The following is a 288358-nucleotide window of genomic DNA, read 5'->3' on the forward strand; positions in this document are numbered from 1 at the left end:
GCTTTCATTTCCACCACTTTCCATTGCAACACAGAGCTTATCATTTGGTTTGGAATTGCTTTTGTAACACTCCTGTTCTACCCGCTCCGTACGGGACTCAAACCGGTGTCTCAGGCATGGGAGGCGGGTGCGCTAACAAGGAGACTAAAGGCTACAGCCTCTAGTGTCAGTTGCTAGTGCACCTCTTGAGGTCAGGAGAGTGAGGTTTATAGACATTGCACAGCTATCTATCAGCTGGCCACCATTACACTCACCCCCCTAAACCTCATTCCCATCTGGGTCACGGCACCATTGTGATGCTCCTGTTCTACCCGCTCTGTACGGGACTCAAACCGGTGTCTCCGGCATGGGAGGCGGGTGCGCTAACAAGGAGACTAAAGGCTACAGCCTCTAGTGTCATTCGCTAGTGCACCTCTTGAGGTCAGGAGAGTGAGGTTTATAGACAATGCACAGCTATCTATCAGCTGGCCACCGTTACACTCACCCCCCTAAACCTCACTCCCATCCGGGAGTCCAAAATCATGACCACTCGTGAGATGAAGAGTTCAGTCATATTAGTGATCTTAGTAAACTATTTTATTCTACATGCCTCACGTGGGCTGCCATTTTAGCATGGCATGACCAGCTGAATCTCAGTAACTGCCCTGTTATTGGACACTTTCATTCATGGATTAATTTAATCCTGGTTTACTTTGCATAGTGAATTTCTACAATGGCATTGGTAACTGAAAACGACTGTTTGAATAATGCAGCATCCGGGCCACTAGGTGTCAATGTAAGCCACACTTTGACATACTTCAAAAATTACTGAGTGCACCTTTAATGAAAGTGAATGTAAACGCATAGCTGCTAGAACATGTGCTGTGTACTGCAAACACCCTTACAAGAAGATCACGTGAATGTATCTGGAGATCCCAGCAATGAAACCTATGTGTTGATTCAGGGAGAAAATATTCATTCATCTTTCATGCATCAGTAAATCACAGTAAAACAGTGGAAAGAAAAAGGAAGGACTGAATAATTCAGGATATATATTTTCAAGGCTAACAAATGAAAACCTCTATCAGTGAACATTCTTGAAAGAAATATGCTGACTGACCTGCATGTTTTTTTCACTGGCATCCTGTTGTACTTTTTCACTTCATTTTCAGGAATGTACACATTTTTATAAGGAGATTTTGGTAACACTTTACAATAAGGTTCCATTTGTTCACATTAGTTAACAGCATTAGTGTTACCAACAATGAACAATACTTTTACAGCATTTATTAATCTTAATGTTAATTTCAATATAGCAATACATTTTTTAAATAAAAATGTTTGTTAACAATAGTTAATGCACTATGAACTAACAATGAGCAATTGTCTTTTTATTAACTAAGTCAACTTAACTTCTGACAACTTCAGAGTCTGACTTGACTTTTTATTAACTAACATTAACAAAGATTAATAAATGCTGTTAAAAATATATATTGTTCATTGTTAGTTCATGATACCTAATGCATTAACTAATGTTAACAAATGGAACCTTATTGTAAAGAAATATCGAAAGTGTGACTTGCTAGATCAAGATGGGTAAGAAACAGATCAATATTTAAGTCCCTTTTTACTATAAATTCTCCTCCCTGCCCAGTAGTTGGCGATATGCACAAATAATGTGAACTGGCCAAAAACAAAAGAAGAATGTGAAAGTGGAGATTTATAGTAAAAAAGGACTTAAATATTGATCTGTTTCTCACCTACACTTATATCACTTCTGAAGACATGGATTTAACCACTGGAGTCATATGGGTTACTTTTATGCTGCCTTTATATGCTTTTTGGATCTTCAAAGTTCTGGCCATCATTCACTTGCTTTGTATGGACCAACAGAGCTGAAATATTCTTCTAAAAATCTTGTTTTGTGTTCAGCAGAATAAAAAAAAAAAAAGCCATACACATCTGGGATGGCATGAGGGTGAGTAAATGATGAGAGAATATTCTTTTTTCGGGTGAACTTTCCCTTTAAAGAAATGTTTTGCTTGAAAATTGATTGTGCTATCTTTATTTCTTTTCTTTTTTTAAATGCAACTTGGTTTGATTTTTTCTTGTGGCTTCAGTGTCCAACTGGGGCCACCTGGACTGTCATAATGGCAAAAATTTGTGTTGTGCCCAAATAAGTAAGTATTGTTTTACTGTAGGAAGGAAACTCTGCACTTTGATCTCTGTCACTAGGTCTCAATAACAGTAAACACACACAAAGCTCCCAGACTCAAGTTTTCCCCATCCTGATCAGATTGGCTATGACCCAGAAAACCCCAAGCATCCCTGACAATAAAATGTGACTCATCCTGTCCTTACCAACCTGTGCTTTGACTTCAGTTTACTTTCCCCTCATAAAGGTAAACAAATGAGGAAAACCATGACGCAGCACATAATTCTGCTACAAGACAGCTGCTTTTGGTATTGTGGAGGAGAAATGGTTTGTAAAAGTGGCAAGGTAAAAGTTAAAGCAGTTAGTTTTTTTAGACTAGTCGACTACCACTATTCTATACTTTGGGCCTGTGTTGACTGGTTGTGCCACTGGAAAGCAGTTTTCTGATTTTCAAATCCTCTCTTGTCTGTTTATATAACACCTTTAAGTACTTTTTTGCATTTTCACAAATAAAACTGTCAGAAATTATTTCTAAAGACATGATTTCTAAAGTAAACAGCATCATTTTAGTGCCTGGATCTCCATTCAAGCCTTATATTACAAAACACTCAATCATGCACAATTCACACATGGAGGGCAGAATTTTTTATTTTTTATTATTTGGCTTAATGTGGTTTTAGTTTGAGTGGTGTGGAGGGGGAGTGTTTTTGGAGAATCAGAGATGAATGGATTGTCTTAACATCTGTTCACCGCCTTTTTTGCCGGTTACGATGTTGACATCCAGCAATTAATGCAAACTCATTAATCAACAACCTTCAGGACTATAAGCCTGTTTAAGATCTTTTGAGGGGATGCACACTTTGTGGTAAGTCTCTATGTTGCCCAATGAAACAGCCTCCATGCCAGTAAGGCAAATTACATGAAGACTTAAAATATTTTCCACTTAAAGCAGACACTCAGCTTGCCATTGCAAATCTGATGTACATCTCCTTTAGATTGCACTTTATTATCAATTTAATTGTCATAGAATGGAAAATTGTCTTTGAAACTGAAGTACAAAAATGTATGGTGGTGATTGTAAATGAGAACGCCTCCGAAGTTGTTCTTGCCCCCCCACCACCACCACCACCCGCCACTGTAATCAATTATAATCTCTGTGACAATAATGAACCATATAATTGGCCCACTGGCAGAACATTTTGAAATTTCCTCACAATAAATCTGTCACCAAAGAACAAAACTATCACCAAGAGACTGGGACTGACATAATACCATATGATGAATCTTGGCACTCCATAGCTACTGAAAGTCCCAAAGCTTTTCAGCAGATCGACCAAAAAGTATTTAGATGACAAAATAGAGGTTAACACATATTGCAAATGAAGTTTGAGAATATCGTGCCCACCCCAAATATTAGGCCTCTCCCTTGGTGTGGCTCTGTGAATGGAGAGAGGCTGTTTGAGTTCAGCAATCCCATGTTTAATTCTTATACAGTGCAAGATTAAATGTTCAAATGTTTCATATTTGTCTATGTGGCATTTGCTATCAGTAATTTCCCCTCCACTAGCTTCACCTAACAGAATTTCATAAATAATGTTTTCAAACCAGTTTCCCAAACACTCCTCTGTCTACCATTGGCCAGGCAAACAGATAGTCCTACCCCAAACCCAGGCAATTGGTTGAGCCAATGTTTCTATGTCGGGCTGGTTGGGATACTCAAACAAATAGAGTCGCGGGGTGGGGGACACACATTCTGAAATGTACTTTTCACAGCACATTCTAAGAATATCATTGTCAGGATTGGTGGGCTTTTTTTCAGATCTAATCACGACAGTGTGCACCTGTTCCTTTTAGTGTCTTTATTATATATCTAGTTACCTGGCTTTGACCATTGACCTCTGAAGAGGCACATATTTCCTCACTTTGACAGCTGTAGAAAGGTGCTCCATCTCAGGTGGCTGAATGGCACTCTTTATGTTCATTATTTTGGGCAAAACATACCTCTTTGAAATGGATGCATCCAGCTCATGAGTGTCATATTCACTTTGAAACACAGTGTTATGTCAAAGTTACACCCACTTTGTACATACAGTATACACTTTTTTACATATACATATAGTTTTAGGGGGCATTTTACAGTCAGGCTCATTTAAATATTTGTGTACTTGAAACTAACAATCCATTGCTGAAACTAACAGAAACGAAACTGAAATTTAAAGCAAATTTGAAAATAGCATGGAAATACAAATGCATTTCAAAGAGCAAAACTATAATTGTGACCTTAGTAAGTATATCAAGGTTAATTCTCTTGCCTCACTTTTGACAGGATGTTCCAATGTGTGGCCCATATCTTATATCACTGCAACCATCTCTGCAGTTCCTGAACTCTTTCATCTTAATGGCCTCCAACGGTCTTAGGAACCAGCAGGAACAAACAACTTCATTTCCCCATGCTGAATTGCTCAAAGTGATTTGTGAGTTTGTACTCCCAGTTGTGACTTGTAAATGTTATATCACACAAACTATTTTCTCATTTGGACGAGACATTTGGAGACCACAACTTCTTCAAAAGACAAAGAACAAAAGGCTTTCATTACATTCACCATTAAAGGAGACAATATGTACCTGGAGTTTCAGAGTGTTTGTTCTGTTTCAACTATTAGAGGGAATAAAAGTATTTGAAAAACTATGAATGTGAATGCAGGTCTGTAACCTCTCCGGAAGAGACAAAGTTTTCAGTTTTGTTTAAAAGCCCAGATGGGAAGACCACCAATTAACTCTTCCTGATATTTCATCACTCTTTCACATTTTGTTCAAGTCTGAGATTTCTCTCTTTACACAGAAAGCTTCGTGAATTTTAATATAAAATCAGAATGTTCAAGTGTCCGAGTGGTTTAACATGGCAGATGACTAAGTAGTTTGTAAATGCAACACGCTCTCAGAACATGAAGGATTTAAAATTATTTATTGGTTTTAAAGATAAAACTAATACTAAAAATACTATTTCTGAGTAATTCACTAAACAGCTTAATCACTGTGTGAACCAGTTTCAGGACCAATTGGATATTTGGATGAAGCCGCCGTTTATTTTGATCTGTATTTAGACATTACATCTGCAATAACTTCTATGTTTGTCTGCCAACAAAATTTATTTTCCACTTCTCTTTCCAGTCTTTTGCAGAGAAAACAACTTTTCTATTCTCAGTTTAATATTTTCTGTCCATCGTTGTTTGAGAAACCACAGTGTTTTCTCACTGCATGCTGTCAACACAATGGTCCCATATGCTCAAGTTTGAATCCACAGAATAAGCGCTAAATAAAGTACCCTAAATAAAGAGTCTTTACACAATTTTTTTTTTTTAGCTTTGAGTGATTTGAGTATCAAATTACCTAAGGGGAATCCTAAAAAAAAACTCATCCTGAAGTAATCATCTATTCAAAACTAATCAATTGGTTTATTTGCCTCTTCAGATCAGCAGAGTTCAGAACAGTTTGACCAATACACTCACAGTGAAATCGTCAGGATTCGTATGACTTTTCTAAATTTGTTCTAAAATCGTTTCCATCTAATAACGATTACTTGCTTCTGTCACACAACAGCTTCTTATCATGTTTACACACTCTACTGATTGGTTAAGTTTAGATAAGGGGTTTGTGTAAGGGCATAATATTAATAAGTATGTCCTTAATGCCTCGTGCATGGAACTGGCTCTTACTTCCACATAACACATCCAGGAATTTGCATGTGATGAAGTCGTATGAGTTTATGCGAACAAAATCGTGCGAGATCATACGAAATAGTAAAACTTGTAAATTATGTATGAATTTTCATGAGATCGGGTTGGTTTGACTGAATTCAGCACAGACGAAAAACTTTTATTTGCCCACAGGTAATTCCAACAAACTTTTCATGCCTTGATTGTTGTGTTCTGTTTACATGGCACACACTACCACAAAATAGAAGACAGCTGATGGCTGGGATTATTTCTATTGAAGAATATTTAGGAGAGCGAATTTTCACTATTTGAAGGTCTAGGCATTTTCCACTGTTACAATATGAGTGCTTTAAAGTCCTTAATAGGTCCCACTGCAGATGTTATTAACTCTGCGATTGTGGTCTCAATGTATGCCAAATGTGAAATTACTAAACTGCCTCATCAAAGATCTACAAACCAAGAAACATATGTACACCAAGTTTGCATAGCACCTGCTGCGCATGGGGTGGGTAGGTTGTGACCCTTTCTGCATCTTTGACTTTAGCAGGGCAACATATGCTCCCTGTGTGTGTGTTCATGTGTGGCCATGAGTGTTTGTGCTTTTGACATCATCAAACAAAGATGGCAGTGTGTGAATTTCAAATCTGCCCCCGCAGGGTTAGCGTGTATGTGTGTTAATTGTGGGAATGTCTCTCCAAACACTATCCATCCATCCATTCATCTGTCCATCCATTCATCCATCTGTTCCTTTGTCTCTCCATCCATCATCCATCCATCCATCTGTCCATCCATCAATCTATCCACCCATCATTCCTTCCATTCATCCATCCATCTATACATCCATCCATCTGTCAATCTATCCATCTTTCCATCTGTCCATCCATCCATCTGTCTATCCATCCATCCATCCATCTGTCATCCATTCATCCATTCATCCATCCATTTGTCAATCTATCTGTGCATCCATCCAGCCATCAGTCCATCTGCCTATCCATCCATCCATCCATCCATCCAACTGTCCGTCCATCCATCATTCCATCCATCATTCCGTCCATCTGTCTATCCGTCTGTCCATCCATCTATCAATCTGTTTGTCCGTCCATCCATCCATCCATCTGTTCATTTGTCCATTCATGGAAGGCAATTATTTTAAAACTGCATTTTGATGATCTGTGTGATAGTACTATGAGTTTTGAAAATGTACCACTTGTGAAAATAGCTAATTAAAATCATCAGTGGTGTCTGTGACTAAATCTGCAATGTTTTATAATTAGATACAATTTTGTGAGACTAAATTTGAATCATATTTATATTGTAATGTGTATCTTCTTCTTATTGGATATATGCTACTAACACAGCATAACGATGATTATCTCTTGACCTCAGGCTTGGTGGCAATGTGTCTTACATTTGTAGCTAAAAAACATGATTAGATGACATCAAGCTGGTCAGCTGTGGAGAGCTAAATTGAACAGACTTGTTCAGGTCTTAAATGGCCTATGAAGTCCTTAATAAGAAAGACATTTGCTAGGAATAACTGTAAATGATAAAGCACAAAGTGGTGGATCACATTGGGAACACAATGAGTTTTGACAAGTCTGGCAAATTATCTTTCATGTGGTTTTTAAAACACTTTCAAAGTGCTGATTTTGTACAAGAAATATATGTGTACAATGATAAATATATCTTTGCAACTTTGAGGTTTATGACAGCCCTCTTTCTCTAAAGAAGCAATATGAGAAGGGAACAGGACACAGCTAAAAGCCAAGAGTTGGTCCTTGGGGAACAGGACTGATCCGATGGACAATGATCATACTCGGTTCTCCTCTGTTTTAGGATGCGACCCAGTGCACCTCGCAGAGTTGATGATTCTGAGCCACAGAGCTGCACTTCAGAAGACAAGAGATCCAAGCTTTATACCATTTTATCTGATCTGCTTTCCCCTCTGTTTGCTAATAACTTGGAGGACTACAGTGCTCGCAGGGACATCAAAACCCACACATCAACACATTGTATGATGGCTTTAGGTTGTACTGAAAAAGTTTCTTACAGGACTAAAATAAAACAAGCCCACAGAGAAAAAGAACATTTGTGTTCATTAATAAGAAAAAAATAAAAAGGGGACTTTAGGTCTACAGTCCACAGCAATCAATTTTGCAACTGAATTCGTCAATTTCTACAAGATAGATTCATTATATGTTCTTTTCTAAGGACGCATCAATGTACACAGGCATCAGATGGATGCTTTTGTAGCGCCTCACTTTGGTTGTTTCACGTCATATACACAGTGTTTTTAGGTAGCTGTGTCAAGTTATGACAAGTTATGTTCTCATCTTGTGCTGTTGCTAGTGTCAAGCAAGCCAGAGTTTGGTTTGTTCACTGTAATGTTAGGCGTTGGCTATACAGCTGGAGTTTTGCTTACCTCCCCCTGCTGAAAACAGGTGGTACTTCAAGCTTGAATTGCTCCGATGGTAGGAATATTCCATATTATGATTCGGGGACATGATTAATAGCATCAAAAAAAATGTACGCATTATTTTTTTATATAATTAATCGCACTGAATTAACTCGTTGAAATGAAAGCCCTAAAAAATACATCATCTTTAATGGAAGTTAATGGATGCACTATTACAGTAATAAAAAAGTAAAATAAAAACATCTACAATAGCTAACTTTATGTTTTTAACTTTGCAATTTGGTGATAAATACTCATGAGGATAACAAAGTCAGCCTTTTCCATACACGTTAACTGACAGGATGATTTTCCATTTACCATTGTTTTATAGGACTCCTCGCCAGGTAAGAACAAGCCACTTATGCCAGGCAGTCTTATATGGAGCATAAAAGAGAGGTAATTCTGCCTCACAACACGTGTTTTGGTTTGTGTGAGGGGTGGCCTGACTTTTATTGGAAGTGCATTGGAGTGTTGTACAGTAACTCAGTCCACATGTGCCATGACAAACTGCTGAAGACTTACTCTGGCCTGACCAAAAGGAGGAGACTGGCCAAGCAGTGTGGGCTCTCACTGACATTAACAGAACTAATGGCACAATTTAGTGTGCCAGGGCGTGAGCTTTCCATTATTTAAGTGTACTCTAATTAGTACAAAAAAGTTCTGTACACCCAGGATATGATTTGTTGCCAGATGCTGAAAACCTGGCATAAAATGAAATGCCCCTCTGTTTATTCCTACACCTCACATATGCATTTGTGTGTGTTTTTGAAAATGTGTAACGGAATGTTCCTCAGTGGAGTCTGTAGTCATTACAGAAAGAGGAGGTCACTTCCTTTTTCCAAGATGATGAAGCTCTGCCTGTCTGTTGGCTGCTTGTTTGAGCAGATGGATAGAGTTGACAAGAGAATCTATAGCATAAATACTTTTTTATAGCCAGAGCTATAGTGATAGTGATAGAGACAAAAAATCTGTCCGGACAATGAGGTCCATATATCCTCTACAACTCTACATGTAAATAGGTCATTCAATCAGAACAACAATTAAGACATATGTCAGGCACATTTCCCTAAAATGCCTGTTTGTCACTTTTTCTGGTCATAAACAAAGACCAGAGTCATGAACAAACTCAAAGAACCATATGAGAAAAGAACCAAATACTCTAGGCCGTCATCCATGGGCTGAAACTCTTCCACACAGTGATGTCATAGGGGCAAATTAACCTATCCAAACCAGTTTTAAGCCTGTGTAATCACCTCATCATTTACTGTTATGCTTCCCTCCTCTCTACAGTGAGGTGTGAGGTAGCAATGGAGTTACAAGCTCTTTAGGGAACTATGAATGGAAAGCTTTTGAATGCCTCTACAGGAGCAAAATACGTATCTGAATTAATGTACCATTATTTCATTTAAGAGCACAAAGGCAAGGAACAGATGTTTTTTAGATACCTGGTGAGGTAATATAAGTCCCTTGTGAGTTTGGTTCAAGTTTTCATGACAGAGAAGGCCATAGTCAACTTGAGGGTCTGAGGTAATGTCAACAGCTTTTGCAAGTGTCTGTTATTCTTTCCCATTTGTCATCATCATAGTCTAACCAGCTTGGAGTATTTGTCATTTTAACACCACAGAATGAAGAGGATACATCCTTTAATCTTGCCGCTTGGAAAAGTCTTGCTCTCAGCTACTTCACCAAAGGATATTAAGTATGATTATTAGAAACACATGCCATGTGCTCTCTGGTGATTTGAACAATTCAGCCCTCTTGGGAATGACCTCATTCAATGCATGTCATCACAGCTAAAGAGTGACAGTTTTTACCATCCTGCTGAGAGATGGGCCAAGCAGCCAAAATCTGTTCCTGAATATACAGTTTCCTCAACTGGCTAAACATTACATAAAACTAAATAAAGACAGATGGTCATTAAATAATTTCATTTAAAGGCCATTAGGTAAACATGAGCAAGATGGAGGCAAATAAACTGCCAATTTATTTTGGCAACAGAAACTGCAAAGCAGGATGGCATATACACAACATGAAAACATGGGAAATCGACAGGTTGCTATCAAATGTTCAGGTGCCCTGAAATCGACCCAATTTTGCCGAATTACTAACAAGCGGCATCCCCTATCAGACATTTTCAAATAGGTATAGGAGATCTTCAAATGGGGGCAGAATCTCCAAAAGAGGGTGGGGTTACTCCAAAAGGGGGTTAAGCCAACTCTAAAAGGTTTACAACTCGCGTTTACCACCTTTCTGTGGACATTTCAACTGGAAACTAGAGCTTGCACATGCCCATATGTTAAACAAAACTTCCAGCTTCGGCCACTGGGGGCAGTGATTCGAACTTGACTAAGCACAGACTGATTTCGGTAGAAGAACTTTCTTAGATCAGTCTGAACTAGTAGACATGGTAATCTTAAGAGATTTATGTGCTACAATATGCCAGTTATGGACTGCACAAATTAATGATGTGTCTTGCTTAATGCAAGTTTGTTTCCAACTCTAATGCTGTTCTCAAAGTAGAGAGAAGGTTCACAGTGAAGTTTTGAAGCAATGCATTTGGTTGGTAAAGGTCAAAAACATTCTTCTTGAAAAGTAAAATAGTTATGATATTAATTAAAATGGTGATGGTAGATATAAGGGAATAGTTTATTTTAACTGGTTCATTTACATGAAATGTCAGAAAGAATCGATTCACTTCAATAATTTGGTTTTCCAAGCGCTACATGAGAGAGAGAGGACAGTTTAGGTCAACACATTTAATGACTCACTCGACTCCATTGCTACTGTCACACTACTGAAAAATTTAGCTAAATTAGTAGTGTCGCAACTTAGTTAACTCCTCCCCAACACTGATTTGTATTCATTAAACTACAATGCTACGTCCAACATCTAGAGTGCTTTAAAATCAACCCAAGCTGTCTGTATCTATCTGCAGGCTCTCATTTGAGCACAATTATTTAACCACAAGAGCCAATCATCTTTTTAATGATATAATTTCTGCCAGATCATGTGTAGGAGATAAATTATTAAAATACAATAACATAACCAATCACCAGCATACACGCCATATCATCACGCAATCCAACAGAAAAGACATGTTTTTTATGTGACAGGTATCCACTGCATGGAAAGGGGATATTGTTCTAAATGCAATAAAATATGAAACAGCATTTAGTGAAAAAGGAGACAGAAAAGAAAAAGAGTGAGAGAAATAGAGACAGAGAGAGGACATAATGTTACTGTATCTAAACAGAGACATCAGGAAGAAGCATTTGGAAAGGAGAGATGGTCCTAGAGGAGTTCAACAATAACACATTGAGGCCAGATCAAGTGCTTTAGAGGATAGAGTTCAAACCACACTGCTGATGAAACACATACCTTGAGTTAGAACATTTCTACGATGTATATTGTTGGGCCTCATGTATTCAGATAGAAGACAAAGGCAGGCCTAACACAGTCGTAAAACCTAACTCAGGCCCCCACATAACAAGTCGTAAATCTTACTGATAAAAACTGTGCCAAAATCAAACAAAGGGAGTCCAAAACAGACTACAAATCCCATGAAGCCTTGCTCACTAAAGGATCGAACTCTCAACTCCTATTGGATGAGGCACACAACAGAACGTCCCTCAACCATGACATCATCAGGAGTAGAAATACCTCTGAAATGCTTCCGGGATTTGCTTCCAGCAACTTTGCCCGCCCTGTATAGACGCAGTTCATCGCTGCTCTCAGGTGCAGTCTCGTGGCACAAGGAAGTAACGTCTGACTTGAAACTGTGGCCATAAAATCTCCATCTCGCTGGACGAGTTGAGATTACTCTGTGTTCAACCGAATACTCTAACGGATCCGAAGGAGACCGCCGAGCAATCCGCATCTTCATCCGTTTGCCTGCAGAAGTGAAGAGATTAAAGATTTCTCTTCCATCTTCAATCAAGTTGACATTTCTGATTTCTCCGCCAGCCCGCCGAGAATCAGCAGCCGTACCACCCACGACAGAGCGAGGAAACGGCCTCCCGTCATCACCCGAGCCTCGAGGAACCAAGTCTGAGTTAAAGGACGGATGAACACATATTCTGCATCCTCATGCGATTCAAGCAAGAGGTTTACGTCTGGGCAGAGATAGAATATTATAGTGTGTTATTCTTGTGTTTCAAGGTTTTTGCTTGTACAGTTTACGGACCGCCATGTCCGCTCATTATTAATACTCAGGGTATTAATTACCACGAATTTGATTTGCTGTATTGTGGTCCAACCAGATTGGACTGTTGTGCATTTTCACCATCGTGGGTGAGACTGGCAAACTGAGTTTATCCATTAAAGAATCAAAGAACACGGGACTGTTTACGAGCCGTCCACCACGTCTCTGAGTGATAAAGTAACAGCTGCTTTCTCTCCCACGATCGCGAAATCGGCTTTGGGGCCGTCACTTAATTTTCTCTCTCTCTCTCGTACTAACCATACACACACACACACACACACACGCACACACACACACACATTTTTGGCTAGAAGATAGCTTCGTGATAAAGTTCAGCTTTGTCCCTAAGCTACCATTGACTGGTTTCTCTCCGCCCACATTCGCGGTCATATTCCCTAGCCGGAAGTCTCGCGTGACATACTCTCCATAAGAGTCACGTCCGCCATTTTGTGCGTGTCCCTCCTTACACACACACACACACACACACACACACACACTCGCTCTCTCACACACACACACACCCTCATGTGTTATAGGATTATTTTGGTTACCATATCTAATCATATCACTGTTTTGTTTGTAGTTGTAAGTCGGAAGTTTATTGACTGCATTGTATTAATTATTAATTGATATTACTACATAAATAAACTTTGTTTATATTACAAAGAGAAGTGTTTTGGTTTGTTTTGCATACGCCTGTGTCATGCTGACAGGATGTCAGTGCTCAGATTCAAGCCTTCATTCATTGTTTTTTCCCCGAAAATTTATATTCTTCGGATGTCGATTTTCCTAAGAAAACAATCTAATATTGAGACTGTTATACTATCTGGTTATTAGTCCCTGATTCCAGGGTGGTGCCCCGTCAATGTTAATCCTTATTAATATTCTGTTGATTTTTGATAACTGATAATTATCTTTGATAATTGTTGATTTAAAGGATTAAAAAAGCTAACATTGATTCTCATCAATGTTCTATTGATTTTAATCATTAATAATTATCAAAGATAATTATTAATTATTGCTAATAACCAAACCCAGTCCTAAACGTAGCGCACTACATTTACTGGAGCCCCGTGTGAGGGTTTAATGAGTTAGATTCAATTAATTAATTTAAATATTAATTAATAACTAAAGAAATAATTATTAATTATTTCTGATAGTAACACTGATCTAAACAACCAGTAAAGCCCTACAATATTAAGGATGAAATTCCCTCAAGGCCTCATTTGTAGGCACTAGATCTTTACCTAATGATACAGCATTCCTTTGACACTGACATCACCTTGCACCTAAAACAAAAAGTAGGAAATTGCATTTCAACTTGAAAGACAGAATGTTTCATTATAGATGAGGTAGTTGGGTGAAGTAATTGCTTCATTGTGTGCTTTTGAGTGTTTGGCATCCTTTACAGTATGAATGCAACATTTAACTGCATAGCAACAATGTACTCTACTCTATGTGGATCAGCATACTCAGGAGATGTTTATGTACAGAGGTCTAAGCAAAGATCATCTGTCTTTGACTCATGACATGTGCTTGATCTTCAGATTGCCTTTAGTCATGCATGGAGTGCAAGATTATTTAATTCTTGGAATGTGAAATGTGAACTCACTGATTGCAACCAGGCATTGAAAATCATATAACCCATATGGAGAAATGGCACATTTCTACAAGAAAGCATATGTTAATTAAGATAATTGCAATAGCATGGAAATACACAAACATTCACAAAAGTGAAAATATTTACAGAAAAAAAAAAAAAAAAAAAAAAAGAAAAAGTGTGTTATCACCAACACAAAAGTCTTCCATTGTTAAAATGCTTTGTGCGATGCTTGTCCAATATTTGTTCATGTGATATGCGGAATGCCTTGAATCATTTATTTAAAGACCCAGTGAAATGTGGTCAGTGGGGGTTAGTCCCTTTTTATTAGCTCTGAAGCTATCAATATGCTAGTGTACTCCTAAACGCTGACAAAATGAACCTTTTTTTTTTTTTTTTTTATAAACACTTTTTATTGACTCCAACAAATGAAACAGAAAAACAACATATATGTACAGAATCAACTTTTAACCCCCATTATTCCCTTTCCCCCTCCCAATCACCAACCCCTCCCTGACCCCCAGCAAACATCCCTGTGGTCAAAGCTAAAATACACACACAAAGAAACAAACAAACAAACAAAAAAAAAACAATCTCCATGCACCACTCCCAAAATGAGGGTGCTCCAGCTGACCTCCATCCCCTAAGGATAATCTGTCTGCTGATCATAACACTAGCTAGAACCCAATTTCTTATGTATTTATCCCCTATATTAATGACCGCTCCATCGCCTGAAATACAGAGTCTGGGGCAAAATGAAATTTGAGTGCCCTTTAAGTCACATGTAAAACTCTGAACCCTCAACCAAAATTATTTGATCTTAACACACCACCAAAAAACATGGCTTATGACCCCATCTTCTGATTGGCATCGCCAGCAGGTGGGTGTGTCTGTAAGACCAAGCCTATTCAATCTAGAGGGGGTCCAATAAAATCTATGTAAAACCTTGAATTGCATAAGGTGCACCCTTGCATCTCTAGATGCAGACTTGATGTTTTTTAGAATCCTGGCCCACACACCTTCCTCCAATACCAAGTTTAAATCTTTCTCCCATAATCTCTTGAGAGAAGTTGAAGCTCCATCCCTGACAAAATGAACCTTACACAAAATGAACCTAGCAGATATACTCATATCAAATTTACATTCTTTCTCTTTTGGGAAAGCAGATTAAAAATATTGATGACTCATCTTACACTACACAGATTTTAGTCCAATCAAATTCTTCCTAGAGCGAGAATGTCCCTCCCCATTATAACACCAGCAGCTGACTAGAAGGCATGTCATAAAATATCAATATATTGATTATTAATCTTCATGTTATTTTAACAATAATATTTTGAGGCATCGATATATTAACATTAGCCGAAATTTTAATTAGAAGCCTAATTTGCCTGCTTTTCAATTCGCTCAGTTGGCCTTGTTTAATGTAGTCTGGTGTAATAGCATTGGGAGACCACAAGAGGGTGATATAACATTTACTGAGAAGCGGACAAGGCACAGATCTCACAACACAGGGCACATCGATGCAGTGCAGGTGGCAGTACAAATTAAGTTGTGGATCTAGTTACCATGCACACAAATGCTATAAAGATTTGTTCAAGAATGAACAAAGTGACGTTGATGAGTTTGCAGGTTAGTGTATGAAACTGGTGTAACTGTGCAAACTGAATGATTAGAACTTATTATGCTATTTATTTGTTTGTAGCTTTGAATAGGTTTCATTCAAGCTGTCAAACCACAAAAAGACATACTTGTAACTGAAAATACATTGTATAGGCTATATTAAAGATGCACAATATATCATCCAGTGATTGCTAGAATAAATAATCTTTGTCCTTTGATAATGATTTGGGTCGAATTTAATGGAAAACTAGACAAGCTGAGCTCTGTGGCACTGCAGAATTTTGAGCAGCCTCTATTGATGGCGAACGGTGGCAGCAGTGTGTGTGTACCTTTATAGAAAATAACTGTTTCGAAATTTAGAATGCGCCATGTTGTCAGCCAGATGCGTCCGGTGTGCGACCCGCTTAAATTTAACCTGCCGCTCATACTTTACCAAAGCTGTGTTGAGAAAAATGTCTGAATAGACAAAAACTATTGTGCAACGAGCAGCCCTATTTATATCTGAAAAAATGCATATATATATTGATAATCATTGATGCGTAAAAAGGCATCGATCCCAAGCCTACTTACTAGCAAGTAGCAAATCATGGTTCATGGCTTTGACGTACAGTATTTTGGTTATTTTAACAAAAAGGGACGAGCCGTTCGATGTACCACCCAAATGAGCGTGTCAAGCGATTTCATGGGGTCTTTAAAGTCTTTTAAAAAAATTATGTGTGTATGTGCTGAGGCATACTGAGTGTGCCGGTTTAATCTGGATAAAAGAGATCCTTTAGAATATAATTGATGTAATTGGTGTATTCTGTTTATGCCCAAACTACAGTGTCTGTCTGAGTAAGGGAGTCACCTTCAACTAACTGTAGACAAGGACTCCTTTCAGTTATTGTTGGGTATTTCCCTCTTTTACTTTCCTCCTATTTGGGCAAGCCTATCCAGCTGTATGTTTCCACACAGACCCAATTAATCTGGTCAGTAAGGCTGCCTGTATTTGTCATGTTCTGATTCCATTGCGTCAAGAAGCCCTAATCTAGCACAGGGCTTTGACAGCATGGCTTTCCCGCGATGTTCTAACAGGACTCCAAAAGTTCTCTCAGATCTAGGACAACTTCTTGTGTCCTTGCATCAGATTCAGGTTCAAAATTATGGTCCAGTGAAAACCTGGTGGGTTCTGGCAAGCTTTACACCACTGTTGGCTCTTCCACAGCCTTCCAGAAGAATTCCAGATGTACAGTTTTCTTTTCCCCAATCATTCTTATTATATTCAGTGCAATGCAGACCATCTGAAAATCTGGAAGTATTAATATTGGATTTGGTTTAAATAAGGACAAGGGACTGGGTGGTATTATGTGCACTGTCACTTATAATAGAAACATGTGGCATTATTTGATATGACAAGATATTCCACAACAAAGAATGTATGCTGTTGGATAAGTAAAACAATATAATATGGGGGCTGTAACATTTTATATCTCATCCCACAGAGAAAAGGTCTTTAAAGGAATAGTTCACCCAAAAATAAAAATTCTCTCATCATTTACTCACCCTCATTCCATCTCAGATGTGTATGACTTTCTTTCTGAACACAAAGGAAGATTTTTAGAAGAATGACCAACTCTGTAGGTCCATACAATGCAAGTGAATGGTGGCCAGAATTTTGAAGGTCCAAAAAGCACATAAAGGCAGCATAAATGTAATCCACATGACTCCAGTGGTTAAATCCATATCTTCAGAAGCGATATTTTAGGTCTGGGTGAAATTCCTTTTTTACTATTAATATCCACTTTGACCAGCCCTCCTATGCACGTTCACGAGAGGGGCGAGTTCTTCCGTTTTTTTTTGGTGATTCGCATTCTTTGTGCATATCGCCAACTACTGGGCAGAGAGGAGAAAAAAGAAAAGGGAGGGATAAAGGAAAGGAAAAGAATAAATAAATCATATTTGACAACAGCCCAGCAGGTGGCGATATGCATGATGAATGCTAATTGCCAAAAACAAAAGAAGAAGACCTTTTGTGAACATGAATAGGAGGGCTGGTCACAGCGAACATTTATAGTAAAAAAGGACTTAAATATTGATTTGTTTCTATTTGTTTGATAAACCTATAATATCGCTTCTGAAGATATGGATTTAACCACTAAAATCATATGGATAACTTTTATGATGCTTTTATATGCTTTTTGTAGCTTCAAAGTTGTGGCCACCATTTACTTGCATTTGGCCTCATTCATGAAAATTTCGTAAATATACAAAATATTTGGGAGTAATTTCCACGTAAAATTGAGCTTTCTGAAAACTTTCCACAGGATTCATGAACACTTCGTATTCCCAAGATTTGTTAGTACAACTTGTGAATGTTAGTGAATTCCATGTGTGTGCATGTTCATTATCAATTATCATAATCCACACCTATGAAATGCCATACAAAGAAGGCTTGTATAGTAAATGAGAATAGGAAATTTTTAACATATGCAAACAATAATACAAGTTTTTTTTTTTTTATGGAGTGCATTCACATCGTAAAATATTGATTTAGCAAACACTCACATCTGAAAAGAAAGTGAGGAACTTACAGTTGACTTTGCTGTCATCAGAGGTTCTTTTATGAATTAAACAGTCTAAGAGGTCAATAAAAATGGTTTGACATGAAGCTTTAGTGTAAAAAATGTTCAGTTCATGCCGACAGGAGGATGTCCACCACCTTCTCTGGTTCAGTTGAGCACATTGCCAGCATCATTGGAGAAACTTCTTGAGTAAATCCAAGACTATACAGTAATATACTTTACTTGCAACAGGAACAATCTTCCAAGAAACTGATAGAATGGCGTAAGAAGATCTTTGACCAAAACACTGTTGTCACAGTCTGTCTCCCTCATGTTTCCCAAGGACTCTTATTTTGAAATTTCCCCCGGACTACATTTCCCAGAATTCACAGCCCTCATCACTTCCATCTGGTCCCTATCATCCTCACCTGTCCTCCATTTCATCATCGGCCTTTGTTTGTATAAATTCCCTCCTGTTTTGTTCATTCCTTTGTCAATCCTTGTATTGCAATGTTGTGTTATGTTATAGTTTTCCTAGTGTTATTTTCTAGTTTGACTACTTGTATGATATTCTTCCACTCCAGTGTCTCCAATTAAAAGGATTACTATATACTCCTGTGTCACCTCTCTTCCAATCCTAGTACCCAACGTTACAGAAGGACTGACTTAACAAGATGGACATACCCGCTGGTGTCAAGCTCCTCCTCCTCGAGCAAGGGGACCGTCCAGTTGAGGATCACGTCCGTTAGTTTTTACAACTGGTGAATTTAGTGCACTTTAATGACCACTCTCTGGTGATTTTCTTCAGGACAGGTCTTAATAGTGCACTAAAGGAGCTAATGCCTCCGGCGGATCCTCACTGGATGCTACTCGAGTTCGTGGAGGTGGCTCTACAAATTAGCGGCTCACCTTTCACTGTGGGTGTGGTGGATGAGGACCTTGAATCTCCCCCCACAGTTGACGCTCCGAAACCTCCCAAGCCTCCTTCCTCGAAGCCTTCCATGGCTCCTCCCTTGAAGCCTGCCACTGTTAACGAGCCAGTGCCACTCCTGCCATGGTTAATGAGCCAGCGCCCACACCTGTAGCCTCGACCATCCCAGAGCCAGTGCCTGTAGCCTTGACCATCTCAGAGCCAATGCCTGTAGCCTCGACCATCCCAGAGCCAGTGCCAGTAGCCTCGATCGTCCCAGAGCCAGTGCCAGTAGCCTTGACCGTCCCAGAGCCAGTGTCAGTAGTCCCATCTGTCCCAGAGCCAGCTCTTGTGGAGCTAATAGACCTAGACTTGATTCCCACCCTGATTCCCACCCTGACTGTCCTTCATCCTCCGCTGGTTCAAGCCAGCATAATGGACACCCTGGTTCCATCCAGTGCCCTGGCCCTTCCTCCTCTGCTGGCTCCACTTAGGACATTCACTCCTCCTCCTCCTTCTTCTGATCAGCTGGTTCCCCTCAAGTCACCGGCTCGACCATCGGCCCCGGTGACTTCACAGGCAAGGGGATCTGTGGACCCTCCGACTCTGCTTTGGCCCTCTGAGCCCTGGACTCTGCCTTGGCCCTCCGATCCCTCATCAACACCTCTCCACCATGGGCCGTCAGCCTATCGTCGGCCTTCGGCTCCACCAGGGACCTCTTTCCCTCCAGCTCCGCCTTGGCCCTCAGTCCCACCGACTCCGCCTCAGTCCTCCGATCCCCCAGCTCCGCCTCGGTCCTCCGAGCCTTTGGAACTGCCTCGGTCCTCCAAGCCTCCGGCTCCACCATGGTCCTTTGAGCCTTTGGCTACGCTCCGGCACTAAGATCACTAGTTCCACCCCTTGAGCCTCTCACGGCTCCACCTTCCATGGCTCCACCTCTCATGGCTCCACCTACCTTGGCTTCACCTTCCACGGCTTCACCCTCCCTGGCTCCACATCCCTTGGCTCTGCCCCTCGAGCACCCCATGGCTCCGCCTTCCCTGGCTCTGCCTCCCATGGTTCCACTTTCCCTGGTTCCATCTCCCACGGGTTTCATCCTCAGAGTCTTCCACAGCTCCTCCCTCTTCCCTTGAGTCTCCTCCTCCTGCGGTTCTGCCTCCGGATCCAATCCCAGCCCTGAAGCTGCCCCCCAGGTCACCAGAACCATTCCCAGCCCTGAAGCCGCCCCCAAGCCTCCTGATCGTCCTCCTTGGATCCTTCTTCACCTTCTTTAGCTAGCCAGGCTCCTTTTCCAATATTTTTTATTATTTGGATGGCTTGGTTGGCGCTGTGGTAGTGGAGAGAGAATTTTTCGAGATTTAGGCTGTTAATGCTTGAGTATTGGGATTCGTTTTCATATGGAAATGCAGGAGAAATGTGCTGGGGAATACAGTACATCTTAATAAACAATGTGAAAAAAACAGCATAAAATGATCTGAGAAGTAAGAGCTTTGGCTCTGTACTGCATGCAGATATGTAGGAGAAATGGACTTGCAATCATCATTGAAGGATTCACTTGAGGCAATTTGCTCCTTAGGAGTGTGACTGTCACCTGTAGTACAATATACGTCTTGCATAGGAAATACATTGCATAGCAATAAGTGTGAACAGCATGAAATTATCTAGGAATACACTGAGTAGCAGCTCTGCACTGCATACAGAAATTCAGGAGAAATGTGCTGAGAAATATAGTATATCTTAATAAACAATGTTAAAAAAAAAAAAAAAAAAGAAACCCAGCATAAAATGATCTGAGAAACAAGAGCTTTGGCTCTGTGCTGCGTACTGATATGCAGGAGAAATGGACTTGCAATCATTACTGAAGGATTCGCTTGTGGTCATTTGCTTCTTAGGAGTATGACTGCCCCCTGCTGTACAATATACGTCAATAATGATGAGAGGAAGCAAGACGCGTTGCAGGATGATTATGAATGAGTTGGGATGCGACACATGATCCGCCTCTTGCGGAGCCGAATTCGGCTTGTGTCTGTTTGGACAGATGTTGTGTATAACTACAGTGTGCTGTGGAATGGTCAGAGCGAGTGCTGCATGGCAGCGAGCTTGTGTTAAAATGTCTGTGTTGGTTTGAAAAGAAGTTATCATTAGGTTATCAGTTGATTGGAAGGAGTTCTGTGTTGCATGATGCCCCTGTGTTCAGAATGGAATAAATCACGCTCCGAAGGGCACTTTGGAGGGAGAAACAATCGTGATATTCATGTTAGAAGATGACGAACAATCACTGGTAAGAGCATACCCTAAACAAGCTGCGGCGAGGTAACGAGGCTGACAGGAATCACCTGTGTGGCAGAACCTGATTAAAAATGCTTGGGGTTGAAAAGGTGGTTGGATTGAATAGTTAATCCTTGTTTCTCTCGCTTTCAAATAAAAATGGAAATCTAATGGCATGAAGCCGGAATGACGCCTGTTCGCGGAGGCAGCACGCACTGCTTTCCGGGTGGAAAGTTTAGATAAGAGAACATGAGCAGTGGTAGAGAGCTGTTTTCACATTTTTTAAAGAGCAGCCAGTTTGCTGAAGCAGCTTCACGCTATAAACTGCTTTGGTGAATGGAGCATAGAAAGAAAGACAGGGTAAAAAATATAAAACTTAACGTGGTAGCCGTCAATACTGCTAAAAACAAAAGAGCTGCTGTGCTGTTGAATAATGAGATTGTTTGGATGGAAGAGCTGTTCTGGTGGAGCCGAATGCTTTGCAGCGAAGTTGCATCCAATGATCCGACTGCCTGGGTCTGTTTGTGGGCAATGGGCGGGGCCGAATGCAGGAAAGACTCTCATGTCAGGAGAGTTGTCACAGGAAGCAGGTAAACAGCAGCTTATATACTCCTGCTTGTGGGCTGTGATTTGTCAGATTAAAATTAACATGCTCCTCCCGACCCTCTGTTAATTAACTCCATGTTAAACTAACATCTTTATGTTGGGGGAAAAAAAAGCTATTGGACATCTTATTTGTCATCTATTGAGATATACAGTATAGTGTTTCTTTTTTAGTGCTTTCTATTAAAAAATATCTGCTCATCACGTTTGCAGTGGTTCTATGGATGTTTTAAAGTTATTACACATTTCACACCAGGGGGCCCATTTTCATAATTTCGCCCAGGGCCCCACAAACCCACGGGCCAGCCCTGGCTGAGGTATTTTTCTAAAAATCTTCATTTGTGTTCAGCAGATGAAAGAAAGACATACACAGCTAGGATGGCATGAGGGTAAGTACATGATGAGAGAATTTTCATTTTTGGGTGAACTATTACTTTAAATCTCAATTTTCTCCTATACAGCAATGGGACCAAATTGAAACATTTGCTTAACTCTAAAGTTTTTCAGATTTTTTGTCCCTGAGATCTCAACAATGTCAGATTTGCCATGATACTAAAGTTCAAAAGTATTACATACAATTTACTCTTACAGTATGTCAACATTTACCTCTTCATGTCAATTCATTTCTCGTAAGATATTTATTAGAAACATTAAAAAACCTCCAATATCTAAAAGACAAAATTAATACTTAAACACAACTGAGAACTCCAGTAAGTATCCTGAGTTATTAGAGCAAACTCTTAGCAATTAAAGTTTCATCTGGGATCTCTTCATCCTTTCATTGCCACAGTGCTGCAAAAAGGTTTAAATTGAGAAATCATTCATTGTTAATCTAAAAAGTCAAAGTTGTTCTGTCATATACTTGGACAAATAAACCACATATTTGGACAGTTCATATCAGAGGTTTAGACACCGTGTCTCTCTCCACATGTCATTATAAATGAAAGGCTTGGCCCAGAGAACACATGTATAAATTGCTAGTTTGGATATGGCTATCAGAGCTGCCAAAAATGTCAAATTACAGCCTTGTGCCAGAAGCTCTCTCCATCATAAGCACTCAGAAACTTGACTGGCTCTGTTCCTAACCTGGTGAGCACCCTTGCTGTCCACTGCCTACATAGGGAACTGCCTTGTGAAATTAAATGGAACCTCATACTTTAAGTGTCTGTTTCAGAACACTCTACATTGGCAGTGCTATACAAATAGCACTCCTCTCGTGAAGTGCACAAGAAACTTGACTCTTAATTGTTCTGAATAGAGTTTGGCTTTAGCATGTTGCTAAGCTAAAAACATGATACTGTAATAAGCAATAAATACTTAACACAAAAATGTTGGGTGAACTATTACATTTTTATTTAGATATTGATACTTTCCAGTATTGAATTAAATATATGTATATTTAGAAATAAACATTTATCTCTTTTTGTCCATCAACTTAATAGCATGTTGCTAAGCTAACAACATGATACTCTAATAAGCATAAAAACACATAACACACAAAAATGTTGGGTGAACTATTCCATATTTAATTAGATTGAACCATTTACATTGATAGGCTACTTTTCGGTTTTAAATGTGTACATTAGAAATCACCATTTCTCTTTAGCTCTTCTCACTTGAATGTATATTCATCACAAATTATTATGGGATTGTCTCATCTGCGAAGCATTTATGCAATGCTGCAAAAACAAGGTATCTTAGAACAGTGTTCATTGATTGATACAAGATGGTGCCATGGATGGCTGCTACGGTGTGTAGCTCTTCAGTTCTTTTGTTGTTTTTGTTTGTTTGTCCTGTGTTTAGTCATATTTTTCCAGTCAGTTTTACCAGGGACGGACTGCTGAACATTCGGCAGCATATACCAGACAACCTTTTCCCGGTTTTTAAATATTCGGACATTTTGCTGGACATTTTAGTCGGAGGCACGGCTGTGTTGTTTAAACGCGCTAGGAGACACAGGTGAGGGAGATGAGCAGGCACGTTGGTCAGGCTCCGTCGGCGCGGCTTTCGAACAGCGCTGCTGAGTATTCATCTAACGAATCTCCGCTCTCTTCTGCAAAAAATGGATGAACTACATCTCCTCACCTGCACAAACAAGGACTTTTCAAACTCTGCTGCCTTGTGCTTCACAGAAACCTGGCTGAGTGAAGCCATTCTGGACAGCGCGTTACATCTGCCGGGCTTTCAGCTGTTCAGAGCGGATTGCATCATGGAGTTAACGGGGAAAACGAGAGGCGGTGGAACATGCATTTATATCAATGGAAGTTGGTGTACAGATGCAACAATGGTAAAGAGGATGTGCTGTCCTAATTTGGAAGCGCTCTTTATTAACTGTAAGCCGTTCTACTCGCCGCGGGAGTTTTCCTCGTTTATTCTGGTGAGTGTGTATATTGCGCCAAACGCGTGTGTGAACACAGCGCTGCAACAGCTGACTGATCAAATCACAGACACAGAACAACAATACCCGGACTTAGTTATTATTATTCTTGGGGATTTTAACAAAGCAAATCTCACACGTGAACTGCCCAAATGCAAACAGCACATTACATACCCCACCAGAGAGTGGAACATACTGGATCATTGCTACACAACAATAAAGGATGCATATTGCTCTGTCCCTAGAGCAGCTTTCGGACTTTCTGATCACTGTCTGGTTCATCTTCTTCCAACCTACAGGCAGAAATTAAAATCAACCAAGCCAGTAGTAAGGACTGTAAAGAGATGGACCAATGAAGCAGAGCAGGAACTACAAGCCTGCTTCGATTGCACGGATTGGAGTGTTTTTGAGGCTGCAGACACCAATCTGGACGAGCTCACAGATACTGTTACTTCATGTATCAGTTTCTGTGAGGATATGTGCATTCCTACTAGGACTTATTTAAAGTTCAACAATGACAAACCGTGGTTTACAGCAGAGCTCAGGCAGCTTCGTCAGGCCAAAGAGGATGCTTACAGGGGTGGGTGGATAAAGTCTTGTACAATCAGGCCAGGAACACACTGATCAAGGAAATCAGTGTGGCTAAAAGAAGATACTCTGAGAAGCTGAAAAACAAGTTTTAAGCTAACGACCCTGCATCAGTGTGGAGTGGCATGAAACAACTCACAAATGGGAATCCTACCCACAACCCTGTGGTGGACCAACAACTGGCTGACGACCTGAATGTGTTCTACTGCAGATTTGAAAGGCCCAATCTCACATCCAACACCCACTCTGACCTTCACTTCACACAAACACCAATACCTCCTGCAACCCCCCTCCTCCCCCTTCCTGCTTCTTAACCTGCACTTAAGATCTGTGAAGATGATGTGAGCTGGGTCTTTCGGAAACAAAGACGAGGAAAGCTTCAGGTGCATATGGCGTCTCACCAGTGTGTCTTCGATCCTGTGCTAACCAGCTGGCCCCCATCTTCACACAGATCTTCAATAGATCACTGGAGCAGTGTGAAGTCATATGCTGCTTCAAATGCTCAATCATTATTCCTGTCCCAAAGAAACCAAAAATCACAGGACTTAACGACTACAGACCTGTCGCCCTGATGTCTGTAGTCATGAAATCATTTGAGAGACTGGTGTTGGCCCACCTGAAGAACAACACTGGACCCTTTCTAGATCCCCTTCAATTTGCTTATCGAGCAAACAGGTCTGTTGATGATGCAGTCAACATGGGATTGCATCATATCCTGCAACATCTGGACAGACCAGGGACATTTGCAAGGATCCTTTTTGTGGACTTCAGTTCGGCTTTCAACACCATCATCCCAGCTATACTCCAGAATAAATTACACCAACTCTCTGTTCCCATGTCTATCTGTCAATGGATTACCAGCTTTCTGATGGACAGGCAGCAGCTTGTGAGACAGGGGAAACTCACCTCCAGCACCTGTACAATCAGCACTGGTGCCCCCCAGGGATGTGTGCTCTTTCCACTACTCTTCTGCCTCTACACCAACGACTGCATTGCCAAGGACCCCTCAGTCAAGCTCCTGAAGTTTGCAGATGACACCACTGTCATCGGCCTCATCTGAGATGACGATGAGTCTGCATACAGAAGGGAGGTTGAACAGCTGGCTGTCTGGTGCAGTCAAAACAACCTGGAGCTGAACACCCTCAAAACGGTGGAGATGATTGTGGACTTTAGGAGGAACACCCCAACTGACCCCCGTCACCATTCTAAACAGCACTGTGACAGCAGTGGAGTCATTCAGGTTCCTGGGCACTACCATCTCACAGGACCTGAAGTGCGAGACTCACATTGACTCCATTGTGAAAAAGGTCCAGCAGAGGTTGTACTTCCTTCGCCAGCTGAGGAAGTTCAACCTGCCTCAGGCGCTGCTGATACAGTTCTACTCTGCAGTCATTGAGTCTGTCCTCTGCACTTCAATAACTGTCTGGTTTAGTTCATCTATGGAAATCAGATATCAGAAGACTACAAAGGACAGTTCGGAGTGCTGAGAGGATTATTGGTTGCCCCCTGCCCCCCCTTCAAGAACTGTACACTTCCAGAGTGAGGAAAAAGGCTGGAAAAATCACTCTGGACCCCAATCACCCTGCCCATTACCTTTTTGAACTGTTGCCTTCTGGCCGACGCTTCAGAGCTCTGAGCACCAGAACCATCAGGCACAGGAACAGTTTTTTCCCTCAGGATATCCATCTCATGAACAGTTAAATTGCCCCATTGAGCAATAACTATGTGCAATACACAGCTTAGTCTTTTTTATATTTATCCAACACATCCAACCTCTTCTGCCATTTCATTCCTCAGAAAAAAAAAACAAAAAAACATTTGCAATGTACATAACAGATTGCATTTGCACTGTACATAACAGATAACAGATTTGTATTAGATTTGCACTACGTATGTGTATGTGTGTATGTATGTGAGTGTCTGTGTGTGTATGTACGTATGTGTATAATTACTTTTTGTTTTTTGTTACTATCTATGTCTTGCTGCTGTTTTTGTATTGTTTTTGTATTGTTGTACACTGGAAGCTCCTGTCACCAAGACAAATTCCTTGTATGTGTAAGCATACTTGGCAATAAAGCTGATTCTGATTCTGATTCATGTGGGAGTGCCCCTATGATGCCTTAAAATGCTGCCTATGTAGGCAGCTCACTAGGTTTTGGAACAGAGCCAATGTGTGTCCATATGTGAGTTTTAGGTGTTGCAAAACTTCTTGTTTGGGGTTGATGAGATTGCAGTTACTTTTCTGAAAGCTATGCTTAGACACCTTATCTGACCTATATTTGAGCAGTGTATCTCTATGACCTCTGACCTTTGAGGGGTCCCTGAATGTTAATGGTCAAGGTTTCCACTTTTTGATGTGTTTGCCTTGAAGAATATGATTTTCAACTCTCTCCATGGTTCAGCGCTTTGGACATTTTCTCTATTGAGTAACTTAATGCAACATTACAGAGGTTGTTTTAAATAGCAAAACATTTAACAATAAAAGCTGTGCAAAATCCCTGTCTACCTCTTAGAAGTCTATAAGTCTCCTTTTAATTTTAAAGCTGTACGCAGTGTCCCCTTGAGATCCAAACTACAGTGTGTGTGTGCGTGCGTACGTGTGTGCGTGTGTGTGTGTGTTTGTGTGAGTGTGTGTGTGTAGTGACTATGTGAAAAGCAATGTGCAAACGTAGAAACTGTTCTCTCCTAGGGAGTCAATCAACAGACCTCCACCATTGTACCACCCTCCTCCAAGTCTGCTTGCTGTGACCTTTTGAGGAAAAAAACCCAAACAGCTATTCTTATCTCTGTTTGGCCCACTGAATAATTTCCTCTTAATACAAATTGGCCTGGAGAATTTAACCAGCCTTTGAAACTTCAAACACAAATCTATCCCTGTGACAAGTTACTTTTTCCACAGGCTCAAAGGAATTAGTGAACATAAGTATATATTTGGTCAAGGAATAAAACTCAGTGTAACCAGTTTTGTTTTACATAGGTTTGAAACACTGAAAAATACAAAAAGTATTTCTTCCTCAACAGCTTTTTGAAAGACAAAACAAATGTTTTATTAGCAACTGTTGTGTCCCAGTCTTGATTTGTAGCTATTTGTAGACGATAGGTGATATCTTTTATTCTTACTCATCCACTTCCTCCTAATGTTAAGTTTTCCTACACTAACCAAACAAGTTAGGATCTCTATTGTATTTACTGTATGTGTATCATCTGACTTTGACCTCAGTCAATGAACTTCATTGTTGAGATCTTATTGAAGTGTCTCTTTAAATTATGTGGACCACTGAACATCTGTAAAATAGACTTTAAAACAAGAAAAAAAAAAAAAAAAAAAAAAAAAAAATATATTACTTTCATGCTACTAAGCAGTGCTGTGTCATAGTGGACCGTGAGATCTTTTCCAAGCTTCAGACAAGCTGCCCACAACATTCCCCTTTCTCAGCCCCATTCTCAGATGTATTTTCATACAACAACACCCCATTGCCATGGAAATATTTCCTCTAGCCTCAAAATCAACTGCAAGTTCACCTACTTTCTCAGGCCTAGAGTGACTCCATGCAATATGTGTTAAAACAAAACATATCTTAAATTATCAAAAGGAATTTTTTTAGTTTTTAGAATGTTCGAAAACTGAATTGGTGGGGCTATGAGCTGGGGTCCAAAGTTATCTGTGATCTAAAGTCATGTGTTTAAGGATGAGAAAATCATTGGAGCTGTCTTAAAACATCAAATCTGTTGCTTTTGAGACATATACCCCATAGATTGTGACAATTATAGCACAATGTCCCAGATGTTCTCTATTGCCAATATGATGTCTTACAGAGCCTTGAATGGCGCCATGTTAGCAACAAGGCCAAAATATTGCAGACTGGCACTTCAACAATCTGTGATACACCAGCCTCAAACATCTCCAAACATGGACTCTTGAGACAATGACAGACAAACAGACACTGACTCTGACTAAAGCATCCCTGACATGAAACACGGTGCTCTGAACACAGAAGCCCTTGAGCTTGTCAATGCCTTCTGGCTGCCTCCAGAGGAATGCTCTTGAAGGTTCATAAGGTTTATCTGTAACTGACGCTGCTATATCTAGCTGCTGGTCAAGAGGAATTTCAAAGAATCCTTTATCTACCCTGAAACTCCCAGGCATGCTTCAGACTACCTTGAGGGACTGAATTCCATGCACTTGATGACTGATGATGAATACAAATTTTTTTGTGGTCAGGACGCCTGCTAAAGAAGATCCTTGTGGTCTGCTGCCTGTATCCTAGACGTCTAACATCAACAAGAAATGAAATCATCTGCTGGGTCGACCATTAAGGGTATATGAGTCAGAGAGAAGTATTCCTCAATGTATGGTCTTGGGGTTGTACAAGGTCTCTTCTCTCACTGAGTAATGTCTTGTTTTATTAATAAAAACCTGGTCTCAGCTAAATTCCATTAGCAGATATTTTGACTCAAAAGAACTTAGAACCCAATGAAAAATGTGTAATTTGCGTGACATTAGTGGCACCAATCAGAATTGCCAAAATAACTAGGTTTTGACTTTTTCTGAAAACAAAAATGGTGGTGGTGCTTGCCAGTCAGCAATGTTAAGGTGTTGTGATGATAAACAGGATGGTTCTATGCCATTGCTTAGGTGTTCGCAGTGGTTTTTAGCATGCTGCTGTGTGGCTGCTAGGGTGTTCTGGGTGGTTGCTTACTATACAAAGCCAAAAGATATCCCGGTCCCTGTATACATCTCGGATCCCTCCTTAAATGTGAGTCTTTGTAGATTTTTTCACCCGTTTTATCATTTGCCAGGCAAAAATAATTTTTTTATATATCATCCATGTCTGTAGCACAAACAGTGTGAGACTACGTAACACTCTTTAAATCCCTAACCCTAATTATGAGCAATAAATATATCAAAAATGCCCACTGTCTTCCATTGTCCAGACAAAGAAGTCTGCCCCAAACTCGTCAACAGTGGGTTGAAAGTTTTGCCTCTGAAATCAGGTCTGTGCTTAACGGAATATGAATCACTGCCCCAACTGCCCTCTCAGTCACAGTAGATGGAAGTGTTGTTAATGTATGAGCATGTGTGAGCTCCAGTCTCAGGGTGAAATGCCGCCAAAAGCGAGTTGTATTTTTAGTAGTAAATGGTGCAATATAGTCATCAGCAATGCATATTTTATTAACTCTATCCCCTAAACCATCTGTGGAGTAAAAGTGTAATTTTAGAGGGAAAATGTAACCTCTGAATCATGCTCACCATTGTTAATGTGAATGCGATTATTTCCTGGTTCCCATAGGACCAGAACCCGTGTCTCTGTGGTTGCTCGCACAACATGCTATTAATAGTGCTAGAGGAAAATCTGTTCACACTGAAATTGATGCAAAAATGTCTAATGGGGGATTGTGCTTGTCAGTAATTTGGCTAAATGGGGTTGATTTGAGGGGACATGAACTTTCAGAAGCAACATGTCGATTTCCCCTGTGATCATTTTGGTTGCGATGTAAAAAGCAAAACAAAAATTTACCAGCACATTTTTTAAGAGAGTGATGTAAATGTTGCAGTTATGTATTACAGTTATAAAATTTGAGAAATGTGAGTATCTCAAAAGATCTCCCATATTAGTTGCTGCAGATGGTGCCACACCCTTAGAAATTTGGTAGTAATGCTGGGAAAGTCCCTATCCTTTTAAAAATTAAAAGAATAAAACAATCTCATGCAGATCCTCTGAGAATTACCATATAAACGTTTTTTTTTTTTTTTTTTAATTAACAGAATCCTGGCAACAACAACAACAACAACAACAACAACAACAACAACAACAAAAAAGCTGGCAAAGACAATCACAGGATGTCACTCTATGATCCACCACAGGAGCTATACAACTCTTTAATGTTCTTAGATGTCTGGCAAGCCCCTCTTCAATCAAATGCTTACTTAGCTAAGACATGTCTGATGATTTGAATGTTACACATCATTATCACAACTGTTGGTTTTTAATGGGCATAAAATTGTTAGCAAACAATGAAAGAATGCATGAAAAATATGCAGTCACTCCATCTGTTATAATGTCTGTCATACATCATAATCTTCATATGCAACTTCAAAATCATGTTGAAAGGCAATTACAAACACCAGGTTATGGATTACGACACACAGACAAGGCCATAGTATCAAAGCGCTGTGGGTATTTTCTCACAGCCTTAGAGTCACCAAGTTTATGAATGACTGGAAGATATCATTGTGGTCTTTGCTGAATGGTGAATAATTGACCTAATCTTGTGAGTAAATGATGTCTCTTCCCAGGGGCAGCTGAGATAATGTTGGCAGGCATCCCTTTGCTAGAAAGTCATTTCAGTATTGGAAATGCAAGATTAACTGTCCAAAACATTCACTGAAAGTAAAAAATATTGGTGGAAAAATGGTTTAGCATTCAGATGTTGCCTGAAGAAATCCTAGAGGCATAATGATTGCTATGCGTCAGCATTCTAGCTGAGTAATCTTCACTGTTTATCGCTGTTTGTTGTAAATCCCTCATGCTTAAATATTGTAGCAGGCATGCATAGATGAATATGTGGATGGTTAATAAAACAGACTGGTACAGGTATGGGTCTTGGAGATGTCATAAAATGACAGTTTTAGTCCAGGGTTTTTTAAACCTGTGGGTGCGAGATCATGAGCGCCTATCAATGGGGATTGCAAGGTTACAGGGATTAACTCAAGTCTTTTAAATCCTTTCAACTCAGAGATTCATTCACATTTGTTTAAATACGCTCAGTCACCATTATAATAAGTTTACACCAACAGGTGGTGACAAATACTGTGCTGACAATATGCAATGTGTGAGCCATTGAATCATTGATTCAGCCGATTCTTTAAGGAACACTGAGTTATACAGAAGCAGTGTTAAATTCTGTGACTTTTAAACTATTAAACCAAGCTCCTGACATTCAAAGATTAGCTGGATAACGTTTTACACTGTAAATAGTCAGGGTTGACAAACCAGCCAAACCACAAAGCGAAACCATGTTTTCCATATATCAAATGCAAGTACCGCTCATGTTTATTAACAGTGGAGGATGATTTACAACTAGCAATGATGGGTATTGAGTTACGGATTGCCATAATGTGTTCTAAAAAACAGACTCAACTGTTACATTGAATACGGTAAGCAAGGGTCTATATTTTATGTATCGTATGTGGTATATGTGAGCTTATATTAGACAAACCGAGGTGGGCGTGTGTCCTGAAGTGTTGAAAACCCCTGTTTTAGTCAACACTCCCCTGCTCTCTGTTTTTTGGTTTTATCTTGTTCTTCATACAGCGAATTAACAGTATGAATTGGGTCATTCTGTGATATCAGTGCCTTTTGTGTTCCTCATTAACATATGTGAAAACAGGGGAGCCTGGGTAGCTCAGCGACTACCACCCCTGGAGTCGCGAGTTCGAATCCAGGGCGTACTGAGTGACTCCAGCCAGGTCTCCTAAGCAACCAAATTGGCCCGGTTGCTAGGGAGGGTAGAGTCACATGGGGTAACCTCCTCGTGGTTGCTACAATGTGGTTCTCACTCTCGGTGGGTCGCGTGGTGAGTTGAGCGTGAAGCCTCCACACCCACTGTGTCTCTGCGGTAATGCGCTCAACAAACCACGTGATAAGATGTGTGGATTAACTCTGTTTGTTAGAGTTACCCTAAAACCCAACCCTAGATTTTTTTTTTTTTTAGATGGCACAGTGCAATTTATTGTCACTTTTGTCTGATAGAATGGTTACAATCTTTTAAAAATTTTACTATAATAGAACATTTCTGAAATATAAAAGTCACCGATTTTGCAGAATGACCCAATTTCATTGCGTTACCCTGCTGAAAAGACCACCGTTGCTGATCACCAGTTTATGTTGTGTTTTGGATTCTGGTGTGCTGGTGACCGTACCAGGTTTTAAAACTAGCTTAACCAACTTCATAAAAAAGACCATGCTGCAGCTAGGTTTTGCTGGTAAAAATGCATGGGTCCACCAGCTAAACCAGCACTAATTAGCATAACCAGCCTAGACCAGCCTGGGGATTTGCTTCCGGTTAAGCTGGTCTTTGTAGCAGGGATAACAAAATATCAAATTAACTGTCAATTGTTTTCAAGAAAGATAGCACAAGGACATTTTTCAAACATTACAATACACAAAAAGAAGCTTAGGTTTTAAATAATGGAACCTGTGAGAATTTTTCAGGGAAACTATCCATCAGTGCTCAAATTGAGGGGGGGGGGGGCTAGGGGAATCCTGGACCGCCCATAAGGCATTAGGGACCCCCCATAAGAAGTAAAAAATAGACTTAGGCGGGTCCCCAAGATACTTATCTTTTAGTAAAAATAATAATGACAAATCTGATTAAATTCATTCAGTGGATACGGTAAATTTTGTGAATTAATTATTTACAATAATTTATATTAAGTTTGTTTATAGGCTAGTTGTCATGTCTCTTTAAAATGTAAACGCGCCACCCCACATCTAAAGACCGCTAAGCGCATGACATCGTTGACATAACTGCTTGCTTGGTGCCACTCCGGTGAATCTAACTTTAGCTAAAAAAATGGAGAATAATAAACCTCCACTCGCAGTCGGGAAGAGAAACTTCTTACCGACTTTTTTGAGGGGTCATTTTCTCTCTCTCTATATCTTTCTGCTATATCTATCCACTCCATGTTGGGGCTTTTGTATTCCTTGCATAAATTGGAAACATTTAGGCTTACTCATTTTTCATTATTAATAGGCCTGGTTCTATGGGGGTGCTAGAGATTGCAATGAAGATGAGTGACAGCTTTTTAGTGATTATACTGTAAAGGGAGCGCTCGTTGTGTGCTTTCTATGCTATATATAATCCATTCAGAATTTGTATAAAACTTGTTTTTCATGCTGCTAAGAGGAGGACCAACGGCCATGTACACGCTGCAAAGTTTCGGGAATTGCATCTGCATATAAATGCGGGATTCACTCTTGAAATAGCAATGATATTGATAACCATAGCATTGTTTGTTCCTGAATAAAGCAGCCTTTTAGACTGAAACGGTTGAATAGTCTGCTGACTGACTCACTCATAACAGTCCCTTGCTGCCACATACTGATGCAACATGTAACTGCACTGAAATAGTTGAAAAATCCCCACCAACACTAACACACAGACTGACAGCCTGTCTTGTCACAATGTATGTTTTTAATATCTAATAAACTAGTTTCATGCATTTAAACAAGTCTTTTGGAACAAACATTATTATCACAAAGTGTCACATCAATCATCCAGCTGTTTTTAGGGTAGTAAATACTATATTGGTAAATAATGCTAGAATTATTCTGTTGGATGTACACTACTGTTCAAAAGTCTCTTCTGCTCACCAAGCCTGCATTGATTTGATCCAAAATACAGTAAAAACAGTATTATTGTGAAATATTATTACAATTTAAAAGAATAATTATAATACAATAGTAAAAAATAATTTATTCCTGTGATCAAAGCTGAATTTTCAGCATCATTACTCCAGTATTCAGTGTCACATGATCATTCAGAAATCATTCTGATATGCTGATTTGATGCTCAAGAAACATTTATGATTATTATCAATGTTGAAAACAGTTGTGTACAAAATTTTTTTTTTTTTCAGGATTGTTTAATGAATAGAAAGTTCAAAAGAACAACATTATACACTACCACTCAAAAGTTTGGGGTTAGTAAGAATTAATTAATTAATTTTTTTGGGAAAGAAATTAAAGAAATTATTACTTTTATTCAGCAAGGATGCATTAAATTGATCAGAAGTGACAGTAAAGACATTTATAATGTTTGCCAATTTGTCCTGCACTCTTTGAATAAAGCTCTCGCACCTGGGTTCACACCTAATCTCCTCTCTATAGTATCATTACAGCCTGATAGTATTTTGCCATCCTTTTGCTACTGTTTAAGTAATAAAAAAAGGTTCTTAAACAGGTCCTTTTGAAGTTACTGACTGCTCCTTTATCACTGCTTTCTGAGACATTATGAAATAATTATTCCTGTGCCACTGCTGAATCTGACAGTGATACCATCCAGTGAGTCTGGAAGCCATCTGATTATTTTCTACTGTTTTTGAGACATTTCAATGTATTTTGAAGTCACATGCTTTTACGGGTCTTCAACTGCCTTATATGTAGTCCCCTGGTTTATTTGCCATAGTTGTCCTTTTGGGTCTGTTGCTTTGTCACCCTCTAAATCCAGTATTACTTGGAGTAAGCCATTTAAAAGAAGAATAATAGCTTATCTCTCTTTGTTATGTAACATTGGACTGAATGTATATATATATATATATATATATATATATATATATATATATATATATATATATATATATATTCTTTATCAACACAATAGCCTGTTCTTTTATGTAAGCCTGTTACATAACACACCACCAAAAAAAAAAAAAAAAAAAAAAAGTTATGGTGGGGACCCCCTGCTATTGCTGTCCATGCATGTAAAAAGTTTGTTCAAAGAAAAGCTCTAGAATCATTGCAATTCAGATGCGACTTGGTTTGATATTTTGTTATTGAATACAAATCATACATTTTTAAGTGTATTTTAAATGTCCAAGGGACCACTGTAGCCTACTGTGCATGGTCATCATGCTCTGAGTCACAATAACCTTTGGATCTCAACTCTGTGGTTGAGGGATTTGTGCGTAAATCCATTCGAATTTGAGAAGTTGAGTAGGTGGGGAGCGCAGGTTAAAGGGGTGGTCTAAGACGGGATCCCGAGGAGTCAAATTTCAGTGATGAGGGAGTCTGGATGAACTGAGACTGTCTTTGTTCACGTGGAACTTCTCGCAGTGCCGGGTGGGCGTGCAAGAAAGAGAGGAGAAGAGCGCAACTGTTCGGATACTGAAGCGAGTGAGTGGAGTCTCAGTAACGGGACTACTGAACTTGGAGACATGGGTCGTGCAAGTGTTTCATCTTTGAGGTGATTTTACATTTCTTCCCCTCCGCATCCATCTTTCATTCATTGTATTTTGTTAAAGATCTCGCGTCACATCATCATTATTTATTTCTTCTCAGCAGAGTCACGCTCTGGTGCTGGAGTATTATCACTTTGTGCATCTTTTCTCCTGGGATTGCCTTTCAGCCATTTGAGTCCGGTATGTCACAGCAGTTATGTTTTATAAAAGCAGACATGTTTGCATGCTTTGAAGGTTTTATTTAGGTTACATCAAATCCAGGTAGATGTATAAATGATGCATTATGTCACGGAAAAAAGTAGGTGGTCCATTCCTGTGGGAATCTGTTGGCAAAAGCGGCAAAAGTATTCCGAAGTATGTTGTTTTCTTTCGCTGATATTTTTGTGGTTGGTGATTTTTTTTCTCTCCATGCTGCCAGTTCATTTACAAATATATATATATATATCAGATTGAGTAATATAAGTAAATGGAAGTTATTTTTATTTTATTTATTTATTTGGATGCATTATGGATGATATTGCAGTCATTCAAATTACATGCTAATAATTCTATGCAGTAAACTCTCATAACAGATCAGATAATTGTTCAAACTAAAAATGAGAATGAATTAAACTGAGAGGCGCGATGATGCGCTCTGGATTAGCGTCATCTCTATTGATACTGAACTCAATGAACTGTCGCTGCTCCATGATTTATTATGATCCAGTAAAGTATTGGAACGAACCTTATTGAGCATGTTATAAAGGGGTAACACTTTATATTAACTTTAATGGCTTTAACAAACATTAAAACATTATATAATGCTTAACAGATTATTAACGTACAATAATATATTATGAAACATTCATATATTCTATAACACTGTGTATTATTATTTTTTTTTCATAAAGCCTAAAAATGCACTTTTTCAGATGAGGTCACATTTAAAAGAACCACCCTTGCAAAAATGGGTTATTTGCAATAAAGAGGCAGTTAATATGCGGTTAATTTGAAGAATAAGTAAATAAATTGTCGCAAATTATTGCCTAAAGACAAAGACATGGCATGTTTTTCAGTTAAGTTTTTCAATTAAGCAGTTCACTGGGGAGTTTAAGGTATATAAGATATTACAGAAAGATATTTTCTGTAAAGCTGCTTTAAAACAATGTATATTGTGAAAAGTGCTATACAAATAAAACAAATATATATATATATATATATATATATATATATATATATATATATATATATATATATATTTTATCCCCTTTTCTCCCAATTTGGAACGCCCAATTCCCACTACTTAGTAGGTCCTCATGGTGGCGCGGTTACTCGCCTCAATCCGGGCGTTGGAGGACAAGACTCAGTTGCCTCCGCTTCTGAGACCGTCAATCCGCACCTCTTATCACGTGGCTCATTGTGCATGACACCGCAGAGACTCATGTGGCGCATGTGGAGGCTCATGCTACTCTCCGCGATCCACGCACAATTTACCACGTGCCCCATTGAGAGCGAGAACCCCTAATCACGACCACGAGGAGGTTACCCCATGTGACTCTACCCTCCCTAGCAACCGGGCCAATTTGGTTGCTTAGGAGACCTGGCTGGAGTCACTCAGCACACCCTGGATTCAAACTCGTGACTCCAGGGGTGGTAGTCAGCATCAATACTCGCTGAGCTACCTAGGCCCCTGATATCAGTAATCTTAAAAAAGCTGTTTTATTCTACATGGAGCGGGTCTCCTCATAGCGGCTGCCAAGTTAGAATCACATGACCAGTAGAATATACTCACTTGATCCCAGTAGCCCTCCTGTTATTAGACCCTTTCACTCAGGGATTAAATTAATGATGACTGGCTGTGAATTGTGAATTTGTACAATGGCATCGATAACTGAAAACTATTGCGTTTGAATAATGCTACATTTAAACCTCTAGGTGTCAGTGTAAGCCCAAAATGAAATATTAAATTTTTTTACAGCGTGCACCTTTAAAGTTTGCAGCTTTTCACCAATAGTAGTGAACTTGCAGCAAACCTTTGAAACCACTTCTGGCAAACACTTGGCCCAAAGCTCATCTGCATGCAAATAATGAATGGCAAAAATGGTTAATATTTGCTGTAGGGGTTTTGCCAGAATAGGCTTACAAATATGGCTTCTGATTTAATATGTCTGACTTTGTTGGGTTACACCAATCAAAAGTACTTTATAAATGTCATAACCAGAAGAAAAAGCTTCTTAAGTTAACAAATTACCACATACTTATACAGTGTGCACATTCATATTTGAATGCACAGAGATCTGCTAAGCGTTACAAAATACTTGTTAATGGGCTGTTATTTTAAATGTAAGTTATTATAAAGTGTTACCAACAAAGGAAATGCATTAATAATGTAATGCTACTCTGGCATACTACATTTCCATGAAACCTTTGCCATCAGAATGAAACTTTTAATGAGTCCATTATAGGTATATTTATAGCCTTTTCTGAGCACAATGACTTCAAGAGACCCATTTAAGATATCTTTCAGTGTTTCCATCACTGTATCCAGGTGGGGTGCATAGTATAGTGATGGAACTCAAGGTCACAGAAGGTTGCCACTGAGGGATAAGCCCTTATTTTTTATTTTTTTTCTACCTCAATTACCCCCATAATGACAGATAGTTGGCAGGGTTTCTCTGTTCATTCTCTTAGGTTGAAATAGCAAGCAAATTGCCAATACGCCAAGCTGTGGAGTCCTAGTAATCATCCCCTAAGGATGACATCATGTCCACAAAAGCTGTATTGTGTTCCATCTGTAAAATAATGCAGTGCTGATCAGACTCATTCCAAATGGGATGTGTGCCAAAGCATTGCTTTCTTGACCTCTGTTTATGCTAATGAATAACTTAATATGCTTTGAGGGATTGCTTGACTATAATTACAGGGTTTTAATAACACTGAAATTTCTCCACTTGAAATCAGCTGAAATTTGACACACTATGCCATACGATAGCCTCTGAATGTGAAGCTAGAATTTGACATTACTGCCCCGGTCTTGAGATTAGTGCTCCTGAGCCCTTGTGTGATTTACATTTCAAGATCTCCTGTAACATACTGTATGATACATAATTTTGAAGAGCTCAGCCAGGACAGCTCTGTTCTGGCCAGACAGAACGATTTGGGACAAATATTTCCAGCCCCAGCTGTAAACACAAAGGAAATAGAGCTGTTGCCACAGAAACGACCCTTTAAAATGTAATGTGAGAGAGCAGCTGCTTTTCTTATTCAAATGTTTGTTTGATGCACAAACATAACATCTTAAAATCGTAGGTCTTTGATGTCTGAGTTTGGCCTCTGTTGTTCAAGGCCTCTCGCTGTATCCACAGAGTTTGGCCTTGGTTGCTCAATTTATTTTGTAGTTTAAGGTTACGTTTTTTTTTTCAAGTTCTCTTTTTCTGTGATTTCACAACTGCCAGTTACCCCAAACTATAGGATGTATTAGAGGAACCCTCATTTGTTGGGTTTGTCAAGAAACCAGACTGACTTTGTGTCAAGGTAATCATTAGGGATTCAAACCCAATCCACAACACCTTTGTTGGCTGTGACTCTCAATTTCCCCAGGAGGCATTTACATTACACTGACCCAGCATTTGCCTGACTCAATGCACAAAAGAACTGAATTGGATTTTAGAGAGATGAAAAGTTGTACCAGTATAATTCTCGAGGGGGGTTATTTCCTGCAGCTTGGGGCTGTTTTGGTTCCTCTGTTCTTGTTTGCTTTATTTTACAGTTACTTGTCTCCTTTACTTAAGAAGCAGTCTTAATTTGGATCCTGTCAACTTGTATTAACCAAAAGAATGGTGACTGGTCTTTTGTAACGTATCCTACTATTGAACCGTGATTAAACATGGCAACTCTCAGAAAATAAACTTTGTCTTTGTACACACAATGACCCTTATTTTGCAAAATTGCAAATATTTTATGGATTGAATGAAAATATTCTATGCAAGGTCCAAGTACCTTTCAGCATATTTAGATTTTTTTAAGAATATATCAAAATTGTCAGATCCTTAGGTGGTGGCTATGCATTTTCTGTCCAACGTGATCACGCGGGAAGTTTGCATGTTGTTTCCGAGGGTTCCAGTACCCTATGATCGGACATTTTATGCCAGTTTACAGACAAGCTCCATCTCCTATCAGACATTTTTTGCACTGGCTCCAGTGTGTTTACCTTCCTTTTTGGTGTGACTGGAAGTGCATTGCATCAGCAGTGTGGGAGACCCAGATTCAGATCTGACGTTGAATCCAGGAAGTAACCATGTAAGCAGAATCGAGTGTGATTCAGAGGTTGCGTTTTCCATCTAACATTTCTGATGGTTAGGTTTAGGTTTGGGGTTTGGGTCGGGGGATTCAGTTTATAAAATATGCATGCCTCTTTACTGTTTAACATCCTGTACAGCTGAAAACATCTTGCTTCACAACTCACTTTTGGCACCCCTCTGTGGACATTTTACCTGGGAAATTGAGCTCACATATGCCTATAGGTCCAGCGACACTTACCACTTTGGCCACTGGGGGCAGTGTTTCCAATTTCAGTAAGCACATACTGATTTAAGCTAAAGAAAAGTCAACCTATTGTTTCTGATTTCACTGTAAAATCAGTCTGATCAGTCAATATTATTAATTGTCTCAGCTAGATGTAAGTGGCACTCTGGATTGAGCTATGATTGACCAAACTCCCATTTGCTGAAGTTTGACAATTATACAGTCACATCTGTTTAGCATTGCTTTGAGGCCCTGACAAGATCTCCAAATGATTTATTGGAGTTGGCGGAAAGTAATTAGCCTTTTTCAAAATAATAAAAATCTGTTAGTGTTCCATTAAAATGGCTTCCTCCTATTCTTTGACTTTACATTCCTCCCAAGACATTTAGACTCTATTGTATGAATTTTTCCAATTAAGAAGACAAATAATCCAAGCCTGCTGACAGTCTTTCCCCATTATTTGTAGTCTTTTTCCCTATCCAATTTATCAATATCCAAGTATATAAAAAAATGCTTCCTTCTCTCAATGGCCCAATTCCAACAATAATCTGAGAAGACTAAGACCACCATGTGCGTACAGTGAAGTAAGCCATAGCATTACTTTCACCTGACACTTGCAAATATTACTGAGACATACGATGTGGAGGCCAATACTTTTCAAACTGGTGACCTTTACCATGGTGATTAAGAGGACACATTTGATTTCCTTTTTTCTTTTTAATATCCTGTTTTCTTATCATTACATACAGTGTTTTTGTCAAACACACGTGACCTGGACAGTTGCAAATGTAATGTGTGCCCAGTAGCTTGTTGCATAAAGTAATGATCGAATAGGAATATAATATGGAGTTGCTCAACCGCTAGCAAACCCAAACATGTCTGTATTGAGAGTGAGAGGGTTTTGCTTCCTCTACACTGCCTCCAATTTCTGGAAAATATTAAGTGACGGATAAAACTCCATCAAAGGAAATGTGTAACAGTGTCCAAACAAGAATGGTAAAAAGAAGTCTCATCCTTTCCCCAACTGGCGAGAAGAACAGGAGAGTTATTGTGGTAGATGCTAATCCTATTTCGGAGAAAACGGTGGCATGTTTTACCAATTTGACCACAGAAATTTGTTTTGGTCAATGTGAAGTAGCCTCTGATATTGATGGCACTTTCATTCTAACATGAGACTAAGTCAATGAAGACTTATTCCAAATGTGTTATAGCAATGCTTTGTGTATTTTTATTAGAGTTTGATTTTCTTTACCTTGGAAAGCAGATCCAGTGTTATCCTGGCACATTGCTTGTTGAAACACACCGTGTCCTACTGGCCAAGAAGCCTAAATGATGCTTACTGTCTTTTTTGCATCTGTTCTTCATGCAGTGTGAGGAACTGAGCAATCCAAGCTTTCCTCCTTGAGAAGCCTGTACCCTCTGCATTTAGTACAGTATCAGTCTGCTAAGTATCAACACAGATATGCTGAGAGATGCTGTTGTATTTAAGAATGGCTTAGTGCATCCAATCCTGGGTAAAATATATTGCTCAGAGCTGGGCAATGTATTTTAGTGTTGTATACATTAAAGTGAAGAAATGGCAAGTGGACTTCATAACAAAACCAAGCCCCATGCCTCTATATAATATATGATCCTCTCTGTTCCTGTATACTATAGATACACTGTATGGCTGAAAGTATGTGAACACCTTAATAATGTGTTTGGCTATTTCAGCCACACTAGTTGCATACAATAAGCATACAACCATACAATCTCATTAGACAAACATATTTAGTAGAATGGAGACCCAAGAGGTCAGTGACTTTCAGTATTGCACTGACATACAGTATCATGCCACCAGTGAAACTGATTATTGAGTACTGAGGTGTGAAAGAAATTGACTGACCAACACAAAGCCCAGGCCTGAACCCAGATCAACACCTTTGGGATGAATTGGAATGCTGACTGCAAGTCAGGATCCGTCACTCAACATCAGTGCCTGAACTCACTCATGTTCTTGTGTCTGAATGTGAACAAATCGCTGCAAGCTTTCTCAGAAGAGTCGAAGCTGTCAGGCATGGCCAACTCCATGTTAATGGGTTTAAAATGAAATGTTCAACAAGCACTTATGGAGGTGGTGTTCAGATGTCCAAAAACATTTGGCCATGTACAGTAGTTTACACTTACTGAATGGTTTTATGTTTGGGCTCACTAATTTCTAAAAAGCAGGAAAATTACTTTAAAAATAGATGTCAGACTCTGATGGAGAAAATTTATACTCCATGCCTACCTATCCCTATTGTGTCATCTCAACAGGAATGTTCAAACAGAGACTCTGAAAAACAGAGCTCCCGGGAAGAGGAATATTTTGGCAGACTGGGCAGGAAGGTCGGGTTGGAATGGAAGCATGGCACAAATAAAATGTCAATGAGACACAAACCAAAACAGGAAAGTGTGACTGATTCCATGGCCTCCATGACACATCACAGTCGTTAGAAAAACAAATTCCCATTGTACTCAACAGTTGCTCGCATTTGACATAAATGGCCATGAGAGAAACTGACGTAGAGTATGGAGCAACCCTACTGATCTTTGACCTTTGGAAAATATACAGTAGGCATGTGATGGGCACTATTAAAACAAACATATATGTTATGTTTTTATTGAGAAGCAATATATACATTTTAGGCTGCCAATTTAATATGAAACTTTAGCTCAAATAGAGCTAATAATATAATATAATATAATATAATATAATATAATATAATATAATATAATATACCCCTGACCCATAGATAAATTCTGTAATAAGGAATTTATGCATTCTATATTGGAAGAAAATATAAAACATGCCCATATTCACACATAACAGAAATATTCATAATAGAATAGGTCTGAGACATTTTTAAACCTGTGGGTAGCTTTAAATTGCTACTGCTCCTTTGTTTTTTAAGACCCTACCACCTATTCAAAACATAATTCTTAAGCCAGCCTCTTTCAAACTGGTGACTTGCATTTTCCCCATACAAGGCTGTGTGTTCAGTGAAAGGCTCACTTGTCTTGTCTGCTCTTTCACATCTCAAGATATGACTCAATTTCAGTGTTTAGAGAGGGCAGTCTGAGAGAGAGAGAAATTACTAAGAATGTTCCTAATGCCATTTCTAAAACTAATCAGACATATTTAATCTGCATTTGTTGTAAGTGAATTTGTGAAATTAATTGTTGACTAGCATTGGAAATTCTAGCTGTGTAAAATGTCCTGGTTACTTGCGCAACCTCCGTTCCCTGATGGAGGGAATGAGATGTTGTGTCGCAGCAGTGACACTAGGGGTCATTCTTGGGAGCCCGAAACACATCTGGTCTTTGATAAAAGGCCAACGAAAATTGGCGAGTGGTATTTGCATGCCACTCCCCCGGACATACGGGTATAAAAGGAGCTGGTATGCAACCACTCATTCAGGTTTTATGCTGATGAGCCGAGACAAGTTCCGGCCATTTCAGCGGGTAGTTCAGCATTGTGGCAGGAGGGACACTCGATGTTGTGTCGACGTAGTGACACTTGGGGTCCCTATACAAAACGCCGCAAATGGCTGAACTGTGTTACGTGAACTGGCGGTGTGTGACGGGCAGACCACTGTGTGCCTCGTAGTCAGTGCACCAGGCGGACACGTAACCTCCCCCAACATAGTTATGAGTGTCGAACGGCCCTTTGGGGACAAGTCGACTACCCAAAAGATAGAGACAGGCTAACCCAGTCGTGGCCTCTTTTCCCCTTCTTTTTGTCCACTTTCCACAGGGCCCAGGAGGCCACTACACCCCTGGTAGAATGGGCTCGTAGCCCTACCGGGGGCGGCACGTCCTGGGCGTGATATGCCATAGCTATGGCATCAATGAGCCAGTGGGCAATCCTCTGCTTGGAGACAGTGCTTCCTTTCCGCTGTGCACCAAAGCAGACAAAGAGCTGCTCAGAGATCCTAAAGCTCTGCATGCGATCCAAATAGATGCGTAAAGCGCGCACCGGGCACAGCAATGACAGGGCTGGGTCTGCCTCCTCCTGGGGCAGCGCTCGCAGGTTCACCCCCTGGTCCCTAAAAAGGGTAGTGGGAACCTTGGGCACATAGCCCATTCGGGGTCTCAGGATCACGTGAGAGTAGCCCGGACCGAACTCCAGGCACGTTTCGCTGACAGAGAACGGTTGCAGGTCCCCTTCCCTCTTGATGGAAGTGAGCGCAGTCAGGAGGGCAGTCTTCAAGGAGAGTGCCTTAAGCTCAGCTGACTGCAAAGGCTCAAAGGGGGCTCTCTGTAGACCCTTAAGAACTACAGAGAGGTCCCATGAGGGAACGAGGCACAGTCTGGAGAGATTCAGTCTCCTGGCGCCTCTCTGGAACCTGATGATCAGGTTGTGCTTCCCTAAGGACTTACCATCCACTGTGTCATGGTGTGCTGCTATAGCAGCTACGTACACCTTCAAGGTGGAAGGGGACAGCCGCCCTTCCAAACTCTCCAGCAGGAAGGAAAGCACCGATCCGACTGCACATCTCTGGGGGTCTTCCCGTCGGGAGGAACACCACTTAGTGAACAGACGCCACTTAAAGGCATACAGATGCCTTGTAGAGGGGGCCCTAGCCTGAGTGATCATGTCTACCACCGTGGGTGGTAGACTGCTTAGGTCTTCCGCGTCCCGTCCAGGGGCCAGACATGGAGATTCCAGAGGTCTGGTCGCGGGTGCCAGATGGTGCCCCATCCCTGAGAAAGAAAGGCTTTCGCGAGGACTGTGAGGTCCAAGAACCACGTCTAGGTGGGCCAGTAGGGTGCTACCAGGATGACCTGCTCCTCGTCCTCCCTGACCTTGCACAGAGTCTGTGCAAGTAGGCTCACTGAGGCCAGCTGTGAGCCAGCGCGTCTATGCCGAGAGGAGCCTCGGTCAGGGTGTACCAGAGCGGGCAGTGGGTGGATTCTTGGGAGGCGAACAGGTCTACCTGTGCCTGTCCGAATCGACTACAGATCAGCTGGACCACCTTAGGGTGGAGTCTCCACTCTCCCCTGAAGGTAACCTGCTGTGACAGCGCGTCCGCTGTAATGTTGAGGTCGCCCGGGATGTGAGTGCGACCTCAACTTGCAGCTTGCAGCGACTTGAAGTGCTGCTGCTGACTCCAGAGGAGGAGATGGCGGGCGATTTGTGACATACAACGAGAGCGCAGACCGCCTTGGCGGTTGACATATGCTACCGTTGCTGTGTTGTCTGTCCGAACTATCAGGTGCTTGCCTTGCCGGAACCTCCGCAGAGTGAGCAGAATTGCTAACAACTCGAGGCAGTTGATGTGCCAATGCAGTCACGGGCCCATCCATAAGCCGGCGGCTGTGTGCCCGTTGCAAACAGCGCCCCAGCCCGTTTTGGAGGCGTCTGTGGTGACCACGATGCACCTGGAGACCTGCTCTTGGGGAACACCTGCCTGTAGAAACGAGAGGTCGGTCCAACAGCTGAAACGATGGTGACAGACCGGCGTGACAACCACGCAATGTGTCCCACGGCGCCATGCCCATCTCGGGACTCGAGTCTGAAACCAGTGCTGAAGCTGTCTCATATGCATCAACCCGAGCAGGGTGGCCACCGCTGAGGATGCCATATGCCCCAGGAGCCTCTGAAAGAGTTTCAGTGGAACCACTGTTTTCTGTTTGAATGCCTTCAAACAGGCCAGCACCGACTGTGCGCGCTCGTTTGTGAGGCGCGCTGTCAAAGAGACTGAGTCCAACTCCAAACAGAGGAAAGAGATGCTCTGAACCGGGAGAAGCTTGCTCTTTTCACAGTTGACCCGAAGCCCTAATCGGCTGAGGTGCGAGAGCATCAAGTTCCTGTGTGCACACAACATGTCGCGAGAGTGAGCTAGGATTAGCCAATCATCGTGATAGCTGAGAATGCGAATGCCCACTTCCCTTAACGGGGCAAGGGCTGCCTCTGCGACCTTCGTGAAGACGCGAGGGGACAAGGACAGGCTGAGAGGGAGGACCTTGTACTGATACGCCTGACCCTCGAATGCAAACCGCAGGAAGGGTCTGTGTCGAGGTAGAATCGAGACGTGAAAGTAGGCGTCCTTCAGGTCTACCGCCGCAAACCAATCTTGATGCCGGACGCTCGCCAGAATGTGTTTTTGCATCAGCATCTTGAACAGGAGTCTGTGTAAAGCCCGGTTTAGTACTCACAGGTCCAAGATTGGCCGCAATCCACCGCCTTTTTTGGTAAAACCCCTTCTTCATCTCGGCCGGAGGGACAGGTTCTATCGCACCCTTCCGTAAGAGGGTAGCGATCTCCGCACGCAAGGTAGCAGCATTTTCGTTCTTCACCAAGGTGAAGTGGATACTGCTGAACCTGGGTGGATGCCTGGCGAACTGAATCGCGTAGCCAAGTCGGACGGTCCGGACCAGCCATCGTGACGGATTGGAAAGCGCAAGCCACGCATCCAAGTTCCGCACAAGGGGGACCAAAGGGACAACGTCGTCGGACGTACCGGCAGGTGGGGCCTCGTGTCGGGGCAGAGCTTGAGGTGCCACACCATGTCGTGGCCGTGCTGAGTCTAGGGACATCGAAGCACTTACCTGGCTCCTTGTGACCACCCTCGGAACAGCCTGGGATGGGGGAGGAAGAGGCCTGTCCTCGTAACTCGTGAAGATTGTCACATCGGGGGCGGATGTGTGCCACAGCTGGGCGCGCAGGGGCGGGGAGACCGCCGCTGGAGCACCAATCCTGCAAGGAAAAACCCGTGGACGGTGGTCGTGATGACGACCGTGCACACTGGGTATGTGACCTAGGGAAGGAGGAAACTGCTCTTTCGCTGAACTGTTGGGTACCGCAGCCACTTGGGCATGCGGCGAAATCAAATAAAAAGGCAACAAAAGATTCTCCACCCGGCCCTCCACTGGGGGATGGAGTGGTCTTACTACCAGCTCCAATGCAGTGGGACCTTGGGTCGCCCGTCTCAGGGGCACTTTGATGACCTTTTTGGGTTCTTAGCGGCCGGCTGTGAGACGGGTGGCATCCGCTTCCTGCGGTGGGCTCCACGCCGGGGCCGGGCTGAAGGGGCAGGCTGCGGGACGCCCTTGGCGACGAGCACACGGGGTGCGGGATCTTGAGCCGCGCCAGGGCAGGATATGCCGGATTGCCTCCGTCTGCTGCTTCACCGTCGAAAACTGCTGGGCCTCGATGGTGTCGCCGAATAGGCCAGCCTGGGAGATGGGAGCAGCAAGGAACCGTGTCTTGTCGGCCTCACCCATCTTGACCAGGTTGAGCCAAAGGTGGCGCTCCTGGACCACTAATGTGGACATCGTCCACCCGAGAGACCGCGCCGTGACCTTCGTCGCTCGGAGAGCGAGGTTGGTCACCGAGCGCAGTTCCTGCATCAAATCTGGGGCGGAACTACCCTTGTGCAGTTCTTTTAGTGCCTTGGCTTGATGGACCTGCAGGAGAGCCATGGCGTGCAGGGCAGAGGCGGCTTGTCCAGCAGCGCTGTAGGCTTTGGCCGTCAGGGACGACGTGAATCTACAGGGCTTGGACGGGAGCTTTGGGCGTCCGCGCCAGGTGGCGGCGCTCTGCGGGCATAGGTGCACCACGAGCGCCTTATCCACCGGGGGAATCGCCGTATAGCCCCTGGCCGCCCTGCCATTGAGGGTAATGAGGGTGGGGGAACTGAGAAATCGGGACTGGGACTGCTTCCCAAGATTTTGTCAGCTCCTCGTGCACTTCTGGGAAGAAAGGCACTGGAGTGGGGCGTGGCTGCTTTGAGCGGCGCCGCGAGCCCAGGAATCAATCATCGAGCCGCGAGGGTTCAGGGGAGAGCGGAGGGTTCCACTCTAGCCCGACGCATGCGGCCGCCCAGGAAAGCATGTCCATCATCTCTGCATCCGCATGTGACTGGGCAATTGACCCCGAAGGGGGGAGCCCAGCTGAGGCTTCTGCGTCCGACTGGACAAGCCCACTCTTTGATGCTGTGCTCGAGAGCTCATCAGCTTTGCGGGCTCCAAACAAGAGGTCGAACTCACCGTGAGATGAGCCAGCGGACTCATCCGGAAGCCCGATTGGGGCAGACGAGCGTGCTGGGGAATGGGAGATCCGCGGGGGGATACCCGGCGGAGGCGATCCCACTGGAGTCCCCAAATCGCCCCAGAGCTAGCCGCGCTGGCCTCAAACCTGTAGGCAGAAGGACCGAGGCGGGGAGCCGCTGGGGTGGCTTGCTTTCTTATGAAAGCAAGCCGTGACCGCAACGTTGCCATTGTCATGTTCTCGCAGTGAGAACATGAACCATCCACGAACGCTGCCTCCATGTAAGTCGCGCCCAGACACGAAAGACAGCGATTGTGACCGTCTGAAGTTGAGAGGTAACGACCGCAACCAGGAATAACACAAAACCGGAAAGGCATCTTTAAAAAGACGCTTCTTTAAAAAGACATTCCATGTGTGCTGCTCTTTTAGTGAAATAGAATCTTTCAGGAAAATATACTCTCTTTTCTGCCGAAGCGCCCAGGGGCGTTCTCTGCATTGCACCAGTGCAGAGGAGGGAGAAGCCGCTGAAATACGCCGTCAGATCCAGCAGAGGTGAATGAACAGTCGTGAGAATTCAGCTCAATGAGCATGACCGTTCGGCTCCGAAGAGAAAATCTGAATGAGTGGTTGCATACCAGCTCCTTTTATACCCGTATGTCTGGGGGAGTGGCATGCAAATACCACTCGCCAATTTTCATTGGCCGTTTATCAAAGACCAGAGGTGTTTCGGGCTCCCAAGAGTGACCCCTAGTGTCACTACATCGACACAACGTCGAGTGAGTGACAGATAGGGAACTGTAGCAGTGTAAAAGTGTGGATACTTACAAATTTGGCAGATATGTAAAACATTACTGTGCTACTGCTTGGCTGAAATGAGTAATTGGAAATTTCTTGTCAGTTATGCACAATAAGGGGACTATTAACAGGGGTGTACGTTTTTATTATTTCCAACAAAGGCAGGATATGACCTTTCTGACTTCCTCTACATGTATAGCCATCAAAATATGCAGAAAAAGGATATAGAAGTTGACATTCATAGAGTTGTAACATTAAGGAAAAGAAACGAACAACAAAGAATCACTAATGATAGACAACACCTTGATGTGAGTAAGCACTTATTACGTCTTTGATGGTAGATAGTGAAACAGAAGGTTAACTTTTATTTTGCTAAAATTGGTACTTACTGAAACAATGCCCCCAGTGCCAAAGAGTTAAGTATTATTGGGCGTACGTGAGTTGTTTTTAGCTGTACAGGCTGTAATACAGTGAAGAGGAATGCATAATTTATAGGCTTGGGATCGATGCCATTTTCACGCATCGATAATTGGAAGATTTTGCTGATGATTAATGATATATATCGGGATTTTGCACTTGACTTTTTTTTTTTCAAACATTTTTCTTTGGTAAAGTGTGAGTGGCAGGGTTAATCAAAGGGGGTCGCACACAGGATGCGTCTGGTGGACAATGTGGCATGTTCTAAAATTCATGACAATTATTTTCTACAAAGGTACGCACACACCGCCAATACTCAGCGTCAATATTTTTAAGTGCCACAGCCATAGTTTTCCATTAAATTTGACCCAAATCATTATCAAAGGACATAGATTATTCTAGTCATTACTGGATGACATATTGTGTATATGTACATTTCATAGAGCCTACACAATGTGTTTTTAGTTACAAGTATGTCTTTTGTGGTTTGAAAGCTTGAATAAAAGACCTATTTAAGGTTGCCATTTCTAATCATTCAGTATGCGCAGTTACACCAGTTTTATACACTAACCTGCAAACTCATCAACGTCACTTTGTTCATTCTTGAAGCAGTACAATATCCTTCATTACTTTGGACTGCATTCTGCTGTGCCGCTTCAGCTCATCCTGTGTGTGTGTGTGTGTGTGTGTGTGAGATACCCCTTGCGTTCCAAACGGGATAAATCTGCCTCCGAAGGGCACTTCGAAGGGGGGACGATTGTGGCCGCCATTTTGAAGGGTCGTTCCAAACCAAAGGGCTCATAAATTGCTGCTTTGAAGGGCCCTTCGAAACGGGTGTTTCCGTAGGGTTCAACAGATGGACACTTCACTGCCAAGCGGACCGGAACAGGAGCATACGTCACAAATATGGAGGTTTGCCAAGTGTAATTTAGTGTAAATTAAACCAGCTGCAACTGCAATCTGTTTCTATAAACAAAAACATGTGACACCCCTTCATCTCCATAGACTATAAAAGCTTTTAATTATTATAATAAACTTTTAAAAATAATTTTAAACCCATGGCTTTTTGTTTGAAACTGGCTAATGCTTGTGTTATTTTAATGTAAATTTGCTTGATCAGTTATTCTAAAGGAGTTTAAATAAAATAATAATACAAAGTGGCATTTTATTTATTCAATAAATGCACTGTACATTATTGGTTTCTTTTTTATTAAAATAAATAAATAAAACACATTTTTAAAACATTAAGCTTAAATTTTTCATAAAGTCATAAAGAATTAGTCATAAAGACATTTCTTTTCAGTTTCTTTTCTGAAAGCATTTACTGGTGCAAAATCATGTGTAAATATTTCTGATTATGTGCAGGTGATGTTCATTAGCATCAGCCTTTGTGCCACAGCAGCAGCTCCTTTGGCTTGGATAGATGATGCTGAAGTGCGTTCCGAATTACTGATATTTTTGAGCCCTACACCCTTCAACTCTTCGAAGCTCTCACTCTGGAGGGTAAACCCTCAGGAGGAATTAAGGCAGAGGGATGAGCCCTTCAGAATGGAACGCACCAACCTTTCCGGGATCATTTTCGGTAAATGTTATATCACCCTCTTGTGGTCTCCCATAGCTATTACACTATGGAGACTGGTAGCCAGAGGTCAACTGAGTGAATTGGAAAGCACGCAAATTAGACTTCTAATTTAAATGTCGGCTAATATTAATGTATCGATTTCTCAAAAATATATTGATAATATAATGTGCCGATATATCAATATTTTATGACATCCCTAGTATTTTATAAACCGTACCCCCCAACCCAAACTCCAAACCTAAACCTAACTATCAGTAGACTAAAAACATTACAGAGAAAAATGCTACCTCCGAATCTTGCTCTTTACTGATTATGCGAACTCGATTATTTCCTGGTTTCAAACCCGCGTCTACTGCACTGCTGATGCAACGTGCTTTCTGGTCACGTCACAGGGGAAGGTAAACACGCTAGAGCTAATGCGAAAATGTCTGATAGGAAATGACGCTTGTCGGTGAGTCGGCATTATGTGGCCAATCCTAGGTTACTGGAACTCTCTGAAACAGCGACTGCCCCTGTGATCATTTTGGATAGTGAGTGTAATTTCTTTATTCACTGACTTTATGAAGTTTTCAAAACTTTGTTTGTTGATATTAGTATATATATATTTTACTGTTCTTTTTTACTGACTTATTTTACTGACTCTTTTTATGTATGTCCTGTCTTGTCTCTTGTGAAATACTCACATACTAAACACAGAATGTTTACATTTAATCATGTGAGTACTTAAAGGAATAGTTCACCCAAATATGAAAAATCTGCCAATGTTTACATATCGTTCCTATCCCATATGCTATTGTTTTTTCTGTTGATCACAAAATGCAATGCCAGTTTACATCAGCAGCATGCTCTTCATCAAACTTTCTTAACTGAGTGACCCCCAAACCTCCATCTGTGTGCAGCCTGTTTTCTTCTGTCTTTATGCATTCTTCCTCAACTCCAAACCCAAACATATCATTTGAGCAACTAATCACGGCTTTCCACGTTATCTTGATTAAGCTGTTAAAAGCTTAATGGAGAAAGCCACTAAAACTTCCTTGACATTTTAGTTTCTTTGTCTTGAGCAGATGGTTAAAACTGTCTACAGCTCACAAAACATGGTAGTGCTGCCAAGTAACATGTCAGATGCAAAGGTAATTAGGCAAAAATATACCCAGAGGAAAATTGTATTGCTCATGAGGTTGCTCTTTCATAGCTAAGGAGACTTAATCAAGTTCTCAGTTGTGTTTCTTTAACATAGTAATTTTGTCTTTGGTGTTTCTCCTTAAATAGACACAAATGAGACATTTAGTAAAGTAAGAGTTTAGAGTTTTAAAATTATTGTGGATAGTATAACTCAGATAACTTGGTCTTGGAAGGATTTGAAAATGTTTGCTCTAGATTTAATCTCATTGCTGTTTATGAGAAACAACTGAGATATTAAACATAACTTATTTCTGATTTGTCTATCCTATGGGCACACACACACACACACACACACACACACACACACACGCGCACACACACACAGAAACACACACACACACACACCCATGTTGGTATTTGTGGTTTACGAGGACTCTCCATAGACATAATGATTTTTATACTGTACGAACTATAGATTCTGTCCCCTAAACCTAACCCTACCCCTAAACCTAACGCTCACAGAAAACTTTCTGCATTTTTACATTTTCAAAAAAACATCGTTTAGTATTTTTTTTAAGCGATTTGAATTATAGGGACACAAGCAATGTCCTCATAAACCACATTTATAGCATAATACCCTTGTAATTACCAGTTTGTAACCTAAAAACATTTTCCGGTAAACCACATAAACCCGCCCACACACACACACACACACACACACAAACACACACACACACACACACACACACACACACCACAAAAGCAAGTCTAGTAAAGATGCCACAAAAATTTACTGCATCCTTCATTTGTGAGGCAAAATACGTCTCAACAAATGTAATAAAAACTCAGCGGGAATTCATACACCTGGTCTCTAAGTGGTTCTGCTGTGAGTTACAAGCACTCACGCTACAATGTGTGGGCCAACCAACCACGTCAACCTAATTGGGAAAAGTTCCAGCTCTCTTTAAGTGATTAGCTTCCTTGGACGCGAGTTGATAGCAATGCCTGATTGTTAAATGCAAGAATTCAAAGGCAACCTCAACATTTAGGACTTCTTCTCTTGAGATACAAAGCTCTGAGCACAAGGAAATGTCTGTCAGTTCATAATTGCTAGGGATTTAATGCCCTTATTTTGATAAGTTTATTAATAATTCAACATTCATAATTGGTTTAAGTCAAGAAAGTACTAAATATACATGTTTAATTTCTTTATCTAAGACAGGTGTGTCAAAGTAAGTTTGGGTCACGGGCCTGATTGGACCAAGTGACATTGCTTGGGGGCCAAGTTTATATTTATTTATTATATATACTGTGTGTGTGTGTGTATATATATTAGTGCTGTCGAAGTTAACGCGTTATTAACGTTATTTAATACCACAATTTTTTTAAACACCGTTAACGCGTAATATGACCCTTTGAATAAACCGTAGCTCATGAGAAGTGAGTGAATTTGTGCAAACACCGCTAATGTCACCATCATTGACCATCAGGAAAACAGATGGTGGGAGACATTATGCTGAGACCAGCGCCAAGCATTTTATCAATGTAGCACAGTGGTAGAACATGCCCGCAAAGCACAGATAGAGCTCCTAACTTTGTAACATCATTGCAGCGGCAAGACAGCTGCCGTTTGAACATTTGCCTTGCACTGCGAGGCACCGTGCGAGCGCGGGGTAAAAGTTGAGAGGCGCGGTGCGAGCGCGAAGTGAAAGTGTGAGCGCGAGGCGATCATCTGTGTTCCACGACTGCTACTGGGTCCTTGAATAACGTATAACATGTCAGTAATGGCAGCCGGTGGAGTTTCTGGTGCCCCCCTAGGGAGTCGGTGCCTTTCGCAGACTGCGTAATATGTGTATAGGGAGCGCCGGTACTGATTACCGGCAAGCGGAAACCCTGCTGCTGTCTCCAAGGTTCTGTCACAGTGTCTCTGTTTGATAGTGCACTAGCCAATGCAGAAGTTGGAGACATTGTAGATTACCTGCAGGGTTCCAGCAATGTAATTAACCCATTTAATCCCACAGGTAACAATTGTGACCGGGATCTAAAAGTAGTTTTTGATGTATTTTGCACAGAGTTGTCAATTGTAAATGACAGTGCAGACTTTTTTGCATGTCTGTCAAAACTCCATAAAAGAAACAAATAAATCCTGTCATAATACACTTACAACTACCATATTTTGTACATAATTTGAATTGAATTTTCTGTTGTTCAACTGTTGGTGGGGTAGGTTTTGTGTGGATGACTGAAAAATACATCTGGATGAAACATATTTATTCTTTAACTTTGTTTAAATAACTTTTAAAATTATGTATAAAAATTCGACATGAGCAAATCACATATTTATTCAGCCCCTCTGAGTAATTTGGTAAGTTCATTCACTGAAGGATTCGTCAAACTGATTCAAAACTAGAACTCGTGAGCTGGTGAATCACTGTTTTAAAAGTACCGGCTCATATGAGTCATTTAGTCATGAATTGGACTAAACCAGTCACTGTTTTTGTAGTTGAGTACAGCCAGCGAACACAATGCAATAGAAAGGTGTGCTGTTTTGATGTTATTTCATGGTGCACGCTTTATGTCTCCACATTCATTTCAGACTGCAGTCTCATAACTTGGGTAAAATATAATTTTTTTAGTGATGATTGTAGTTCAGTGGTGGAGCAAAGGAAAATTGGAGCAGGGATAAAAAGATACAAAAAAATGTTTGCCCACCAGTCACAATTGCTGTGAATGCCCAATTTCACCAGCCACTTTGATTTTTTTACCAGCTCCTTTGGTTATTCATAAAGGTATATAGCACACCACTTCTGAAGCTGTAGTGAATTATGATGTCACACATGACAATTGATTGTCATGTCATTTGCTTTGTATGGTTATGGATTCAGCCACAAATGTTTCAGTAGTTTGCAGTTAATGTAATCCTGTATTAAGGATGTGTGTCTCGCTGTCCAGGGTGAAGTGCTCGAGGCTCGAGACTTGACCCAAGCTCGAATACCCTCAAAAGAAGCTTATAAGAAGGACAGCTTGTCTTTGGCTATGGAGCTTTGGATTTAGGAGATGTGATTTATACGGAATCTCTTATCCCCCAAAAGATGAACTGGAAACGAATAGGTGTGTGTGTGTGTGTGTGTGTGTGTGTGTGTGGGGTGGGGGGATCGCTTGCCTATCCTGTGCATGATGGGCAAGTGTGCCAAAGAATATAGAATCGAGCTGGGCCGCTAGCGGAGGCAGCCTCGCGCTGTGTCGGAGGATAGGAAACTGGGAGGTGTAAGATAGGAGAGGGCATGCAAGTTGAAACACTGAATGGACAATGGCAGTATCGGCCGCAGAGAAATGAGCTCGCCCAGGCTGACCTTAAGTCTCCCTACTGGCTTGGTTCGACGGATGGGCTCGTGCAGCGAATGGTGAGAGCCCCATGGGAGACTCGACAACTGCTCGAGCAAGCAAGCCCAACCAGCATTCGAACAGGAAGGGCGCTCCCAGCAGATAGGAAAAGATTAGATAGGGAATGAATGAATGTTACATTTATATAGCACTTTTCTGACACTACACTCAAAGCACTTTACACAGTGAACAGGGGACACTCTTCAACTACCACCAGTGTGCAGCATCCACCTGGATGATGCGACGGCAGCCATAGTGCGCACTCCACACACCAGCTTTTGGTGGAGAGGAGAGAGTAGAGTTATAGAGCCAATTAGTGGATGGGGATTATTAGGAGGCCATGATTGAGAAGGGTCAATGGGGGGAATTTAGCCAGGACACCTGGGTTACACCCCTACTCTTTACAAGAAGTGCTCTAGAATTTTTAATGACCACAGAGAGTCAGGACCTCGGTTTAACATCTCATCTGAAGGATAGTGCCTTTTTACAGTATAGTGTCCCCGTCACTATACTGGGGCATTAGGACCCACACAGACCACAGGGTGAGCACCCCCTGCTAGCTTCCCTAATATCTCTTCCAGCAGCACCCTTAGTTTTCCCCAGGAGGTCTCCCATCCAGGTACTGACCAGGCTCAACCCTGCTTAGCTTCAGTGGCCAACCGGTCTTGAGCTACAGGGTGAAATGACTGCTAATGGAATGCAAGTTGAAACACTGAAGGGACAGTGGCTGTATCAGCCACAGAGAAATGAGAGCTGTTGTGTGCAGGAGGGATTGTTACGCCCTAACACAGGGAGCACCCCCATGAAAGGGCAGGGTCACTCTGGACGGAGGCATGAATCCTGACCACCCAGGCTGACATTAAGTCTCCCTCTTGGCTCATGGGAGACTCGGCAGCCGCTCAAGCAAACAAGCCCTACCAGCATTCGAATGGGAAGGGTGCTCACAGCATTCGATGGGGGAGTCAACCCGGCTGCAAATGGGCGAGCCCACGATACAAATAAACGTGAAACGTGAATAGCTCATGCTGCATTCGAGCAGGAGATCCTGCTGCTGATCGAATGAGAGAGCACTAGAATAGATTGTGTTGGAGGGGTCTGCAACACCCTATCATGCCCCGTGAAAGGGCAGGATCGGCCTGAGCGGAGGCGTGAATCCTAGCCACTCGAAACTGACCTGGCTTCCCCTTCAGACACAATGGAGGGGCCCTCACAGAGTTCTAATGGGGGAGTCCTTCTTGCACTTCGAAGGTGGAGCCCACGATACAAATAAACTTGAGTTAGCTCACACTCTTTTGAACGGGAGAACCCCCTGCTGCGATTCGAATAGGAGGGCCCTTGAACATAGTGGTGGGCCTGTCCAGAATTTTGAGATGGGGGGCCCCCGGACTGGCCAGAGAGAAGTCTGAGGCTCCCGTAGCCCATGGATAGAGGGGGAGAGAGGGATGGAAATTATCTGAATGGATAGAACAAGTGAACGGTGGAAATTTCAAAGGAATGATGGTGGGCTTGCTACATGTAGGGAGATGGGATTGTTGAGAGATCTGTCATTGAGTGGAGATTTTTTGAGGCATTGAGGTTTTGTTGAGTTGTGAGGTGAAGGAGAATATGGAGAGGAGAGAAAAATCAGGAAATGGCAAATTGTAATTTAGGTGGAAATCTTTGAAGCATTTCCAAGCTGTCTGATATGTTTATATGTTGGGGGGGATGACTGACTTGAAGAATGGAGTCCTGGGGGGCGTGGAGGAGTCTGAGAGGGAGATTTCTAGGAATTTCAGTTCTGAACGGGGAGGAACTGGGGTTGGTGTCAGGTTCGTTTCAAGGACCAAGTCTCTGGATCTCTGAAAGTAAAACAAGAAGAGTCAACAATATGGTTTTTTGAGCCTGGAAAGCATTCTGCTTAAATTTTGGTTAGCTAAGGAGGGATTTGGGACGAAGTTTGCTTGTGGAGGCAGCCTTGCGCAGGGAATGGTTCCGAAGTAGGAGAGATTAAAATGGTACAAGGGAGGGGGATAAAGTGAAGAGGGGAATGGGTCTGGATTGGGGTTTTCCAGTGGAGGCAGCCTCACGTGGGAGTCTGCTCTAGTGGCCCATGGATAGGAAGGGGTAGAGGGATGATTGTTGGCAGAGAGAATAGGTTGCATGGTAAAACTAAAGTGCTGGAAGATATCGCAATGTCAGGATACATGTTTGATTGGGCATTTGTGAAATGAACCGGCTGAATCCTGTGGTGCGGGACCACACAGCGTTAAATGGGAGAGCATACGATTCCTGTGAGAATGTTTATGCTGAATTTTACTGAGCTCGCACGAAGCTGCGAGCAGCTGGATCCGCAGGCGTGGGCCTGCACAGCATTCGATGATAGGATGAATGGGATGAATCCTTGAGCGTGGACTCACACGGCTTTTACAGGAAGAACCCATGTTTTCATGTTAAAAGTTTACGCTGCAAATAAGCAAGAGCTCATTCAGTGGTACGAATGGGTTGAGCACAGCATTCGATGTGAGGGCGTATGGTAGGCTATGTTCGAATTAAATTGATTGATCCGGAGAGGCAGGCTTATGGTGAACTCTTTAGGGAAGACCTGAAACAGCCTGAATCTTGTCAGTGTCTAGGTGGATGATGGTTCATGTGGTACTGTATGAGTGACATAATATGGGTTACAGAGCCATGGAGGCTGAGATGCATGGTCTGAAAGATGTGCTGCGGTTGTGGCATGTGAACGGTTGAGGCACTTGGATGGCACGTTTGCGCTGTTTGCCGTGTAGTGGAAGGTTTAGTCGCATGCCCCGAAAGATGCCGCAGTTGGAGCACTAGGACAGCACATTTGTGCTGCTTAGAGATGTGTTGAGTCAATATAAAACATGGTAATATGGTAAACGTAGCGTCTGCGAACGCCTGAATGTAATAGTTTGCTAGATTAAATGTCGGGAACATGTGTGAGACAATGTCAGGAAACATGCTTGCGTGTGCATATGAACGACGTCATTTAAAGTTGGTTTGTCATGAAACAGAAGGCACCTGAAACTGAGTGCCCAGATGAATACCATAGTCTGATGTTTATTAACTTAAGCGTATGGTTTGGAGCTTTGTAGATTGTTTTCCAACATAATGCAAGTAATTTCATAACTCTATATTATTGGCATGGGGTGAATCGTCTTGTTTTGACGAGGACATATGAAATCTTAGGAGTTTGTGCCTGTGAGTTGGATTTAATAGATACTATAAGAGCACCGTTTGCAGTAGTGTGGTGAATAAAATGACTTGTAATAAATTCTACAGAAAAACTGAAATATTGAAGTATAAAGCAAGGTGCCAAGCTGAATCGTTCGGCGACGAGTTTGCAGAATGATTATGAATGAGTTGGGACGCGCCGTGATCCGCCTCTTGCGGAGCCAAATTCGGCTTGTGTCTGTTCGGACAGAGGCTGTGTATAACGGCAGTGTGCTGTGGAATGGTTAGAGCGAGTGCTGCGCAGCAGCGAGCTCACGTTAAAATGTCTGCGTTGGTTTGAAAAGAAGTTGTAATTAGAGTAACTGTAGATTGGAAGGAGTTTGCTGTTGCATGATTGCCCCTGTGTTCCGAATGGAATAAATTGCGCTCCAAAGGGCACTTCGAAGGGAGAACGATCGTGATATTCTTGTTTGAATTTGACAAACAGAATCGCTGAATGGATCACATGAGGTAATGATGCTGACAGGAATCACCTGTGTGGGAGAACCAGATTGAAACGCTGGGGAGCGTTGGAATGATGATTGAATTAAATAGTTAATCTTTTGTTTCCCTCGCAATCAAATGAAGAACTCGAGTGCCATGAGCCGGAGCAGTGCCCGTTCACGGAGGCAGGCTTATGTGATGGACTGCTCCGGGTGGAAAGTTTAGATAAGAGAACATATGAGCAGGTGTGGAGAGCTGTTTGACATGTATACAGAGCCAAAGCAGCCAGATTGCAGAAGCAACTTCACGCTATAAACTGCTTCGACGAATGGAGCATAGAAAGAAAGACAGAGTAAAAATATAACACTTAACGTGGTAGCGGTCAATACTGCAAAAACAACTGTGGCAGCTTTTGTTGAATAATGAGATTGTTTGGGTGGAAGAGCTGTTCTGGTGAAGGCGAATGCATTGCAGCAAAGTTGCATCCAATGATCCGAGTCATTTGCATGGGATTGTTCGTGGGAAATGGGCGGGGCCGAATCCCGGAAACTCCCAATGCTACGTAGAGGTTAGCAGCTGTTTATATAATCTTACTCTGGCTATGTGATTGGTCGGATTAAATTAACTTGCTCCTCCCGAACCGTGTTAATAAAACTACATTTGGAATTAAGCAATGTTGCATCCACAATGCGTGTAAATGCAAACTGCTCTGTGGAAATCAAGTGAACTATGCTTAGAACACCTCTTGAGATGGTCTGAGATTATTTGCAGAGTTCTCTTGGATGACACTGTTTTTGCAGTTGCAAACTATTTTCAGATAACTGAAACAGCAGAAACAGTGAGCACTCTGCATGCGCGTGTTCCATGAGAAGCGCTGCGCTTATGGGCGGCAGCGCGCCTCTGAATACACATCGAATCAACGGCTTTATTCTTTCATCTGTTCTTCAAAATAAAATCAAGTGTGTTTCTTCAAATGCGCGTCTTTGTGTCTGACAGCATTTCTTGTCATGTCACTCCAAGAGTTTTATAAGTTGCCCGCCGAAGAAATAACCCACCACTGCACATATCCACATTTGGCGGGTTGGTGGGTGCTAATTTTACTCTGAACAAAAGGAAAAATAAGGAATTTACTAATTTCATTAACCAGAGGTTACATCACAAATACACACACAATTAGTTGAAGGGAATTAAGCAAAAATATTTACAAGAAAAAGAGAGAACCGCTCGCTCTTTGACTGGAGCTTTAGCCTCAGTAAACCATCTGAAACCAAACATAAACGCCAAGGAACAGAAACCTGCTTAAAATGAATAGTTCAATGGGACGGAAATAATGCAAAAGTTATTACATCTAATATTTATCCTTGAATCTGTCCATGTAGTCATTATTTCTTTGAGAGAAACTTCACTGTGGGAATGTGTGGCCATGGAACTTGTGTCACCCTCAGACATGTGTGGCATTCGCTGATACACGACTCTGCAAGCGCTGAATGTCCCCCGTAATTAAAAGAAATTCCACCGATCTATAACTTAGCTACATGCAACACCACAAATTTAAATGTTTATCTGTTCTGCTGTTGCTAATAAAATAATAGTATGAATACATCTTACCCAAGTTACAGTTTAAATCAAATATTAATATTTGTATTCAATATAATATTCAAATATTACTTATTTATTTTTTCCGCAAATCATCCTGTGGGCTGGAGATGACTCCTTTGTAGGCTGGATCCAGCCCTCTGGCCGTATGTTTGATGCCCCTAATCTAAAACAACTTAATATCTTCGCAGTACTTAGTTTCATTTAAGTCAGCATTAAATTATGCTAAATTAAAGGGATAGATCACCCAAAAATGAAAATTCTCATCATTTACTCACCCTTATGCCATCCCAAATATGTATGACTTTCTTTCTTCTGTTGAACACAAAATGAAGTGATATGATAGGTGTGGGTGAGAAACAGATCAATATTTAAGTCCTTTTTTACTATAAATCTCCACTTTCACTTTAAATTTCAGAATGTGAAAGTGAAAGTGGAGATTTATAATTAAAAAAAAGGATTGAAATATTGATCTGCTTCTCACCCAACGTGATTGCATCGGTGATTCAGAAGACATATATTAAACCACTGGATTAATATGGATTACTTTTATACTGCATTTATGTGATTTTTGGAGCTTCAAATTTCTGGCCACCATTCACTTGCATTGTGTGGACCTGCAGAGCTGAGATATTCTTCTAAAAATCTTGTTTTGTGTTCAGCAGAAGAAACCATTTGGCCACCTCCTTTTCAAGTTGTCCATGGCTCATCTAAGCAATAGCATCAGCAGGGGAGATATGCTGATTCAGATCCGATATTTATTATGCTGTTGTGGCCCTATAAAAATCAAACAAGACACAAGGACTTTCATCAGGAACTCTTTGGGCCTCTGTAAGACAACACTAGAGGACAACTCAAATAAAGTTCTGGTGTTAATAGGGGCTCTTAGGGCTGTAATTTAGAAAAGTTCATTAAGGAACAGCTAGATACTATGCCAAATCTTGAAGTTCTTTGTCCTCTGCAAGGACCTAGGACTGACAGAAAGACCACTCATAAATTTTTAGCAATAAAAAACTCTTATCATCCTGAGCTAAATGAATGGGTAGGTTGATCTCCAAGTATGTGAAATGCAATTATCCAACATTCCAATTTAGCACATTTGACTGGTTGAAGTTGTTTCGATTTGCAATCTGTACAGTATATTACACAACAATATGTAATGAAAAATAGCCTCTATCTGTGCCAGTTGTGCTGTTTTGATGGTCAAGGAAATTTCCTCTCACAAATCGGATGGGTTTTGGATAAGCTCCTCTTTGGTTTGAATAATTCACTAACTAATTTGCTGACTTTTATTGGGCTTTAGATTGTTTAATTTAAAGATGACATATGAAATCCAGGGATTTATTTTTAGTTAAACTAAGCACATAAAGAAACCAGTACTGGAAAAAGAAAAGTGTTTACTGTAAAGTGAAAAAACGTTGACATTCTCACAGCGTTGGCCAGATCACAGCATTAGATTTGCAAACTGCTGTATATTTGGTAACACTGTACACTTGGCTGTCACCACATTATCTGGACCATCCATAAATAAAATATGCTTTTCCTTTCTGATATCTCTTGCTGGCCCTCTGGAGGGTTGTGTTTGTGATGGCAACACAAAGGGCTTTTACCCCATGAAGATTTCACCAGTTTGATTATTTTGAGTAATTTTCATTGACAGCTCATCCAGAGTTTGAAGGCTTTTTCAGAGTTTATTTTCCAGTAGATGATCCAAAATTCCATTACTTTTATGGGGTAGGCTGAAAACTTTGATAAGAAGAGACATCATGATCTTGTTCTTGAAAGTGTAGTAGTAAAATAGAACAGATGTATGAGTCTCTTCAGAAATCATAAATTTCAATTTCCAATTTTAAGCAACATTATGTACAACATTATATACAGTATGAACATAAGAAACAAGAAAAATCAGTAAAAATCTGAAAAATGATGTAGTTTGCCAACAAAAATTCTTAATTTATTTTGTGTTTCCTGTACATGTAACATCATTGGGCAATGGTTTTTAACTGGTCAGGCTGGGAGACCAGCTGGCCTACCAACTAATCCAGAACACCAGATTGGTCAGGTGGGACAACAAACCAGTAAGGCCAGCAAATCAAGCACTTACTTTTTTTTAATTTGGTGATACCTGAACTGTGAAGGTACAGTGCCTTTTAAATGGTATTGGTTACCTACACATATAACTTAAATACTTAAAGGTGCACTCAGTAATTTTTTTCTCATAACATTTTTTTTTACTCCTAAAGAAATTAATAGTGATTTTGAAACATAGGTATAAAATCATGAGCACTCACATTAAAATGATGACTCCAGTCATATCAGTAACCTTATAAAAGTAGTTTTATTCTACATGGAGAGGGTCCGCAGATGGGGGCTACCATGTTAGAATCACATGGCCAGCCAAATACTACTCGCTTAATCTCAGTAACCACTCAATAACCACTGGACACTTTCACTCTTGGATTAAATTAATCATTGCTGACTGTGTATAGTGAATTTCTACAATGGCATCTGTAACTAAAAAATATTGATTTTGAATGATGCTGCATCCACGCTGCTAGGTGTCACTGTAGGTCCAAGATGACACAAAGACAAAAGTTACTGAGTGCACCTTTAAAGCTGATGTGTGTACATTTTTTTTTATGTTAAAACCCTTTCTCTCATCCTACCTTTATATGCAGAAACAATTACAAATAAGCTATTAGTAAGTTGATTTTCTCCAAAAGTGTAAATACTGTGGCTTTGTGGCATTTTCAAGATTCCTCTGTTTTGAGAGACCTGTCTAGCCCGACACAGCAACATCGACTCAACCAATGGCGTGAGTTTGGGGCGGGACTATCCATAAGTTTGACCAATGGCAGATGAAGGGTGTATTCAGAAAGCAGTTTGAAAACAATGTTTATTTTTGAAATACCGTTTGGTGGGGCAGAAATTAAACAGTTCAGGTTTAAATGTAAAATTTATGAAAAGGTAATAAAAAGTGCTCTATATCTCTTTTGTCTATTTTTCTTAAATGTTTGTGCTATAATGCCTCATAACTCATAACCAAAGGCTGCCACAAACCTGTCATAAGTCTCTCCAGCTCAATTGTATTTCCTCAGTTTCTGATTTATATGGATGGAATTTTGGATTTATACATGGATAAGTTAAAACATCAAGTCTAAGTTTAGATCAAACTGCAGCAACAGTAGTTTTCCCATTAAAAGCTCAGTATGTCGATTTATGAGGCTAGCGGCTAGGCTAGCTCTTCACTTGGTAGTGTGGAAAGCTGAAGTCTAGATACTTCTGAAGACCAAATACTTCTGCACATGCAAGGTTTAACAGCAGGCATCAATGAATGGTATCTCACTGGATAGTTCAGGATAGGATCACAATATTTGGGTGCAATGTTGCTAACGTCATATGATTTTCAACCTTTTATTTTTAGCTACTATTACTAAAATGTTACTTTGAGAGCTTCTACAGTACTTGTTGTATTTGCACAAAACACATGTCATTTGGTAGAGCACATCTCTCTTAGATCTTTAAAAATTTCCCATCATTCTGTGAATATGTAAAGTGATATCAGTTCCCTTACAAAAATCGAGAGTTCGTGGCAAATGAGCTTTGCAGCAAACTTGCGGCAAATTGGCCAAAGGTTTGCTGCAGGTTCACCGCTACCGGTGAAGAGCTGCAAACTTCTGACAAACATTTGAGTGGCATGCATAAAATAATAATGAGTGGCAAACATACGGCAAATATGTGGCAAGTTTGCGCCTAGTTTACCAGAACTCTAGATTTTTTTGTAAGGGATGGTTTTTTTTTTCATCCTTTGTTACATTTAGAATTAATGTGTAAAACCATAAAACTGCCTTAAACTGTCTAGAGAAGTTTGCTACTTGTATTCCTAAACATCTGGTTTTGCAGGCATGGTCACCTCCAGTGCAAGAATGGAGGACCACACGCTGGATCATATAGGAAATGAGCCTCATAGGATGATGTAGGCTTCACAAAAGCTGTTTGTGATTCCATAGAACAGAGCTAAGCAGATGGGAGACATCAAAATGTCTTGGGTAACCCTCCCAGCACACTCAAAGACTAAAGATATTTAATCAAATGCAGCGTTCCAAGTTATTGCTCCTTAGGGTTCCTTAAATGTTTGAGTATGTTTGCACTTATGTGCATGAGTGTATTGTATGAGTTTGAAACCCCCAGAACAAGCAGATGTTTTGGGTGATTCCAATATGGACGGCTAATGTATGACTAAAGTTCTCCCTCAATGGTTTGTAATCTTATGTCTGACTGGTTGCAGATCTGAAACTTCAGAATATCATGTAATTAGAAAAACACCTCTGAGTATTTTACTGAAAATGAAGCTTAGAGAATGCCAGCAATCGCTTTGCTTGGAATTACCCAACTGTATAAAATCTCTTTGTATGAAATCATGATGGATCAAAGTGTCTTCATCCCATGACGGTTTTGTAATAGTAGCCGAATTTCTGCAGTTGCATCTGACCCAGACTGCAAGAGGATCTGACTGTAGAATTATTCTTAAAGAATATTTTAAGACTGATGGCTTTACTGCCATAAGACCGTTTCAGATCTCATACTTCATTGAAGCCTTGGAAACATACAATTTTTCTCCTGGAAAGAAATATAAAAATCAGCTTCAGTTCTTGAAATTGATTTTTTTCCAACTTATGGTTGACATTATTATGACTTCAGACATTTCCCTTTTCATGGAGCATTTTTAGGATGGCAGTGATGAATCTGCGTATGAATGCATTATATTCTTCTTCTCTCTGTCTTTAAACTGTAAATAATGTTACAAGCATGTCATGCTTCTTAAGAAGCAAGAACTTTCCTGAAAACTGTCACACCTACACACTAAAGTTACGTAAGATTTCAGTCAGCACCATTGCCGTTCCCATTTTCCTTCCATTATTCTTTTTCTTTTCAGTTTCTTTTTCTCCTTTTCCAATTTCTTTGGAAAGCTTCACACTTAAGCTTAAAAGTTTCAATACTCAAAGGTTGCATTTTGGAAGCAGGCTGCCAAAGGTGCAAGCAATTTAAGTCAGGCTTCTAGTCAAGGGCGTAGCAGCCACGGGGGATGTGGGTGACATGTATCCCACACTCTTTAAAACGTGATTTTTGTCCCCGGCACTTTTCCAAGCTAAACCCATACCGAGTCCAAATGGTGGATTTGTATACAGTATTCTTTGCGTTTTGTTACTTTGGGCTGATTGAGTGATCATCCAGCCAATCACAGGTGAGCTTCATGAGCCGAAACAACCCTTATGTAATAGACTGTCAATCAGACAGTCTAATCAACATGGCTCCATTCATTTCTACAAAGCTGCTTTCAACAATGCTCATTTATCCATATTTTTTATCGACATTGATGTTGCTCTAAAATAATAATCTAGAGATGAGGAACACACAAACAAGAGTTATTTATCAGCATATCGTTCTTAATTGGTAGCATTACATGTAATGCACTGCAGAAAATAAAAACAAAGGACAATCCTTTTTTTAAGCACACATTTTAAGTGCAGTTTATTTCAGCACACGAGTCTTCATTAAGTTATGCTTTTTACATTATGTTTGTGAGGTAATAGTTTGATCGGTTGTTTTTGTCAATTTAATCAGGTCACTAGATCTGTGTTAAATATGTAAAGCTATTTTTAATATCAGCTCCTGTTTTTTTTAACTATGTTAGTGTGCAGTCGACAAAATGTAGGAAAAAAGATAGATTTGCTGTGTTCTTAGAACATCACAGCATTTTACTGAAGTGAATAGATATGTAGACATGCTTTTTTATACATGAAAACGTACAGGCATTATTGAAACTCATTATAAGACTATTATTGTTGTCTTTTGATAAAAGTCATCCTCAGCAGCTCACAAACTGCAGGGAAATTATAGATTTGCTTTGTTCTTGTAATGCATAAAACCTCTACTAAAGTCTCTTTGCAGGTCTGTAGACCTGTAGAAGTTTTAGAGGATTAAAATGTTCTTTTGATTGTTGATTCAGTGACTAACTAATTTCACACAAGACACTCATTTGTCACCACCTTCTGGCATCACCAGAAATGGTCACTGAATGATTAAATGGATCTGAATGAAATTTGGTGAACGTAGTCAAACACTTGAGCCACTTAATACATTTAAATCCTACAATGCACAAGCCCAGAGTAAAAAATAAAATTGTGTACATGCACAATTGTCATTATTATAATTGATTAAATAATTTATTCAGGACCAGCTTGTGCTCAGTCTTTTATTGTCATGTGTGAAACAGAAGCAAGTGCTCCACAAGATGCCATATATTTTTGCAGAGAATTTTGCAAAATTTTGCAATTATTTTGCAATACTTGAATCTTTAATCTTTAAAATATTAAAAGTAAATAATACATATATATTAATATAATACTTAAATAATACTTACTACACTGTAAGTGTTGGGTCTGTGCAAGCCACCTACTGACAGCTGTCCCCCCACCCCCACTTTTAAAATGACTGCTACACCCCTGCTAGTCCTGTTACACTTTGTTTCAAGTATGTGACCTTACAGCTGCTTAAACACAGCTGTTGGCCTCTGAGGTAAAATGATGTTTACCACCAAGCAATGTACTGCATGTTATACAGCTCTGGTCCATACAAGCTATTACTTTCACAGTTTAATGTTGCCTGTCAAGATTTTCAATTGATCTGTTTGTATATACATTAATACACTTTTAGAGCGCTCAATGACCTTACATAGCATAAACGTAGACTTGTTTTTTTTTTTTTTTTTGGGGAGATTTTTTTGCCAAAGTAAATGACAATTCAGTAATGAATTATATTTTCTTTTGGCTTTTTAAATGCCTCTGTGTAGGTCAGTAATAAAGTCTGGATTGTGGACAGAGGGATTAGGGTTAGTACCTTTTACAAATCTTAAGCAGATTTATTTACCTATATTAACATCTATCACTAACTATGCAGATGTATGTAGTTCGTTTTTCTTAATATTTCTGGACATCTTTGTTAAGTTTAAAAATAATAATGGATTACTATAATGTTTAATTATTTATTACTTGGCAAAGGTTTCCTTGAATAGGCAAAGTCTCAGTTTAAAAATATTGCTTAATTTTTATTTTGCCTTATGCCATTTAATATAAAACATTTTTTAAAGACAACTTAAAACCATATTTGCAGTTTAAGTCACATTTAAGTTCCACAATGTGAGGTATTTTAGAGTGAAACAGAATATTCAGTGGGAAATAATGAAGGAAGGATCTTGTTTTTATCCAGCCGAATTTGATTGGATCACTATCGGACAACTATGATATCATTGGTTAATATTATTTAATGTAGGATGGGGCTTGTTTTTATCCAGTGGGATTTAATTGGAGTGCATTTGGGCTCTGATTTACTAAAGAGTTGTGTGTATAAAAACATGTGCAAACCTGATAAAACATGCACAAAATATCTGAACTGAACTACTAACTTTCAGATGTGCAAAATAGCACATCTTTGCAATTTTTGCATGTTTTTTCCATAAATGAATATGCAGTTTAGAGGTGTGCCTCCAACATGCGCAAAATAAAGGGTGGTGTTGATGCAAATTGAATTGAATTGCACCCGCAAAGGGATTTATAATGCCAGAAAGTTATTTCAGAAACAGTAACTTTGAGAGCAAATTAATACAACCGTAAGGAAGATACTAATCTGATTTGCGCTGTGCACTATGCTGTCATTGTGGCAAAAAACAGACAGAGAATGCATAGTATACCCAATGCTGCTGAATTCTTGACACGCATTAATGTGATATTAAACTATTTCCCATGAAAATGTGTTATATTTTATTTATTATTATAATTATTTTAGAACACAGAATTAAAAATTATAACATAACTGATGATCATACAACTCGTATAACTAAAAAACAAAACAATTTATGTCCAAATTATGCCCTATTTCGATGTTCTAAACATTGATTTTAACTGGAAAAACATTGCTCGTAACTGGCAGCTCTCTTTCTTCCATGTCTCTCTCATGCGCTTTCCTCCCTCAGCACACTGTGCTCTGCATCAGTTTTGAACCATGGCAAAGATATTTGTGGTTTGAAATTCAGATTTCGTCCTCATCTCTGCAATCCCTCTGAAACATTTCAAGACAAGTCTCATTCACGGATATTCTGATCAACTGCTCTTACTGCTCTCAACAACTTATTGCTTTATAGCAGAGATTTTATGATGATTTCATATGATGACTGGATCCCAATTGGATGGCTATGAAATCACTGGTTAATATTTTCCTCACTTAAGCAAAATTTGTTACATAAGTAATTTTGAAGCCAGAGAAAGAAAGAAGCATTTTTTACTTTAAAGCATGCACTGATGAGTTGTGCACAACAAGACCAGGCACATTTTCTGTATTAAGTGAGTGAGTAGGGTCAAAAGTGATTTAACGTCTTTAAAATCAGTAGTTTGTTGTTGGCTGTGTGTGCCTATTTAGTTTTTGGAATTGCCTGTAAACAGAACCACACATTTCTGTGTTCAACCTTAATATTACAAACATTCACCCTACTAGTCCTTTGAATGCTGTAAAAATTGCCTCAATAAAAGTTTTCTTGGTCAAGACCCCCAAAGCTCATCTAAAAAAAAAAAAAAAAAAACAGTCTCCTCCCAGACAAGAGAGCTAGTGTTCTCCTTCCATACCAACAAGAAACTGTATGTGTTTGCACCGTTATCACTGCTCAGTCATATGCCTTAACAGTGGCTTAACAAGAGAACAGACAATTCGAGGATTAGATATGACTGAACTTTAATTACCTACGTGATACCCGCTATCCTTCTACCTTAAATGATGCTGAAATGAAACATACAGTACATGCATATATTTTCAGTTTTTAGTCCCTGACAGAATAAGCACACTTCCCCGGTGCTTGTCAAAGGTTTCCAATAAAGGAGACGCCACACAGATTTGAGAAAACGTTATCAGGCCAGATGATTATGTCAGGTCCAGGAGTTGTTTTAAAGCTCACCTTACTGGTTTAATCCAGAGGCTTGTTTTAGACAGTCTGAGCCTGCCCTGTTAAATGCTGGCCTGCACTCTTAGAGTTGAGGATGGAAAGGCTGCTTCTGTTCCTTGAAAATTTGGAATCTGTACAAGTATGTGCTGGTTGTCTGCTCCTAGCATGTCTTTCAGAGTGTGTCTGTGTGTATGGCAGAGAGATTGATTAAGGGGAATAGAAGAAGAAATGAAACTGAGGAAGTGACAGAGAGAGTGAAAAAGAACTCTATACACACAGATATATCAGATAATATAACCCTTACAAAAAATTATCCCATGATAATACCTTGGTACTGTGATATATATATAAATATATATTACTGTACTGAATGATTAGCATATTCATATTTATATGGTTCTCCAAGGTATTACCATGATACCTGTCTAAAAAGTGATTGTCCCCGTTCTATGTGTTAATGTTAGGAGTGGAAAGTATATCAGACTATCATTCTGTATAACAATATACTATTACCATTCTATAATATTCCATGTAATATTGCAGTTCTTAAAGTTACCAGGAAACTGGTGAGAATTAAATTTTTTTTAAGGGCGAATACAAGCAGGACACTTGATAATTTGTCATGTGGCATTGTTTTTAAAATATGATCCATATGGCTACATCATGTCATCCCATACTAGTTAAGGAAGAACTGAATGCTGATTTTTAATAATGAAAGCTATACAAATAATAATAGGTGATTACGCTTAAGTGACCCACTTAACCTGGATTTACCCTACTCGCCGAGACAATTTTTATTTGTGTTTGCCACTTGGTGAGTATTAATTTTGTACTCTAGTAGAACTTTTTATTTATGATTTACCTTTTTTTTTTTTTTTTTTTAGGTTAACAACATATTATACAGTATCCTATATGCTATTTAATGTAACACATTAAAGCTCAGATTTAATTAAAGTTATCACATATCAAAGCTCTTAGATCATGTCTAGTTGAAAGTCCTAACATTTCAATCAGGCAATACATGCCTCATTTAGGCGAGACTGTCACATGACTTCCTCAGATCACATATACAGTATTAGTGCAGCAACCCTGGCTCAGGTATAAACAGATCTTGATGAAATGATTTTACTCTGGATATGAAGTGAGTCATGACAGATCCTGGTAATAAGCAAAGAAACAGATGTGCTTGTAATAAGCCTTGCCTGATCTCCCTGCCTGTCAGCACCTCCTCATGTGCCATCATAAACATGCTCCCTTTAATTCAACAGCATCTCTGTTATTTTGGTTGCTTACCTTGCTGGCTGATTTCACCCCTGTTGTCGTTTTTGTTTCTGCTTTGTCTCCATCCACAGCCAGGGATCAGTTAATCATGAACTTTGAGGAAGCTGAGTGTGACTCAAGAGATGGTTAGTTGTTTTAGCAAAGGGTCAGAACAATTGGAGTATTACTAATAAAAGTGACTGGAGGATTTTCTGTCAAACGTTATCAATCATTATCAGTCATAACAAATAGAAATAGACATGAAATACATCTTGCTTCCTGTATTACAATGAATACATTTTATTAGCTGAGTTTTGACCTTTTGCACATTAACAAAACTTAGAGTATGTGGTTAAATATAACATTAAAGACCTATTGACAGAATATACTGTAACTTTTAATGGTAGAAAAGTGTCAACCAGTTAAGTTTATGCCGCAACACGGCTATCAGTCAGCAGGACAGCTTTACATTATTTACATGTTAGAGCAACAGAAAAACATGGGGTAATGTGAAAATATAGAGCGGTATGTGTCTTTAAGTTGGAAACCAGAATCATTTAGTCCAATTCGTTAAATACTGCCTTTGAGTCTCTTGCTTTCCTTGTATCATCTTGTTTCTAAGTTTTGCCCTCTTTCTCTCTCTGATCTCAGCTCAGCACACTCCTTCCTTGTATGAGTATTGGCCCTCAGTCAGTAAAATGTTGATGTAAAGCTCCATAAGTCGTCCCCACTGTTTAGAAAGGATGAAGGTGGATGAGTGAATACTGTACACCTCTGTTAGACCAGGGGGCACTGATCTGTCTCTTTTACACCTAATGGGCCATAGTACATGTAGACCTTTAATCTACAGTGACCTGTGCATTGATGGACAAGGAATAGAAAAAAAAACCTATAGTAGTTTATTTTATATGTGGTAAACTTGTTGGTCTAGTAGTGGAGTTGGCAGTTATTGATTAAGAGAACTGTTCAAATCCAGAATAAGAATATTCCCTTTTTATAAACCAAGCAAAATTGCATCCAAACATTACAGCATGTACTTCTGATTGTTTACATTGTTAAACTGCATTTTAAACTGTTTCCTTTTATGCTCGTTTGAGCTTTAAAGCAAATGAAAGGAAGAAGGTAGGAGGTTAATGTGAATGTTTGTGGAAAAATATTGCTTTCCAAAGATGCTCCCACTCAAATTCGAGGGAACATGCATTACAACAGTGAGTGTTCATGCAGAACCGTGCTACTTCCTTTCACTGTTTCACAGTCTTGTGTCTAAACAAACAGAGTTCTGCTGACTGGCTGTTGGTCAAACAATCCATATGATTTCTAAGTGAGACACCAGAAAGCTGATTATTGAGAGAAAGGTGCTTAAGGCTGGAAAGCGGTTTTCTTGTTTACATGCACTGTGTTCGCATATTTGTCTTTACTCCCGTATACATGCGACTCGGTCAGTAATAAATTTTCTTCACAGCAACGTAATTTCTCTGTGATGCTTGAGTAAATAATAAACATGGGATCCAAGGAAGACTTAACTATTTTATTCTCTGTTGCTTCGCTTTATTTCCAGATATTCCAGAGTTGTTGCTGTGTGTGTTTGTTTCCTTAACTTTCTGTCCCGACCTGCAGTGGAATTGCGCTGCAATAGTGGGGTTTCCCTCTTATGTCAAACTCCGGGATTCCCCCAGTGTACTTATAATAATTAATAATTATATTTATTTATCACACATTATATGTTTGCACATATACAGTGAAATTCTTTTTTTTCACATATCCCAGCTAAGCTGGGGTCAGAGTGCAGGGTCAGCCATGATACAGTGCCCCTAAAGCAGTTAGGGTCAAGGGCCTTGTTCAAGGGCCCAACAGTGGCATCTTGGCGGTGCTGGGGCTTGAACCCCCAACCTTCTGATCAGTAACCCAGAGCCTTAACTGCTGAGCCACCACTGCCCCTACTTGAGCAACAAAGCTCTTCTTCAAAAACCTGTTTAACCCTAACCCTAAACCCGTTGGTACATCGCTTATGCATTTACATTGCCACATAAGCCCCGTTCTCTGGGAGAAGCACAGGTGTGTTAAATCGCTTTCTCTTAATCCCTTAAACACGTAAGGAAAACACCGTTCTCATTTACATGATGTTTCAGAATGCGTTTTCTGCAAAAACCCTGGAATAAACTGTTTTCTTAAGCACATGTAAACGTGGTCAGTGACTGTCCACTCTGCTGGCTGATACTTAAAGGGCATTTATTAGTCATGATTGTGCAATTTGCATAAAAAATTAATTCAGGAAATGGTTTTACATCTACTGAAGAAAAGGTATGTAATTATTCCATAGGACAAAATATGTCGACGCATTCTGTGTTTGTTGTTTTGTCTTTTCATCCACTGTTAATGACTGTTGAAGCTTATTCTATTTTTAAACTTGCATGGACTTTCAAAGAAATCGGTTGGTTAGTGTTTACTTTGTTTTCATTCTGAGAGAAGCAAAATATTGCAAAACCACATCTTATATTCTAGTGCCATTGTCAAGATTGGGTCTCTTTGAGTGACATCTACATTTGCATATGTTTTAATTTTACTGTTACTTTTTGTTTTCTATTTAGTATTACATCAATATGCCATTACTATTATATTCCTGATTTATGAACCAGAGGTCATGTGGAACATGTGTGATGGATTATTTTGCTTTGCTCTCCAAGTAATGTTACTTGGTGAAGGTTCACTTGAAAATCAGGTCTAACTGGGGTTTTATTGAGCACCTAGCTGGAAAGGTTCACCTCAGCAAAGTATAAAACCACAGAAATGCCAGTGTGTATGTTTGTTCATGTCTTGGTAGCAGAAATGAAAGCTGTGTCTGTTTGTTTTCAGATAGACATTGCAATGAAACTTCTATGGTCAGAGGAATGCAGTCGCAGGAAATTTCATTAAACAAAAGGGTATGAGGGTACAAACAATGTAGCAAGAGATAGCCTTGATTGTATAAACAAAAGAAAGACAACACTGGCAACAGTGACCAGTGGAGAGACAGAGCCTGCATCCGAAACCGCATTCTGTTTCAACAACATCTTAAAAACGTTGTTGGCGGACGTGAATTCAGAGTCTTGCATTAAATTCCATCCTTGGCTTAAAGGAGGCTCATTAATGTGGCGATTCAATGCACTCGAAGACTGTGGTAACTGCTGATGCTGTAAAAATTTCACTGGGATTATTTGTAACTTTTTGATGCTTTTAAGGTCGATGATGTGCAGTTTTTCAGCTAACAAAGATTTTAAACAATTCACAGCCCACACTATTTGCCACACAGTGTTAGCTTCATATTGGCTTTTCTTCAAGATGTCTAAGTCCGCAACTGTGATGGTTACACTTCTTGAAGTTTGCACTGTTAAAGCATAATTTTCTTCCTCATCTGACAAGCTTTCTGGCTTCAGGTTGAATTATATATTCATGAAAAAAAAATATTATCGCTTAGCACACACAAGAAAGACTTTTGTCGCCACCTGCTGGCTCAAATCTTTAATGTCACACGGAGGACTGAAAATTAACACATCTAGCTGTTTCAACACATATGCGCTGTTCTTACATGTTAGTTTGGAATGCCACGAACACAAGCGGAGTAATACACACATTAAAGCATCCCAGTGCTAATGGTGTGAGCTATCAGCACATTTGTTACACCTTTCGTCCAATCAGATTCAAGGACCGGAACTAACTGTTGTATAACATTTACTATATGCACACAGCAAGTCACAACAATAAACAGTGATTTTTTGCAAGCAGTTATTATCTTTGAATCTAATCCAATACTTCACTTTCACTTGGTCCCTTGTGAAGGCAAACCCTCTATTCAAAGACAGGCGGTAGGAAATCCGCTTTTTGTGGCAGGACAGAGTGTCTGAAGGAAATGTTGATAAATGCCACATTTTCAGTATTTACTGTTCAGCTGGGTGTCTAAGGGGAGTGGCTGTAAAACATAATTGGTCAGCTATCTCAGACTATGATAAGGCCAATTTGACCTCTCTTGATCTCTCTGCTTCCTCATATTAAGGTCAAGATTGCTTTATACTCATAGAGATACCCAATTTAAATTACTCTGCTTAACTGACTGCTGATAACACCTGGTTGTCACAAGTTATGGTAGTGAAGACAAAGAAGAAGAGGCAATGGATCTATTTGCAGGCTTTAATGTAGAAGATGAAGAAGATATATAATAATATGAAGTACCAGAAACTAAATAAACAAACTATTACATAGATGAGAACTGACAAACAAAGAGCAAAACTGAAGGGTATTTATACACAAAGGGACTAAATGAGGGAATTGAAGACAGGTGAGGATAATCAGGAACAGATGGAAGTGATAAGGGCAGTGCACTATGGGTCAGGGGGAAACTTTAAAATAAGAGTACATGGAAACAGGAGGGAGATAGAACGTGACACTGGTATTGCTGAGAAACAAACCAAGAAACATTATTGCTTTTAGCCTTTGTTGTTAAATTCATTGTTCAAATAATTTGTAGGTTCTTTTCCTTTCTGTCTAACAACTGTACAGTGATTCAGTGATACAGAGAATAATCATATTTACACATCAATACAGTATGGATTCATTTCACCACTATTTGTTATAGCTACATTTGTTATTCATCAAGCTAAGCTCCAGAGGACTGACAGATCTTTAAGATTTCCCATGGTTCCTCTCTTGCTCTCCAAACCCTCCTGTGATGATGTGAAGTATGAGCTCACAATTGAAGTATGGGATTCCTTTATTTTGTCTTATGTAGGTCACCTCCTCTGAGGCCCCTCACACAAAGATCATGAGACGGTTCTGTAGATTCAAGGGCACTGCTTGATTAAATGATTTAATGCTCCACCCTATACTGGCCGATTGACCAAGCTGAATAATTCATTTTTGAGTACTTACAACCTCTCTTTCAGCAGGCTGTGCTAATTTTCTCAGCACTCTCGTTAATCAAAACATTGCGTCCAACAAAAATCACTACTGCTCCCTGTGAAAGCCATGACCTCAATTGTGTGAAGTAGTGCACAGTCAGCAATAGGCTACCTCATGGACTTATAGGTGAACTCTGTAATTGTCTCAATGTTTAAGTACTACTCTATTCCATCTTAAACAGTGACAACTATAACCAGTTTGTAGGTTGATTTCTCCAAAATGTATAAACATTCTGGCTCTGTGGGGTTCAAAATACTGGTCTGTTTTTTTGAGCACCCAGACCAGCCCAACATAGCAACATTGTCTCAACCAATATTGTGGTTTTGGTGTGGGACTATTTGCTTGTGCAACCAGTGTCAGATGGTGGCATGATTGGGAAATCAATTTGAAAACATTATTTTGATTCATTAGGTGGAGCAGAGTTATACAATTCAGCCTTAAGAAGTGGATGGAAGTAATGTTGAATATGCACATGTGAGCTCGAGTTTCCAGGTGAAATGAAAAATGGCACCAAAAGTGAGTTTGTTAATGATGTAATACAGTCAACAGCAATGCATATTTTATTGACCCGACTTCCTAACCCAAACTTCAACCCTAAACCTAACCATCAGTGGAGTAAAAGTGTAATTTTAGAGCAAAAATGCAACCTGCAAATTACGCTCACCATTGTTTATGTGAATATTATTACTTTCTGGTTTCCAAATACTTTGCCACTCTACTGTACAGTCTGATTTGGGTCAAGATTCATAATGCAAGAGACCATTTTTTTTTAGCCTCTTGTGGCTAATTATCTATATTTCATCGAGTTCACTTCAGCTGTAACAAACGATACAGTGGTCACTTCCATGAACATCTGTGGTTTTCATCTCATTTTCTCGTCATTTGCGATGGTCTCTTTGATAATCCACAACCACAAAATCATAATCTCTGGGATGCATGGATCATATATAATTGGACCTCACACAGAAAAATATTTATTGTAAAATAGATTATACAGTCAGTGGTTGCAAACTTGACAAATTGTTGGGGATACCTAATTGCACACTGAGGTTTCAACAGCACAAAGGGGTCTAATGTTTTATAGCCATAATATTTTGCATATGAAGGTCAATGAGACTGTTGTTAACATAACCTATAGCCAAGTTAAATCTAGTTTGGGCTGTGATGCTGGGTTGCACTGTAGAAAGGAGGAAAGATCTTTCATAGATTGCATGATGATTGCATGATTGTATGGATGCATGTAATTCACCTTTCTTTGATTTCTTTGATGCTAATTGGTCTATGCTTGGCTTTTGTGAACTAAAACTGTTGCATTAATCACTAAGTTCAGTCATGCAATTCTGAATGGCGCAAGCTTATAGGTTCTTCAAACTTGTTATCTGTTAGCCAATGAGCACGTTCACATGTGATATGACAAGCCAATCGGCTCACATGGTGTAAGCTGTTAGGTCCTTTGACATGAAATCAGGTAGCCAATCAAATTGAGTACACTCTCTTTGCCCAAAAATTACATTTGCTCAGTTAACAAATAAGCTGGTTTCACTGTAGCGTGCTGCAAGAGTTTTCTCTGAAACCTTCTACCTCCCCAGCTCCAAATGTCTACATCTGCTATATGGGGATTGTTTTTGTGTCTAATTGTGCAGTAGCATGTCATACATGCTTCATGCTGCATGTCTTGTGTTTTTCTAAATGCTTAAGTCAGTATATCTGTGTAGGTTCATCTGCCTAGCAGATCTAGTTCGCCAAGACCAATATCCAATCAATAGTCATACCAACATTAACATGCAAAATCTTGATTAGTGATAACAACTCACCGACTGTAACTGCCATGATGTTTCAAATGGTATCTCCACTAAGAGCAGGACGATGTCACAGCACACTGTCTATGAAAGTTCACCAAACCATGGGAAGTAAGTTCTTTGGGCACCGCTTTTTCCATTTTCCATCAACTTTGCCTTTGAGAGTGAACCCGCCTCAATCCCCGTTTGGCCTTTTTTGGCCCAAGGGTAATTGGTGGGCCAAAGGCCATTGGCCGTTGGCACCGAGAAAGCCCAGAGAAGGCATGATGAAGCCTCGGAAGTGACAGTGGAAATGCAACTGGCCCTGGCATGCACTAGCATGCCCTCATTTGCTATTGATGCAACTAAAGAGTTTGATAAGGTTTAATTAGGTGATTTTATAGGTGAAGTAACACTGTAGTTATTATTGCTAACTGTTCACATAACATATCACATCATGGAAAGTCAGAGTTGTTAATAATCTTTTTTGCATTCTATCTTTAATAATCCTAATAATAAAAGTGAAATCTTTTAATAGCTGCATTGTACAACTTTACTCCTCTTAGCTTGGAGGCTGAAAAGAACATCTAAACAGGAATATTGAATATGTAATCTGACCTAAAAAAAAAAGAATCCTTTCTCCTCTAAACTTGATGTTCCCTTGTGTTTTTCACTACAGCATAAAGTCGTGTGCAGAGTTTGAGATCTTGACCTTGATGAGAATCTGGTTTGTGGTTTGTAGGGATGGATTTATTAAGGGGATGTTGGTTTAACCACGCAGCTGTTTAACTTACTAGACAAGCAAGACAAACAATATTGTTTGGGCAGCATCACAGACTAAAATTCAGCATTTGTGTAGTTGACAAATGTTTAGGACTCTGATAATTTAAGTATCCATTGTACGATTCTTAATTGACCATAGCTGTTGAAGCCAAAACTGGACCTGGCATTAGTGAGGTTGAACATCCTCTAGGTTACTGCGTGAGGTCACATTGCCTGTTTTCTGATTTCTTGCTCACTTTAATCATGTTTATTCACCCCAGATGTGGTGAAACCTGTTGTATAAACACTTATATTTTGTGCCATTACATAAAACACACAATGTTAACAATGAAACTGGCAAAGGCGTTATGACAGGGAATAGGGGATTCCCTCACCAAATGCTTTACAAAATATACAATCATCATTTGAAATTTGGGAACACCCTTTGAGATTAGCAAAACTGGATGTTTAACTGTAAGCTCACAGCTCATTTAAATTGCTTGAACAGGGTTATTTGGCATTAGCAATGTTAGCAATAATCACTAGTTGTACCGTTTAGTCATACTGTAACTGTTCAAGCTGAAGTGTGTAATTTTTTTATTTTACTTTTGGAATCACTTTCTTATATCCCAGCTTAATATGCAGAGACAACTATGTGTAAGCCATTTGTAAGCCATGCTGATTTCTCCAAAAACTGTGAAGTTTGAACACTGTGTAGGGCAGGACTATCTGTTTGTTCATCCAATGTCAGCGAGAGAGTTCAGGAAATCCTTTTGAAAACAATAATTTTGTTGGCTTGACAAAGCAAACATACTGTTCTGTTATTCTACAGTAGGGATGTAACGGAATGAAATTTTCACGGTATGAAAACCATCACAAAAAATACCTCGGTATCACGGTATTATGGTGCTTATCTTATAAACCTTTAATTTTAGGTTTGGAACATGTCTGATAAACACACAGAATTTGTTTTTTTAGTTATAACAAGTTCTTTAACTTTATTTTTTATTTCTTTAGAACACTTTCTTAATCAAATGACATAAACATAAGATAATCATAAAACAAGTTTAAAAAAAGTAAAAAAATTTTTTTGCAATAAGTCAAATGGTTTTTAATATAATTGAAAAATGTAAAATATATGTCAAATCAGATTCATACTCTATATCAAGTCAGGGTAGGTTGTGATGCAAAAAAGTAAGCATATTTATGTTATCTGTGCTGAGGCGGGAGCGTTGTTTTAAGCATAAACCTTGCTGAATTTTGATAAATTACCCTGAAAACACAACATGTTGTGTAAATATATTGTGTAAATTAAATCAAGTTAATATATCTTGAGAAAAATATTTTTTGCAGTGTAATGAATGGATGTAATTTTAAAAAGTTTATGAAATCAAATTGAGCCAAACAAGATACATTTGTGAACTGCTCCAACAAAATGAGACATAAGGATTTTCATTTTATTTTTATATGTTTTAAATCATGAAATTCACAAAATAAATGTTACTAAAAATAAATGTTATTTAAATGTCTTTGCCATGACCACCAATCACTGTTTTTGCCTCAAGTTCGAGCAGCGTCACTCACGGCCTGTGGGTGTATCATTGTATGTACATTATTACAAGTAGCACAAAATGGAAAATATCAGAGATTTTAAAAGATACAGTGTACATTACTACAATGTTTAATCTGCATGCCAAATCTGTGTTTCAACCGCGGGGAGTCGGCTTGTCATCTAACGTGTGACATTTTCCTCATCTAATGCCCGTAGTTCATTATTTGACTAGAACAACAAATTCGAGAGGAGTATATTGCCAAAATGTTATTACATTTGTGCATTCATTTGTATATGTGATTTATATATTTTTCTTAATCTCTTATTGATGGCTGAGACTTTTCTCGTTCAATCAAAATGCGTTTTAGGGACAAAATGACCCAAAATGAAGGATCAGGTCACATTTGTAGGTAATATATTAATGTTTTACCACAGTAAATTTGACTTTCTGTGGGTTTTATTATTTTGCAAATACATCATTGCCTTAGTCTTTCAAAATGTTACAGTTAACCGCTTAGAAAGCAGAATCACTAACAAGCTTATAAACCAATTCCAAATAATGGGTAACTAGTCTTGTAAACGTGTATTGCATCTGCTTATGTATTCTATGAAAGGGGATCTATATTTTTTAATTGATTACCAGACAGTTCACAGAGTTTTTCGCTTACTTTCATGTCCACAGATTCTGTGGGATGGTGCTCTCGGAGATTGTGCTTCATCTTTGAAGTGTTTCCCGACTGAGCCGACACTTTTCTCCGACACATTTTGCAACACTGTCAACACTGATGTTGCCTCTTGTGTCTTTTAAATAACCGAAATACTCCCACACAGCGGACTTTAACCACATAGATGGGGGGAAAAGTGGCTCCTCCGAGTCCGACATTTCGTTCTACACAGCGCTGATGTGCTGCTGTCCGTTGGTCTGACAGAGTGACAAGACATGATGAATGCGACTTTCTCATCTTTCATTTAAACTTTTTTTTTTTTATTGATTTGTATTATTTTTTTATTATTAAATGAACCATTAGTAAATGGAAATATAATTAATTTACTTGTTTTTTATTTTTATATATAGAATTTTTTTCACACAACACCATCATTAAGGAAAAGTCAATGGTATGGAAACCATCTGCTTTTAATACCACGGTATACCATCATACCGTCATACCGTTACATCCCTATTCTACAGACATTAAAGTTTTTTTTTTTTCAAAGTCCTTAAACCAAGACTACCATACTGTAACTCCTCCTAAAGCTTACAAGCTACATCCACCAAACTTGGTACAGACTTTCTGTTCTGACTCGAGTTCCTATGACTTTTCTAACTGATCAGAATAATAGTTTTTGCACAGCAGGCAATCAAAAATCAACAGAATCCCATAGACTTACTTTAACGAAATGTTCAAACGGGCCAAGATGTCAGAAAGGATGAGACAAAAGACCCAAGTGTGGAGACAAGGAACAGTTTATTTATTAAACACAGCAAGAGCTGGTGAAGCATCAGGGGTACCTGGCACCAGCTGCAGCATGGAGGAGGAGAGTGTGTTTGTAGGCTTGTGTGCGTAGTGGAAGTGTAGAATGCAGATCCGCATGGAATTCTTTGGAGAGTGGTGTGTTTGTAGGTCTGTGGGTGTCGTGGTAGTGTGAGAAGCAGATCCAGTGCAGAGAGGTAACCGCTGAGGGAAACTCAGGAGAAGCGTCGAGGAAAGTGAAGCAACAAGCTGGAATGTAACCACAATCCAGGCACAAACAGCGAAACCTGGCAACCAATACAGAGAACACGATACAGGACTGACTAGGGCAGAGAGAGAGAGTGGTAAGTAACAACACTCAACAACAATCAAGCAATGAACACAAAACAGAGTGAGGTAAATATCGGCAGGGAACTAATAGTGATCAGGTGCCACTCGCTTGCTGAAAGCTGGAGTGATCAGCGTTCCTATGGAAACAATCAGGTTTCCCATGGCAACGCTGATTATGCGATCCAGCAGCACCTGAATCAGAGGAAAATGTAAACACAAACTGGAACAAACCAGTGGACTCACAGAGACCGTGACAGTACCCCCATCCCTAGAAGAGTTTCCATTTTGAAGATGGAACCAATCAATGAGGGCACAGTCCAGAATGTCCCGAGCCGGGACCCAGCATTTCTTCTCAGGACAATAACCCTCCCAGTCTACCAGGTACTGAACCCCTCTGCCCCTGCGTCTGACACCAAGTAACCGTTTAATGGAATAGGCCAGGGTGCCCTCCACAAGGCGTGGCAGGGGTGGAGGGATGAAAATTAGACCGAACAACGGGCTTGACACAGGAAACATGGAAAACAGGGTGGACATGACTGAGGAAGGGGCGCAATTTGAGACAGACCACCACCTGACTAAAGACCTTAGTGAATGGAAAAGGCCCGATGAATTTGGGCCCCAGCTTACGAGAGGGGAGTCAGAGAGGAATGTCTATAGCAGACAACTAGTCCTTCTGCCCGCAGACGTAAGCTGGACGTTTAGAGCAGTGGCAGTCTGCCGACTTGACATGTGCACCAGTCCAGAGGATGGCTTCTCTGGCTATCCTCCAGGTGCAATGGCACCTTTGAATAAAGGTGTGTATGTAAGGGACCTGGGCATTGGGTTCTTGGGCAGGGAACAGAGGGGGCTGGTAACCTACGCAACTCTGGGGATGTAACCCAGAGGACAGACTTACAGTAGCCCCCAGCTGTCGGCAGAATTCTGCCCAAAACCTTGACATGAACTGGGGTCCCCTGTCAGAAACCACATCGACCGGGAGGCCATGAATGCGGAAGACATTATTTAGTGACATCAACCGCTGTCTCCCTTGCTGAAGGAGGGGGATGAAATGAAATGGTCCGACATGGTCATGATGACCATGTTGCCATGGGATGGGGGAAGACCGGTGACAAAATTCATGACAATGTGGGACCAGGGTCTCGAAGGGACTGATAGCAGTTGGAGGAGCCCAGCCGGAGGCTGACAGGAAGTCTTGTTAGATGCACAGACAGGGCAAGCGGACATGTATTGGCAAACATCCTGCATTAGCCACCAGAATCTCTGTCTAATGAACGCCTGAGTACGAGCAGCCCCTGGATGGCAGGCGACATTGGACGAGTGGCCCCACCGATGGACGTGTGTCTGGACTGAATGAGGAGCGAATAACAGACCCATTGGGCACTCGGCAGGCAAGGTGGTGTTACACAGTACGGAACAGACTTTAGCCTCCACGTCCCAGGACACCATGCCCACCACCCAAGAGGCAGGAAGGATTGTATCCGGAGGGGCGGTGGAGGTCCCGACTTCAAAATATCAGGACAGGGCATCAGGCTTGGTGATTTTAGATCCCGGATGGTAAGATAAATCAAAATCAAAATGAGTGAAAAATAGTGCCCAACGAGCCTGTCTGGAATTTAGATGCTTAGCTCCGTGGGTATATTTCAAATTCTTATGGTCGGTCCAGACCACAAAAGGTACCCCCGAACCCTCTAACCAGTGGTGCCACTTCCCCAAGGCCAACCTGACAGCCAACAATTCCCTATTACCAACATCGTAATTCCGTTCAGCTGGGGAAAGAAGGTGTGAGAAAAAGGCGTACGGGTGCATGTGGAAGAGCGCTGTGACAGAACAGCACTGACACAACCTCTGATGCATCCACTTCCACCATGAACTGATGTGAAGGGTCGGTGGTATTAAGAATGGGAGCAGTAGTAAACTTCTCTTTCAATTTAGAAAATGCGGCTTCTGCCCACGAGGACCAACAAAACTTGGTATGGGTGGAGGTGAGATCAGTCTGGGGCGCAGCGAGCTGGCTGAAGTTTCTAATGAAACAATGGTAAAAATTTGCAAACCCCAGAATCTTTTGCAAAAACTTGCGGGAATCTGGGGTTGGCCAATCGGAAACTGCTCTGACCTTAATTGGATCCATGTACACTCCCTCGGATGAGACGATGAACCCCAGGAATGGAACTGATTGCGCATGAAAAGCACACTTCTTTCCCTTAATGAACAGTCGGTTCTCTAGCAGTCACTGAAGCACCTGCCTGACATGTTGGACATGGCCCTTGATATTCTGGGAGAAGATCAGAATATCGTCTAGGTAAACAAAAACAAATCAATTGACCATGTCCCTAAGCACGTCATTCACGAACCCCTGTAAGACAGCGGTGGCGCTGACCAATCCGAAAGGCATGACTGAATATTCAAAGTTCCCCCTATGGGTGTTAAAGGCTGTCTTCCACTCATCCCCCTTCCTGATCTGAATCAGGTGATAAGCAGAACAACTTCGTAAAGACGGACGCTCCCTGCAAGAGTTCGAAAGCTGAAGATATCAACGGCAAAGGATATCGATTCTTCACCCTGATGTCATTCAGCCCCCGATAATCTATACAGGGTTTAAGCGAGCCGTCCTTATTCTCCACGAAAAACACCCTGCCCCTGCAGGGGAAGAGTGGCTGAGACCGGCTGCCAGAGAATCATTAATGTATTTATTCATGGCCTCCCTCTTGGGAGCAGAAAGCAAATATAACTGACCTTGTGGAGAAGTGCCAGGGAGCAGATCGATTGTGCAGTCGGACGGGTGATGAGGAGGCAGGGTTGCGCTGTGGGGACCGATTGAACACCGCCCTCAGATCATGGTATGCCACAGGTACTCCGGATAAATCTGCTGGTTCATCCTGAAAAGACACACAAGACTGGACAGTGGAAACAGCAGAGTTAAGACAATGGGAAAGACAATCATAACTCCAGGCAAGAACAGAGTTGGTTAACCAAAGTGCAGATTGTGCATTACCAACCATGGGTGCCCTATTACCACTGGTGCAGAGGGGGAGCGGACCAGCAGGAAGTACAGTTGTTCAGATTGGTTGCCTGTGATGAGGGTGTGCAGCTTAGTAGAATGGGTGATGATGGACAGAGTCCACCATCTGGAAGATGTGGCGGCATCTAGGAAATTTCCCTCCGCTCCAGAGTCCACCAAGGCAGAGACAGAGTGAGTGATTGTTCTGTGATGCAGCCATGTGGGGAGAGGACACCTTGGACTGCTGTTCTGATTCTCCGGTTGTAGGAGTGGGAGGAAGGTAACGGTCAGCAGGGTGTGAAGAACGACATCGGCTGCGTCAAAGCGTGAGGTGCTGGTCAACTCTAATGGCCAGATCGACCATGTTGTCAAAACGGGGAGGCAAGTCCAGAGCATAAATCTCATCCTGGATCGTATCTGACAAGCCATCCAGGAATCGACTCCAATGTGCTCCATAATTCCAGTTGTCGGATGCAGCAAGGGTGCGGAACTTAATGGCATAGTCCGCAACAGAACGGTTACCCTGAGACAAACCGGACAAAATCCTAGTTGCTTCATGACCATGTGTGGATCCATCAAACACTCGAAGCAGCTCCGCCGAGAACTCCTGGAAAGACAAGCAGCAAGGTTGGTGATTCTCCCACATAGCGGTTCCCCACTGGCCGGCCCTCCCTGTCAGGAGCGTGATAACGAAAGCGACCTTGACTGACTTTGTGGAGTATGTGGAGGGTTGCAGTAAGAAACAGAGTGAGCACTGCGTGAGGAATGTGCGGCATAACCCCGCCTCAGCTGAGTATGGAGGCGGGAGGTTGATATGTGGCTCTGAGCATCTGGTACTGGGGGAACCACCAGGGCTGGTGTGGAAACATCCACAGTGGGGATCGGTATCAGGAGGCTGACGGAGTTGTGGACTAGAGATGTGAGCTCCGCTAGCTGGGACACCATCATCTCTATGGCGTGGTTGGAGGCTGAGATCTGGTCCTGCTGGCGACCCAAAAACACTCCCTGCTGAGTGAGCGTGGATTGCAGATCAGTGTCCTCCACAGGATCCATTATGGCTCGATTGTTCTGTCAGAAAGGATAGACAAAAGATCCAAGTGTGGAGGCAGGAACAGTTTATTTATTAAACACAGAGAGTTGTGTGTTCGTATGTCTGTGTGTCATGGTAGTGTGAGAAGCAGATCCAGTGCAGAGAGGTAACCACTGAGGGAAACTCAGGAGAAGCATCGAGGAAAACGAAGCAACAGGCTGGAAGGTAACCACAATCTAGGCATAAACAGCAAAGACTGGCAACCAATACAGAGAACACGATACAGGAATGACTAGGGCAGAGAGAGAATGTGGTAAGTAACAATACTCAACAACAATCGAGCAACGAACACAAAATAGAGTTAGGTAAATATAGGCAGGGAACTAATAGTGATCAGGTGCCGCTTGCTCGCTGAAAGCTGGAGCGATCAGCGTTCTCATGGAAACAATCAGGATTCCCATGGCAATGCTGACTGCGTGAGCCAGCAGCACCTGAATCATTAGGGGAAAATGTAAACACAAACTGGAACAAACCAGCGGACTCAGTAAGACTGTGACACAAGAACTCCATCTGTCAAAAAATACAAAAATCCTCCTTCCTGTCTCTCTCCCTTTCTTTCTTTCTTTCTTTCTTTCTTGCCTTAATGATCTATCCGTAACCTTAAAAAAGCTACTTTTTTAAAAGTAGTTTAAAATTTCAGACAAGACTTTGTCAAGCCAATTTCAAATTTTGTCTTGACAGATTTGACCTATACATTAAAATGTCAAACTTCAGCTTTGAGAAAGACCAAAGTATTGCTTTCTAGTTGGTCATTGGCATTGTGTCTGCCCTCAAGGCTGGTTAGAGTTTAGGTATATGTGGTACATACTGCAAGCCCAAATTTACAGCCACGCTCACAGAAGCACTGGATCTATTAGCCCAAGCTAACATCTTCCAGATGATTCTGGCTCATGCTAGTCCTCTCCTACAGAGCAATCAATTGTTTGTGCAGGTCTCCTTAACATTAATCAAGAACATGTGTGTGGTGCCAGGTCTTTAGCAAAGACCATGAGTTATGATTCAGCCTTTAAGAGGATTGTTTTGGTTGCTGACATTCATTGTCTGTAGATCCGTGCTCAGTTTGTTATGCTCGGCTTATATTTGGTTAAATGATGCTGAACTGTGATTAGTGCAGGGCCTGATAGTTCTGGGCATATGGTGCTGTTTTGGTTTCTCAGCTGCAAAGGAAACAAGGAGTTCTTTTTTTGAAACAGAAGCCGATTGAAGTGGAAGGGAATGAAGATGTAGAGACCCGCCAGGATGCCTGGGGGGAGTGTAAAACTGAGGATATAATGTGTGTGGTAATAAAACTGCAGGGCTATTGGCCAGCTCTCAGCATATAAACAGGAACATTTATTTTGCAATGAATTATTAGTATGACTAGTGAAAGAAAGAATATGAATTTACACAGTAGTTTATTTTAATAATCTATTTTATATTAGTACAGTATGCAATTTCATTATACCCTGCTAAAATAACCAGCCTAGGCCAGCAGAAATTCACATTTTGGCTGGTTTAGGGCTGGTCTTGCTGGGTTTATAAATGTATGATGGACCTGGATTTACAACATTATGCTTTTTTCTCTATCTTTCTGTCTAGAGAGGGGCTCTAGTGGGCAACTGGACCTCACAGAGCTCATTGGTGTACCCTTGCCACCCTCCGTCTCCTTCATCACTGGCTTTGAGGGCTTCCCCGCATACAGCTTCGGCCCAGACGCTAACGTGGGCCGCCTTACACGCTCCTTCATCCCTGACCCTTTCTTCCACGACTTTGCCATTATTGTAACAGCCAAACCCACCACACGCCGTGGAGGAGTCCTTTTCGCCATCACCGATGCCCTGCAAAAGATTGTTCACTTAGGAGTAGCATTAGCGCCAGTGGAAGATGGATCACAACAGGTGATCCTTTACTACAACGAACTCGGTGCGACACACACCAAGGAGGCAGCTTCGTTTAAGATGGGGGATCTTACAGGAAGATGGGCGAGATTTACTCTGGCTGTACAGGGAGAGGAAGTGAAGCTGTATATGGACTGTGAGGAACACCACAGAGTAGCATTCCACAGGGGCAAGGACAGACTCACCTTCCAGCCCAGCTCAGGGATCTTCATAGGGAATGCCGGAGGCACCAGACTAGAACGGTTTGTGGTAAGTTTGAACTGGAAGTTTTAGATGTGTATAAAATATTGCCAGTTTTATATTCTTGATATAGATTAAGGGATAGAATATTTAGGAAAGCTGTGTTCTAAATACTAGTGAGCCACCTTGCTGTCTACTACCTACATAGGTAGTGACCTCTTAAAGCAACTAAAACCTTCTAAGGCAACTAAGATGGACCCTCCCAGTGACAGATTTAAAACACACTTGATAAGGAGTGACTGTAAACGCTTACTTGTGTCACACAAAAGTTGTTTCCAATAAAGACATGTTAGCATGTTGCTACGGTAACAACACAATAACCTACTCCATTAAGTACAAAAGTACACAGTACAAACAACTATTGAGTGAAATAAACATTTTAATGTGATGCAACTATTTTGTATCACTTTTTTCAAATATAAGTTTAATAAGTATATGAAATATAAGTACAGTATGTTTATAATCAATAACTGAGTTGGTTGCCATATGGAATTGCTGTATCTGTGAAGGATACATATGAGAGAGATGTAGAATTTGGCCAAAGGTGTGTCTTGCTCCATGTTAGGAGCTAGGCCCACAGTATGTTGCCTTTAAATGCTGTCTAGGTAGGCAGCTCAAGTTTTAGAACAGAGCTGTAGTGTTTTTTTGATTGTGTTTCTAGACTGCTCTAAATCAGTAATGTCTGTGCATTTAATACTGTTAATTTGTATCTGTTAGTACTAATACAACATGTGAATGTGTGCTATGAGTTTTGTGGTCTGTGATCATTTAAAGGCCTTTGTGGATATCTATTTAATATCACTAAGAACCCAGCTGTGGGTAACATAAACATGTTAAAATGAGTGTTTAGATACTTTGGTTTTAGTTGAACCTCTTAATAGGGCTAACCTCTTCACAGGCTAACTTATGTCTGGGGTGTTTTTCTGTAGACTGAACCTCAGCAACGATTTCCACACAGCAATCCTATTCTCTGCACATTATCAAACACACGAATTAACACATTATCCATGATTTATTAACGTTCCTTTTCTTATGAATCTGTGCATATGGTAGTATTTAACCACATATATGACACTGATTGTCTTTAAACCAATCATAGTTCTTTAGATATAAATAATAAAAATTAACCTTTTTTTTTACATGCAACATATGCAGTTTAACATACGTCACAACACAGATGTTCCATATAAGTCGTCATCGCTAACAGCATAGAAGCCAAGACATTGATTTGTGAGTCGTTCTTGTTCTGAACAATATTGGACAACATTAGCCTCGCCTCAAGACTGACAACGTGGCTGCCTTACATAATTGGAGACTGAAAGACTGAAACTTGCTTTCTTATGAATGAATGAATGAATTTTTTATTTTTTATTTTTTTTTTACTTAAGGGGAAACTTTGGAGACGTTTCGCCTATGTAGTTTCTTAAGTACATAAATGTATTTTTTTTCTCTTTGTTCACTCTTTAACATGCCTTTTAAAGGGATAGTTCACCCAAAAAGGAAAATTCAGTTACCATTTACTCACTATTAGGGTGATCAGATGTCCCCGTTTTCCGGAGACAGTCCCGGTTTTTGACGGTCTGTCAAAACTGTTTTTGACTGGAGCTGTCCTCGGAAATGTCCCCGTTTTTACTGCGTGTTCAAAACAGTCCGCAAAGTGAAAATACATGGCAAGAAAGCCCCTATTGAAGACTACCGGCAACAAGGTTTACCATGTGTTGTTTATTTTGACCAACAGAGGGGGCAGCTTGCTATAGCAGCTTTAAGTCATTTAACTTCCTTTACTGATTACTTGATTCCGCAAAATGGGCAAAACGTACCATAAAAGTAATCAAAAAAAACTCATACAATATATTTAAAGTCTTTTATAGCCATATTTCTTTCTTTTTTTTTTTTTTAAATCTTTAAATAAATCTCAAGAAGAGCATCCTATGGATTAAATGGATGGTTCACCCAAAATTCAGCAAAATAATTTACTCACCCTCATGCCATCACAGATGTGAATGACTTTCATGTATTTTCGTGTATGACAAAGATTTTTAGAAAAATATTTTACTTCTGTTGGTTCTTACAGTGCAAGTAAATTGTGACCAGACATTTGAATCTCTAAAAATTACATAAAGGAACCATAAAAGTAATCCATAAGGCTCCAGTGGTTAAATCCATATCTTCAGAAACAATATGATAAGTGTGGGTAAGAAAAAGATTAATATTTAAGTCATTTTTTACTTTAAATCTCCACTTTCACATTTGTTCACATTTTGAAGGTGAAAGTGGAGATTTATGGGAAAAAAAATTATTTAAAAAAATTACTAAATATTGCTCTGTTTCTCACCTTGTTCTGTATTTCATTGGCTCGTTCCTCACTTTAAACCATTTACTGTGGTTGGACGTACTGTAGGAGACAGCCCTTTCCTGTCAAAGTGGGCCTTTCTTGGCCAGAAACAGCTTACAATATGCATCAGACTTCATGCCAATAGTCAAAAGTCCTGCTTGCAAGTCAACCTAATACATAACAGTTGTTTCAATTGGAAACAAAATGCCACTGCTCACACTGAATTGGTTGACGTCATGCACCAGCATCGGAGCTATCCCAGTGGCTCTTATATGGGCCTTTATATCTTTCTTTGCCATGTTGAGTAACCAGGCCACACATAACAGCATAAGCACTCAAAAAACACTGCTGTCTCGCTGTAGTTAAGTGCAGATGCCAAGAGGCAGCGTTGCCTCTCCCTTCATACACAGAGAGACAGAGAACAGGTTTTGGCCTACTCTTCAACTTTGTAGATCAAACTGTAGTGGCTGTGGCTGCCATCATTTCATAGCTCTGATGCAGTATTTTGGCCCCAACTGTATTTCCTGTGCTGAAACTCAGCTGAAACTCGTTTATTTCATTAAACCCTGGACATTATTCATGTAGCACAATGGAAAAATCCACCAATTAATTGTCATGCTTAGCAGTTTTGAGTTAGTTCCACACAATATTATGCAACAAGGTACTTTGACTTACAACTGCTAGTTCAGCCAACAATTTGTTTATACTAACAAACATTACATTGTCCACATAACAAGCCTTTATAAAGTGTGTTGAGAGCAACTGACTACCATGCGCATACTCACTTTAGAAACCGAGATCAGTATTTTTAAGCCACAGATATGTGAGATACTTTGAATTTACATACAAACACATGTTAGACCTTCCTTATTGAACAATCTTTCTGGTTTGATAAGATTTTTTTTTTCTTCTCATCATACATTGCAGCATCAATACATTATGCACATTTATTCATTTAAAAAAAAAATATCATTGAAATTATAATAAATTACCCTCAAGTTATCCCTCATTGTGTTTTTCCCCCCAGTAAAATATTTTCTTCAAGAATCCTAACGCTGCTCTTTTCCATACAAAAACAGTTGCTGTCAAGGTCCAAAGAGAAGAAAAAAAATAATTATTAAAATACCATAAAAGTAGTCCATACAACACATAGTTGTTGTGTGGCCCCAGAAACCTTGGAATATAGTGCACTTGTCATATGGACTACTGTTATGATGTATTTACACTGAACCTTTAATAGTGCTTTATGTTATTTGTCCTTTTTAAAGCTTGAAAGCTTCTGCTCACTATAAACTGTTGGAATAGGGCTGCTTAAAATGTCTAGTTTTATATTACAAGAAAAAACCTAGCACATAGGTTTTGAACAACATAAGAGTGAGTAAATGAGTGAGTAAAAGTAAATTTGACATTTTAGGTGAACTACTCCTTTAACTGGTGGCAAAGACATACTTAAAATAAAATGGTAGACCCTTAGGAGATGCTGTTCATAATTCAGAATTAATTAAAGACATAAAGAAATTATTTTGAAAATCTTAAATTGATTTTAAAGTATTACCTAATAATATTTGCATTAAAAATATATTATACTGTCCTTGCCACAACCTAAAAACACAATGGAGGCCACAAGTCACAGGTCTTACCATGTCCTACTTTGTGTTTTATAGGTCATTTTCAGATTACCACATTCATTCATAATATACACACATTCACTCTTTGTCTTAAGCCTGATATGCTGAAAACTACTCTGTTAATGTTTTCCATACAAATCACGTACTGTACATGACATTGTCAATTCAAAACAGTGCATTTTGCCAAATGGTGAATAATTTGCACCTTGGTCGGTCAGTACAACATTTCAATCATAAAATAGTGGGCAAATATTTCATGTTTAGTTAGTTACATATTACATGACACTAACATTCTTAACCTGAACTGCTTGCTGATGCGTGGCGCTGGAATAATTCAGGAGGTTCCCGCTTAAGCCCCGTTCACTCTGCCACCGACTTTTTGGCTTGGTGTCGCTAGACTCTGCGATCTGTGTAGCTGGGGGCATGACACGGATGAGACCTAATACCGGTAAAATTAAGGTATTATTACAATTTCACAAGGAATCAGTTCTCTTGTCTCTAAAACTGTACATTCTGCAGTGTACAGTCTTTTATAAAACATGCAGCAGTGTTCAGTACATTAAATCATTAACAAGATGACCAATCTATCAATATAAATCATTTACAAGATGATCAATCAATCTATCATGAATGAATGAATCAAACTCACTCGAAATGCAGACCGTTTCTGACACGTTTTTCCATGCATCATTGTTTTATTATATCCATGCATGTGGTTACAGACAAGTAAAAATCCCTCACGATGCTGAAACTTCTCCTCCGTCTTGCCTGAACTCGTTTCCATTCTCCTAGGAGACAGATGACGTGAGCTCTGCTGTCTTCACTATCATTGGTAGTCGCTCGCGAGTTTTAGCAATAATAATAATAATCCTCCACAGTTTTAGCAATAAATGTGTTGAGTTGATATGCGTTATTAATAATAATTGTATACCCTTTCTTATATGCAGAAATTAGAATGTTCCTGACCCCTGACTAAATACATTTTTAACATCTTTTATATGTTAACAATATATTTATTTTTATCTTTTCGATTATTTGTCTCCTTTATCTTATTTATGTATACATTTTGGTTGGTTTATAAGTATTATTTTTCTTCCTTCACCTGTACTTGTCTTTATGACTCAGTGATTGTATTCATACATTGTTTGATCTTATTGAACATTTATATAGAAAAAAAATTCACAGATTTAGCACCATTTGTGGACTTTTTGGATGGTCATTTACCCACCATAGGCATATTTTCCAACTTATATCAATGTTAAATTAGTGATCTGGAACAATTTCACCGTGACGGCATCTGAACAGCTTAAATATGGGACAAATCGCGTCCCGTAATGATTCGATATGGGACGTATAATTTTATATTTAAATACGGGACGATCCCGTATTTTATGGGATGGGTGGCAATCCTAGTCTCGCGCGCTGTCGCTGGCAGTGCGAACGGGGCTTTAGACCACTGAGCAAGCTAAAAGACAATCTGGTCATATCTGATTATTGGGAGGGACTTGTTCCCCTCAATGTACATTGTGGTGATGGCCCTGATGCTCAGAGCTCATTTGTTGCCTCTTTTTTTAAATAACTGTAAGCAACTGTTATATAGGTTTTTGAGTTAAGTAGGTTCTATGTGCGTCTCTTTAAAAAAAAAAAAAAATTATAATAATAACTTAAAAAATAACATCTTTACATTGTAATAGCTATGTATTGTTCTTTTAACAGTCTTGGAAGATGCCCTCTACTTTTAGGTCATAGAGGTTAACAGCTTACTGGATTTGAAAATTATCAGTGAATAACTACTTAAATTTCGGTCTGTTCCTCACAAAAACAAGTCATATGGACTACTTTTATGATACCTTTATTATACTTTTTATGTGCTTTTATGTCCGTTTTTGCAGCTGTATGAAGAAAAAAAAAACAACCAGTGCAATTCTTCAAAATTATAAGTCATATAGGTTTGGAACGACATGAGTTTTAATTTTTCAGAATCATGGTGGTGGAAACAAATTTCTTTAGGGAATTTTCTCTCAGGCTTTTCTGTGTTTTGCATTGCAGTAACATCCTGCATGTTTCTCTTTGGATGTGTGACGTAGTCTGAGAGGATGGAAAACATCCTTTGTTTAGAGTGAATCACTGTAGTGGCCATTTCTGAGAGATTTGTTTATCAGTGTCATAGTGGTTGCACATAAAATCAAACCCACAAATACTTCACAAGAAAGTGCACATACACAAACAAGCACATGCTCAGAACTGCCACATCTGTTCAAAGCAACCATACGTCAGGAGTCTCTGTACATGTCAATGTGTGTGGTCAGTGTCAGTCTGTTGACTGTGTTTGTGATTTGCATATGCTGAGTCAACATGCGGACTGTTTATCTGACTGGCTGAATAAACAACTCTTTGAAGACGAGGCCGGTTACAGCTGCAGTCCGTCTGTAGGGACAAATAGTCTTCAACATGCCACAGATTTAAGCAATACTACTGTACAAATATAACATCCTGCCACTTGGAATGCATTTTTGTATGTTTTTCAATGAAAGGAAACTTTCAGGTTATCATCAATGTAATTTTTATGGACAGCACTTGTATGAAGGACGAAACCTGCAAAAATAATAAGTAAATAAATTCATAAATAAAGAAATAAATCTGCATATTCTTGCATATAATAAATAATAAAATGTGTGAGGAGATATACTAATAATTATATAAATAAATGCACCAATCAATGCAAAAAGAATACAATAAATAAATAAATAAAAAGAAACAAATAAATGGTTGGGGTAATGCAAAATTGAGAGTTGATTTTCAATTAAATCTTTCATCATTCATCTGTTTCTTGTATGCAGTTCCGTATTTATTTTTCCTCCACGCAACATGCTAATGAGAGGATGTCAATCAAACATCAGTAGGCGGAATTTATGACACCTTTGGCTAATCATTCTAAAAAAGTGCTTCGCTTGACTATGACATTAATAGTGACATTACCTAATTTTCACAATCAATTAAGTTGAGCAAAGGATCTCCTTGCGTGTAGAAAAAATAAATATGTAGCTAGAAATCAATTAATGATTAAAGAAATATTGAAATGTAGAATTAAAAATCAACTTTCAGTGTTGCATTTCCTTTAACATTTTTGCATTTCCCCAACCATTTTTTTGTTTTATATTATATTATTTTTGCATTGGTCGTGCATTTATTTATTTATTTTATTATTTGCATATCTCCTCACACATTTAATTATTTATATATGCAAGAAGATGCAGATTTATTTATTTATTATATTTGCAGGTTTCGTCCTCCATACGCTCGTGCCTTAGTTTTAAACAAATCCTGTTACATGGAGCAAACGTATTTAGACTGATTGAGTCTGTAACTAAAAATGCTCACTTTACATGGAAACAGATAACAGAAGTTATCAGATGTGTTTGCTCCATACTGAAACAACATGTGCATGAATGCCTCAGGAGGAGTGTTAGCATAGCTTATAGCTGACTCATCCTGGAATGAACCACAGTTCAATTAACATGACTAATCGAAAAATAGATTCTTGAGGTCTGTGAACATGTGGTGAGAATTGAGCTGGTGATTTCCTTCAGCTCCTGCTCCTTTCTATGTGTTTTTCCCTAACATATTGTTTAATTCATTAAACAACAATGACAATTCATTTCACACATCTGCAAAGGAGCAGTAATGCATCACTGACAAACTCTGCTCTCTTATTTTTGAATAAAAATTAAAATTCCCTCAATTTACTCACTCGTCTCAAACTCGTATGGCTTTTTTCCATCTGCAGAACACAAATGAAGATAATTTAAAGGATGTATGATGTATTTTTGTCCGTTTAATGTAAGTCAATGGGGTCCAAAACCTTCAAACATCATCAGGAGCTTAATAATGACTTACATTTTGGTCTGTTTCTAACACAAAGAGATCATGCTTCCTTTATGTCCTTTTTGGAGCTTGAAAACGTTGGACCTCATTGACTTACATTGTATGGACAAACACACCATACATCCTTCAAATTATCTTTCTTTGTGGTCAGCAGAGGAATATCAGAAGAAGTCACGAGTTTGAGCCAGCATTAGCATGATCAAATGATGAGATACTATCCCTTTAATGTATATTTGTACAGTATTTATTTAGTATGTATTTTAGAGCTTGCAATATTGCTTTATATTTACTTATTAACACGTTCTATAGCTTTTTATTCAGAATTCGAATCAGAATGAGCTTTATTGCTAAGTGTGGTCACGTAGACAAGGAATTATTTTTTTGGAGATAGGAGAAAAGCAAGTGCACACATAACATTACAGTGAGACACAAAATATAAAACAAAGTAAGAGTATAAATAAACATACAAAAAATAGGACATAACATAGAATGGCGTATGTACATGTGCAAGTGCTAATATATGTGCAAGGTAGGGGTATGTACAGTTACTACAAATATGAGTGAATTTACATATGTACGTTACATATTTATACATTATTGCACTATGGGGGGTCCTGAGGCAGTTAATTGTTCATTTGGTAACTGGACTGAGGGTACAATCTGTTCTTGTGCCTGGTTGTCCTGGCGCTGAGTGCTCTGTAGCGCTGGCCAGAGGGCAACAGTTCAAAGAGAGAGTGGGCAGGGTGTGTGGGATCCAAAGTGATTCTACCTGCACATTTCCTCATTCTGGAGGAATTGAGGGTGGGCAGGGGGGCACCAATAATCCTCTCAGCAGTCCTGACTGTCTGATTTGGTGGCTGAACCAAACCAGACAGTTACAGGACAGACTCAATGACAGCCGAGTAGAACTGTGTCAGCAGCTCCTGTGGCAGGTTGAACTTCCTCAGTTGGCAAATGAAGTACAACCTCTGCTGAGCCTTCTTCACAATGGAGTCTATGTGGGTGTCCCACTTCAGGTCCTAAGAGATGGTACCCAGGAACTTGAATGACTCCACTGCTGCCACAGTGCTGTTCAGGATGGTGAGGGTGAGGGGTGAGGGGTGAGTGGGGATCCACTGTCGCAGATGAGATCAGTGACTGTGGTGTCATCTGCAAACTTCAGGAGCTTGACAGAGGGGTCCTTTGCAGTGCAGTCTTTCGTGTACAGGGAGAAGAGCTGTGGAGTGAGAACGCATTCCTGAGGAGCACCAGTGCTAATAGTGAGGGTCCTGGATGTGATTTTCCCCAGTTTCACAAACTGCTGCCTATTTGTCAGAAAGCTGGTAATCCACTGACAGACTGTGGTTGGCACGGAGAGCTGGGTCATGGAGAGCTTTGGTGGACTATTAAAGGGATGAAAATTCTGTCATTTTCTTTCTTTTTTTCTTCTTCCTTTCCCACACCCTCTGCATTTGTGTAAAAGTGTTAGCGAATGGAAAACAGGTGCTTGTCTTCTGGATGCTGTGCACAACAATTCTGCCAACCACGCCTCTGTTAATCAGGACTTACAAATTGTTAGAACTTTGAGAAAACTTTAGCCCCAAACTTTGAAATGTGCAGGACAGATGACATGTTCCCAAACTAAAAGAACTGATCACCATTCATGTTTTGACCTTTGAAATAAGAACATGTGGGAAACAGGTTGTTATATGTCATGTCAATTTGAATTAAACTCTTTTATTACGCTCTTGATACTGAGCAGTGGTTATTGCAATTGGTTGATTCTGAATCACGATTAATTACTAGCTGAAAGTTTTGTTGGTTTGTGTTCTTTTTTGCGCCCCGTATTTTATGTTGCATGGTATGGAGCGGTTGTATACTGCGCAACAGTGATTGATAGCTGCACTGGCTGTGTTTCCACATTCATCTGATAATCAGTTTCAGGCTATTTAGAATTTACAAGTGAACATGTACACAAATTGGTGTATGACCTCTTTCTCACTCTCTTATCCAGGGCTCTATCCAGCAGCTGGTGCTGACACCGGATCCAACCGCACCAAATGAACAGTGTGAGGAGGATGACCCCTACGTGAGTGCTGTACCTCTTTTCTTTAGGTTCTCAGAACTGTGAAGTTCCATCCCTTTAGGAGATAAAGGAGTTTTGGCTATGGATTTTAAAAGTGCTTTAATTCTGAATTAAAACATTTACTCATTATCACAACAATGACTGTTGGGAATATCTCATGGTCTGAACTGACTATTTTGGTCTGAACAGAATTTGGCATCCTGCTGAAGACTTTACAGTAGAGTAAAAACTCCCTCTAGTGGCTAAAGTAGTACATTGCAGATTGGTGTTGTGCCATGGAATAACAGATACATTGGAATGTGGTGAAAAGCTTTCATCGTGCATTTTTCCAAACCACACAGGGATTAATACATTTAACAGTGAATTAAATGTTACAAGTTTGGCAGTATGAGGAAAACTCTTCACCTTGAGTTTTATGAATGTGTTTTTATGTGGTTTTGAGTAAAAACAGAAACATGCACGTACACACACATACACAAACAAATAAGCAAGAACAGACAAGTTTTCAAAGATAAATAGGTTTAAACTGCATATGTTTCAGGCATCAGGTTATGGCAGCGGTGATGACATCTATGATGACACTGAGACCAACAACGAAGTGAAGAAAGTAGTTGAAGAGAGAGAATATACAATGGTAAGCGACATCATGGAGATACATACACTATTAAAAACAAATGCACAATTGATTACATTTAAATTGTATCCACTTGCAAGTTTAGTCAAGGTTTCTTGCACTGTTAGCAGTCAAATGTTAGTCTTCCATTACTACTATGCATAAGATCTGTAATGATTGGCTAACCTGTTTGCATGTGAAACGTGTAATACCCAAACGACTTAATAAGCACTGACATTTAAATGTGGGTGATTACATTTATGATCTACATACATAAAACTCTTTTATTTTCAAAAAATCCTGTTTTCCATTATATGTTCCCTTTAAAACTAAATTGCCAAGGCAATGCTTGAATCCATGTATTCTACTCTTTGTCAAAAACACACACACGCACGCACGCATGCACGGACGCATGCACGCACACAGACACACAGACACATATACACACACACACACACACTTAACTTTTCTGGTTTGCCAGTCTGTTTATAATGTGCTGCAATGTCACCCTACCTGGCAGCTCTCACTGGACTGGGTCATGGGGCAGAAATATTTGGAAAGCAACATTTCCACAGCCGCTGTCCAACACATTAAGACATTTTGTGTTTTGTAGCTCATCCCTACTTTAATGATAAGACCCCATTCATCTCCGGATCCAATTTACTCCCTGTCAGAACATTGGTCTCTGAAGTCAGATTTGTCCTCAAACGACTTTGATTTTTTGAGTCTTTGAAGACAGCACAGAGAACATGTTGATTACATTCTCCTTCTCTTGTCTCTCCTTTATATTTTGCTTTTTTATTTTTCTTTGAGGTGGTTTCTCTTTTTAATTTATGCCTTTAGACATTATTTTTATAATAGCATGGTAACTACTACACATTCAACAAGTTACATTTACCGTATTATCCCAGAGGGAAATTTTATTTCTCAGAGGTTGCACTTTTATAGCTCACAGACTCATTGGAGGTCTAAGTTTTATTAAGGCAGAGACTATTTGCACTAAGTGCAAATAGTGGCAGACACTATTTTACACCCCTAATTAAATAGTAACACACAGTATTGTGGCATCACCGCAGCATGTTTATTGTGTTTATTTAGAGTCCCACAGACACCCTACACCAGCCCCTACACCTAAATCTAACCCTAACCTTACCTTACAAAAATTAACCATGGTTTTACTACAGTAACCATAGTATCACCATGGGTATTTTGTAGTAAAGTCATAGTAACCACAAAATTATACATGGTTACTACATTAACACCATGGTACTGCAGTAACACCATGGTTAACTGTATCAAAACTATGGCTTCTGCCAAAAAAAAAAATATGGTTACTACAATATAACTAAAGTAAAACCATGGTTAATTTGACCCAGATCAAACCTTTCTCTCAACTCCCTGACCTTCACCGTGACCAAATAACTGCAAGGAAATCAACCTTTATATTCATTTTGATGTATTATTATAAGCAATATTAAAGGGGTCATGACATTTTATAGTTTTATAAACTTCCCTGAGGTCCACTGATAATGTAATTAAAGTAAAAAAAAAAATTGGCACCAAAACAGTCATAATTTAGTAATATATGAACATTTTCCACCCTTTCTTTTGCCCTCGGTTTTGGCCTAAGCGCCTACTTAAAACTTCAACGTAAACACGCACTGATATGATTGGCTAACATCATGCAGCCCCTCAAATACAGCCATATTTGAAACACAGTCTGAAGAGAATGAACAAGCTCCACAACTTTATAATACTAAATTTCAGGGTTTATAAATAATGCACATCCAACACATTGCATCCCAATATATTAAACTGTTCATCTCAAGCACAACTGTTATCACTCAGCACCATAAACTATCAAACATTTGAAATTTTCATGAATGAAACTGTTTACTTACGGTTTTGCGATTGGGTCCAGTAGTGTTTTTTTAACTGCCCTATCCTTCAATAACATTTCTTTGCAAAGCTTGAATCATATTATGACTGGTTCACAAGCAATCAACGCTGATATGAGCCAAAAATAAAACATACAATCCATGCTGATATGAGCCGAAAAACCACACATACATAGTCCAAAGCACAGTGAAAAGATCCACACACATACAGCATCATTGTGCACTGAAGCCAGAAATGCATCAAAACAGTCAAAGACGTCCATATAGTGCATGTTTACATACGAGGTACAGCAGCTGAATGACAGAAAATGGTGTCTTCTCTTCAGAGTTGTAACTTGACACTGCATCTTTTAAAAGCAGTGCCAGATACATGACAGCAGTCAAAGATGTTTCTCTAGGGCATTTTTATATACAAAATTAATTCAGAATAGTCCAGATGGGTCCAATTTTGTGTTCAAGAACAGTTAGGCCACACTAGGCCTGTTTGTCCTGATCTCTCTCTCTCTGTTTACAAATCGAGTGCCAATGGGTGGGGCCAAAGGTGTGATGATGTGAAGTAGGTATTGATGTTTTTCACTGTAGAGGCGGTCATGAATTAATGAGCCCCCTAGTGACGTAGGGAAGTCGCAGAAGTACATAGCCCCTTTAAAGAAAATATTAAGAGTGGAGACAGGAAAAAGGATGGGAAAAAGTGGGACAAAAAGCAGAATTGAAACTAGGTCTTCGCACACAGAAAAAAAAACACATCAATACGATTGTTACACCCCACGCCACTGCAGAGACATTGGGGGCACAGTTTGTCTTCAATGTGTGCAAATAGCCGCACTGTGGCAGGTGCCATTTACACCTAGTGCAAATAGTTACTTCGTTCATTTAAATACCAATTTAATCTCAGATGTAGATTAGAAACAAATGAGACAATTGTTGACATACCTGTACTATAATGTGGATGGCATAGCTCTGGTAACTTGTTAAGAAATGTTTGAGTGTGAGACTTTTGATTGCAGACTTTGGTATCTTGGCAAATCTTAGTACAGTTTGTGACATTATAGAGTCTTTTTCTCAGGAGAGAAATCTGAGAAGAAAAAGACTGATGCAAAAATCTGCATTTGATCTCCATTTGATCTCATTGCTGTCAAGGAAAAACAATAGATATATTAAAGAGATCTTATTTGTGATTTACTTTCCAGTGACATTTTCTCTCTTCTCATGATTTAAGATGAAAATTATTAAATATAATATTGATTTAGAGGTCTAGAGATATTTAGTGAGAGTTGTAACAGTAGTGAGAAATATTTTACTGACAGTTGTACTGGCCTTTTTCCATTAATTTAATAGTTACACTATAGCTTCCTCTATATAACCTGTAAATATGAATAGGTTGAAACCTGGCCCACCACATGACATTCTGCATAGACACACACATATGAGTACACACACACACACACACACACACACACAGCTTTCTTTAGGATTATTGTGCACCTGTTCACACCACAGTAACAGCACAAATGCTGTGAGCTCTCTTACAGAGTTTTGCAGTGATTGTTTCTGCTGTGTGGTCCACTGAAGTTCATGCAGGTCATGTAGCTTGCTGATGTCATCCACTATCAGAGCTAGCATGGTGTCTTGTACTCTTGAGTTTACTTTGGGGCCAAAATGATCTTGCAGGAATCCAGCTACCAAGCCAGCAGCTTATTATGTGGGATGTGCAGGCTTAGTGTGTGTGTGTCTGCTCCAGAGTACCTAAAATAATTTCTGCAGAGCTACGTTCCCACCAGAAACCTCGGTCGGCTAATGAGCGGTGTCTTGTTCTACCAACACAAATAGGCATCAAAACACTTTCCCGGACTCTCAGTTTCACAGCACCTCGTAGGTGGAATAACCTTCCTAGCTCCATCCATGAAGCAGACTCACATTCTGTCTTAAAAAAAACGGCTAAAAACACATCTTTTCCATGAGCACTTAACCATGCACTCATAAAAAATAATAATAATTAAATGCAATATATATATATATATATTCTTGCTGCACTTTATTCTGATGCTAGTGAAACTTTGTAATGCAGCACTTTTCGTACTGCTGTGTCCTTAAGATGAATCACTTATGATGTATTATTCCTCTTTTGTCAGTCGCTTTGGATAAAAGCGTCTGCCAAATGAATAAATGTAAATTTGTGTGTGTGGATTATTAACACTAAACACACAGAAATCCATACACAAATTGCTGGGTTTGTAGTAAAGCCAAATAATTAGCAGATTAACATGTCCAGACCACCCATACTGCTCACAATTTAGCTCTGACATTGCCAGCCTTGTCCAGCAGGGGGAAACAGATTTCAATTTACACACACATGCAAATGGTGACTGATGCTTGTTCATTTACAGTGTGAAGAGGATTCTGGCTAGGCCACTTGGTGAATAATGAATAGAAGAAATCACAACACTTAACATGCCAGTTGCAAGAAAGGATGTCCCGCCTTTCAATTTAAAAAAAGGCAACCGCCTTATTATCTTGTTCTCTTATTATAAATTTCTTTTTCATTATTTTTATTATTATTTTGCACTCTATTTTTATTTTTTATTTTATTTATTTATTTATTTATTTATTTATTTTTTTAACTGGTACAGGCTTATTTTGTTATTGTCAGACTTGACCTAAAATAATTTATTTCATATTATTGGTTGGACCTACATGTTTCATGTTTTATGTTCAGCCAGAGGATATTGAGACAACCCCAGTGAGAGCGCCCCCTACTGAAACTCCACTACTCGAGGTTGAAACAGATGACGAAGACTTGGAGGAAGGCTCTGGGGAGGACATAATGATCAAAGAGGAAAAAGGTGAAAGTCTTTTCTATATACTGTATATATATAGCTTATTACTGGAAAAGCTACACTATTGTGAAAATACACTATTGTGAATTATGAAAATAGTTTTTATTTCAAGCAGCACTTTAATAACTTGTACCCATGGATTTCTCCTTTTTAAACCATCTCTTTTTTATTCACAGCAGGCTTGACTTTTATTTCACCTGTCATTTGAACAGTAATGCGGATAATGTTTTTTCAGCCTAAAGTGTACTTTACAGGCATACATAGAGGCTACAGATATTTTTATCTGTTTATGCAATGTCTGCATTTCTTTTATATGTTACCACAAAATCACAACTTTATTTATCACATTTTATTTAGAGTAGGACAGAAATAGAAGCATTAAGGAGTGTTCTCATATACAGCGATTAAATGGTCGACTGCAGTATCCAACTGTATCAGGCACTTCACTCCCACTGGTAGTTACATCTCTGCTCAACTTTATCATATCACCAATGGTCACTGTCGCTCATGTCGCTAGAAATCACCAGCTCTCATTGACAGTAAAAGACTTCTGGATGTATTGACACTGCAAGTAATTGTATGTGTGAATGCCCCTTTACTCCTTTTCTGATTGTCTAGTGATACTTGTTTTTGATTTTCTGTCACACTGCAGAACCAATCAGATCAGAGGGAGCCACTCAAGACAGAAATGTGAGTGACAGTCCATGTTTCTAGATATTCTTTAGTCTTCCCATCTGTTATATTAAAATACACTTTCTCTTGTCATAATTGTTTTTGACCATGATGTTGGTGGTTTCAGGTCATTACCATGCAGAAGGGAGAAAAAGGAGACAGAGGTTTACCAGGCCCGCCAGGACCCCCCGGAGCCCCAGGTCCCACCATTCCATCTGGCCCATCTAGGGAGGGTTCTTCTGGGACAGGAGAGCCAGGGCCCAGGGGCCCACAGGGGCCAACAGGACCACCGGGGGCACCAGGGAAAGATGTCCGTATTTAATTTCTAAACTTTAGACAGTAATTGCTGATAATTTTAGGAAAATGTAATTGATTTTCTAGCTTATTGCTCTGTATGTCACTGGCATGCATTAAAGACATTGTTGACTGTAAAACACTCAAGTCATGGACCTATTATGACAACTCAAATAGCAAATAAGATCATATTGTGGTTGGCTGGATCTGTCTGTGGTTAATTCACATCATTTTTGAGTCTCAGTTGCATTGTGAAGCCACACTATACCCAATTAGTTCAGTTCCTCGCTGCACGGTTAAAAGATTTGTTTATGCAATAACTTAAATTCCCCAACACTGTGTTTGATAAGTAAAATTTTACAGAGTGCAAGCAAGACAATAAAGTATATTTTATAAATTGTTTCGCTTGTATGACATGATATGACATGATGTTAAAATAATTTTCAGGGTTCAATGCAAGTTAAACTCAATCGACAGCATTTGTAGCATAATGTTGCTTTCCACAAAAAAATATTTCAAAAAAATTGTGGTTGCAGTGAGGCACTTACACTGAAAGTGAATGGGGCCAATTCGTAAATGTTAAAATACTCACTGTTTCAAAAGTATAGCTACAAAACGTAAACAATATGCGTGTTAACATGATTTTAGTGTGATAAAATCACTTACTAACCATATCTGTGTAAAGTTATATCCAATATTACTACTATGTTGTCATGATGATAACACAGATAGGGTTAGGAAGCGATTTTATTACATTAAATTATGCTTACACATATAATGTTTACATCTTTTGGCTATAGTTTTGAAACAGTGTGTATTTTAAGTTACTGGCCCCATTTACTTACATTGTAAGTGCTTTTCTGTAACCACAATCTTTAGGGAAAAAAATAAAAACATTTGTCATTTGTTTGCATGAAAATATCTTTTGCAAGCATCAATCATAAATGGATAATTTTGTCATGACAAAGAGTACACAAGTTTTACAGTATGTGAAATAACATTGTTAACTTATCTATCACAGAAATATACTTCTTAAATATCACTCCACTCTCTCTTACATGCCATAATTTGGTATTTATTCCCCATTGATTTCATTTGTTCCCCCTTGTGCTAATTGAATTGTACATGAATAACATGTCACAAATGCATTTTCAGTCTTGTTTATGAGAATAATTTTTTATTATTATTATTTATTTCTTTTTCAGGGTGTTCCAGGGAAAGATGGAGCCTCTGTAAGTATCTTGTAGTTCTTCACTTCTTTTATGCAGCCTATTAAATCAGTAGTCTTTGTATAGGATAATGGAGAAATCAAGCAGGATAGTAAAATATTTAAAAAGTTATATTTAAGGAAAATTGGGGCTAGTTGTCACACATATTTTACTTCAGTGAATATTTCTCAAGGTTTATTTAAGAAAGTTAAAGTCTGTATAGGCACATTTCTTCATATCTCAAAGTCTTGGTCACAAATAAGCTAATGCACATTTGCGATTTTATGGCCAAGGAAAAAAGATACAGTTCATTTAACAAACGCTGACCTTTTGGGACAACATGCCACTTTGGGGAAGATTTTAGAGGAATACTTTTTAGGGAGATTTGAGAGGAATAATTTTTTATTTTATTTATTTATTTTTCAAATATGAAATACTATCTGAAGTAAAAGAGCTATCTTTTACAAAATATCTTATTAAAGTGGTCATGTTAATCTTTCTTTTTTTTTTTTTTTACTTTATTAGTTTTTTTAGGTTAACTTATAATATTAGAAAAGGTTTTTGCACAAACAATAGTCATAATAAATAATGAAATGACCTTTTGCCTCTCTTGCCTTCTGTCTAAAACACACAGTTTTCTGTGCTGTCCCCTTTAAGACGTCAGTATATAGAACATGCCCGTTATGATTGGCTAACATCTATGAAGCACAAAAACTGAACAAAGTCGGCATATTGTTGCTCTTTAAGACTTATATTATTAGGCTTTCAAGATTTGGTGATACAACAATGCTATATAAAGATGTGAAGAGTAAAAATAATCCAGACTAACACAAACTGGGAATGTGAAGGGTTAATAAATCTGTATCCAGCTGAGCTATATTGGATGGATGACACAGGTGTTCACGCATCCCGTGTAATGGGAAATACGGGATGTTCGCCAGTCAACCAGGGGACGGGATTGCCCAACACGCTCTCACGGCAAAATCATCAGGATTCATACAACTTTTCTAAATGTTGGCTAATTCATATGATATTGTGCGACTGCACGCGTTTGAATTCCCATGACTTTCACTGCAGCCAGTGATGTTGCTGGACATTGCTTCCATCTAATACGCCACAATTACTTGCTTCTGTCACACACAATAGCTTCCTATCATGTTTACACACTCTACTGATTGGTTAAGTTTAGATAAGGGATTTGGGTAAGGGCACAATATTAATAAGTATGTCCTTAACGCCTTGTGCGCGGAACTCGTGCTTCCGCATTAGACATCTGGGAATTTGCACGTTATGAAGTCGTACGAGTTTATGCAAACAACATCGTGCGAGACCATACGAAATAGCCAACTCGTAAATTATGTACGACTTTTCATGAGATCAGACTGGATTGCCCTAGACTGTTTCGCTGCTTAAATATGGGAACATCTGCATCCCGATATGTTTTTTTAAGCCAAAATACAGGACTTCCTGGCTAATATGATACAGATAAGACATCATTGTCTTTCATTGCACTCCGTGCAATGCTTTCTTCATATATAATAAAATAATAAAATCTCAAATCAATATTTCTTAAGCAATTATGTATTTTTTGGTAAGTAACCATGTAATAAGCACGATCAGCTCTGCATTGGAGTCCTGATCATGGTTTATTTTACGATAAAAAAAACATTTGACTATGCAATTCCTTACATACTCAGATGTATAGAATCAGTCAGAATCAGTAGTATTAAATTTGTCACTCACCAGCATAACTGTCGTGTCCAATATAGTTGGCACTGCTCCATCTTTCAATTTAAGTTACTTTGCAAAGTTAGAGAAATGTGCCGAACAAAACATATAATCCCACATTGACACGATCAGGAACTTTGTTAAAATAATTTTCAGCCACACTTTCCTAACATTTTAATCCTTTGGAAGGCTATATAGTGATGTTGAATTTCTACAGCCAGGAACTATGTCATGATCAAATGAGTCGGCCGGTGAAATAGAGTCCCCAGGGGTAACCGTAGTAATGCCTGATCAAAAACCTATCGTGTTATTGCAGCGGCTTTGAAACTATGTGTATTATGTAAAGCACTATACATAAGAACATAACTTGACTGGCTTCACATAAATAATGAACATGTTTATTTTAAAAAACAATTATGCATTAAAGACATATTTTTTGGAAAGTTTGTTCTATCTAAATGTTCTTAAATGTACTCAAAACTGCTCAGGACACAATTATTTTTCCATCATAATTGCTGGTGTGCATATATGATTTTAAGTGTGTAAATATGTGAAATATTTAGTAATATTGTGGTTCAGTAATTCTGTGGCACATAGCTTGCCAAATGTAAGCTAACTGAAAAACAAACAGGACAAGAAATGTTTAACTACACAATCTATAGCTGTAGAAATATACTATTATGTGTAACATATGATTTAAAAATTATTAAATGTAGTATTAACAAAGTTATATACATACATCATAAAAGGATGTTGTAGGATTTCTACTCAGGCAGTGAATATAGTACTCATTAAAAGTTTTATGACCTGAACAGTTATTACAAAAATATAATGATATTGTATTTTTAGTTTAGAAGACAGAACTCACAAAAATGTCCTAATATAATATTATAGGATTAGGTTTTAAATGAGGTGTTTGAAATTGTCATAGAAAAACACTGCACGAAAAAACGCACTTTTATGCAATTGAACTTCTGATTCAAAATGTTTGAGTAACTGAAATAGCCCTTTTGAAAACTTCCCCCATGGATAAGTTTTATTAATTTTTTTTTTTTTTTTTTTTTTTACTGAACTCTGGGGAAGTTAAATCAAACTGCATGGCAAAAAAAATAAAAAATAATAAAAAAAACAATATATATAGACATATACAGTACATACAATATGTAAGCTGCTGACCTCAAAAACAGATATGGAAATGTGCAAGAAGTGTACATATTATGTCCCATGAGCATGTCCAAACCAAACTTAAAACCAGCAACAGACCAGACTTAAAATCAACACTGAGCCCTCTACGCACCACCCTATCGTTTTATACCAAATTGCAGCTTTTACGATTTTATACTCTTTTTTTGCATACTATAGACAGTAGTATATTTTAATGCTGCAATGGCTTACTCACGGCTTGCCCGTCCAAACCCACTCCCTCTGGACAGTTCCCCCACATGTGCACAGCAGAGCCAGTCTATAGACCGCATAGAAGAGAAAATACATGGAGATATTTTTGTAACACGAATTGATGCTGTATGCAGCCTCATTATTTGTGAGGCATGGCCGGCAAATTGGGGAGCAGGCTGTTAGCAAGCAGAGAAAGACCGCAGTGCTGTGTGAGCCTTTCATCTGCCTCTGTGTTTGAGTGGGAAATGAGAGCACCTGTTGGCGCACCTGTACGCCTGATTAAACCACCATCCAGGGGTTGTGACCGCGCTTTTCTTCTTTTAGATCTGAGAGTGCACGGCGCACATATGGGGTTCATGTGTGTGTGTGTGTGAGGGTGAGAGAGGGAGTGTGTATAGCAGTACTTCGGGTGAAAACCTAGTGTTTTCCTTTGGAACAATCTAGCATGAATGATCTTGAACGTTTGTGTTGTCCTTTTCTTTCTCTTTGTCACATACAGGGAGAGGTTGGACCTCAGGGATTTCCGGGCCTTCCTGGCGATCTAGGTCCCAAAGGAGACAAGGTGTGACACTTGGGCACAATATTTGTCTATTACATGTTTTGCTTCTAGAAACATATATTGGGTCATACCTAAGAAAGCCTTTTGCACAATCACAGTAATCTATCTACTGTCTTCTCACTTGTCTTTGTTATATAGGGCGATCCTGGGGTGGGCCTCCCAGGGCCACCTGGACCACCCGGACCACCAGGGCGTCTTGGGACGTTTAAGTATCCAGTATGTATTCCATCCAAAATCCGATAAAAACAACATCAATAATAAAAATACATATATTATGTAAAGTACGTAATTGCTGTGTCATTGGTGGCATCAAACAGATTTTCACTCAGTTTTTAGTTGCCCGGGCATAATAACATTGGGTAACCAATGGCATGAGTTAGGGCCGAACTATCTGTTTGGTCCACCAATGGAAAAAGGGGGGAGTGTTTGAAATCTGTTTGAAAACATTAATAGATTTGTAATTCTGTTTCTTGCCACTAGTGGCGCAGAAATTATACACTTTACCTTTAAGGTAAATCTATTTTTGTGTCACATTAAAAAATTCCAGAATGTTAGTTTAAGATGAACTCACTGTGCTTTTTTTCATATGCAGGATAGCATTGATGGCTCAGGTTCAAGCTTTGTGGACTTTGACAGTGACACAGAGGTGATAAGGGTGAGTTATAGTCTCTCAAAATGAAGTTGCCTTTACTGATGCTACTCCCTGTGTTGAAAATACCAAAAGATCAAATGAATTCCATGCTGAATATATGGTCATAAATCAACATTAAAACACAAACAAATGACTTAACACCGAACAAAATATTGTCAAGTACAATGAGATATGGGTTTCCCTTTCTGAGAGAATTTATTCAATACACTCTTTATTTTTATATAAAGAGGTCATAACCTATGATATTATAAAAAAAAAAATTAAAAAAAAATTGTTTACTGTATTATCATTATTTATATATTTATTTCAGAACAGTTGACAAAAAGATGACAACAATGCCTATTAGGTGTTCAGAAACTTGTCTATCACCCTTGCTAGTTCGAAATATGTGCCCAAGCCTCCATTACTATTTCTAAAACTACACTTTAGAACTAGTAACAACAGCTTGGGCTGTTTGTAACAAGTTATTGGATAAAAAAGGAAGTGTGTGTATGAGAGAGAGAGAGAGAGACAGAGAGAGAAAGAGAGAGAGAGAGAGAGACTGAGGATGTGATTACCTGCATCTGTTGCAGTGATGAACAGTAATGCTTCAGCTGTTAGTTTAACTCTATTCCTCAGCTGTAGCTCTATTCCTTAGCTTTGATCGTGGAATGATGCTGCCAAACGTGCTATCGGAATTATCCTATGAGTATTACACTCACTTTCAAGTGTTTTGTTGTCGGAGAGAAAACATGTAGCACACCAATTTCATTCTTGTATATTTCTTGGGAACTCTTATTTTGACACTGACACAGAAAGTCTCATCTCCGCCATGTTGAAATTTGACATCTTCTCCCAACTCAGAAACCTGTATCAGGTAGGCGCCCTGAGTGTGTTTGATTACTCCATCTGTCGCAGCTCTCAGCTGTGATCGGCTGTAATGCAGAAGCTGTTAGTTTAACTCTATTTCTCAGCTATAGTGTAGCAATAATCCAAGCGACAATTCCGGATGACTTCAAAGAATCTTGCACACTGACTGAGGCATTTTGTCAATGTCAGCTCAACTTGCTCATAGCACACACAACAGACGGTCTTTTGTCACCACCTGCTGGCTCAAATCTTTACTGTCACAAGGATGAATGAAAATGTACACATCTATCTGCTTTTAGACATTTGCACTGCTGTTACACATTAGTTTGGAATGCCACGAACACAAGTGGAATGATACAAACAGTAAAGCGTCCCAGTGCTGATGGTGTGAGTTATCAGCACTCTTGGAACGCCTCTCATCTAATCAGATTCGAGGACTGGAACTCATTGTTGTATAATAAGGGATGCAACATCTCAAAATATATTAGACCCCACAGCAAACTAGCTTGTGTATAAGCGCAGCAAAGTACTGTTTCTCGTTTCACATGTAAAAAACTGTTTACATAGGTCTTAAAGGCACAACAGCAAAAAGTGGCCCTTTTTATTCTAAGAGTATTTTGATTTTGATTGGAAAGGGTGAAAAACCTTGGCTATCAAACACATTTAATGTTATGACCCCATGACAAAGAATTTGGTACTGAGATTATTCTATGTCCACCAGGGTCCCCCAGGGCCACCTGGGCCACCAGGGCAGCCAGGCCCTCCTGGGCCTTCTGTGGAAGTTCAGCCGGGGCCAATCGGTCCACCAGGAGTTCCCGGAAAAGATGGGAAAGATGGGGAGATGGGTAAACCTGGAATTCCGGTGAGTAAGGTCTTTGCATTGTACTGCATCTAAGATAAGACTTATTTTAAGTAAAGTAAAAGGAATAGTTCACCCATAAATTAAAATTCTGTCGTGATTTACTCACCCTTATGCCTCACTGGCCAAACTATATGACTTTTTTCAATGGTGAAAAGCCATATGATATCAGACCAAAATCTAAGACGTTATTCACAGAAAATCTTGGAAAGGGTTGTCAAATTGGTCTGACACACCTTGACGTGTCATATTCAAATATACACAGACATGGATGACATTTTGGATTGTAACAGAACTGCTGTAGTATGGAGAAAAAAATACAGCATATAGGTGTGCAATGCATGAGAGTGAGTAAATAATGTTATCTCCTAACTCTAAGTAAACTCTAAGCCCCTTTTTTTTTACAAATATATATATATATATAGAAAACATAACATCGAAGTTAGACGTAATAAAGTTATGACAAATTCACACTGTTTCACGTTAATCCATTCCGTACTGCAGGCACACTTCCCACTCCGAAGGAAAGGAATACATTATTGATTACATAACTTGTTTCAGAGAGTATCCAACAGACTTGAGTAACTGGATAAAGCTGATGGTTTTGTGCTGCAAGGCCAACACTTCCACCCTGTGTTTCAGGTTGTTGAGGACTGGTATAGTGGGTCTGAATTTGAGTTTGGGTCTGGATTTGAGCTGGGCTCAAGGCTGGACCCAGCCGAGGTAGAGCTCCTGGTCCCAGATGGTAAACTGAAACCATGGGCCAAAAAGGCAGTTGTTTCCTCCCATCATGTTCCAGACACACATAAATCTTAACACTCACCCAAACGCTTCTGCTTTCACCACACTCAACCTTCTAAACAGTCATGTCAAAATGAATGAGTGTTTGTGTGAGGGAGTGTTATGTGAAACTGTGTTTTCTTGTAGAAAAACTAATCTTGGCTGTGAAATGGGCATTTGTGAAATAGTACAAAAATGTATGTGCTATAGTTTATATCAAAGCTATTCAATACAATCTAATTCATCAAACAGTCAGTAATCAAACAGTAAGAGTTCATTGGGGGTCCCCTTGCAACTCTAATGCATTAATAATATTACTGTGGGTAAAGATGACGGTTTTGCGGTAAGAGAGAGAAAGAAATCTGCAGAAAATAATCCTGGTAGCCATGAAAGAATGGGACTGTCTACACTATTTGAACTGAATAGTTACATCAGACACACGTACTACTCACCAAGAATCCCTATGGGAATCCCTACCAAAAATTCACGAATAATTTGAAGATTATCCATTCTGACAGTGTCACTCAGTCGCCATATGGAAGTTCCTTCAAAAAACAGCGTGAAGCACACTCGGGATGTTTAGAATTTTTTTAGTTTTCTAGTTTGGATGAAACACCAGGAGACTCCCCCAAGTTAAATTTTTTTGGCCTTATGGGGGGTCCCTAACTCCTATGGGGGTCTGGGACCCCATCAGCCCCCTCTCAATTCAAACACTGCATAAAGTTTTGGAAAAAGTGTATGCGTAAATCTGATATGTTTAACAACAGTATATTTCAAGGTTGTTGTTTTTTTTATTTTTTTATTTTTATCCCCTTGTCTCCCAATTTGGAATGCCCAATTCCCACTACTTAGTAGGTCCTCGTGGCAGCACGGTTACTCACCTCAATCCGGGTGGCTGAGGACAAGTCTCAGTTGCCTCCGCTTCTAAGACCATCAATCCACGCATCTTATCACATGGCTCGTTGTGCATAACACCACAGAGACTCACAGTATGTGGAGGGTCATGCTACTCTCCGCGATCCACGCACAACTTACCATGTGCCCCACTGAGAGCGAGAACCACTAATTGTGACCACGAGGAGGTTACCCCATGTGACTCTACCCTCCCTAGCAACCGGGCCAATTTGGTTGCTTAGGAGACCTGGCTGGAGTCACTCAGCACACCCTGGATTCGATCTCACAACTCCAGGGGTGGTAGTCAGCATCAATACTTGCTGAGCTACCCAGGCCCCCTCAAAGTTGTTATACAGTAGTTTTGCATTTTCACATTTGTTGTTCAGATTGACTTTTCATTTCAGTGTAATATTAGTTTTAGCAATAGTGTTGTTACAGTTACATTTTTATTTCATGGACCCATTCCTGTTTCGTTTATAAATATTTTAGTTTTAGTTGTACAAATTATAGTTAAAGAACCTGTTGAGAAACCAACAAATTGTTTAAAATTTGGAACGTTTAAAAGTAAGAGGAAACCGTTACTTCACAGTTGCGTGCTTCTCAACAATCATCAAATTAACATTTGCATCCATGATGTGACAAGCTCTATTAGCCTACTATTAAAATGACAAATATTTTTTGTTTTTTAATTATTTTATTTCAGTTATTTAAAAAAAAAAAAATTTAATAATTTTTTTATTTAATTGTGACAATTATTTAAGCTTTAGAAAATTTTCTTAAATCAATAGTTTTCGTCTTACAGTAGTTGATGCAGTATGCAGTAGTAACCCTATATGGTCTCATGCATATTTATGTTGGGACCATAAAATATTATTAATTATGAATTAATAATCTTAATCTCTATTTGAAAAATACTGTTGATGCAACTCTGACATAGATCTATGATGCATCTCGACAACATAGATTCAAATCCAAGAAGCCTTTTAATGTCTAAATACATTTGTAAATGGTTAATGCTGTTTTTTTTCCCCTCATGGACATACAAAGCCGTTTATCTCCAGGAATACACACTCTCATTTTTTATTTCATCTGAAACGTGACACTGTAAACCCTCAGAGTGTGTGGTCTGCTCGCCAGACCTGTGTACTGTTAGACCTCCTCTTGTGTGGATATACACAAATGCTGGCTGATTGCGAGCAGAGATGTTTGAAACTCCATCATGTTTTGATTGAGTCTCTGTGTCACGGTGACATCCTAATATAGATAAGACTTCTTGTTTGGTGAGCAAGTATGCTTCAAGGTTCAAATTTGTCAAGCAGCGCTCGTTTCATTTAAGTAAAATAGAATGAAGTAGAATAGTGTTTGACAGACTCTGCATGCTATGGAATTTATTTTCTTAATTGCAGACTCAGTAACCTACTCCTCAAAACGTCAAGCGTGTGAAACCAAAAGCATGATGTTTGCACATTTCCATTCCATAAACCTTGAAAATGTAATGCTAAATATTCTTAACAGAACCATCTCAGATAAGTCTATGTTTAAATTCATTCTCTTAATTGCAGAGACAATGTTGAGGCATTTGTAGGTTGACTTTCTGAATAGTATAAACACTGTGGCTACTGTATGTGGTGCTTTTAATACATTGCTCTATTTATTGAATGGTCAGAGATTACATTGTTTGGCTCAGCTAATAGTGTGAGTTTGGGGCCGGACAACTTGTTTGACAGACTGGGCAAGATAGTAGTGCTTGGGAAACCAGTTTGGAAATAATAATGATTTTTCCAATTCAATTTGATTCCTCTAGTGTCACAGAAATTATACACTTCATAGAATTTTTTTTTTAAAGTTGAAAAGTGAAAAGATCCTAGTCATGCAATACAGTTTGTCAACAAATGTGGAGTTGTGGGTAACAGTAAGATACAGCTACATCAGATATAGTTATGTAAGATTTCTATTGCAAATCATCTTTTCTCACTGACTCCACAGCTAAGGTCATTTGAATAACATTACATACATATAATGGAAACCATGCCAATTTTGAGAAGGTGTAATTTTAAAAAACATTGATTTGAGTGAAATCAGACAATTGAATTCATTAAGTTATATGCCATCATTGATTCTGTTAGACTGTGATTGAAAACCACAGCACTTTTTACCACAAATAATGCTTATTTTGATTTCTTTATTAAAATCTTTTGGCATAGCAATTCTCACTCAGATTACAGAACTATTTTAAGGGTTATTACAGTTCTCTAAAAAATCACATTATATAGCTATCCAGACATCCACATTAAATAATTGTTCCCAAAAGTTTTGTCTTGTGTGAAAATTAAAGCTAGTGTAGACTTTCCCAAGCCAATCTGATACAATGTTAATCCAATAAATCTTTTGACAATTAAAGGGATAGTTCACCCAAAAATGAAAATTATCTCACTGTTTACTCACCCTCATGGCATCCCGGATGTGTGTGTCTGTCTTTCTTATGCAGAACACAATCTAAGATTTTTAGAAGAATATCTCAACTCGTAGGTCCATACAATGCAAGTGAATGGTGACTAAAACTTTGTAGCTCCAAAAAACATATAAAGGCAGCATAAAAGATATCTATACAACTCCAGTGGTTAAATTCATATCTTCAGAAGCGATATGATAAGTGTGGATGAGAAACATATCAATATGTAAATACTTTTTTACTGTAAATTCTAATCCCTTCCCAGTAGGTGGCGATATACATGAAGAATGCCAATTGCCAAAAACAAAAGAAGAAGAATGTGGAAGTGAAAGAGGAAGTAGAGATTTATAGTAAACAGGACTTAAATATTGGTCTGTTTCTCACCCACACCTATCATATTGCTTCTGAAGATATGGATTTAACCACTGAAGTCATATGGATTACTTTTATACTGCCTTTATGTGCTTTCTGGACCTTCAAAGTTCTGTTCACTATTCACTTGCATTATATGGACCTACAGAGCTGAGATGTTTTTCTTTAAATCTTTGTGTTCTGCTGAAGAAAGAAAGTGATACGGGTGAGTAAATAGTGAGATACATTTCATTTTTAGGTGAACTATCCCTTTAAAGCTGTTAATTAACCACAAACCAGCCTATGGTGGAGAATGGTCTGTTAATACTGGGTGAAGTTGAGGGAGTTTTGGTTTTAATGTTTTCATATACTGTACACTAAACATTCACTTGCAGCTAAGCTTGTATGGTGGAACACGAACAATGCTGTTTGATGGGGGGAAACTGCCTTTTGAAATGTGCCAAAACATCATCTAACTACCCATTCCCTGCTTAAACAAATTCACAGCTTCACTTTCCCTTATTGACATGAGAAATCTGATGCTCCAGCATTCAGATGACAGCTTTCCTGAAAGGTTGCTTAACAAAAATGCTAATACCTGAGTGAAGAAATAAAGATTAAATAAGGGAAGTGTGAAAAAAACCCACATACTTCAGATAACACCATGTCTTGTTTTAATAATAGGTTACTATTTCTTAACATTTATTTAAGTTGCAAGAGGTTCTCATGTAGTGATTTTTATTGTTTTAGGGTGCGGATGGGCGAGGCGGTGAACCAGGCAAAGATGGAGAAAAAGGGCAAAAAGTAAGATATTCATATAATGAAGGCTGATTTTTGATTACCCATTTTATGTGCCACTTTAGAAGGTAACATATTATACAGTATCTGTATATTCTCACTTATGAATTTATCATCCTTCATATGGTTTTGAAATAACAGTCTTGTGGTTTCTTTGACAGGGTGAACAAGGGTTACCTGGACTCATTGGAACAAAGGTAATTTAATTTGGATTATCTTGGTGTTTCAGATTACTTATGAGTGATTTGCTTATAGGTATGCAACACCTTGGAGGAAGTTGCTTTATTTGTCTAAAATTGCGAACTCAGTGAACTCAATGAATTTACTTTGGACATTGCATGAATTTCATTCAAGTTTCAAGTTTGTAATTTGAGGTTTATTCCAAGTTCAAGACGTGCCTGAATTGTACTTGGCCATGCATAACTTTGAGACTGATGTTGTTCTTTTTTTAGGGTGATCCAGGTCAGCCAGGGGTCCCAGGACAGCCAGGACCTGAAGGTCCCAAGGGGCAACCAGGTCTGCCAGGGCCTCCCGGACCACCAGGAAAAGGCTTCAGCTTTGACATGATGGTGCATTTCACAGGCCTTCAGATTTGATATATTTTGGCATATTTTGGTTTAAAATAAGTAATGTAAATAAATGTGTCTTCTATGTGTTTTTCTGTAGGAATCTGAAGGGTCAGGTCTGGATGGAAGCAGTGGCTTCAGGCCTATACTGCCCAGAGGACCACCTGTAAGTGCACTCAGATTTACTCAGACTTTTCTGCTTATTATAGACAGTTGTTGATTTGTAAAACAATTTCGAGTGCTATGGTGGGGTCAAACATTCTTTGTTAGGGGGGATCACGCAAAGATCACCGACGGCCTTGTTATTGGTATTGTTTTCATTTCATACATTTTATTGCCATACAGTTCTTAATTAATCGTGACAACTTTTACATCATTAGTGAGGTGCACTCCAGCTTTGATCTAAAGGGGATGGTAAGGGGGGATGGTGGTTTTACAGAGGGGATGGTTTTTGCCATTTCTTTCAACAAGGAGGATGGTATCCCCATGCATCCCCCCTCAACTCGAGCCTTGGTTATGGATGAACTGCAGTTTGCCACTTGTTACACTCTACATTCAAATAATAAGCATGCATTTTCTCATTTTTAGGGTCTTCCTGGTCTCCCAGGCCCACCAGGACCACAGGTAGACTCACATACCTATAGAGTCCTGTACATAATCTGGTTTACATGATCTTTTTGTATAGTAACAATCTTATTATTACATCTGCGATTTGACATTACCTGTCACTGCAAACTTTTTTGTTGCATTATTGAAGTGCAAATGTTATTATTAGGGTTCCTATACCTGGGAATCAAAATGTATACAGAGTACATGTGTGATTACAGTGATCTGATAATGTATATAGTCATATAATCTTCATTAGTGTTCATTTTACTCAGAAGAGGTAGAAAACTTTGGGGCTTTTATGTTCTCAACATTTATGTTTGCAATGTAATACCAGCTTACTACTTCAGTGTACAGTCTATTACTGAATATTGTGCAATATACTCTGTATACTGCCTACTATGTTTAGAAATATTGTGAAACAGTATGCATTATGCAGTAATTAACATTTCAAAAAATAGCATGCGACATTTTTGTCACATGATCTCATTACATTGCATGTGAGGAGTGTCCAATCATCTTTGAAATAAAAATGGCTTTGACAAAGTCAAAAAAGAGATGTTAAAAATTGCAGCTGCATTTACTTCTGCAATATATACAGTATTCCATGCAGTGTACTCTGTTGTATACTGTTCATTTTGGCAAATGCATACAGAAAATTTGCATAGTTAGCACAGTATATTATACTGTGTATTGTACATACTATATACAGCAGCAATAGTTAAAGTAGTATGTTAGTATGCTGTTCCAGACATAGCCTTTATTTCCTCATCTCAATACTACATTTAAATGAACCCACATTTATATTTTTAGGGGAAAGATGGCGCCAACGGCCCTCCGGGTATTTCAGTGAAGGTCTGTACTCCTCGCACACAATCACATACAAAAAACATCAATACATACACACACACATCTACAAATGTTTCCATTCCTGCTTTCCCAAGAAAGCATGCTTTTCCCACCCACGTGTTCCCTATTAGCCTCACATTTTCAAATCTTCAACACAACTGCAAGAGTCAGTGGAATGCTTCATAGACTTGAAACTCTAGTTTTTAGTGTAATTCATAGTGAAAACACATTTATGTAGATGCAGTTAATTCTGATGGCTTTATATTTAGACTCAAAGTAGACTTTAATTACTTTGATTAAGGCTTTAGGTGTTTTAAAACCAATTACGTACATAACAGTTTAAGTTAAAGTTAGGAAGTTAGTTGTTTAACAGTCAAATAAGATAGCACTTCTTTCTGCCACACAGACATTCATTATTGAAGGTGATGTATTATTAAAGTATCCAAGATTAAAATGCAGAGACAACTGTAAGAAAGCCATTCGTAGGATAATTTCCCCAAAAATGAAACAATCAAAACATTGTTATTTTTGTTTGAGTAACCTGTCCAGCCCGACACAGCAACATTGCTTCAACCAAATGACATGAGTTTGATGCAGGGCTATCTGTTTGTCCAACCATTGAAAGACAGGGGGAGTGTTTGGGGAAACCTGTTTGAAAAAAATCATTAGTTAGTCATTAGTCATTCTATTTAGTGATGCTAGTAGCACAGAAACGACACAGTTCACCTTCAAGTTCAAGATGTTAAAGTAACATTGCATGAGGCGTATCACTTAAGAAATTCCTCCTGTTATCTAAATGAAACATATTATCCATAAATCACATAATTAATAAGTCACACTTTCAAAGGAGGGGATCCAAATATTTTTAATTATTTTTGGTACCTACCTTGGCCACATAGTCCTTCACATAGTCCAACTTTATCTAGTTTTATAATGATTTATTTAAAGTTTTTCTTCTTAATCATTTTTCCTGCACTCCTCTAGGGCGAACCAGGTTCGAAAGGTGCTGATGGACAACCTGGGTTACCTGGATTGCCAGGACAACAAGTAAATACAATGCAAAATACACAGTTTCACACAATCAAGTCATTTTTTTCTCCATCAACAATTACCTTTTCAGTTAGCAAAATCAGATTGAATTATTTGTTGTTGTTTTTTTAACAGTAACTATCTGTCTTCTGATTATTATTTTTCAGGGAGGGAAGGGAGAGAAAGGTGACATGGGTCAGAAGGTTTGTATCCAGAAGGACACCACCTATTTCTAATGTGTATCTTTCAGATATGAGCGGTCCACTTTGATGCTTATAGTTTATGTGTTTTGTGTGTTTCAGGGAGAGAGGGGCCTGGATGGAATTAGTCTCCCTGGGCCCCCAGGGCCTCCTGGACCCCCAGGACCAGTCATCAATCTACATGATGTGAGTCCATTAATGTCCTGCTTTTTTTTTTTTTTTTTAAATGTCACATTGAATTCATTATGATGCTCATTATCTGGATCCTGATGACGATGCATTTGTGGTGAATTCTGAACTCTTTTTCTACCCTCAGCTAATGCTCAATGACACAGAAGGACTTTTTAACCTCTCAGGGATTTTTGAACCACAAGGTCCTTTGGTAAGAACTCTTGGTGTATGTCTTCTATGTTTTTGGTCACCAGGATAGAGATACACATACACTGCCAGTCAAATTTGGACATACTTGAATGTATGTTTCTTATGATCTTAAAACATTTTGATCTATAAAGACTTGCTGTTAACCCTTTAAGCTCTGAATGTGTTTTAAGGATTTCCTGTTTCAGTGGCATTCCAAAAATTAAAGGCTTATAAAGAAATTTAAAAAACACGGAGGGTCAAGTGTTTGATATCATTGTAAAGAAAACGTTTCTAATGATATAGATTATGGTAAATTCCAAGACTCTCAGCCTAAGAAACTGTTGAAAAATCACAAACAAACTTAAGCCAAAAAGTAACTTTTTTTCTGATTTTTCTGATTTGACATTATATATCTCAGGGTATAAATAAGGTAGCTCCAAAAAACTGCTTTTGTTTGGTTCCCAATCATGTCACCTATACGTGAGTATTTTGTGCTGATATGACAAAGCAATCAAAAGTTATAGAATTACAAAAACAATTTATCATATTGGTCAAAAACTTTTCCAAACAAATAAAACATAATAATTGTACATAAGAACTAATTACATATGCAAACACAACAATGACTAAAAGTATGCTCTCTCTCAAAATCATGCAGGTATGAGTAACAAGATCTCATTCAGTTCCGTTCTGTGTCATTTGAGCCATCATTGAGTCTGTGTCATGTACATGGCGCCATCCAGTGGTGGCCATATGTAATTAGAGTGAACGATCTTCTCTGCCCATATTTGGATGACTTCCAGCTCTGGTTGCAGCAATCTAAATCCTAATATGATTAGTTTAGCATTCCATGACACTGGACAACATACTACATCATTTCCGATAAAGTCATCTGATCCAGGAAAGCTAACGTCTTTTTAGCCAGATAGCACTATATGTGCTGTGTGCACATTGTGCTTTGTGTGAATTATCTAATTACGTCTGATTACGTTGCCTGTGGGCTCGTTTTAAAGATTATCACCTCTTCTAAGTAATGGTATGTGATATTTTATGTTCTATTTATTTTCGTGAAAACGCGGCAAATAAACAACACCTGTTTACATGTAATATGTATGTCAAAGCATATACGTAGCTATTACTCAGGTATATTTTGCCGTGGGGAAAAAATAGACTGGTTGTATTCTACTCTTTGAGTGCTTTCCAGCTACATATGACACATGGCTATTTGATCAGTTTGATGTTTTTACAGATTGCAATAATATGTACAAAACGGAACACTTCTGATTTGTCTGCAAATTTCAAAGCACTTGTTCATTTTTGGTCGTAACGCCTACATGCATTGTAAAGTAGAGCTTCTAAGCTTTCAAACGATACCTATTTTGATAACATTTATTTTTCTAACGACCGGCGGACCCATCCGAGCTTAAAGGATTAAATGATTGAAATTGGATGAATTGGACTGAATAGTGAAGAAAATCAGCCATCAAGTAGCCAGCAAACATGGGAACTTAAAAAGCATCCCAGGTGTGTACACCTCATGCTGTTTGTTGAGAGAAGCCCAGATTGTGCAGAGCTGTAATCTTGACAAACGGTGGCAACTTTGATGAAACTAAAATATAAGATAGTTTTGATTTGTTTAACATTCTTAGTTACTACATAATTCTCATACTGTATGTCATATTTGTATTGAATAACTTTAATGACTGCACAATTTATTCGAAAATGTGGAAAATAGTAAAAAATAAAGTTTTTGACTGATAGCGTATATCACAATATGCTACTACTACAGTGTAATTCTTCCACTGTCTATTATTTGATATGCCGTTGTAAATACATTTTAGGTCTTGAAACATAAACGTCAACTAGTGCTTGTGTTTGTAACACTTCAGTGACTTTAAGGCCACTGTATTTCAACCATTATTTTTCATTAGCTTCTCTCACAGTTTTCATTTCCCAAACGTCTACTTTAATCCTACTCCAAAAACTTAAACACTCAAGAAAGTCGAGTGTAGTGATTACATTACAATAGCTCATCTGCAAAACAACAAAGTCGCTTCATTAAAGTCACAGGAATTTAAACACACTGCAGTTTAATTGCATTGTTTACAACAAAATTCTGTTTTGAGTTGCCTTGAAATTGTGTTTTAAATTGACACGTAAAGTGAAGCAAACAGAGCTGTATTGCATGTAAAAAGTTAGGCCTGCTTTTCTTTAAATGCTTTTCAAAGGAGATTTCCCTGGGTCAAAAACTATTTGAGATAATAACCCAAACATGGTTTCACAAGCACCAAAGTTGTTTTAGTGAAATATTTAAATAGAACAATTTCTGTAATTTAATAGCAATTTAAGCATCTGAAATTAAACCTATATTTTCAGTTAATCAGCATGGTTGAAAGCTTTGGTTTTTGGATCTTGAATATTGTGCTGTGGTTTTACTATGCATTGATATTTTTTTGGTTCTTGCTAAGGCAAACATTACTACTATTTCTGATATGGTATTTAGGGGTATTTGAAAGAAACTCTAGCCCTATAAATGTAACTTTGGCAATGTAATGTGTCCCACAAAGTTTTTGGTACAAATATGAATAATACCTCAAATTTTGCAGCTTATGGAGAACAATACTTACATTATCAGCTAATAGCTCCTGTGATAAAATCAACACTAATGATTTTTTTTATTTCTTTAGGGGCCAAGAGGTCCAAAGGGTGATCCTGGAGCCCCAGGGATCCAGGGGCCTCCAGGTTTAAAGGTAAATTAGCTGGAAATGAGTTGATAAAACAGGTGTGGATGAGTATACGTGTTTGCTGCAGAGAAAAGTGGCCATGAATGTTCAAAGTGGTGTTATTTATTGGCATGCTATCAAGAATGTAGAAGTTTGAGGTTTACCACATGTAAACCCCTTGACATACTTGTTATCAGACCACACGTACAGTGCAGGCACTCAAACATCTTACAGGATAATTGTTTCCATTTAAAGCAAAACATATCATGTTTCAAACTTTGAATATCTGATCATTTTAGGAGAATGAAATACTACACTTAAAGCAAGCAGATTAGACTCTTCAAATGGCCTGATATTGATCTGTTGATGTGTCATAATCCTAATCTCTAAATGATCACATAATCTCACTCTGGAAATGAGAGATTATAATCACTGAGTTTTGTGTGAAACGAAACACCAGACGTGAGATTAAAGAGCAGCTTCATAATGAATCGCTGGGGAACATAAATGCTGATCTGAAAAACGTTGAGTTAATGATTACCAGACAGAATCTCTGTGCGCGCGCACACACACACACACACACACACACACACACACACACACACACACACACACACACACACACACTACTATATGCAACAAACTCACACGCTCAACCTACAAGTAACTATACAAAGCTAGCCTTTTTTAAAAAGGCCAGAGTGCCACATGAGGTTTGTGTTAACCTGTGTGTGGATGTGTATGTGTGTTTGTGAGAGGGACTTGGTGCTTTCAAATGATGCTGAGGTTTGCGTGTGTATCATATTTTGTATATAGACTTTGCACATTACCATAAGAAGTACTTGCCATTCATGAATAGGGATGTGAGTGTGTTTTTAATTTAAATTTGTATCTTGTGTTTACTTGTGTGTGTGTTTGTATATGTGTGCAAAGGGTCAGAAAGGAGATCCAGGGTTGACCTTTACAGATGGAGTGCTGATGTCTGGAATTACTGGGCCACAGGGACCAAAAGGACTAAAGGTCATTGGCAACTTTTTATACCCTTAATTAATGCTTTTAACCACTGAATTACAATCAGTGTAGTTCACCCTAGCCTGAATTCTTAATCTTGATTTGAATTTGAGACATTGAATTTGAGACAGACTGGTAAAGTAATCATTTGTCATGGTTATAAAGCAAGGACGTAACCAAATATTTAAGACTGGAAGGACTAAATGTAAAAGTTTACAAATTAATTACATTAAAAACCCATATCAATCAACCACTACTCTGAATATAGGGGGTATATCCCCATCAATGTCTATTGTGGTTCCTGCCTTGTTATAGAGTATTCATCGTTTTATTGTTTCTCAGGGAGAACATGGCGTTCCTGGACCAACTGGAGAGAAGGTAAGGGCTTCTCTCCATTCTGACACATACTGATTAATTTATTTATGAATCCGCCATCAATATGGAGTTCTAAATATAAATTCTGAAGGATCATGTTCATTTAATCCCACTAGTTATAGCTAATGACACTTCAATAGCATCAGGTAAAATTGCTTCCATTTCAAAGAAGTAACAATAACAACATAAAAGTACGGAAGCCCTGAACCAGAAATGATTAGGTGATTTTTTTTTTAGGTGTCTTAGTTATCCTGAGCCTATGTCCTTCAAAAAAAAAAAAAAAAAATTCTATGAATTTTTTTCTCTCTGATTTTTTTTTTCTTTCTGAGATTACGTTCTTCTCTCTGAATTTTTTTCTCTATGAATTTTTTTTTTCTCAGATTTTTTTCTCTCTCTCTGAGAATTGTATATTTTTTCCCTCCTCAAGCAGCAACACATGAGAATTAGTTTTTTCTTGCTAGCATTGGTACCAATTAGCATATGGTACCAGTCTTGGCCACCAGGTGCCACTATCAATAAGTATGACATCTTACGCTTACAAGGTGACCAAATGTCTGTGGTTTGTATCTGTTGATTGATAGATTTATAGTTAAATAGTTATATATAATACAATAAAAAATGTTTTGCAAATCTTAAAGAAAAAAAAAACAATGTTAGACATTCCTCTAATACATGAAATCCCACAGTTAAATTAATATACCTCAGGTTACATACTGTATGCTTCATATGGCATTCATTGTCAAGTGAGACCACGGGAATTATTTTTGATTGTTTGGTGACATTCACTACTGGGAATATCGATTCCGTATATGCCTTGTTACAGAGCCTTTCGCTCACTGTTACCTGAAGAAAAAAAGGGGAAGCATTGATAGCTTTATTTCTCCTATATATTGCAATGTAGGCTATGATTCTTATTTTAAGTGCACAAGCGCTAAGCGCTGCGCAATACCTTAACTCATATGCACAAAGTCAATGGGCATGGCCATGAAGTTTTGGTATTTTCGTGCAAGCGTGCGCTAAGTCTAGGCGTAAGTGGGTTTGGCGAAATCGCATGCGCAAGGCGCTAATCGGGTCAATGGAGGTTCTTCTCCGGCACCGTCTCTGTCCTATTATACAGTCCATTCCCTGTCAAGCACCAGCAATATAAACAAAGACAGTACATTTATAAGAAGTTGGTAGTGAAAATGGACAATAGATTGGAAGAATAAAAATATGGATTTACATTATTTTGTGCGTCCTTTTTAAAAGGGACACGTTCCTTTTAAACGCATGGAAAATGTGGTTCAGGATATGGATGTAGGCTCCATTTAATGACAGAGAATGTAAGTATTATTAATCAGACACCATAAGACACAAATCATGGCTAGTATTAACAGTTATTGTATCGGCATGCACTTCACTTCTACCGGTCGACATTGATTTTAAAAAATGTAATTAATTTATTGAAACACAACAGATTAAACCAAAAATATTTCTACATTCAAATTACACTTCAGACAAATTGAAAATAGAATCAAAATAACGAAGTGGTCAAAACAAATCATTCCTTTTTTTTACTCTTTTTTAACATTTTACTCTTTCTTCCACCTGCCCCCTTTGCAGTGACTTAAACATAACAATACAAATAATAACAATAATTGAAAAAATAAACCATGACCTCTAGAAAATGTAACACAAATCTCATATTTTTTTGTTTCAACAAAAGGCTTCAACAGCAATCCTCAAAGACATTATGTGATGTTCTGTACTTTCAGAATTTGGACATGAACTTTATTACCACCTGCTGGTGAAATCTCTAAACTACAAATGCAGGAACTGAATTTGGACTTTGCACTGAGTTAAGACGTGGTATTGAAATGTCTTAGCGCAACGACCAAATTCTAAGGAAAATAGCAAAATTTACATACAATACACTCACAGATTGCACGCCTACACCCACAATATCGCAAACACTCCCACCCATACCCATTAATTTTTTGCGCTGGCACGAAAATTGCGCTTATAATTAGCACTCTCACGAAAATTGGATAAGACATTTCGCACGGCCGTAGCTCGTTCGCTTTGCGCACTCACGAAAATAGAGCCCTATGTCTTTCCTGTTGTAGTGTTGTGTGTACCCCTGTTAATGTTAATCTTGTTGTAAGTGATGTTATAATTTCTGAACGAAAAAATAACGTATACATTTATCCTGATGGAACATTTAACAAAAGTAAAGTTGTGCAGTATTTTGGAATATAATTATAATCGAAGCTCAAGAGTATGAGAAGTCACACTTCAGCGGAAGACATGTCATTTGTTGACATGTTACCAGAGAAGGATTGCTTTCAAGCATTTTTGTGCTTGTGGTTTTGTGACTTTTTCATTTTTGTCAAAAAAGCATGTTAACACTAATAATAATAATAATAATAATAATAAATTTTTAAAAATAACCATCAATTGATTATAATTTTGTAGTCAACATGTAAACGCATACAGTTCCTTTTTTTAAACAAAGAAAACAAACAATTTTTTTTTATGAAAGGGTTATGAATTTTACAATTCATAACCCTTTTTATATAAATAACTTTTTAATGGGAATTTACTGAGAATAACCCTTTTATTGTCACCAGTCCCCACACTCGATTTACTGCAGAGGTGTAGTATATATAGGTCCTTACTTTCACAATCCATGTGAGCTCAATATTCAAAGCTTTTTCACCCATGAACTTTTGTAACATATCAAAATATTTTAATAACAACATGAAGCAATCCAAACTTACTGCAAAGGCGAAATTAACTAGTTTATTAATTACTAGTTTATTAAAGGAATAGTTCACCCCAAAATGAAATTCCCAAAATGTTCTCATCATTTACTCACCATTATGTCGTCTCAAAAAACTTTCTTTCTTCTGCTGAACAAAAAAGATGTTTTGATAGAGATATGATATGTATACAGTATATCCATACAAAGAAAGTCAATGGGGTCCAACATTTCCAAGTTCCAAAAAGGACATAAAGGCAGCATAAAGGTAATCCATATGATTTGAGTGGTTTAATCCATGTCTTCTGAAACAATACAATCAGTTTTGGGTGAGAAACAGACCATTACATTGTATATATATATATATATATATATATATATATATATATATATATATATATATATATATATATATATATATATATATATATATATATATATATATATATATATATATATATATATATATATATATATATATATATATATATATATATATATATATATAAAATATATCATATCTCCATCAAACTATCTTAGTTTGTGTTCCACAAAAGAAAGAGTCATATGAGTTTGAGATAGCATAAGAGTGAGTAAATTATGAGAGAATGATCATTTTTGGGTGAACTATCCCTTTAATTTACAGAGCCTTCTCAATAGTTTGCTTTTTTCAGCCAATGTTATTTTGTTGCTGTTTTAGCAATATTCACATAACCTGTGAACATGCTTTTCATCAAAGCACATAAACGTACATATTTTCCATTTAGACTACTAGAGTCTCAGTAAGTCATGTTTGTTTTAGATAAATTGGAGGTCAATCTGAGTCCCTTGAAATTTTCCAGTTCATAATTTTTTCTTTTTCCTGTGCCTTTGCTGTTTGCGTACAGCTGCTTCTGTTCAAAATGTTTTGGAAAAAGTAGTTAGGCCAGAGATGCCCTGTACAGACCTGAATACACTGAGGCAGAAATTCTGGCACATTATACTCCCACAGCTTGGCCTCATTTAGCTGTGCACCTGTGTTAAGGGGTTCTTCAATGTGTTTGTGAGCAGTCTTGCCTCAAAGTGATTTTTCATTTGTGTGTTATTTAATCCAAACCAGGGACCAATAGGTCCGACTGGAGCAAAGGGGGAATTTGGATTTCCAGGACGTCCGGTAAGTTACCTAATATTTCAGATCCAGTACATGCAGCCTTCATATTGATATATTCTTTATAATGTCATTGAAAACATTAACAAACATTAGAATGCAAGATCTGTAGTTGGTGTACATTTTAATTTTATATATTATTTTTTGATTAATATATTTTCATATTTATTCATATTTAAACAGACATAAATTACTGATCTGCACTATGCAGTTGTCCAAAAATGTATTTGGCTGCTTAAGCCACAATTGTGCAATTTTCATTCTATTAGATTACGAAATATCAAACCAGGTGGCATTTGCAAACAAACAACGCTAGACCTTTTCACTTTTTTTAGACAGTGACTTAGTTATATAAAGTTATGTAGTTTTACCCACATTCTCCATGTAGTATGTGTCTTATGAAGCTGAGTTTGAGACTTGTGCTAACTGCTCCCAGATGCATTTTTTGTAAATGGTGCAGCTGCTGAGCTGATTAGCATTTTTGCTTGCTATGACTGATTGACACATAATTGACTTGTGTTTCTTCTCAGGGTCGTCCTGGAATGAATGGACGTAAAGGAGAAAAGGGAGAGTCAACAGGGTTACCTGTGAGTATTTCCCATAGATTTATACACAGATTTTTTTGCCCTGTAACCATGGCATCAAACATTCTCTTAAAACTTTTAGAACTCCTATTATTGCAGCGTTGCTGACAATGTATCAGGGTATAGACCTTATTCACAGTAGCACCATCTTTGATTTTTGACAGGCATGAAAATGAGGCTGTGAGGGATAGACTTACAATCTTTTCAGTGGTACTGTATAAAGCTGCATAAAGCTCCTAGATCACATCTAATTTTCCACAACTCATGTTTTTTGGAGGTTTTTGTCAACTGAAACTTCTTGGAAAGATTTATTTTTTAATGTTTCTTAAGCGGAATGATCCAAAACACTTTAAACAACTATACAACGCATTGAAGAGACAGTAAGTCTATCCCTCACAGCCTCGTTGACATTCACGTCAAAAATTTTAAATGGCGCTACTGTAAATAAGGACCAAAGAGCTCATCAATAAATCAACTACTTCTTTTGAAGCCTGGGTTCTGAATGTTTTTTTTTTTCATTCATATTCTCGCATTAGTATTTCAGCCTTTAACCAACCCAAAACCAAATCAGTCTAGATTTGTTTTTTCTTCTCCTTTTTAGTGTATTTTCTTATCAGCAAACATACCAAAACATCCCAAATTAAATAATGTAAGGTAGGGAGCTATCTAACATTAGCTAGCCTACCTAGCTTCCAATAGCCTGTGAAAACTGACTGCTGTGCAGACAGTTCTGATTGGGGGATCTTGCTTCAGGATTGTGGGTAGTGTAGTCCTTCGGCAAGTACACACATTTTTTTCAAATGTAATTAAAATCATTAAGTTACGGCTTCTACAGAAGCATTTTAACAACATTGAAGCCCATGGTTAGCCTGTCGTGAAAGGTATATATGTTATTTCTAGAAGTCAATTTTGCAATTGAGATTTTGGATGACATTTTTACTTCCAGAATGCTAGAATTATGTTACCTGGTAATGTTAACCCAATACATTTTGCGTCAAGTGGGAACATCTGGGCAACTGTTCTTTCAAGCCAAAAATATTATTTACCATAAAAATGTATTTTGACTTGCCTCTCCCATTAAAAAAGCAAAAATTTGTGATACAGTGAGGCACTTACAATGGAAGTGAACGGGGCCAATCTGTAAACATTACATTACAATAATACATTACAATTACATAAACAATATGTGTGTTAACATGATTTTAGTGTGATAAAATTGCTTACTAACCATTTCTGTGTAAAGCTATAACTGTACAGCTCAAATAATACATGCTTTTTAACAGAAAAATGTATATAAGTGCTTTTATAAAATTATAAGCTTCATATTTCTGCCTTTAAATCATACAAAAATTGGCCCCATTCACTTCCATTGTAAGTGACACACTGTAACCTCTTTTTTTGCTTTTTTTTTAAAGAAAAGGAGGGACGAGTCGAAATAGTTTTTTGTGGCAATCAACTTTATGCCGCAAATTGTCAGAGAGCCAGACAAAGAGACCCAAGAGCAGAGGAACACTTCAAAGGATTTATTAACAATAAATAATAACTTTAACTGTGCTGGCAAAGATTGGAGATCCCGACACCGGCTGCAGTTGAGGGAGTGAACTTTGATGAGGGGATGAGTGCGCACTGTAGCTGCACAATGGGCAGATCCATGAATAGTGTGTTCATAGACGAGTGTATGCGTTGTGGAAGTCAGGAGCAGATTTGTAGGAATCCTCCGTAGAAGCATAGTGAGGTGCAGAGAACAATGGCCAGCAGATTGGAATGCAATCACTTTCCCTGCAGTGACCGGCAACCAAACAGATACACGAGACAGGACCAACTAGGCAGAGAGAGTGAGGTAAGTTACTTCATATCAAACAACAATCTAGCAAGGATACTGAGAACATGAAGGGTTTAAGAAGGGAGTGAATTAGAGGATCTATGAGGGCAAGGTCCAGGATGTCCCGAGCCGAGACTCAACATCTCTCCTCAGGTCCATAACCCTCCCAGTCAACAAGGTACTGGAACCCTCTGCCCCTACGCCTGATGTTGATCAGTCTCCTAACCATGTACACCGGAGAGCCCTCAACAAGATGCAGAGGGATGGTAGTGGTGGGGAGCAAATTAGAATGTAAAACCGGTTTTATCTTAGAAACACGAAAAACGGGATGATGCGTTTGAGATAAGGTGGTAATTTGAGACGGACCACCACCAGACTGATAACCTTGGCAAAGGGAAGCGGCCTGATAAACTTGGGACCCAGCTTATGTGAGGGGAGTCAGAGCAGAATGTCCTTAGAGGACAACCAAACCTTCTGCCTGCACATGTAAGCTGGGGGCTAAGACCGGTGCTGGTCCGTTTACAGGAGAGTTACAGGATGTCTTATTAGTCGCGCAGATGGGGCAAGCGGCAATGAGCCTGCGTATGTCCTGCGCAAGCGATGGCCATCAGAAACGCGGTCTAATGAGCATCTGGGTGTGAGTCACCCCTGGATGACAAGCGACGTTGGATGAGAGACCCCACTGTAGGACATGCATCCAAACTGAGCGTAGAACAAATAACTGACCCACTGGGCATGTGGTGGGGGGTGCGGTGTTTTGTAGCGCAGCACAGACTTTAGCCTCCACCTCCCAGGATACTATGCCCACCACTTGAGTGGCGGGTAGGATGGTATCTGGTGGAACGGTGGAGGTCTCGACTTCAAAACATCAAGACGATGAGTAGGACTTGACGTTCTTAGAGCCCGGACGATACGAAAGGATAAAATTAAAGCGAGTGAAAAATAATGCCTAGTTAGCCTGTCTAGAGCTGAGGTGTTTGGCACTACGGATGTAGTCTAGGTTATTATGATCAGTCCAGACCACGAAAGGTACCCCCGAACCCCCTAACCAATGACGCCACTCACCCAAGGCCAACCAGACAGCCAGCAATTCTCGGTTGTTGTTCCGTTCTGCTGGTGTTAAGCGGTGCGAAAAAAACGCGGATGCAGCTTTCCATCCGAGGAAGAGTGCTGCGACAGGACCACTCCAACAACAACCTCAGACGCATCCACCTACACCATACTCTGACTTGCAGGGTCGGGAATTACAAGAATGGGTGCAGTAGAAAACTGCTCCTTTAATTTAGAAAACACGGCCTCAGCCTGCGGGGACCAACAAAAGTCAGTGCGGGTGGAGGTGAGATCCGTCATGGGAATCTGGGGTTGGCCAGTCGAAGACAGCTCTGACCTTAGCAGGGTCCATGTGCACTCCTTTGTATGAAACGATGAACCCCAGGAACAGAATCGACTGTGCAAGAAAAGTGCACTTCTCTGCCTTGACGAACAGCCGATTCTCTAGTAATCGCTGGTGCACCTGCCTGACATGCTGAACATGGTCCTGGATATTCTGGGAGAAGATCAGAATATCATCAGGGTAGACAAATACTAAACATTCAACCATGTCTTTAAGCACATCATTTATGAGCCCCTGGAAGATGGCGGGGTGTTGACCAATCCGAAAGGCATAACCAAATATTCAAAGTGCCCCATATGGGTGTTAAACACCGTCTTCCACTCATCCCCCTTCCTAATTCGGACAAGGTGATAAGCATTGCGTAGGTCCAACTTCGTAAAGATGGATGCTCCTTGCAAGAGTTCGAAAGCTGAGGACATCAATGGCAAAGTATAGCGATTCTTTACCGTGATGTCATTCAGCCCCCGATAATCCATACAGGGTCTAAGTGAGCCATCCTTCTTCTCCATGAAGAAGAACCCCGCCCCTGCCGGCAACGAGGAAGGGTGGATGAGACCGGCTGACAGAGAATCATTGATATGAACACCACCCCCAAGTCATGGTATGTAAACGGTACTCCGGATAAATCTGCCATTCATCCTGCAATGAAACACAAGACTGGACAGGGGAGACAGCAGAATTAAGACAGTGCGACAAACAGTAAGAACTCCAAGCAAGAACAGTGTTGGTTGACCAGTCTATGTGTGGGTTGTGCGTTACCAACCAAGGATGCCCCAACACTACCTGTGCCGATGGAGATTGGATGAGTTAAAAGGACAACTGCTCCATATGATTACCAGAAACAAGTGACTGGCTTGGTGGACTGGGTAATGACAGACAGGGGCATGCCACTGAGGGTGTGGGCAGTGATAGGTTCATCCAACTGGACCATGGGAAGCCGCCATTTGGAAGCCAAGTCGATGTCCAAAAGGTTCCCTTCCACTCCGTAATCCACCAGGGCTGAGACCATGTGACAGGTAGAGCCATACTGCAGCCGGGCCGAGAGATTTGTACAAAGTCAGGAGGCTTTGTCGAAAGGTGTGTGCTCACCATTAACCCCCTTCCAACTGATGAGCGGTGGCTTTTACCGGACAGAAAGCAGATAGATGGCCAGACCAGGCACAATGAAAGCATAGTCCATTAACGAGGTGTCGCTGCTTCTCCTTATGTGAAATCTGAGTTCTCCTGACATGCATGGACTCAGTGTCGGGGTGTAATTCTGATGACCTGGCCAAAGTAGTGGAACAGTGGGAATGGCCAGCCGCCCGAGGAGGTGAAGAGCGATGTCTCTTACGGCAATGTCATAAGGCCAGGAGTTGATCGACTCGGAAAGCCAGATCAACCAAATCATCGAAACATGGGGGAAGATCGAAAGGATAGATTTCGTCCTGGATGTCGTCGGAAAGCCCATGCAGAAACCGGTCCCACATGCCGTGGTCGGTCCACTCACAAGATGTAGCCAGGGTGCAAAATTCGATCACATAATCTGAGACTCGTCAATCTCCTTGAAACAGTCTGGAAAAGACCCTCGCCGCCACCTGACCTTGAGCCAAGCAATCAAAAACTCGGTGGCGCTCAGTGGAGAAGCGTGAAAAGAGGCGCAACAAGGATGTCTGTTGTCCCACATGACAGTCCCCTATTCACCAACCCTTCCGGTGAGGAGTGTGATCACACATGCCACCTTCATAGTCTCGAACGGGAAAGGAGAGGGCTGTAACGTGAAGAACAGGGAACATTGTGAAAGGAATGCGCTACAGGATCCCGCCTCACCTGAATACGGTGTTCGAGGAGGGATAAGAGCCTCTGAATGCCCAGAAATGTGGGGAACTGCTGGAGCCAGAGAGGATGCTTCCTGAGAGGGACCAGCATCAGGAGGTAGGCAGAGTTGTTGAACAACAGAGGTGAGCTCAGCGAGCTGCAACACCATCATCTCCAGAGAGTTAGATTCAGAGATTTGATCCTGCTGACGTCCCAGTAAAGCTCCCTTCTGAGAGAGGGCTGAGTGAAAATTAGATTCCTCCGCTTGGTCCATACTTGGCTAGATTGTTCTGTCAGAAAGTGAGAGCGAGACAAACAGACCCAAGAGCAGAGGAACAGTTCATAGGATTTATTAACAATAAATGATAACTTTAACTGTTGTGCTGGGATTGGTGATCCCGGCACTGACTGCAGTTGAGGGAAGGAGTTTTGGGGATGAGTATGTTGCGTAGCCGCACAATGGGCAGTTCTGTGAAGAGTGTGTTCATAGACGAGTGTGTGCATTGTGGAAGTCAGGAGCTGATTCGTAGGAATCCTCCGTAGAGGCATAGTGAGGTGCACAGAACAACGCCCAGCAGATTGGAAGGTAATCACTTTGCTGACACTTGGGCAGAGATGAGGAATCCTCCGTTGAGGGTTCAGGAGTGCAGAAAACAAGCGTATAGCAAACTGGAAGGTAACCACACTCACAGCACTTGGGTGGAGACGGGCAACCAAACAGATACATGAGACAGGACCAACTAAACAGAAAGAGTGAGGTAATTTACTTCACATGAAACAACAATCTAGCAAGGATACTGAGAACATGAAGGGTTTAAGTAGGGAGTGAATTAAAGGAGAACCATGTGTTGCTAACATGCTAATTAGTGGCATGATCAGCGTTCACCTGGGAACAATCAATGTTCCCATTTAAACACTGATCATGCATGCTGGCTTCGCCTGCAAGACAAGAGGGAGAGAAAATAAACCAAACCGACAAACTCACCGGAGCCGTGACAAAATGCTGTCGATTGAGCTTAACTTGTTTTGAACCTAGAACATTCCTTTAAGAGGCACAGATGGTAAAGACCAGTCAGTGCATATGAGTAAAAAGTGTAAATACAGAAGTCACAATGGCAGTGAATGAGGTAGAAATGATAGGTGACTATTACAGTGCAAATGAAAATGTAAAAATACAGAATCTAAAGAGTAGATAATTTTGTAGAAATGTGGTAAAAATGAGGTATAATCAATGGTTAATTTCTATTATAGTAAATAACATGTTAAAGAGACAGCTGCATTGAGTCAAGTATAGTAGAAGTACAGCAATGAAGTAAAGTAATACTTTAATTGCAGGTTACCACTTTTACAGTGTATGTTATCTGCCTTCCTAAAAATGTTTACTCTGCTCTGAGTGTGTCTGTTTGTTCCTCACACCATTTCTTGGTTTTACCCAAAATTGCACAAGATCTAAATTGTTGCACCAATAAAAGAATAAAGAGTACTGAAAGAAGGGCCTGGATTAAAGTGCCGCACCATCTCGCTGCACAATCTGAAAGCAAGAAGTTAGCTGGTGCTCAAACAAGGCAGCAAAGCTGTTGCTCAAAAGCTACATACAGGTAGCAGCAACACAAACAACAAATCTCTTTAATTATTTAGAACTGGAGAGCAGCCTTCTATACAAAATACATTTTCCTTGCTATTAGCAAGCTGGCTGTTGTGTGTACTGAAATCCTGTCCTACTGTGAAGTGTTGTCCTAATTCTTTATTTCTTGATGTTTTTTTAATAGTTTGCTTCTTTAATTTTTACCCATTGTTGTCTGGCTTGTGTCCATCGTCTTCTATAATCATCCATCTTTTATCCCATAGGGTCCGCCTGGTCCTCCCGGCCCACCAGGACGTCCAGGAATATTCAACTGTCCTAAAGGAGTAAGTGACTCTCTTTTTCTGTCTGTCTCTGTTTGTCTCTGTGTCATACACAGACTGTCTGTGATGTATGTCTGTAACTCTCTCATGCTCAGTGTCCACTTTACCTCTACGTTTTCATAGACAGTGTTTCCGGTTCCTCCTCGACCTAACTGCAAAAAGCCCGTAAGTTACTAAGTGTGTGTTTGACACGTTGAGTCGTCGTCTAAGGCTTAATTATGCCATCATCTTCGTCATCATCATCTCTGAACTGATGAACTCTCTCACTCTAACTGGCTGCTTAAAGGGATAGTTCACCCAAAAATGAAAATTATCTCATCAATTACTCACCCTCATGCCATTACAGACTTTCTTTCTTCTGCAGAACAAGATTTTTAGGGAAATATGTAGGTCCTTTCTATGCAAGTTTTTAACTATAAATCTCCACTTTCACATTTTTCTTATTTAGTTTTTTGCCGATTTGCATTTTGAGTGCATATCGCCACCTAATGGGCAGGGAGGAAAATGTATATTAAAAAAGGACTTAAATATTGATCGGTTTCTCTCCCACACCTATCATATCACTTCTGAAGATATGGATTACTGGACACTGGAGTCTCATGTATTACTTTTATGCTGCACTTATATGCTTTTTGGACCTTCAAAATTCTGGCCACCATTCACTTTTATGGACCAACAGAGCTGAGATATTCTTCTAAAAATCTTTGTTTATGTTTAGCAGAAGAAAGTCATTTTTGAGAATTTTCATTTTTGGGTGAACTATCCTCCTCAAAATGTTGGTTCTTTTGTCACAATCAACCCATCTTAGAAGTAATGGACATTTTAACTGGCATTACTTTAACTCTGCATCTACGTTAACGCAGCAGCAGAATATGGTTGTCAGTCTTGTTTTAGAGTGCTATATATGGTTACGTTCACACACAGTTTGGTTATAATTGAAAGTGACAAACGTATTCTATACTGTAACTGAAGTGACTAAAAGTGTTACATTTGTAGGACTCACAAACACATTTTTATGGATATTGGCAAAAGTACCATCTAACGTGTATATGGCCATTAATTATTACCATTATATAGAGTTCATCATTGTTTTTCTTTACCATCGTACCATTTCCCACTTTAACATTTTTACAGCATGAGACCCATTCAGGTGGAGATGTTTGCCTGTTGTCATTTAAAGATGTCTTTAAAGAGTTTGATATGGCTTATGGACAATGCCAGGTACTTTGTTCTTGGCCTCTATATTTTTATTTACTACATTTCTCAGAGTTGTTGTTGCTTATTGAGTCTAATAGAGAGTCAAACCCAATTGTTCCATTGATATTGACTCACTTTTCATGAAACTAACACTGCCTATTTGAATAAGGACACATCAAGGCTATATTCTGTGGATAATTATCTAAAAAAAAAAAAAAGCACTCAATTAAGTTTTTTTTTAATGTAAGATTGTATACGTTTGTAAAGGAAAATATAAAGGTCATATTTAACAGTCAACATGTAGAATTATTGCATGAATGGATGTCTCATGATTCATTGTCCATAATCCAGAGCAGGCATCTTCATGATACTTGTTTCAGCACGCTGCATGTCGTTTGGACAGAGGCATGGTGTTTGGGTTAGGATGCTTTGCAATGACCTAACTAAATGTTTTTCTTAGCATGAATAGAGTCAAATCTGGAAAAATGTGGGAATAGTAAACTCCCAATTAACATCAAGTTTGCCAGATGTATTAGGGAAAAAACTGACCCAAGTAACATGTAACCGTTAACGTCGACAAAAAGCTACATACCTAAATTCAGCAGACATGTAAAGGGAACCGTGAAGTTTGACGGCAATTTACAGAGTAAATTCGTCTGGTTTTGACAACTTATGGCGGTGTCCTGCTGTGAGGGCTATTTATATGTTAATGACTGGCAATTAAGAGTGAAAAGTTAGGTGCTTGCTGTGTTTCAGAGTACAGGGGAAGACAAATAACTCAAAGTTTTGATTATTGTAGGCTAAAGCAAACTACATTACTGTACAGACAAACATGCAAAAATGTACATCCTGAATGTAAAAAATTGTTAGCCAATCAGTGGTGATATTTAACTCAATAATAACTACATTTTATTTTACCTGATAGTTTTGACAGATATTACAGAAAACAAATCTGTTTTTAAAATGCAGGGATTTATCTGTTTGTTTGTTTTTAGTTATGTACATTTTCAGCACCTACACTGTTACCATGTGCTGACATAATAGTTAATTTAAATGGCTAATGGATCAATCATTACAACTGCCTAAAGCATTTGGTCAATAGCCATGATCACATGGTCAGAAAATGTCAACCAAACTGTACTGCAGAAAAACACATAAGTGCAAAAGTTTCAAAGACAGGCAAATGTTGCATAGTGAGGATGTTTTCAAAAATAATGGCATAAATAGTTTTCATTTATCAGTTAACATCATACAAAGTCAAGTAAACATAAAAAAGCTAAATCAATATTCGGTGTGACCACCTTTGCCTTTAAAACAGCACCAATTCTGCTAAGTACACCTGGACACAGTTTTTCTTGGTTGTTGGCAGATAGGATGTACCAAGCTTCTTGAAGAATTCGCCATGGTTCTTCTATCTATTTCGGCTGTCTCAATTGCTTCTGTCTCTTCATGTAATCCCAGACTGAAATGATGTTCAGTGGGTGGCTTTGTGGGGGCCATGACATCTGTTGCAGGTCTCCCTGTTCTTCTTTTCTATTATATTCTATTTGCTAAATAAATGTTTGGGAGTCTAAAATGTATATATCCTATTGACACACTAAAGCTGAAGATATAAATAACCATCTTAAGACAAATGCTTTTGTGAAACATCTTATGTGCCTAAGACTTATGCACAGTACTGTATATATATATACAGTGGTGTGAAAAAGTGTTTGCCCCTTCCTGATTTCTTATTTTTTTGCATATTTGTCACACTTAAATGTTTCAGATCATCAAACAAGTTTAAATATTAGTCAAAGATAACACAAGTAAACACAAAATGCAGTTTTTAAATGAAGGTTGTTCTTATTAAGGGAAAACAAAATCCAAACCTACATGGCCCTGTGTGAAAAAGTGTTTGCCCCACCTGTTAAAACATAACTTAACTGTGGTTTATCACACCTGAGTTCAATTTCTCTAGCCACACCCAGGCCTGATTACTGCCACACCTGTTCTCAATCAAGAAATCACTTAAATAGGACCTGCCTGACAAAGTGAAGTAGACCAAAAGATCTTCAAAAGCTAGACATCATACCGAGATCCAGAGAAATTCAGGAACAAATGAGAAAGAAAGTAATTGAGATCTATCAGTCTGGAAAAGGTTATAAAGACATTTCTAAAGCTTTGGGACTCCAGAGAACCACAGTGAGAGCCATTATCCACAAATGGCGAAAACATGGAACAGTGGTGAACCTTCCCAGGAGTGGCCGGCCGACCAAAATTACCCCAAGAGTGCAGCGACGACTCATCCAAGAGGTCACAAAAGACCCCACAACAACATCCAAAGAACTGCAGGCCTCACTTGCCTCAGTTAAGGTCAGTGTTCATGACTCCACAAGAAAGAGACTGGGCAAAAATGGCCTGCATGGCAGAGTTCCAAGACGAAAACCACTGCTGAGCAAAAAGAACATTAAGGCTTGTCTCATTTTTGCCAGAAAACATCTTGATGATCCCCAAGATTTATGGGAAAATACTCTGTGGACTGACGAGACAAAAGTTGAACTTTTTGGAAGGTGTGTGTCCCATTACGCCAGATGTAAAAGTAACACCTCATTTCAGAAAAAGAACATCATACCAACAGTAAAATATGGTGGTGGTAGTGTGATGGTCTGGGGCTGTTTTGCTGCTTCAGGACCTGGAAGACTTGCTGTGATAAATGGAACCATGAATTCTGCTGTCTACCAAAAAATCCTGAAGGAGAATGTCCGGCCATCTGTTCGTGACCTCAAGCTGAAGCAAACTTGGTTTCTGCAGCAGGACAATGATCCAAAACACACCAGCATGTCCACCTCTGAATGGCTGAAGAAAAACAAAATGAAGACTTTGGAGTGGCCTAGTCAAAGTCCTGACCTGAATCCTATTGAGATGCTGTGGCATGACCTTAAAAAGGCAGTTCATGCTCGAAAACCCTCCAATGTGGCTGAATTACAACAATTCTGCAAAGATGAGTGGGCCAAAATTCCTCCACAGCGCTGTAAAAGACTCATTGCAAGTTATCGCAAACGCTTGATTGCAGTTGTTGCTGCTAAGGGTGGCCCAACCAGTTATTGGGTTTAGGGGGCAATCACTTTTTCACACAGGGCCATGTAGGTTTGGATTTTGTTTTCCCTTAATAATAACAACCTTCATTTAAAAACTGCATTTTGTGTTTACTTGTGTTATCTTTGACTAATATTTAAACTTGTTTGATGATCTGAAACATTTAAGTGTGACAAACATGCAAAAAAATAAGAAATCAGGAAGTGGGCAAACACTTTTTCACACCACTGTATATATATATATACAGTATATATATATATATATATATAATTCTTTTTTTTTTTTTTTAATACGGGTACTAATGAAATTGAATGCAAACAATTAAATATCTCCAATCAACAGTTACTGTAAAATACAGCAGTAAACTAAAATTAATAAGTTAATGAAATAATAAAAACATAACAAAAAATTAAGTAATAGAAGCATAAACTTAAAGTTTAACTAAAAAATTTCTGTTGTTAAAGAAAATAATCTGACGTGTGCATAAAAACAAAAATATGAAAACTTTAGGAATAGGCCTAAATCTCAACCATTGTGCACAGTGGTATTATTACTGATACCTTAAGAGGATTAACTTAAGAAGATTACTTACCATGGCAACAAATGGCCATAACACAGAAAGAATTGTCAGTCACTATACATCCGAAATGGTATATAATCGGATGTAAATGGGCCTGTAGATTCTGAGACTCCGGGCCAGTAAATTTCTGAATACGTCCGAAATTCAGCGGTTTATACAGGAGTCTACTGGTCCAGATACAGCTCTTTTCATGCAGTGTAGTATTCTGCTATGTTCTTGAATATCATGTTCTCAAACAGCACGGGACGATGAAAATCAGCAGTGTTGTTTGGTTTCCTTGATATATTTTTACATTCCCATGTTCTTTTCCTTTTCAAATTACTGTTTGTCTTGGATTGAGATCCCCTGGCATTATGCATGTAGACTAAGAAGAAAAAGATTAATAAAATATTTACTACATGTGTTTTTCTCACCATAACAGACATCAACTTGAGCAATAGTTCTAAACACCTCAATATCTTATTTTTAACCCATCACTTCTATTGTAGTTACAATCATCTAATGAAAAACAGAACTCTTTCATTTTTCATTAGAACATAATTGCCATTTTCTTAGTCCAAATATTCCCTCTTTATCCAGCATTTGATTTCTCATCCAGATGGTTACAGTCTAAATGCTTTGAATTAACTGTGTTGTGTCAGTTATATTCACACAGTTCTCTATTTTTTGTTTGATTTTCTTCAGGTTAATGGAGACACACAAGGTGAGTTAAAACGGTTGTGTTATTTTTTGATTATCTTATTTATATATAAATCTGGTAATGTTGTTACTATATTTAGTATCACAACATATGTTTGTGGTTGTAAAAGTAAATAAAAGTATTCTTTTATTTATAGATTCTATATCTATAAATAAAAGTATTCTAATGTTCACCATTATTTTTTTATGTTTTATCTTACAATGCTGTCATATTTCTATATATTTTTCTATAATATATATATATATATATATATATATATATATATATATATATATATATATATATATATATATATATATATATATATAAGAGATGTGGAAGGCCAGATGTATAACTAAACAAGAGGATAAGTACATCAGAGACTCTAGTTTGAGAAATAGATGCCTCCCATCAGAATCAGAATGAGCTTTATTGCCAAGTATGCTTACACATAAAAGGAATTTGTCTTGGTGACAGGAGCTTCCAGTGTACAACAATACAATACAGCAACAAGAGATAATAAAAAAAAATAATTAAAAAATAAACACATAAAAATTGAATAAAAATAAAAATTGAATAGAAAATAAACTATATATAGAAAACACAATAAGACTAATATATATATATATATATATATACGTAGTGCAAATACAAATCTGTTATATACAGTGCAATGTAATGTAATGGCAGAAGAGGTAGGATGTGTTGGATAAATATAAAAAGACTAAACTGTGTATTGCACATAATTATTGCTCAATGGGGCAGTTTTAACTGTTCATGAGATGGATAGCCTGAGGGAAAAAACTGTTCCTGTGCCTGACGGTTCTGGTGCTTGGAGCTCTGTAGCGCCGGCCAGAAGGCAACAGTTCAAAAAGGTGGTGGGCAGGGTGAGTGGGGTCCAGAGTGATTTTTCCAGCCTTTTTCCTCACTCTGGAAGTGTATAGTTCTTGAAGGGAGGGCAGGGGGCAACCAATAATCCCCTCATAAGTCCGAACTATCCTTTGTAGTCTGCTGTTCAATTTCCCTACTGTCCTTAGCTGATAGCTTCATTGAATTCTACCCGCTCAACACCAGTTTCATGTACAACAGTAAAGAGAAGACTCAGGGGTGCAGGCCTTATGGGAAGAATTGCAAAGAAAAAGCCACTTTTGAAACAGAAAAACAAAAATAAAAGGTTAGAGTGGGCAAAGAAACACAGACATTGGACTACAGATAATTGGAAAAGAGTGTCAGATCTTAACTCGCTTTTGTGGGATCAGCTAGACTGTAAGGTGCGTGAGAAGTGCCCGACAAGACAGACACATCTATGGTAAGTGCTACAGAAAGCATGGGGTGAAATGTCATCTGAGTATCTGGACAAACTGACAGCTAGAATGCCAAGGATCTGCAAAGCTGTCATTACTGCACATGGAAGATATTTTGATGAGAACTCTTTCAAGTAGTTTATGAAGTTCTGAAAATTTTTTTCAAATTGTAATAGTCATTTTTCATGTTATTAATGTCCTGACTATACATTATGATCACTTGAATGCCACTTTGGTGAATAAAAGTACCAATTTCTTTCCATAAGAGCAAAATCCAGGATTACCATCTTTTAAAGATGGAAAAGGATATAAAAAGATATCCAAAGCCTTGAAAATGCCAGTCAGTACTGTTCAATCACTTATTAAGAAGTGGAAAATTCGGGGATCTCTTGATACCAAGCCAAGGTCAGGTAGACCAAGAAAGATTTCAGCCACAACTGCCAGAATAATTGTTCGGGATACAAAGAAAAACCCACAGGTAACCTCAGGAGAAATACAGGCTGCTCTGGAAAAAGACGGTGTGATTGTATGAAGGAGCACAATACGATGATACTTGAACAAAAATGAGCTGCATAGTCGAGTTGCCAGAAAGAAGCCTTTACTGCGCCAATGCCACAAATGGCAACACCTTGACATGCCTCACAGCTTCTGGCACTCTGTAATTTGGAGTGACGAGACCAAAATAGTGCCTTATGATCACAACCATAAGCGCTATGTTTGGAGAGGGGTCAACAAGGCCTATAGTGAAAAGAATACCATCCCCACTGTGAAGCATGGTGGTGGCTCACTGATGTTTTGGGGGGGGGTGTGAGCTCTAAAGGCACGGGAAATCTTGTGAAAATTGATGGCAAGATGAATGCAGATTGTTATCAGAAAATACTGGCAGACAATTTGCATTCTTCTGCACGAAAGCTGCGCATGGCACGCTCTTGGACTTTCCAGCAAGTTGACCCTCCAGTGGTTACAGCAGAAAAAGGTGAAGGTTCTGGAGTGGCCATCACAGTCTCCTGACCTTAATATCATCGAGCCACTCTGGGGAGATCTCAAACATGTGGTTCACGTTTGAGATCAAAGACTTTGCATGACCTGGAGGCATTTTGCCAAGACGAATGGGCAGCTATACCACCTGCAAGAATTTGGGGCCTCATAGACAACTATTATAATAGACTGCACGCTGTCATTGATGCTAAAGGGGGCAATACACAGTATTAAGAACTAAGGGTATGCAGACTTTTGAACAGGGGTCATTTCATTTTTTTTCTTTGTTGCTATGTTTTGTTTTATGATTGTGTCATTCTGTTATAACCTACAGTTGAATATGAATCCCATAAGAAATAAAAGAAATGTGTTTTGCCTGCTCACTCATGTTTTCTTTAAAAATGGTACATATATTACCAATTCTCCGAGGGTATGCAAACTTTTGAGCACAACTGTATATATATATGTGTGTGTGTGTTGTAAGTATTTGGACACTTAAGCTACAAAAATGTATAAATACAATAACAAAATATCAATCTGAGTGGCATCTGAAAACAGACTTTTCAGTAATGTTTGACAACCAGAAAGTGTCAAAATGCAATTCTTCTTAAATTTGAAAAGTATATTGATTGTTTAAAACCTAACAAAGTTATTTTTGTGAAATAATTAGCTTGAAAATATGTTTTTGCTATGTTAGGATTAGGGTGACATTCATACCTTTTTAAGAATGCCTTAAGTGTCTAAATACCTTCCTGAACTATTCATAAACTTCCTGAACTGTACACTTCAACCTTTGTTATTTATTGTGACTTCTTCACCTGTAGGGGGAGCTAGCTGCTCATCATTTGGAGCCAAAGGGGAAAAGGGGGAGAGGGGTCTTCCAGGATTACCATCTCCTTTAAGTATGTCCTCTCTAGTGCCCTCAATCACAAAGTACAAACTCATGGATGCATGATATCAAATTAAATGTGCAACATAACTTTTTTTCTCACAATTTTACTCCACATCCTTTAAATTGAAAGTTTGAGTTTGTTTTTCACTTCATGTGTGTTGGTTTCAAGTCAAGCAAGATTATAAGTGCTCTGATCCATTCTGTTATAGGCAATACACTGGAAACCAAAATAACAGTAAGTTTAAGATTTCAAATATAATTTTCATACAGTATTTATTTATTTATTTATTTTTTAAGATGTTGTTAGAAAATGTTGCATTTTGGAGGAAGGTACCTGAGCAGCCTGTCAGGCACAAAGCAGGGTACCTTGGCAAATGTAGCAAATTTTGCAATTTGAAAATCTGTTTATTGATTCATGTTTGTGTTGGTGCATATGTTTGTTTGTTTGTTTTGTTTTTTTTTTTCTTTAGAATGCATTGCTTTGTTTGTTTAACAGGGTGATAAAGGTGACCATGGTTTTAGGGGAGAGAAAGGAGAAAAAGGTGAAGCCGGGATGCCGGGGCTACCTGGGGTCCCTGGGAAATCTGGCTTGGTGGTGAGTGGATATTATGTAATTATATGAACCCTCTGCAATGCAGCTAAAAGCATTGTAAGATCTCTTTTTATTAGAGTAACAGCAACTGTAATTGTACAACAACCTATTGTATCAGTGTTCCATTAGACTCAAGTGCAGTTGACAAAGATGCATTTAATTTAATGCACCCAGTGTTGCCCAGTGCAGGTTTGTCTTATTTTTTTTCTGTTCTTTCTCTCTGTCTACCTCTACTTTTAATCTCATTCTCATCTCTATCTCACTTTATTCTGTGCTCTTTCATTTTTGTTTCTGTTTGTCTTTGTTGTCTCAATCAGATTTCATGCTATCTTCATTTTCACACTTCTCTGTGTCTCTCACTTGTTGTCACTCTTTTAACTCAAAGTCCTTTTTGATCTTTCTATGTGATTCAAGATTTGTTTTATTTCAAATTTGCCATGCTGAATTAATTGGCACGAGTTGCACACTACTTTGCTTCTCGTGGGTGAAATGCCTTCATTCAGAGATGAAAAGTATCACTTTGCAAGACTAAACCACAATGAACTGTGAATCACTTTGACGATAATGACTGAGATTGTTTATTGCATTCACTTTGTCTCTTAGATCCAAATTAGGATGGTGTAACACATAACAAATAAGCTTTTTTTCAGCTATTGCAAGAAGGTCTCAAACCCTTAAAGTGGACCCAGAGCAAAACAAATACGTATAATAAGTGCTTTCTAGATTTGAGATACTTTCCCTAAGCTGGTGTGATCTCACAGATATATTATAATTAGATTTTTAAAATAAAGGTTGTGAGGGAGCCTTTTACCCCACACCTGTTATAGTGTACATACCGGGGCAATCGTTATAGGGCACAATTTGTCACCTTATGCAAAGACTTTTGAGACAACAAGATGCTTTTTTTTTTTTTTTTTTTTTTTTTTAACAAATTAAGATAATGCTTATTCTGAATAAACACTTCAGAAAAGGTTGCATCATGTTTTGTTCATTTCAATCACATTTAACATTTCATTACATATCAAGTATTCTAAAAACAAATGAATCTCCATTGTGATTGGATCAGTCTATATGAGCCCACTTTTTTCATAACAAATCTATTCATCCCACTTAAGAAAAACAATGAGTGTAATAGGGGCCTTTAGCCCCTGCAACAGGGAAGCTTTTACCCTTAATGCTATCCTTTCACTTAATGGACAGTTATTGAATTTTTATATATATATTATATATATCTCCTTGGACTAAATTGAAAATGACAAATAAGCATTTTGTCTCAAAATAAATGTGATTATTTCCATGATATTCATTAGGTTTACAGCATTACAACATACAAGGTTATACATTTACAACATTTAAAAAAATATTAAATATTAGATCAAATAGCCTCAAAATCAATCTTTAGACATTACACGCTATGATCTCATGGAAGAGGAAACAATACCGTTCATAGTGACAAACAAGTGTTTAGGAAAGTACTGTGTTAGTTTTTGTTGCTAGTTAGTGTTTTGGGAGAAAATAAAATCAAAGGAGCCTTTTGCCCTGTTGTACCCTAATCATACTATTTCTGCAGTATGCAGTATCTGAAATTTGTGTATGCATGGAATACCCGAATAACCTAATACACTAGCCAAAATATGCAGGAATGGAATATATTATTATTCCACTTCAAACACAGCTATGAGCAATGTTGGGTTATAATGAACTACATTTAATCTACATTACATAATCAATTACTTATAATTTGTAAATGTGTGTCATATTAAAGGTTCACTCAGTCATTTTTTTTTTTTTTTCTCATTTAAAACATTTCAGTTCTAAAGAAATGAATAGTAATTTTGAAACATATGAATAAAATCATGACCACTCGTGAGATGAAGAGTTCAGTCATATTAGTAACCATATAAAAACTATTTTATTCTACATGGAGCAGTGGTGCCTCACGTGGGCTGCCATTTTAGCATGACATGACCAGCTGAATCACAGTAACTGCCCTGTTATTGGACACTTTAATTCATGGATTAAATTAATCCTGGTTTACTGTGCATAGTGAATTTCTACAATGGCACTGGTAACTGAAAACTGAATGATGCAGCATCCAGGCCACTAGGTGTCAGTGTAAGACAATGTAAGCCACTTCAACATACTTCAAACAATTACTTAGTGCACCTTTAAAATGAGAACAAATTGATACTTAATACACTTAACATTACATTTTCATCAATACATGCAATAGGAAATTCAAAAGTAATCAGATTAGATTACAAAATAGTTTAATTTAAAAGATTATTTAACTGATTTAACAATTTTAGTCATGTATTTTGTAATCTGTACCAGATTGCATTTTAGAAGTAATCCATCCAATACTGAGCCAAATTCAGAATGGAATACACGCGCACTGCTGCTGTGCACTATAAAATGTACACTGCCTACAACTTTTTAAAAATATGAAAAAAGAATGCAGTGATACACATTCAAAATGCTAGTATGCTACATTTTCACATGACCTCATTACATTGCATGTTTCTGTAAACAAGTGACGTCCTGTTATCATCTCCGACATAAATACGTTTTAACCCAATTTTGTGTCAAATGTTTTAACTCTTAGTAATCCAATTAAATAATGAGTGAAGAAGAAGATTTAAAAAAGTCTCATTTGTCACAGTGGAAATGGACAGTCAGGTATAGTACTGTAACAGGGTAGAAGGAAAGGAGGAGACAAGAACCAGCTTAACAATATAAATAATATTTTAATAATGAACTTAAATCAAAAGACACAAACACACACAGGTGTCGGACAGCTGTCCGTAACTCTCTCTCTGTCGCACTGCCGTCTCCAGTCGGACTTTATCCCTCTCGGGCTAATCAGCCCAATTAGGGGCCGGGTGTGCGGAATCACGACCTGGCCCGGCCCCGCCCTCCGCCCTGCCACAAGTACATTGCATTGTGCCATATAGTGTTTTGCAAATTGTGTATATACTGCACCTTTTGGCCAATGTACTGTAGTAGGTCATCAGGGTATTCCATGAATACAGAAATGTCACACCATAAAAGTAATATGGTAGTATGCTTTTCCAAAGACATGCAGTAGTCATGGTCAAGATTGTCACCTCTTAAGATTTAATGCATGTTAAGCAAGTAATATATATTTTATTTTATTTTTTGTCTGCAGGGACCTAAAGGTGAATCTGTTGTTGGACCGCCTGGTCATCCAGGACAACGAGGACCCCCTGGTGCACCAGGTTTTGGGAGAACTGGTGTTGCTGGACCTCCTGGTCTACCAGGACCACCGGGCCCACCTGGACAATACAGCTCTGGTAACAAGAAACATTCAAAATACATAATCCTAAAATATTGTTGCATCTCTTTTAGCAGTCTTAAAATTTGCTAATAGCATAAATGGGTATTGTTCAAGTCTGCAATACTCAATGGTTCAACGCTTCAAACCAGGATCTGTGGAACAGTAGACCAGGTTTCATACAGGAATAGTTCACTCAAAAAGGAAAATTCTGTCATCATTTTCTCACCCTCATGTCATTCTTGCATGCTGTTATTTTTGCGTGGCACATCATTATGCAGCTTGTGCCATACATCCACAGTTCATGGTAACCAATGTCAAGCTCCAAAAAGGACAGAAAATGGTAAAAAACAAAAAACAAAAAAGCGCAATCAAATTTGTCCATACGACTTAATTTTTGGACGTTTACAGCCACAGGCACTTTAGACTGCTGCTAGAACTGTGTAAAAATTCTACAAAAATTTTGACTTGTGCCCCACTGAAAAAACTTTGGAATGACATGAGGGTGAGTAAATAATGACATTTTTTTTATTTTTGGGTGAATTATCCCTTTAAACTGACAATTCTTTCAAAGGTGGCATTCAAAAAGGTTAAGCAGTTCATAAAATCAATACGTATGTTTGAGCTCCTTTGTTTATTTGTTTCGTCATCCTGATTTCTTCTTCTGATGCAGAAGTGCCCATGTTGTTGATTTAAGGCTATGAAGGACCAAATGGCCTTCAGTGGAGACACACCTCCCTCACACTCTATAGTTAATCCCTGCTGAGTGCCCTGACAGCTATTCATTTCACTGTGATGAAAAACAAACAGGGCCTATGGTGCAGTTTTGCTGTTATCACACTTTGATATGTATGGCTAAGGGTAACACTAAAGGGTTTCATGTTGTTTCAGGCGTCATGATCCCTGGCCCACCCGGCCCACCCGGGCCCCCGGGAAGAGCCGCTGATACCTCAGGCGCTGTGAGTAAAAGCTTAAATTGAAAAACAACACCAACACTGTGATGTAAAATTAATGAGTTACATTAGCTGTAATTTCACTCTGCACAAAACAATAAGTTCCAGTTTCCCATTGGACAAGCTACCATGATTTTAAGATGTTCACAGTTTAACACAATGGTATAGTAGGTAAATACTGTAGATTGCATGTTTTTCAAAATAATGTTGGAGAAGATCCTAAGATGCTGATAGTTGATCTTGGCCTGGATGTGGGTTGGGTTTGGTTTGTGAAACATGTTGAAACACATACTTTAATGTAAAAAGGATTTAGGGAAACGTAACCCAGATTAAGGTGTAAGAAATACCTTTACATTTACAGTGGCCCCAAATAGTATTTGGACACTTAAACCACACTTAAAAATATTAGAGCTATCAAAATGTACACGTTAACGCATGCGATTAATAAAAAATGTTTAACAGGTTGATTTTTCTTTAACGCGATTAAAGCATTTACCAATTTTCACATTAGATTCTGACACTTTATTTAGCTCTGTGTGAGTTCTAAACAACTGGCTGGAGTAGGGCAGAACCTCTGTGATGTGTACGTGGACCTCTTTAATACCGTTTTTTGTACATAACAAGCCCAGATGGGACTTTTGATAAGCTGCATTCACATGACCCGCTGGAGTGAATCATCAGCATTTCCCTGGCGTCACATTGTGCTTCCTTCTTACCGGATAATTCGGATATAATATCATTACGTGGACAGTGCCAGCGCTGAAAGCAAAACAAGATGTTCTCTACAAGCACTTTTCATGTGGAGTTCAAAGCGGCGTGAAGCATGTAAATGCAGCCTCACGATTGCTGTAGCAAAGTGGATAGCCCCGATTAATATTGTGGAAGATGAGGGTTTTTAGAGATTTTATGCCCATTGCAATGAACACTCAACCTATGGGGACTGGTTTTTTCAATTAGTCAACCTCCCACTTACACTTTGAGAAACTTTTAATGTTACTTTGATGCTATTTTAATGCATTTCTATCTTTATACTGTGGAATGCTTTGTTTGGAAAATGTAAATAAAGTGACATATTGTTTTCTTTTTTTTCTAAGAAGGAACTAAATTCATTTTGACTGGAAAAGAAGTATTTATAGAGTCATATTTCAGGACTTTTGAAAAATCTGCAATTAATCACAATTAACAATGAAAAATCATGCATGACTGGCAGCAAAATATCAAACCAAGTGGCATTTATTTTGAAAAACAACAAAAAGGCACTTATGAATCGAAAAACATTTGAAAAAATTGCTCAGATAAGTTAGTTCAGAGAAAATAAAATAAAAATTAAAGTCCTTTCAGAGATAAGATCTAACATCATGCATTTGCAGATGCCACTTTTTTTATATTTAGTTGTCTAATGCAATTTTTAAGTGTGACTTATGTGCACCAAAACTTTTTGAGGCCATGTTCAAGGTCCATGGTGACTTTAAAGGGGTCATGTCATGATTTTTGTTATTATTTTCCTTGAGGTTTTTTTTACAATGTTAGTAAGGTTTTTTTGCACATAAAACAGTCACAATGCAGTATAACATGACATTTTCCACCCTGGCTCAGGCCCTCTGTCTGAAACATTTTATGTGCTACTTCTCCTTTAAGACTTCAACTTACACACCCCCAGCCGTAATATGTGTTGAACTGTATTTATTTTATTTTTTTTCAAGAATTAAATAATACAAATATGCAAGCGATTTACAAAATCTCCTAAAAGCAATCAGTCCAGGCAGTCATTGATAGCTATACAGTATGTCCCAATTTATTTGAAGCATGCAATCAAACTACCACAGTTGTTCGACTAAAATAACAATAGAAAATCGGCACATTGTTGCTCCCCAGTACTTGTATTACTAGGCATACAAGATTTGGCAAATAAATAATGCTATATAAAGCTGACAACAGGTAAAAAAAAATAAAAAATAAAAAATAGTTCACACTGTAATGTGGAGGTTTAATAAATCTGTATTCAGCTGTAGGTTGAGGTACAAGGGACGGCTGGCCCAGCGGTCCCCCTCAATCATTTGCAGCTTAAATGCGGGACAATGGGCATCCTGGTGCGCTCATTTTGGGCAAAATATCAGAAGTCCTGGTTAATACAAGACAGTGAGACAGTTGGCAACCTCGCATTCAGGTACTTCGTTTAAATAAGTCACTCATTTCTGACATTGGGATCCTTCGGAAGGCTATGCAGAGATGCAGTTTTCCACAACCAGGAACACAGCAACATCTGGGGACATTACCTGACATTTGAATCTTTTAGTTGGTTAAAAGCAAACTACAACAGTACCACTTTCAGTGTTATACCTCAGTCGCTCTCTCTTTATTAATTCACTGTGACAGTTGTGTATATTGTGGAGGTGGGGCTATTCAAATGAACCTAAAGTCACAATGTGGCTAATTTCAAATCGAGTCGTTCTTGCAGAGTGGAAACAATAAATGCTCTTTTGGCCTGGAGAGGAAGTTTTGAGTTCTGAAAAATACAGTATGTTCTTATAGTACAATGAACTCTTATATGTTAAAATATCAAGGACAATTTGATTCCTCATGACATGAACCCTTTAAAGTAAGTGCATCACTTCATTCACTGAGATAGGTCCCATATTTTTTCTCCAGGTCAGGAAATATGCAAATCTTCAAGCCCTGAGACAGCAGACACATGTGGATGAGGAGGGAACATTGTCCTTTGTTACTGATATGGCTAAACTCTATATTAAAGTGCCAGGAGGCTGGAGAGAAATTCAGGTAACTTATACCAGATGTCCAAATTAAATGATTAATTATATAGTTGAAATGTTATGGCTTATGTTCAGTTCCTCAAAATTTGATCATTTCCATATTTTATTTTTTATTTTTTTTTATTTTCACAGCTTGGTGGCCTGATTGAGGTGTATCCATCCCCCGTCTTCTCACAAGATGATGTAAGTAACAAAGTTACTTAATATAAAAAATAAATAATAATCCTTGGAAAAAGTGAGGAAAGTGACTATTTTAAAGGTTATGTCATTAGTTTAAATGAAATGATGTGTGAATGTGCCTCAGTGGATTGAACTAGTCAAAACTGAAATGTCTCACTAATCCCTTACAGGCTGGTCCACTGATGCTGACACCTCAACTCAGTAATACACCTAAAATCCACACAGGAAGCGCAGTAAGTCTCTCTCTCTCTCTCTCTCTCTCTCTCTCTGTGTGTGTGTGTGTGTGTGTGTGCATACATAGCACAAAATTGTCCCTAAAACAAACTTCTTTATTTGAACTAGGACTGGGCAATATATAGAATATTCAACATGTTTTCGTACTGATATTGCTGGCAATACAAAATTAAGCAACGTTGTGAATTCGGCAATAACTCAGTAGCCTATTAAAGCACTTTTACATTTTTTAACCAATTAAAACCGTGTGATTAGAATAGTTTTATGATCCCTCCTTGTCTTGTGACTTACAAGTATGAGAGCATAATGTTGATTATGTTAAACTATATTTTTATTACATTTTACTTCTTGCATTAATACAATTAGAATCTATTTGGCTAAAATGGCTGTTTGGGGTTGGGGGTGGGGAGGTTGGGGGGGTTGTGTTATGCTTTGTACAAATATAAATATAAAATATTATAAGATATAAGACAATAATATAAGATAATAATCTAAGATATATTTTTCGAATATCTTCAAAAGGCTGAAAATTACCAAGATATCCTTTTCTAAGCTATTGTGCCCAGCCCTAGCTTGAATGCAAGGTTAAATGTGCTTGTGTTTGAGTCTTCCTTCCTTCCTTTGTTGTGTGTGTGTGTTTATACATGCTTGTCTGATGGTTGGCTTCCACTTCTGGAAACTTTTCCACTGTATAACCCCAAAATAAAGATGCAGTACAAAATGGAACCAGTGAATCCTCTCTCACCCCATCTTACCTCTGAAACATTCCCAGGCTGTCCTCCACTTAAAACAAAACACTGTATATGATATTTGAGATTTGTCATTTTTTGGTTATGAAAAACATTGGTCTGGGCACCTCAAAAGCCTCAAATGATCACTACTCTAAAAGTATCCTTGTGGTTTCCATAGCTCCCATTTAGGGCTAAATTACGGTGCTGTCCATCTGTTACCGTTGAAGAGCATCCCAGCCAGTCTCGGTTTGTGTTAGCCTATGACGAGTGATGCTCTCTCCAACACATAGTCTGTAGAAAAACACTGGAGGTCCCTCCTTTCTGAATTGGGGAATGGTTTGAGATTTACCATTATATACTTTTGTAGCATTTTTCTCTCACTGAAGTCCACTTATAATGTTAGAATTTGTACATTCTAAAGAAATGTTTTAAAGAGAAAAGGAAAAAGTCTAAATATGTTTTATGTAATGATTTTCCTCCTTGACCCTTAAGGCCCCAGTTTGCTTCTGGAGAAGTTCTTCTTTGTTGTTCATTCAGGGGTAAAAAGAAGTTTGAAACAACTAAGCAATGGTATACTGTTTGCAAATGTTCAGACACACGCCACACCGCTGTGGGAGGCGTTTAGAAGTACATTTAAATATGAGGATGCTCAAGACGCTAATGTGATTCTATGAGAAGAATTCACACTAGATCAGTAAAATATGCTTTTTTTAACCACCCAATGATGATTAAAATTAATACACATTTATGCAGTAGAAGATTCACAATTTGTCTTGTTTATATTCTGAATATATGATGCTAATGCGCTATACATGGCCATAATATGCGCCAGTTACTCTGTTATTGTAATTTATTGATGACACTGATACAACTGCTAAGATTGGTGTATAAAAGAGTGTTAATAGGAAAAATACAGACAAAAGAATGATGATAGGCATACCTTACTATGGGAAGATGTGTGAATGGCTTTCACTGCAGAAGGCACATAAGTGAAGCAGCATATAAAACAAAAGAGTGAATGGTCACTTAAGAGTTTTTGAGTAGATTTGATTCCGTTTATGATAGTACAGATGTAGGTAAATGTGCACCAATTCGCTAATAACTCTGCACACCGGAGTGTTAATGTTGATCTTAACTGATTGAACAGGCATTAGTTGTCGGCCTCAAAGTAGGTGGAGCTTCAGGTCACATCATCCGATGATGTGGACCAGTGGAAGTACAGTAGGTAATCAACCAGAATGAGCCTTAGTATCAGAGATATTCTCACCTTATTCAGCCCCTCCCCTTTTCCGCGCTCTGCTCTTCCGCATTTTGTCACCTAACTTCCTGTTTGTACTGAAGCTACTGGGAAGAGTGTTTTTTCTGTCACACTAAATGTTCGTTTTAACCACACCCACAGAGGTACATTGGACCTCGCAGATCACATTCAGACAGCTGTGACACACTGCACTTTTTTATGATACAAGCGTATAATTGTTATACATGTAATTCTGCTTAATTTTTAGGTTACAGCTTGTTAATGATTTATGTTAATGTGTTTTTGACATGAAATTTCCAACACTGACAGCTCATATTATTACACATGCAAGTTCATAACGTTAAAGAAAATTACAATTGTTCTTTTTAAAATGTATTTGTCACCCTACATTTTTAAAAGGCTTAAATGTGATTAAAATGGTTGTAAATAGAATGTAAAGTAAAATATACACTTTCACATGTATATGTGTATAGAAATATAGCAGCACCCCTTCCCCCGTCCTGGTTTAACACTCAAAAAATCTGCTCACCATAATTATAACACGATGGGTGAATGACATGAGAAGATGGTCAGAGGTGTCAATCAGAGATATTTTTAGTGACTTTGTGTTGTCTCTTGGACTTTCATGAGCAATGAGGCATATCAGTCCGTCCACAGTATGAAGATAGGATCTTATGGATTTATGAATGAAGTACTATAGTTTTAAAATCTCCTCGCTCTGTTTCCAGTTGTTATGACATCCCCTGAACACTTTAAAATACCCAAGATGACTTTTGGGTACTCTACAACCTGTAAATCCACTTCGCTAGCAAATTTTACTTTGACATCAACACCACAGATGTCTATATAGCGACCGCTAGAACGGAAGTTCAGAGACAAAATGCACAAGATGGCTGTGCGCTAGTTTCTTTGGTGCATAAGGTGAATACATACAGTAGATATCAACCTCTGCGCTTTTACCATTGCAGAGAGCATAACGGTCAAAATTTGGAGTCTTTTTGGCCAATCATATAACGTTAATGGACCGCGTTCAGAGTTTTACGACAGTTTTTTTTTTTTACATTTTTCCTTGCACTTTTTCTTGTGGTGAATTTTTAGATACACAGATCAGCCACAACATTAAAACCACCTGCCTAATATCATGTAGGTCTCCCTCGTGTTGCCAAAACAGCTCTGACCCGTCGAGGCATGGACTCCACAAGACCACTGAAGGTGTCCTGTGATATCTGGCACCAAGACATGAGCAGCAGATCCTTCAAGTCCTGAAAGTTGCAAGGTGGGGCATCCATGGATCGGACTTGTTGGGCCAGCACATCCCATAGATGCTCAATCAGATTGAGATCTGGGGAATTTGGAGGCCAAGTCAACACCTTGAACTCTTTGTCATGTTCCTCAAACCATTCCTGAACAATTTCTGCAGGGTGCATTATCCTGTTGAAAGAGGCCACTGCCATCAGGGAATACCATTGCCATGAAGGCATGTATGCAGTCTGCAACAATATTTAGGTAGGTGGTACGTGTCAAAGTAACATCCACATGAATGCCAGGACCCAGGTTTTCCCAGCAGAACATTGCCCAGAGCATCACACTGCCTCCACCGGCCTGCCTTCTTCCCATAGTGCATCCTGGTGCCATCTCTTCCCCAGGTAAACGATGCACACGCACCCGGCCGTCCACATGATCTAAAAGAAAACGTGATTCATCAGACCAGTCCACCTTCTTCCATTGCTCCATGGTCTAGTTCTGACACTCACGTGCCCATTGTAGGTGCTTTTGGTGATGGACAGGGGTCAGCATGGTCACTCTGACCGGTCTGCGGCTACGCAGCCCCATACGCAGCAAGCTGCGATGCACTGTGTGTTCTGACACCTTTCTATCATGGCCAGCATTAAGTTTTTCAGCAATTTGTGCTACAGTAGCTCTTCTGTGGGATCGGACCAGACGGGCTAGCCTTCGCTCCCTATGCATCAGTGAGCCTTGGGCGCCCATGATCCTGTCGCCAGTTCACCGGTTATCCTGCCTTGGACCACTTTTGGTAGGCACTAACCACTGCATACCAGGAACACCCCACAAGACCTGCCGTTTTGGAGATGCTCTGACCCAGTTGTCTAGCCATCACAATTTGGCCCTTGTCAGAATTGCTCAGATCCTTACGCTTGCCCATTTTTTCTGCTTCCAACTCAAGAACTGATTGTTCGCTTGCTGCCTAATATATCCCACCCCTTGACAGGTGCCATTGTAACAATATCATGTAGGTTATTCACTTCACCTGTCAGTGGTTTTAATGTTGTGGCTGATCAGTATATATTTATGTTAGTTAACGTATTTTGGGAATGTATTATTTAAGTCTAATTTAATTGTTGAATCCTAAAAGCCAAAAGGGAAGAAAACAGACATATATCACTTTTTTTTTTTTTTTTTTGAAAAACTCCACACATAGTTAAACTCAAAAGGATTGTTTAGTGTAAAACATGTTGAAGATTAGCGGATAGGCGATCAGTTCAATAAGTGGTGAGCTGTTTCCTCACAAAACCAGTTTATTCAGCACGCGGATGCATCTCCTCCATAGACATCCATTAAAAAAAACGGCCTATCGTCTCCTCGCCAGTGTACTGCTGCGTTATGCGTTTTGATACTAACCTTGTAGGCCTATTTTAGAATGGCTCTGTTAGTACCGCGGGAAGTACCGCAGCGTGAAAACATTAAATTCTCACACGTGAGACACGTTCGCAAAACACCGTCAGGAGGCACAAAGGGACACTTTTGTTACCATCGTTTAGTAGTGTGAAGAAAGTGAGAGTATATATGATTAAATTGTTAATATATTTATTTGTATTATATTTTTTTACATTTTGATGTGTAGAAGGTGATCTAACAATGCAAATTTAATGGTAGCATTAAAGTTATAGCTTAGTTAACTCATAAATTTATATACAGAAAATAATGTCATCCTTTTTCAATAAATTAAAACTGTTGCTTCATAGATATTAGCAATTTAATTATCTTCCTGAAAATCAGAATGAAAATACATTGTGAACATTCGTAATTTCATTTGTTAGCCCTAATGACAATGCATTTAATTAATGGTGTTAACCCATGTTATAATTGACTTATCTAGTTGGCAGTGTTAGACTAAAAGTGTTAGACCCGCTCATATTTATATATACACTGGCGGCCAAAAGTTTGGAATAATGTACAGATTTTGCCCTTATGGAAAGAAATTAGTACTTTTATTCACCAAAGTGGCATTTAACTGATTACAATGTATAGTCAGGACATTAAAAACATGAAAAATTACTTCTTAAACTACTTCAAAGAGTTCTCATCAAAAAATCCTTCACGTGCAGCAATGACAGCTTTGCAGATCCTTGGCATTCTAGCTGTTAGTTTGTCCAGATACTCAGATGACATTTCACCAGACGCTTCCTGTAGCACTTGCCATAGATGTGGCTGTCTTGTTGGGCACTTCTCACGCACCTTACAATCTAGCTGATCCCACAAAAGCTCAATGGTGTTAAGATCCATAACACTTTTTTCCAATTATCTGTTGTCCAATGTCTGTTTCTTTGCTCACTCTAACCTTTTCTTTTTGTTTTTTCTGTTTCAAAAGTGGCATTATCTTTGCAATTCTTCCCAAAAGGCCTGCACCCCTGAGTCTTCTCTTTACTGTTGTACATGAAACTGGTGTTGAGCGGGTAGAATTCAATGAAGCTGTCAGCTGAGGACATGTGAGGCATCTATTTCTCAAACTAGAGGCTCTGATGTACTTATCATCTTGTTTAGTTATACATCTGGCCTTCCACATCTCTTTCTGTCCTTGTTAGAGCCAGTTGTCCTTTGTCTTTGAAGACTGTAGTGTACACCTTTGTATGAAATTTCAAGCATTGTATAGCCTTCATTCCTCAAAACAAGGATTGACTGATGAGTTTCAAGAGAAAGCTGTTTCTTTTTGCCATTTTTGACCTAATATTGACCTTAAGACATGCCAGTCTATTGCATACTGTGGCAACTCAAAAACAAACACAAAGACAATGTTAAGTTTCATTTAATGAACCAAATAGCTTTCAACTGTGTTTGATAAAATGGCAAGTGATTTTCTAGTACCAAATTAGCAATTTAGCATGATTACTCAAGGATAAGGTGTTGGAGTGATGGCTGCTGGAAATGGGGCCTGTCTAGATTTGATCAAAAATGACTTTTTTCAAATGGTGATGGTGCTGTTTTTTTACATCAGTAATGTCCTGACTATACTTTGTGATCAGTTGAATGCCACTTTGGTGAATTAAAGTACCAATTTCCTTCTGAAACAGCAAAATCTGTACATTATTCCAAACTTTTGGCTGCCTGTGTTGTATGTGTGTGCGCTTATTTTGTTGTTTTCAAGTAATATTTAAAGTTACAGCGGTTGTTGTGGTGCAGTTAAAAATGTAAGTTATTTTGGACTGATAGCTCAGGGGCTGTGTGCTCGCATACTGTCACTGTCTTTTCCTGCTAATCATGGGTTCAAGACCATCTTTACTTAACTTATTGTCTGTTTGGATACATGTGGAAAGTAAACTACATCCAGCAGATTCACAAAAAGCTGTGGCTGCTACTGACACCATCTCCTGTAATTCGATCTGGTTCAGAAACAATATAATCAGTGCAACTTCACACAACGATATCAGTTGAGCTATTAGGCAGCGATAACAGTAGCGAGCATCTTTATGTTCAAATTAAGTTTCTTTTTTCAGTGTGAAATGGTGCACATTATCAAGAAATGTTAACACCATGTTAACTTGTGCTTCATGTTCACAATATGATGTTAACTTGTGCTTCACATTCACAATATGACATAAACTTGTGCTTCACGTTCACGATATGATGATAACTTGTGCTTCATGTTCACAATATGATGTTAACTTGTGCTTCACATTCACAATATGACATTAACTTGTGCTTCACGTTCACAATATGATGTTAACTTGTTCTTCACATTCACAATATGATGTAAACTTGTGCTTCACGTTCACAATATGATGTTAACTTGTGCTTCATGTTCACAATATGATGTTAACTTGTGCTTCACATTCACAATATGATGTTAACTTGTGCTTCATGTTCACAAAATGATGTTAACTTGTGCTTCATATTAACAATATGATGTTAACTTGTGCTTCATGTTCACAATATGATGGTCTTGTCATATTATGACATTGTATGAAATCTGAACGTCCTTTCTTGTCGAAACGCTGCTTCCAAATATTATGCAACATTATAAAATCAATCAGTAATTGAATGAACAACAAACTGTCAGAATTAATAAAGCCCTACTGAGTTAGTTTGTTATTAGTGTAAATATATTTTCTCAATGTATGTTGCTAATGTAATCGATCATGCGAGTCCCCACTGCACCTTTTTCAGCTCAAATAAAAGATTTAAACACCTCCTCCCCCTGTTGAGTTAAGGTGTGAATCGCTGAAGCTCTGGGTGAATGTATGTTAAAAATGTTTCTAGAAAATTGTCTCTATAAAAAGTGTTCTAAAGTCCTAAATAATGCACTAAACCGATTGGAACGTGGATCTGTGCTGACTTCCTCTACAGATCAAATAGTATCACCATGGTATTTTGTAGTAAAATAATTGTAACCACAAAATTAAACATAGTTACTATATTAACACCATATTACTGTAGTAACACCATTGTTAATATCATCAAAGCCATTTTATCCACCAAAAAAAATCATGGTTACTACAGTATTACTATAGTAAAACTACCTTGATATTATGTTTTATTTATTATGAATACTAATAAAAAAATATTAAGAGTGGAGTCAAGAAACAAAATGGGAAAAATAAAACACCAAATGCAGAACCGAACTCTGGTCGTTCAGACACCGGCACACCGACGTTACGCTCCACACCATTAAAGCGACACACAACACACTTTGTTGTGTATTTCTATGTTGCCAGTAGACTACTGGGATTATATCTGAAATAGTCACTCCAAAAAATAATCAATATTATCAAGCTTTGGGGCAACATTGGTTAATAGCAAATATTAATTAGGCCTACTAATAAAATACTACAATAGATAATGAATAAAGCTTGTAACCTGCAGGTCTGAACTGCATAGCGTTTCTAGTTATCACGTGTAGTGTAAAACTCAAACGCATGTACTGAGACAAATATTATACAAATAATGTGGTCATAGAACTAATTCATGTAATGGAAACTTGTGATTCTTTTTCAAATGCTGTATTTTATTATATTTCATTTGATAAATATTCTGCTCCCATAAATAATGAATCTGTTCACTTATTCTTTCGTTTTTATTACCAGGAGAATATAACATAAAATTACACGATGGTATAAATATTAATTAATTCACATTTGATAATTAATCCTGTTTAAAATTAGAAAATATGGGCTAGCCTATTGGTACATTAAAAGAAAGCACAAGTTTCGAGTCTTAATAGTTTTTGGAAGTCACAAATGTTTGAATATGCAGTCATAATGATGCTCGCTCATAACATCTGTGCATATATATAAAAATACTCAAAAATGATAATTCTCTCTAAAGAAATGTGAATGAATAAATGCAAACAAATAACTCTCCAATGCGTACATGTCCTTGTGAACGCTGAATGCTGCAGTTAAGTCTTTATCATGCGTCTCCATTGCAACGTTTCCCCAGAAAATAAATGTTGTGGTGTTTTAAAGTTTGTTGTTCTTCTTCTTTCTACTCTTTTTTTTTTTTTTTTTTTATGGCAGTTTGCAAAACAAGCTTAACTTGCCCTTACCGCCTCCAACTGAATGGTCGTTACATTGGGAGAAAGAGCTCTGAGGCGTTCAGCTCTTGGTTGGGTTTCCCGAAGTACTAAGTAGAACGTTAGCAGCACTTAAGTAGTACTTAATCTCTAACGCGCATTTCCCAAAAGCATCGTTATCTAAGTAGTTCGTAAAAACATTCGTAAATTAACGAGAGCTTTGAACCGCTCTTAAATCCATTAAGTGCAACTTAAATGTATCTTTCTGCCGTCTTTCACAGCTTATCAAAGACAATGGGACATAGAATAAATTGTATTAATATATTCTGATCATTGAAAAACCATTGTAAACTATTTCAGAGGATAACATTTTTTTTTGAAAAAAATCGCATTGATATCAATAGTCAGTCTCCGCAGTCTGCGCATGTGACGTGATAGGTCTAAATTTATAAGACACATAATACAGTATAACGTTATATTAGCCTTCTTTGATAAGCAGAATTGTATTGGCAATAGAAAGACGATATGTTCTTATTAAACAGATTATTTAAGAAGACATATGTGAGTAAAGTGACCTCGCAGTTTAAAACTTAAATAAATATGCCTTAATAAATAATTAAAATATGGTTAACAGTGGAGATTAGAGCGAGAGTGTGCAATTATAGATTCCCTCTCTCTCTCTCTCTCTCTCTCTCTCTCTCTCTCTCTCTCTCTTCATCCTCCTCCTCTTCTTTCTTCCTCCAATGGCTGGTTCAAATCGGCTTGTCTATAGTCTTTTTACAAGGCAGTAACAAATTGCATGATGCATAATGGCAATAAGGCTACAAGTACATGGTGCCTTGAACTCTAACCAGATGATCTATTAATCTATGAGTAATCTATTAGGTCTATGAATAGTTCAATATTGATGCCTGTCATTTGAATCCTGTTCTGTGTGCATTTGTTCAGTTTCCAGCCAAAAGCTTTAGGTTACGTGAGAGCCCCTTATGATTCACATAGCGTGCATTCACATTACTTGCATTTATGGCATCACTTTCATTAATCTCTATGACTGAGCATCAATACATCTGAAACTCCGTTTTACTAAAGCCATAATTATTTCTTTACTTAAATTCTGTAATAGTTATGTAATACATTTTGGCGCCTCGACGAGGTTACAAACAACTTCCATGTTTGTCAGTATTTCCACTTTATTTTCATTTTGAGAAGACAAACACCTGGACATATACTGGCCAAAGTGATCAGCAACTTTGGACTGGACAGCTCCCATAGTGAAGCACTTAAGTTCAAGTTTTTAACAAGTGATCTACGTACTGGTTTGGGAAACAGGTGTTACTCCATCGTAAAATAACGAGTGACATTAGTTAAGATGATTGTTAAAGCTAAAGTTGCAATGTTATTGGGAAACCCAATTTGTTGAAATTCTATGGTTACAGCACTCCTTAGCAGTTTAGAGCTGCTAATGACCCATTCATGCGGTGATCGAGGCAGTAGAAAGCTTATTCTGAATGGATTCCCACTGTAAGAAGGTGTTTAGCAACTGGTAAGAAGTTTTCCTAAACGTTCACCCAAGTTCACCCACCGAAATGAACTAAAAACTCCTCCTTCATGGCCAGATTTTGTTCTAAATGATGTCACGCCATTCTTCGATATTGTATGAAGTATTTCGGGGCCTTTAGCATCAAATAAGCTGTGTTTGCGACTGTAGCTTTAGGGGCGTTCACACCGGATACATTTTTGTGTCCATATGCGTTCTCTTTCCATTGTTTTTGTAGTTTTGGAATGAAATGAAATGATATGGCCCATTTTTTATGTCATATTTGATTATCTGATTCTACATATTATATGTAGATCTGTATGTATAATGATATTTCATTGCTCATTTTTTCACAGCTCAGGTTGGTGGCTCTCAACACGCCGATGACAGGAAACTTGGGCTCCATCCATTCAGTTAACAAGCTTTGCAGGACTCAAGCTCAAGCCATGGGCATCCGGGATGATTACAAGGCCTTCCTCTCTCATCACCTTCAGGACCTGATTGATGTAGTGCAGTCAATGTACCGTACAAGCATGCCAATTGTCAACTTAAGGGTAAAGCACATTTCTAATAATATTTATCTTTTTTGATGGAGCCTTGGTAATAATTGTTGCTTATAATTCTTAATCGTGATCACAACTAATGGACTCTATTATGTTTTGAAGCAGTTTCTGTAATGTATTAAAGGACACACTTGTGCCTGTATCCTGCCATAACATTTAAGGCCCTTTTGCACCAAAAGTGAATATTTGGCACAAACAAGATTTTAATATCAAAACAGTACATTCCTTGGGACCTATTTATGCTACATTTCAGAAAAAAAGTACTGTTTAAGGTACAAAGCAGAGACTGGGGTGGTACCCTTGTTTTGGGTACATATTTGTACCGTTGAGGAGACAGAAAGGTAAAAAACAATTTTAGTCCAAGAAGAACAAAACATACAAATAGGTCCATAGGGTACAATTATGTACACAAATCGAGTTATACATTTTAACTAGAGGTACAAAAAAGTTCCTCTTAGAGGGTACCACCCCAGTGATGGCCCTTGTACCTTAAACGGTACCTTTTTTTCTGAGAGTGAAGGAGTGAAAATTTGTTCAACAAAAGACCATTTATTTTGTTTTGTTTCATTTTGATTTTTGTTTGTTTTGTTGCTTTTTGTTTTGTTTTGTTGCTAACCTCTTCACATATAAAATAAGTTGCAATGCTTACGGGTTGTGGATTTATGGCTGTTCCAATATAGCTTGCATTTAGAATGAAAATTTCACACTAAGAGTGAACATTTGTGTGACAATTATTTTATTTTATTTTATTTTTATAAGATACCAGCTTTTGTATTATTTTTTTATTAAAGCGAGTGATTAGACCTTTAGTCTATGATTTGTTTAGCTTTATCGTTTCATCCTTGGTATAAATAGACCGTAAGATTTTATATTCATTTATTTTAATGTTCATACATACTCTATTATATCATATACAGATTTGTACATATATTAGACACTCAATTTTAAATTCCCTTTCAAAAAGCCTTTTATTAATTAGAGAAATATGTGGAATTCAATGATTAATACCCTTGTGTGATTTGTCTCTGTAGGGCGAGGTCCTCTTCAAGAACTGGGAGAGTATCTTCTCCAACCATCTCCTCCCTGCCGGCGTCCCTCTTTATTCTTTTGATGGGCGGGATGTGATGAGTGACCCCTTCTGGTGTGTGCACATTTCAAAGCTTTTATAAATCAACTTGATTCAGATCAACATTATGATCAACCCGGTTAAGCGTTGAATGCACTCACGGCCTGTCAGCACATAATTTACGCAGCTGAAATTAATAAAAACTTTATAAATAAGTTAGTGAAGAGTCGGATTAGAATATACCTCAACAGCTTGATCCAATCATATGCTTAAAAGTTTCAGTGGTTTGTGTTGGTTGTATGAAATTCTTTCATACGCATTTAAGGCAAGCAATTGCCCTCATAAGTTAAAAAGCAAAGATGTCTCAGGTCATGAGTAGTGTTCAGTCCTATCATTCTACCTGATTAATTTCTTAAAGGGATAGTTCACCCAAAAATGTTAATTATTATTTACTCACACTCATGTCATATAAAACCTGCATGACTTTCTTTCTTTTGTGGAACTTAAACTGTTACGTGCATGTCAGAATGCATATCTCGGTTTGTGAATATGCCATTGCTTAAACAATGTGATATATGCAGCGCAAAAGAACAAAAGCTACATTCAGCATGCCGTGATCATTGCTATTCCAAGAACATGTCGATTGCCCCCATATTTGTGAACAGCCCTTGCAGAGTCTAATGCATTGCCAATACCCGATGCGGGACTGCCTCTGCCGCAGAGCGCAAACACAGCTTGCGTCCTTGTAGAACAAGTAGAGGATGGCCTAACCACAATCCAGTCGACAGTGGCTACACCTCTCTCTTTCATTTCTCATTTCTCCACCCGTGTATTTTTAAATTTCTTTCTCAGTTTATGTGTATTTATACTTCAGGGCAGTAAATATAGCTTGTTGTACGAAACACCAGATGAGGCAGTGACAGCGCAGCAGCAATTGTGGTTAGCGAGTAGCCTTTTTAGGGTTGTTTGTGAAGTGGGACGTATTCTGGGCCCCCACAGGGACTCGGGTTTCAGGAGAGGTATGAATGGATGTAACAGAAAGAGACATTTCACAGACCTGTCAACATTTAGTGTGTCATAAAGGCTATTTTAGGGCTTTAATAAGCATGACATACCTCAGTTGTCGTGCTAGATAGCTGTCTGTTTTAGACAAATGTCTCAGTGATAAAGTGAGACTGAAATGCATTTATCCAAGCTTATTATTACCTATATATTACATATTAAAAATACAGCCCTAGAATATTTGATTAGGGGGTTCGTTTGGAGGGATTTAGGAGTAAAAGCTTTCTGTGGGCTATTAAATTCCAAATGTTGTAATAATAAATTAATTCCAATAAACCCATTAAATGTGTGTTACCTCTCTTTGGGAGATCCAGATGTGTTATTTGATTCTCCATGGACCAGCAGTTGTTGATTGCTGTCTATTTTGGCACATTAACTTGCCTTGTCTTGAGTTAAATTAATGAGAAGGATACAAATTTAAAGCATATACTGGTGTGTACAACTGCCTGTAGTTAAGTGTTACAGTACCTGACAGTTACTTGACTGAGTATTTATGTTCCGACTAGTCGTACAACCTGTCAGTTAGTGAGGTTGACTAGTGAGTTTATTATTTCTAGCTTTGTAGCTTTAATATTTCAATATAAGTCAGTTTTCTGGTAGTTTTATCATATGATATCAAAGTACCATAAACACAGTAGTATGACTACTGGAATAGTACAGCCAAAAATGAAAATCCTCTCAACATATACTCACCCTCATGCCATCCCAGATGTGTATGCCTTTCTTTCTTCTGTAGAACAAAAATGAAGATTTTTAGAAGAATATTTCAGCTCTGTAGGTCCATACAATGCAAGTGAATGGTGGCCAGAACTTTGAAGCTCCAAAAAGCATATAAAGGCAGCATAAACGTAATCCATACAACTCCAGTGGTTAAATCCATCTCTTCTGAAGCAATATGATAGTTGTGGGTGAGAAACAGATTAAAATTTAAGTCCTTTTTTTTTTTTTTTTTTTTTTTTATTATAAATCTCCACTTTCACTTTCACAATCTTCTTTTGTTTTTGGCTATTCACATTCTTTGTGCATATTGTCACCTACTGGGCAGGGAAGAGAATTTAAAAGAAGAATTTTTTAATCTGTTTCTCACCCACACCTATCATATTGTTTCTGAAGATATGAAATTTAACCACTGGAGTTTTATGGATTACTTTTATGCTGACTTTGTTTCTTTTGGAGCATAAAAGTTCTGGTCACCATTCACTTGCATTGTATGGACCAACAGAGCTGAGATATTCTTCTAAAAATCTTTGTGTTCAGCAGAAGAAAGAAAGGCAAGTGTTAGATGACACAAGATACTGTAACATTGTGTGAGGAACAGGGTGAAAAGTAAGTGTTTATGAACAGATATTGTGACGTTTTACTCGTTATTTGTGTGAAAGGGCAATAAAAGTAATTGTTGTTTTAGCACCTCTAATGTTCATTTCACCAGGAAACTGCCGCGAAACATACAATGAGCCATGTAAAAATCATTTAGCAAAAACTGAGGTATAGTAACATGATTCTATGAGACAGGTTTCTTTTATGATACTTTTAATAGTGTTTTCTTATTATTTTAGATCTTGACAGACTACTACTCATTCAAACAACCCACCGACTAGTTGATTTAGAAAATATGTAGTTTTGCACATCCTTAGTTCCAGTTCTCAGAGTTTTAGAGGTGTTTTTATATGTTGGTAGCCTTAATTATTTTGTCTCATCACAATTTACATTCATGTGTGTGCATATTTGTGTGTGCAGGCCTCAAAAGGCTGTATGGCATGGCTCTTCAGAGAGAGGCAAGCGGCTTGATGCTTTAAACTGTGAGTCCTGGAGAGCTGGTGACATGGCCATCACCGGTCAAGCATCCTTCCTCTACAGTGGCTTACTTAACCAACAAACCCGCAGCTGCTCCAACCACTTCATCGTCCTGTGCATCGAAACCAGCCACGACCACAAAACCATTGAAGAACTCCAGAAGGCACAGTATCGCCACAGAAGATGGTATTACAGATACTAAAACCCTTCGTTACCGGCTTTCAACAAACTGGAAGATGTACATTTGTTTGGACAGAGATGCAATGACAGAACTTCAGCAGGCCCAAAAGCCAAGTGACCAAAAATTCATGCTTTTGGCACAAGAACTGACAATCAGTGCCATCTTTCTAGATTGTAGTGTATTGTCCATTTCCCAGTGTTGGACATAAGAGGGTTTGGGCCTTTTTTAAAGACATTTTGATGCACTGTACTTTTCATATTGCATTTTTTGGTGTTGATTTTTTTTTTTTTTTTTTTAAATCTCGTCATTTATTTGTATGTTATTTTGTTTGTATTTAATTTAATTTCAGTGTTTTATTTATACAGGGGCTGCACATCATTCAAAAATGTCAAGTGACAGGATAAATATGTAATTTATAATTCCAGCTCTTCAAAATGAATTATCATGCAATTTCTTGACTCTTTTCATAAAGCAATTTTTCAAACTCCAGTTCTTAGATTATTCAGTATGTGACTGTATTGTCTTCATAAATTCTTCACAAGACCCTTTTCTGTAGAATTTCATAAAACGAATAAATTTAAGCAGGTTTTTGTCTATTAAATAAAACTCTTTTTTTCAAAAAACGAATATATTTAAGCAGTGTTTTTGTCTATTAAATAAAACTCTTTTTTTCAAAATGTGATCTTTTTCCATGCCAGTGTTAGTTTACATTATACCTACCAATAAAATGCCACAATGTTTTGAAAACCACAAGCCTAACAGACTGGTCACACTGTGAATGCAGCAACAGGAAGTCGAGAGTTCTGCTGCCGAAATTGGAACCACTTACTGAAATGCGAACCATTGCTCCCAGTGGCCACAGCTGGAATTGTTGTGGAGGTGAAATGTCCACAAGATGGTGCCAAAAGCGAGTTGTATGTTTAGCTATAAATGATGTAATGCCTTACTTAAACCCCAACACTAAACATAAACGTCAATGGTAGTGGAGTAAAAATTTAATTTTTGAGTGAAAATGCGACCTCTGAATCATGCTCACCATTGTTTATGTGAACTCAGTTACTTTGATTTGATACAAAGATGTCTGACGGGATGGATTTTGTCAGTAATTTGGCAGATGGAGTAGATTTCGGGGTACATCAACATTCGGAAGCAGCATGTTGATTTCCCATGTTGTGTTGAGCCTGATACCTCTTTGAGCTGAATCAAAGCTTTTAAAACTGATTCTTCAGTTCATAACCAATATCACAGTAGTCCCTTTGTCATTTCGTTGCTTATGAAATATCAGCATTATGATATAAACAACACATGATCCTTTTAACCCCAGATGCATGTGCAATTCTGTTAATACTCATATTTTCTCCTTTTGCTGTTTATTTACAAAGGTTCTGGGAAACCTGATCTTAGGTGAACCCAAATGTTACACCATTGTGTGGTTATGAATACATTTTCTGAACCTGAAATGGCATCTGTGGTAAACCTTGAAACAGCAATAGAAGCATTTCAGCCTGCTAAACGGACTGAGATTTATTGGGAAAGTTTGCACCTCCAAAACATGGAACATGGAGGGGGCAGAGAGAACCATTTTAAATGGTTGGCAATGGCCATTGAGTTGGCATGGGATTTGGCTGTTTTTGAGGGCACTCTGGTGAGGTTTGCCACCCTCAGACTGGCATTACCACACTGTTATGTCACACCATTTTCCTATAATCCATTTGCATGTCTGTTTTTCACTGCAGTGGAATGTTGTGTGATATAGAAAAAATTGGTTTTCTTGTAAACAGTGAGCACTTACAGAAAAGGTTAAAGCCTTAAATGGGATTTATTTGCATGGTCTGATGATTATCATACATATACAGTATTAGGTCAGTTAGGATCACTACTTTATTTTAAGAATGTGAAATGTCAGAATTATAATAGAGAATTATTTATTTCAGCTTTTATTCCTTTCATCACATTCCCAGTGGGTCAGAAGTTTACATACACTTTGTTAGTATTTGGTAGCATTCACTTTAAATTTTTTAACTTGGGTCAAATGCTTTGGGTAGCCTTCCACATGCCTTTCACAAAAAGTTGCTGAAATCTTGGCCCTTTCCTCCAGACAGAACTGGTGTAACTGGGTCAGGTTTGTAGCCCTCCTTGCTCACACACAATTTTTCAGTTCTGTCCACAAATTTTCTTTCAGATTGAGGTCAGGGCTTTGTGATGGACACTCCAATACCTTGGCTTTGTTGTCCTTAAGCCATTTTGCCACAACTTTGGAGGTATGCTTATCCATTTGAAAGACCCATTTGCGACCAAGCTTTAACTTCCTGGCTGATGTCTTGAGATGTTGCTTCAATATATCCACATAATTTTCCTTCCTCATGATGCCATCTATTTTGTGAAGTGCACCAGTCCCTCCTGCAGAAAAGCACCCCCACAACATGATGCTGCCACCCCCATGCTTCATGGTTGGGATGGTGTTCTTCAGCTTGCAAGCCTCACCCATTTTCCTACAAACATAACAATGGTCATTATGGCCAAACAGTTCAATTTTTGTTTCATTAGACCAGATGACAAGATCTTTGTCCCCATGTGCATTTGTAAACTGTAGTCTGGCTTTTTTATGGCGGTTTTGGAGCATTGGCTTCTTCCTTGCTGAGCAGCCTTTCAGGTTATGTCGATATGGGACTCGTTTTACTGTGGATATAGATACTTGTCTACCAGTTTTCACCAGCATCTTCACAAGGTGCTTTGCTGTTGTTTTGGGATTGAATTGCACTTTTTGCACCAAACTATGTTCATCTCTAGGAGACAGAATGCGTCTCCTTCCTGAGCGGTATGATGACTGCATGGTCCCATGGTGTTTATACTTGCATACTATTGTTTGTAAAGATGAATGTGGTACTTTCAGGCGATTGGAAATTGCTCCCAAGGATGAACCAGACTTGTGGAGGTCCACAATTTTTTTTTCTGAGGTCTTGGCTTATTTACTTTGGTTTCCATGATGTCAAGCAAAGAGGCACTGAGTTTGAAGGTAGGCCTTAATATACATCCACAGGTACACCTCAAATTCAGTACGCCTCCTATCAGAAGCTAGTTGGCTAATTTTCCATCATTTTCTGGAATTTTCTAAGCTGCTTAAAGGCACAGTTAACTTAGTGTATGTAAACTTCTGACTCACTGGAACTGTGATATAGTTCATTAAAAGTTAAACAATCTGTCTGTAAACACTTGTATAATTGTGTATGTATATATATATATATATATATATATATATATATATATATATATATATATATATATATATATATATATATATATATACGTATAACTTAAAAAAAAAGATTTACACATTTAAATTTCATAACAAATTTTCATCAGATTTGTTGTTGAAATTTGCTATGAAATTTAAATACATAAATCATACAATTATTTATTTAAAATTTTAATATTTTATTTAGAATTAATATAAATAAGCTTATAAAATAAAAATGACAAATTACTTTCCTTGTTTCTTTGTTTGTTTGCTTTTTGTTCATTTATTTATTGGTAACTTCAATAAGTTAGAAAGTTACCAAATATTTATTTTAACAATCAGTGTAGTAAATTTGGTATTTTGCAAGAAACTCTAGTATACTATTTGTAAGGGATTCTTTACTATATGTATGGCCTGTATATGACTTGACCAGTCATGCTCCTTTTTTATTTTAATTTTAATTGCATTATTATTGCCAAATTCATGCTATTGTCCTAACCACCCTTCTTAGCTGCTGTTTCCCTTTTTACCTTATCCAATATCAATTACAGAATTTCCTATTTGAATTTAAATTTTTAACCACAAATTTATACTTGTAAGTTCTGTTATAGTATGATGGTATAAGCCTTCCATATTGCTTTGATCACTACACATGGATCATTGCTCTCTTTGCCCAACAGGATGCCTTTTATGTGCGCCAGGTCACTTTCTCTCCTACCATTGTTAATTTGACATTTCAGTATGTCACATAGAGCCAGCTGTGTGATCATTAGCGCAGTGCTCTATGATTAGGGAACTAGGAATTAGGGAGTTTAGGCTCATTAGGATAATGAAGGTTACAGTTGACATTCATGTGCGGTTTGTGTGTCTAAATATAGTTGGGACTTCATATGGCAGACCTCTACCCATTAAGGGTGAACGACCGTGCATGTGTGAACCACATTGGAGAATTAGTGCCGTTTCCTGATGGTCTCTTGCCTCTTTCAAGCCGATTCTTGTATGCAGCCACAACAAAGCCACATTTTTTGATTGTGAGTATTAATTAAAGTACAACATAGGATGTGAAGGAAGGACCCTTGATGTAGGAGGGACCACATGGCAATTCCTACATAGAGGTTGTAAAGTAACCTAATTAAATACAACTTAGTTATTTACGTTCACAACAATAAAAGTAATAACAGTCTAAAATTTTCTCCTTATTTTAGCTTACTTTGGAACACCTACTGTAATTATCTCAAGATATCTTGGTTACGTTCGGCTTCAAATAGGGTGTCATTACCAAGATGAACAGCTATTTGGATGAAGTGGCCTGCCCAAAAGAGCAAAATAATCATCTAGAATCCAAACCAAATAGCACATGTTGTACCCTCAGGAGTGCACGCCATAGATGCACAATGCAGATTTAAATTATGGCTTCACTGGTAGCAATGAGGTGAACCTTGGAGGTAAATGCCTTGAATATATTATATGTGTATGTACTTTACATAATGTTGGCTTGATCCAACCTTGATAGCCCAAAAATATAATCTTAGCCCTCTTTTTGCAGCATATCTTTGCATATCTTTCCCTCTCTCCCATTTTTTTTTTTTTTTTTTTACATTTTTTATTTTAAGGGGCAGCTTCTGACAAATCATTTCTGATTGTGATAAGGTCAAGGATCATATTTTTACCCTCCAGTCTCCACTGAATATGCAGATGGAAAACCACAGTGAACATCTGTGTTCTAATATGATTGTGCACATAATGGCCCAAAAGCAGGATACAGGGTCAAAGGTTTGACGTGTCATGTGAATCATATACAGATGTGACAGCCCTTAGCTGAACAATACCTGGATCTGTGTTATTTCCAATCAGTCTCGAGATGGTTTTGTTGAACTGTGTTTTTTTATTTATCTGTTATTTTTGTTTTGTTTTATTCATTTTTATGTGTTGAACAGTTGACCAAATGTCTGGCTTTTAAATGAACATAATAGGCTGCCTCATCCACTTAATGGACAAGAATAGCCATGGTGGGTTTGTGCCATAGCCCTGGGCCTTATATTCAGGATGGCCTAAACATTAGTCCCTTTGTGTTTGTCTACAGTTCTGTATCTCTTTTGAGAATCACTAAATTCAAAGTTTTTCTTCTGAAATGGACTAAATTGGACCTCATTTTGTCCACTATGCACGTATTGTCATATGGCTATCTATCTATCTATCTATCTAGCTATCTATCTACAGCTCTGGAAAAAATTAAGAGAACTGCAAAATTATCAGTGTCTTGACAAAGACGAATCTGCCCGATTCCAGATTTGCTGAAGCACCCCCAGATCATCAATGATCCTCCACCAAATAATTAGACGACCAGGTGATAATCTGTGGGTGCTTAAGCAAAGCTGGAATTGGGCAGATTCGTCTTTGTCAAGGATGCATGAATCAAGCCACATCCAAGGTTATCCAGGAAGAAAACTTGCTTCCTTCTGCTCTGACAATGTTCCCCAACTCTGAGGATTGTTTTTTCCAGCAGGACAATGCTCCATGCCACACAGCCAGGTCAATCAAGGTGTGGATGGAGGACCACCAAATGAAGACCCTGTCATGGCCAGACCAATCTCCAGACCTGAACCCCATTTAAAACCTCTGGAATGTGATCAAGAGGAAGATGGATGGCCACAAGCCATCAAACAACGCCGAGCTGCTTGAATATTTGCGCCAGGAGTGGCATAAAGTCACAACAGCAATGTGAAAGACTGGTAGAGAGCATGCCAAGATGCATGAAAGCTGTGATTGAAAATCAGGGTTATTCCACCAAATATTGGTTTCTGAACTCTTCCTAAGTTAAAATTCCTAAGTTATTAGTATTATACACTTATTTTCTTTGCATTATTCAAGGTCTGAAAACACTGCATATTTTTTGTTATTTTGACCAGTTGTCATTTTCTGCATATATATATATATATATATATATATATATATATATATATATATATATATATATATATATATATATATATATATAAACTCAAAATAATTAATTGGTTTGAGTTGGGAAAAATGTAATCATCCAAATTAGTTCAAATAAATTAACCTTGATGAGTATTTAGAACTTTCTTTTTCTTTTAGTTCATGAAACTGATACATTTTAAGTAATCTGAATTGTTTTATAGTTTTGAGTTTAATGAACTTGAGTTTCACTGAAGTTGAGATTACTTATTAATTTAAAGTTCAGCCAAATAGTTAATTTTAAATTAAGTGTCATTAAAATGTATGAGTTTACTTACTTAGTATTTCAAGTTAAGAGCTATTAACATGCATGTGAAGTACAACATTAAAGTCTAAAATCTATCTTACAGAGACCTAATTTGAACAATAACGACACATATGAATGTCATTGAATTGCATTGCATTTATATCCTCATATACACTACCGTTCAAAAGTTTAGGGTCACTTACTCATTCTTTATTTTATTTTTATTTATTTATTTATTTTTATATATTATTTTTTCACATTTTAGAATAATAGTAAATTCATCAAAACTATGGAATAACATAAATGGAAATATGGGAATAATGTTGTGACTAACAAAATCCAAAATAAATCAAAACTGTGTTATATTTTAGCATCTTCAAAGTAGTCACACTTTGCCTAGAATTTGCAGACATGTACTCTTGACATTTTCTCAACCAACTTCTTGAGGTATCACCCTGGGATGCTTTTTAAACAGTACTGAAGGAGTTCCCATCTATATGCTGGGCAATTAGTGGCTGCTTTTCTTAATTATTCAGTCCAAGTTATCCATTTCAAAAACTTTTTTTTTTAATTTTTTTTTATAAAATGTTAGTTTTGTCATTAAATAAATTAATATGTTGGCACAATGACAAAACTAATTTCAAATATTTAAGCATACGCCTTCAGATCAAAAGATTTTTAAGATCATGAGAAACATTTCAGGCAAGTGACCCTAAACTTTTGAACAGTAGTGTATATATATATATATATATATATACAGTATTGTGCAAAAGTGTTAGGTACATAAGATGTTTCACAAAAGCATTTGTCTTTAGATGGTTAATTATATCTTCATATTCAATTTGCAAATATAAAAGAACAGAAAAGAAGAACAGGGAACCCTGTATATTGAAATCCAAGAAGCTTGGAACATCCTATCTGCCAACAACCAAGAAAAACTGTGTCCAGGTGTACCTAGGAGAATTGGGGCTGTTTTGAAGGCAAAGGTGGTCACACTGAATATAGATTTAGTGTTTTTTTATGATAACTGCACCTTGTATGATGTTAATTCATATATGAAAACTATTTATGGCATTATTTTTGAAAACATCCTCACTATGCAACAGTTTTCACAAGTGCCTAAAACTTTTGCACAGTACTGTGTGTATATATATATATATATATATACACACACAGGGTTGGGGAGTAACGGAATACATGTAATGGGATTATGTATTTAAGATACAAAATATAAGTAACTGTATTCCACTACAGTTACAATTTAAATCATTGGTAATTAGAATACAGTTACATTCAAAAATATTTTGATTACTGAAGAGATTACTTTGCATTTTATTGTCATTTGTTTCATTTAATATTTAGTCCTTTCAGATGGAAAACATTTATACATATAAATGATGCGATCCAAAGAGCGTTTGAACAGCGGTGAAACACTTTCTTATGATGTGTTACATTCATACGAGCAGACAGAGAAGTAAGTTTGAAGGAAGTTTAGAGCAGAAGAAATAGAAATAAACCTTGTAAATTGTCAGCTTTACGCTAAGCCAAAATGTTATTTCTAGCCATTTTACATGCACGTTACCAGGCACGATCATATTGTTTATCAAGAAAATTCACATTGGATCATAATTTCTTTTTTTCTAGTGAAACCTTAGATATTAGTGCAAAAATCATATTCTTGATAATAATTTTTGTATTGTTTTCCTATAAAAATATCTAAAAATCCTTAAAACAAGATCAATTTGATTTATCTTGTTTTAGAAACAACACTGCATAAGATATTTAGGTTTTTCAGAGAATGTTTTTTAACATGTGTATTTTGTCTTACTGTACTGGCAGAGTTTTTATAGTCAAAACAAGTGAAAAAATCTACCAGTGCTGAAGAAGTAATCCAAAGTATTTAGAATACGTTACTGACCTTGAGTAATCTAACGGAATACATTACAAATTACATTTTACAGCATGTATTCTGTAATCTGTAGTGGAATACATTTCAAAAGTAACACTACCAACCCAATATATATATATATATATCCTGAATGCAATAATGGTTATTCAAATATGAGGTTTTCATTCCAACTTAAAAAAAAAAAAAAAAAGGAATTATATTACTTTAATGAAGTCTAATATCAGCCTTAGCTAGGGCTGCTGAAGTGCAATACATGCCTCATATTTTGAAGTTTTATAAGACATTTTTTCCCTCATGCGGCCGTCCCCTTACCCCACCCCTCGGGCACATAACGGTATAAGTGCGGTGATTTCTCATGGCTCCGTTAACCCAGCCCTCCTCTCAGCAGTCCTCTATCCGCACATGCTCAGAGCTCCAGCTCCGCTCGCGCTCCGCGTCTCCTCTGTGTTCGCGGCCTGTCCGCAGACACACACAGATGAACTCCTTCTAGGAGAGATGGTCTCATGGAGCTCGTGTCTCGTTTGCGTTTGAGTCCACCATGCACTTTAGGATTTCAATAAGATGTATGTGTGTTTTGAGATAATCATTTTGCTTCTCTCCTGCAACTTCTGCGTCTTCGTTTATACTCAGGGTAAGTCCGCTTTTAGTTCTCTTTCTCGGCTTCTAGTTGGGGGTTCTGTCAATAAACGGTCTGTTAATCCGGTAATAGATGTTACCGACAAGACGCAGTAAAAGCACTGACTGTGTGTGTTTAATAAGAATACTGCATAATAACAGCATAATAACGCAATAATAGCACATTTGCACTTGTTGATTCTCCACCGTTATTCTCAGACTCAGTCTTTTTTTTTATTATTTATGTCAAATTATGATTGGTTATGATTGGATAATCATTGATTAAATACACGGGATTGATATTTACCCTTGTTTCTTGATTTGTCAAAGAATTTAACGACTTTATTCCGACTGTACCGTTATATTCACATAACTTTCTGGAGTAGCTTATATATCCATTATTAATGCAGGCAATTTGTATAAAAATAGCTTCAGATTTTTTTACTTTATGATTAAAGGATTAATAAACATGTGTTTGAAAGAAATAGCCTACTCATATTTGACTGTTCTGTTTTTGGGTTCTTTACTAATAGAATTGAATGTGTGTCTCTCTATAGTCAATGGGAGAAGTTTAGACTCATGCTGTTCAGATACAGTGAGATCTTGTTAGGATATAATTCTGTATAGTCATTTAACACTTTAAACTGAGGTTAATGCATTGCTGTAGGTATCATAAGCTAACAATGAATCATGTCAATTTCTAAATATACTGTTGTTCATTGTTGGTTAATATAGTTCATAATGCATTAACTAATGTTAACATATACTTCTTTTAATGTTAAAATGTATTAGTATGTGTTAAAATAACTTTATCTAAGATTAATAATTGTTGTTCATTCTTAGTTCATGATAACTAATGTAGTTAACTTCTGTTTACAAACACAACATTATTGTAAATGGGTACCCACTGATTTAATGAATAATCCATTAAAGAAATATTCCGGGTTCAATACATGTTAAGCTCAATCGAGAGCATTTGTAGCATAATGTTGATTACTACAAAAAAATAAAAAAAAATAAAATAAAATAAAAAATTCCCTTTTCTTTAAAAAAGGCAAAAATCAAAGTTACAGTGAGGCACTTACAATGGAAGTGAATGGGCCCAGTGTTTGAGGGTTTAAATGCAAAAATATGAAGCTTATAATTTTATAAAAGCACTTACATTAATTCTTCTGTTAAAACGTATGTATTATTCGAGCTGTAAAGTTGTTAAAATTGTAATTTTTTACAGTCGTTTTATGGTTTTGTTGACATTACATCATCATGGCAACAAAGTTGTAAAATTGGCTATAACTTTACACAGAAAATGTTAGTAAGCGATTTTATTACACTAAAATCATGTTAACACACATATTGTTTACATCTTGTGGCTATACTTTTGAAAAAGTGAGTATTTTAACGGGTACGGATTGGTCCCATTCACTTCCATTGTAAATGCCTCATTGTAACCCAGATTTTTGCTTTTTTTTAAAGAAAATGAGGGATGAGTCTAAATTATTATTGTGGTAATCAATATTATGCCACAAATACTGTCGATTGAGCTTAACTTGTATTGAACCCGGAATATTCCTTTAACAAACGTATACTGTACATCATATCACTTAACTTATCAGTTGTTAATGCACATTCAAAAATGAATATGAAAAATGATATCAATCAAAGTTTCTTGACATTTTTAACTATTTGAAAGTACATTAGTATTAACTAATGATTGCTTTTTCATAATGTGGCATAATATAATGTGTATTAGTGTAACTGATGAAAGCATCATAAAAGTGTTAAAGAGGCGAGAATGTGTTGGAAACATTTGTTTGTTATTTCTGTTTACAGTTGCCATTTGTTTTGTGCTGTCAAAATCAGCGAGTCAATCTTTCCATGATATCTTGCACTGGCAAAATGTTTGTCTCTTCTTGAAAAGTAAAATCATTTTTCCCTATGACTTTAACAACTTAATACGTATAAGAAAATATAGCAGATAATGTGAATATTATATGATGACATTTTTAAGTCAAGATTCTTTCATGTTTTATCATTGTCAGACAAAGTCAAGCTGACATCTGGATGCCAAAAAGTCTTTTAAGTTTGTGTGTGAAGTGTGTGTTTGTGGACATGTGCTTAGTAAAAAACTGATACGAGACATCTGACACATATTGAAGGCATTAAGCTACTTTTGCTTTTAGATAGATAAAGTGACCGTGCAAAAATTGGCTGTTAGCCTTTCGAACCTTTTAACCTTACGTACTCATAGGGTGACCAGCTTCTCTTCTCTAGGAGAAGCAGCATTTCCTAGCAACTTTTTCCCCTCTCACAGTCCAGTTAAAAAAACGTGTGTTTCCTCCAGAAGTTGCCTTGAGGTTATCACGTCTCTCAGATCTAGCGGCGTCTCAGGTTGTACCTATTTGAAGCTCTCTTTTTTTTTTCAATGCAAACATCTGTAATCAATCAAGTAGGGCTCAGAACAAGAACAGGAAAAATAGAAGTGGCAGTCCTCGCTTAAAATCAAAGCCCTGTCATTCTCACAGCAAGAGTTCAGCAAAATAAGGAATGCCATGGAATCTACGGCTAAAACCACTATTTATGTCAAAAGCAATGATTTATTCCCTGCCACAATGTGTTTAAATATTCATTTGTCCTTCAGTTTAAGTTCTTACAGAATTCAGAAGTTCAGTACTTCTTATTTTCTAAGTTCTTTTTTCTCTTTACCTTTTTCATTGCTTCTACCAAAACATAAAGCAGCATCCCTTGCTAGCTTTTCTTCTTCTTCTTCTTCTTTTCTTCTTCTTCTTCTTTTTAAGGAATTTGCCACAGGTACCTTTATAAGCTTTGCTAACATTGCAGATTCTTTTGGGCATACCATGTTTATTTGTTGGAGGACAGATTGTTTGATCTTTCATCTGTAATTCCATCCTACCAGCACATCTTCTTTACCTGAACATATGCAAACAATTACAGCTCATTTACTAATTTTTTTCCTTTATTCGAAGGCATTCGATTTCTAAGGAATGGACTCACTCTATTTTCTATAATGTTTGATGTTTTGTTATTGGATTTGAAGAGCCAGTGGGGTGGCACTGCTCTGCTTTTCTAAGGTCTGGGGTGTTTCTTGCATCTGTTGAGAATGATCTTGATCTCACCTGCTTTCATTTAGATTGCAGACACACATATCTGCCATACATATGTACGATCACAGAACTGGACACATGCTATGCTCACATTTTGTTTGGCCATTTAAACACATCTGGCATTTTTATGTCATAATGAACTTTCAAAACGTATTCTGACTTTATTTTTCACATCATATTCAGGATATTAAGTCCAGGAATACACGCAGATCTGAGTGGTGAACTATTGAAGTGATCCATAGTAAATATCTTAATGCTATGGCAAAATAATATTGTGCCAAAAAGCTATTTTAATGGATGATTCCCATGTGTTTTTATGAAGTGCATTCATGATTATCAGCTATTTAATAATGTCTTTTAAAATCTTTCTTAAAAATCTTTTTGAAAGAAACTCTTTGGTTTGAAGCCAATTCCTGCAAAATACATGTTTTGCAATGACCTTTTGAACAACTGACTGACCAATACAGATTTGGCTTCTTTTAAAATATGTCACCCTTCAGCTTCTTCTTCAAACTCAGAATAATAACAGTTTTCTTGGATGTTGTTAATTGGGAATGTGCCGCTTAATACACTCCATAGTGTGGCATCAGTTTCTTTCAGTCTTTAATACATTTTGAAAGATTTTCCCTAGCATTCATTGAAAAATGCTTGGATTGTCTATCTTCCGATGCTCTGCAATTACGACCCTTTTATTTTTTGTGTTTTTTTTATTTTCTTTTTGTGGCTATTGCACACACTGTCAAAAAAATTTAGTACGGTAACATACATTTTGTCAGGTATCCTAAAATTGTGCTTCATACCATCTAAAATATATTATAAAATATATAAAACATAAATGTAATCACCCTGCCCTCAAAAAATATTGTACCTAAAATGTAATACATCTAAACTATTTTAATTTCATAACAAATGTCCATCAAATTGAACTGTGTAATATTTAAAAAAAATTACATTAATAAAGATATATATATATATATATATATATATATATATATATATATATATATATATATATATATATATATATATATAGCTTTATTAATGTAATTTTGTTATGAAATTTAAATGCGTAAATCTTACAATAATTTTTTTTGAATGTGACTACACCAACAAAATTTGGGGCAGATTTATTTATTATAAATAATACTACTATTTATATATTTTAACAATATTTTAGTTACTAATATTACTACTAATACTAATATTTAGTTAGATCTGTAGTTACACTTTTAATCTTAACCCTTAGCCTAAACCCTAACCCTATTCCAACACTTACCCAAAACCCTAACCTTAATCTAAACCTTAATTCCAGCACTTACCCTAAACCTACCCGTACCTCAACCTCAGTAGCAGCAAATGTGAATCTTGTCAGAATTTTGCAGAACAACATGTAGTTACACAATAAATACATTGTACTAACATTAAAATACATACAATACATAGTAGTTAAAGATACCTAATATAAAGTGGGAACTTTATTTATAATAAAGAGATATTTACAACAAAAGTTGGGGCAGATTTATTTAAATTAAATTCAGTCTTTCCCCCCCTTGTTTAATTTGATATTACCGCAGATTGGGGGTAATTTCAGAAGAAACTCATATGCTGACACCTCGGTTTGAAAACCTCTGGGACCCACAATGTCAAGTCCATCCTTCCTCGCTCATGTCAGATTCCTTAATAATTAATGCACAGGAAATGACCTTTGAACCACAGGCATTATACTCTCTCCCCCATGAAGGACTGGGCTTGCCACAGAGGAATGCAGGAGCCAGTTGAAAAAAAAAAAAAGAGTTGTCCACCATTCAACATTGTATGTGTCTTCAACCCTTAAAGTCTGAAAAAAAGGGCAAAGGGTGGTCTTTTTCAGCGGACACAGGGATGCAAAAGTGGCATTGGAACATATTTCGTAACACCCTGCCTTCGCTGGACAGACAAAAAGATTGCCTGTTGCTTCGACTGTGAAAGAAGACAAGCTTTTGAGGCAAAAAAAAAAAAAAAAAAAAGAAAACAGAAAAACTCCAACAGGAAGTGAACTGGCAGGAAACACAAGTGGCTTTTTTGGGTCGCCTTGAAATTCCAGTGTTCACCAGCGAACAATGTTGTACAGACCCTTCATTTAAGGTTTTGTCAATGAGTAAATATCCCTTTCGCTTGTCTTTGTCTAAAGCCGAACCCTGTATTTTTCATGATGGAAAATGGGAAGCATATTTTGACACTTGGCGGGTATAAGATGAACTATGACCAGACTGTGCTGGCTCTAAAGGCGAGGTGGCCTGTTAGTGGCAGGACACCCTGTCATTACGGCTAGGCAGATGTTCTAGCAGGACCTCCTCAGCGATGACACTTTGGCAAGAGATAGTGGAGAAAGGCTGGATGCAGTCAAATTCCACTTCATCACAATAACAAAGCAGAATTTTTAAGGGCTTTACTCATAATGAAGGGGGATTTATTTAAGCAGTAAGGAATGAGAGGCCGTGCTATATTGTGGATATTGTCACAGCTGAAGGGCGTTGTTAGGCATGATGCGAAGCGGTGTAAACGGTAAACAGAATGTTGCTAGGCAATCAGAATAACTGTTAGCTATGGGTGCTGCGGAGTGATACAAATAGAAGTTCCATGAAGAGGTCAGAGCTGTGTTTTATCATGAATAAAATGCAGCTGTTGACCAATCAGCATCCAGGACCGGAACTATCTGTTTTATAAAATACAATAGTAGTTCACCCAAAAATGTAAATTAATGTAAATTCGAAGACATTATTTACACATCAGACTTGGAATACACGGACAAAGAAGACTTGGAATACAGCGCATTAGTTGCATGGACTAATTTTATGGTACTTTTAAGTTGTTTTGTAGACTAAACACACTTTGAATTAGGTGGTTCTGCTGCTAAAATCAGTCAGTGCTTACCACAATTCAAAGTACTGCCCCCAGTGGCCGAAACTGGAAGTGATTTTAAGGTGAAACATCCACAGGGTGGTGCCAAAAGCAATCTGTATATTTATGATATAATAAAGCCAACAGGAATTCATATTTTATTAACCATACTCCCTAATCCAAAACCCAACCCTAAAGCCCTTGGTATACTTCCATTTTGACGTGAACACTCAGTGTCTGTGTACAGTCGAATGCGAGCCTGTCAAAGTATACTCCATATAACTGTGCACACAGACTTTCTCTTCAGGAGTTAAGACCCATAAAGATGTCTTTATATTCCTTCAGACTCGAGTTATACAAATGCAGGTATCTCCATGCCTCTTCACATACATGCTCTTGACTTGCACATCCACTGTTGTTGTGTTTACCTTCATCTCCTGATGTTTAGCGGCGATTACATCTTCTTCTAATGCTTCTTCATGACAGCAGCAGCTCAAAATGTAAGTGTTGCCACCTTGTGGACCCACTAATTAGTGCACATAAATTCAGGCACATGTGCATTCTACGCGTTCAAAGACACGCGGTTAGAAAAATTGGGCTGAGTGCATTCAGTGCTTGCGCACTCCGCTGATGATGAGATTTCAGTCACGTGTCCTGTACTGCGTTTGACCAAAGAATACTTCAACTTTGGGCTTAAACCTAACCATCAGTGGAGTAACATTTTAATTTAAGTGTGAAATTGCAATCTCCAAATCATGCTCATGATCCCATTTTTGTCAGATTTAACTGCTGATGAGAAATACAGTACAGTACGTTCTTTGAACATCATCTTGATTTTCGTGATTTTCAAGTCTTTCCCCATTCAAGTAGATAGGAGCTGTACTTTTATGTTGCTTGTATCCATAGAAAATAGCTGCCCGGTAGCGTTCCAAAGATGGCTGACCTCCCTTAAAAAGGACTTTGATGGGACTGGAACATAACAAACAGCATGCTGTTTAATGCAGTGAAAGCCCAACTATCCAAACTTTGTGGTTACATAATATACTGTGAGCTGATAACATTTCTCCAGTGTTAATTATAGAAAATTATGCTTCTTGAAAATGGCTCAAGGATAGAATCAAATACTGGATGGTCGTGTTGTGTTTACTATCCATATGATGAGGCCAAGTGAAAGGGAGTGTCTATTCCCAAGCAATTTGGCAATGGAAGCTAAATAAATAATTCACACACTCAACCACATAAATTCCATATTTTGAAAATGAGTAATGTCTGCTTTTTAAGGGTTCTTTTAAAGGACTTCATTCACACTGCTTTCTGCAAGAAGGGTTGCAATATCCTACCTTGTAAATGTATTTTTTTAACATAAGCAAGACTCTTAACCCATCAACGGCTCTTTTTTGATACTTGCCATTAAGCATATTTAACCAGGAACAACGTACAGTATAGAAATGATTGGAGCACAATAACTACCTGTTGCACAGCAGTCAGGAAATCTGATTGGAGTTTGCAATTTTAGCAAGTGCTTGCCATTTTTTGTTAAAAATGCATCAGACGGCAAGTAAACGGACTGTGGCCGAGCCATCTGGAGCTGAAACTCTCCAGCTTCAGAGTCCCCCAAGATTAAGATTGAACCTAAAACCTTTCTTTTTGCACGTCAAACCATTAGGTCTTCACATTTTGGAAATAAATGAATATGAAACACCAAGACTGATCTCTCTTGAATTTAACGACAGTAGGTGGAAAGTTCTTAAGCTGAAATCGTTCTGTGCTTGCTGAAATTTGAGCTTCATTTTCCTGGGTGAAATGTCCAAAGAGTGGCGGCAAACTTGAGTTATAAAGCGAGTATACTCAACAGCAATGGATATTTTATTAACTCTTTCCCATAACCCAAACCCCAACCCTAAACCTAACCATCAGTGGAGTAAAAATTTAATCTTAGAGGGAAATTGCAACCTCTGAATCTTTTAATTGATTATATAAACATGATTACTTCCTGGTTTAACAGCTGTGACTATAATGTATTAATCTAGCTCAACTGGTAGCTCATGGCAATAGTGACAATATGTGTACCTTGAATCCACTGTCAGTTGCTTTGGATAAAAGCGTATGCCAATTGTGTAAATTTACTGTAAATGCCTCATATCAGTCATTTGAGTTTTGAAATGAGTCATAATGCATAGGTCCTGCTTTTTGACAGTGCTCCTGCAAACATAATTTTTCTTCCTGATATTATAATTATTAAAATCATCTGCAATCAGTGTTATCTCAATGCACCGCAGACTGCATCTGTTGAGTTCTCAGATCTTCCATGGTGAGTCAAACCATCGAAGTGTCTTTGTAGCCACATGCCAGCTGCTTACTCCAGGAGGAAACGGCAAGGCTTTGTTGGGGCAGATGATCATTCATGCTGAAGAGGGCATGTGTCAGTATGGCGTGACTGATAACTGCCCACCATGTGGGCATCACAAGCTCACTGGCTACTTTTGAGCTGCCATGTGTCGTACACGGTCAATGGTTTGCGCCATGGAGGGGCAAAAGTAGGCTGAGCTTGAAGAAGGGATGTATCTCAACCAAATGTCTCTTTAAACTATGTGTGTATTTTACATGGTGGGTTGCATCTTGAATTCACTTTTTTGACTGGCTGAGAAAATTTCCACCCATGCAGATTTTGGGAAGAGGAAGATTCTTTGTGGGACAAATTCACACAACTGCAGTTATGGCTTGGCCAACGATATGCTACAGGATATTAATTTTCATTTTTACTCACTCAAAGTAGTTGGCCAATACAGAATCATTCCCATACAAAAGAGAAGGAAACAACTGGCCGAGTAGGCTGTCATTAAATGGGATAATGCCACAAAAACAATCACAGGTCACATTTCACCCCAAAATCAAAAAATAAGAAATTGTTCTTTTTATATAGAAAATGAAGCCTTTTTAGGATAATTAAGATATTTTTGCATAGTGACATTATGTTCATCATAGTTCAACACATCCCCCCAATTGTCGTTACTGTAGTGTTTTTAAAATTTAGTTTAGGTATTCCCATTATTCTCAGTGGTGATTCTCAATAGATGTTCATAGTAATAATATATACTGTAATGATATATATTTTTAATGTATTACAGTAATACATTACTGTAATATATAAATTGGCTTAAATTAAGTGCAACAACAATTACCATCATGTATGTATGTACAAAGAATTTAGAATTGAAATAATATGGTTTTTATTTGCTTTACGTTAATGACAGTGACCCTTTTTCATGTTAAGGTAATGATAATTTACAATAATTGTCAAGAAATATTAATGAAAAGATAAAAAACTAAAAGTATTAATAAAATGAATATACATAATTAATAAAAAACATATTAATGAAAACTTTTAATACAGAAAGGCTTCATTTTCATATGTATTGTGCAATTAATATGCAAAATTGTGTAATATATCGTGTTAAATATAAACCGAACATGTTCTTGCCACGTTTTGTGAGATTCACCCAACAGCTTACTTAAGTCAAAATGCACAAAAGAGCACAGACGCCTGGACAAAGTCTTTCCTTGTCACTGTCAAAGGAGGAACACAGTCTACTATTCTGTTAAGTCTATCTTGCCACATGGCTCCCACTGAATGAATATTGTTCCCAAAGTCAGCCTGGTCTTTTCAACTGTCCATTACTCCATTGTGTCCCTCAGACCCCCCTCTGGGTGACAGTGCATGCTTCTTTATGGGTTGAAAGGATTACCCCAGGTCCCACACGGGCCTCTATCACTCACTGCTTTTGTTGATTTAGGTCATTGTTTATCTTCGAGGTTGAACAGGACTACCCTCCAACTGTGAAGTCCATCACCTCTTTCCACCCATGTAACAACGTGGACATCGCAGACCACAACAGCTTTAATTGGTCCACCTTTTAACAAGAAACTGTCCCCCAAGTTGCCACTTTTGAATTTGTAAAATAAGGGACACTTAAATGGGGGGGGATGTCTGCTGCAACAAATGGAAAGTTTCCATGCCATCGCTGGAAAGACCTCGTGACCTCAGCCCTCAGTAATTAAATATTGATCTTTTTTGCACCAAAAGTGATCGCATCGCTTTATAAGACATTCATTTAACCACTGGAGTCGTATAGATGATGTTAATGCTGATTGTCTGTGCGTTTTGGAAAATCGTGTTACAATCCACATCCGTTATAAGGATCTACTGAGTTATTTTTCTATTTTTCTTCATACGTGTTCTGCTAAAGAAAGGAAGTCATATACATCTGGGATAGCATGAGGGTGAGTAAATTATGAGAGACTTTTCATTTTGGGTGAACTATCCCTGTAAGGATCTATTCCTATGTGATCTAACACTTTTGTCGGTGTAACCTAATGTTCTAAGGTTGGTTCAGTGATGTTACTGTAAATAATATTTTTGACGAATCAAACCAGTTAGTTTAAATGTTACCGCATTTTTTCAGTGTATCCAGTGCTGGAATTGGCGGACCTCTCTGAATGCACTAGTGGACTATACACAGATTCAACTCATGGCCAGTGTCTCTGTTCCACTGCTCATTAGCAGCTTTATAGGCCTCTCAGCGCTATGCATCCTAACCAGCCCCTGTGTAACTGTCATTGTTCATTAAAGGTCTCACAGTGAGAAACAGTTAGGTTCACTGCACAATTGATCCTGCCCTTGTATAATGTAAATGCTGAAACTCACCGTGCTGCTCAACTCAATAAGCAACAGACACAATGTTGTTGTTTTATGCTGCCCTTTGGTTTTTCCAGAGGAACATGCTAACACTACTACAACTGGTAGAAGTGTTCATTGCCATGACTTTTATCAATTTTCATGGCAACAGTAATTTGATTGGTCTTGGCTGAATGTCTTGCAAGCACAAAAGAGGGCAGACGGACAGCCAGGGAGAGCAAAACTGAATGGTCCAGTGCACCTTCAATTGTGTCATTAAAATCCCAGCTCGTTAAGCGACCCTGGCTGCGGCCACAAAGAGGCCACAAATTGCCCTGCTTTCCTACCACTCAACCACGATATGGATTGGTAGTTGTCCTTTATGCTAATTGAAGACCAACATCTTCAATTCAAGAGGAATATGGCATTTTTAGAAGTCTCAAGTCAAATAAGAAAAGAATGTTCTAAGAGACAGACATCTGGTCTAGAAAGAGGCATATTCATTAAATTCTTTGTTAAGCAATGGGTCAGCTATGCAATTTTCATAAAGATTTAATTTCAAACCTATAAGTCACACACATGAAATAAATTATGTTTTCACACAAACTCTCATTATCAATTGATGTTTCTACCATAATGGATGTGGTAAAGGATGTGGTAAAGTGGTATAATACTCATTGACCATTTGCTAGAGCAGGGGTACTCAATGTAGAGGTCCAGTCTCTACATTTCCTTCCCAGAAAAGGTCCGGATAATAATATGTAGCTTACATGGTGTCAGTAGTTATATGGCTTGGAAATTATGTATCTTTTTTTTAATAGTTTTTATAACTTGCCACATTGGCAGCACTTAGTAAAAAAAAAAAGAAAAGAAAAAAGAAGAAAACAAATCCTGATGAGGACATTGAAGGCTCAGAGACAGCTAAAGTAGTGGGGTCTGAGAGATCTTTTCTACCAAAAGATTAAAATATTTAATCAAGACTTCATCAGTTGAGGGCACTTGGATATGAATATTAAAAGATAAGATCAACAGTTCATTTTGAAGCTGAATGACAGCAGTCCAGTTTTTGTGTTGAAATATTTTTACATTCAGAATGTATGTAGAGAGACAACGCGTGCGGAGCGGGAATAAAGCAAGCACGTTCAACGGCAGTGAATAAAGCGCATAGAGCTGGATGCGCTTTATTCCCGCTCTATAGAGAAATATTTCTCTCTAGCGCTGAACGCTATTTATTCCCGCTCCACGTGTGTATATGCGTATGCTTACACAATCACTTAGCCAGGTGTCAGACAGCTAACACAAAGATTCAGAGCTCGGTCTGGATTTAATTGTTCTTCAGTCCGGATCAGGACCAGAGTCCGCCTATTGAGTACCCCTGTGCTAGAGAATCCTTTGTATACTAATATTATGGAACCACACAGTCAAAGTTCAACATTGCTGCCAAGCTCAGCAATATCAACATTTTAGTCTGGAAAGTGTAAGTCTTAGAAAATAATGCCACAGCTACCAGGATTACTAGTGTATGCTATTTAGTCATGCCCCTCTACTAAGAGCCCTGCTGGTGTCTGGGACATGTTCAACCTTTTTCCCCCTATTATTGGTGAAGGGCATGGCACTTTGACCAGACAGTCTGTGAAGGAATGCAAGTGGCTTTGCTTTGCCCTCTGAAGTAGGGAGTGCATGGGAATGGCTGTCCTTTAAAAGCTAACATCCCTCCTCCTTATGTATCCTCCTATCTATATTGAAAAAGTCAAACATGGGCCAGTGCATCTGCTTTTGCTCTAGTCTGAAATCCAACTTTTGAAAGTTCTGCAATGAGTTTCTGCACCAAAATTTTTATGGTCTAACAAAGTAGAATTTGATAGTGTGATAGTGTGAATTTGATTTGTGCTATGGAGATAATTGATGCCTTATATTATATAATATACATATTGTTTATTCTATATATGTTTACTTGCTTCATATTATTATATTTATATAATTTATTATTATTATGTGTGCTACTATTTTTCTAAGCGATCTGACTTTAAAATGGCACGTGTAAGCTAGCAACAACCCAGAACACCTTTGTAACCGCATAGCAACATGTCAAGCACCACTCAGAACACTTTAGCAAATGCATAGCAACATGCAAAACACCATTCAGAACACTTTAGAAACCACATAACACGCTAAACACCACTCGGAACACTTTAGCAACCGCATAGCAACGTGCTAAAACTCAGAAAGCTTTAGCAACCACATAGCAACGTGCTAACCACCTCAGAACTCAACTGCATAGCGATGTGTTAAACACCACTGAGAACACTTTAGCAACTATATAGCAATGTGCTAAACAATACTTAGAGAGCACTTTAGCAACCATATAGCAACGTGCTAATCAGTACCCTTTTTTCATGGAAATGTATGCCGCAAATTTGCCACTGATTATTTTCAAATGGCAAACCTGCAGCAAATTTTCCATTGTTGCCAAAGGTTTGTTGCAGGTTCAACACTACCGGTAAAGAGCTGCAAACTTCTGGCAAAATATTTGCATCGAATCACAAGATCATTTGCATGTGAATTTAATGAGTTTTTGCTGCAAATTTGTGGTAAGTTTGCCGCTAGTTTTCCAATACTCTAGATTTCTTGTAAGTGTACTTAGAACACTTTAGCAACTGTATAGTGACACCACTGAGAACAATTTAGCAAAATGCAATAACAACATGCTAAACAATACTCAGAACATTTTAGCAATCACATAGCAACATGCTGAACACCACTCAGAACACTTTAGCAACTGCGTATAGCAATGTCCTGGCAACAACCCACAACACCCTAACATCGTGGTGGTGACTTTTGAACCAGCAAGGACCTCTTGAAAAAATCTAGTTGTTTTTCTATCACCTTGTCCATTTTGATATTCTGACTAATTGGACAGAATAATCACATACTGTGTAGATAATGCATTTGATTAACTTAGTCAGAATGAAGATTTAGCAACATAAACACACTCTCCCGTCCTTTAGAGCGATGGGTATATCCGTTCCAGTTGCGTAAGTAGGAGATAAAACCAAGGCTTTGAGGCTAAATAGAATTCTCATGGCTTTCAATGGAAGCAGTTCAGGGTCCAGGGTCTCACGACCACATATTGAAACCCCCCACCATGTACTTGTACCCCTTGCCTTCTCGTCTGGTTCTCATTGGTGTTTCGAGGCTGTCAAAGTGCCTCCCTTTAAAGTTGTCTTTAATTCCTGTCAGAGATCCAGGTGTCTCTGGACATCAATTGTGCACTTTCACAAACACCCTTTGCACAGGCATGGCTAGCTTTACCCTTCTCCCATATTCTCTGGGGAGCTCTTTCCCTACTGCTAAAAACGATCGAGTGAAGTACACTTGGGAAAAGAAGCACTGGTGGGGAGCATCCTCAAGCCTATCTGAATGGGGCCAGTTTGGATGTTAGCAAGCAGGAGAGGGATGTTCAGGAGCATTGAGGAGGGGGAAGAGTCAGGAGAGGGGAAGATGGGTTTGAAGAGGGGAATTCCTTTGATGTGGCTTGTGGGTAGCATTATTACTATTCTTCAGAAAAACAGGGACACAGAAGCTATTAAGCACAAAATACTAGCACATGTTGCCTCCATGGAGGAGTTGCTCTTTAGTACTGGATAGAGATCTGGTTCCCAGGCACCCAAGCTTGGCTTAACTGAAAATACCATGCGGCCTTGAAATTTTCATTTTGGTTATTTGGAAAATGTTAAGACATAATGGTTAATGACCTGACTTGCAAACAGGAAACAAAAATACTGCCCCCTATGCCTGTGGATACAAAGAGGAAAAATGTATTACTCAGAAGTCACTCTTTCAAAACTCTAGCGAATTAATGGAGATCTCAGTTATGTTTAATTTAAATATGAACTTTTGTTCAGATGTTTCTCCTAAAATTTCACATGAGTAAGATATTTCAGATTTCTCTCCATGGCAAAAGTTTCCATTTTATCATATAAACAAAAGACATAAAAGACTGAATTAAATTACTTGGTATTTCTGTTATCATTTAGAGTGTCCTCTAAAAAAATCCACATGACATGATCTTAGAAAATTTGGGCAATATACTCTGCCAAGTGTCTGTGAAAAGAGACCACAATTATTCCTGTAATTCAAAGACTTCATGAAATGCGGCCATTTTAGATTGGTATGTCATTTCTTGAATTTTGTTTAAAAGGGGGTGCAGGTTAACAGGTTAGTCTCAATTTAATCTCAGTGCAAGTCAGTTGGACCAGATCTTTTTTGTCCAATTCTCTTTTCTTCTTTTTTCCTCCCAACCTAACTCACGTTCAGCCTCACCAGCTTTAAAAAGCACAATCATTAGCAATTTTGGAATACAAAAAACACAAATGTTCTTGTCTAATAGTGCAGTACATTTAAGCACTAAATGCATCTAAAATGGCTTTGAAATTGACCTTTGCATAACTTTCACTTAATTGCAGTACACACAACACTACTTGGCTGTGGCTTTACTAGAAAATTGGCCCTCGTGAATAGCAATCTCCAACCCAATCTCATGAAAAGTCATACATAATTTACGAATTGGGTATTTCGTATGGTCTCGCACGATGTTGTTCGCATAAACTCGTACGACTTCATCACATGCAAATTTCCGGATGTCTAATGCGGAAGCGCGAGTTCCATGCACGAGTCGTTAAGGACATACTTATGGCTTTAAAACCCCATCATGAATGTTGGTAACAGGGCCATGGAACCCATTAAACAAAACAACTGCTTCCATTTACAGGCTTACTTCAGAAACAATGGAGGTCTATTCCTCAACCTCAGAAGAACAACAATGCCACAAGAGCTGAGACATGTTTCTTAAAGCGAAGATTTATTGTACATTTTACATGCGCACCACAGACAAGCACCCATCCATACACTGTCCCTCACAAATGCACGCACGCACGCATGCTCCAACACGTTAAAAAACCACTGGTGTCAGCTCTATAAGCGACTGTGTCCTTTAATCAGAAGGATGAAAGGAAAGGGGTGCTGGTGTATCTCACTTCCTCTGGCTGTCTGGTCATTTCAAATCCAGACACACTTGGACCTAAAGCAGATCCCAGCAAACAAATGTATGTTCTTAAAACGTTTTCCAAAGGTTACAGTGTGGTTGTGGGAACCATAAAAATTTCAATTTTGTAAGGAATAGTTCACCCAAAAATAACAATTCTGTAATAATTTACCCTTATTTCATTTAGTGCAGATAACACTACAAGTTCTCAGGTGAACACGCTAGCCTCTGCGAATGAGCTTCTCTCATAGTGCTCATGAGCATGCAATGGATGTCAAAATGACTTCATTTTGTAGTGAAACATATTGTTTGCTTCAACTTCTAGAATAAAGGATGAACAAACAGTGTGGCACAAGAATGTTTTGTTCTGATGTTCTAGGAACTTTTATTGAATTCTAATAACATCACAAGGATGTTCCATTAATGTTATTTTAACAATGTTTGTTACAAACCCTTATAACTTTAGCCACAATTGGAATGCTCCAGATTCCCTCCAGATCCCCTACTCAAAACTCAGTATAGACACCAAAGAAGAGCACTTAATAGTACACACAGTTCATCCGCACACACCTCAGTCACAATTGCTGCTCCCCTTTGGCACTTTGCTTCCTCCTTTACTGAGACGGAGGAGAAAAGGCATAGATAGATTCAACAAAGCAGAAGAAACAGATCAAATCACATTGATGAAAGGAACCGGCCTGGATGAGATGCAAATGGAGGGAGGCTGAGTCTGTGCTGAGATGAAAGTGCTTAATTTTGATAATGATGACTTTTTCCAGAGGAGCATAAACAGATGACAATATGTTTTTCCAAAGTTCTCAAAGCCACAACTCTCCCTTTTGATTATTATAAGCAAACAGTTGAGCACACAGAATAGGAGCATGCACCTTATTGAACCATGTTGCACCCTGTTGTACCCTCTCCATTCCTCTGGGGTTCCCTTGGAATGACAGTTATGTTGCAGTACATTTTACTTCATGTACTTCATGTACAGTTCATGTCAAGTAGCATCTCAAATTTGTTCATACTGCTTCACTGGATCCAAAGTCAGATGTGAGAAATTCTGACCTGATATCTCTAATGTTCGACCATAAAGGCATTTGACACTTGAAAGAAGATAAGGAAACAAAATGTCAACACTACTGCTAGCTTAGCAGTTATTTTAAAAATGGCAACCTGTTAGATATGCAGTTGTTTGAAAGTGCTACTGTAAGCTTTGCAGTGGTTTTAAAAATGGCAACGCTACTGTTAGCTTTGCAGTTGATTGAAAATGCCAGCACTACTGTTATCTTTGCAGCTGATTGAAAATGTCAGCGCTACTGTTAGCTTTGCAGTTGTTTTAAAAATAGCAATGCTACTGTTAGCAAGTTTGCTGCAAGTTTGCCAGAATTCTTGATTTTTGTAAGGTCTATTAGCTTTGCAGTTGTTTTAAAAATGGCAACGCTACTGTTAGCTTTGTAGTTGTTTAACAATGGCAATGCTGCTGTTAGCTTTGCAGTTGATTGAAAATGCCAGTGTGGTTAGCTTTGCAGTTGTTTGACAATGCTACTGTTAGCTTTGCAGTTGTTTTAAAAATGGCAACATTACTGTTAACTTTGCAGTTGATTGAAAATGCCAGTTGCTGTTAGCTTTGCAGTTGTTTGACAATGCCACTGTTGCAGTTGTTTGAAAATGGCAACATTACTGTTAACTTTGCAGTTGATTGAAAATGCCAGTGCTACTGTTAGCTTTGCAGTTGTTTGACAATGCTACTGTTAGCTTTGCAGTTGTTTGACAATGCTACTGTTAGCTTTGCAGTTGTTTGACAATGCTACTGTTAGCTTTGCAATTGTTTGAAAACAGCAACACTGCTATACGCTTTGCAGTTATGACAATGCCAGTGCCACTGTTAGCTTTGCAGTTGTTTGAGAGTGGCAATGCTACTGTTAGCTTTTTTGTAGTTGTTTGAAAATAGCAATGTTACTGTTAGCTTTGCAGTTGATTGAAAAAGTCAGCCCAACTGTTAGCTTTGCAGTTAAATGAAAAAGCCAGCTCTACTAGTAGCTTTGCAGATGTTCTAAAATTGCAACACTACTGTTAGTTTGGCAGTTTTTTGAAAATGGCAATGCTAGCTTCAATATATTTTTTGACAATGAATCTACCCAATTATGTCCTACTTTTGGCTTTAAGAATGTTCATGACATTAATTAAAAATACCTCACTGTTTAGAATTAACTCTTTTCAGTCAAGTTTGTGTTTTGACTACTAATTTGTGGTGCGGTATGAATTAAACGCTACCCTAAGAGTGCACCATTCTTAAAGCAGATAAAGCCACAATGTCCATATACAGTATAGTGGACATTTCGAGATACTTACACATTAGACTGGCTATTTATGGGGGAATACAAAGTGCCGACAAAGGTGTTCTCCGTTGACAGGGCTTAAAGTGAAAAATGTTGGGAGTACATGGGATCAAATGGGACTGAACTTGCCTTACTTCTTTCTTTGTGTGTTTTCTAGATCCCTCCTGCTGCCATCATGCTGCAGAACTATTTCCTCAGTGTAGGGATGCATGTGAACAGGTAAGACACATACTCATTTACACCAACAAAATGAAGTAAACCAACAGCAGAACAAAGGCTGTAAAGACGTCCATGCCAAATATTGAAAGGGCTTATATTTCCAAGTAGCTTTGGTGCGTAAGCTAAAAAAATCGAATCAAAACAAATCACTTTATTGTCACACAACCATATACACAAGTGCAACAGTGGGTGGAAGTCTTGGGTGCAGTTCCGAGTAACATAGCAGTCATGACAGTGATGAGACATATACCAATTTACAATAATATCAGATTACACAACACAATTTACATATCTAAAATACACATAATTACACAACACAATATAGAATACACATACACACAATATAGAATACACAGTATACAATAAAAATAGTATATATCAAATATACAGTATGTTGTATTATGCTGTATTGACTTTCAGGCTGTTGTTGATAGTCAGATGCCAGTATTGTTAAGAGAGAATATAATTTATGACAGTCCAGTGTGAGATAATAAGATTATAAGATTAATAAAGTGCAGTGCTGATGTATATTGATCGTGAGAGATCAAGAGTTCAAAAGTCTGATTGCTTGGGGGAAGAAGCTGCCATGGAGTCGGCTGGTGTGGGTCCTGATGCTGCAATACCGCCTGCCTGATGGTAGCAGTGAGAGCAGCCCATGGCTCGGGTTGCTGGAGTCTCTGATGATCCTCCAAGCTTTTTTCACACACCGCCTGGTATATATGTCCTGGAGGGAGGGAAGCTCACCTCTGATGATGTGTCTGGCAGTTCGCACCACCTTTTGCAGGGCTTTTTGTTGTGGGCGGTGCTATTGCCATACCAGGCATTGATACAGCCAGTCAGGATGCTCTCTACAGTGCTGGTGTAGATTCATGTGAGGATGTGGTGGTTCATTCCTAACTTCCTCAGCCATCTCAGGAAGAAGAGGCGCTGGTGAGCCTTCTTCACAACGGCCTCAGTGTGGATGGACCGTGTGAGTTCCTCTGTGATGTGGACACCCAGGAACTTGAAGCTGCTGACTCTCTCCACCGGTGCTCCATTGATGGTGATGGGGCTGTGTTTTCTGTCTTTTCTCCTGAAGTCCACCACAAGATCCTTGGTCTTACTGACGTTGAGGGAGAGGTTGTGCTCCTAACACCAGCATGTCAGAGTGTGCACCTCCTCTCTGTAGGCTGTTTCATCATTGTCAGTGATCAGACCTACCACCGTCGTACCATCAGTGAACTTGATGATGGCATTGGAGCTATGTGTTGCCACACAGTCATGTGTGTACAGGGAATACAGGAGTGGGCTGAGAACACAGCCCTGCGGGGCTCCAGTGTTGAGGGTCAGTGATGAGGAGATGCTGCTGCCCATTCTAACCACCTGGTGTCTGCTTGACAGGAAGTCCAGGATCCAGATGCACAGAGAGCTGTTTATGCCCAGAGCCCGGAGTTTCACATCAAGATTGGAGGGCAATATGGGGTTGAATGCTGAGCTGTAGTCTACAAACAGCATTCTCACATATGTGTTCCTTTTTTCCAGGTGGGAGAGATCAGTGTGTAGTGTAGATGCAATGGCATCATCAGTGGAGCTGTTGTTGCGGTATGCAAACTGCAGTGAGTCCAGTGAGGGAGGCAGCACAGAGCAGATGTAATCTCTGATTAGTCTCTCAAAGCATTTGCTGATGATGGGGGTCAGAGAAACAGGATGGCGCAAATCGACCCCCACTACCCACTATTCTACTGGCAAATGTTCAGTCTCTGGATAACAAGCTCTGCGAGCTGAAAGCGCGGATCTCTTTCCAACGAGAGACAAGGGACTGCTGCATTATCTGCCTAACAGAAACTTGGATGTCTGTGGAGATTCCAGACTCAGCCATTGAACCCGCGGGGTTCTCTGTGCGCCGAGTGGACAGAGCGAAAGACCTCTCAGGTAAAACTAGAGGAGGTGGTGTATGTTTTATGATCAACAAATCCTGGTGTGATCAGAGGAACGTACATTCCATCAAGTCTTTCTGTTCTCCTGATCTGGAATTTCTTATGCTTCTGTGTCGACCATTCTGGCTACCAAGGGAATTCACAGCGGTCATTATCACTGCTGTGTACATCCCACCACAAGCCGACACAGACCGGGCACTCAAGGAACTGTATGGGATTATAAGTGAGCAGGAAACCACGCACCCTGAGGCCGCGTTCATTGTGACCGGGGACTTTAATAAAGCCAGTTTAAAATCAGTCGCACCAAAATATCACCAGCACATTAGTTTCAACACACGTGGGGACCGGGTTTTGGACCATTGCTACTCTCCGTTCCGGGATGGCTACAAATCCCTCCCCCGCCCACCATTTGGCAAATTGGACCACTCTTCCATTCTGCTTCTGCCCGCTTACAGGCAGAAATTGAAACAGGAAGCACCCACCCTCAGAAGGATCCAGTGCTGGTCAGACCAATCAGACTCTATGCTACAAGACTGTTTTGATCACACGGACTGGGAGATGTTCCGGTCCGCCTCTGATGATGACATCGAGCTTTACGCTGATAGCGTAATGTGTTTCATCAGAATGTGCGTAGAGGAAGTGATTCCGACCAGAACTGTACGAATCTATCCGAATCAGAAGCCATGGATCAATAGCGATGTTCGCGCGGCACTTAATGTGTGGACCTCCGCTTTTAATTCCGGGAACGCGGAGGAGCATAAACAAGCCAGTTATGCCCTCCGAAAAACTATCAAAACAGCAAAACGCCAGTACAGGAGCAAGATTGAAGGACAGTTTAACACCACCAACTCTAGAAGCATGTGGCAGGGAATTAACATCATCACGGACTTTAAAGGGAATAAAAACTCCACCATGAACACCGCTGCCTCTCTACTGGATGAGCTAAATACTTTTTATGCTCATTTCGAAGGAAATAACACCGCCCTTGTGGAGAGAGCTCTCGCGGCTGAAGCTACAGAGGTTAGTTTACTCTCCGTCTCTGTAGCGGATGTAACCCGATCCTTCCGACGGGTGAATATCCACAAAGCCGCTGGCCCAGACGGCATTCCGGGCCGCGTCATCAGAGCGTGCGCGAACCAGCTGGCTGGTGTTTTTACGGACATTTTCAACCTTTCCCTCTCTTTGTCTGTAGTCCCCACATGCTTTAAAACATCCATCATTGTGCCTGTACCAAAACAATCAAAAATAACTTGTTTAAATGACTGGCGTCCTGTTGCTCTGACCCCCATCATCAGCAAATGTTTTGAGAGACTAATCAGAGATTACATCTGCTCTGTATTGCCACTCAATCTTGACCCGCTGCAGTTTGCTTACCGCAACAACTGCTCCACTGATGATGCCATTGCATCTACAATACACACTGCTCTCTCCCACCTGGAAAAAAAGAACACTTATGTGAGAATGCTGTTTGTTGACTACAGCTCAGCATTCAACACCATAGTGCCCTCCAAGCTAGATGAGAAACTCCGGGCTCTGGGCTTAAACAGCTCGCTGTGCAGCTGGATCCTGGACTTCCTGTCAAGCAGACGCCAGGTGGTTAGAATAGGCAGCAACATCTCCTCATCACTAACCCTCAACACTGGAGCCCCGCAGGGCTGTGTTCTCAGCCCACTCTTGTATTCTCTGTACACACATGACTGTGTGGCAACACATAGCTCCAATGCCATCATTAAGTTTGCTGATGACACGACGGTGGTAGGTCTGATCACTGACAATGATGAAACAGCCTACAGAGAGGAGGTGCACACTCTGACATGCTGGTGTCAGGAGCACAACCTCTCCTTCAACGTCAGTAAGACAAAGGAGCTTGTGGTGGACTTCAGAAGAAAAGACAGAGAACACAGTCCCATCACCATCAATGGAGCACCAGTGGAGAGAGTCAGCAGCTTCAAGTTCCTGGGTGTCCACATCACTGAGGAACTCACATGGTCCATCCACACTGAATATCGCAGCATCAGGACCCGCACCAGCCGACTCCATGATAGCTTCTTCCCCCAAGCAATCAGAATTCTGAACTCTTGATCTTCCACGATCAAAATACATCAGCACTGCACTTTATTACCCTTACTCTTATATCTCACACCGGACTGTCATAAATTATATTATTATTATTATATTATGTTCTCTCTTAACTACTGACTATCAACCGACAGCCTGAATGTCAATACAGTACAATAATGTACATTCTATATATATATATATATATATATATATATATATATATATATATATATATATATATATATATATACTTTTTTTAATATATTTTTTATTTTTATTTTTAATTTTTATTGAATAATGTGTATCTATATAGTAAAAAATAAAAAAAAACAGCATATTGTATACTGTACAGTGTATGTTATTATTTGTATATTGTTGAGTGTAATTATGTGTATAACAGATGTTTAAATTGTGTTGTTAATTTGATGTTATTTTAAATTGGTATATGTCTCATCACTGTCACGACTGCTATGTTGATCAGAACTGCACCCAAGAATTTCACACACCATTGCACTTGTGTATATGGCTGTGTGACAATAAAGTGATTTGATTTGATTTGATTTGATTTGAAATCATACTATAGTCCAAAAGAGAGGGGAAGCTCGCACAAGTGTAGAAAAAGTCTTAAATTTTTTTAGTTTATTGAGAGGCCAAAAACAAAACGTTTTCGATTTACATCGTCATCAGTGTCCCATTAACAATAGCGGGCCTGATTCCATTTATAAAGAGGGAGTATTTACCATATTTGTCCTAATAGAATAGACTTAAAAATATACAAATGTTTGCTAAATGTTATAGACATATATTGCCTCTTTATATGGTATACCAGCATTCACATATATTACTAAAGCAAAAAAGACAAGTTATCAAGAATCTATGTGTATATATCAGGAGATAGAGAAGGACACAAATTATATAAAAATTACATATACAAAAATTACCCATTATATTATTATATCACAACCATAAACCAATAATATTCATTATTCAAAGAAGAATTGTTATATGCATACAAATCAGTAAGGAATTGTATTTTGTGTCATATATGCATTATACTTTGAGAAATGCCAATTATGTCAATACAAATGTTGATCATGCATAGTTCAAAAATATGGGCATAGTACAACAATCACCTGATATTCAAAAATGTCTACATGTATTTCCAAAATTAAACTGTACATAGTTATATTTGCAAATATACCATGATTCAAATCATAAGCATTAGCAAACATTTGTATATTTTAAGTCTATTCTATTAGGACAAATACGGTAAATACTCCCTCTTTATAAATGGAATCAGGCATGCTATTGCTAACGGGACACTGATGACGATGTAAATCGAAAATGTTTTGTCTTTGCACTGAGCACTTTTTGCACTTTTGCACTTTTTGGCCCCTCAATAAACAAAAACAATTGTAAGACCAACAAAATGAACACATGCAAAAACATGCACTGGTGCTGGCATGCCGCAATGACAATGCAATGAAATACTTCCACAAAAACATAATGAAGGGAGTTTCTTTTAAACCTTTCAGGACACATCTCTGTTTGAACAAAGATAAGTTATACTGAATGAATCCGATTGTTGTCTCAAATAGAATGACTAGATAAAATCTGTATACTTTTTAGATGTATATGCTAACTGCATGGTAAATATCTAAAATTTAAAAAATTATTAGTACCATTCACCGTAGATAAGGTAAGGAATTGTATACTTTTTACCTTTTAGACTCAACTTTAGAGCTTTTTTTAAATGCACGGGAACTTTAAAAAAGGTACTGTGGTGGTACCTTGGTACAGTGATGATATCAGATGATAATACCATGGTACTTACTGTATGCCATGATATTCAGTGTTTAACATAGTCATGTATTGTACTAAAGTATTGACTGCTCATTGTACTCCAATGTATTTTAAAGAATACAAAGTACAAAAACCATGGTATTACCACTGTAGCACGTCCAATAAAACATTGTGTAATGATGGTACATTTGGGAGCATTTAAGTCTATCATTTTTAAAGAATACAAAGAAAGCATTAGCTAGATTAGAGAATGCAAAAATTATTTTCAGAATAGTCCACTCTTGCCCTAATTTACTAAAGGTTCGCGTAGTGTTGGGTTTGAGTCCACCTTAGTCGAATCCAAGTCAAGTCCGAGTCTTTAAACAATCGAGTCTGAGTCGAGTCCGAGTCCAAAAGGGGCAGAGTCAGGCTCAAGACCGAGTAATAACAGGCCGAGTCTGAATGAATCTGTTCATGAATCTGAATTCAAATTGTAACTGTAAACACAACACACATATTTTAAGCTTATTTTAACTTTCACAACTAAGAATAAACAATTGTCAATATAAATGTAACACAAACACCTCTAAATTTTATGATTAGTTCCCTGCTGAACAAACTTCAAAGTGGTTTCAGAGTGAAAGCATATGCTTAGGTGTATGAAGACAAAACTATCGTTCAACACACTTATTATTGCGTTCTGTTGACTTTTTCAATTATTTGTTTCTTTTTCCCCTCCACTCAAACATAGACTAAAGAAAGTGAAAGCTGCGTTAGTCATTAAAACCAGAGTTACTATTTTTTTGAATAATTCTTTTTTATTTCTACTTCATTTTTAATTTGTTCTTTCAATTGAGTTTACTTCTATCTAAAATGATCCCTATTTAAAGAAATAATATATACTGAGATTTCTGTTTTGTCTCAATAATGAGTCAACACAGTAGTAATTAGCACTCGCTGAGAAGTTACGTCTCAGGAATTGATTGTAAATGCTACATCCGAAAACACTGGTAAAGCCCACTGCTAACATTAGGGCCATTTAACACTGATATGATTGTTAATTCACGGAAAACATGGGGCAGTTCTTCACACTGCTTGTGCACCTAAAACCCTGATGTGTCCATGTGTTATTGTAAAAAAAGGGGGTATTGTACAAATGTATTTAGTACTACCTTGAAGAAGCTATTTGACAACAGATACTCACGTACTTTATATTCCACAAGACAAAATGGTAACTGAATTTAAACAAATGATCCTGTTCTAAAGTTTACATTCCCTTGGTTCTAAAAGGATTAGTTCACCCAAAAATGAAAATTCATTCATGTTTACTCACCCCTGTGCTGTTATAACTCCATATGATTTTCTTACTTTTTCTTAACACAAAGGGAGAAATTGTGAAAAAAAAATAAAAAAATAAAAAATAAAAAAATAAAATAAATAAATAAATAAATAAATAAAATTTGTGCTCAGTGATGTCACACAATGGCAGTTTATGGTGACCACTTCTTCAAGCTTCAAAAGGACACAAAAGTATAATTCAGAAGTCTATCAAATTATTGTATGTGACTCATGTCTTGTTCTGAAGGAATACGATAAGGTTTGGTGAGAAACAAAATGAAATCTGATGTATTATTAAGTGAAACTCTTGACCGTTGATCTCCTGTGCGCGTTCATGTGACAGACTGCACGTGAGCTTTAGAGCTACTGGCACGAGAGCAAACCCTTTAATATGGTGTGTTGCTTTCTCTATGATTAATGACTGTTTGTGTAATAATTGTTCATGAATCCCTGCATTGTCCTGAGCTGTGAAACTGCCCACTTTTCTTAAGAAAAATACTGTACATTCTTTGGTTTCCCAGCATCTTCTGCACGTTTGAGTTCTTCTCAACAGTGGCTAAATGATATAGACATCCAGCTTTTGACACTTAGGACAATTAATGGACACATACACAACTATTACAAAAGGTGCAAACATTCATTGCTCAAGAAGGCAACACAAGAACCAAGGGGATACAAACTTTTGAACAGGATGATTTGTGTAAATTACAGTACATTTTGTGTAATGTAGTGTTTGAAGGGCAGTACTATGTAAAATATATAATATTTTATCACTTATATTTGCATACATTCTGAAAGGAGTGTGAAAACTTGTAGGCCTAAAATAAAAGGGGTATGCAAACTTCTGCAATATATAGTTTGTGAAAATTTATATTTTATTTTATATTTTGTTTTTCACTATTTAACCACATTTTAGCTTTTTTAAATTTACAAATTCCACGTAGCCTATTCTATCCATAAAATTTCATATTGCATGTGTAATTATGAGTAGACTTGTCATGTCAGGTACACATTTGAAGGTATATTTGAAACACAAAATTCAAAATACAATCCCCACATCTCAACATTTAAAGGAACGTTCCGGGTTCAATACAAGTTAAGCTCAATCAACAACATTTGTGGCATAATATTGATTTTCACAAAAATTAATTTAGACTCGTCTCTCCTTTTCCTTAAAAAAAAGCAAACATTGGGGGCCTGGGTAGCTCAGTGAGTACTGATGCTGACTGCAACTCCTGGAGTCACGAGTTCAAATCCCAGGGTGTGCTGAGTGACTCCAGCCAGGTCTCCTAAGCAACCAAATTGGCCCTGTTGCTAGGGAGGGTAGAGTCACATGGGGTAACCTCCTCGTGGTCGCTATAATGTGTGGTTCTCGCTCTCGGTGGGGCGCTTGGTGAGTTGTGAGTGGATGCCGCGGAGAATAGCGTGAAGCCTCCACACGTGCTATGTCTCCGCGGTAACGAGCTCAACAAGCCACATGATATGATGCACAGATTGACAGTAAGGCAACTGAGATTCATTCTCCACCACCCAGATTGAGGCGAGTAACTACGCCACCACGATGACTTAGAGCGCATTGGGAATTGGGCATTCCAAATTGGGGAAAAAAGGGGAGAAAATAAAAAATAAAAAAAGCTAAAATTGAGGTTACAATGAGGCACTTACAATGGAAGTGAATGGGGAAAATGAAAGTGAATGGGGCCAATTTTTGGAGGGTTTAAACACAGAAATGTGAAGCTTATAATTTTATAAAAGCACTTGCATTAATTCTTCTGTTAAAACTCATATTATTTGGGCTGTAAAGTTGTTTAAATTTTTACAGTCGTTTTAGTTTTTTTTTTTTACATCGTCATGGCAAAGAAGTTGTAAAATTGGCTATAACTTTACACAGAAAAGGTTAGTTTGTGATTTTATCACACTAAAAATCATGTTAACACACATATTGTTTATGTCTTGTCTATACTTTTGAAACAGTCAGTATTTTAACGTTCAAAAATTGGCCACATCCACTTCCATTTTTAAGTGCTTCACTGTAACAGATTTTTGCTTTTTTTTTTTTAAGAAATGGAGGGACGAGTTGAAATAATTTTTTGTGGTAATCAACATTATGCCACAAATACTGTTGATTGAGCTTAACTTGTACTGAACCCGGAATATTCCTTTAAGTGCTTGTATTATGTAAAAAATGCAGTGTAACTGTCTGAATGTGACACTTGTCTGATTTACCTCAGTGCTCGTGGGGAAAATGAACATTCAGAAAACACCTCACTTACATTTTCATGAGTTGCATCTGGTCACCCAATCTATAATAAACAAAACATTTCACCGCCCAAAGTAACTTCATATTTCATCATGCATTTTATTGTGGAAAAAAACTGTAAAAGAACATATTTAAAGCAGCTCGTCAATGCTTTTAAAATAGAAAAACAATAAATAAGTGCTGTTTATCTGTTTAGAGTTGCAGTCTGCTTTAGCAATAAAAAAAAGCTCTGCAACTATTTAAAAAGTTACAGTTAATTCATCAAGGACCAGTTTAAGTTGACAACACTGCGTGGTCCATAAGAGACTACAGATGTCTATATGTGTGGATACATTACGCCTAAAAAGACTTAATAGCCGAATATTAATAATATTTTTCTGAATTTGTATTTTTATATGTTGTTTTAGTAAACTGTGACTTGACTTAATGAAGTTCTTAACCACGATGAAACCATGATGTGAGCACCGTCTTGGCTGCACAAACGCCGCATGTGATTATACCAGTTGCCAGGTCCCATGCCATGCAAAACTACCTTGTAGTTTCTAGTACATTGGTTACATACCTATCTTTATGTGTTCGTCATGCCAGCCACCTCGGTAATCGATGTTATACAGCAGTCTCCGTAGTAACATTCATGCGTAGTTGACTGAGTGTGCTGCTCTGCACGTGTGTGTGTGCGTGTGTTTGTTCAGCACGGTGAAACAAACTATGGCTATGTCTACGACATCAGGGGGTGCTACAGCTGCTTGCAGACAGAGTCTCCATTTATTTCTGTTTCAGTATTTTTATTTATTTATTTTGTTCATTGCATCACAAATCAAATACCATGGACTCGGTTGGACTCTGAAAAAAATATCTCAAGTCCCAAAGGCTCGAGTCCAAGTCAAGTCTGAGTAAAAATGCATCCGAGTCTGTGACAAGTCTAAGTCCATTAAAATTGGACTCGTGACTCAGACTCGAGTTCGGACTCGGACTCGAGTCTGAGTCACAAGTCCAATTTGAATGGATACCCCAACTCTAGGTTTGTGTGTATAAAAACACGTGCAAACAAGGGCCAAGTTGATCTACTAACACAGTCTTTTATGGATTGCATCTTTCAGATGTGCAGAGTGTTTCCCTAAAATAAATATGCAGTTTAGATGCGTGCCTCCAGATGTGCATAATAAAGGGCGTTGTCGATGCAAATGAATCAAATTGCACCCGCAAGGTGATTTATCAAGCCGGAAAGTCATATCAGAAGCGGTAACTGTGAAAGCAAATTAATACGAATGAAAGCCAGAATTTGATTTGCACTGTGCATCATGCTGTCATAGTGGCAAAAAAAAAGAAAAGACTTTAAGAATGGAGAAAATATAGAACACCCATTGATGACACACATTAATGTGAAATTGAAGTTTTATTCTGTTATTTTAGAACTCAATATCCAAACTGATTACATACTGTTGATCATAAAACGAGCAGCGAGCGTTGGTTCGCTCCAGTCCAACCTCCTTGTCTCTTTCAAGCTTTAATATGGTCATGATATTTGCGGTTTGAAATTCAGATTTCGTTTTAGTATACATCAGTGGTGCGATGGCTTAACGTGTACATAATATTGATATTGTATTAAAGAGAAGAGTTTGATACTACTTTTACACTTGCTAATTAGCATGTATTTTATGATGATCTTGTATAATCCTAAAAATAAATATATTAAGAAATAAATGCTATATTATATTGAATACAAATAAAATAGTATTATTAAGTAACAGCCGTACTGTAAGTGAGCATACATTTGGTGCAATTGGCACACGCAAAAGCCTCATAAATATTTGCACGTGTAGTTATTTGCACAGTTTTTCTTAGTAAATCACCCGCAAAATGCCATGCACACGCAATTTGATTGATTGCACAAGCAAATTAGTACCCATTATTTGGGATCTTAGTAAATCAGGGCCTCAGTCTGAGCTTTTTTGGATATAGAGTATTTGAATGCTGAGATGTTTTTCCCTCCTTTCTTTGAAGTTCTGTAATAGAAAAAAAGAGCAAATAAAAGTCCCCATCTCTTCTATTTTAGTGAGCAGCAGGTGAGGGCTCTCTATTTCTCTCGGTCCATTACGCACTCTACATCCTATTATTATTTACTGCAGGGATAGAATGCAATTACACCAAGCCGACTTTAACAGATTCATGAGCGTTTTCTGAGCTCTGGAACTCCAAAGACATGAAGAAGTCTTCTGAAAGGCCCTTTTTATGAAGTAAAGATGGGTCAGTCAGTGGTTGTGCGTTAACCCCTTGAACCCTTTGCCAAAACAACCCCCTCCCCTTCTCCCCGTCAGAGAAAGACTGTCCTTTTCAAAGTACAGTGACAGTCCGAACAAGAGATGTCCAAATGTAAGCCCTCTTGTGACTGGTTTTGCACCTGCCACTGACCAAAAGACATCACAAAATTATCAAAAAACCCAATAATGGAGAAAGAAATACAGAAATTGGTCTCAAAGAAAGAAAGACATACAGAGAGAGAATTAGGGAAAAAGAGAGATAGCGAAGGGAAAGTTAAAAGCCTGTAAGCCCGATCTATAAAAATGGTTTATAAAGAAGAGAGATTAAAGAGAATAATAACATCTTGTTAGAGGCAGGCAGCAACACTACGGCTTCTGGAGAGAAAGGAAGGAACCAGGCTCTGTCACAGAGCCCAGGCGGGATGGTAATCGCCACGGCCATTTCAACCTAATGGACGGCTGATGCTTTGATGAGATGAGGCCTTCAACCCTTTGAGAAGGGGGGCTGCGCTCCTTTAGAAGTTCTCACTGGCAACAGCCATTGATTTAGCCCTCAAAACAAAAATAAAAAAAGGAAAGAGAGGAGAGTGAAAAAGAGAAACTTTTCCAAATGGACTGGATGGTTCATTTATTTGAAGAGCTCATTCTTTTTCTTGTGGTTGGGGTCGGCAGGTTTCCTTTGATGGAACGGCTGCAAATCGCAGCCCAGCAGCTGGTCTTGTGTCTGAATCTAGTTATTTTTAATATCCTATGCATTTATCACACGTTAATCCTTAATGCATTTAATTAATTTGAGGCAATATATAATGAACAAAAAAAAATTCACATGTGGATTTTTAGCAAAATTGCACTAAATGCAAAATTGCAATTGGTTCGGTCAATTTTTCATGCCAATTGTTTTTTTTTTTTGATTGGTTAACATATTTAGGCTGCAGACAGATGAAAGAGACAAGTGTGATTACTCAGTATACTTATTTCAGGAATATGTTAGGTTTTGTGTCATTTTTTTGAGTGGGATTCCAGAATAAATCACTTACAGAAGCTTTAAAATTGCAGGTTCTTAAAAAATCAGAAAATAATTGAATTAAAGAAAAAAATGGTTCTCGTGCAGATTTCGCCTCAGGTCGGTCTTTTGTGTAAAAGCCAGTTCTCACCATTTTTTTGGTAATGAGTAAGGATTGTTTTTGCAGATCTCAAATACTTTTTTTTGCAGAACGGAATTATACAAAACATCAAATTCCCATTTTCCCATTTTCTGTCCCCTGTTTGTCACTAATTACCCTTCATCATAGAGGAATTCTTTGCAGCAAAATCTGGCCAAACCAATTAAAAAGAACCATGATAGCCATGATCAGATGGTGGTTGTCCTTTAGAATGTTGAGCATGCATAATTTGCTGGAAATTATTTTGTATTCTGTGCTCCAAACGAGTCAGTTGGCAAATGTTCCTTGAGTACACCGACATTAATGAATAGATGATCATTCTTGATTGTATTCCCAAACATACTACCAAAGACAGATTTAAAAAGTTGATTTTGTTTATGGTATCTGCTGCCATGGGTTCTGCTACCATGATCTGATTGAACTGACCCATCAGTCCATTTGTAGATGTTTTTACACTAGGATCCAGACCTTGGACCCAAATCCAGACCATTTGGGACAAATGTGAGAAATACAAACAGAATACACCACAAGGGTGACTGAGTGCCTTTATATTCTTTGTTTACAGCTGGAAACTACAAACTATGGTAGAAGCAATTTTCAAGAAGTGATGTCATGTTATAAATGTAAATATGTGACAGAGACAACTATAAGTAAGCCATTCATAGGTTGATTCCCCACAAAAAAGGGAACATTTTGTGGCTCTGTGGTGCTTTCCAAACATTGCTCTTTGTTTGAGCATCCCAACCAGCTTGACATACCAATATTGGATCAGGGTGAGGATATTTGCTTGGCTGACCAAAGGCAGATGGGTGTTTGGAAAACCTGCTTTTTAAACAGTAATTTCGCATAGCCACGTGCATCCTGCGACCACAACAACCTGTCAATCATCCTGTTACAGTTGTCATGACATTCACGTACCTCATTACACCTCATTATTTTATTTCATTTACGCTACTCCACAATGGTTCCCACTGCACTGGAGAGAAGCAGCAGGGTGGCGTTAAAGATTGTTGGTCTTCCGTGTAGAGATCTGCTGATGTTTTACAGTACATATGATGCATGAAGTAGTGTGTATTTAAAGCAAGCCAAAATGATATATTCCGCTATCATTATCTCCACAGAATGTGTGAAGTTCGCAATGTGTTGAAGATTAAATCTAATACGTAAATCATGAAATAAATATAATAACAATGTGATTTTATGATTAATAATCAACTAAAGTAAAAAAATGTGTTGTATCTATCATATCTTGAATGTTGTAACCTATTAAGAAAGACAGAACAATTGCATGGCACTGTGCTGCATCAACTTTATTTATTATTTTTGTCTTTTGAAGTGTCACATACGGTTACACCATTCAACAGTTTATTGAAAGGAAATCTGATCACCGCTATATTTCAGTGTGATACAATAAATGGCAAAAATAAAATGAGAACATACAGTTGTGTTAATTTGATTAATGTTTCTGTTTGAGATTTTTCCATTTTTAATCCAATCCAAGCATCATGTAAATGGAGCAGCTGATCGTTCGCAATTTAATGAGCTAATCAGCGTCTTCGTCCTACAGTGTGAACGAAGCTACTTTTCACAGCATTTAACTGTTAAATTTACATGACGCTTATGTGAAAACATTTAAGAACGGATGAAGCTCTGTCTTCGCCATGTTTGCAGTTTTTCACATTTCACAGTTGTAGTTCTGAAGCGAACCATCAAACTCCTCTTCCGTCGAGCAAGGGATTGTGGGCAATATTAGCCGAAAAAGTGTGCATGGATTCACACTTCTCAAATCTACTGGAAATAGTAGACCATCCGTGCTACTTTGGAACCCTTTTTGTAAACATTATCTTACATATTATTTAGGGCAGATAGTGTGCACATTGAGACGCAGGGTTTCCGAATTTCTGAAGTGGCTGAAGCTGGAATTACAGTTGTGCACATGCAAAACTGTGTTTTTTCCAACCTAGTCTTATAGGTTACTATAACTACATTTTTGCAAACTGAGTTTCACGTGCCGCTTTCTACCTTTCACTGCAGTTTCCTGGTGAAATTAACACTAGAGTTGCTACAACAACTGTGCTTTTTATTCACTTTCACACAAATCACGGGTACTATGGCTGTTTATGACTTTATAAACACTTATTTTTTGCTCTATTACTCACACTCTGCTATGTTATTATATCAGAACACTTTTACTCTAACACATAATTTGAAAAATGATAAATTTTAACGCTTACAGACCCACCTACATTTTCACACTTATTCCTATGTGATCAGCTTGCGTGGTAGCTCACATGATAGAGTATTGGACTTTGGACTCAGAGACCGAGGTTTGGGCCCAGCCAAGGACACTTAAACGAAAGTGGAAGTGAAGCAAAAGTGACATAAAAGCAACATGAAATGATGTGGTTGCTTCAGTAAATGTACTTTTAATGTAAAATTTGCTTTTAAAACAGTATTGACTAGGTTTAGGTTAAAGTTTTAGGTTAGGGAGGTACGTTTTGATAACACTTAATTTTTGAATTTTTGTACAACATTGTAAACTTGTTATGATTTTAACGTTTAAAAGCTATTTACATTTTTTCTCTCTGCAGCTTGCGACCATTAGAAGTGAATCACGTCTAAGGCACCTTCTTCTCCGTTTGCCAAGTTACTGCCCAGAATCTTTGGTAAGTCAAACGTCATTTCCTCAATCCTCCAGATCCAAATCTCTGTTTATGTTAAAACTGTCTCCTTGGCAACACAGGAAATCTTAAACAGTGACCACTGCTGCTTCCTGTTCCTCCCTAGCAACTGTGGTTTTACCTGGTTGTCTGAAAAGGGAAACTAAGATCTAGGCAGGAAAGAAGCCTCATGCCCTCCACCCTCTTTCCCTTAGTTACAAAGCTGGAATGCCAGCGCCAGTAATATGCAATTACATTCAGCCTCTAATTATCCACAGTGGAAGCCTTCAGGCCTATTTTATTTGGACATGTGTCCTGCACTAATTTGCCCAAATGGATGCAAACGGATTTTGGAAGCGGCACAAGCGTAGAAAAGCAGAGACTCCCAAAAGCTCTCCACTTCTAAAGGGTGTTAAAAAAAAAAAAAAAAAAAAAAAAAACATTTTAAAGCGTGTGCTATGTGCTGGCTAAGAAAAAGTTATACGTGCAGCTGTGTTTCAAATTGACACTCGGAATCAAAAAAGTTTTTCTACTGTAATGCGTCATAAAGCACATGAATACAGCATTTGTTTTTTTCTGTTGACAGAAATTGTTCACAAATGATGCTCACAAATGAATCTTTTTGACAGTAACTTCTTTTTTCATAAGCCAGTGAACATGTCAAAGTACTCACAATGACGTAGAACGTGTATCTCAAACAATGTCCTGTTTATTCAGTTCATTATCTTGTCAAAGCCCAGGCTTTGATGGAATGTTCTGCCTGCTACTCCCTGCATCAAGAGGATGAGGAGCGACCACAAGCCTGCAATGCTTCACACTGATCCAACATCATTCGACCGCAAGAGTTTACAATCTTAATAATGCTTTTCGTGCCTCTCATGTGCATCTACTTTTAATTAAAGCTGAGTCATAATAGGACGCTCTCTGGAGCCCTAGTGAATTTACAATAACACAAGTTTATAGGAGCTTCTCCAATACTAAAGTGTTCAGAGTTCCAAATATTTTTTTGCTGTTTGTACACAAGCTGTTCTCAAATGTCCTTTCTAATAAGACAAAATGGGTTATATAAAAGTGTGTTTATTTTTCAGTTTGCCATCACTTGAAAAAACATTTCATCACATATATTATGTTGCATTATATTTTAGTTGTGTTTACAAAGTACATGCCTAGGCCATGTCCACACTAATATGTTTTTGGTTGAAAACTCTGTTTTATGTTTTCTAACGTCATCGTTTTCCAAAGTATGTGGTATCAGAGAGCGTTCCAGTGTGAATGAGAGGTATAAATATAACAAAATCAATGTGTTTTCAACCAAAAACACTTAAGTGTGGATGTGGCCTTAAAAAATTTGAATTCTGTTATCATCTGCTCACCCTCTTGTTGTTTGAAACCTGCATGATTTTTCTTTGTCCATGGAACAAAGATGTTTAGCAAAATGTTCAGCCTGCTCTTTTCCATACGGTGAAAGTGAATAGACACTGGAGCTGTAGGACTCAAAGACGGGCAAAATAAGTACCATAAAAATAGTTTATATGATTTATACGACATATTACAAGCCTTCTAAAGCCGTAGCTTTATGTGAAGACCAGACCAAAAGTTGTTGTTTACTGAATTTCTTTTGGCTAGTTTTTTGCTACATAACTTAAAGGAATAGTTCAGCCAAAAATGAAAATTCTCTAATCATTTACTCATGTGTGAACGGCGAGCTCTCCACACTTTGCGCGTGTGTAACACTTTTAATGATATAAACCGGTGAGATTCGATACACTCTGTTTCATAACTGTTCTAGGAAGACAATATGTCAAAGAATTCAAAAACCTTGGGCTCTGGAGACATTAAAAGACACTCAAGCTGACACCCCTCCGGAGGCCTCGAGCCAAGGAGCCGATTTGGCTGGAGAATTGAGGGAAATTCGGCAAGAATTGTTGAACATGTCGGCAATGCTGACGAAGGTCATTGCTGACTTGGAAGATCTTGCTGTAATACGTCAATCGATCACTGCCATGGAGAAGAAATTCACTGAGGTGGTCACAAGAGTGGGGGATGTCGAGAAATGGATCGATTATCTGGAGTCATCGGAGAGGGATCTAGCTGCTAATCCGCTAGCGACCAAGTTGGATTTAGAGCGCATCTGGGAGAAATTGGAGGACTTGGAGAACCATAACCGGCGGAATAACGTCCGAATCGTCGGAATTCCTGAAGCCAAAGAGGGTCAGGATATGGTGAAATTCCTGGACGGGCTTTTTCCAAATCTGCTTGACATAACAGGCCATAAGCTGGAAATCGAGCGAGCTCACAGGTTTCAGGCTCGGCGATCCGCTGAGGGAGACAGGCTCCGACCAATTCTTGCCAAATTTCTGAGATCATCTGATAAAGATCTCGTGTTGTGCGAGGCAAGGAGTAAAGGAAGGCTTTTTTGGAAGAACCACAGCATTTTCTTGTTCCCAGGCTTTGCGAATTAGACAAGAGAGAAACGTGATAGATTCAAGGAATGCAAGAAACTCTTACATCAATGGAAGGTCGCTTTTGCACTGATGTTCCCGGCCAAATTGAGAATAGATGCTAAGGATGGCCGCAAAACATTTACATGCCCACAGCAAGCGATGTCCTTCATAAAATCAATGGAGTAAGTTATTTTGTGGTACTCATGTTGCAGCCGAGTGGACCGACTCACTGAACATTCACTTGACTGTTTGAGGAACTGAGCACCTTGTTTGTTTATTTTTGTGCAGGTTCTGCCTAGCGGCTGGAGTTTGTTTTGTGAAGTAACACTCTTTCGGGACTGCTGAGTGGATGAATCTGCACATTATTTGTGCTTATACTTCCTATTGGCTGGAGATTGTTTTGTGGAGTATTTCTTGCAAGACATTGGAGTGATTAGGTAATTTGTTGCACTCATGTAGCAGTCGAATGGGCCGGCTCATTGAACATTCTTTTGACTGTCCGAGGAAACTGAGCGCCCCTTTTGTGTTTGTTTTTTGCTTTGTTTTTTGGTGCTGGTTCTGCCTAGCGGCTGGAGTTTGTTTTGTGGAATAATACACCTTCGGGACAGTTATGTGGATGAATCTACACATTCTTTGTGTTTTATAGATTATCTGTTGTTGTGTAACTCTGTCTCACAATATTTGTATAGAAACACTGGACTTGAGCAATCCGACAGCAAAGTTGTCACTGGGTTGACGTAGGCATGCATGGACTGTTTGAGTTTAGAAGGATGAATGCCAGTTGGTACTGTCGTGTGCAGGGTTAATTGGCACGTTTTTCTTTTTTCTGTTTGTTTTGTTCTGGGGGAGGTTCGGGGTTTGATTGTTGCGCTAATGTTGGAATGTGGTCTTTATAATTTTGTTTTTGACACACAATCTATTTTTTTATCATATGTCAAAATGTAAAATGTTAATATGAGTGGATTGTCCCTCTCCACATGGAATGTGAATGGGTTGGGGCACCCCATAAAAAGAAGGAAAGTTATTTCTCTTCTTAAGCGTAAGAAATATGATATAGTGTTTCTTCAAGATACGCATCTTTCCCCTCAGGAAGCTGAAACATTTGGGAAGATATGGGGTGTACATGTTTTCTTTAGTGCTGGCTCATGTAAAAGCTGGGGAGTCATTACACTGATAAGTAAGCATCTACAACCCCAATTCCGAAAAAGTTGGGACAGTATGAAAAATGCTAATAAAAACAAAAAGGAGTGATTTGTAAATTATATTCAGCCTTTTCTATATTTAAATCACTACAACTAAACATTATATGATGTTTTACCTTGTGAATTTCATTGTTTTTTGAAAATGTTCAGTAATTTAAAATCAGATGATTGCAACACGCTCCAAAAAAGTTGAGACAAGGGCCATTTAGGACTAATAACAATTTGACGAGTTGAAATAACAAGGCAATGGGAAACAGGAGATGTTAAACAGGTGAGGCAATCATGTCATAGTATATAGGGAGCCTCCAAAAACAGCCTAGTCCTTCAAGAGCAATGATCATTCGAGATTTGTCAATTTGCCAGCTGATGCTTCATCAAATAATCCAGCACTTTGAGAACAATGTTCCCCAAAGACAAATAGGAAGGATTTGGGGCATTTCACCCTCTACAGTGCACAATATAGTTAAAAGATTCAAGGAATATGGTCAAATCTCTGTGTGTAAAAGGCAAGGCGAAAACCACTTCTGAATGTGCGTGATCTCTAATCCCTCAGACGTCACTGTCTTAAAAAACGGCATTCATCTGTAATGGATATCATGAACATGGGCTTGGGATAACATTAGTAAACCTTTGTTAGTCAACACCACTCGCCGCTGCATCCACAGAAGCAAGTTAAGATTTTACTATGCAAAGCAGAAGCCCTACATCAACACTGTCCAAAAGCACTGCTGAATTCCCTGGGCTCGTTCTCATCTTAGATGGAAAGTAGAACAGTGGAACTGTGTTTTTTGGTCTGAAGAGTCCACATTTCAAAAAGTTTTTGAAAAACAAAGCTGTCGTGTTATCCAGGCCAAAGAGGAAAAGGGCAATCCAAGCTGTTATCAGCGTCAGGTCCAAAAGCCAGTGTCTTTATGGGCCAGAGGTGTGTCAGTGCCCATGGCATGGGTAACTCACACATCTGTGTGAACACCATGAATGCAGACAGATATGTAAAAATTGTGGAGCAGCATATACTGTCATCCAGCACCATCTTTTACAGGGATGTCCCTGCATTTTCCAGCAGGACAACTTCAAACCACATACTGCCCAGATTTCAAATGCATGGCTGTGTGAGCAGAGAGTGTGGGTGCTAGATTGGCCTGCCTGCAGTCCTGACCTGTCTCCAGTTGAGAATGTGTGGTGCATTTTGAAGCATCCCATATGACAACATAGACCCCGTTCTATTGTGTAACTAAAGACCTACATAATGGATGATTGGGGGACAATTTCACATTCTGAACTTAACAAACTTGTGTCTTCAGTGCCCAAATGCTTAATAAGTGTTATTAGAAGAAATGGTGATGTTTCACAGTGGTAAACACTCGACTGTCCCAACTTTTGCAATCATTTGATTTGAAATTACTGTAAATTTTAAAATAACAATGAAATTCACAAGGTAAAACATCATATAATGTGTAGTTGTAGTGCTTTCAATATAGCAAAGGGTGAATATAATTTACAGATCACTCTTTTTTGTTTTTATTAGTATTTTTCATACTGTCCCAACTTTTTTGGAATTGGGGTTGTACAATTCAAATGTCTCAAACAGATTAAATATAAATTAGGAAGTGTCATTATTGTTTTAGGAGAAATTCAGGGGCAAAGCCTTATTTTGACTAATATTTAAGCACCTAACGTTGATGATCAGGGCTTTTTATAGATCTTGAAGGGATGTTGCATGCTGCTGGCACCCCTCATGATATAATATTGGGAGGAGACTTTAATCTTTTGATGGACTTAGTCCTTGATCATAGTGAAGCAAAAGTGTGTAATCAAATCAAAATCAAATCACTTTTATTGTCACACAACCATATACACAAGTGCAATAGTGTGTGAAATTCTTGGGTGCAGTTCCGAGCAACATAGCAGTCGTGAAAGTGATGAGACATATACCGATTTACAATAAACATCAGATTAACACAACACAATTAAAGTCTAATATACACATAATTACACATAACACAATATACAAATAATAACATACACTGTACAGTATACAATACACACAATACAATAAAAAAGTATATATAGTATATATAGAATGTACAGTAGGTTGTATTGTACTGTGTATGACATTCAGGCTGTCGGTTGATAGTAAGTTGTTAAGAGAGAATGTAATATAATAATAATATAATTTATGACAGTCCAGTGTGAGATATAAGAATAAGAGTAATAAAGTGCAGTGCTGATGTATTTTGATCGTGGGAGATCAAGAGTTCAAAAGTCTGATTGCTTGGGGGAAGAGCTATCATGAAGTCGGCTGGTGCGGGTCCTGATGCTGCAATACCGCCGGCCTGATGGTAGCAGTGAGGACAGCCCATGGCTCGGGTGGCTGGAGTCTCTGATGATCCTCCAAGCTTTTTTCACACACCGCCTGGTATATATGTCCTGGAGGGAGGGAAGCTCACCTCCGATGATGTGTCTGGCAGTTCGCACCACCCTTTGCAGGGCTTTGCGGTTGTGGGTGGTGCTATTGCCGTACCAGGCAGAGATGCAGCCAGTCAGGATGCTCTCTACAGTGCAGGTGTAGAACCGTGTGAGGATGTGGCGGTTCATTCCAAACTTCCTCAGCCGTCTCAGGAAGAAGAGGCGCTGATGAGCCTTCTTCACAACGGCTTCAGTGTGGATGGACCATGTGAGTTCCTCAGTAATGTGGACACCCAGGAACTTGAAGCTGCTGACTCTCTCCACTGGTGCTCCATTGATGGTGATGGGACTGTGTTCTCTGTCTTTTCTTCTGAAGTCCACCACAAGCTCCTTTGTCTTATTGACATTGAGGGAGAGGTTGTGCTCCTGACACCAGTGTGTCAGAGTGTGCACCTCCTCTCTGTAGGCTGTTTCATCATTGTCAGTGATCAGACCTACCACCGTCGTGTCATCAGCAAACTTAATGATGGCATTGGAGCTATGTGTTTTGCCACACAGTCATGTGTGTACAGAGAATACAAGAGTGGGCTGAGAACACAGCCCTGCGGGGCTCCAGTGTTGAGGGTCAGTGATGAGGAGATGTTAATGCCTATTCTAACCACCTGGCGTCTGCTTGACAGGAAGTCAAGGATCCAGCTGCACAGCGAGCTGTTTAAGCCCAGAGCCCGGAGTTTCTCATCAAGATTGGAGGGCACTATGGTGTTGAATGCTGAGCTGTAGTCAACAAACAGCATTCTCACATAAGTGTTCTTTTTTTCCAGGTGGGAGAGAGCAGTGTGTATTGTAGATGCAATGGCATCATCAGTGGAGCGGTTGCTGCGGTAAGCAAACTGCAATGGGTCAAGTGAGAGAGGCAAGAGGCAGTACAGAGCAGATGTAATCTCTGATTAGTCTCTCAAAGCATTTGCTGATGATGGGGGTCAGAGCAACAGGATGCCAGTCATTTAAGCAAGTGATTTTGGATTGCTTTGGAACAGGCACAATGGTGGACGTTTTAAAGCATGTGGGGACTACAGACAAAGAGAGGGAAAGATTGAAAATGTCCGTAAAAACACCAGCCAGTTGGTTCGCGCACGCTCTGATGACATGGCCCGGAATGCCGTCTGGACCCGCGGCTTTGCGGATATTCACCTGTCGGAAGGATCGGGTTACATCCGCTACAGAGACGGAGAGTGAACTAACCTCTGTAGCTTCGGCCGCGAGAGCTCTCTCTGCGAGGGCGGTGTTATTTCCCTCAAAACGAGCATAAAAATTATTTAGCTCATCCGGGAGAGAGGCAGCGGTGTTCATGGCGGAGTTTTTATTCCCTTTAAAGTCTGTGATGATAGTAATTCCCTGCCACATGCTTCTAGAGTTGGTGGTGTTAAACTGTCCTTCAATCTTGTTCCTGTACTGGCATTTTGCTGTTTTTGGAGGGCATAACTGGCTTGTAAGCCCCCAAGAGTAACATTGACGCTTCACAGGATGTGTAAAAATCTTGGTCTTACAGATATTTGGAGACTTTTGAACCCATTTGTAGGGACTATAATTTTCCATAATAGTCCATAAGATTTACTCTAGAATAGATTTTTTTTATATATATCTAAGTCCCTCATTTCATCTGTTGTTGATTGCTCAATTGGAAACATTTTAGTCTCAGATCATGCCCTGGTGAGTTTAGAGGTGTTGCCACATATGGAGAAAAGGAAATCATATAGTTGCCGCCTTAATGTATCCCTTTTGAAAAATCCTGAATTTCAACAAATGTTAAAGGCTGAAATCAGTGTTTATATGGAGACCAGCTGGTCTTCAGTATCCTCTGTGAGCGTGGCTTGGGAGGCACTTACGGTGGTTCTTAGGGGCCGGATCATACAGTATGCCTCATTTACCAAAAAATCCAAAGCACGAGAACTCGTGGAGTTGGAAGGGAATATTAAAAGTGCCAAGGCAGAGCTGAAGCGCCGAATGTCATCTGATGGCCTCAGAGAATTGACCAGATTGAAATACAGATATAATACTATTTTGTCGTGGAAGGTGGAGTTTTGGCTATTCAGGGCAAGACAGTCATACTTTGAGTCAGGGGACAAGGCAGGAAAACTTCTGGCTAGATATATAAAACAGAGAGAGTCTTTTTCTACCATTCCCTCAGTGAAATCTGCTGATGGTCAGCTGCTGATATTAATAATGCTTTAAAAGAATTCTATCTTGATCTTTATAGTTCCACATCTTTGTCTACTGATGAGGATATTAGAAACTTTTTGGAACAATTAGAACTTCCTAAACTGACAGCTGAGCAAAAAAATTCTCTTGATTCTGAGATGAACTTGGAGGAGCTTGGCGAGGTAATTGAGGCCTTTCCTACAGGCAAGGCTCTGGGGCCAGATGGCTTTGCCACTGAGTTTTTTAGATCTTATGCTACAAAATTGGTTCCAATTTTGCTAGAAGTTTATACGGAATCATTAAAGAATGGAAAGCTTCCACCAACCATGACGCAAGCCTGGATCAGTCTGATTCTTAAAAAGGACAAAGATCTAAGCGAGTGTAAGAGTTACCGTCCAATCTCCCTGATCCAGCTAGATGTTAAAATATTGTCAAAAATTTTGGCTAACCGATTAAGTAAAGTTATGACATCTCTTATACATATAGATCAGGTGGGGTTTATTCAAGGCCGTAGCTCTTCTGATAACATTAGTCATTTCATCAATATCATGTGGTCAGTGGCGAATGATCAGACTCCGGTCGCTGCCATCTCACATGATGCAGAAAAGGCTTTTGATATGGTAGAGTGGGATTATATTTTTAATATTTTGGAAATCTACGGGTTCAGGAATACTTTTATTGGTTGGATTAAGTTACTTTTTTAGACACCCGTTAGCGGCGGTACAAATGAATGGATTAATTTCAGACTATTTTACTCTGGACAGGGGCACCCAGCAGGGTTGCCCTATTTCCCCATTATTGTTCTGTCTTGCCCTGAAACCATTAGCAGATAAGTATAGAGGATGATTTTCTAGGGGTGGTGGCGGGAGGTTTGGCACATAAGCTTTTGCCTTCCACAGATGATATTTTATTATTCGTCTCCGACCTTACTAGATCTATGCCTTGCCTCTACAGAATTATTAATTCCTATTCTAAGTTCTCAGGATACAGAGTTAATTGCTCTAAATCCGAAGCTTTAGCTCTGACAATGTACTGCCCGGTAACGGCACCTTCCAGTGGCCCAAACAGGACATTAAGTATTTGGGTATTTTATTCCCAGCAAATTTGTGTGGTTTAGTTAGAGTTAATTTTGACCCTTTAATAAAAAGGTTTTTGAGTGATGTAGGCAGGTGGGCTTCATTACATTTATCTATGATTTGGAAGGTTAATGTTATTAAAATGAATTGTATCCAAAATTCAACTACCTGCTACAGTCTCTCCCTATTGATGTCCCCTCTCTTATTTCAAGCAATTTGATAGCATAGCGAAGTCCTTCATTTGGAATGGTAAAAGTCCCAGATTACATTTCAATAAGTTGGATAGGCTGATTGACAAAGGTGGGCTAGGCCTACCCAAGATTTTGTTTTATTATTATGCATTCGGTCTCAGACATTTGATTCATTGGTCACTTCCACCTTAGAGAGCCCCTTGGTTTTGTATTGAACAGGAAGTTCTTGCCCCATTTCGCCATTGCAAAGCCTTTCTATCAAACTAATCGGAGAAGTTAAGTTACAACACGTTATATCTCATTTTCTCTCGGTATGGACAAAAGTGTCCAGAGTGTTTAATTCAGACATTTAGTTAAATGTTGCCTTGAGCATATGGATGAACCTAAAATTATGGATTAATAAATCCCCTTTCAGTATATTGAGAGAGACTAATACACTCTGTGATCTATATGAGAGTGGAGTGTTGAGATCCTATGAAAGTTTGGTTCAACATTTTGGTATTCCCAGATCTCAGTTTAGATACTTTAGGTATTTACAGCTGTGCCACCTGCTCTGTACTATTTTTGGGAGTAGCATACATCCCCCTAAAGCGGCAGATACTCTGGGCATGGTGATTACTGCTTTTGGAAAAGGTCATGAGGCATCAGTGTATTACTCCCTGCTAATTCAGAGTCTGGGGGATGGAGCTTCAACTTCTCTCAAGAGATTATGAGAGAAATATTTAAACTTGGTGTTGGAGGAGGGAGTGTGGGCTAGGATTCTAAAAAATGTCAAGTCTGCATCTAGAGATGCAAGGGTGCACCTTATGCAATTCAAGATTTTACATCGGTTCTATTGGACCCCCTCTAGATTGTATAGGCTTGGTCTTAAAGACATACCCACCTGCTGGCGATGCCAATCAGAAGATGAAGACACAACCCATGTTTTTTGGTGGTGTGTTAAGATCCAAGAATTTTGGTTGAAGGTTCAGAGTTTTGTGTGTGACGTATTGGGCACTCAAATTTCATTTTGCCCCAGAATCTGTATTTTAGGCAATGGGGCGGTCATCAATATTGGGAATAAACGCATAAAAAATTGGGTTCTAACCAGTGTTATGATCGCCAGACAAGTCGTTTTAAGAGGCTGGAGTGCCCCAATTTCAGGAGTGGTACACGGAGATGGGGAGGGTGGCGGCTTTCAAGGAAGCATCATCTAGAAGACTGGGGAACTTGGATGCATTTTTTGGGAAATGGGGCAACTATTTAGCATTCTTGGAGGGCTCTCGGTGAGGGGCAGTGGAGAGAGAGGTATAGTTATAAATGTGTGTGATTATTATAATTATTATTATTATTTTTGTATATACTCATGTGTGACCACAGGAATGTTTGTTGGGGGTCAGGGTGGGGTCAGGGATTGGGAGGGTTAGTGGTGGGGGTTAAATGTTGATTCTGTGTATATATGTTTTGCTTTTCTTTGTTTATTGTATGAATCGATAAAAATGTTCATCACAAAAAAAACAAATGCAGCATAAAAGTAATTCATATGACTTCATGTCTTCTGAAGTAATCCAGTTGGTTTTGGGAGACAACAGACCAAAATGTAAGTCCTTTTCACTATACATCTTGCCATTGCAGTCTCTAGACACAATCATTTCAAGCTCGATTACTCTTCCTAGTGCCATCTAGTGCTCTGCACATACCTGTACGTCAAGCACTAGAAAGTGTCATCAAAATCATGATCATGTCTAGAGACTGCAATGGCAAGATGTATGGTAAAAAAAAAGAGTGACATTTTGGTCTGTTGTCATCCAAAATCAACTGAATTAGATTTTTTTTTTTAAATGAACAACATGAGGAGATGATGACAGAATGTTCATTTTTAGGTGAACTATTTCTTTAATATATTTTTCAAAGTTGCTGTAATGCTAAACAGCTCTTCCCTCTTTGTTTTGCAGAGTGAACTTTGGATCTGCATCAACAATACCTTACCCGGTATGATGTGCACTCATGACCCCAGATGGAGTTGTTAGGGGTGTCGGCAGAAACCCACCTGTCTTTTCAACCTGTACCAGTCTTTAAAAGGACAAGAGAGGATTTAGACTCTCTGAAGACCTAATGCCTCCCAGATGCAAAAATATCATACATCACATATATCAAACTACATCTAACAATGCCCATTAAAGTCCCGGTCCAGAGCTTTGAGGTTCACTACGTTAAGAACCAAAGCCAAATACAGAACATTAAAAACATGTCTGAACGAAATATTTGTCAAGATTAATGCCTTAGTGATTGTTATTTTGACAATGAATCACTGATGAGTCATCAAAGTAACATGTATGCATAGAGTTCATGTGTTGTCTATTAATGTAAATTAAATTCACTCTAAATGTAACTGACGTTTAATAAGGGATGGCATGATGGTATCTGTCTGTCAATGGTTTTCTGCACTGATTATCTTTCCTTCTCAGGGGCATCAAAAAAGTCTGATGGTTGGGTTGGCCTGGGATGTTGTGAGCTGGCCATCTCGGCTGAATGTCGCAGGGACTGCAAACAGGTTAGTGTTTTTAAATCTATAAAGCAGCCACATGGCATGATATGATCTTTCTTTGAACCTCCAATGTAATCTCTATTGCTCTTGGATGTAAACATATTGTTTGCGCTACTTGGAGAATGCAAAGAAGTCATTGTTGAACTATAAGATAAAATCACTCACTCATGATTCTTTAAGAATTAATGTTTTAACATTTTTGTCTTTTGTTTAGGCATCATCTAAAAATGACATCACAAAAGTATGCAAGAAAGACTCAGAGGTAGGAGTTGTGTTCTTGCTATAAGAGAAAATGACACATTTGGGCATTTTTTTTTTTTTTAAATAACTTAAAATAAAGTGCAGTCTCTACACTTAAAGGGATAGTTCACCCAAATATTAAAATTCTGTCATAATTTACTCACCTTTATGTTGTTCCAAACACAAAAATTTATTTTAAGCAGTGTGTTAGTGTCAATCACCACTCACTTTCATTGCATTCTTTTTTTAATACAATGAAAGTGAATGTTGACTGAGGCTAACATTCTGCCTTATACTGTATCTCTTTTTGTGTTTCACGGATGAAAGAAAGTCATACTAGTTTGGAATGACATGGGGTTGAGTAAAGAATTACAGAATTTTCATTTTTAGGTGAACTATCCCTTTAAGTTAGGACTAAATATACAAAACAGAAACATAAGACATTATAATAAAATTATTCGAACAAACCCTAACCCTAATTATTGCAATTCAGCTACGGAGATGAATGTTACCTCAAATTGTTGCTATTGCTTTTCTAAACAGCAAACTTGGCAGAACAGGTGAAAAAAAAATTCCCTTAGTCTTACACTGAAGGAGGGTCACATATCTAGGGACCAGTATATCAAAGAGACCTAGGGGTGGGCTCTTTTGACTTGTGCCACCCACCATGCAACCACCCAGAATACACTAGCAACCACTTAGCAGCACCCTAGCAACACCCAGTATACCCCAGCAACTGCAGAATGTAGCAACATGCTAAGAACCTCTCAAAACACCTAAGCAATGAAGCTTTGCACATATAAGCACAACACATTTTCTTCATAAAATGCAAAAATCTAGTTAAAATTGCAATCACCTACAATTATATTCACAGGACACACTTTGCCTCTCATTTGCGCAATCGGTTTGACTTAGGATTGTTCAGATCAAAGGAACCAGTGAGTGGGAGGTCTTTATCTTTCCCTAGTCATCTCTGAAATCCATCTTACAACATCCATCAAAGAGTCTCTCATGGCCGAATCTGACTCTAAATTTCTTTCTGTTTGTTTGTCTCGACTTGAAAGCTTATTTGCCAACAGCTTTGCAGTCTGAAATTTGACTCAGAGTTTATTTGTATTTATTGATGTATCTTGTGATTAATACCCATTTTCAAAAAAAAACAAAAAGTCTTCATGAGGGTATTTTGTTAGTGTTGAATTGTGGAAAAATATAATTTCCTCATTCTAAACTAACATGATGTCACTATATTACAGTATATTACATAAAAGTTGGAATTTGATGACTGTTATAAAAAAAAAAAAAAACAGTTAATTCAGTGGATTGAATAAAATCTGCATTAATCCTCATATTCTGTTGAGATTTACTTTCTTTGTTTTTATGTTTGGATCCCCATGATCTCAGTGATTTAAATAGTAGTTATGAAAGTAACCTCTTATTTTCCCTTCAAAATTATTTTAATAAGTTCTGGGCTAATCAAAACCTAGTATGCTGATATTATTAAAGCTTTAATCCATTGTTTTGCCACAAAGTACACATGCACTTTTCAGAAATTAGACTGGTATCCAGTATAGTAACATTGATTCTGTTTGGGTTCAATTTGAAAAATACATTGTAGAACAAAACAATAAAATAAATAAATATAATTCACTTTGTGTGTGTAGTATATATATATATATATATCTGTACATGGTGTACACCAGATGTGTCATTTTCATGGGCGACTGCTGTAGTGTGTTGTCAGTATTGTGTATATAATCAGTTCCAATAAGAATAGAAAAAGTAATCAGAAGTTTAAAAGATGTAGGGATGAATTGTTTCATATTGGACACTACAATATTGCAATAGCTTTTTCATTCTTTCTGTTTCTTTGCAGAAACCACTCTACAGCTGTATCACCAAAAATGAAAGTAAGCAAAATTGCATTAGAAGTTCTTTGATTTCATCGAAAGCTTATCAGTAAGAAATCAGCCTGCACCTCATTGTAGTTGATTTAGTCCTCAGAGATTGAATTTCCTGTTCATTGATGTCATTTTTCCACACTTTGAGTTGCATTAAAAGGAAATGAGATGCCACTTTGCCTCACAAGTTGTTTATGTGCCTTGGAGGCAAGGTCATGACCTTTTCCCTACGGAAGTTTGGGCTGTCATTGAGCTCCCAACAGAATAAAGTGCTTATTTGTATTCATTTGTAGGAGTACTGCCCTGCAGACAACTTCCCAGACATGTCAAAGGCTTCATGACTTGATATCTGACAGCAGAGTTCTTATTTGTTCTTCAATTAATTCTTTGAATAATGACAGCTAGCTCGCAAACTGAGTGGCCAGTGACTATTAACCCATACATAGATGTGATTATTTAAATCTGTACATTTTGCCATGTAGATTTATGTGTGCACTTTCATTTCAAGCATGGCACAAAACCCAAATGTATTAGTGTTTGTTAACACTGACTTGTACAATGGCACATAGATTACCTGTGTATTTGCATGTGTGTATGTACCCTAGTGGGCTCAATATGCTGCAGTTATGCAGGGAGACACACAACCTGCCGGGAATTCTGCCAAGCCATCTTCCGCACAGACTCATCACCCAGCGTCTCCCAAATTAATACTGTCAAAGAGTACTGCCAGAGCGTCAGTCCACCACTCATCAGCTGTGTGGCCAACTATACCAAATCCTACCCAATCAGAAGCCCTATTGACAGTAAGTGCAAAAACTGTTATATCTCATTTACTGTTATCTCTAATCTGGCTTCTTTTAGTTCGCCTAAAATAATGATGAAAATGCACTAAAGTTTTTGTTCTGCAAAGGTTTTCATTTGGTGTTTGTAACAAAGTAAAAAATGGGAAAGAAGGAGGTGGGAACTAGACAAACAGTCAAAATAATGTTTTAATGAAAACAAATAGACACAAACCACAAACACACACACACACACACAGCAGCTGCGTGTGACTCTCTCTCTCCCGAACTGCCGCATCCCGCTGCACTTATCCCTCTCCTCGGCTGATTAGCCCGACTGGGAGCCGGGTGTGCATAGTCACGGCCCGGCCCCGCCCTCCTCCTCGTCACACTCCTAGCTCGTTTGCCTCAGGCTGGGGAACCCCCGGCATGAGGCGCTGCCCTTCTGGCCCTTTTCCCTGCCTCTCTAGAGCTGGAGAGGGGGACAAGGGGAAGGAAAAACAAATACCAAAAAACAGAGGAGAGGGAAAGGGCAAGGCGGAGCGACAGTGAGAGAGAGAGGAGAGAGAGAATAAAACTTGATTGCCGGTTCCCAGACACGCCATCGCCTGGTCCTCGATCACTCCTCCACCCTCTGGCAGATGACAGCCGCTCCTCTCCGGGCGGACCGGAGCAAGTCCTCCGACCCCCGGGGGATGGAACGCCCCTCCGCGTTCTGGCAGCTGTTAGGGAGCCCCTCCTCCCTTCACGGATGGCGGCCATTCCTCCGCATCCATGACCATAGTTCATATATTCATAGTAGTTCACATATATTCACGGCCGCGGCTGCTCCTTTGGGCGGACGGCAGTGGCGAGGACTTCACTACAGTGCATACATCCTCCCACCCATTGGTGCTTCGGCACCAATGTGACAAGGTTTAAAATGGGCAAGGAGGAGGCGGGAACCGGACGAACATTCCAAATAATGTTTTATTGAAAACTTAAACAAATAGACACAAAACACACAGGGCAGCTGCGTGTGGCTCTCTCTCTCCCGAACATCCCGCTGCACTTATCCCTCTCCTTGGCTGATTAGACCGATTGTGGGCCAGGTGTGCATAGTCACGGCCCGGCCCCACCCTCCTCCTCATCACAGTGATATATCTCCTGTTCACATATATGCATGAAATTCTTGATGTAGGAGAACTTGGCAAGTCAAAGAGCGTTGATGATTGGCCTAAACTAATCGTGGGTGTGGTTTGGATGTGACATTCTTTATTTATTCATTTTCCTCAACAAACTAATTTTAAAACGATACTATGGCCCCAATTTACTAAAGGGTTTCATGTATAAAAACGTGCAAACTTGATAGCATGCAAAACAAAATGTCCGAGCTGATCTACTAGCATAGTCTTTTAGAGATTGCGTCTTTCAGATGCACAAAATAGCATGTCTTGGCAATTTTTGCGTGTTTCCCTGACATGAATATACAATTTATACAATAAAAAAAAAAAAAGGAGACTTTGAGAACAGATAATATGTAGAACACCCTTTATTGACACACATTAATGTTAAAAGGAATTAATACTCATGAAAAAACTGTTTGATTATTTTAAAAATCAGTATCATAACTGATAACATTATAAGCCTACTAACAATTTATGCCCAAAGTATGTCATAATTTAATGTTTTATACATTGTTTTTAACTGCCGAAATATTGTGAAATATTTTAAGTAGCGGTTCTTTCCAGTAGGCAGGCTGATACGCACCTGTATACCAAAAAGGTTTCGTCTTGATCCCGTGAAACGAACAGGGAGTGCTGCAGCTTCCAGTGTCTCTGTTGTGCGCAGCTAACTTTGCCATGGTCAAGATAATATCGGTTTGAACTTCCGATTTCATTTAAGTATACATTAGTGGTGTGATGGCTTAACGTGTACATAATGTTGTATTTTCTTTGTGAATTATGAACATTTCGAGTGAAGCGTGTCATGTGCATTCTCATCAACACTTGTTAAATAGCAGGGATTTTACGATGATATCATACATTCCTATAAATAAACATATAAATGCCATATTGAATAAAAATAAAATGGTATTTAGTGAGAGCTGTACTGTAACTGAATTTGGTGCATCACTTGCAAAAGCCTCCTTTTGGAGGGTGTGTTCTACATATTTGCACGTGTAGTTATTTGCATGATTTTTCTTAGTAAATCACCCGCAAAATGGCCACGTCGTGCACACGCAATTTCATAGATTGCACAAGCAAATTAGCACCAGTTATTTGAGATCTTAGTACATCAGGTCCTAAGTGTAGTACTGTATGTATGCAGGCTTCATTCACTTCTGGTGCTTTAGTTTGTTCTGGAAAAAAATTTCAGCTTCTTTGTAAATATTAGTCTTAAGAGAGTGGCTGCAAATAAATTTGCATGCTGTTCATCCCTAATTATAATTAGCAGAGGCATGTATTTAACACCCGAAGTTCTTTCTAACTTTACACATTGTCTAAAAAACATGGTACAAAATGCTGAAAAGCACCAAGACACAGCAACAGTTAAAGGGATAGTTCACTCAAATACGAAAATGATCTCATCATTTACTCACCCTCATTCCATCCCAGATGTGTATGACTTTCTTTCTTCTCCTGAACACAAACAAAGATTTTTAGAAGATCAGCTCTGTAGGTCCACACAGGAATGGAACACCCGAGGAGAATTTTCCCCTGTTGCATTCGCATTCAAATAAAATTACCACTGTAGTGACGACATCTAGTATCAACCATTTTCTTCTGACGTGGTTGGAACGTGCGATTCAATATCAACAACACCAACAGAGGACGCCGGGATCGGAGTTACACATTTGTTAGGGCTGTTTTACACAAGCTTTGGCTGCATCCGAAAATGTAGGCAGCTGCGTAATCAGTTAATGATTTAAACGACAGCATTTTTGGATGAATGGAACTCTAAAGGTAACTGGTCTCTGAACAGTTTATAAAGCACCTTATTTCATCCTACCTCCTTATACAGTCCCCGAAGGCAGCATTTTCCCGTTTTCGGATGCAGTCTGTGTCTTCAGGTTACAGTTTTAACTGGGTGTGCGGAGCTCCGTGCTGCTGCAGCCTTTGTGAGAGATGAGATGAGCGGTCAGACTATCTCGCAGCACACGCTGAACTCAGCTGACAACATGTTGAAAGCACTATAAACCTATTTATCAACACAATCTTTTATAATATAGGCTTTTATGACTCAACATAAATTACTGTACTGAATTACTCTCTCATTGACTTAAAAAATATGTCTTGATGCAAGTTTACCACACAGTAACAGGCACGCAATACTTCCTCATGTAAATTCGATTTCATGACGGTTTAGTGTATAATAGAGTTCAATTACCTGCTCTCAATAAACATCTGATTATTTATATCTGTCATCCCATGAAAAATGTGATATAGTAATCCAGAAATCACTTTATTTTCTGTATAGTCACACAGTACAAACAGTACAGATGCGATAAAAACTCAAAGTGTGTCTCCCGATGAAGTTACACACACACATATATGTGAAACAGTTGATCCTCCTTGTACATTTTGTTGGTTTTATTTCTGTTAAGGAAATTAAACAATCCTCTGAGTAGCATGCTAGCAGCTAGTTGTTTCCAATGGCAGCTGTGGACTCCTCTCCTTTCTCAGTGCTTTGTGTGTCATAGGTTTTTGACCAATCACAGGCTGCAGCATCTCCCACAGTCTCCCACAGTCCCTATACGCTCCCAAAGTACCTAATCCAGAGTAGGAGCTAAAAATCTCCCCAAAATGGCTCCTAGGAACGTCTCGGTTACGTACGTAACCTCAGTTCCCTGAGACGAAGGATCGAGACATTGCGTTGACTTACGCATATGGGGAGTGCCTTCTTACACGACCTAGTTGAAACCTCTCTACAATAACGCTGATATTCTAATATTGGCTATGATGTTTGAGCGCCGCCTGTTTTGGCGTGAAGTTGTCCGCTATTAAAGCAGGTGTGCAAATACCATTTCCTTAGAATTTCTGACCGAGAAACAAGGAGCGCATCGCTAATAACTCTGAGTCTTGTAGTGTGGCTAGCGTTCACAATACCTCGTTCCATTTGTCTCAGGGAACCGAGGTTACGTACGTAACCGAGACTTTCCCTTATGACTCATTACACTTGACATTGCATTGATTAATGCATATGGGGAACAAAATCCCATCACGCCGCACTACACAAAATAGCCTCCCAGAAAGACATGATGCTGCAGCCTCATGGGACGGCGACCTACATGAGTATGCTGCAGTGAGTGACCCTCGTGTTGGGCCAGGAGGGGAGTACTCAGAATTAATATATGAACTATGGTCATATAGTATGAATTAATTCCTTCACGAACCCAGTCGGGAGTTTATTTATCATGTAAGATAAATTACAATGGCCTGAATGCAGGCAGTTGTGTAAAAAGATGGGGAGCTCGTCTGTATTTATAAGCATAAGTATATATTTGGCCAATGAAATAGCAAGCGCTCTAAACAGAAAGGACTTGTGAAGAGAGAGACATTACATCTAGGTTGTAAAACCTTGCGAATGTGTTTTCGAGAAGACCGTCCTGCTGCAAAACATACTATGTCTGGTAAGGACACACCATTCGTACATGCCCATGAGGAGGTCATGCCTCTAGTTGAGTGTGCTTTAATTGGGCAGGTCTTACCCTGCGACTCATAAGCCAGGGCAATTGCATCGACAGTCCAGTGAGAAAGTCTTTGCTTGGAGACGGACATTCCTTTTGTACGTCTACCATAGCATACAAAGAGCTGATCAGACAGTCTGAACTGGCGGGTCTGCTCAACATATACGTGTAGCGCCCGCACAGGGCATAACAAATGCAATGATTGTTCCTCGTTCTAATTAAATGGAGGTTGGAAGAAGGCCTGAAGGTGAACCACCTGTGCTCTGAAGGGCGTGGTTAGGACCTAGGTTTGACAGTGGCTTTTGAAAGACCAGGGCCAAACTCCAGACATGAATTGTCGATTGATAGTGCATGCAGGTCACTGACCCGTTTTACTGAGGCTATAGCCAGCAGTAGTGCGGCCTTAACGGAGAGCATGCGCAAATCAACAGAGTCAAAGGCTCGAAGGGGGGCCCTGCAAGAGCTTTTAGGACTAAAGTTAAGTCCCAAGTCAAGACTGTAGCCGGCTGAGGTGGGTTTAATAGTCTTGCTCCTTTAAGGAACTTTATGATTCAATCATGCTTGCCTATAGTTGCGCCGGCTTCATGTGCGTGATATGCAGATATAGTCACCACATACACTTTGAGCATTGACGGAGTGAGTCTTGCATCTAATCACTCTTGAAGAAATATGAGAATTTCATGTATGGGGCAGCTTCTTGAGTCTTTGCCATGTGAGAGACACCAATCAGTGAACACATTCCATTTTAGCACGTAGAGGCGTCTCGTGGATGGTACTCTTGCCTGTAAAATGATGTTCATGACTGAATGTGTCAGTTCTGGTGTGTTTATCATGCTCTGTTCAGGGGCCACACATGCAGGTTCCACAGCTTGGGCTGGGGCTGCCAGATTGTGCCTTGCGCCTGATTGAGGAGATTCCTCCTCAGCGGTATTTCCCATGGCGAGCTGTACAACATCTCTATCATTTCCGGAAAGCATGGCTGGTTGGGCCATTTCGGCACAACCAGTAGAATCATTTCCTTGCCCTCTCGGACTTTGCATATGACAGAGTGAATAAGGCACACCGGAGGAACGCATATTTGCAATTGCCCGCACTGCAGGGGAACGGAGAGTCTTCTCGTTGCCGTGAAGATTCCGCCCGCTGACTCGTGTAGTCGACGACGAAGGGTAATGAGCTTTTAGACAAGAGATGAATCGCTGTCTTGAAGGAAGAAATTCTGAGGAAATGGTGTGCATATGCGTTAATCAATGCAATGTCAAGTGTACTGAGTCCTAAGGGAACCATAGTTCCTTTGGTTCGAAAGCAATGTAAAGTACTAGTCGCGGGGGAAAGTACCTAAAACGGGCTTTAGTACTGCCAGTGGGAAAGGGCCTAATGGTGACCAAAAATTTGAAGCTCCAAAAAGCACATAAAGGCAGCATAAAAGTAATTCTTAAGACTCCATTAGTTAAATCCATGTCTTCAGAAGGGATATGATAGGTGTGGGTGAGAAAGAGATCAATATTTAAGTCCTATTTTACTATAAATTTGCCTCCCTGCCCAGTAGGTGGCGATATGCATGAAGACTGTGAATTGCCAAAAACAAAAGAAGAAGAATGTGAAAGTGGAGATTGATAAAAAAAAAAAAAAGACTTAAATATTGATCTGTTTCTCACCCACACCTATCATATCTCTTCTGAAGACATGGATTAAACTACTGGGGCTTTAATTTTAGTACAAAATAGTTAAAGACACCTAATATAAAGTGGGACCATAATTCAAGATTTTAACCTAATTTATGGATGTGCAGCTATATGAAAAACTGTTTATCTGGAGCTAAGGGGAAAACAGATCATGTGATTGTTTAAGGTACAGTATTAGATATGTGCCAGGCATTGTTAATTGTACTGAATTGTACTGTTGTCATGTTGGGATGCTCAAAGTAACAGAGCAATATTTTGACAGTTCCACAGAGCCACAGTCTTTTTTCTTCCCTTTTCTCCCCAATTTGGAATGCCCAATTCCCAGTGTACTCTAATGTACAGTAATGGTCAGTCCACGCATCTTATCACGTGGCTTGTTGAGCGTGTTACCGCAGAGATGTAGCACAGGTGGAGGCTTCATGCTATTCTCTGCAGCATCCACGCACAACTCACTACGCGCCCCACTGAGAGCGAGAACCACATTATAGCGACCACGAGGAGGTTAACCCAATGTGACTCTACCCACCCTAGCAACCGGGCCAATTGGTTGCTTAGGAAGTCTGACTGGAGTCACTCAGCACGCCCTGGATTTGAACTTGCGACTCCAGGTGTGGTAGTCAGTGTCTTTACTCGCTGAGCTACCCAGGCCCCCCTCAGAGCCACAGTCTTTACTCTTTTCAGGAATATCACCCTACCAATGCCTTTCTTAAAGTCGACTCTGAATATTAAGCTGGGACTGGGGAAAGTATTTTAACGTTAACATAAATGTATGCATATTACCTTTAAGGAATCCCGAAAGTTATGACTAGTTTCACTCAGCTGCATGACGTTGCTGGTTTTACTTTGAACTCAGAAAGTTCTGGCTTACGCAAGTATTTTTAGTGTTTCTCTGTGTCTTATCCCAGGTTTATACTGTTGTGACAGAGCGGAGGAGGCCCACTGTCAGACGGCCTGTAAGCGCATCCTCCGCACCATGACCACCGAGCAAGAGATCATGGACGGTCTGATCAAAGAATGTGGCCGTCAGCCTCTCCCACAGGACCCGCTTTGGCAGTGCTTCTTGGGTAGCGCACACCCTCCCACCAAAAGAGATCCAGAATCCCCTCCAATTGCAAAGATGGACTGCGCTAAACTCCACTGCTGCTCCAAAGCCAACACTTCACACTGCAGGTCAGCATCCAAATGGTTAAATCTAGATGAAACTGTATTTTATACTCAACAATACGTCTCACTGTTGGACCATTACAAATCAATATTCCTAGAATGTTTAGTTATTAACTTTTTAAGAAATGGAGTAAACGTTTTGGGTGTGAAGGTTCATATCTTCACTATATATTAGGAATATGTGCTTGGAGATCAGCACCAACTGGGGCACTCAGACGTGGCAGGAGTTTGACCAGCTTTGTGAATATAACCCTGTTGAGATGGACCTTATCACCTGCTTGGCTGATGTGAGGGAGCCGTGCCAGTTAGGCTGCAAAGATCTGACCTACTGCACCAACTTTAACAACAGGTTGGAAACTCTGTTTTTCTAACTGGAGGTGTTTTATTTTCTTATTCAATCGTACCAATGCTCATACTTAGGGTAGGCCTTTCGTGATTATTAAATAAACATCTGATCGCAGTTATTTGATCTATCCGCAGTTATTCGAGACAACCGACATTATTGGGCATTCAAATTCCAATCACATTTGCGCTCCGGTTTCATTTTAAACGATCACGTAATGGCAAATGTTCTTGCTTCATACACACTGTGTTAATGACACGCAGTGACACAGAGGACGAGACACACGCTTTCTCTATTTCTGCGGAGTGATAAACTGAAACGAAATCTCAAAAGTTTTGCTTCATGACAAAAAAGGGCTTGTGGGTTTAATCAGAGCGTTAAAATAATGTATGAAAATGAAGAAATTAGGAAGGAAATGTTTTACTGTTGCTTAATTTAATAAAAATATGACATAAATCTAATAAAATATTGTAAAGGATTTTGGTTTGTGGACAATGGAGGAGTCAGGAGACAGTGAAGCAGGTTCAAGGTCAGTCTTTTAATTGTCAGCTTCACACGCAATCGACGGTAACTGTCGGAACAGACTAAATAATAAACAAAGAAAAACACTCATGGCTGTCTGTGCTTGTAGGTCACTCTCTCCTCTCTCTGATGCTCTGGCAAGCCTTTTCAGGTCTCCCTCTGCCATCACTGTAATGAGAGACATGTGTAAGAAATAATTACGACCCAGGTGACAAGCCTTACTGCTCTCCCTCTCCTGCAGACCGACACATGACCACGCCCCCCATGCCACAAATATATATTAAAATTCTATTTTTTAATTTTTTTTTTGGTGAAAAATTATATAAAATATGAGTTCAAACAACAAGTGTTATTGTAAAATTGACCGAAACTAAAGTTGATCAAAAAGAGAGGCATATTTTAAGTGTTTAGGAATATTTTGATGTTTAAAACATTATTTGTCATGCCATTCATAAGTTTTTAAAGCCTTATAAGGAAATCCTAGTTTTTTCCTATTTTATTATTTGATTTATATATTTGAAGTTAAATATGTAAAAACTACTTCTTAAGGTGTAAGAAAAATCACATCTTAAAAAATATGACAATTTATATGACAATTAATCGTGAAAGCCCTTAATGAGACAATTAATCTTCACAGCCCCGGGCAAAAAGACTTACCTATAGGCTTGCACTGAAAGATTAGAAAGAGTGTAGAAATCAAAATATCATAGGGACCTTGGGATGGGCCCTTTTGACTTGGACCAGGAAGCAAACACCCAACAAACCCTTGCAAACACCCAGAACACTGTAGCTATCCCATTGCAACATGCTTAAAACCACCCAGAACATTTTAGTGATCGCAAAGCAACATAACGGCAACCATCCACAACACCCGAGCGCAAAGTTACAGAGCTATGCACTACTCATTTTCTTCAGAAAGTGTCAATCTAGTTAATATACGGTATATTCTCAGTATATTCATCTGTACCAACTGATCCAGTAATATTCTCAGGCTCTTTTTTTTTTTTTATTATTAAAGACAGCAGTTCACTGGGTTCGTACGTTTGGATGCTATTATGAAATTGAACATGTGGTGTATGTTTCATGGAAAAATTAATATCCATAAACAGTCCCCCGGTCAGCAGTCATATTGTTCGGCCTCTCTCTGTGGTCAAATTTTTTTTTCTGTGGGTAACAGACATAGACAGCGTGATTTATGATGGCAGAAGTAGTCCAGCATTGTTTTCAGGTCAAAAAGGCATGGAGCACTATGATAGGACTGCTGCTTTCCCAATGCTGCTTCGTAGTTTGCTGTAGTGTTACACTCTTGTCAGTCCCATAGGCCCTCTCAAAAGTTTAAGGGAAGGGCGATTCAGGACTTTTATACAATGTGTGCGAATGACAAAGTGATGATGATGAAACGGCATGTCACATTTTTAACACCCCTTTGAGGTACATTGTAAAGGTATAGACCTCTTTTAAAGTTATAAACTCTTTGACGTTTTCATGATTTTGAGTCCAATTATGTCTGGTGGTTGTTAGTGGTAGGTTTTAACAGATGTAAGGAAAATAGAATAATTCAAACAAGTTAACAGAGCTTAAAGACACTTAAACTCACACAGAACCTGAGTTGAGTTTAAACCATTACAGTTCAAGGTTTGGTGACTATTTCTTGCTTTATTTTATTAAAACGATATCATTCATTGGTTAGATGTCTGCTATTACTTTTCTAAGCTTAATGACTTAAGGTTTTTGGCTGGTGGATGATATATAATTGCAGAAGTAATGGGAGGAACACCCTAGGAACCTTATAACAACACACTAAAAACACTCAGAACACCTGATAACAACGCCCTGGCAACCAGACACAACACACAGTCATCATGGCGGCATAGATGTAAACATTTTGTTATTATTATCAGTAGTAGTATTAGTAATCTAATCTTTTTCCCTATTTGAATATTGTAAACGTCTCCCAAAATGTATATCAATCAAATATAAAACTATATTATACAGTATGTATTAAAGAAATGTTTAATCAACATCAAGATTTTAGGATAAAATATACGTGAATGTATAAGAAAAGTGTATATTTTAAGAGCTGTGACTGGTCACCATTTGTTATAAGCTTTTTAACCTCCTGAAACCAGAGCGTGATTGCTGTGTGCATTTTCCATTCCCGTTTTGTATTTGTAACTTGTGGCCCGTAAGAAACATGCAAAAAAAATAAATTAAAAAAACCTTTTTTTTAAGACCAATATCGTTTTCCTAAAAAATTATGTCTACATAATTTCATAAAAGGTCATAAAACTGCATGGATAATAATTAACAACATGAAAGAATTAACAAAATGCTGTTTAAAATATTTCAGATGGAGTATAGCATGTTACACAACAGGTCAACTTCCCAAAACTACCCATAAAGTAATTGAAACTCTCAATATGTAATTTCAGTTCCCATAAAAATAGCTTGAGTCGGTAATATAAATCTCTGTAATGACTGTGAACCCCAGGGTGAGGAAGGAATCCAGTACAATTTTAAATATTTCGGGTATTATTTTCTTTGGAGAAGACTGATGAATTGCACTCTCTGTGATGATGGCACCCCTGCTTCCATGACGGGATCTGGAGTTCAGGCAAACAACCGCTGGCTTTGATTTCTTTGAAGGATTTCTGGGGATGATTGGGCTGCCGGCACTCCTGCAGATTTCAAAGTGAACTGAACGCAAATATGGAAGAAAGCAGAAGGGACGGAGATGACCCAGTGTGTTGAGCATGCCTGGAGTGCTGTGTACTTGCCCTGATGCAAATCACAGCAGGTCTGTGAGACAACCTATGCTCTATACCACAGCAAAAATAAACCCAACCTGTTTGTTGATACAAAGAAGAGACATGCAAATCCCACCCACTGGGGCAAAAGTCTTGTACCTTATCTTTATCATGTCCAAAAGAGGTTATTGGTTGTGCTCGCACTTTCCTTATAGACAGGAAAATGGTTAATGTGCCAAGTTTTACTCCAATATACAGTACATTAATTATGTAATTATATTGAGTTTATACTGTGACAAAGCTGTGACAAAGCCTGTTGTGATAAAAGGTAATTAAAAGGTATTTAAAAAATAATAATAATAAAAATATACTTTCTTGATACACATTACTGGTCTTACTTTGCACAATTCATCAGTGTAAGATATTCCAGAGGGAAAAAAAAAGAAGTTTTTTCTTCAAAATGTTTTATCAAAATGTAATAATCTGTAATGTCTTTCCTTTTCAGCTGACATCACCTAGGCAGAATTTTTTTTTTTTTTTAGCCAATAGTTAAATAGCTATTTAGGCATTGTTTTAAGGTACTGTAGTATGTAATGCAGTCTTTAAAAATCTTACCAGTAATTTAATGCTGGTTAACAGTGTTTCATTTAATAAAGGTTATGGCATGAATATAAAATAACAATTGACTAGGAAAAGAAGCATTATCTTTGGGATACATCAAGATCCTCTCGAAAGTGTTTCAGGAAGGTACTAGTCCTCCATAAGCAAATGCAAGCTTGCAAGATCTGGCTTCATTTTGTCATAAAGGTTATGGCAATAATAGCAAATAACGATAGATTTAATAAAGAAACGTTAGAGGCTCAAATAATTATGGCTTGATTCCTCTGAAAAAATGATCATCCCCTCCATAATCAAAAACAAACTCAGTTGATTTAGTTCAGGCTCTGTTATGGAATGCATTACAACCAAATACTGATTCCTTCTCTATATTTAATTTTCTCACTGAATATTGTGTTTCACTCATGAATATGTCATATGGGAGTAAAATGAGTTTCAAATGCCATTTTATGTTGACTTTAAAAAATGTGGCAAACCTTAAAGGCAAGGTACCCTTCCTTAGCAATGAGTGTGATGTATTCCGGTTAGTGTTCATGGTTTTCCTCGACTCTTCATCGCAAATAACCCTTACCACATCCAGCAGAGAATGTTGTAAACAAACCATCAAATGACCAGTAATCAGCTTTCAACCACATCCAGCAACCTCAGTCTCGAAAAGTACAACCGGCCTTATCCACCAACTACTCCACTCATCCTACACTGGAGCTATATAAAAAGAGAGGGGACATTAAAGAGAAAAAAAAGTGACTACCACCCCTGGAGTCACGAGTTTGAATCCAGGGTGTGCTGAGTGACTCCAGCCAGGTCTCCTAAGCAAACAAATTGGCCGGTTGCTAGGGAGGGTAGAGTCACATAGGGTAACCTCCTCATGGTCACGATTATGTGGTTCTCGCTCTCAATGGGGCACATGGTAAGTTGTGCGTGGATCGCGGAGAGTACCATAAGCCTCCACATGCTGTGAATCTCCGCGGTGTCCTGCACAGCAAGCCACGTGATAAGATGCGCAGATTGACAGTCTCAGAAGTGCAGGCAACTGAGACGTGTCCACCGCCACCTGGATTGAGGTGAGTAACCACACCACCATGAGGACCTAGTAAGCAGTGGGAATTGGGCAGTCCAAAATTGGGGAGAAAAGGGGATAAAATAATAAAAAAAGAGAGGAAAAAAAGGTTCCCTTTGCTGCAGGTTTGCGAAGGAAGTCGCTCTTTCCAAACATTCATCAGTATATGGTTTGGGTGCATGTTTCTTCAGTGACAAATGGTAGTAAACAGTGGCCTTCTGGGATGTTCCACAAAACAACACAGATCTGCTTTAAATTGGAAACAGAATGTAACTTTTATTTCCTTCGCTGTTTCTTTAGGGATTTTTTCTGCTGGCCTAGTTGAACCAATAGTTCAGATTTTTACTTGCCATGCCAAAATTTTGCTGGCTCCTCCATGAATAAATAAGTACTGTAAATTAATGTTATTCTTTTAATTTTATTAAATAAAATTTTTTTTAAAAAATATGTATGTTCCAAACCACAACTGGTTTGATCATTTCAACCAATTCTTACTGATGCTTTCACAAAATCAATGTTATTCTGCTAGATAACATTACCTTGTTGACACATTCAATCACATCAGCAGAATTTGTGAAAATAATGTTCAATATATCACAGAAAACCAAATGTATAGGTTTGCAAGTAATAAAAACAAACGTACAAGATCAACAAATGTAAGATTTAGTGATAGTGCAGTACTGGCCCAAATGGTCAAATTACATCTCCATCATCTGGCATGAAACTCTCTCACACTGGCTTCTGGCCAGCGGGCCATCCTTATTGTTGAGCCCTGTTCTGTGGAGAATATATGGCTTTTTTTAAATAATACTATTTAGTTACTATAAGCACTCACACCACAGTGGCTTTTTGTGTTCTCAGGCCAACTGAGCTGTTTCGAAGCTGCAATGTTCAGTCAGATCAGGGCGCCATGAACGATTTCAAACTCTGGTCCAATGGAAGCATCAAGATGCCTTTCATGAACATCCCAGTGCTGGACATACGTAAATGTCAGCCAGAGATGTGGAAAGCTGTAGCCTGTGCACTGCAGATCAAACCATGCTACAGCAAGTCCAGAGGGAGTGTCATTTGCAGGTGAGTTGTTTGTTTAATCTTTGTGATGTACCTGTACCTGTACCATTTAAAACAATGACATGACTCTAGACCAGGGGTTGCATTTACCAAAAATTCTCCATCATTTACCAATGTTTTGAAACATGATGGATGACGGATGATTCCAAATGCTGTCTGTCATTTTGACAGGTAAAAAAAGAAACAAGAAAATATTTTAACCAAGTTCATCAGTTTTTACTCCAGTCTCTCACACACACTGCCCTTTTAATTGCCTGATTTAAAGATGTGTTTCGGGCGATCCAATCATAAGTGGACAGGTGCCATTGCTATTTACACCTGGTAATATGTATCTATTTTGATGGGAAGGGTGTCTGATTTCATGACTACATATACATCAGTCATTACATCAGTGTGTTACTGCATGACAATAAACCACAAAAAAGTATAAGGAGAAAAAGAAAGCGCGAAGAAAAGTGGCACATCATTTCTGCCAATTATACTTGCATTTAATCTAAGCGCAAAAATGACGTTTAGAACATTCTCAGTTATTCTAGTGGAGTACCTGTATTTACTGAGATTCTGATGTCTGTGCTACTCATCTGTAATACTTTGTTGAAATCAGGCACACTAAAAAATTGTGTAATTGTGCATGTATGTGTGCACTTTTTCAAATTTCTCATCCAGATGGTTATTTCCTTTTAAAGCCGCATGTAACCAGCATAGTTTAAAAACTTTATTTTAGCACAGCGGTTGATTGACAGCTAGAACTTTCCTATAACTCCTTGGTTTCATCACACTTATGCTTGGGGAGTCAAAAAATGTATCATACAATATTTACTGTCATATGTTGTATGTGCCATTATAATACTACACCTCTGAATGTAGCCCTAGTAGGCCTACTTATGAAATGAGAACAGGTATGACGGATAAAGATTTTTTCTAGCGCAACCTCTGCTCTAAACACACCATTTTGTGTTTCTTCGGGAGTTTATGGGATCTTCATGAGCACTCTTTGCATTGGATCTGCATTTGATTGCTTATTAAAAATTGGGCTTTCAATCAATGCATTTTTGTTCATCCTGGAAGCTCGGCTTCTCTATATGATAATTGGTCGAGCTCTCAAATGGCGCAGCGGACTTCGCAACAGACAGCCAAAATATGAAACGATGATGTACATGATTGACAGCTTATGAAATGTAAAAGCGCTGCTGTCGGGCACAAAGTATTTGGCGGCTCGGTTATATGCAATCTGAGCTTTCATAATCAAATATTTGGTTGCAAAAACAGATTTGAGTTTATTTGATTAAACTTTTGGGAACAATATTGCAGACACCAAAAACAATACAGTCTGAGCATCTCCACTTTTGAAATATGCCAGCTACCAATGTGATGTATAAATAGGTGAATGTCACAGAAACATGTTCGGGGAACACTTAAAGGTGCTGTAAGCAATTTTTTTCATGGAAAGTGAAATAGTGTCATGAGATATCTCACCAGTCTCTGTGACAGCTCTAGACTTTGCAAACAGCAAAAATGTGTCCGCGGACCGCGGTCTCTGACACTTTCTGCCTGTCAATCATTTTGCATGTTCCCTCAGTCTTGTAGTTGCAGCAAATTATTGAGGCGTAATGCCATATTCTGATTTATAATTTGTTAGTTGAGGGGGCTATTTCACTACTGTTGGGTTTAACAACCGTGGGAACATGCTTTGTGTTGGTTTTTAATGGTATCGGTGCAGTGTTTTGGAAAGAGGGGGTGTGGCTAAATCAACGGCTTAGTATTGTGGAAGTTAGAACGGCTAAAATTGCTTACAGCACCTTTAACCCAAATGTTGTTTTTTTTTACATTATATTTTGCATAAAGAAAGTTAACCCTTTTTTAAGACTATATTTTTTATTCTGAATTAATACCATTTAGATTCTCATTACTGTATTACAGACTGCTGTATGCCCTTAATTGTCATGAAAATAGTGCCATAATGCAAACAAACTGAATTGTCTTCAAAATAGGCTTACTTTAAGCAAAATGTGAAATTAGTTTTCTTTTGATTTTGGGGTGAACCATGACCCAGACATGTTTGATGCTTCTGACTGAGAACCTTCTTGAAGCAACATAAATGTCTTATAATCCACACTTTTGTCCACAAATGATCTGTTAGTAGTTCATGCTACATGCCCTGTTTTATTAGTTTTTGAGTGAGTGTGTGTTCTGTCACAGTACTTACAATTATTTAATGCAGTAACTATTAAACATATCCAGTTAATTGCAGGTTGTCATGTGATAGGGAGTTCTAAACCAGCATGTTGCTTTAGAACAAAGCTAACATAAATATTTTGTAGCCAGTTAAACATGAAATAGAAGTATCTGCCTGGTCTTTTAGTTCTAAAATCTATTCAGCTTTACTGTATGCATTACAAATCCTTGACTACGTGTATTCAGAGCGTAAATCTTCTCAAAACACTAGAAACATTTTGAAAAATACTTGTCAGAAATTGTCTAGTCAATAGTCTGAGTCTAGTCAAAACAGCCCTGTGCAATGTTTCACCTCATGGCCTACTCCATAGACACCACACAGTGCCAGTGGCTGTTTTGCTTGCATTTATTGCACCTGTGCTTACACACGGCCCATTCACATTCAGCGGCATTCTGTTCGGAATAGATCTAAACTCTTGTATTGTGGGGATTAGTCCTCCTCACGCAACTCTGCAGGAGAATGTTCAAGAATGATCCTGTCTTCCTCTGTGACAAGAAACACAGTGACTCCAGACACTAAGAATAAAGGCCTGTGACTATGAGTGATGGCAGGGTGCGACCCAAGATGCATCAGTCAAGCTTGAAACTGTCACACGAGATTTTGACCCTCCGTGTCCTGATCGAGCAGGCTTGAGTGTTTATGTTTTATGAAGAAAGCACATGCCGGTCAGGATGTTGTGGATGGTCATCCATTTACTGGTTCTGGTTTACCTAAAAAATAAAAAAAAACTCTTAATAAATTCCTTTAATTTTTGCCAGACAAGAATTAGTGGAGATAAAGGAATAGGAATATTTGTTTGCACTTTATGGAGTCTGACAGCTCCTATATGCTATCTCGGCAGTTTCCTGGTGAAATGAACACTGGAGGCGCTAAAACAACAAAGACTTTAATTTCCTTTCACACAAATCACAAGTAAAAGGGCAGATTATCAATTCGTAAACACTTAATTTTTGCCATGTTCCTCACACAATGCTATCTTATGATATCTAAACCGTTTTACTACAGTGCATGATACATTTTAACGTTTGTATTACATAATCAACTACATTTGTCAGCTTGTTTGAGTGTTATGAAATTGAGTTGTAGCTCAAATGAAATAAAGTTGCACTTGCGATGGAAAGGACCAGCGTATGAGTCCTGAAGAGCACGCGAGTCGACATGTAAGTGTCACAAAAGCACCAAAAATGTATTTGCAACTACAAAAAATAGTCACAGTTCTTCAGTTCGAGATATAAAGTCGCAATAACGAAAAATAAAGTTATAAATAAATAAAGCCGCAATTTTGAGAAAAAGTTACAATTATGAGAAATGAAGTCGCAGTTGTGTCAAAGTAAAAATGTTCTAGCAATTTTGAATTTATACGTTGCTGCGACTTTATATGTAACTACGACTTTATTTTACATAATTGTGACTCTCTAAATTGCGACTTTATATCTCAAACTGAAAAACTATGACTTTACTTTTTGTGGTTGCAAATTTTATTTCTCGCAATTGCAAATGTATTTCTCATAATTGTGACTATATCTTGTAATTGTGACTTTCTCATAATTACAGTCTTTGACACAACTGCGACTTCATTCCTCACAATTGTGACTTTTTCTCAAAATTTCGACTTTATATGTCGCAACTGCAACTTTATTTCTAATAATTGTGACTTTTTCTCTAAATTGCAACTTTATATTGCGACTTTATATCTCACAATTGTAACTTTATTTCTCGCAACTGCAATTATTTTTCTCGTAATTGCAATTGCACACTTGTGAGATATACACTAAGGTTGCAATTGTGAAATATAAAGTCACAAATGTAAGACAAAAAGTTGGAACTGTGAGAAATAAAGTCAGAATTATGAGAAACAAAGTCACAATTGCAAGATATAAAGTCGCAATTGCGACAAATAAAGTTGTAATTATGAGGAAGTCATAATTACAAATAGTCACAATTATAAGAAATAAAGTTGCAATTGCGAGATATAAACTCACAATAAGGAATGAAGTCACAGTTGCGACAGTCACATTTTTGCAACAGTCAGGACCATTGGGGGAACGCGGGGGAACGATGTTCACGTAGTGAATTTCGTGGGGGAACGGCATTCCCATTCAGACTGGCTACATTTGTTAGGGTAATAAAGAGTATTTCTATCTTTTCTCCACTGAATGGAATACGAAAGCTTTGTGGGTTCTGCACATAAATGCGTGGGATCTTCTGCATCTGTGGTTGTGTAATGTTGACCATCGTGAGTGGCCAGAACACATTCACGCAACAGATCGACAGATGCACATGGGAATCCACGGGCAACTGATCCACAAAAGCACGCAACAGATCAACACGCGGTCAGTTTAGAAATCCACGCACCATAAGAATGCACAAATATACGAGTTTCTTTGCTCAGAATACCGTCGACAAGTACATAAGTGTATGTGTAATTTAATGCACAAATAAATGCTGAGCCGTTTGTATTGGTATTCTTCTTTGAGAAAGTCTGTTCTACAGTCTTGACATACACTCACATGCAGTGCTGGGGGCGTGGTTTAGCGTGGCTGACAGCAAATGCCCATTCGTTAAAATGATAGGAAATATACAGTAGATTTGGCTATTTTTTTAAAGAAACAATATAACATTTTTCAGAATGTTCAGTTTCGACAAAGAATTTTAATTTCCCTGGTGTAATGTTGTTTTAGATTACAGAGATATAATCTATATAATCTGAAATAAGTATTTTATGTTTTATTTATAATTCAATCCATGATGGCAAAGCCCCATTTTCAGCTGCCATATATTCTACTAAGAAAATAATGTGTCACCCTTAAGAAATCATTTAATATGTTAAGTTAGTATTAAAGTAACAGTTCTTTTTGTTAGAACAGTTAAAATGGTTGTGCTACTTAATGAAGTGTGGAAATCACAATATAGTGTCTTTTTCCATCTGAGGTATTGCATTTTTTTAGTTACTTTACTGTAAAGGTATTTTACACTTGCAAGTCAAATTTCAGTTTTGAAAATAACTAAAAACAAATATACTTCTCCTCAAATTCATCAATCTGTTGTTCTTCTGAGAAATGAAGGCTATTCCATGCACTTCTGTTTTAAAAGAATAAAACAAACTTGATCTAACCAGGACAGAGTGAGAATAGGACAACCCTGATGCACAACAACAAGAATTCAAGTACATCAGTGTCTCTAATTTGAGAAACAAACTCCTCACAGGTCCTAAACTAGCAGCTTTAATTAACAATATATGCTGAACACTTGCATTGCTACAAGTAGAGGAATTTTGGATGAACAGAATGTTTGAAGAATACATCATTTATTTTAAAAGAAGTAACATAATAAATGCATTTACTCTATTTTTGTAAATTATTTTCAATCAATTTATTGCATCCTTGGTGAACAATTGTGACTTTATACACCGATCAGCCACAACATTAAAACCACCTGCCTAATATTGTGTAGGTCCCCCTCGTGCCACCAAAACAGCGCCAGCCCATCTGGCACCAACGATCATGCCATGGTCCAAATCACTGAGATCACATTTTTTTACTGCACTGCTGCCACACGATTGGCTGATTAGATAATCGTATGGATGATTGTTGGTGCCAGATGGGCTGGTTTGAGTATTTCCTCAGAAGGCTGATATTTATTTCAAATTTATTTTTATTATTGTAGATGACTGATAGAAACATACATTTTTATCAATCATATACAGTGGTGTACTAGTTAAGTAACTTACAATGTGCTGCTTAACAAAACACCACATTTTTCTACCAGTGTGAGTGAATAAGAAATAACAAATACATGGCTCGATTCAGAAATTACACCTCAGGACGTCAAACCAGTTCTGTTGGACCCTCGAGAATGCCACATTTGGACATGTGGCAGTTGAAAGCAGACTTGAAAAATTGCTTCTAACCCAGCAATATCCCTCCAAGTATGAGGCCTCTTTATGGTGTATACAGTCAACAGGAAGCAAGCTTTCATCTCCTCTGTCCAAAGGCCGCATAAGTTTCAAGGTTGGCAGGCACACAGAGAAGGGCTCTGGCCTCATTCTGCGCCTCTGACATTAGAAAAAAAAGCTTTTTGTCATATTTACAACAAAAGTACATATAATATTCATGTACTAAGTGTTTTAGTAATCAGGAATTACACCACCTATTTCCTTTCATGATATTCCAAAATCGGAAAATGAGAGCTGTAGATATTTGATTCGCACAGCTGGCGCATGCGGTACTTCCTTTTAAATACATGAATTTCATCATCACTGTGCTGCTCGTGTCTCCTCAGGTCAGACTGTGTAGATATCCTGACCCAGTGTGGAGATCGCAAACGGTTTCTTGAAGGACAGACTCCAGAGCGGATATGTGACCTTCTGTCCCCAACAGATGATCCAGAGCGGTGTATTCCTCTGAAGAGATACCTCAGTGAGTGTCTGTAGAGTAATCATTCTCTGCTTGATTGATCAGATACTGCATCAGTGTCAGAAATATGAACTCATTCTTTATTAATATTTATTGTTATTATTTTCTGTTATTTATTATTTTTTATTTTTTTATTTTAAGGGCATAGTTTTTTCTAACAGTAAAACAAAACATGTCAATTATTGCTCAACCTACAAAATCAAATCAACATCAAAAACTAAATATGAAGCTTCAAGTAATGCACAAATAAATTGTTGGTCCCTATGTTAGATTATACAGCTCACTACTGTCTGCTGTTATGATAGATTTTGATGTAATCACTGCTGATTTTAGTGTTTATTTATTTATTGCAAATCAATTTCATGCTTTTTTCCCAAAAGAAAATATTTTATATGACTTAATCAACCTGACTATATCAGATTACACTGGAATTTTTTTTTTTATGTGTCAGATATTTGTTTACTTTTTACAGTGCATATTGGCTAGCTAGACATTCAACAACACTCACCTCTGACACAGTGAATACTGATATCTGACAGGTACATGTCAATATAGTGTCTACAGAGGCACTAAACCCATAACTCATTCTAGAGATGATGAAATATGTTCATATTAAATGTTAATGTTTGAAAAAGGAACTCTACTTACTAAGGCACATTTGCACTTACATTATAAATATCTGAGGCATTTTTGGCCCAAGCCCTGGTTAAGTTCTGACTTATGTTTGATTATATCCTCTATGTTGACTGTTTTATTGTTGGAATCATTCTGGTATCCACAGCCCCCAGTCCCTTTGCTAATATTATTGAAGAAGTGATCCATCCCTGCAACCCTAATCCATGTCCAAGCAACCATCTTTGTGAAGTGAACAGGAAAGGCTGCCATCCAGGACAAGACTGTCTGCCATACTTCTGTGTACCTGGTACTATAGTCACTGAATATATATTTTTAGTTATAGGACTGTAGAAATGTTATCAGAAAACATCTCGACTTGTTCGTTTATGGCTTGTTATGAAAGAAAAATACTATAAAGTATGTAAAACTTCCCTCTGCCATTGGTTTTTATAAAGGACAGACAACATTAAGATGTTGTGTTTGAAATGGAATATTAGGATACTGATTTCTGCACAGTATGTACAGTGTAATTCCTGGTTGTAAAATAGAATCTGAAACAGTATGCAAAATATGCAATGATAAATGTTTCAAATGGTAGTATGCTACAAAGTCACATGACCTCACCACATTGCACATCCACAATGGTTAACCTCTTAAACTCTATGACCCGCCGGCGGGGGCGATATATCACGAAAAAAGTTTATGGGATCATTTGAAAGCTTAGAATCTGAACTTTTCAGAGATAACCATCACTTCTGCATTTATGTTACTTAAAATAACAAAATAAGACCTCAAATCATTTGCGTTGAAAATTAGCGCCCCCTTGAGGTAATGGGGTAGAAATATTTATATAAAAATAAAAGTCCTTCACTTAAATGGACAAGTCATATATCAAATGAAAGCTCTCACTCTCAGTAATGTGACTGTACAGTTTATACCACATTTTGAAAGATTTTCAAAAGAATCACAAAGTGATATACGATTTTTGTAAGTCATCAAATACAAATGTCTCTTTTATGCTCCGATAACTGCTGCTGTAAGCCCCAAATAGCTTAAAACGTTACATCTGCTTTTACCTTAGACAGTTTTCTAAAAAAAATGAGCCATTGTTTACTTGTCTGTGAGCTTGCTTGGTTGAATAATCCAATGTTAAATCATAGATGTCCAGAACAAAATATGCCATCCAGAAGGAAAAGCATGCAAAACAAATCATCAGAAAAGTATGTTTTTGACTATTGATGATAAAATTTTATATCATTGCTTTAGCTTTCTAATGACACATAGATTGAGCTTCTAGTCCACTCAGTGGCTAAGATATCAATGAAAACAACGAGGGTGGTGCTTGAACTGAAAATTAGAATGAATGTCAAAGGAAGAGCTCAACAGTGAGTACTAAAATGCATTAGAGTGCCACCTACATTTCAGATCGTTTCGTTTCAGAAATAATAAAAAATTCTTGTGCTTTCTGCCACCTAGTGGAATAAAATTAGACTTTTCAAAGTGTGGTTGAGTGAACAGAATAAAATAATAAGTATAATTATAAATAAGAATAAAAAAGAATAATTTTTACAAAATGTAATATTCATGTTTACAAAGTTAGGACAACAACAAAAAAATTGTGTGAAAAATTGCGGGCAGCACCCCAAAAATGCACTAGAGTTTTAATGCAGCGAATGGCATCCTTTTATCATCTCATATATACACCGATCAGCCACAACATTAAAACCACATGCTTAATATTGTGTAGGTCCCCCTCGTGCCGCCAAAACAGCGCCAACCCGCATCTCAGAATAGCATTCTGAGGTGATATTCTTCTCACCAGATGGGCTGGTTTGAGTATTTCTGTAACTGCTGATCTCCTGGGATTTTCACGCACAACAGTCTCTAGAATTTACACCGAATGGTGCCAAAAACAAAAAACATTCAGTGAGCGGCAGTTCTGCAGAAGGAAACGCCATGTTGATGAGAGAGGTCAACAGAGAATGGCCAGACTTGTTTGAACTGACAAAGTCTACGGTAACTCAGATAACCACTCTGTACAACTGTGGTGAGAAGAATATCATCTCAGAATGCTATTCTGAGATGCGAGTTGGCACTGTTTTGGCAGCACAAGGGGGACCTACACAATATTAAGCATGTGGTTTTAATGTTATAAATGGCAATTAAAGGTTAATTTCCCACACCTGTGGCTTTTTAAATTGCAATTAGTGTCTGTGTATAAATAGTCAATGAGTTTGTTAGCTCTCACGTGGATGCACTGAGCAGGCTAGATACTGAGCCATGGGGAGCAGAAAAGAACTGTCAAAAGACCTGTGTAACAAGGGAATGGAACTTTATAAAGATGGAAATATACAGAAGAAATACAGGCTGCTCTCGAAAAAGACCGTGTGGTTGTTTCAAGGAGCACAATACGACAATACTTGAACAGAAATGAGCTGCATGGACGAATTGCCAGAAATAAGCCAATGCCACAAAAAAGCCTGGTTACAATATTCCCGACAACACACCTCACAGCTTCTGGCACACTGTAATTTGGAGTGACGAGACCAAAATAGAGCTTTATGGTCACAACCATAAGCACTATGTTTGGAGAGGGGTCAACAAGTATTGTGCTCCTTGAAACAACCACACTGTCTTTTTCCAGAGCAGCCTGTATTTCTCCTGAGGTTACCTGCGAGTTTTTCTTTGTATCGCGAACAATTCTTCTGGCAGTTGTGGCTGAAATCTTTCTTGGTCTACCTTTCCTTGGCTTGGTATCAAGAGATCCCCAAATTTTCCACTTCCTAATAAGTGATTGAACAGTACTGACTGGCATTTTCAAGGCTTTGGATATCTTTTTATATCCTTTTCCATCTTTATAAAGTTCCATTCCCTTGTTACACAGGTCTTTTGACAGTTCTTTTCTGCTCCCCATGGCTCAGTATCTAGCCTGCTCAGTGCATCCACGTGAGAGCTAACAAACTCATTGACTATTTATACACAGACACTAATTGCAATTTAAAAAGCCACAGGTGTGGGAAATTAACCTTTAATTGCCATTTAAACCTGTATGTGTCACCTTGTGTGTCTGTAACAAGGCCAAACATTCAAGGGTATGTAAACTTTTGATCAGGGCCATTTGGGTGATTTCTGTTATCATTATGATTTAAAAAGGAGCCAAACAACTATGTGGTAATAAATGGCTTCGTATGATCACTATCCTTAAATAAAAGACAGTTTTTTTTTTTGCATGATCAGTCATATTTTCAAAATCAATGCCAAAATTTCACAATTTCTGCCAGGGTATGCAAACTTCTGAGCACAACTGTATGAACTGCACTGCAAATTTCTCAAGACTATTTTTCATGTCTTCTAGGGTGTAAACTAGGAGAAGCTTCTGAGTTTCTCGTCCCCATGGATGCCCGTATCCAAGTGCCCACTCGGAACGTGCAGGTGGGCTGCTTTGAGGTTTGCACCTGCGGTCAAAGTGGCCGTCTGGAGAACTGTGCCGAAATGCCATGCTTTGACACCACCAAGACCTGTTTGATTGGAGGACAAAGAAAAAGTAAGAACCTTGTGTGCCTAAATATACATGCAATATTATTTCCAAGTTGTTAAGTTGCAAAGCCTATTACTTTCAACAGCTTTTATACATGTCCAGCCATTGTTGCATGAAATGTTACGTATTGTAAAAATAAAAGGAAAATGGGGCTGTTTTTTATCGTTAAATTAATTAATTACCTCAATTAAAACTTTGAAGTCTTGTAAATTTCTATTGATTGCATTAAAATGTATTTCATACAAAAAAATCTGTTTTTTGTTATGTCTCGTGCCATTCATTGCCCCCATATCTGTGATGCATCTGCTAAAATTTTACACACACTAGACTGATACACTCGATTGAACAATAAGTGTAAAAGAATTAACTTCCTGTGTTTTTATATCCAGCTAAAAATGTTGCAGAAAATATTTAAGTATGAATCAAATTTTTCAACAAACTCAGTCAAGTTACATGTAATTAGAAATCTTCCTTAGAAATAGCTGTGGACTGTCATGTTCTATGTGGACACTGCCACCTATTGGTTTGGTGCTGCATAAATAACAATCTAAACTCTCAATGGAATAATCTTACACACACACACACACACACACACATATATATATATACATGGGCGGCTGTGGCTCAGGTGGTAGAGCAGATTGTCCACTAATTGCAGAGTTAGCAGTCTGATTCCCAGCCCACATGACTCCACATGCCAAAGTGTCCTTGGGCAAGACACTGAACCCCAAGTTGCTCCCAATGGCAGGCTGGTGCCTTGCATGGCAGCTCTGCTGTCACTGGTGTGTGAGTGTGTGTGTGAATGAGACACAGTGTAAAGCGCTAAGGTAAAAGGTGCTATATAAGTGCAGACCATTTACCAGTCAAAAGTTTTGAAACACTTACTCAGTCTTTATTATATTTTTTTTTTTCTTCACATTTTAGAATAATAGTAAAGTCATCAAAACTATGGAATAACATAAATGGAACAATGGGAATTATTTTGTGACTGAACAAAATCCAAAATAAATCAAAACTGTGTTATATTTTAGCATCTTCAAAGTAGTCACCCTTTGCCTAGAATATGCAGACATGTACTCTTGACATTTTCTCAACCAACTTCTTGAGGTATCACCCTGGGATGCTTTTGAAACAGTATTGAAGGAGTTCCCATCTATGTTGGGCACTTATTGGCTGCTTTTCTTTATTATTTGGTCCAAATCATCAATTTCAAAAACTTTTTTTTATTAAATTTGAGTTTTATAATGAAATAAATGAATATGGTGGCACAATGATATTTTTGTCTTCAAAACTAATTTCAAACATTTAAGCATATGCCTTCAGATCAAAAGATGTTTCCAATATGTCCTAAAATACAGGCAATCAAACAGGAAATAAGAGTCCAACAATGAAATAAATAAATAAATAAAAATAACTGTAATTCCTTCTAATGCATTCATCCATTCATTTTCTATAGCCATTTGTCCTATGTAGGGTCCCAGGGAGTGCTGGAGCCTATCCCAGCTGTCTTGAGCTGAAGGCAGGGAAACACCCTGGACAGGTGGCCAGTCCATCTCAGGGCATACCCTCTAATTGCAAATTCTAATTGTAAATATGCATATCATTAGTTAATAAGTGAGTGAGTTTGCAGTATTTTCAGGGTTTTATTTTTATTATTTGTGTGCTTCTTTTGTAAACAGCTCATTTTTATGCCTGTCGGTTTGAACCTGAATGAGTTTATTGCCTTTCCTTTCATGTTTATTTTTGCTCCACTTCTAAAGGGGTTGGGCATCTTGGGCTTATTTTAGACAGATGTGCTCTGTTTTAGAGTTGTGTCAAGCAATCCAGATTAGGCCCGCTTGGAAAGTGCTAAATACGGAAGATAAACTAATCTCACAAGGAGTTTTACGGTTCCTAAGAGGAAAACATATGCAGTCTGCTATATTCTGCAATTCTCTCAGTAAAGTTAAAGAAATAATACAATAGTACATAAATAGGGCATGTCATATCATGGTGGTAGAGTAAATATCCTAATGTGAATGAGTTATCCAATTAGCAGTTGACTAATAAATGTGATGGTAATGATTTTACTGTGCAGATCATGGTACGTCCTTCCGGGTAGACTGCCACCCATGTTCCTGCTTCGCTGGAGAAACCATCTGCTCTGCTCGCCAATGCCTCAGGTCAGACAGCTCTTATGAGGATCGACGCCCATTCACAGGTGTGTGTTTTGGTTTGTTTTTGGGTAGTTGACGCATGACATATACATTGACTTTTTCCTTTTATCAGCATTTTGGTTAAAATGTATAAAGTATGAATGTTTCCGTTTTTCACAATTATTAAACACTTTTTGCCTTCACTTGTTCATTAAGCAGTTCTGCAGTGTGACAAATTATTTTTTACAAGTACAAATATCTATGTTGTCTCTATGTAATCAATCTGAGGTCATAAAAAATGCATGAGTCACTTTTTGCTTGCTAAAGGGGGCATTTAGTCATTAAGATATGGTTTTCTTGTTAAAGTTGCTATGAAAATGTTTTATTGTGTCAAGCGCTATACAAGTAAAGTTGGAAAAAACAGCAAAATGCTGTTTAAAATTGTTTTAGATGGAGCATAGCATGTCACAACTCAGGACATGTCAACTTCTCAAGAGTATTTTATGCCATACCCTTTTACAGTACCTGCTCTATGTATGGCATCACTCAAAATGGGACATAATGTATCACATTAAGTAACAAATGACATATTTCTAGTCATAAAAATCATACTGAATATCGACGCCTACACATTTTTTTCTTTTTTCACTCTCCCTCAGGGCTTCCTTGCGGCTGTGCTGATCATTTTGTGCCTGTTTGTGCACGTAATGGACGCACATACCCCAGTGCTTGTGTTGCACGCTGTGTCGGCTTCCGAGACAATCAGTTTGTTTTTGGGTCCTGCAGAAGCATCGATCCCTGCTCACCAAACCCCTGTCAAAGGAACCAAAGGTTTGAACCTTCAGAACATTCATTTCCTTCTTAATCAAAAGCAGATGGTTAATCAAATAGTTTATTCACATTAATATCTTTCCTGCATTAACAAAGAGAAGATTTTTCTTGGCAATCAGCTTGTTTCATTAAGTTTATACTGTAGAATTATATTGTGGCCAAACAAAGTTAAATGAACATTATGGGATTTGTGGATTGCTGTCGATAACCACAACAAATAATTTTGCCTCTTCGCTAAGTTTGTAAAAAAGATGGAAGCCTAAGAGGCATTCGTATAAATAATCGTTTCGAAAATATTTCAGTAACTTTTACAAACCTACACTCATAGAATGAACATTACTATAACTACATTTTTGCAAACTTGAGTTTTACTTGCCTCTTTCTAAGTTTTGCAGCAGTTTCTTGGTAAAATTAACAGTAGAGGTGCTACAACAACTCTGCGTTTCATTCACTTTCACACAAATCACGACTGCAACAGCTGATTATGACTTTATAAACACTTTTTATTTGCTGTATTATTCACACCCTGCTATGTAATTATATCAAAACACTTTTACTCTAACGCATCATTTGAGAAATGTTACATTTAAAGCTTGTATTACAGACCCACCTACTTTTACACACTTATTCCAACATGATTAGCTTCCGCAGTAGCTCACTTGAAAGAATGCTGGACTTTGGAATCGAGCCCAGCCAAAGACGCTCGAAACTAATTGAAAGTGAAGCGAAAGGTCATAGAAGCGACTTGAAATTATGTGGTTGCATCAGTAAATGTACTTGTAATGTCAAATTTGCTTTTAAAACACTAGCGGTTAAGTTTAAGTGTTGATTTAGTGTAAAGATGTCTGAGTTTTTTTTTGCCATTTTTTTTTAACACTATTGATTAAGTTTAGGTTGAAGTTTTAGGTAAGGAATGTACATTTTATTCATTAAAAAATCCATCTAATAGTCACCCTAAAAACCTCATCTGATTAGAACATCATTTCACTCGCTTTTGGCACCCCCCGCTGGACATTTCACTTGGAAACTGCAGTAAAACCTGTAATGGAGCATGTCATTTTGGTTTGTAAAAATGCTTCCATTGTCACATAAATTTCATGAGATCAGGCTGACATCTACACATGTTAGAATGAGACTTGTGTGAAAGAGTCGCTTACCAACCTTGTCTGTGCAAAGTTATATCCAATCTTTAATATCATGTAACAACCAGTTATAATAGTAAACCAGATTACTTTCAAAAGGTATTTGCACGAGAACACCAAGAAAGGACATAACATAACTGTCCATAAAGCACTGTTAATATGAAGCAAACTTTACCTACAGCAATTATGTTGGTAATGCATAACCAGAAGTTCATCCACAGGAAAAGTAGTTCCACCTCAAAAGGTACTGTAAACAAAACTTCAAAGCTTTACCAAAAGTAAAAACTTCAAATTTCTGAGCTTCTGTTCCAATTGCCTGCTAGGCTTCCTCTGTAAGTGCATCCGTTTGTGTTTTCTGTTCATTTTTACAAACCGGGGGGATGAATCTAAATTATTTTCTGGTTGTATTTGACCCTAGATATTCCTTTAAAACCTTAGTTCTTCAAGCATTAACAATCTGAACTTGCAGATGGTCAACAAGGGGTCTGTCAGGGGTCTGGAGCTCAATTTTGATTTTTCACCTACTAGCTTCACTACATCTTTTTGCTTAACTCCCGACTTCATCTGTCGACTTCCCCCCAAATTAGCTTGGACCATCTAGACTCATTGTTTGTTCAGGTGTCTCGCAGTTTCCTTCTCTAGTCTACAACAATTCTGCCTGGAGGAGGACTGTGGGGGGACCCTGTTTATGTAACCCTTCCTCTGAAATCACCCTGCCATTTGATTAGCCTTTGTGGCCTAAATGGATCAGTCCACTCCGGGAAACGGATCTTACATCACAGGCCCAATTTAACAGTGGCTGACTCCAGACATTCGCCACATGTGAACATATGGGTTTCACAGTGAGTGTGAATGAAGCAATGGAAACTCAAGATTTATATGTGAAGTTGGTTTCAACATCATTTTATGGCCAGTTGTACACGCAGTTTGTTTATTAGTCCTGCTTAATAAGGCAAGTATCAATATTACTAAAGAGCAACGGTTTAGGCCATATTTTTCATGATGTGAAATTGTATTCATCTTTTTCTTTCATGCTAAATACTAGTACTAGTAAAATGACTCAAACATCAATTGAGGGTCTTTTTGTCAATCTCCCTTCTATGACAAGTGCTGTTTGACGTCTTTCTTATGTAACACTTAGCAATGCATGTTGCGTAACACCTCCTTGGCCCGTTATTCAAAGGAAGGCTTTTCACCTTCATTTGTTCCTTGGTAAACAAGATGGTAAAATGACGAACACTTGATGTTAAACACTGTAGGTACGTTTATAATGGTAACATCAGTACATAGAAATAAATGAACACGTCTGGTTTCCAAAGACAGAGATTTGAAAGACAAACCTGGCCCATATTATTTGCATTGAGTATTTACTGTTGGCTTATGCATGGTGTATTTAAGAAAATGATCTGGAATGAAATTTTACATAACACAAAACATAACAGGCCTACAAGCCCTCAGTCCAGCCTCTCTCAGCCTATTGCAGACAGTCTGAGCACTGATGGAGGGATTGTGCATTCCTGATGTAACTCGGGCAGTTGTTGTTGCCATCCTGTACCTGTCCCACAGGTGTGATATTTGGATGTACCGATCCTGTGCAGGTGTCGTTACGCGTGGTCTGCCACTGCGAGGACGATCAGCTGTCCTTCATGTCTCTCTATAGCACTGTCTTGTCTCACAGTATGGACATTGCAATTTATTGCCCTGGCCACATCTGCAGTCCTCATGCCTCCATGAAGCATTCATGTTCTCACAGATGAGCAGGGACCCTGGGCATCTTTCTTTGGTGTTCATTGATCGACTGGAGTCAGTAGAAAGGTCTCTATAGTGTCCTAAGTTTTTATTACTGTGACCTTAATTGCTTACCATCTGTAAGCTGTTAGTGTCTTAAAGACCGTTCCACAGGTGCATGTTCATTAATTGTTTATGGTTCATTGAATAAGCATGGAAAAATTGTTTAAACACTTTACAATACAGATCTGTAAAGTTATTTGGATTTTTACAAAATTATCTTTAAAATACTGTGTCCTGAAAAAGGGACGTTTCTGTTTTTTGCTGAGTTTATATACACTACCGTTCAAAAGTTTTGAAACACTTACTCATTCTTTATTTTAATTTTAGAATAATAGTAAAGTCATCAAAACTATGGAATAACATAAATGGAACTATGGGAATTATGTTGTGACTAAACAAAATCCAAAATAAATCAAAACTGTGTTATATTTTAGCAACTTCAAAGTACTCACCCTTTGCCTAGAATTTGCAGACATGTACTCTTGACATTTTCTCAAGCAACTTCTTGAGGTATCACCCTGGGATGCTTTTTAAACTGTATTGATGGAGTCCCATCTATGTTGGGCACTTATTGGCTGATTTTCTTTATTATTTGGTCCAAGTCATCAATTTCAAAAACTTTTTTTATTTATTTTTTTATTACATTTTAGATTTATAGTGAAATAAATTAATATGGTGGCACAATTATATTTTTGTCTACAAAACTAATTTCAAACATTTAAGCATATGCCTTCAGATCAAAAGATTTTTAAGATCTTGAGAAACATTTCAGTCAAGTGTTTCAAAACTTTTGACCTGTAGTGTATATATATTTTAATCTTGATAAAAAAAAAGGGGGGGGGTTAGTTCACCCAAAAATGAAAATTTTCTCATGATTGACTTACCTTTAAGCCATCCCAGATGTGTATGTCTTTCCCTCTTCCGAAGTGAAGATTTTTATAAGCGCATTTCAGCTCTTTTTGTCCATACAATGGAAGTATACAATTGTCATTAGACTGCTGGTTGTTTGATGGTCCAAATGTCATATTTAGGCAGCATAAAAGTAATCCACACGACTCCAGTCGATCAATTAATGTCTTCTTAAGCATACCGATAGGTTGGTGTAAGAAACAAATCGATAGTTAAAACGTTTTTAACTTTAAATCATTGCTTCCGGCCAGCGCTGTATTTCTGTTGTATACAAAGCACGCTTCCGACTTCTCACGTGAACGCACCATCATGCTTAAGTCACGTGACAGCAGTGTGATGTGTCGACTGCTGGCAGGAAATTTTTTTTTTAAGTTAATAAAGTTTTAATTACTGATTTATTTTTTCACAAACCTATCGATTTGCTTCAGAATACAATCATTGATCGACTGGAGTCATGATTACTTTTATGCTGCATAAATATGCCTTTTGGACTGTCAAATAGCCAGTAGTCTAATGTCACCTATTTACTTGTATTGTATGGACAAACAGAGTTAAACTGTGCTTATCAAATTATTCACTTCGGTTCTGTGAAGAAGGAAAGCCATACACATCTGGGATGGCTTAAAGGTAAGTAAATCATGAGAGGATTTTCATTTTTGGGTGAACTAATCCTTTAACATACATTTAATCAATATTTTATTTAGAAAAATGTACCATGGTACTACCATGTTCAATCTGGACATGGTAATATAGCAATGCCATGTTTTTATGGACATGTACAATGGTAGTATCATGGTATTCTTTGAAGTACCTTGGATTACCACATGAATACCATGGTACATAAATATAGTAATCATTTAGTTCCATGCATATATCAAAAACCATGGTATTACTATTTGATACCATCACAGTACTGTTTTTCATGGTTGGATGAGGTTACTCTCCTGTGGAATTTGATTCCAGAATTTGAAGTTTTAGGCACTTGTGAAAAATGTTGCATAGTGAGGATGCCTTCAAAAATAATGACATAAATAGTTTTCCTTTATCAATTAACATCATACAAAGTCCAGTAAACATAAAAAAGCTAAATCAATATTCGGTGTGACCACATTTGCCTTTAAAACAGCCCCAATTCTCTTAGGAACACCTGGACACAGTTTTTCTTGGTTGTTGGCAGATAGGATGTACCAAGCTTCCTGGAGAATTCGCCACAGTTCTTCTATCTATTTCGGCTGTCTCAATTGCTTCTGTCTCTTTATGTAATCTCAGACAGACACGATGTTCAGTGGGGGGCTCTGTGGGGGCCATGACATCTGTTGCAGGGCTCCCTGTTCTTCTATACTAATGTTTTCTATTTTCAAAAGTAATTTTTGGGAGTCTAACATTTATATTTCCTATTGACACACTAAAGCTGAAGATATAAATAACCATCTTTAGACAAATGCTTTTGTGAAACATCTTATGTGCCTAAGACTTATGCACAGTACTGTATATTAAATGTAAAGTGCTATTATGAAATGACATAACAGCTATTCAAAACTATAATATATATATATATATATATATATATATATATATATATATATATATATATATATATATATATATATATATATATATATATATTATTAATGACTAAGCTCAGGCATGCAATTCTGGTAAGAAAGCTGATAGGTTCTTTGAACTTGTTAGCCAATCAGCTCGCTCACATGTGAAATGACAAGCTAATTGACTCACATGGAATAAGTTGATAGGTCCTTTGATATGTAATCGGGTTGCCAAACAACTTGTGTACTTTCTCTTTGCCCAAAATTTGAATTTGCTCAGTTTGCAAGTAAGCCGGTTTCACTGCAGCGCACTTTTTTCTGAAACCCAGCTTCACTTGTCTAGATCTGCTACATGGCGATTGTATTTATGTCTAATTGTGCAGCATCATGTCATACATGCCTGATGCAGCATGTCTTATGTTTTACTAATTGTACAGCAGTAGCAGCATGTCCATATGCTTAACTCAGTATGTCTGTGTATGTTCAAGCAGTAGTAAGTCTCTGTACTTGCTCTGAAACAGCAGCATAGCAGATCTAGTCTGCCAAGACCAATATCCTATCAATTTGTCATATCTATTTGTTCACAGGTGCATACCTAAACGGCAAGTTTGTTTGACGGATCTGTTAGTCTATCCCTGCCCACAGTACGAGTGCGCTACTCGCCCATCTGGCTGTGACCAGAACCAGCTGGATCCAGTTTGTGACACAGATAACACGGAGCATGCCAATCTGTGTCTACTGCATTTACGGAGCAAAACCCTGGCATACATGGGCCACTGTCAGGTAGGAATACACTACAATGGGGAGTTAAGGTCATGCAAATTTTTGAACAGAATTTTCATTCCCCTAAACTAGAATTCACTTCACAACATGAAATCAAAATGCACTTTATTTACTTTAAATAAATTGTACATGTTACTGTATTTCAAAGAAGAAGAAATCTTTGGTTTTGTAATCCTTCTCTGAAACAACTTTCCTTTTCGGGTGACATCACCTAGTTAATATTAATTAATGCAGCCTTTCTAAAATCTTGACAATATTTAGCACAGTAATTTAATGCCAGTTAAAATGAATGTTTATGGCAAAAATAGCCATTTAAGCCAGAAGACAACAGAAGATAATTATATTCTGTTTTGTATGTAGAATACGTTCAGTATTCTATGATGTGGTATATGTTACTGATATTCTGCTTTGAATTTTAATGACATGCAATATTCTGTGATGTGATGAATGACCAGTCTAAGCTTGCTTGGTATTTATTGAGTTCAGATGTTCTTTCTCAAGTAGTATTACATTTGAATTTGAAAGCAGCCAAAGTTGAAAGCAGCGTTCACTCTAGACAGAGCTCTTGGCTGAGCGTTCAAATTTAATTGGCACTCCGCATTATTAAAAGATCAATATATTTGCTAATTGCTGCTGCCTGAACGCTGCCCTGATGATACAAACATCAGGACCCTGATGTGAATATCTTATTTCATGGCTGTTTAGCTAATAAATGAATGAAATATTGATTTGAGTTAAAATGATTTTATTATGTGAGAATAAAGTGAGCGTAGGGTGATAAAAAGAGACATGAAAGTAGCAGCAGCTCACTGTAATATGTGGTGTTTTGGCATGCTCTGATAATATTCATTGCTTTAACAAAACTGCAACAACAGTAATGAAATGTCATTAGATATTGAGCACAGATCAGTTTATTACTCTAGACTACTAATGGGTGTTATGTGTTGTTTGTAGGATGCTTGCAGGAAGCCCAGAGAGGTGTGTGGCCACAATGGAGAAACCTACAGTACAGTGTGTGAAGCTTTTTCAGACCGCGTTGCTGTGGACTATCAGGGTCGCTGCCATGCGGTCGGGGTGGTGTCAGAGTTCACATCCGACTCAGGGTGTAACGCTGTGCCCTGTCCTCCTCTCTCCACAGAGGGCTGCAATCCAGTCACACCACCTGGTTAGTACTGTTTCCTACCATAAATATCAGTGTAACGTTATATGCTGTAGAGATGTAGCGACACAGTTTGATTGTTTTGTGTGTTCGCAGGCGCCTGCTGTCCTGTGTGTGCAGGTATGCTACAAATCCTCTGGAACAAAGAACAGATGAATATCTTCGCTAAGGTAAATATTTCACTAAGTCTTGTGCTTTTTTCTGCCCTCCAACTCATTCCCTCCTTTTCTTTCATTTAGAGTTCTCCAATTTTAGCCATGTGTCAATTGCATTTACACCATGCACACAGCAGGTGGCAGAATTGATCTTAAACTGTAACAGCCCCACCTGGGTATTCCCATAAGAAGCTTGTTACTCCCAAACAGAAGGGTTTTCATCACCCACGCTGTATCTCTAAGCATATTAGTCTCTAACAATGCTCTTTAAGTAGTGTTTAATATTTAATTTTTATTAACAGTGGACTGTAATGTATGGGGACTGGCCTCACTCCACAAGAGTAAACAAATGTTACATGTAATAAATGCAGTGGATATGGTTGATAAAGTTTTCCATTTTTGTACAAATTGTTCAGTGGTATTTGATTTTATGTGCACAGAAACTGTTTACCCTTGTTAGCCATTTAAAGACCCCATGAAAACAAAATTGGAGATTTTTTAGTCCATGTCTGTTAGCTTTGAGGCCATCTATATGCTAGTGTTCTCCTAAAAGGTGACAATACTATATGCACATTTATAATGTAATCTTTCTTTTTCTGTTAAACTGCCCAAAATATGCATGCCGGAGCATATACATTTTTGTCCAATAGAATGAAAATAAACTGTACCTCACTCTAACACCACCTGACACGGACTAGCAAAAGCAAGTAAAAAATACATGTTTGTGGCTGTGAACTAAACTAAATTCTGTTGTCTATTTAATGTCCCGTCCCAACTTATGGAAATACGTGAACACAGGAAAGAAGGTATTTTCATGGGGTCTTTAAAATGAGCCACTTGAAAAAATTTTACTAAAAAATGTATAGATAAATAGTCTTAAGTGTATTAAAGGAGACTGCACATACTGTTTTCATATTTCTCAGTTTTACAACACTGTACGTGTGTGTGTGTGTGTGTTCTCAGCTGAACAGGAATCAGCCTGTGACGGTGCACAACATCCTGAAAATCCTGCGGCTACACATCTCTGTCCCTCAGTGTGACATCTTTGGCTACCTGAGCATCGACTCTGAGATCATCATCCTCATTGTGCCTGTTGACCAGCAGCCTACACCACTGCAGGTTTGTGTTCAATGTGTGTGTGTCTGTGTGTGTGTTTGGGGGACCGGGGGGTGGGGAGGGGTGGGTGATCAGGTTTAAGTGGTTTACGAGGACTTTTTTTTAGGTTACAAACTGGTAATTACAAGGGTATTATGCTATAAATGCGGTTTATGAGGACATTTCTAGTGTCCCCATAATTCAAATCACTTAAAAAACATACTAAACGATGTTTTATTGAAAATGTAAAAATGCAGAAAGTTTTTTGTGAGGGTTAGGTTTAGGGGTAGGGTTAGGGGACAGAATCTATAGTTCGTACAGTATAAAAATCATTATGTCTATGGAGAGTCCTCATAATGATAGCTGCACCAACATGTGTGTGTGTGTGTGTGTTTGTGTGTGAGTGTGATGCAAATAACAGATACAATGTTGGTAGCACTAACAGTTTATATAGTCTTCATAATTTTATATATATATATATATATATATATATATATATATATATATTATTAGGGATGTCAATTTAATGCATTAATTTAGTGTGATTAATTATATAAAAAATAACACATTAAAAAAATTAACACAATTAATCATGCCCCAGATCCATATGTAAATCCTGTAATAAGAAATGTTCTTACCATCGGAGCAATTCAAGCTTGATGTGACAGTAGGGGGCAGTCAGGTCCAACTTTACAGGCAACACGCCTCGTCAATCCATCGAGAACAACAGGCAGCACAGCCTTCAACAGTCTCAAATACAGCTGGTCCAAGCACAACAGAATACAGGGATCTTGGGACGTCTGTCAACATTTCAAACTACATTTAACTTGACAAAAGAGATGCTGAAAACTAGTGAAACACAATGCAACCAAAGAGAGATGCTCCGAAAGCGTCCGTCTGACGCATGAGTATATAGACCAACAATTAAAAATAGCTCAGACGGAAGTAGACCAATAATAGGGTTATGTTCAATGTATGGAAACAAAATTTTGACTTTTAAGACACTTTTTGTATTGTAGAAATTCAAGTCAAGTCATTTTTATTTGTATACCACTTAACACATGTATAATTTCAAAGCAGCTTTACAGAAAATTATGCTTTATCAGAAAAAGAAGCTGTAATATAGTAATGTCTTAGAGTCATAACTGTGCAGTTTGCTAAAAAACATGATTGTAAATTGTGCCTAAAAATTAAATAAATAAATTAGTAAATAATAATTGTATTTAGGCCCCCAGTGAGCAAGCTGAAGGCTACTGTGGCAAGGAATACAAAACTCCATAAGATGTTGGTTAATGGAGAAAAATAACCTTGGGATAAACTGTGGGGGCCAGTTCCCCTCTGGCTAACCAGCATGAATATAATGCCAATATTAGTTATTTGTGTGTAGTACAAGTCATTGCTTAAAATTAGTAATCTAAGAAAAAGTTAGGGGCCAGTGTTTAAACAAATAGATCTTGTTTGAACTGTAAGATTAATGACTAAATGTCTTTGAAGTCCATCCTGAATTAACTGAGGAAATGAATACAGATGCATTGTCCTTTGTTAGTTGGCTGATGACGTCTGTTGTTGGCAATTTATTGATAGTCTGTGTATTCCATTTTAAGAGTGTAGTCCATTCTTTGACCAAGGTGATGCAGAGATCAGTGAGATGCACTGCAGTTCAAATTAATTACGTGATTAATTACATAAATGCTTTACGTGTCTACTGCCACAATACATGCATACTGTATGATGTAATGTATTTGAATTATCTTAATTATAATATTTATTATATATTATATTTATAATTATTTTATACATTATATACTAAATTATCGGTAACACTTTACAATAAGGTTCCATTTGTTTACATTAGTTAACAACATTTGTTAACATGAACCAACAATGAACAATACTTTTACAGCATTTAATAATCTCTGTTAATGTTAGTTACAACATATACTAATATATTTTTTTAAATCAAAATTTGTATAAGTTAACATTAGTTAATGCACTATGAACTAACATGAACTAACAATTAAAAATGTTATTTTCATTAACTAACATTAACAAAGATTAATAAATGCTGTAAAAATATATATTGTTCATTGTTTATTCATGACATTTTATGTATTAACGGTCACCTTTATTGTAAAGTGTTATCACGTTATCTTTATTTGGGGGGCCTTTCTCTGTAAATATTGATAATGTATAACAATTTTCATTACAATTGATCCTATTTCACCCAAATTCAAATTGCTGTAATGAATATGTTATTATTGTTTTGTTTTTTTATTAATATCACCTTGCTTTACAATAAATACTACCATGATGTTTATTTACAATTATGATTTTCAGATTTACAGTGGGCCAAGGGTGTAGATTTGGCCTGAACATGGGGTTGCAGTGTGAAGCATTTACATATTTCCATTGATCATGGTATAAATAATGGCGGGGGGTTGTACTTGCGTGTTTTGATTATTGGGGGGTTACCTCCCCCCCCCATCCCCCTTGGAATCTATATCCCTGCAGTGGGCCACTGAGATTTGGGCCAAGGAAATGTGCTTCATTGTCATTAAAACATTGACTTAAAAATGTTGTTAATTTTCTTTATGCAAAATATAATTTCTTATTTCTTTCTTTTGATTTTGGAGTGAAATATGGCCTGGACATTTTGTATAGTGTGGACTGTAATTATCATTAAATATCAATACATTCAATTCATTTTAAATTAGGGCTGTCGATTTTATGCATTAATTCAGTGCGATTTATTATATAAAAAAAACCACAATTAATCATGTCCCCTGACTATAATAAGAAATATTCTTTCCATCGGAGCAATACAAGCTTGAAGTACCACCTGTTTTCAGCAGGGGGCAGTAAGCAATACTCCAGCTGTATAGGCAACACTCAGCTGTACAGCGAACAAACCAAACTCAGGTTTGCTTGACACTAGCGACAGCACAATATGAGAGTGCGTACTTGTGTTCAAACACTGCTTGATGGAGCGCACGCAACCAAAGGTAGATGCTCCAGAAGCATCCATCTGATGGAGGTGTACATTGATGTGTCCTTAGAAAAGCCCTTATAATAAATCTCAGACAGGTTGTCGAATTCAGTTGTAAAATGGATTTCTGTGGACTGCAGGCCAGTGAAAGTCTTATGTTCAATAATATGGAAATTAAACAATATATTGCCTTCTAAAGCCACTTTTTGCATTGTCTTATCAATGCTTTATTCATCTGACACAATAACATAATACATTTTAATTATCTGAATTATTATATTTATAATATACACTCACATAGAACTTTATTAACACTATGGTCCTAATAAAGTGCCCGATGTGATCTTCTGCTGTTGTAGCCCATCCGCCTCAAGGTTCGACGTGTTGTGCATTCTGAGATGCTATTCTGCTCACTACAATTGTACAGAGCGGTTATCTGAGATACCGTAGCCTTTCTGTCAGCTCAAACCAGTCTGGCCATTCTCCGTTGACCTCTATCATCAAAGCATTTCCGCAGAACTGCCGCTCACTGGATGTTTCTGATTAAACTCTTGAGACTGCTATGTGTGAAAATCCCAGGAGATCAGCAGTTACAGTAATACTCAAACCAGCCCAACAATCATGGTACGGTCTAAATCACTGAGATCAAATTTTTTTCCCAATTCTGGTGGTTGATGTAAATATTAACTGAAGCTCCTGACCTGCATCTGCATGATTTTATACACTGCACTGCTGCCACACGATTGGCTGATTAGATAATTACATGAATAAGAAGGTGTACATGTGTTCCTAATAAAGTGTTCAGTGAGTGTATATTATAATTATGTAGATATAACTAATTATTTAATCATATATTGAATTATTGTTATTTGAGGTCCTTTCTCAGTGAATATATTACATTAATTAATCGTCATATCATGTAATTAATTCGATTTAAATTTGTAATCAATTGACAGCCCTACTTTAAATACAATACAATACACTAAAATGCAGTAATGCACCAATAACGTTGAAGAAAAAAAACCATGAAAAAACCACCTCAAGTTATGCTTAGATGCACCATCTGTACTTGCAGTATTAATTTGTTCCAATGTGTTTTAGTAAGTTAGAAGAGGAAAGCCAATGATGTCACTGTACAGCAAAAGAATTGACTGCACGTTTCAGCCCCATATTTTCTTCACAAACCTTAGAGCACACCATATGTTAACATGCTGCTTTCACACTGTAAAAATCTGAGGGTGATGTGTACTGTGTGTGATGGACAAGGAAAAAGGAAGGCTTCTCTTTTTTTGCTGATTATTACTAAAGAAAACTGGGACCCACTTTATACTTGATGTCTTTAACTACTCTGTAATAAAGCGCTAGACACCGCACTTACATTTAAAGTACCTGCATGTAATAATATCTGTTATTGTTTGTTAAAATGCAAATCTTGTGAGTTTCGCAGAATAACGAATATGTACACAAAAAGTACAAATGCTTAGTTTTTCAATGTAAGTACATTAAAAGTAGTGGCACCGAAAATTGTTAATCAAAGCAAAGATTTTCTTTGTTATTGTAAGACATTTAAAATAATTTGTAGAATTATAGCTCTGTGTTACAATATTTTTCTATGAAATGATGATCAATGTGCCCATTAGTCATCAAACAATTAATTAGACCCTGTAAAAAAAACAGCAGTTTAGTTTATTGTCTTTATTCCCAGACAAACCAGCAAATTAAGTCACTAGCATGCTGAGAAAGGTCTCCACCCTCTTCATTCTCTAGTGCATGGTTTCATGCGGTTGCATCATGCTCCAGATGTTCCTCACATTTACCTAAAAATATTAAAGCTGTCCACAAGGACTTACTGCCCTATTTCTGCAGAGCCAGAGCGAGTGCAGCTAAAATATATGTTTCTGTCTTCTGTGTATCCACAGATTGAAGCCTGCAGTAAAGAAGCAGAGAAGATTGACTCCCTCATAAACTCTGGAAGCCCCACACTGGTGTCCCACGTGCCCCTGTCTGCCTTCCTCAACTCTGAGGTCAAACTTTCCACCATCAGTTCAGCTGCTACCACCACCCCACTCTTTTTCTCCCTCTGTCTCTTCCTCTTCTGTCTCCTCCTTTCTATAACAGGGACCCAGTTTCCCTTGTAATCCCACAATGCCAAGTAACACTACCATGTGTTTGACCTCTGGCCTTCCAAGGTCACCACATGTCTCGACAGGAAGCTGTTCCAGTCGACATTGTCTAGACAATCATTACACTGCAAAATGACAAGGACAATCAAATTCCAACTTACTGAGATGAAAAAATATTTTATCTCACACAATTAAGGACTTCTTCGCAAGGAAACTGTACTATGCTGTCTTGTAAGGGCACTGACTTCAGCTTTGAAAATGGTGGAGCGAAAAGAGTAAATGAAGAAACATGAGTTATAGACAGCACAACTTTTCAGATGTCGGGTTAAGATGCAAGACAATTGCTGCTTTTAAATGTCTTACTGACCCAATTACTCATGCACATATCAGCTTTCAAAACACTATTGTATCTTAGTATAAGAAAAGACCTGAAAGTAGGGGAGACTGGGGGCAATTTCAACACATAAAATGTCTTCAATCACAAATATGATAGAGAGATGAGATGTATTCAGCACATGCTTAGTATAATACTCTCTGCCTGAGGAAAGGTTTGTGATATTTTCAACACTAAGTTGATTTTATCCATTATTTGATGCCTTTGAATTATCTATAATCTAAAATCTCAGTCAAACAAGAAAAGCGGACTTTTCAGCCACACCTGAGAGACAAATGTTTTTATTTTATTGTTCCTCGTAGTCAAAACTCCAAATAAAAAAGAGGAACTACAGCCATGTAAACAAATATGACAATCGTACTGCTTAACCATAAAGTGGTAAACACAATATGCCTTGCTTTAAAGTTTATATATTATATATATATATATATATATATATATTAGGGGTGTAACGGTACACAGAAGTCACGGTTCGGTACATACCTCGGTTTTGGGGTCACGGTTCGATACGAGTTCGGTGCAACAGGAAAAAGCAACAAATCCCAAATGCTAGGTTTCTTTTCATTTATTTTGAACAGACAGTAGTGCAAATTACAGTTTGTTCCACCTAGTGGCATTTAGTCCCCCCTGAGGCAGTTGGTACCGTACAGCCTCCTTTAGTGTATTAAGCACTTAGCAGTAAACAGAATGCACTCTTGCATAGGCCATATTTTTTTTGTAGGGTTGATAAAAAATAAAAGGTATTTGGTCACAATCAGCTATAAAACTGAAAAGCATCTCTTGTGTTATAAAAGTACAAAATAAATAGAATAATGAAAAATAAAACTTGTGCAATAGGAGAAGCCATTCTTGTTTTGTGTTGGTGCAGAGAAGGTCTCTTCTTCTTCTGCTCTTTTTCCTGTTGTGGCGGTTAGCAAACAGTGTTGCATTACCGCGCACGCCCCCTTCTGGATTGGAGTGCATCGCCTGTGACTGACTCAGATGTATTCTTCGTCTGACTGCACGCACCGAACCGTGACGTCAGTACCGTGATGGTTCGGGATGAATACATGTACCGTTACACCTCTAAAATATATACGTATGTGTGTATAGATTTCTTTTTTAAATATGAAGTATTGCAAAAACAAAAACTTTATGTTGATAAGAGAAGCTAAATGTTCTATTTTGAGATGTTTCTGATGAAAAAGTCACAATGTGCCATTTTAAAATCTAGCGCTTGCATGTGTATTCTTAAGTGTTTTTACAGAATGTATTGTGTTGTCATGTCTTTGAGCTGGAAGTGTTGTGTATGTGCCTGTACCACATTAAGGGCCACCTTTTTTTCAAACAGTATTATTTTGCTTAGGCAGCTGTGTTGCATGGTGGGATGGGCCTTATTGTGTCCTGTCTGTTTGTCTTATGTGTGTAACGCTTCCCATGTATATTTTTTTTTTTTATATGATAATAAATGTGATCATATTGCCTAAGGATTTTATCAGAATGCCATGTTTAATAAACTGGTTGAGACTCTGGTTGAACATTCTAAATAATTGAATGTTAAAGGTGCCATAAATTTTTTCCAACCTGGTCTCATTGAAACACATTACTATACCTAGGCCTGCATTTTTGACTCGTGCGTATGGCGGCAGTTTCCTGGTAAAATGAACATTAGAGGCACTACAACAACAAATTTGATTCACTTTTACACAAATCACAAGTAAAACGGCAGGTTATCAGTTCATAAACATGTATTTTCCGCCCTGTTCCTCACACAATGCTAAAACACTTTTAATATAGTGTATGACTTGTAAGGCGATACATTTTTACTGATAGACCAGTGCAAAGGACTGTGAGTTATACGTGAGTTGACACATGAGCTGCAAGTTCCATAGAAACACCACAAAATTACATGGTTGCTTCAGCAATTGTGTTTTTCATTTCCCATTTGCTTTTTCTGGTTAGGTTTAGGTTTAAGGTTTAGGGTAGGGAGGTTGGTTTTATTTATTTAAAACTTAATAAAGCATTACCCTTAAAAACCTCATATAATAATCGTCTCACATTTGCCTTTTATGACACTATCAGTTAGTGAGTTTTGAATTCTGAAAGTTACAGTATGCAAACGTCAAATTCTTTTATTTCAAAATATCAAGGACATTTTTATTTTTCATGGCATGACTCATTAAATACCATGGTGACACTCTCCAGCAGACACTCTTGAACAAAAATTCTGCTTCCACTGTCATGAAAAGTATAGTTCATGAGACCTTCTACTACAGATGTTCAGATATGCCATGTGGTGATACCTTGCTCTCAGATTATTTTGACTACCAATAGCATTGCTAAATCTGATATGCAGAACAAAGAGACCACTTTTAGTAACTGACCTAGAACTTGTTGTGATCCATCATCAAAGTCCTTGTCTTCTGTAGAGAATCCATATTTCCACTGCTGCAAATGTAATGAGATCAGAATCAGATGAATCCATTAGATTATTCTCTATGTGCAGTCTTGGGTTTCTGTGACATTCTTAAGAAACTGGCATTATAAATGGAAGTGGAAAAGATGAGGAGAGTTGATAAACTATTTTTTCCAGTTTTATCTCATGAATGGAATGGAAACATTTTTGCAAACCAACATGATGTGCTTCATTACACGTTTGGCTGCAGTTTCCCAGTGAAATGTCAAGCAGGGGTCAAAAGCAAAAAGCGAGTGAAATTATGTTTTAATCAAACAAAGTTTTTAAGGGGAATATTAGATGGATTTTTTAATGAGTAAAACGTACCTCCCTAACCTAAAACTTTAGCCTAAACCTAACCAATAGTGTTAAAAACATTTAAATGCAAGGTAAACAAAACAGACATCCTCTCCCTAAATCAACACATAAACCTAACCGATAGTGTTTTAAAAGCAAATTCAACATGAAAAGCACATTTACTGAAGCAACCATGTCATTTCCTGTCGCTTCTATGGCACTTTCATTTCATTTTCACTCCAAGTGTCCTTAGCTGGGCTTGAGCCTCAGTCCTCTGACTCCATAGTTGGACACTCTTTCAGGTGAGCTACCGCACAAGCTAATAATGTTGGAAGTGTGTAAATTTAGGTGGGTCTGTGATACAAGCGTTAAAATGTATGGTTTTTAAATGATGTGTTAGAGTAAAAGTGTTTCGATGTCAGTGCGTGAGTAATAGAGTGAAAAATAATTGTTATAAAGTCATAAACAGCCATGTGATTTGTGTGAAAGTAAATGAAACGCACAGTTGTTGTAGCACCTCTAGTGTTCATTTCACCAGGAAACTGCAGCAAAATGTAGAAGCAGCATGTAAAACTCCATTTGCAAAAATGTTGTTATAGTAATGTTCATTCTGTGAGACTAGGTTGCTTTTTTCAGGTTTTTTACTAAAAAATTGAGTTGTCAAAATGAATGCGTTAACACGTGATTAATTTAAAATGTTTAATGTGTCCATTTTTCTTAATCACAATTAATGCATTTACCAATTTTCACATTAGATTCTAACATTTTATTCAGCTCAGTGTGAGTTCTGAACACTGGTTGGAATAGGGCGGAACATTTGCGATGTGTCCGGAAGCACATCAAATCTTATCATACAGTACATCTCATCATACAAGCCAAACGTGATATATGGCACTGATGATGGACCGCCGTGCAGCATGTGCGAGTTTTCCCGTGGAGGGTCTGTGGATGCTCCACTCAAAGTTCATATAATTTCAACTTTGTACCCGTTGCTCCTGAGCTTTCGAAGCTTCAGCTGATGATTACCGGACAATTCGGATGAAGTATCATTATGTGGGCAGTGCCAGCACTAAAAGCAGAACAAGACGTTGATCATTTTCAGAATGCCATACAGTACTTCCATACTACTCTTACTAATGACAGAAGCACTAAGAGTAGTATGGGTAGTATGCCATTCACAGTCACTGTCTGCAGCACTGGAAGTTCAAAATGGTGCTTGACGCCCTGATGCGAATCATGTGAATTCCAAATCTATAATGGATTGCCACAGCCTGGTGGCTGATTAGTATTGTAAAGGATGAGGGTTTAAGAGATATTTTGTTTTGTTTTCTGAATTTTGACAGGAAAAGAAGTATATATAGAGAGAGTCAAATTTCAGCATTTTTAAATCTTTGATTAACTGTGAAAAATTATGCGATTAACTGTGTTAAAAAATGTATCAACTGACAGCACTACTAAAAATATATAAAATTTTACTAAAGAATATTACAACTTTATTATAAAGTTGAATTTCAATTAAACCAGTGGTTCTCAACTAGTTGGCTGCAGGTCTGTTCTGATAGGAATGCAATGCAAATATGAAAATCAACTAGCTATCTAATCGTACATTCGCATGCTTTTCATACAAAGCAATAAAAATACTCTCACTCTGGATACGTGCTCTAAGAGAAACTAAGTATGTGTGCACTTCAGACAAAATGGTCTGAGATCTTATTAAGTCTGCAGTTACTTGTTGCCCCTCACACAGGACTGAATTTCCATTTTGTGCTCTAACAGCCAAAATCTTTCATCATCCGACTTCAACTATCACTTTGAAACCTGCACAGGTGTTGAAACATTGGAATAATTGGCAGTATATTTTATAGCTTTTGGAAATATCTTTGAAAACTAGAGAAACATACCATGATTGCTTACACTGTTTTAATATAGAAATGAGAACAGACATATATTCTATGTTTACAAAAATATATGCTCTCTCATAATGTTAGTGTGGTCACTTATAGAGAATAATGTCCATTTATCAGTTAAAAAGCCATCTACATGTAATTACCCTATAACATAAAAGAGCACAGATGTTTTGTTTTGTGTTGCTCGACACACACACAAATTAGTCAGACACACCGTAACAAATTTTTGTTGGGTAACCTAAAAATGTGCTTCATCTGGGAACATTTAAATTAACTGGTTTTATTCGAGTCAATAATATTATTTAATATGACTAAATAAATCTGAATACATTAGGATACACATAACAGAGTGGTAGATCAGGTAAAAAAAGAGCTGCATAAAGTAACCAGTGCACAGTTTCACTGTTTACAGTTTCCAAACATTGACAAAGTATTGGCTTTAGGCACAACTAGTAGATGAGAAGTTAGTACTGACCGCTCAGAAATGCACTGAAAGTAGATGCACAATTACTCAATGTCTTACACAGTAACTGAGTGTTTGCTGTTCCTCAAAGAATGTGTATTTTTCCACTCAAATATGACTGCAAAATCCTGAATACGTAACAGTAGTATTTCGTAACTTTGAAAATCCACATATATTGGAAACCTTATAAGAATCTGCTACACATAACCAACAATGCCTGAAATTAACCATTTACAGGTTCAAACATAAATGGTCAGACTCTTGACATCCTTCTCAAATGCATTTGTCAAATATCTCCTGTGACTGTCTTGAGATTTTTGCAGAGGAGCATGTCAGTGCATTATAATATGCAAAGTGCAAATGAATAAAATGTGCATTATAATGAGTAAAAACAGTTTAAATATATTTGTAAAGAAAGCAATTCATTTTGTGTAAAAGACCACAAACATTACGCAGTTACACAATGATATGTCAGCTCTACCAATGGAGTTCCTCCAAACTGACTGTTGTTCACACCAAAACACAGTTAGTGTTCTTTTCTTATGATTCCACGACTCAAAGAACTTCCCTATTCATGAACATCAGTGAACAAACAATCATGGGAACATCTAAGAAACCGCAAGTGTCATATATCATAGAGAGACATTAATGACACTTTTATTAGAGCTGACGAAATGAACGCATTAACACATGTAATTAATTTCTTTGATGCAATTAATGCATTTACCAATTTGACATTAGATCCTGACATTTTATTCAGCTCTGTGTGAATTCTGAACACTTCAGATTCCGTGTCAGTGATCAAGTTTCATGCCCATTACAATTAATACACAACCTATGGGGACTAGTTTATTCAGTTAGTGAACCTCTCACTTACATTTTGAGAAACAGTTAATGTTACTTGAATTGGTGTTATTTTTAGTGCATTTATATGTCCTTATACTGTGGAATACATTGTTTGGAAAAGGTTAATAAAACATTATTGTTAGAGATTTTAACTATGAAAATTATGTGATTAATCACCATTAAATATTTTTATAGAGTGACAGCACTAATTAATATATTATATAAGTATCTGTTGTATGTTATTACAATACACACCATTATGAATTCAACTGCTCTTTAAAATACAGATTAAATTTAGATTAAAGTTTGGTACACACTCATAACATACCAGTAATTTTATATATGTATTATTTCAGAGAATGGGTGTTGTTGCAAACTGTATTGGGTTCTTCAAAAAAAGTAATTAACTTCAAATGGCAAATTACTTCTCTAGCCATGAAGTGATCAGAAAAGTAATCTGATCTAATTGTAATGTAATCACATTACAAATTACTTTACTTTTAAGTTACTTTCTAAAACAATTTTCAGAGACTAGTGTTTGTTTTCCTGTGCAATGATTTCAAAATAATGTCTATATTTCCTCCATGTTCATTGACGTGATTATTTCAGCTGTCACAGAAATACAAAGAGAAGTACAGTGCATATGAATGGTTTATAGATAAATAATAGGCCTATTATTTTAGGAATATTTTTACCCAAATATTCTTAAAAGTAATTGACTTGATTTACAGTCAGCAACTGTAATCTGACATTAATTTAAAATGATTATATTACTTTACTTTTTGATTATTATAATTCGACTACTATTATCACTTTGTATTTAGATTACACACAACACTGGTTGCAACACAACGTTTATTTTTGTTTTTTTGTGCGAATGATGTGTTGCAATATCTGCTTTCTGCTGTCTAGAGAAGAGAGAAGAATTTTACTTCACAAGTCACATTATATTTCACATTATCATGCCATCACATATCTGTGATTTTTCTTGGAACATATTAAAGAAAACAAGCTAAAAACTGGTTTTGCCACAAAAAGCACTGCTGTCATCTTCCTGTTCTGTTGAATGTGTGATATATTTCATTAGTCAATGTGCCATAAAGCTTCATGAACAAAACATACTTTAGTGGGTTAGCTGTTATGAGATATCATAGCCAAAATAAGAAGTGAAGGTTAGTTCTCAAGAAACTGCCACCACAGCCAACAATAAGATGACCAATAGCAAGGCTAGCTGAATGCTAGTTCATTCAGACAAAAGCAATGCAGCACTGTCTGGAAAATACAATAGTGATGCACTTGCCAGAAATTGTTCATCCAAAGGCATTTAAAGTAAAGTAATTGCAGGAACAGGCTCACTTGAGCAACCTGAAGTTAAGTACTAATTGTGTAACTGTACAATGTGTGTGACACTACTATTGGGAGATGATGTTAGCTTAGTCATGACAACTCTCTGAAAGATTTAGCATGGTAATGAGGGGATGAAATAGTGATATGATAGTGGTCTTGGTGGACTAGATCTTCTATACAACTGCTGCTGCTGCTGCAGAGCAAAAACGGAGACTTGCTACTGCTAGAAAATACAGAGACATACTGAGTTAAGCATATGGACATGCTGCTACTGCTGCACAATTAGAAAAAAAACACAAGACATGCTGCATCAAGCATGCATGACATGCTGCTTACAATAAGACATAAATACAGTCTGCATGTAGCAGATCTAGACATTTGCAGCTGGAGTGGAGGTGGGTTTCAGAGAAAAACTCTTGCAGCACGCTACAGTGAAACCAGTTTACTTGTAAACAGAGCCAATTAAAATGCTATGCGAAGAGAGAGTAGGTAAGTTGATTGGTTACCCAATTAAATGTCAAAGGACCTATCAACTTACACCATGTGAGCCTATTGGCTAGACCTATCACATGTGAGTGAGCTGACTGACTAACAGATAACAAGTTCAATTAATCTTTTAGCTTGTGCAATTAAGAGTTTCATACCTAAACTTAGCAATTTATACAGAAAGAAAATGTGAAGATTTGATAAATATGATAATTTACTCTCATTTATTCTCATCTTGAGGGGGTACACATTCAGTAAACATTCCACTCCTGTTAAGGCAAATTTGCTATTTGTCCTCGTAAAATAACTTTGTAAGCAAGTGGTGCTTTTGGGCACAGTGGGCACAGGCTCACCAAAACTGGACAGTTAAAGACTGGAAAAACATAGCCTGGTCTGATGAATCTCAATTTCTGCTAAAGTACACAGATGGTAGGCCTACTGCAGCCTCAGTTTTCTGTTCTTGGCTGACAGAAGTGGAACCCGACATGGTCCTCTGCTGTTGTTGCCCATTTGCCTCAAGTTGTGCGAGTTGTGCATTCTGAGATGCTATTCTGCTCACTACAATTGTACAGAGGGTTTATCTTAGTTACTGTAGCCTTTCTGTCCGTCTCTGTTGACCTCTTTCAACAACAAGGCATATCCATCTGCAGAACTGCAGCTCATTGGATGTTTTATGTTTTTGACACCATTCAGAGTAAACTCTAGAGACTGTTGTGCGTGAAAATCACAGGAGATCAGCAGTTACAGAAATACTCAAACGAGCCCATCTGGTACCAACAATCTTGCCACGGTTGAAATCACTGAGATCACATTATTTCCCCTTTCTGATGGTTGATGTGAACATTAACTGAAGCTCCTGACCTGTCTCTGCATGATTTCATGCATTGCACTGCTGCCATATGATTGGCTGATTAGATAATCGCATGAATAAGTAGGTGTACAGATGTACCTAATAAAGTGGTGAGTGAGTGTATATAGGGCCCAAAAAAACCACAGGCCAACCCTAGCAATATACATCAGACAGTCAGTAAACAGTTATGATTCCTAGGATTTTAAAACATGTTGTGGTAGGGTTTGTCTTTAGACCTGGGATGATGCGACCATAGCCCTGAATCTTTTATAAATTGCTCAGAAGTTTGTGGAGACACTTGGCTAAATAGAGTAAAAATGTACCTTAAACTTTTGACTCTGTAATTTATGGGTCATTAACAGACAAGTTACTATACAAAAGTATAATTATTTTGCAATATTCACCTGTTTCAGTCCTAAATAATAATCCTTCTCAAGAATCATAACATTTCTTGCAAAATGCATCTCAACCATTATAAAAACCTTTTGTGTTCTGTTGGGTGAAGCTTGGTATAGAAGTAGCATTGCATCTTGCTTATCTGTTAAGTGCAGACTGCAAAAAAAAAGTATTTCAACATGTTTAAGTCTTATTGACAACAGATCTGAAACTATCTACTCTATAAAAAAGAGAAACAATGTAACAATGCACAGCAATTTGTTGACAACTATTAAACATCAATCTATAAAAATAAAAAAAACAGAAGAAACTCACGTTTTTACATGATTTAAAATTGTAAAAGATAAAGAAGATGATTATAAGATGATAAAAAAATCAAGCTAGCCATTCTCATAGCCGTATGCTCTTATCAAAGCCATCTTCATTAGCCATCAAAATAGAACTTACAAATCAGTAAGTTACTTATGTAAAGCAAATGCAAAGCATACTCACGATTATTCTGTTTTGTTTTTGTTTTTTAAATGTGCATTGTGAATAGAATTTAAATTTAAATTTAATGTTAAGTGCACAATAAGTTTCCATACAAAATATAGTGCAATAATTCATGCTGTGACCACAACTGTGAGGTGTGACTTGACGTGAAACAAAAATAGTTCACCGATAGCAGCTCAAAAAGAACATTCTCAGACTGTCAGAATGATGACGGCAACTCTGCTACTGGTGTTCCTCCTAGCAGACTGTTCAGGTAAGACAAAACAGAAATCTGTTTCTTTCAGTGATGACTTCTTGTAAAATTTAAAAAAGATCATTAAGGGAATCTTGAGAACATATACAGGTGCATCTCAATAAATTAGAATGTCGTGAAAAAGTTCATTTATTTCAGTAATTCAACTCAAATTGTGAAACTCGTGTATTAAATAAATTCAATGCACACAGACTGAAGTAGTTTAAGTCTTTGGTTCTTTTAATTGTGATGATTTTGGGTCACATTTAACAAAAACCCACCAATTCACTATCTCAAAAAATTAGAATATGGTGACATGCCAATCAGCTAATCAACTCAAAACACCTGCAAAGGTTTCCTGAGCCTTCAAAATGGTCTCTCAGTTTGGTTCACTAGGCTACACAATCATGGGGAAGACTGCTGATCTGACAGTTGTCCAGAAGACAATCATTGACACCCTTCACAAGGAGGGTAAGCCACAAACATTCATTGCCAAAGAAGCTGGCTGTTCACAGAGTGCTGTATCCAAGCATGTTAACAGAAAGTTGAGTGGAAGGAAAAAGTGTGGAAGAAAAAGATGCACAACCAACTGAGAGAACAGCAGGCTTATGAGGATTGTCAAGCAAATTCGATTCAAGAATTTGGGTGAACTTCACAAGGAATGGACTGAGGCTGGGGTCAAGGCATCAAGAGCCACCACACATAGATGTGTCAAGGAACTTGGCTACAATTGTCGTATTCCTCTTGTTAAGCCACTCCTGAACCATAGACATCGTCAGAGGCGTCTTACCTAGGCTAAGGAGAAGAAGAACTGGACTGTTGCCCAGTGGTCCAAAGTCCTCTTTTCAGATGAGAGCAAGTTTTGTATTTCATTTGGAAACCAAGGTCCTAGAGTCTGGAGGAAGGGTGGAGAAGCTCATAGCCCAAGTTGCTTGAAGTCCAGTGTTAAGTTTCCACAGTCTGTGATGATTTGGGGTGCAATGTCATCTGCTGGTGTTGGTCCATTGTATTTTTTGAAAACCAAAGTCACTGCACCCGTTTACCAAGAAATTTGAGCATTTCATGCTTCCTTCTGCTGACCAGCTTTTTAAAGATGCTGATTTCATTTTCCAGCAGGATTTGGCACCTGCCCACACTGCCAAAAGCACCAAAAGTTGGTTAAATGACCATGGTCTTGGTGTGCTTGACTGGCCAGCAAACTCACCAGACCTGAACCCCATAGAGAATCGATGGGGTATTGTCAAGAAGAAAATGAGAAACAAGAGACCAAAAAAGGCAGATGAGCTGAAGGCCACTGTCAAAGAAACCTGGGCTTCCATACCACCTCAGCAGTGCCACAAACTGATCACCTCGATGCCACGCCGAATTGAGGCAGTAATTAAAGCAAAAGGAGCCCCTACCAAGTATTGAGTACATATACAGTAAATGAACATACTTTCCAGAAGGCCAACAATTCACTAAAAATGTTTTTTTTTTTTAAATTTTATTGGTTTTATGATATATTCTAATTTGTTGAGATAGTGAATTGGTGGGTTTTTGTTAAATGTGAGCCAAAATCATCACAATTAAAAGAACCAAAGACTTAAACTACTTCAGTCTGTGTGCATTGAATTTATTTAATACACGAGTTTCACAATTTGAGTTGAATTACTGAAATAAATGAACTTTTCCACGACATTCTAATTTATTGAGATGCACCTGTAAAAGAGTACTTGTGTCAGTGTTCATACTGTGTGTGCATGGGTGTTTGCGAAAGAAAATATAGCAGCTAAATATTTCTAAAACATAACACTACACTCATAGCTGATACCAAATGGAAATGTAAATAAAAAGTAGCAAACATGAAGTACATTGGAAAATGCTCCATATTAACTAAATCTGTAAGTATTTTTCATGTTTATCACCAATATTTACTGGTTGTACTAAAGCTTAAAGCTTAGTGATTTTTTGCTAATTGCTAAACTCTCACATAAGATAAACACTCATCATATCAGTCCTAGAGAAAAAGAGCCTGATCTCATAAAAACTGTGACTGTGTCGACATTTCTGCAAAATGATACAATATACAATACTATATATGATCTGATAGTGTCATAAAAAGCAAATGTGAGATGAAAAACTCAATCGTTTTTTACATTTTTTTATTATTGTTACTATCCCATTTTCTCCAAATTTGGAACACCCAATTTCCACTACTTAGAAAGTCCTCGTGGTGGTGAATCTGGGTGGCAGAGGACAAGTCTTAGTTGCCTCTGCTTCTGAGACAGTCAATCCATGCATCTTATCACATGGCTCGTTGTGCATGACACCACGGAGACTCCGCATGTGGAGGCTTATACTACTCTCCACGATCCACGCACAACTTACCACGCACCCCATTGAGGAGAACCACTAATCGTGACTCGCGACCATGAGAAGGTTACCCCATGTGACTCTACCCTCCCTAGCAACCGGGCCATTTTGGTTGCTTAGGAGACCTGGCTGGAGTCACTCAGCACACCCTGGATTCGAACTCGCAACTCCAGGGGTGGTGGTCAGCGTCAATACTCGCTGAGCTACCCAGGCCCCTGAAAAACACAATTGTTGAATATACTTGTAATTTTTTGGTGCTTTTATGACACTCTTTATGACACTCATGTACTCTTCAAGTCTCGTACCTCAATACTGTGCATCGCAAGTGCAAAGGTCTATTAGTTGAGGTAAAGTCCAATTTGATTGTGCTCAAACAAGCTTGTAAATGCAGTTTTGTGTAAAAGTGTTAAGATGTCATAAGATAGCATTGTGTGAGGAACGGGGTGAAAAAATAAGTGTTTATAAACTGATAACACAGTGTAACAAATCATTTAATGTTTTTAATTTTTTTTTTTTGGGGTAGTAAGTGTTATTTCCTAATTGCTTATGCCTCAAAAGAATAGAAAATGGCTATTATTCCCCACAAACTTTGCTTTTGTGACCAGGACAGTGATATTTTGAAATTTACCTATTTTCCAGGACATTCCAGATAGATTCAGTGCTGAGTAAACTTGGAGTAACTTCTAGAACTTTCTAGAACTTTCCAATAATATAAATAGTAGTATAAATACAGGGGCCTTAAGCCCACCATTTCAGTTTAGTTCCAGCTGCCTAAGCGGATACATATCAAGAATTTGCTGGATGCTTTGAAGTATTATGAGTACAGCTGGGAGGTCATAGGAGACTTCAAAATGGTGGAATTCCTGATGGGTCTCCAAGGCAGTTTTACCAAATTTCCCTGCTATCTTTGCTTTTGGGACAGCAGGGACACCAAGGCGCACTACCACAGGTGGCACTGGCCACAGCAGACCGAGTTCTCTGTGGGGAAGAACAATGTCAAGTGGGAGCCACTGTTGGACCCCCAGAAGGTGCTGATGCCACCACTGCACATCAAGTTGGGCCTTATGAAACAATTTGTCAGAGCTCTAGATAAGGGGTCGGCAGCCTTCAAGTACCTTCAAGACTTCTTCCCTAAGCTGTCTGAGGCAAAGGTCAAAGCCAGTGTCTTCGTCGGACCACAGATAAAGAAGATCCTGGAGTGCAATGAATTCCCCAAGAAGCTCACTAGTAAGGAGAAAGTGGCTTGGAACAGCTTTGTCACAGTGGTTCGGGGCTTCCTGGGAAATCACAAGGCCAAAAACTATGTGGAGCTGGTTGAGACTCTGGTGAAGAACTATGGCACAATGGGCTGTAGGATGTCCCTCAGAGTCCATATCCTTGATGCTCATCTTGATAAATTCAAGGAAAACGTGTGAGCGTACTCAGAGGAGCAAGGCGAGCGCTTCCACCAGGATATACTGGACTTTGAACGCCACTACCAAGGACAGTATAATGAGAACATGATGGGAGACTACATTTGGGGGCTGATTCGTGAAAGTGATTTACAGTATAATCGTAAATCTTGAAAAACGACTCACTTCTAAATTGTTTGTAGTCATTTTTGTTTTACTTTAGTATAAATACATGTTAATTTGTATTTATGTTGTATCATATGTTGTTTTTTTCTGACTTTATGTGAACAAAAAGACACAAATTCGCCCATTTTCTCATTGGAAATAGGTAAATTTCAAAATATCACTGTTCTGGTCACAAAAGCAAAGTTTGTGGGGAATAATAGCCATTTTCTATACTTTTGAGGCATAAGCAATTAGGAAATAACACTTACTACCCAGGAACAAAAATTGTGTTACATAGTGTAATTTGCCCTCTTACTCATGATTTGTGTGAAAGGGAATAAAAGTTACTGTTGTAGTAGCGCCTATACTGTTCATTTCACCAGGAAACTGCCGCAATATGTGTGAGCGATCATTTTGCAAAATTGTAGTTTCTATGAGACCAGGTTATTCTGCATATGGTGCTGGGCAAACATTCATGAGCGGTGGAATGTTGAGATAATATGACCAGCTGAATATTACTTGCTTTATCTTCCATTATTTTTGCAAATGCAAAAACATTGGTGACTCTTGGTGGTGCAGAAATTACACCGTTAATGAAAGGTTAATTTTTACTCTTATAGTATAAGTGGAATTATTAGTTTTTAATTTAATATTTCTCTCCACAGGAACTCAGGAAGTCCTTACAGTCACTAAGATATTTGTTCAAAAACAACAAACTATCATAATCCCTTGCTTATATGGTCGCAAATATGTCAGTTATCCAAAATACTTGAGTTCAGGAATTAATTGGGCCATCAGTAGTTACGTAAAACACAAGAGAATATCCATTTTGGATATACAAACAGAAAACGTTTTCATGGTGACCCTGAGGAATGTTAAGGTGGCCGACACTGGCAAATACTGGTGTGGTGTTGAAATGCCTGGTTATGATGCTGGGAAACAATTTTATTTGGAGGTTGTTGAAGGTAAGATTATTTTTCTTGTGAAGCATTATAAAGCAATCCAGCTGGTTTTTCAACTTCTAACTTTCTAGAATGTACAAATTCAGAAGACAAAATTTGACAAAAATTACAGTGACTTTTTTCTTTCAAATGTTTAGATAACACAAGGCTTCTTGTCTCCAGTCAAACACTGACAGGCTATGAGGGGGGAAGTATTACCATCCACTGTCACAGGGCTACAAAATGGTGTAAGATTGGGGGATCATGTGTGGAGGGAAAAGGAGGAACCATAGATAAAACTATAGTAAATATCAATGGTGATAAGGAAGTCCTGAATGTGACCTTGAATGGACTGCAGATAAAGGACAGTGGGTGGTACTTCTGTTCGGATGGGGAATTACAGATGCCTTTTCATATTACTGTGAGGAAGGCCCCATATAAAAATGTCACCTCTGATACAGTGCTCATTCAGGAAAAGTAAGCTATTGTTTAAATTTTATCAAAATGTATATAAAATGACCTTGTGAAAATGATGTTGACTGTGGCAACATTTTTGCAAAATGACATTACAAGTATTGTGGGAGTTCCGAGGTGAAAGCTAAAGGCAAGTAAAATTTTCTACCAAACTGATGCGGTTCTTAAAGGGACACTCAGTCATTTTTTCCTCATTAAAAAGGTTGTACTCCTTAAGAAATTAAATGTAATTTTGAAACTTATGTTTTAAAACATGAGCACTCACATGAGACTTCAGTCATATCAGTAACTTAAAAGCTATTTTATTCTACATGGAAAGGGTCCCCTCATGGGGGTTGCCATGTAAGGATCACATGACTAGCAGAATACTACTCGCTTAATCTCAGTAACTGCCTTGTTTTTGGACACTTTCACACATGGACTAAATTAATCATGGCTGACTGTAAATAGTACATTTCTACATTGACATCGCTATTGTGTTTAAATGATGCTGCATCCACGCCCCTAGGTGTCAGTGTAAGTCCAACACGACGTGCATATAAAATTACTGAGTGCATCTTAAAGGCGTTGCGAAATCAATAAAACCGACCTCCCAACCCAAAAATCAATAAGATCATAAAAAGCAAACGTGAGATAAAAAATAAAAAAAAAATGGATTTTTAATTTTAACGCTCTATCGAGTTTTAAATCAACAAAACCTACACCCCACCCTAAACTTTAAACCTAAACCTAACCAATAGTGTCAGAAAAAACAAATGTGAAATGAGGATCACAACTGCTGAAGCAACCACAACATTTTGAGGTGCTTCTTTGACACTTTCGACTCATGTGTCAACTCACGTGCTCTTCAGGACTCGTACCCCGGCCTATTGTATTGCAAGTGCAACGCTCTATCAGTTGAGCTACGATGCAATTTGATTGTGTTCGAACAAGCTTATAAATGTAGTTCATTATGTAATGCAAATGTTCAAATGTATCACCTTACAAGTCATGCACTATAGTAAAAGTGTTAAGATGTCATAAGATAGCATTGTGTGAGGAACATGCCAAAAAATAAGTGTATATGAATTTATAATCTGCCGTTTTACTCGTGGTTTGTGTGAAAGTGAATAAAAGTCATTGTTGTTGTAGCACCTCTAGTGTTCATTTTACCAGGAAAATGTTGCGATAAGTACAACAAGCCACGTAAAAATGATTTTGCTAAAATGTAGGTATAGTAAAGTGTTTCTATGAGACCAGGCTGAATGTGATAAAGACACTACGGAAGTCATTTTCTTATTCAGCATTTTAGTCTTGTTTTCCTGTAAAAATATGGATATACAGTAATAGATAAAATTTCACCATTGGCAAATTGTTTTTTAATTTAGTGATGCTTACAACAAGAAAAAAACAATTTGCCAATTGGGAGAGAAAATTCTTATTTCTTAATTCTTAATTCAAGAAATATTCTTTTAAAACATTTTTTTTTTCTGTCAAATGCTTCTCGAGTAAAAATATGGTTACCTCCCAGTTCCCTAAATTCTCACCAGTGCTGCATGCGATGTTCACACACTGTGTAAACTGAGCTTATTTGGAGTCTTACAGAAACCCTACACCTGACCCTACCCTTAACTCTACCAGTAAGTCTAACCCTAAACCTTACCTTAGTAACAGCGAATGAAACTCTCGTGAGACTTAGGGTGTTATCTTCTAGACACAGCCTAAAAATTATCTTGTTTTAAAGGTGCACTCAGTAACTTTTTTATGTAGTCTTGAACCTCTACTGACACCTAGGGGCCTGGATGCAGCATCATTCAAACACAATAGTTTTCAGTTACCAGTGACATTCAGAAATTCATTATTCACAATCAACCAGGATTATTTTAATCTAAGAGTGAAAGTGTCCAGTTACAGGGTGGTTACTGCGATTAAGCGAGTATTAATCAGCTAGTCATGTGATCCTAACATTGCAGCCCCCGTGAGGTGCCCCTGCTCCATGTAGAATAAAACAGCTTTTATAAGGTTACTGACATGGCTGAAGTCTTCATTTTAATGTGAGTGGTCATGATTTTATACATATGTTTCAAAATTACAATTAATTTCTTTAGGAGTAAAACATTTTTAAAAAGAGGAAACAATTACTGAGTGCACCTTTAAGGATGTTTATATATATTTACTGGAAAATATGATAGAATTAACTGATGAAATAACTGATGAACTGATTACTAAATATTGATTAAGAGCAAGATTTATTTGCATTGGATGAATCAGAGATTTGGTGACTTAATTTGATCAAATCATTAGCCAAAGTGATTGTTTTCCTGAAATTCAGGTCCATGGATCAGAAGAACTTCCTATGGCTCCTTCCTGTCATTTTGGGAGTACTGATCATAATAGTCTGTGGAGTTGTGTTATTGATCCATTTAACTAAAAAAAGTAAGTGATTTAATTATTTAATCAGAATGTGTCGAGAAACACTGACTGCTTTATACATTATGCAAACATTATAACTCTCTCTCTCTCTCTCTCTCTCTCTCTCTCTGTGTGTGTGTGTGTGTGTGTGTGTGTGTGTACAGAACAAAGAGCTGCAGCTTCAAATCTGTATGAAAGTATGACCAAGGAACAACTTTCCCAAGTAGGCAACTTTTCCTAATAGTCAAAATAATCACAATACTATTGCATTAGCATTATTCATCCCAAACCACAATTTCATAGACTTGGGGTTGGACTCTTTTAACTTGACCCAGCAATCACCTAGCAATTTCTTAGCAACCATCCCAAATACATTGCTAAAAACCACTTAACAACTAAATACCAACACCCTGACATCCACTCACAACAACTTTACGGCCACATTTACACTAATCCAGTTTCCTAACATCATCGTTTTCCAAAGTATGGCACAATGGACAGTGTTTCCATAAAAATGCTGTTCTCTTGTGGATGAGAGGTGTAAAGGTAGTGAAATTAATGCATTTTCAAATGAAAATGGATTAGTGTTGACATGGTCTAAAATGTAAAAAATTAGTCATTTTGCAATGATGCAATGTTTGTATTGACCTTAAGAGACATTACCTTTCTTTTGAAGTCTGAGGTGTGAATTTTAGAATAATGCAAGAACATTTTTATTTAAAGGAGGGCTTGTTTGAATACAGCGATGCACTTTTTTTCTGCACCTAAACAGGGAAAGAAACATGAGGTTGAATGTGAAGAGCCTTATGAAATTATGGCTGGGACTGAACAAAGCATTGAGGTACTTTTTGTTTTTATGTAACATTGTGAATTAACAGTACAGTAATGAAACAGAAGGCTTGGAAAACAATGTAATACTCATGTGACAATCAAGTGCTTGACTTACTGAATGCATACACATATCCTGTATAAAATGACTGTTTAATAATTGCTCTCTCTCTCTCTCTCTCTCTCTCTCTCTCTCTCTCTCTCTCTCTCTCTCTGTGTGTGTGTGTGTGTGTGTGTGTGTGTGTGTGTGTGTGTGTGGTAGCCAACTGCAATGGATAATAAAAACATTTATGAATCTATGGCCAAAAAGTGAAATTGTGAGATGAATGTGTTTGCTATATTTGTAAGGGATAATGCACAGTCAGTTATCGCACAATAAACCCCGACAGGTTCATCAGGACCCCTATGTGACACATTATAATATATCCTGCTTATTACATGGCTACTAACCAAATAAATAAATAGATGGACATAAAATATTTATTTGTATTGAAATTATGTAATTTGAGAAGAAAGAAATCGCTGAACATCTAAAGTCCACCTCCAGTTTGCGTCAGAGTTCTGGTGGCGGTGTTTATTTTGTGAAAATGACCATCTGACTCCTCATTATTCCACCTATTAGAAGACTACTTGCCAAATATATAAATAAATGGACATGAAACATTGATTTGCTTTGAAATTGTGTAATTACTGTATGTGAAAAGAAATACATTATTGAACAGCTGAAATCCACCTCCAGTTTGTGTCAAATTTTTGTTGGTGTTTATTTAGTAATTAATAATGACCTTCTGACTGCTCATTATGCATCTTATTACAAGACTACTTGCCTACTTAAATAAATAAGTGCAAATTAAACATTGATTTGAGTTTAAATTATTTTACTAGCTTACTTATCACAAAGATATCAATACCCAGATGAGCGGTCTGATATGAGGATGTGAGGTTGTTACAGAGAAATATCAAACCGCTAGATGACGGCATTGACAAATCAGAATCGAGAGTTCCAGAGAGCCGTGTAAAAATACTTGTGTGTTGCTCAAAATCTTGTGTGTTGCTCAAAATAACAATACTATTAAATTGGAATTGTTTGGCACAACACACAGTGTATTCCCAATTATGTGAATTATACTATAACAACATTTTGTCATGTATGAAGATTTCATACAAAGGTATACACTAAAGTCTTCAAAGACAAAGGACAACTGGCTCTAACAAGGACAGAATGAGATGTTGAAGGCCAGATATACAACTAAACAAGAGGATAAGTGCATCAGAATCCATACAGATGATGGAGGCCACTGTGCTCATTGGGACCTTCAATGCTGCAGACATTTTTCTATACCCTTCCCCAGATCTGTGCCTCGATAAAATCCTGTCTCAGAGGTCTACAAACAATTCCTTGGACTTCATGGCTTGGTTTGTGCTCTGACATGCACTGTTAACTGTGGGACCTTATATAGACAGGTGTGTGCCTTTCCAAATCATGTCCAATCAACTGAATTTACCACAGGTGGACTCCAATCAAGTCGTAGAAACATCTCAAGGATGATCAGTGGAAACAGGATGCACCTGAGATCAATTTTGAGTGTCATGGCAAAGGCTGTGAATACTTATGTTCATGTGATTTTTTTTTTCGTTTTTTATTTTTAATAAATTTGCAAAGATTTCAGACAAACTTCTTTCACATTGTCATTATGGGGTATTGTTTGTAGAATTTTGAGGAAAATAATGAATTTAAACCATTTTGGAATAAGGCTGTAACATAACAAAATGTAGAAAAAGTGAAGCGCTGTGAATACTTTCCAGATGCACTGTGTATAATATATATATATATATATATAATCTATATAATGTTTTTGCTCATTGGTGTGTGTGTGTGTGTGTGTGTGTGTGTGTGTGTGTATATATATATATATATATATATATATATATATATATATATATATACATATATATTATGACCACCTGCCTTATATGCTGTTGGTACTCCACACGGCCAAAACAGCACCCACCCGCTTTGGCATTGACTCTACAAGACCCCTGAAGGTGTCCTGTGGTATCTGGCACAATGATATTAGCAGCAGATCCTTCAAGTCCTGTAAGTTGTGATGTACTTGGTCTGCAATGATGTTTAGGTAGGTGGCACATTTCAAATTGACATCCACCTGAATGGCTGGATCCAGGGTTTCCCAGCAGAACATTGCCCAGACCATCACACTCCCTCGTCTTCGTCATCTTCGTCGTCTTCCCACAGTGCTTCCTGGTGCCATCACTTCCCAAGGTAAACGGCACACATGTACACGGCCATCCACATGATGTAAAAGTAACTGTCATCAACTGAATCATATGGACTCATCAGAACAGGCGGCCTTCTTCCACTGCTCCAAGGTCCAGTTCCGACGCTTGCGTGCCCATTGTAGGCGCATTCAACGGTGGACAGGGGTCATGGGCACTCTGACCGGTCTACGGCTATGCAGCACCATACGCAGCAGGGTGCGATGCACTGTGTGTTGTGACACATTCTTCCTGTAACCATCATTAAAATATTCTGTGATTTGTGCCACAGTAGACCTTCTGTCGGTTTGGACCAGACAGGATAGCCTTTGCTGCCCTCGTGCATCGATGAGTCTTGGGTGCCCAAAACCCTGTCGCTGGGTTGTGGTTTGTCCCTCCTCAGACCACTGTTGGTAGGTGCTCACCACTGCCGACCAGGAGCACCCCACAAGCCTTGCCATTTCAAAGATGCTCTGACTGAGTCGTCTGGCCATAACAATTTGGCCCTTGTCAAAGTCGCACAGGT

General features: G+C 38.4%; 2 protein-coding genes across 4 annotated transcripts; both read left to right on the forward strand.

Moving 5' to 3' along the window:
• Positions 1-35826: 35826 nt before the first annotated feature.
• LOC127431763 (collagen alpha-1(XV) chain-like) lies at positions 35827-168485 on the forward strand. Of its 3 annotated transcripts, none has more exons than XM_051682295.1 (43): positions 35827-35983; positions 36082-36158; positions 87790-88337; positions 98170-98244; positions 98783-98875; positions 103469-103595; positions 104242-104279; positions 104389-104571; positions 105761-105787; positions 109386-109448; positions 109584-109661; positions 110038-110100; positions 111668-111808; positions 112448-112528; positions 117033-117086; positions 117242-117277; positions 117533-117649; positions 117747-117812; positions 118235-118270; positions 119066-119107; positions 120086-120148; positions 120298-120333; positions 120433-120516; positions 120647-120712; positions 123378-123440; positions 124347-124433; positions 124767-124802; positions 128639-128692; positions 129217-129273; positions 136131-136190; positions 136311-136352; positions 141727-141745; positions 144828-144905; positions 145105-145130; positions 145392-145490; positions 148657-148801; positions 149674-149741; positions 152385-152513; positions 152639-152689; positions 152857-152919; positions 163551-163748; positions 164789-164898; positions 167623-168485. In XM_051682295.1, the coding sequence occupies exons 1-43, from the start codon at positions 35955-35957 to the stop codon at positions 167879-167881; spliced, it is 3867 nt and encodes a 1288-aa protein (XP_051538255.1). In that variant the 5' UTR covers positions 35827-35954; the 3' UTR covers positions 167882-168485. The 3 variants fall into 3 exon arrangements, with proteins under 3 accessions (XP_051538255.1, XP_051538254.1, XP_051538256.1); XM_051682294.1 differs by having other exon boundaries at positions 35841-35983; positions 36079-36158; XM_051682296.1 differs by lacking the exon at positions 112448-112528 and having other exon boundaries at positions 35841-35983; positions 36079-36158.
• Positions 168486-176617: 8132 nt separating this feature from the next.
• On the forward strand, positions 176618-268777 carry LOC127431767 (reversion-inducing cysteine-rich protein with Kazal motifs-like). The gene is made up of 21 exons (XM_051682303.1): positions 176618-176867; positions 195072-195133; positions 210506-210580; positions 222027-222063; positions 222540-222625; positions 222834-222881; positions 224733-224766; positions 225363-225560; positions 232793-233057; positions 233227-233400; positions 239203-239415; positions 245930-246066; positions 246845-246985; positions 250034-250222; positions 252294-252416; positions 253011-253182; positions 259159-259354; positions 260309-260519; positions 260610-260683; positions 261632-261787; positions 266669-268777. The coding sequence occupies exons 1-21, from the start codon at positions 176798-176800 to the stop codon at positions 266885-266887; spliced, it is 2880 nt and encodes a 959-aa protein (XP_051538263.1). The 5' UTR covers positions 176618-176797; the 3' UTR covers positions 266888-268777.
• The last annotated feature ends 19581 nt before the right edge of the window (positions 268778-288358 follow it).

Source organism: Myxocyprinus asiaticus, chromosome 41, assembly GCF_019703515.2.
Source record: "Myxocyprinus asiaticus isolate MX2 ecotype Aquarium Trade chromosome 41, UBuf_Myxa_2, whole genome shotgun sequence".
In the NCBI taxonomy this organism is placed as follows: domain Eukaryota; kingdom Metazoa; phylum Chordata; class Actinopteri; order Cypriniformes; family Catostomidae; genus Myxocyprinus; species Myxocyprinus asiaticus.

Coding starts and splice junctions, on each gene's coding strand:
- LOC127431763 (XM_051682294.1), top strand. CDS start 35,955: ATGGGTCGTGCAAGTGTTTCATCTTTGAG. Junction 104,572..105,760: donor CGGGGGCACCAGGGAAAGAT/GTCCGTATTTAA, acceptor TTTCTTTTTCAG/GGTGTTCCAGGGAAAGATGG. Junction 128,693..129,216: donor TTGGATTTCCAGGACGTCCG/GTAAGTTACCTA, acceptor GTTTCTTCTCAG/GGTCGTCCTGGAATGAATGG.
- LOC127431767 (XM_051682303.1), top strand. CDS start 176,798: ATGTATGTGTGTTTTGAGATAATCATTTTGCTTCTCTCCTGCAACTTC. Junction 222,064..222,539: donor CATCAACAATACCTTACCCG/GTATGATGTGCA, acceptor TTTCCTTCTCAG/GGGCATCAAAAAAGTCTGAT. Junction 233,058..233,226: donor GCCAACACTTCACACTGCAG/GTCAGCATCCAA, acceptor ACTATATATTAG/GAATATGTGCTTGGAGATCA.